Source organism: Delphinus delphis, chromosome 3 (genome assembly GCF_949987515.2).
Source record: "Delphinus delphis chromosome 3, mDelDel1.2, whole genome shotgun sequence".
Classification (NCBI taxonomy): Eukaryota; Metazoa; Chordata; class Mammalia; order Artiodactyla; family Delphinidae; genus Delphinus; species Delphinus delphis.
Genome location: NC_082685.1, coordinates 72765822 through 72982823, shown reverse-complemented (window position 1 = coordinate 72982823; position 217002 = coordinate 72765822). Strand labels below are relative to the sequence as shown.

The 217002-nt window shown below is 38.7% G+C and overlaps 2 protein-coding genes across 4 annotated transcripts in view; both read left to right on the top strand.

Moving 5' to 3' along the window:
* The first annotated feature begins 50285 nt into the window (after positions 1 to 50285).
* Positions 50286 to 176266, top strand: LOC132422128 (zinc finger protein 474). Of its 3 annotated transcripts, XM_060006969.1 has the most exons (6): positions 50286 to 50901; positions 80274 to 81506; positions 111910 to 112090; positions 135809 to 135844; positions 142556 to 142608; positions 175810 to 176266. In XM_060006969.1, exons 2-6 carry the CDS (start codon positions 80487 to 80489, stop codon positions 175861 to 175863), a joined length of 1344 nt encoding a protein of 447 aa, XP_059862952.1. In that variant the 5' UTR covers positions 50286 to 50901; positions 80274 to 80486; the 3' UTR covers positions 175864 to 176266. The 3 variants fall into 3 exon arrangements, with proteins under 3 accessions (XP_059862952.1, XP_059862953.1, XP_059862951.1); XM_060006970.1 differs by lacking the exon at positions 135809 to 135844; XM_060006968.1 differs by lacking the exons at positions 135809 to 135844; positions 142556 to 142608; positions 175810 to 176266 and adding an exon at positions 115297 to 115448.
* Positions 176267 to 210614: 34348 nt separating this feature from the next.
* The window catches only part of SNCAIP (synuclein alpha interacting protein), a 149339-nt gene continuing 142951 nt past the window's right edge, over positions 210615 to 217002 (top strand). The window contains exon 1 of the mRNA XM_060006967.1: positions 210615 to 210889. The gene's annotated coding sequence lies outside the window, so the exon portion shown is untranslated. The remainder of the gene's footprint in view (positions 210890 to 217002) is intronic.

Sequence of the window (217002 nt, the reverse complement as noted above, 5' to 3'; positions counted from 1 at the left end):
AAATATGCATTTCATCTGATTTTTTTCTCTTTATATGTTTAATAAGGAGGTTTGACTTTGGATTAAAAAAAAACTTAAATAACCATTTGTTAAATGTTGAAAAGTCAGTAAAGAATCCTTTGGTGTTTGATTGATCTTCCAAGCTAAACAAAGAGGTTGAGGAAGAAACAGCCTTGGGTTTCAGATTTTGGTAAAGAGAAGGGAATGGGAGTGGCCAGAAGAGAATGTGTAGGAGGCTGTGGGTAGGAGATAGGTAATGCTGACTAGAAAGGGATGCTTAATGGACGAGTTGTTCACATGCCACTCAGGGTTTGGGCAGTGCTGGAAGCATTTCAAAGAAAAATATTTAACGGCTTAATTTAAAACTACAGTCAGAACCAGGTTTTATTAACCTTTTAATTAGACTCATCATTGATTGGGCCATTGTCTAGATACACTTCAATATTCACCTATCACTGTTGGTCTCTGTCTCTTGATGATTAACCACCACATTTGGATTGTGTCGTGGACCTCTGCTGATTTGACTGCCCAACACACATTTCACTTGTTTTCTGGTCAGAACAACTGTATCTTCCTTTTGGAAACTTCCCCTACCCAGTTGCATGGTGGGACTGACTGAGCATTCGTGAGACTTCCCCCACTTCAAACGGTGGTCATTAGACTCAAGCATGGCTAATCAAACCATCTCCCTAGAGTTCAAATCTTGAGCAGAAGTACACAAAGGTCAGAAATGTTGGAGCCCGCTCTTCCCGCTAGTAAAGAAAGTTTCTGTGAGTTGTTGCTACACAGATTCCCCTTACGGTGTCTTAGGCCAGTACCTTCGAAGACCTGGTTCTTCAGCTTTTCCTTCCATTTTTCCACTGCATTCCTTTGTGGCTTAATGTGGTCAGAGTCAATTTCTGTTGTTTACCACTCAAGAACCCTAATTGACACTAAGGTGAGGGTTGGCTGGTTCTCTCACGTAATCAGATCTCATGATTCTGAATCCAAGGTGATGCGTTTGGCTTTTACTGAGTCAATTAAGATTTGCTCTGCTGTGTCCACACACCATCCTTGATCACAAATGGGTGTCAGGTGGAAGCTTGCCTATGGATTGCCAGATCTCTTACTTAAATATTGAAGATAAAAATTCAAGTGCAAATCCCATGGATGATGGCAGGTCAGCAGTGCTATCCCTCTGTATGAAGTTCAGAGACATCTCTAGCTATCATGTTATAGACTTGCAGCAGAACTTAAACTACTCAATTCCCCAAACGCACTAAGAGACGGAGTAAAAAGAAGAAGCAGGTGTATATAATTTGGATGGACGGGCCAAATTATAGGAGAATCAGGAAGGGAGAGAGTATAATTATCTCTCATCAGAAAAATGTTCTATATTCACCCATGAAGAGCTTGTTCGCCAGGAAAGAGAAGCCCACAACTGCTAGGGCTTGACCACACGTTGCTGAGGGAAGACCTCTGCTATGGAGTTCAGACTGTCAGAGTGGCAAACCCGAGTGTCCCTTAATGGGAGGGTAGAAAATTTTTCCTGGATCTTGGATAAAATACTCTTGCTTCCAATCCTGGTGTTTACATAAAAAAGCTGTGTATCTTTGGACAGCTGACTTACTTTCCCTGGCTCTTAGTTTTATGTAGGATTCAAGGATTAACTCAAATCCTTTCTAAAGTATTTTCCCTGTTTTAAAATCACTGATTTTTGTGAATAGCCAAGTAACTTCAGTTACTTTCAATTCATTCACTATAACGTTTCATTATGATTATTAATATTTAATTGAATAACTCCTTTAGTTGGACTTTAAAGCTTTGGATGTATTTTATGTGTGAGAGTGTGAAGACTGCCATTTTCCCTTTTTAAATATTTCCCTTCAGAAATTCAGTGTACATTTGTTTTACAAATATTTCTTGAATACAGTTATACTGTGAAGTGTAGTATACCGTAATGGTGATTTGCCCACCTGGGCAGTCAATGAATGTCAATTGATTAACTCATCAAAATTTATGGCTGAATGAAGTTCACCATTTTTTTCAAATTTGCTCCAACAGACTTAAAAATTTCTTGTCAGAATAAAATAACTAGAATAGTAATGTGTGCACTATTTATTTTTCTTTAAACACACAATACTACTTTAGGGGGGAAAACACATTACCCTTTGTTATACTTCCTCATGAGATGGTTAGTTGCTTTTCTTTCTCTTCCCCTTTCTCTAAATTCTCTCTGCTTTATGATTCAGCCAACTGAAAACAAACATGTGGCTAGCACATTGGGGACAATTGAAAGTGTTTGCAAACCCTGTGAGAGACAGTCTAGCCACACATTGTGCCTTCTGTTCAATGACAAAGCTATTATTCACAAAATTGGAGAAACTACAGTTCCTTCTACTCAACACTGAAATAATCATGAATCATGACAATAATAACTGCAGCTACATCAAGATACCTTTGCTTTTAGCTTTAGTAAGATCCATAGCTGATTCCACTTTGACTCTGAGATCTTCTTTTGTGGACAATTCTACAGTATATAGCATAAGAGGAAAAGAGATGGAATTATGCTGTTTTTTCAAGGTTCTAGAATATCGATATCAAGAATTAAACTGCAGTGTCTGTCACATTGATTAAGAAGTGAAAGTTGTTGGGACTTCCCTGGTGGTGCAGTGGTTAAGAATCCACCTGCCAATGCATAGGACACAGGTTCAAGCCCTGGTCCAGGAAGATCCTACATGCCGTGAAGCAACTAAGCCCATGCGCCACCACTGAGCCTGCACGCTAGAGCCCGTGAGCCACAACTACTAAGCCCGCGTGCCACAACTACTGAAGCCCGCGTGCCTAGACCCCGTGCTCCACAACAAGAGAAGTCACCGCAATGAGAAGTCCACACACCGCAACGAAGAGTAGCCCCGCTCACTGCAACTAGAGAAATCCCACGCGCAGCAACAAAGACCCAACGCAGCCAAGAATAAATAAATAATTTTTTTTTACATCTTTATTGGAGTATAATTGCTTTACAATGGTGTGTTAGTTTCTGCTTTATAACAAAGTGAATCAGTTATACATATACATATGTTCCCATATCTCTTCCCTCTTGCGTCTCCCTCCCTCCCACCCCTCTAGGTGGTCACAAAGCACCGAGCTGATCTCCCTGTGCTATGCGGCTGCTTCCCACTAGCTATCTGTTTTACATTTGGTAGTGTATATATGTCCATGCCACTCTCTCACTTTGTCACAGCTTACCATTCCGCCTCCCCGCATCCTCAAGTCCATTCTCTAGTAGGTCTGTGTCTTTATTCCTGTCTTACCCCTAGGTTCTTCATGACATTTTTTTTTCTTAGATTCCATATATATGTGTTAGCATACGGTATTTGTCTTTCTCTTTCTGACTTACTTCACTGTGTATGACAGACTCTGGGTCCATCCACCTCACTACAAATAACTCAATTTTGTTTCTTTATATGGCTGAGTAATATTCCATTGTATATATGTGCCACATCTTCTTTATCCATTCATCCAATGATGGACACTTAGGTTGCTTCCATCTCCTGTGAAAGTTTCTGTAAGAGTGTTCTGATATTTGTAAACTGTATTCATATATGTGGGATAATTCATATAAATGGAAAGTAGACTTACGCAGAAAGCCAGAACACTAATGCCTTGGTGGAAGGACTCTGAGTTGAGCACAGATTCTTTAGTTTGGGGTTCAGGAAGCTCATACAAATGTCGTTCATTGGTAGACTAATGTTCATACATGCTTTGGTGCCATGCAGTTTGAAAACATCACAGAGAATAAAATCAACAAAGAAAGTGGGAAGTTGGAGATGTGTAAGTGAGAAATGATAGAGAAAAAAGTAGGCATGATATCCAACACAAGGGAGATGAATTGAGAGGTGAATGAAAACACTAAGCACATTTTTGAAGGTAATTTAGAAAGGAGTACAGCGTGAACCAGAAGTCTTTGGACCAGAAATCTTCTTACTTAGGGTAAAATGGAGGAGAAGAGCAAGTTAGTTTTGAAGTTAACAATGTGCTTGTGTTCCCTTGACCTCATTCTTATCTTCTGCCACATACCACTTCCAGGTACTCGCTCAAATATAAAAAGTAGACTGTTGGTACACACTTATCTCTGTGTCAAGCCTGAAATGAAAAAAAAACAAAACAAAACTGTAAACAAACCAGATAGAAGACTTCCAGAAATAATGAATTTTAAAATATCTTGTTTGGTTACTTATCTCCTTGGGCCACCTAGGGAATGGAAAAGTGGAGCTTAACCCTAGGGAATGGAAAAGTATTTTTTTCTAGTGTCTTTAATGCATATTCATATGTGATTAAGTAAATATTGTTAGTCACTATAACAAAACGGGAAGATGAGAAGGGGTGAAGTTATGATAGGAGAATGAGTCTTTGAAATTCAGTTAATCAGAGTTCAAAGTAATTTGGTTACATTGACCACAGAAATAAGGGGTCAGCCTTATTTTTGGCAAAACTGCCTACAAATGAAGTCCAAGTGATTCGATTGGACGTGATGGACTGTCCATGACAAAGAATCCACTGTTCTTCATGCCATGAGTTGTACTAGGGTCATTCCTGTTTTTAATTGATACAATGAAGTGTGTCCTTTGGTCCATGTCCTGCCTTATTTGCTGCTTCTCAGCTCTTCCTGGATTCAGCTTCACTGTCTCAGAACCCTAAAAGTTATTTAATACAACCTGGATATGATCCTCTGAGATGGTGGGATAGAGGTCAGGGGAACATTCATGCTTAACTAAGGTGTCCCCATCTACTTGTCACATGCTATGATTGCAGTCCACCATCAGATCGTCTTCCCTCTGCTTTAACTTAACCCAAAGTGCCCTGCCTTCATTTAGTATCCAGGAGGACTAAGACCACAGATTACTAACAACCTACTGCAAATTATATGGAGTTGTATTATTTTCTCTCTCTCCCGTAAGACAGTAGTTCTCAGAACATTTGAGGGTGTTATGGATGTTTGGAGTAAAGGCGGAGTGAAGAAAGATCTTGATGGGGCTCTGGAGGTGAAAACCTGTTTACTAATCGTTGCTCAAGATGAGCTTTGAGAATCATTGTTCTTTCTCTTTCTGTTATTAGAAAATTGCTTATTTCACCATCTCACTTCTTCTTGATTATATAGCACCTTAAGCAAAGAATCAGACTTTTATATCATGGCTCTTAAAGCTATGATATAGCTTTTAAAGCAGGTCCAGTTAGTTATATAGTTAGTACGTTGTTGTAAACACGGGTTTCTTTGGCTTCTATGTATTTTCTTTTCCTACTTTTCAGCTATTTCATGGATCACAGCCATCCCTTCCAGAAAGTGGCAGATAAAAAGAGAAAAATTGAAGCTCATAAAGTGTGTGGGAACTCTGTCTCCTATAGGTCACATAATGGCACTGAACAGTTTGACCACTATTCTGGGCTACTTATGGGAACAAGACAGGCTTTTCTGCCAGTGACATATCTCTTATACTTTATTCTCAACAGTCTATATAAGTTTTTGCAAATAAGTAATACAAGAGCCTATGATACAATGGCATATTTGGAAACATTAAATGAATTGATTAAATGAAAATATTAAATGAATATTAAGTGAAACTTGTAAATGAATGTATACAACCTCAAAATGATCCGTGACGAAGGAATCTCTCATGCCCAAAAAATGAGTTGAATACACAAGCCCTTTTCAAACTTGCTAAATGGATTCTCAGTAGAAGAAGGAAATAATAAGGAAATGAATAGTAATAAAAATAGCAACTTAATCACTCTCTTTAAAGGACACTACTGGTCCTCTCATTAACAATAAGCATTTCTATTTCTTGTCATTTGCAATGCTTCTGACACAGTGTAAAGTGCTTAAATGTATTACCTCATTTTATCCTCACAACAACCCTGTGAGCTGGTTATTAATACCTCCATTTTATGAATAGAAAACAGAGGCTTAGATAGATTAAGCAACACGCTCAGTTAAAAATGGACAAAACTAGATCTTGAACCTCAGGTTTATCCTGTTATAAACACTATATTACTCTTGCCACGTGAAGTAGAATAAAGGTAAGTAATAGTCTCTTTCATTTTCTTTCTTTGTTTTAATTATTGGAAAATTAGGCTTAGTGACTCACTGAAGGAGGTTGTGGCCAGGTCAATTAAATGACTAGCAATGACTGTTTACCTAGTGCCTAAGGGTAAATGGCTTTGGGATAACTGGTTGACGGAGACAGACAGTCCTTGGATAACTATTACCTCTACTATTTACTAACAGGGAGTTCTTGGGCGAATTAAGTGTTCTGAGACTCAGGTTTCTCAACCAAAAATAAAGATAATAAGACTTATCTTGTAGGAAGTGTTGTGAGGATGAAATATTTGTAAGTATATGGCAGAGAATCTAGCTTACATTAGGCAGTAAGTAGGTGATAACTGTTGTTAATGCTTGGTACTTGGACATTACAATTTAAAAGTCAACAAGACTATTTGTATATAAACAATTATGCAGAAAGGAGTTTTCTCTAAACATGGAAAAAGAGGCATTATTTAATTTTTAAAGTGCCTGTTTTGTAACTTTGAGGCAAGAAGATTCTTTAAAAAATAAGTCAGCTTTATTTAGCCATAATTTACATAAAATAAGATGTGTAACTTGCAAGTACACAGTTTGATGAGTTTTAACAAATGCATATGTCTTTGTAATCAGCACCACAATCAGGATATAGACTATTTCCATCATTCCATGAAGTCCCCATGAGCCCACCCCACCCCTGCCCCAGGAAACCACAGATCTGATTTTTTTTCACCTAGATTAGTTTTATCTGCTCTAGGACTTCATATAAGTAGGAATTATGCAGCAGCTATCATTTTGTGTCTGTTCTTTTGCTCAGCATGTCTAAGATTGATCCATGTTGTTGCTCAATCTGCAGTTCATTTATCTTTCATAATGAGTAATGTTTCATGCTATGAACATACCATAATTTGTTTATTTGCTTGTTTGTTTCCCAGACTGGAGCTATTATGAAGAAAGCTGCTATGAGTATTCATCTACAGGTTATTCAGTGGATGTATTTTTTATTTATTTTTGTAAATACTTAGGGGTAGAATTGCTGCATCTTTAGAGTTAGGTATGTGTTTACTTTTATAAGAAACTATCAAATCTTTTTATAAGTAGTTGTATTATTTTACATTCACACCAGCCGCATACAGAGATTCCGTTGTTCCACATTCTTGCCAACCCCTGATATTTCAGTCTTTTTCCATTTTAGCCATTGGGTGTGAAGTGGTATTTCATTGTTATTTTAATTTGCATTTCCTTAATGACTTATGATTTTAAGCATTACTTTCATGTGATACTTTTTTGTGTGCTATACATTTTTGAAATATATATTCAATTTTTTGCCCAATTTTTTTCTTATATTCTTATTAAGGTGTTAGAGTTTTTTATACATTCTGGAACAAAACTTACGTGAGACATGTGTATTACAAATATTTTCTCCATCCATGGACTTACCTTTTCATTTTCTTAATGTCTTTTGAAGAACAGGAGTTTGTAATTTTGATAAAATCCAGATGATCAATTTATTTTCCTTTTGCATCCTAAGATATCTTTTTCTAACCCAAATTGACAAGATTTTCTTCCAGAAGTTTTATAATTTTAGCTTTATGTTTAGGCCTATGATCCATTTTAAAATACTTTTGGGTATAGTACAAGGCAGGCGTTGAGGTTTTCTTCATATGGCTATCCAGTTGATTCAGCAAAATTTGTTGAAAAGACTATTTCTCCAAGACACCCCTTTGCACATTTGTCAAAAGTCAGTTTGCCTCTATGTGCAGATCTATTTCTGGACTTCCTATTCTTTTTTACTAGCATGTTTATTCTCATGTCATTACCACACTGTCATGATTATCATAGCTTTATAGTAAGTCTTGCAATCAGATAGTGAAAGTCCTCCAAAAATATTTTGACTGTTTTTGGTTCTTTGCATTTCCATATACATTTTAGAAACAGCCTGACAATTTCTACCCAAAAAAATGCTGGAATTCTGATTGAAGCTTCATTGAATCTATATATCAGTTTGGGGACAATTTATACTTTAACAATATGAGTCTTCCAGTCCATGAACGTGGTATACACTCCACTTATTCAGGTCTTTAATTTCTTTCAGCAGTGTTTTGTAATGTTCAGTGTAGAAACTTTGCATCTCTTTTGTTAAATTTATAAGTATTTTATGTGTTTTGAGATTATTATAATGAAAATATTTAAACTTAATTTTCTTATTGTTTGTTGCTAGTTTATAGAAACACAAAAATTTTATACATTGACTTTATATCCTCTTTAAAACTTTGTTTTAGTTAAGATTTAAGGAGGAGAATAATAAGAGACTGTGAAAGAAACCTGATGGATGTAAATAAGAGAACAACAAAGAATGATTCTATATGATCACAAAGAATGATTGTATATGAACAATTTTAGAGGGTAGGTAATGAAAAAATAGTACCATATCTGCTAACTATTGCTATGTAACAAATCATCTCAAAACCTAGTGCCTTAAAATAATACACATAGTATTATTTCACAGTCCTTTGGGTCAGCTGAGTGGTTATTCTGTTTTTAGCTGCTCATACAGATACATTCAACTGTACCTTTGTCTCAGAAACATATCTGGTACATACTTTATTCTATCTGTGAATGAATCAATTTATTGGGGAAAACAATTGGGAAAACAACAAACATAAAAAAATCTATTGAAAAGAACATGAATAATTCATTTCACATACTCACAATATTGGAAATAATCAGATACTACCAAAAATATTCACCTACTAATTAATATAAAATATTAATACTTCTAAACTAATTATTGATTCATAAAAAATCATAATCAAAAATCAAAAAGAAAGTATAAAGTATTTTATTTACTTATTAAATAAATTTAACCCATCACAGAATCAATAAAAGAGTTGCATAAGAGGAATCAGGGTAGTATTTGTATATATGAAAGTTTGTTTAATCATGGATAGAAAGGAAATAATTTTTAAATTAATATTAATAATGCATTTATATACATATATGTTTAGTCCAATACTTTTAATATATAATATAACATGTCCCAAACTGATTATTTTTCTGCAGCAAACTTTTTACTTTATTCTCTCTCTTAGTAACCATAACCCCAGCTGGCTAGTCCAGAAACCTGGGAGTCATCCCTCAGGTCACGCTGTCCTTTACCCCAACATCCAATCCATTTTAGAATTTGGTCCATTGGACCTCCTTTAACATTTCTGCTTTTCTCCATCTCCATTTCAAACACCCCTGACAAAGTCACCAATCATCTCTCAGGCAATAACTTCCTAGCCAATTTCCCCACATTCATTGACCCATGCCCACCCTCACATAGTCCATACTGTAGCTAGGGTGATTATTTTTACAAACACACATATGACGATGTCATTTCTGTCATCAAAACAATTTAGGAGAAGCTCACTTCCTTAGAGTGAAGTAGAAAATTCCTACTATGGCCTAATGGACTCTGCTCTTGCCAATTTATGTAGGTTCAATGCCGCCACCACCGCCACATCCCCACAGCCCCACCTCCTCTACACTGCTGCTGTTCATTGCAGTTTCCAGACCAAACTGTCATACGCTCTCCCATCAGAGTCTTTTTTGCACGAATCACTATTTCTTCTACTCTTTAGCTAGCCAACTTCATCGCATTCTTCAAGTCTCAGAGCAAATGTCATTTCTTTCTGGAGACTTTCTTTTCACCCCAAAACAAGGTCAACTTCTTTTTTGCACATACATAGTATACTGCACTTGTTTGTAAAACTAGCCTCACCTGTAATTATGTGCTCAATGCCCGTCTTCTCAATTGAGCTATAGTTTCCATAAGGATATAAACTTCATCCATATATATTCATCCAAGTTGCTTATTTCCATCTGCAGGAATGAGGACTTCCTTTATGTATTATATGTGGACTAAGTACAATATCTATTATCAATACATGTTAATAAGTAGTAATAATAAAAACACTTTGTCCTAACTTAGCATGGTTTCAACAAACATGTACTGCACTCCCAGAATCAGTGTGCCAAATGAAAAGTCACTTCAGCTGTCTCAGCATGGGAACTTAAGTAATTACTCACTTGGGAGAGAAACGGGCTTAATTTAACCAGAATAGCAGAGCGTCTGCTCCAGAGAGGTCTTGGGCTGAAGCAATTGGAACCTTAATCTCACCAAAATGACAAGGTTTTGGCTGAAATGAATGGGGAATCTTGCCCAATACTTGACCACACCAAACTGGCTTTAGTCAGGCCCTCACATTTCATGTACCAACATCTACTTGTTTCTTAATTTAAAAAGGGTAAAGGTAACTTAATTGTAAACAATGCCGTTTTATAGTAGACTAAATAGTTTTAGAGTTATCCCATTTAAATTTTCATTTGTAAATTGAATAATTCATTTAACTGAGTATTCACATTTTCTTAGGACTCTGGTTATTTTATGAGCTGCCCTTTGTTGAGAATGGTGTTTGGGCATCTCAACAATGACTGCATGGTGAATTGTGAATGAGATGAGGAGAAGAAATAATTTAAGGTGATCTGACACTAAATTGCAAGGTTTATGAGGCAGAAAGCATGCATGAGCATTGAAACGGGGCTCTTAAAAATGCTGTGACTTGTTTTTGGAAGTAACAGGACCTCAGCTAAGAGCAGCTCCAGCTGCAATCCAAATGGTGATATTTTCATATGAGAAGGGCTAAATGATCATTTCGTGATCTTTCAAGCAAACCACAGAGGAAATTCACAAATTACTACAGCAGACTTTGCTTGTGTTGACACTTATGTACACAATCAAAGGGGCTTTTCTCTAAGTGTCTACATTAAAGGCTTGCTTTCACAAAAGAAAAATATCCCTTACAACTAGCTATAGGAACAAAGAATAAAGAAACAGAAGTTACTGTTTTATTTATCAATACATTTTTACTATGCTATAACTCTGTACTAATAATCAACTATATAAACAAGTGATTCATAAGAAAAATTGACACAGTTTACCCATTTCCTTATGAGTAAATGGATATTATCAAGTTGATTATTTCTTGATTATTATCAAGTTGATTACATTTTTTGTATGTGATACTAAGGGACCACTAAATAAACTACTGCTATATCTGCTACAGTATATTTAATCATCTTTCACAAAAAGATATGTCTTTCATGATGGTACTCCAACTTAATTTCTGAGCAGCTCTGCCATAACACTTTGTAAGAGAATGGAGATATATCTTAAATATTCAATGTTTATTTCACATTGACTAGATATTGAGACTAAATGTGATGTCTGAAGAAATTTTTTTTAAAGAAAACTGGCGGTCGTAAGTATGTGCTCTCTATTTTGGCATTTTCCTTGGGGACTGAGTAAAGTTTCTAATTGCTTAATTACCTATTAGGATGACTGACCATTGTTTATTATTATTATTATTTTTTGTGGTACACGGGCCTCTCACCGTTGTGGCCTCTCCCATTGCGGAGCACAGGTTCCAGACGCGCAGGCTCAGCGGCCATGGCTCACGGGCCCAGCCGCTCCGTGGCATGTGGGATCTTCCCAGACCGGTGCACGAACCCGTGTCCCCTATATCGGCAGGCGGACTCTCAACCACTGCGCCACCAGGGAAGCCCCCAAGTTCTATCTGAGTTACAAGTTAGGGACTACTTTTGGTGATTTTGAGCCTAGTGCATAATAATTGCTAGAACTAAACACTTACCCTATGTCTTCCAAACTATTAACAGAATAGATATAAAGGAGGAAATGGTCTGAGAACAAGTGCCGATGGGTTTTAGAATAATACTAAAAGCCAATGAAATGCTGTGGAGATGTACTGAAGCAAAATGTCAATTTTGGGAACTGGATGCTCTAAAAATAGGACTAGATTTATGCAGCATTGTATTGGAGGTTATCTATGAGCTTGATTTATAATCTTTTCTCAACAGACTCTCAATTTCTCGAAATTTTTCTCAATTTTTGGTAATAACTCCTGAAAGGAAAAAAAAAAAAAGATTATAGCAGACATGTGCTTATAATGTCTCTACTCCTCTTCCAAATACTTCATGTCCTCAGAACATGGCTTCCACTGAGAGATTTGAAATCAGTTTCTGGATTTACTGATACAGGCTACTTGCTACTAGGAATTTGAGAAATTCATGGGGGGTGTCTCACCAGGAACCCAAGAAATGGAATTTTAGGTGTGGCTAGCAAATGACTTAAAACTGCTTTAGTAGACTTCCCTGGAGACAGAAAAATACTGTCTATAGGTCTAGTGGATTCAAAGCCACACAGTTTTTTCCTTTCTGTAGTGGACTTTCTCACTGCTCCAGAATGAGTGTATGGCAGGATGGAGTTTTTTGGAATTCATATGTCAAGTTCATAGCTATGAGTGGGTAAAAACTCTGCTTTTGCATTCCTACAGAAAACCACTAAAATGAGTCATCCTCTAGGGGGCAGTAGAGCATGATACAGGCTCAGAATTGTCTGGATCAAGTTCCTGAGGGAATGATTGATCATGAAGAACGATTAGTCTTAGACTTGAGAAAACCTTAAATAGGCTTTAACTTTATTATAGTGCCCCAGAATCCCCTCAAATTTTTGTGGCTAGTGAAGCTAAACAGTGCTGAGGTAGACCAATTGATGAATGCAGCTGCCCTGAAGGAGAATCACAGGTGAATGAACCTAAACCCCAGATCTGCAGAAGACTTGAAGAGGAAGGGATGGGGCAAGACTGACTGAGCCTCTTGAAGTGCGATGCTCTACAGTGAGACTTCTGACCCTGAGGAGCCCCTGTCTTGCCAAAGGAGTTCCAGTTTGGGGAGTGTCCCTCCTTATTTAACTCCAGTATGATTTTTCAGCTATCTAACTCCCCTCATTTTATAGTATTCAGGATGGCAAGAAATTTTTTCTAGGCGACTTCTGATTTCTCAAAACTTTGGTTATTCAGCTTGGTCCCATACTGCCTCAGTTATGTTGGTACAGTTCATCTAATAGTCAATTGCCTGTGTAATAGAAAGAATTTTGTGAAATTACCTTCATCCTCATGTTATGAAAGCAAGGACCCCAGGAGGGTGGTTGGGCACTAAAATCCTAATGCTGATGCATTTCCTTTCCAATTTTCTAGGAGAAACTTAGACAGACACAGGTATGGTACACTTTCCAGAGTGCCTGATGGGAAGCCTGTCTGACCGAAGTGAAGAAGGAGAAAAGCATGTTGGAGTGTGATGAGTGGTAGTGGTGAGTTGTACAAACACATATGGCATTCTCCTCTGGGTCGTGGGTGCATAAATATCTGATGGGAGAAAGGGTAACAGAGAAATAGAATTACTTTGAAAGTATCCATAGCCTCCCTCACCACTTTGTTTTCTTCCAAGAAGAAAAAATTATTACTGATTGGGTCTCATTTTCTATGCAGAATTTTAGTGATAGGATAATTCTTATGAGAAAAGCAATCAAAGCACAGGGTGAGAGTAAATTTGACAGAGGGCTGCATGCAGCAGGGAAAGTCACTGTAGGCAGCTAGAGCTATTGGTAAGGGACTCATAGGAGGGTCCCTCCTCTGGAAGGAGGAAAATGAGAGAGAAAGGGTGGCAGTGGGAGAACCATATTAAGGGATGGAGTTGAATACTGAGAAGTGATGAGGAACAAGAAAACTATCCAAAAGAATAAAAAAGTTAAGTCATGTGGCTTGTATTAAAAACACTCCATCCGTTTTCAGGCATTTTTCCCCCACCAAGAGACTTCGCAAAGATTCCAATTGCTTTTATTTACTATTTGAGAATAGGCCATTTGGGGACAGGGATTCAATTATATTTAGGTTATAATTAAAAAGTATATTGACTTGGAATATCATTATATATTTATTAGCCTAAGTTACTTCTTTTAGCTCTTTCTTCACTTTATATTTTGATGATACACTTTCCTAAGTAGCAATAAATCTGAAAAATATTTTTAAAATCAACAACAACAAAAAAGTTCTAGCTGGGTATTACCAGGCTTCCTGCCAAGTACAGTAATTGTTACTTGTGGAATTTTCTTAGAATGGCCAAGGCATTTGACTCAATAACTATAACTCTGGAATGAGTATCTGGGTGGAGACATTAGTCTGTTGGAATGTTGGTGAGTTAGTTCAAGCACATATGCTGGAAGAAGAGATTTATCGATGGATTCACTCAGGAAATCCAAGAAATACATGGTCTATGTTTTCTTCAAATCAAACAGGGAATTTCATTAACCTATGCTGTTGGTTCCCCTTTTCTCTTAACAGATTGTTTCCTTTTTTTTTCCTACTCTGCTTGCCTTTTGTGTTTTTTATACCATACTAATAATCCATTTATTAAATGATACTCTTTTTTGGATATATAAATACAAAGGCCACAGTTAGGTCATGTTAAGAAGGGTGGGTTCAATTATTTAAGAGCACACGTTGACTGGAAATAACCACAAAGTATGAGGAACTAGGGCAAATAGGAACCAGAGGACAACTACATCACTGCTCAGCCAAGCAACACAGAACGCTCGGTTCCCAGCCACGATGTCCAGATCTGGATTTTGACATTCTTCTTTCACTGAATTTGAGTTGAAACTGAATTTCCTTGTCGTTCTATCCAAGTTGGCGATGTGTGGAGCAAATTTATAGAAACTTAGAATGTAAATGTAAGCAAATAAATTGCAGATGGTACACCCTAAGTGCAACAGTTAATTCAAAAACATTCATCTGTGAATGGGCTGGTTTGTTTGCAAAGTATTAGTTAGGATGTGCCCAATGCAGAGAACAATTAAGGAACAGTTTTGAATTTTGAATGGTCTTTCATCGCTGCACGTTTATTAGGTCCTGAAAGTGATTACACTACCTTTAGTTTCCTCCCCCTTTTTATTTAAATTTGTTGAACATATCTGTACACAATTCATTTTTGCTTTTAAACTTCCAGCCATTAACATAAACAATTAAATAGTATAAAGTTGTTCTCCTCTTTGATTTGTCCATATGTTAAAAACACTAAACCATGAGATGTGGTTGTGCAGATCTCATCTGAGAATTTGCAAATATGTGGCTCCATTTGCAATGGGCCTGCTGCTGTATAGGGATGTCCATGTGCCTCAGGGCTCTCATCCATTGTTTTTCCCTTGCACATGTCACTTTAATATTCATTATTTTAGGAAATTACTGTACCTAATCAGCATATAATTTGCCTTTCTTGTCAATTAATGTAAATAAAAAGATCATCGTATTTTCTAAGAAACAGATAAAAAAGCTACTCACGGAGATAATATTCCTCTGTTATACCTATATAACAGGAAATGTTTCCCTACCCCTTGCACTGAGACATATGAAACTTTACCCCAGAATTTCTTTAGGTAAATTTAAACATTGTTTAAAGGGATGTTTATAGAACCTTTCAGTTCACAAATCCCTAGAAGTTAATTTGCTTTGCTTAGAATTCAGCCCTTGACCACATAGAGAAGGAAGTTCGAGAAGTAGTACAGTCCCAACTCACTGGAAGTCAGCGGGGGAAAAACATTGTGCTTAAGCCGATTTTAGACTCAGAATGTAGCTCATTAACATTTTGTAAATATGACACATCCAAGAACCACATTTATTACAAATCCAAGAATAAGTGAGGTCATCTGTTTCAAGCTTGTTAGAATTTTGCTTTGGGACTTTATGGGGGATGTGGCCCCTCTTGTGTGAATTCCTGAGCTGCAGGAGTGAGAAAGCTAAAATCTATACCTCTCAGAGTCTGCTGAAGCTAGGGCTGAAGGATTAGGTTCTGCAGTCAGACGGGATGCCCAAAATTTGAAACTTACTTAAGGCATAGTTTTCCCTTCTTCAGTTTCTGCTGATTTTGCTGGTAAGCATGATTGCGCAGGAATTAGGATTCCCTGCTTCACGTGAAGGCCCCCGGTCTATTCAGTAGCTTTGCAGGGCCCAGTTATAGTACAGAGCCTAGGAGGTGCAGAATGGTTCTAGAGCTAACAGCTACACCTTCCAGATCCCTGGATTGCACAGTTAAGGTAACTGGTCCCAGAGCAATAGTTCCAGGGACAGCTTCCAGATTTCCAGCTTCCCTAAATGTGGTCAAGTTAGCAGCTCCCTTAGTGGGCCAGAATCATTTTGAAATTATTTCTAGAGTCCAATTCTCCGTCTCTTTAAATGATTTTATAAGTATCTAATTCCCTGATTTAAATTACTTCTGGCTTGAAATAGAGTGTTTTCTGTTATCTGTGACTGAATTCTGATTGATAATAGTGTTTGAGGTAGTAGGTTAGGTATTTAACCTACTTGGGTTTGAAGGAAGTGAGGATTGACCTACCATTAAACGATGGAACAATAATAATCTGTGGAAGCTAGTGGTGAAATAGTTAAATTATTACCTGTATTCACCTGGCTTGAGGTGCCTAGAGGAAACATGACTTTGATAACTGAGTGATAAGGTGGCACAGTATGAAGACATGATGAGTAGGGGTGAACTGGCTGCTGCATACTGTGTTAGATTAAAAAGAGAAATGAAAAATTCAGGGCTTTAAATTATCCACTCAGTGTGGTTAGAGAACTAGGAAATTTTTAGCTTTAAAAAACTCTTCTTTCTTGTGGCTGTTGGTAGCCGGAAACCAGAGTCTGACCCTACGGCTTGTTAAATTACAACATGGGTTGAATTCAAACACTTGCCAGATTTCTTACGTGAAAATGCATATCTTGGGAAAAAGTAAGATTCTGGAATTTGGAGAGGTGATCCTTGGAAGAATTTGGAAAATTCTGTTTACCCCAAAACTAAACCCATTGACCTTCCAATGACAGCAAATGTAGCCCCTTCTATCCTGTGTTCTAGTCTTTCCTTGCTTTAAAAAGCTGTGGTGACTTTTGTTGAAGTTGTCACCTAACCAGGGGATACTAATTTGCCTCATGTTCCATTCTACTTAAAGCAGTCCTTCTGGACCTGTAAGTAGAATCTGATCCCACAGGGACCCAGTTACAAAGCCACACATGAAAGGAAAATACGTTGCACTTCAAAACACTGCAAAATTTAGCCAAAAGAAGTAAAGAAATGTGCTGATTCTCACAAGATTTATAGATCTTACTGTGTACCTCATTGCACAGAAGCAGCCGGCCTCATAGAAGAATGAAATGGCTTATTGAAGACAGCAATTATGATGGTAGGTAGAAGTCAGCGCCTTGTGAATTGAGGTCCACAGAGAATGTGAAATCTTGTCTCAACCAGTGACCAATGTATATATGGGTCTGGGAAGAAAGAGGTGCAATTGGGAATATCACTGTTCACGGTATGCTGATGACAGTCTTCCCAAACTGTTGCTTCTACCTTACTATGACTAGGAATGCAAAGCCCTCACTGGCCAGGTCTAAGTTCCATGTCAACCCTCAGTATCAAGCATCGGGTCCACTCGAATGGTTTGAGAAGTGGGCAGATGGTAGTTCTCCAAAGGAATATCTGAATATGATTGCCAGAGGAAGGGAAGGGAATTCTGGGTAGCAAAACAACTGTCATGTCATCTAGGAAGCCATTGCCCCATGTATCCCTTATACCATCATAATGACTGAAAATCTACCACAAGCGAATAATTACTGTTGTTTAAAATTTGCCCTTTTAAAAATGGCAGGGACTTCCCTGGTGGCACAGCAGTGGTTAAGAATCTGCCTGCCAATGCAGGCGACACAGGTTCGGTCCCTGGTCCAGGAAGATCCCACATGCCGCAGAGCAACTAAGCCTGCATGCCACAACTACTGAGACTGCTCTAGAGCCCGCGAGCCACAACTACTGAAGCCCGCGTGCCTAGAGCCCGTGCTCCGCAACAAGAGAAGCCACCACGATGAGAAGCCTGCGCAGCGCAAAGAAAAGTAGCCCCTGCTGGCCGCAGCTAGAGAAAGCCCGCACGCAGCAGCTAAGACCCAACACAGCCAAAGTAATTAATTAATTAATTAATTAATTCTAGAAAAAGACAAAAAAAAAACGGCAAACACTTTCTACTTAGTGGATTATCCTCATTGTAAAGATGAGAGATTAAGTAATCTGTCTAGAGTGGTAGAAATGGGACTTCATACAAAGCTGTTTGACCACAAAGCCCCTACTCTTAAAGAAAACAAAGTAAGCAAATTACGCATATGCTATAAAATTTAAAAGGTGCAATTAAGGAATATATAGTAAAAAATAAATTTCCCTTTCACCCTGCCCCTCAAATACCAGTTTACCTGGAGTGTCTGTTACCAATTTCTTATTTAATCCCCTATGTATATGTACATACATATACAAGCATACACACACGAATATTTATCCTAAAAACACAAAAAGCACCATAAGATTATTTTATGCTTTTTAAAAAATATATCTATCTGACTGTCTTGGCGACAATTACATATTACTAAAGCAGTATGGCCTTGTTGATTTTGCTAATATCTACACAGTGTTTATTGTCTATATAGAGCTTTATTTGTGTAACTAGACTTATACATCTTTAAGTTCTTTCCAAGCTTTTGCTACTATTAAAAAATGCGGCAATGAATATCGTTGTACAGATAGCTTTTTGTTCATATTTAAATATATTTGCAGGATATAGTCCTAAAAAGAGACTTTTTGAATAAAAGGGTATGTGTGTTTTTAATTTGTTAGTCACTGCCAAATTGCATTCCAAAAGGATGGTTTCAGTTTTTACTCCCATCAGCAGTATTTGAAAGCACCTATTTTCCTGTACTATCCTGCTCAACTCAGGGTACTATCAAACGTTTTGATCTTTATCAATCTGATAAATGGAAATGGTTATTTTTCTTATAGGTTTAATTTGCTTTTCTTTTACTATGGGTGATTTTGAACATCTTTTCTTAGGTCTAAAAGTAATTTGTATTTCCAGTCATGTTAAGTGTTCATATCCTTTATCTCTGGGGTTGTTAGTCCTTTCACTTTGATTTATGGTAGTTAACTGTAGATTAATGAAATAAGCTTTATTTTGCTCTGTTACCAAAATTACCCTCATTTGTTCACAGTACTGTTACTCTAGGCAGAATCTTATTTTCACTTCACTTATGGTTTCTATTGCTGTATTTTAAAATATGGTAGTCTTTTTGGTGTAAAGAGTGAGATTGGGATCCCATTTTCCTTTCCTTTCTAGATTAAAAAAAAACTTCCCATTCCTGCAACTATGCAATGTTGCTTTCTTGAGACGGTAACAGCTTAACAGTTCTGCTGCCTTGTGTCCCTCACAGTCTAGTAATTTATCAGTGCCTTTCAAGCTGCCTCCTCAGAGTTGAGCTTTATTTTCTCTTATTATTAATTTATTATTTCTATTGAGACATAAATGTTGATTTGACATGTTGTATAACTTAAACTTCCACGATGTCACGTGTCATTTGTATCCTGCCTAAAGTGTGAAGCTCAGCCAAGAGGCGAAGTCATTTCCAGTGTCACACAGGCGGCAAGTACAGAAGCTGGGGTTGGATCAGCTCTACCGTGCTGACTACAGAAAGGGTGAAGACTGGAGGTAGTGCTTGGCCGAAATCACAGGCCTCATAGGTGAGCAGGCGGGGATGGAAGGAGCACGTGAGGACAGAGGGAGTGCTGCCGATCAGGTGCCTGGGAGCCTGGGCTGGGTCCTCAGAGGGCACACCTCCCCACAGCCACCCCACCCCCAATCCCCGTATAGAGGACAGAGCTGGGGTGGGTCCAGCAGACAAAGTGTGGTGGATTCCTTCCCTTAAGGCACTGGGATAGTCATCTGAAGAGAACAGGTGGACTGACTGGTCAGAGGGAGTGCAAGTTCCCGCCATGCCCCCCAGCTAGGCAGCCCCTGGGCCAGCTCCCCGCTGAAAGAACAGGACTTGATCCAGGTCCACAAGGACGGAGGGAGACGTTTAAGGAAGGCTGGCCCCTGCCTCTGCTTAACAGACTAGCACTCTGACCGCACAGCAGCCCCATACACAGTCTTCAACACATGGATCAGGCTGGGGCCTCTGGCTACAACCCACGGGAGAGGGACAGAACCAGAGGCAGGGGTTAGTCTGAGATGGCTTGGAGCTCCCAGAAATCTATCTTCTGGGTATTTTCCCCAAGGCTCAGCTGGTCTTGAGCACTCCTGCCAAGGAATGGCTCAGGCAACCAGGAACCACGTGGAAAACCTTGTCTGTTGTTTTGATGCTGATGGCTCTCAGGAAGATGGCAGCTATTCAAAAGGATTGTACACACCTCTGAGATTTTATGTACCTGACCTTTTAAAAATAAGCCCTAGATTTTCTAAAGCGTGCTATATCACCTAGCTTGAACTTGGTAAAGTGTGTGAAACTGATTTAAAAAAATTGTGTGGGCCTCTGGGTATAAGCACATGAATAGATTTCTAAGGGAATCTACTTAAACCTTCTGAAATCTGTATTTTTTCAGATAACTGTATATTGTTGTTTCAAGAAATTGACTATTAGATTATTAAGTATTATATCCAACAGCAAGATTTTTACCTTGGTTTAAAATGAAATACGTAAGTAGACAAAGTGTCTTAATATTGATTGAAAACAAGATCTCTTAGAAAATGTATGTAGTACTGTGTCTCGGCCTAGTCATATAGGTATACTTTTTATAGTAAGAATTCATAGTACTTTCTGGATTCTTACCAGATGCAATAAAAAATTAATTCACTTTGTAATGCCTTTCTGCCCAAAATTGAAAAATAGAAAGTCAAGAAAGTAGTTACTGTTGCTATTAACAGAAAATGATATTTGTGTTTCAATTTGGTAAAATAATTTATGCTATTAAGAAGAAGTGAGGCATGGTGGAGGCAGCAAGGGTTAGGAGTCAGATACAGCTGGTACCAATTCTGCCTCTGCCACTAGTGGCTCTGTATTCAGGGACAGTTACTTAACATCTCTGAGCTCCCTTAGTTTTGTCTTTTGTAAATGGGGATAATAAAAACTATCTTAGAAGATAGTTGAGAGGGTGATGGCACAGAACAGTCGCTCAGTAATGTTACTGTTTATTATTATTAATGACGTGGAAAGTGAATTGTCAACCAAGAACAAAATGTACTTCCTTTGAATCAGAAAGCATTAGGTTCCCAAACTAAAGCTGGTTACAGTTACTAAATGTAAATTAAACCATTATCTCTTTGGATTATTGACATTTCTTTATATCTAATAGGACAGAAACAGTTCGGAATTTGTAGGTGACTTTATAACAAAAAATCAATGCCTCATGGGTGGAAATATTACTCCCAAATTTGGAAACATGAGGTGTCTACAAGCAAGTCTCTCAGCTACTCTCTGCCACAGTGTTATTCTTTCTAAAATACTTACGATGAGGAGCCACTTTCAGGCTAAAATTAAAAGACAAAATGGCTTTGTTTTGGAAAAACCGATTCATCGATATTTTTTTCCCATTGCTATAAAAAGTATTTGAAAATGAATCAAAACAAAGTGGTAAAAAATCTTGGTATGTATTTTTTCCTTGGATAATGAGGTACTCATTCAAGTCCTCTTGGAAAAGATTATTTTGTGCTCTGGTCAAGGTGGCCTACTTTCTTTTTGTGTTGAAAAGAAATAAAAATAGCTTCTGAAGTTATTTGAATTAGAAGTTATTTGTATTTTCCCAGGGAGAAAATTAGAAGTTATTAGAAGTTAGAAGTTTGAAATTAGAAGTTATTTGTATTTTCCCAGGGAGTGTTCACTTTGGGAAGAAAGAAAATTATACACCTGAAGAACATGGTTGGCCAATTTATTGTTGTTTGTCTATGGTAGGCCTAAAAGGAAATACATAGAATTCAAGGGTTTTTTTTTTCCCTAGGAAATGCAGTGTCTCATTTTGTTTTATGATAGAATACTACTCTTTCCCTCATTTTAGTGTGTTCAAAGGTGAATTATTTGAGCTCACAATCTGAACCAAACCACATATATATATATATATATATATATATATGAAATGGAGGAAAGAGAGCATATCAGAAGTCTTTCCTTACAGGAAGGTTTCAATAAGTATGTTTTCCCTCTTCTGAGAGATTGCTCAAACACATTTTAATTCCTCTAAAGTGCTCATTTTGAGAAATTGTCTACAAAAATAAATTCTTCCCTCTGAATTTTTTTCATATTCATATGGTCTTGTTCCTGTGTTCTCTATGGAAAAATGAGTATCTCAGCCACCTGGGATATTATTATAGTTGAGGACTGTCATCAAGAGGAATGTGTAATTGCAATTATCCTTAGCTCCAAAGGAGTTTGCAATGGACACATAAAATAAATTGATTTGTACAAATGGTAGAGCCAAAGAGGAATCTTTAGAACCAGGTGTTGGCAGAATTATTTCATTCATTTGTGCTAAGTGCCCTCTCCTGGTCACTGTGAGTAACGTGCAGGAGCTTATTTTTTTTCTAGATCTGCTTTGCTATGAAACATGGTATGTGCAACTATACATGTACTCCATGCTGGGCTTCCTATATGAGGAAAGAAATCTGGAGAAAAGTGACTCTCAACCTTACAAGAGTTAGAGTCGTATTTCCCTCCCTCATCCTAGTACCTTTGACCATCAAGTTATATTTAATTAGCCTTGTATGGGAGGGTAATACTTTTGTTTGTTGACCAGCGTGCTCTTCTCTTTTCCTCATGACTTCACCATCGATCCAAGGGAATCCTGCATATGACCTGTTTGTACATGACAAGAGTGATGTGTGGAACAGGAAGCCAGCCTAGAACTTGAGCAGGTGAGGAAATGAACATCCTCCTCTTCTCCCATGCTCACTCATACAACAGCAGAATTTGTGTAAGCCCTAGGATCAACAGAACTCAGGAAAAGGGAGCATCCCAATGTGATTGAGTGTTAAACCTAAATATCTGTGAAATCACTGAATTTTACTTTAAGTTTTTGGCATCAGGCAGAATGGTGGGTGGTCTCAGAATGAGAAATTATGTGAAATTTATTACTGAAAAATTTTATCTTCTATACCTGTCTAAAAATTGTGATTGAACTAGGGATTCTTCTATCTAATGACTTCAACAGAAAAACGCAATTTTTGATCAGAGAGATTAGCATATCAGAGTTGGGAATGACTATATATGTCACCTAACCTAGTTTCTAGTCTAAGATATAATTAGACTTTCAATCTCTTCTGATAGAAGAGGTAAGGGTATTTCCCCAGACAAAGAATAGGCTTGCTTACTGTTTGTTAAAAAACCAGTAGATTCCTCAACGTCAGTGTACTTTAGCTGTGATGCATACCCACTGTGTGCATCAAATCCAAATCGATCTGAGCAAGTTGGTTCATGTTGATGGGACTTGGGGACAGGAGAACCCGTGTAAATATGCAGATACTCATACTCCTTGCTGTGCCATGAGTAATGGAGTTCTGTGTTCCTAATCAAAGTCTTGTGTCTTCAGCCAGAACCCATGAAACAGTAACAGGCTAATTTCTTACTCTGTAAGTAGAGCAAAGTCAAATCCCAGACCTGACAGTAGCCTCCCACCCAGCTGAAAATATTTTTTCACTGTAGCATTCTATAATGAATATTTTTACCTTCTTTACATGTTAGAAATGAGAGCTGTTCCAAAAGCTAATTCATTTATCTTATTCATCTATCCCACTGTGATAATAAACTATTTATAGAAATCAAATTTTAAAACACTCAGAATATGTTATTGGCAGAAAAGTAGACACATAAATCAATGGAACAGAACAGAGAGCCCAGAAATAAACCTACAAACTTAAGATGAATTTATCTACAACAAAGGAGGTAAGAATATACAATAGCGAAAAGACAGTCTTTTCAGTAAGTGCTGCTGGGAAAACTAGACAGCTACATGTAAAAGAATGAGATTAGAACATTTTCTCACACCATATACAAAAATAAATTCAAAATGGATTAAAGATATAAATGTAAGGCCAGAAACCATAAAACTCCTAGAAGAGAAAATAGGCAGAACACTCTTCGACATAAATCGAAGCAATATTTTTTTGCATCAGTCTCCTAAGGAAAAAGAAACAAAAGCAAAAATAAATAAATGGGACCTAATTAAACTTAAAATCTTTTGCACAGCAAAGGAAATCATTGACAAAATAAACAGACAACCTACTGAATGGGAGAAAATATTTGCCAATGATATGACTGGTAACGGGTTAATATCCAAAATATATAAACAATTTATACAACTCGATATCAAAAATAAATAGCTCGATTAAAAATGGGCAGAAAACCTGAATAGACATTTTTCAGAAAAAAAACAGAAGAGTCTGTTTTTATACTCAAATCTGAGAAATGACATTTTGTTTTGTTTTGTTTTTGTTTTTGCGATACGCGGGCCTCTCACTGTTGTGGCCTCTCCCGTTGCGGAGCACAGGCTCCGGACGCGCAGGCTCAGCAGCCATGGCTCACGGGCCCATCCGCTCCGTGGCATGTGGGATCTTCCCGGACCGGGGCACGAACCCGTGTCCCCTGCATCGGCAGGCGGACTCTCAACCACTGCGCCACCAGGGAAGCCTGAGAAATGACATTTTTGATCTAGGGAATATCTGTCTATTCCTCCTTCCATGGGGCAATAAAACTTTGGGTCTAGCCTTAATTGCTAAAGGACAATAGTGGAAGGTGGAAAACTGGATTACCGTGAGAAAAAAATACATTAAGTAGTATTTTAAAAATTCCTATTCTTCCCAGGTAAAGTATTACCTCCTGCCTTCTTTAAGCCCTATTGTTTCTATCTGGGTGCACACCTTCCCAAAGCCATTCCTTGTTCATATCCAAGGAATAGCAATCAAAGATCTCTGGGAAGCTGGGTTCCAGTGAACTAAAGGGAGATGGAAAAAATGAGTAATAAAAACACCAAAAAGTAGGATATATCCAATATCTGATACAGCCCATTGATTCTGAGAGAGATATGACTCACATAAGCCCTCTGGTTCGAAGACTGGGAAAACAGGGTCACATGTTTCCCTTTGATTCTCAGCTTGCCCCCCCCCACCCCAGTACCACACTAACCTCATGCATCTCTTTCAAGTGTCAAGCACAAAGTAGCTTTAATAATCTCTCCTTGGTCTCCTTTACCCATTAAAGCACAGATATAAAGAAAATAGTGCCACAGACAGGTGTTTCCTCATAAAATAAGACAGCCATTTCATTGAGTCTTTTCCAAAGAGAAACTGATAGAAGCACTAGTGAGCCAGTAGTCTCTCAACTACACAGACACCATGAAGCCAACAAGGTGATGAGGAACTTCCAGTTATACTGCTTAACATTGAGAGGACGGCTAATAAAAGAACGTAAAGGAAATTTTGTTTTCTTAGAACATTGGCTTAGGTGACTATATGTTTTATTTTCAAACTGGGAGATTTTTAATAGTGAAAGGGAGTATATTAATAATTAGCTCAAAACAATGGGCATTAACAAGGAATGTTCCAGTCAAACTAGAACATATGGTTATCCTAATAATAACACAGAAATTATGCTCTAAAAGGTGGTCAACACCAGCAAGAAAAAGGTTTCTTCATCTTATGGATGGTCTACTCTGAGGATGAGGAAACATGATGTCCCCTCTTAAGATGCCTAAAAATGCCTGTCACAGCTTCTGTAAGATGGAGCTGGAGGGAGTGCAGATTAGATATTGAAGAAGAGAAGATTAATGACTTCAAGACATAGCAATAGAAACAATCCGAAATAAAACACACAGAGAATAAAAACTTTAAAAATATATAAAGTGAGCATAAAGGAGCCATGAGTAATCTTCAGGCAGCCTAATATACACATAATTGAGTCCCTAAAGGAGGGAAGACCAAAAAAAATTTTTTTGGAAGAGATAATACCTGAAAATTTTCAAATTTGGTGAGAATTATAAATCCACAGGTCCAAGGATTTCAAACCAAACCACAAAAAACATGACGAAAACCACATAATCATAATCAGAACCTAATTGTACCAAACCTATTATTAAAAAAAAATTTTTTTAAGAGCCAGAGGAAAAAAAGAAACCTTTTCTACCAAGGGATAAAGATAAGAATTACATCAGATTTCTTAATGAAGCAATGCAAGTGAGAAGACAGTGGAATGTCTTTCAAGTACTGAAAGAAAGAAAAATTGGTCAATTTAGAATTCTACACCCAGTCAAAATAGTTTTTAAAAAATGAAGGCAAAATAAAGGCTTTCTAAAATGTACAAAAGCTGAAAGACTTCATCAGAAACAGGCCTACATTACATAAAATTTTAAAGGAAGCCTCTCAGAAAGAAAATAACAGCAGTGGAAATATGGAATATACAAAAGAAGAGCACCAGAAAAATGCAAATATATATGGACAAATATACAAGATTTTTTCTTATTATTTGAATTTCTTTACAAGATAATGATAATTACTTTAAAAAGAATATATGTGTAATAAAAATGTATGAAAACAATAGTATAAAGGCCCTAGTGGAAAAATGAAGTATATTATTTTAAGGTTATTAAATTATACACAAAGTGGTATAATATCAAACAGCATATGATCAACTCAACAGACAGAAAAATCGTTTGCAAGATTCAACATCCATTCCTAATTAAAAACAAACAAAAAAGCCCCCAAAACTTTAGCAGACCAGGTATAGAAGGAAACTTATTCAACCTAAGAAAGGGAATCTATTAAAAACAAAAACAAAAACTACAGCTAATATCTTAATGGTGAAATTCTGAATGTTTTCTTAAAGATCAGCAACAAGAAAAGGATGTCTGCTCTCACCATGTCTATTTACCTTTATACTAGAGGATCTAGCCAGTTCAATAAAGCAAGAAAGACAATGGCATCCAGTTTGGAAAGAAATAAACAAAACTGTATTCACAGACAACATGATTGTCTTTGCCGAAAATCTATTGGAATCCACAAAAAAGTTCATAGAGCTAATAAGTGAGTTTAACAAGGCTGTAGGATACTGAATCAATATACAAAAATCAACTGTATTTTTATGCTAGCAACAATCAGTCAGCAACTGAAAGTAAAAAACAATATCATTTCCAATATCCTTAGATAATATGAGATACTTAGAGATAAATCTGACAACATATATACAAGTCCCATTCACTGGAAACTATACAAGAGTATTGAGTGAAATTAAAGAAGACCTAAAGTAATGGACAGACATTGCTTGTTCATTGTTCAGAAGATGTTAAGACATTATTAAGATGTTAATTCTCCCCAATTGATCTATATGTTCAGCTCAATCTGAAAAAAAAAAAAATCCCAGCAGGCTGTTTTGTAGAAATTGACAATCTGATTCTAAAATTCATATGGAAATGAAAAAAGACTTAATATAGCCACAACAATTTTGAAAAAATAGAACAAGTCAGGAGACCAAACACTACCTGATTTGAAGATTTATAATGCTACAGAAAGCAAGGCAATGTGGTATTGCTTTTAAGGTAGGCAAATTTATCAATGTAACAGAGTACAGAGTCCAGAAACAGACCCACAAGTATATGGTCAATTGATTTTCAATAATATGCAAAGGTAACTGAGTGAAGATAGGATGTCTTTTCCACAGCTATGTCTTTTCCAGCTATTTGCTGGAACAAATAGCTATTCATATGCAAACAAGTAAATTTCAACCCATATCTCACATCACATACAAAAATGAACTCAAATGTAGAATTTAAGACTATAAAATTTCCAGAAGAAAACACAGGAGAAAATTTTTTTATCTTGGTTTAGGCAGAGATCATAAATACAACACCAAAAGCAGGAACCCCCACACAAAAAAATGATAAATTGGACTCCATCAAAATTAAAACCTCTGAGAATTAAGACAAGTCAGAGATGGGGAAAACTATTAGTAAATCATATATCTGATAAAGGGCTTCTATGCAAATTATGTAACAAACTCTCAAAATTCAAAAATGGGTAAACAATCAAAAATTTTAAGTGGGAAAAATATTTTAACAGGCTCTTCACAAAAAAGACCTATGAATAGCAAATGAGCATCTGAACAGATGTCACTTAGTCATTAGGAAATGCAAGCAACACCACAAATACGAGATACAACTATACACCTATTAGAGTGGCTGGAATTAAAGGACTAATCATATCATGTGTTGGCAAGGATGTGGAGGATCTTTAACACTCATATATTGCTGTTGGCAATATAAAATGATACAACTGCTTTAGAAAGCAAGTTGGCAGTCTCTTAAGAAGTTAAATATGCACCTATCACAATCCAGCCTTTATACTTCTAGGCATTTACTCAAGAGAAATGAAAGTGTATGTCCATACAAAGACTTATAGACAAACATTCATAGCAGCTTTATTTGTAATAGTAAAAAACTGGAAACGACCCAAATATCTATGAAATGTGGGTAGATTAACAAAATTTGGTGTATCCATACAATGGAATACTACTCAGCAATAAAAAGAACTGAGCTATTTATGAACACACAACATGGGTGAATCTCAAAATCATTATGTTGAGTGAAAGAAGCTAAATGCAAGAAGATATGTTCTATATGATTCCATTTATATAAAATTCCAGAAAATGAAGGCTAATCTATAGTGTTAGAAGGTTAGCACTGGTTGTCTGGGGATGGTAGATTCAGGTTGAATGGGGGGCAGGAGGGAGGGATACAAAGGGGACAAGGAAACTTTTAGAAGTGATAACATGTTCACTATTTTGATTATGGTATTGATTTTCATGTATATATATATATATATATATATATATATATATATGTTTTGATGCACCATTATGATTTTAAAAATCAACAAAAATGTATTAAGGCCTATTAGGTACAACCTATCATACTAAGAATTATTCAGCAAACAAATAAATATAAAAAGCTATCTTTGCCATTAAAGAGTATGAAGGGTAGCTAGAAGAAAGTTTTAAATGAGAGAAATTAAATAGAATAAAAATTTTAAATAACTTTTATTACAAATGGAAGTGGTACCTCTCACAAGGCAGTACATGGTTAAGTGTCCAGTGAACCTTCCAGACAATGGTTACCATGGGAAATCAGAGGTTCATCAAAATCTGGGCTACTTGGGGAAGATTTTCTTCAAAGAAGTACGACTGAAGTTTGGTCTTGGAGGGCTGTATAACATGCACCAAATGTTTGGCTAGACCTAAGAAACACACAATTGCTTTTAATAAATTGTTGGGCTGATGTTCTCTGTTCAGAGAGTCAATATGTTCAGGAATGCACTCTGCTAGTAAAAAGTCAGTCTCTTTAGATGATGCTGCTGACAACCCTGCCAGCAGGTCACCCTTCTCCCAAGCCAAATGCACAGTGTGACTGAAGTCTTAAGAGGTCTGTCAGAAATAGCCCACTTGTCGGAACTGGGATGTGTTTGTGGAACTGTGTGTTGAAGCACCTGTACCCACCCATGTCTGGATGTAGTTATTAGTCCTTCATTTTCCCAAGTGGTAAACTTGTTCACAGATGTTACTGGAGGGAAAGAAAATGTTCAGTGTTTACGCAGCAAATCTGCTCTGAAGAAACCATTCTGCTCAACTGAGGAAATGCCACAGTTATTTTGGTATTCCTTTAATTTTGGAAGTCTGCATTATTTGCAGGGCTGACCAAAAGACTTTTTTAAAAAGCCACAAATAAACATCAAATTCCTGTTTAATATGGTGGACGTTACCGGTTTTTGAAAAACAAAAAACAGTCAGTCACTCTTGCACCCAACCCCAAAAGCTAACGGACTTTCTGGTATTGATAACCCAGAAACCTCATGACATAAACCTTATTTTATTTCTGAGTTGGAACATCTACCTCAAAAAGTAGGCTCTGCAGGAAGGCCCTTTCTATTCTTAACGTTTCTGAAACTGGTAGCAAAGAGCAGACAGAGATAAAGCTAAGAGGAAAGTTTCCAAAGTTGATCTCTCATCAACAGCAAGGAATTCCCACCTCAAAAAAAATTATCTTTTTTTAACTTAAGCCTTTTCTCAGCTGAATAAATGGAGAGAAGTGCATTTGGGTTCTTTGTTTTATCCTTCTTATTGCCTAAGAAAATGTTTATTGTCTCTCAGGAAATAAAAACAAAGGAATGGTAATTTATAATTTTTTTCCCACATGTGTAATAACCTGTGTCATTTGGCAAACTGAAGTAATTCTAGGATCAGTTGGGATTGCCTATCCTTTGATTAGTTTAAATAAAACTTGAGGTAAGCCCCTCTCTGAAGGTTCTCACTTGGGGGTAGTTGAAGTAAGGGGAGGAGGGGGAATGTCTTCATTTTTTCCTGGTTTTCATCTTTCATCTTAAGCTCCTGCTTCTATTGAATTTCTAATCTCCACTTTCATTTCACCTACAGTCTATGACACTGACTCATACTCCTCTAAATAATACTGCTGTGTGGGGGGGAGAATTTCCTGAAGATTTGGAACAAAGGGTATGGATAGGATGAGGTGAAGCACTTCACACTGCATATTAGCTGTGTTTGTAAAAATACTCCAGACATTTCTATAACCAACAGGCCCCCTTTTCTAATAAGGACCTTGCCTCTCCCACACTGCAGCCTTCATCCTCACCCTTCACATCTCCTTGCCACTTCTTTAGAGTTTTACTGGTCCCTCAAATCTAAGATTCCTATAGAGTAGTTCCTCTCTCAAACTTTCCCTAGATCAGCATTCTCCAACTGTGGTGATGGAAATGTTCTATAATCTGCTCTATACAATATGGTAGCCACATGTGCCTACTGAGCACTAGAAATGAATTAAATGTCACATTTAATTTTAATTAATTTACATTTACATTCAATAGCTACATGTGGCTATTATAATGGTTGTTGTATTGGATACCACAGCTCCCAACCACCCAACATTGACCAAGAGGCTACTCTTTCTGAACTGGACAGGCTTACTAAAGTGTGTTTCTCAACACAGATATTTAAAAACAGGAACAGTTATAAACCAGGAATATAAAAGACAGGAGTTTTTTTTTCTTTCCACTTGCTAAGTATCTAATATGGTCTGTGTTCATGTGCATGAAACCTAGCCATAAAAATACTGAAAAAGGGAAAAAACCCTCAATTTAAACCTTTAGTATTCTATTGCCCCAGCCTTGCTCTCTCAAATACATCCTTTTAAACATGCTTATATATTCATTTAATGCTAGTGTCCAAATGTAAATTAGTAAATCATGATTCTGTGTTGAAGTTCCTGACAAATAACTTCTTAGAGTAGCCAAACAATTTAATATATCTAAGTCATGGTTTTAAGATGTGTGATTTGTGTTTCTAATTTTTAGGATACACTCCAGTTACATATTTTTTTCTTTTGTCAGTTACATATTTTTTTCTTTTGTCAGTTACATATTTTTTTCTTTTGTCAGTTACATCTAAGGAAGTTTGGCATGCTAAACAATGGAATCATGTGCTTGAGTCTCAGCTTAATAGTCTTTCCACTCAAAGAACTAAATATGCCTCTGTTAACATTGTGCATCTAATTGTTACTTCTTCTGGTATAAAGAATAAGCTCTGGAGCACTGCAATTCTTTTGAAGGAAATATTACTTATCCCAAGAGTGTAGATTTTGTTTTACAATATATATTTGCCTTCTACATTTCTTCCTTTAAAATGTTTATTGCAAATGTTAATTTTAAACAGATGGGTTTTGTTTTGTGATGGAGAGGATCGAGTGTGCATTTAATAGATGCTGTGAACATTTCTCTTTGCAAGTCCATTTACTTTTGGGCCAAGTCCTGACATGATTATTTCCTTGCTGCAACACTCCCTTGTTTAGCTATTTGCTTGTTCTACCTTTCCATTTCTTCTGCATTTCCTCCCTGCTTGGTAAGCAAGGCAGCTGCCTTCATTCTGTTGGACAAAAAGAGCTCTGCCAAAGAAACATTTGTTATCAAACTAGTAATTTATTTCATTTTCATTTGTCACGCTAAGTAAAATCTCTACTTTTATCCAGTCAATATTAGTTTCCATTATTAGCATCTTGTCTTTCAAACTTTGAATCATGATGGTTAGTCACTCTTATTTTGTCACCCATAATGTATATTAATTTGCTTTTAAAATCACAAACATCTTTATTACATACTTTAGTTATAAAAGTAACATAGTCACATGAATTAAAATATGAACCGAAGGAAAATATAGTGTATTTTCCCACAATCCACCACTTTAATGCAATCACTAATTTATTTATTTTCTCATGCATGTTTTCACGTAGCTATAATAATGATGTCCATACAATTTAGTGTCTTATTTTGTAATTATTTAACATTTTATCATAAGGCTTTTCCATATTATGACATAGTCTCTTCAACCCTCTTTTTTATAATCATCATTTCAGTGACTATATATTATTCTATTCAGGGGCACACTATAATTTATTTAAATAATCCCCTATTGGTGACCATATGAAATACATCTGATATTTAAGTTTGATAAATGAGACTCTTAAGAGCATCTTTGTGCTTATAGCTTTTTACATATTTTGTTTAACTTAATGGGGGATTATTTATCTATTTATAGACTATTAATTTGTCTAGATCTAAATCTAATAGAGTATATCTGTGTATATCTATTTATTATTGACTTCCTACGATAGTTAAAATTTGAAACCCTAGCATCAGGCAAGGGTACAGCCAATTAGTATATTAGGAAGAGATAATTTTTTACAATTTAAATATATTAATGAATTTATTCAAAATATCCTTTTTGAGCAGTATGTCAAGTACTATTCCTGACATACTAGGAAGGCAACAATGACCAAGGGAGACACCATCCCTGTCCAGATAAAGCTTTCCTTATTATGGATGGCGCACACTAGTCTACAGAAGACACAGTACTTTGATGGGGGACATAGATATCCTATAAAAACACATAGATGGGGCTCAACCTTCTAATTACAGAACCTTCTAGGGCTTCCTAGAAGAAGTAACTTTTAAATAAAGTGTAAAGAATAAAGAACTAGTCAGCAAAGATGTCAGGTGGGATAGGGAAAGAGGGTAATGCACTTCAGGCACCACTAATGGCATGCGAAAGCCCACAAAGCAAGGGAATGTGTGTGGTGAAAAAAAAAAAAACAAAAAGAAAGCAGTGTGCCTGCAGAGGGGATCGTGTGTAGGAATATTTGAAGATTTCTTTTGCATTTTGCTTAACATTCATCAACAATCAGATTTAAACCTTGACGTATCTGTTGAGCAGATAATCCAAGCTTCCTTTCCAACAAAAGTCATCCTATCCTAATACCAAGCAAAGTATTAGAGGGCCAGTTAAACTGCACCCTTGCCAGCATCAGATGGTATCATCTAGGTTATTTTAATAGCAGGAGAATGAAAAAGATATTATTTATGTTTTAAGTATCGTTTCAAAATCTATGGAGTGAGTTGAGGGAAATCCTCAAGGGAAACTATTCAACAAGGTATCCCATAATTCTTTTCCTGAACACTGAAATTCCTATGGTTTCTCTCTCCTTTGGCTTCAAGTATTGAAAGCCCATGTTAATTTGTACATTTGTTAGTGGAAAGGATCATGTATTCTATTCCTTTGGCCATGAACACTTTATAATAAATTATCTTTTCATATTGATTAACAAAAGAGCTGTGTCCCTAAAGAATGTGTCACAGTAGAGTTAAATTTTGATTGTGAATATTTCAATAAAAACAGTTCCTAGTAAGGGTTTCTCTTTAGAAAAATGAAAACTTAAGTGTGGACCGTAGACTTGTAGAAGACTTGGAAAGCAGGAGTAGAGAGTGGAAAGAAGGTATTACCCCCAAACAATAATGAAATGGCTCCATATCATACCCTATTCACAAATTTTCCTCTTCTGAGCCCTGTCCACAATAGCCATTCAAGGGGAAACTGGAAAGTACTTTTGAAATGTAACTTCTTATAAACATCAGATGTGAGACCTTTTTTGTTACATGGCCAATTTTTCAATGTAATATAGACTAGAAGAATCATGGTTTCCTTTATACTCTTTGGCTATTAGGTCATACATTAGTAGGCACAACCTGTGTCGTAGGGAGTCATGAAGAGTTGAGCTAGGTGAGGAGGACAGTAATTAATGCAGTTGTTACCCCCAAAATTAGGTGGAGTAATTTAATTTTGATTTGGTTATAAAAATCATCATAACTAATATTCCCAGTCCTATCATATGACATTTGATAGTCACTGTTTAAGTAATCAAACAGTAATTCAGTGTTTAAGTACTGTGGCAGTCATTTTACTGTTAAATTCTGATTCTCCTCCTTCTGGGCATATGGTAGTTATCTTCATTCCCTGTCCTCCTTAAGGCTGTACTTGCTTTGGCTAATGGAATGGGAAGAAAATTGATGTGTGCCTTTTTCAGATGGGAGCAATAGCTGGTGGAAGATGGAATCAAACAGGCTTGATTTGAACCATATCCATACAATAGCCATTGGGGAATGTGGAATTGTGAGAACTATTGAATGAAGAATGAACTTCTATAATCATAACAAGAAGAAAATGGACAATTACAAATCAGTCTTTTTCTAGCCACATGTCACCTGTTTTGTGGAAAAGCTAGTAACCCTCAACTTCTTCCAAAGTAGTCCTGAAAGTTCGAGGAGACCCTTCCTGTGCTCTGCAGCCAAATCTTTTGGCTGCAGTGTGCCATCTGTGATCTTCTCTTTTGCTCCAAATCTCTATGGCAATGGCAGTGAACAAAGTAGTCACTCTTTTAACAATGCACAGCCGAGGTGTTTCTACCACAATACAGCAATTGCTGAGCCAAGATGGCAGTGCCCTAAGCCAATGACAATGGCACCTAAACCAAATCTCTGACTGTTGCATTTAATACAAATGCCCCCTTACATTGTCATGTAAGCTTGTAGCATCAATATAGCAATGCCATATACGCTCAAAAATCTTATTTGTATTAGTTTTTATTCATTTTTAAAATTACAATCCTCTTTGTCTCTGAGCTCAAATATGAGATCATGGTGGCTGGACCACAGTTACAGACATAAATGGGGCTATTCTCAGAATCATCCTTGCCCTCTGTCCTGGCAATGAGTACCCCAAATAAACCAATGCATCTAAAAGATTCCCTCTCTTCAGATAATTTCTCTTCTGGGAGTCTCCATAGGCCCTTTTGCACATAATGATTTAATAGACGCAGTCTATCCATCCTCCACACTTGTCTTAGGGTGATCATTGGTTAGCCCCAAGTTGTGTACTCACCTACAAATACTTTTCAAGCTTGCTGAATTTCTTTGATCATATTAACAAGAATGTTGCGGATATAAGAAGATACTGAACTAGAATTGAATTAGAGTGAAATGGAGAAAAAGAAAATAATTACAGTACCCGGACACTTCCCATTCTCCTACTTTGCTGTTCTCAGTTGGTTGGTTTCCATCCCTCTTGATGCAAGATAGCTGACACAGCCCCATACCTACCTCCTTCTTCAATCCTATTCAAAGCAGGAAGCCGAAGGAAAGGACAGGAAGCAGCTTTCTCTTTGCACACCTCTGTCCAAATCAAGGGGGGAAATCCTTGCCAGAAGCCCTCTGACATCTTGCTACTCAAATTGTGGTCCTCAGACGACAGCATGGTCCATCGCCTAGGAACGTAAAATGCAGCATTCGAGGCCCTATCCTGATTACTGACTCAGATTCTGCATTTTAGCAAGATCCCCAGGTAATTTTCATACACAGTAAAGCTTGAGAAGTACTGCCCTTATAAACTTTTTCTAATGTCTTTTTAGCCAGAACTTGGTGACATAGCTATCCCCAGGTGGAAGGGAGGATGGGAAAGTAATCTTCCTTTTTTTAGCCTCTTTAGTGGGAAAGAGGAAAGAAAAAATGAGGCAGGGAATGACTGTTGGTGGAACAACTCCCAGGATCTGCCATAGTATTTCTCTGGAGAAAGGGTGGTGCAGAATGCCGTGCTCCCTGCTGTTCAGTGTTACCCACTGTGGCTCGCTGGGTTCATGTAACCTATGGAACCCTCCCAGAGAAGGAAGCACTGTCCTCATCAGTAGTATTTTTAACAGCAGGTTGAGACTTTACCTGTGTGATTTTGGAATGGTTTCTTGTTTTTATAATCTTGAGGTTTAAGAGTGCTGTCTAACCCAGGAGAATTCAAAGGAAAAATATTAAAGCTAGTATAATTAAAGGGAAGGTGAAAATTATAAAATAGCAGGTTTCTCTTCTGCTCTGGTTGGTATGCAACATTTTTTCACTGAAAGCCACTAATAAAATTTATTTTCACGTACATTTTTTTTCCTTGCTGTGCATTAGTTTTCTGGCCTTATTGAAAATTTGTTAAGAAAGTTGTTTATAAATATGAAATAACTGGCTTAGAGGTTTTTAGTTTAATTTTTAAATGAGAATTATGTTGTTTCAATGTTGAGCCATTAATAAGCTAAGCTTTCTTAAATATTTCATAGAGTAAAATTCTAACAGTTTTTCCAATCATACAAAGTAATAACACAAGGATAAAATGGCATATAGAAAAAATAATAATAAAGGAAAAATATGGGGGACCTTTCAATCATGGGACAAGGACCTTGTAAACTCCAATTTAAGCCAATTTTGGTTTGACCTCCTGGTGATTATGTGATGATTTATGTGTGGTAGTATAGAAATAACAGATGTCCTTTTTTGTCTCAAAATACCTCTACATATTTGTTTGAAGCCTCCTAAATCAGTGATCTTTCCCACTGGTTGTTTAAAGGACATTTTGAGAGTGGATTTGGGGCTACATTCCTATCCTTCCCAACCAAATCTTTATTTTGTTTAATTCTAGGGAAAATGTATGTTCCCAATGAACCCATCTTGCTATTACCTTACCTGTTTGATATGATAGAATAAATTGGGTGTAACTCCAGAGAAACAGAAATCTTTGCAGAAAAAAAACAAAAACAGAAGAATCTTCAACATAGAGATGGCTGTTTGATTTCGGAAATGCTGCAGACACACTCAAGAGCGTGTCTTTAAATCCAAAGTACAAATGAGTCAGTGGTCGTGTACAGATGAGCAAAGAGTTGGAGGGCAGGTCAGTCCTTACAACACTTGGCATGTTTTATGTGCACATAGTTCTCATCAAGTTGGCTGAGAGGCCTCTACAGAGATCTCTTGGGAGACTGTGGTGCCCACTAAAACAACTGTGACTTTCAATAAAAATTTATGCCATGGATGCCAAAACAAACTTGTGAAAATTGTTCACTTTCAGGCAACCTGGACAAAATCCTTAGGAGGGCTGAAGTCACCATTTAAAAGGCTCCCTATAAGAGCCAAGAGAAATGTACGTTTGATTTATTCAAATACAGGTTCTAGTAAATGGCAAATCCGCAATCAGCCAAATTTGCATTTCATACCTGGAGTCTGGATTTGGCTCAACCTAAACAGTGAGTCTCCTTGGTCCTTGCTCTCTGAGCTGCTAAATGGAGATTTCAGGAATGTGGTCAAACTAGATCTTAAATTTAAAGACTTGGTGATTAATTGGAGGTTTGGGGGAGGTCTTGTTTTCATTCCTTCAGATAGACCATATTCATTGAACCAAATTGAAAATAATATTTTCAACAAAGTAAAAAAGCAAGTTCAATTATGAAACTCAGGAAATATATTTTTTTCTTTTTTTTATTTGAATTTCAGATTCTCATCAAATGTGAGTTGTATTCAGTCTGCTTAGTAGTAAATCAGAATGTCACCACTTGACCTTGGCAAAGTTACCTGGTAATGAGGATGAAAGGTGTATGGAACAATTTGTGTCTGAATCACCAAGTTTTCCTTCAACAGGACAAATGTGTCATCTGTTTTGTCATGGCTGGTCTTGAGCAATAGAACCTGTGGTGGCCATAGAGAGGAATGGGAAGGGCACCAACCTGCAGGTCAGAAGGTGATATTCACACGCAAGTATACTTCTGTAAATGCATAGACTTCCTGGAAGAATGCACAAGAAACTGGTAACAGAGGTTGCTGCTGCAGTAGGTCCTGAAGTGGGAACCTGGTGAGTCTAGGGTGGGAAAAAAATTTATTCTTTGTGTATGCCCTTTTTTCATTTTTAAACTCTTCTGCATGTCTCTCTCTCTCCCTCTCTCTCTCTCTCTCTCTCTCTCTCTCTCTCTCTCTCTCTCTCTCTCTCCCTATATATATATATATATATATCCCATTCAAGAAAATGAATAATGATATCAAAAGACAGAGTGAGAAAGAATACATGAGTGTGTGTATATATATATATATGTATTTGACTCCACATTAAACTGGATGGATCATTTTCTCCCTCTAGACCTTAGAAACCTGTTTTCTAAAATGAAGTGGCCTAGAGTTTAGAGTAGAGAAATAGCTAATATTTGTTAAATCAGGGACTCCACAATTATAGAAAATAAAAATTTTCATCTGAGTCTGATGTTGGAGAGATACAACATACATAGTTAATAATAACAATATGAACCAAAAACCATATCTTACTAGCCATAAAGTTCAAAATTCATTGTTTGTATATTGAGCAGCTGCCCTGAGAAGGAACATTCGGAAAGTAAGAGGGGAAGAGACAAGTTGCTTTTTATTGGGTGGAAGCTGTGGTAGACAGGAGAGCAAGGTGGCTAGCAGCCCAAAGGACAATACAAAACAGAGCACATTCATGGGCAGAATGGCTTAAGACTCTGTGTCTAACTGGGGTCATCGTTTCACAAGAGCCTCTGCCCGTCTTTGCTTTATCTGGGAACAAACTTGGGTGTGGCTGCCTTTGACCAGCCCAGTTGACCTTGTCTTAGCAGTTTCCTGTAACTGGGCTCTGTCCTCATACCTCAGTGTATGCACTGGCCCACAGTTCAGACATCTCCTAACTTTATTCTCACCCGCTCTAATTCCATTATAGCTTTCACTGGGGAAGACAGCTCAGTTCTCTGTCCTTTCACTTTCTCTAGCTGGCTTTTGAGTTGCAGAAGTGATTTCACCCTTAGTCACGTAAGACTGAATGTCTGCCGCCTAGTTTGGAGCAGATAATGTGGAAAAGAGACTAAGCTTCAAAGCCCATCAGGCAGGGTCTACATTCAGATTTCAAAGGTTTCCTCACTTGGCTGTAGAAATATAACTAAGCTGCTTAAAATCTCCATGCCTGCTGCTTCATTTGTAATGTAGTCCCTTAGTTATGTACCGTGAGTCTGGAAAGAACTGTTAACACAAGCTATTCTGGAAAGACAGCATTCTCATTTGAACACTCGGAGAATCCAGAGCACAAGCCTCAACCATGGCACTGTCGACATTTTGAACCAGATAATTCTTTGCTGTGGAGGGCTGTTGTTGTGCGTTGTAGAATGTTTAGCAGCATCCCTAGCCTGTACCCACTAGATGCCAGTAGCACTTCCCCAAACCCGTATGTGACAACCAAAAATAACGTTAGACATTGCCAAATGTAATGTCTCTGAAGGTGGAGGGGGAAATCGCCACCAGTTGAAAACTACTGATTCAGAGGATGATCTTCCTATCAAGTTTCATTTTGGTTCGTACAGAGTCAGACTAGGGTGGGCATCTGGACAATATTGTCTCTTTTCTGATGTTCCTTACCTTGTGCCTTCAATCCAGCTTCATTAGGCAGCTCTCTAGGGCGACAGGAACATGGTTGTCCCAAGAGTTAAGGCTTTCAGAATTTAGGGAGAGCTTCTACAAGGCAAACAAACTTGGTCTTGCTGATGTTGACCAACTCTTAGGTAAAGCTTTCACATGTTATTACTGTAATCGAGTTTCTATCTCAGCAAAGCTCTGTAGGAAATCAGGGAGTGAGGAGACACAGAAAATTCCATAAAAAGGGAGAACTCAGTAGCAAACTGCCTGCCTCAAGAACTGGCAAACTACAAGAGTAATCTCTCTCCTTTCTTTCTAGGTCTCAGAATACAGCGCTCCCTGCCAACCAGCTGCCATCTCTCCCCACCCAGTCAGTCTGGTGATCAACAGCATCCACGTCAGGAACTGCAGGCTGTGCCTTAGGTTTTGAACTCTTCTTGGATGGATATTTATATTTATCAGGTCTTGAAGTCAAGCCGAGGAATTTGTACTCTCAATGGGATGGTTAAGAGAGAAGAACATTTGTAATAGGTGGGAGGGTGACTGTGTTAGATGCATCAGAGTCATTTTGGGTAATGGGAACTGAGAAATACTCCAGGATGAGTTGATCAGAATGGCACTCATGATGTTCTAGGATGATGCTTCAGTGAGAGAAGAGGATAGGAACCAGAAGATAGGCAAAGAGAATGTTTAAAATGAAGGGAGATATGAGGAGAATGGGGGCAGTGGCTTAGACTCCTCTTTATGAAGAAGATGGTGGGTGCACACAGCATATACAGGTTGTTTTTAAGACAGAGGACACCTGAGACTCTGATGGTTGGGGGGAAGAAGCCAGTAGAATAGAAGAGGTGCTAGAGAGGAGGGACCAACCAAGGAAGCAAAATACCAGAGAAGAAACATCCCTCCCCTTGAGACTTGTGGAAAGAAGTAGAATAAGAGGAAATTCCCTTATAATTTACTGTTTTCAATTAAAAAGTTGAAATGCCCTTCATAAAATGCACATGAGAAAGTAAAATATGAGACTGTTATCAGCCAGGAACACTCTAATTTAAACCAGCTTGAGAAATCTGTGGGTAATAAACTCGTGATTAAGTATTTATTAAACTTTTATTGTTCACATGCCCTAAGCGTTTGGACTTCTGCCAATACTCTGAAAAGAAAGACAAAATTATTTCAAAATGTTTACATTATATTAAATAGAAACCTTTGAGTATTAATCTGGACTTAACTTTTAGTCATCTTCAACCAAGCTGGTCGCTATTATCTCTTACAACGAAAAAGGTGTGTGCCCAATTAAGTGGCTGAATATTGACTAAGCACCTACGACTTACAAGTACTAGTGTTCAGTCCTGGTTTAGTGGCTGTCAGAAAAATGGTGGAGGAACAGGGTGGAGAGCTGTGCCAGGATGGCCTGGAGAGCCAGAACTGTGATGAGCTGTCCAGACGCACAGCAAATATTTAAAGCCTAGAATCTCAGGCCCTTGAAACAGGAGGTTTTATAGCACAGTATATACAAAATATTTTATTATCAGTGGAGTAGTGGATATAATACTGAAGAAACATCCTCTGTTCGTAGGAAGGGAGATCAAAAGAAAGAAATCCTTCTCTTTGGCAATGTTTTCGTTGTGCCAAAGATAAAGCAAGGGAGTCCTTTGACGAACTTTTTATTGGAGTCTGAGTTTAAATATGTGGCACATAAACAAATAACAATCTCCTCAGCTTAGACTCCTCATCAGTTTAAAATAGACCAATAATATCTTCTTGCCTGAAGACGGTTGGCTGGGCTGGATGCTATTTTTAAAGTCCACTTGAGCGCCAAGATTTCTATTTCTATGATAAAACCAGTCTGATGCATAGAAAATATAATGCATTTATTGTTCCTTTTCTTTTTTTTTTCTTTTTTTGTGGTACGTGGGCCTCTCACTGTTGTGGCCTCTCCCGTTGCGGAGCCTGTGCTCCGGACGCGCATTGCCAGTGGCCATGGCTCACGGGCCCAGCCGCTCCGCGTCATGTGGGATCTTCCCGGACCGGTGCACGAACCCGTGTCCCCTGCATCGGCAGGCGGACTCTCAACCACTGCGCCACCAGTGGTTGATGGGTCGATTGCGCCCAATATTGTTCCTTTTCAAACAAATCCATTTTTCTCTTGAACACAGGGACAATTTACCGTGCTTTTTTGTTTTGGCAATTTAGGAAGGGTTTCCATGGTCTCTGTGGCCTCTTGCTCAGTTTTTCTGTGCATCAGCTTGACCATAAGATTATCTGAGGCCAACATTGTCACCTCTTTGGATGTATGTTTGCTGGCATGCATTCCCCCTGGGGGCAGTAAAAATTGGTTTGGGGGTGATGTAATCTTAGATAATATATTGGTTTGCAGGCCACCAAAGGGCCACGATACATAAACAGATACAAGGTATATCTGTGGTAATTAAATTTCATGGTGATGGTAGGGGGGAGAATTAGGGGAAAAAATGTAAAAATACTCAGAGGGGAAGCAATAATAAAATAAATGGAGAAACACTGACCCGGGCAAAGAGTCCTGAGGGAGGGTAGGGGTGTAAGATCTTTTGGGTAGGACTTTAACCCATCAAATACAACAGTTTTTTTTTTTTTTTTTTTTTAAGTTTTAGAAGCCTATATTTAAAGTATATCTTCCGCCTTTCTTTCTAATCGACTACAGGACACATTTTGCAATATTTTAAATTTAGACATTTTCAAATTACTTTCTGTAAAGACCTTTCTTGTGACAAAAGGCATATCTTGAAAAACAACTGTCTCTTTTCAGGTCAGACTGTTCTGTGTGGCAGTCTGGAAGAGAGGTCTTGCAGGAGGCAGTAGAAGGAGAGTCGTTGAGCACGCGAAAGACATACGTTTCAATCCCAGATTTGCTTCGGATGAGCCTTGCAATTAGGGGCAAGCCGAGTAAAGCCGCGGAGCCCCTGTTTCCTCATTTGTAAAACAAGTCTGCTAGTGCTTCCTGTTGCAGGGTTCTAAAGGATTTGAGACAACTGATGTCAGGTGGCTGGCGCTGGCTGTTTCTGAGTTAGGTGGTAAGGCCAATAGGTAGCAGAGGCCAATAACTGGGTAGAAGAGGACAAGATGCCCAGTGGACCTATTTTGCCAAATTCTGCAAACATCCTATTGGAGTTCCTGCTGCTGCTGTTAAAAAAAAAAACTGTGCCCCTGCACAGTTTAAATAAATTCAAAAGGACTATCAGTAACTTTCAGAGTAAGATTTGGGCTTTGCATCAATGAAGAGACATCAGGACAATCAGAGATACCATCAAGGAGCAGCACTTTGCCTGCTCCATAAAATCACCATGATTTAGTCCTTTAATGAAAAAAGGGGCTTGTGCAGGCACAACAGCTGTGGTTTTATGAGGGGAAAATAAGCCAGAATTCCTTGTGGTGGGGCTGTTGCCACAAGGGGTCAGATCTGGATTTTTGGTGGAGGCTGGCATATCCTACAGTGACAAAAACATGATTGGAAGTCAAATAGCTTGAAATAACTTGCTTGTTTTAGGGGAGAATAGCTCAAGCAATACCAAACCTGACTAGCTCTGTTTAAGTAAGGACTTCAGTGTTTTTGATCTGAGGTTGAATTGAGTGTCTGGAGTGGGAACAGAAGAAGGAATACCATTATCTTTAAGCTTGCCCTGGTTGCTGGTTGCCCACTTAGCACATGTGAGCAGTTTAACTGTCACCATGAATAAGGGCTTTTTTTTCCCCCAAGGTTATAAACAGAGATGCATAAATATTTTGGATCCATCAGCCTCCAAGTATTCTTCAGATGTTTTGAGTTCAACAAAACAGAATACACTGTGCTGAGTACATTCTCCCTTGCTTTTTGAGGATCACGTGTGATTTATAGGAAATGGAATCCATATGTTTCTGCTTCATTTACACTTAACTCATCAAAAGATTGTGTTGTAAAGCTATGTGATGTCCAAGATGGCTTTTTGAGCTTGGTGGTTTTTTTTTAAATAAGCTGCTTAAAAGTTTTTGTTCCTTTAAAAGAGAGAGAGAGAGAAGAGAAAGATACCTAGGAAGGCCTGCTTTGCCAAGATGAAATAGATTTGAACACCAGGAAGTTCAATTTAAGCTGAAACTACAAACCAAAGAATTTCAAATGGGTCCAGAATTTGGAAGAAAACAAAGGTTCCTCTCCAGTCACTTTCCGAAGCATCTCCGATGAATGCAGAAAAGCAGCTGGCCACTCAGCAACCCCACTAAGGGAAGAGAGGGCTGTGAATGCACCATTAGTGACCCAGCTAACACATGTGCCCACTGCTGGAAGAGCTGTTATTCTCAGGCCTCCTGAGACCAGTCACTCTAGTCCAGATAAAGAACTTTTTGCCCTATTTTAGCATGGAAATATCTGCTCTCCTGGTGTTTTCCCGGGATTGTCCTGTCCTAGGCCAGCATTTCCTATTTGTTCTTCTGCCATCTGGCCCAAATAGCTGGCCACTAGACTGAATACTGTGTGTGCATTTGGGATGGTGTTTATTTATTGGACAACTTCTTTAGAGAAATATCTTGTTTAGCTCACAATAGAGCCAAGAAAGCATGCAGTTTGTATAAAGTAAGAAATATGTTAACGAGGGACCCACAAGTTTGTAAGAAGCCAAATGTAAAACTAAGTTTTCTTTCGCCATCTCAATATTTAGTCACTCTCATAGCAGCTCTTTAATCATTTTAGACATGCTTTATCATCAATATATGGCATCTTATGAAAGTTTTCAGGAGAAAAGCACCCAAATTGGAACTACTTAATGTGATAGTATAATTGAGATAACTATAAATCTCTGTAGAGGACTTATCTGCTCATCTCTAGAACAATATATAGTGTTCGATGTGAAACTTCATTATCCAGTGAGGTCTTTTAGATTGTGTGGTCTGAAGTCATTTCAACAGAATTAATAGTCCTGTGAATAACTTATACATACCAATTCAGTTATCTGGGGGTGAGGGGCAGGATTTTGGAATCTTTTCTTTTTTATGTGCAGTTTATTTTTATATATTTATTTATTGGCTGCGTTGGGTCTTTGTTGCTGCGTGTGGGCTTTCTCTACTTGCAGCAAGCGGGGGCTACTCTTTGTTGTGGTGCACAGGTTTCTCATTCTGGTGGCTTCTCTTGCGGAGCACCGGCTCTAGGCGTGTGGGCTTCAGTAGTAGTGGCACACAGGCTTCAGTAGTTGCAGCACACGGGCTCTAGACTACAGGCTCAGTAGTTGTGGTGCATGGCCTTAGTTGCTCTGCTCCACATTTGGGATCTTCCCAGACAAGGGATCGAACCCATGTCCCCTGCGTTGGCAGGCGTATTCTTTTTTTTTTTTTTAACATCTTTATTGGAGTATAATTGCTTTACAATGTTGTGTTAGTTTCTGCTGTATAACAAAGTGAATCAGCTATATGTATACATATATCCCCATATACCCACCCTCTTGCGTCTCTGCCCACCCTCCGTATCCTACCCCTCTAGGTGGTCGCAAAGTACCGAGCTGATCTCCCTGTGCTATGCAGCTGCTTCCCCCTAGCTATCTATTTTACATTTGGTAGTATATATATGTAGTGTTATTCTCTCACTTCATCCCAGCTTACACTTTCCCCTCCCTGTGTCCTCAAGTCCATTCTCTACATCTGTGTCTTTATTCCTGTCCTGCCCCTAGGTTCATCAGAACCATTTTTTTTTTTTAGATTCCATATATATGTGTTAGCATACGGTATTTGTTTTTCTCTTTCTGACTTACTTCACTCTATATGACAGTCCCTAGGTTGATCAACTTCACTAAAAATAACTCAATTTTGTTTCTTTTTATGGCTGAGTAATATTCCATTGTATATATGTGCCACATCTTCTTTATGCATTCATCTGTCAATGGACACTTGGGTTGCTTCCATATCCTGGCTATTGTAAATAAAGATGCAGTGAATATTATGGTACATGACTCTTTTTGAATTATGGTTTTCTCAGGGTATATGCCCAGTAGTGGGATTGCTGGATCATATGGTAATTTTATTTTTAGTTTTTTAAGGAACCTCCATACTGTTCTCCATAGCGGCTATATCAGTTTACATTCCCACCACCAGTGCAAGAGGGTTCCCTTTTCTCCACACCCTCTCCAGCATTTATTGTTTTTAGATTTTTTGATGATAGCCATTCTGACTGGTGTGAGGTGATACTGTATTGTAGTTTGTTGTTTTGTTTGTTTGTTTGTTTGTTTTGCAGTACGCGGGCCTCTCACTGTTGTGGCCTCTCTCTTTGCAGAGCAGAGACTCCGGACGTGCAGGCCATGGATCACGGGCCCAGCCACTCCGCGGCACGTGGGATCCTCCTGGACCGGGGCACGAACCCATGTCCCCAGCATCAGCAGGCGGACCCTAAACCACTGCACCACCAGGGAAGCCCCTGTATTGTAGTTTTGATTTGCATTTCTCTAATGATTAGTGATGTTGAGCATCCTATCATGTGTTTGTTGGCAATCTGTATATCTTCTTTGGAGAAATGTCTATTTAGGTCTTCTGCCCATTTGTGGATTGCATTGTTTGTTTTTTTGATATTGAGCTGCATGAGCTACCTGTATATTTTGGATATTAATCCTTTGTCAGTTGCTTTGTTTGCAAATACTTTCTCCCATTCTGAGGGTTGTCTTTTCGTCTAGTTTATGGTTTCCTTTGCTGTGCAAAAGCTTTGAAGTTTCATTAGGTCCCATTTGTTTATTTTTGTTTTTATTTCCATTACTCTATGAGGTGGGTCAAAAAGGATCTTGCTGTGATTTATGTCATAGGTGTTCTGCCTATGTTTTCATCTACGAGTTTTATAGTGTCTGGCCTTACATTTAGGTCTTTAATCCATTTTGAGTTTATTTTCATGTACAGTGTTAGGAAGTTTTAGAATTTCATTCTTTTACATGTAGCTGTCCAGTTTTCCCAGCACCATTTATTGAAGAGGCTGTCTTTTCTCCATTGTATACGCTTGCCTCCTTTATCAAAGATAAGGTGACCATATGCGCGTGGGTTTATCTCTGGGCTTTCTATCCTGTTCCATTGATCTATATTTCTATTTTTGTGCCAGTACATGCTGTCTTGATTACTGTAGCTTTGCAGCATAGTCTGAAGTCCAGGAACCTGATTCCTCCAGCTCCATTTTTCTTTCTCAAAATTGCTTTGGCTATTCAGGGTCTTTTGTGTTTCCATACAAATTGTGAAATTTTTTGTTCTAGTTCTGTGAAAAAGCCATTGGTCGTTTCACAGGGATTGCATTGAATCTATAGATTGCTTTGGGTAGTATAGTCATTTTCACAATGTTGATTCTTCCAATCCAAGAACATGATATATCTCTCTATCTGTTTGTATCATCTTTAATTTCTTCAACAGTGTCTTATAGTTTTCTGCATACAGGTCTTTTGTCTCCTTAGGCTTATTCCGAGGTATTTTATTCTTTTTGTTGTAATGGTAAATGGGAATGTTTCCTTAATTTCTCTTTCAGATTATTCATCATTAGTGTATAGGCCTGCAAGAAATTTCTGTGCATTAATTTATATCCTGCTACTATACCAAATTCATTGATTAGCTTCAGTAGTTTTCTGGTAGCATCCTTAGGATTCTCTATGCAGAGTATCATGTCATCTGCAAACAGTGACAGTTTTACTTCTTCTTTTCCAGTTTGGATTCCTTTTTTTCTTTTTCTTCTCTGATTGCTGTGGCTAAAACTTCCAAAACTATGTTGAATAATAGTGGTGAGAGTGTGCAACCTTGTCCTGTTCCTGATCTTAGAGGAAATGGTGTCAGTTTTTCACCATTGAGAATGATGTTGGCTGTGGGTTTGTCATACATGGCCTTTATTATGTTGAGGTAGGTTCCCCCTATGCCTACTTTCTGGAGAGTCTTTATCATAAATGGGTGTTGAATGTTGTTGAATGCTTTTTCTGCATCTACTTAGATGATCTTATGGATTTTATTCTTCTGTTTGCTAATATGGTGAATCACACTGATTGATTTGCATATATTGAAGAATCCTTGCATTCCTGGGATAAATCCCACTTGATCATGGTTTATGATCCTTTTAATGTTTTGTTGGATTCTGTTTGCTAGTATTTTGTTGAAGATTTTTGCATCTATGTTCATCAGAGATATTGGCCTATAGTTTTCTTTTTTTGTGACATCTTTGTGTGGTTTGGTATCAGGGTGATGGTGGCCTCGTAGAATGAGTTTGGGAGTGTTCCTTTATCTTCAATTTTTTTGGAAGAGTTTGAGAAGGATGGGTGTTAGCTCTTCTCTAAATGTTTGTTAGAATTTGCCTGTGAAGCCATCTGGTCCTGGGCTTTTGTTGTTGGAAGATTTTTAATCACAGTTTCAATTTCAGTGCTGTGATTGGTCTGTTCATATTTTCTATTTCTTCCTGGTTCAGTCTCAGAAAGTTGTGCTTTTCTCAGAATTTGTCCATTTCTTCCAGGTTGTCCATTTTATTGGCATAGAGTTGCTTGTAGTAATCTTTCACGATCCTTTGTATTTCTGAAGTGTCAGTTGTTACTTTTCCTTTTTCATTTCTAATTCTGTTGATTTGAGTCTTCCCTCTTTTTTTCTTGATGAGTCTGGCTAATGGTTTATCCATTTTATTTATCTTCTCTAAGAACCAGCTTTTAGTTTTGTTGATCTTTGCTATTGTTTCCTTCATTTCTTCTTCATTTATTTGTGATCTGATCTTTATGATTTCTTTCCTTCTGCTAACTTTAAGGTTTTTTTTCTTCTTTCTCTAATTGCTTTAGGTGTAGACTTAGGTTGTTTATTTGAGATTTTTCTTGTTTCTTGTGGTAGGATCATATTGCTACTAACTTCCCGCTTAGAACAGCTTTTGCTGCATACCATAGGTTTTGGGTCATCGTGTTTTCATTGTCGTTTGTTTCTACGTATTTTTTGATTTCCTCTCTGATTTCTGCAGTGATCTCTTGGTTATTTAGTTGTGTATTGTTTAGCTTCCATGTGTTTGTATTTTTTACAGTTTTTTTCCTGTAATTGATTTCCAATCTCACAGCATTGTGGTCAGAAAAGATATTTAATATGATTTCAATTTTCTTAAATTTACCAAGGTTTTGTGACCCATGATATGGTCTATCCTGGAGAATATTCCATGAGCACTTGAGAAGAAAGCGTATTCTGTTGTTTTTAGATAGAATATCCTATAAATATCAATTAAGTCCATCTTGTTTAATGTGTCATTTAAAGCTTGTGTTTCCTTATTTATTTTCATTTTGAATGATCTGTACATTGGTGAAAGTGGGGTGTTGAAATCCCCTACTATGATTGTGTTATTGTCGATTTCCTCTTTTATGGCTGTTAACATTTGCCTTACATATTGAAGTGCTCCTATGTTGGGTGCATAAATATTTACAATTGTTATATCTTCTACTTGGATTGATCCCTTGATCATTATATAGTGTCCTTCTTTGTCTCTTGTAGTAGTCTTTATTTTAAAGTCTATTTTGTCTGATATGAGAATTGCTATTCCAACTTTCTTTTGATTTCCATTTGCATGGAATATCTTTTTCCGTCCCCTCACTTTCAGTCTGTATGTGTCCCTAGGTCTGAAGTGGGTCTCTTGTAGACAGCCTATATACAGGTCTTGTTTTTGTAACCATTCAGCCATTCTATGTCTTTTGGCGGGAGCATTTAATCCATTTGCATTTAAGGTAATTATTGAATGTATGTTCTTATTACCATTTTCTTAATTGTTTGGGGTTTGTTTTTGTAGGTCTTTTCCTTCTTTTGTGTTTCCCGCCTAGTGAAGTTCCTTTAGCATTTGTTGTAGAACTGGTTTGGTAGTGCTGAATTCTCTTAACTTTTGCTTGTCTGTAACGGTTTTAATTTCTCCATCGAATCTGAATGACATCCTTGCTGGGTAGAGTAATCTTGGTTGTAGGTTTTTCCCTCTCATCACTTTAAATATGTCCTGCCACTCCCTTCTGGCTTGCAGTGTTTCTGCTGAAAGATCAGCTGTTAACCTTATGGGGATTCCCTTTTATGTTATTTGTTGCTTTTCCCTTGCTGCTTTTAATGTTTTTCCTTGTATTTAATTTTTGATAGTTTGATTAATATGTGTCTTGGCATGTTTCTCTTTGGGTTTATCCTGCATGGTACTCTCAGCCCTTCCTGGACTTGACTAACTGTTTCCTTTAGGGACGTTTTCGACTATAATCTCTCCAAATATTTTCTCAGACCCTTTCTTTTTCTCTTCTTCTTCTGGGACCCCTATAATTCGAATGTTGGTGCATATAATGTTTTCACAGAGGTCTCTGAGACTGTTCTCAATTCTTTTCTTTCTTTTTTCTTTATTCTGGCAGGCCGATTCTTAACCACTGTGCCACCAGGGAAGTCCAGGATTTTGGAATCTTGAAATTTAGAGTTGTTTCCCCTAATTCCTAGCCCTAAAGAACATTTAATAAAATGTTTCTTAATTTCATCATCCAGTGCTAACTGCTGTTAACATTTTAGTATATGTTCTTTCAGCTCATGCATGTGGGCATGTGCTTGCATACACAGACACACACACACACATTTTAATGAGATCATATTATTTATTCTGCTTTGTAGCTTCTCTTTTTCATTTAGAAATATATTATGGACTTTTTCCTATGTTAATAAACTTTTTTACCTCATCAGGTTTAATACAGAATTTTAAAAATAATGTTTTTAGGATTGTACTATGATTAGCTTAATATCTCAGAGTCTTTTTATATGTAGGGTTTTAAAAAATCTTTATTTTAGATACATTTTTAAATGTTGACCTTAGTTTTTAAAAATGTTTTCTATATTTTAAGACACATTAGAAAATAAACTAATTATCTTCTGCATCTTGCATTTCATTATATTTTGGACCAATGCACACTTTGAGAACCATGGAGAATATCCATCTCCCTCTTTTAGAAGAGGCCAAGCATTCCTATATAGATGATACTTTTTAAAGACCCTAGAAAAAATCAATAGGACAATCAGTAATTTTTTTTCTTCCTTAGGGAAAAAAAAGTGTTTCCACCCCATTCCATTGCCAAGAAGAGCCTTGTGACTTAGATTAATCTGCCTCCCTTTCTGTGATGTTTAGTCCACTGGTAAAACTCCCAGAGTCAACTTCAAAGAAAGTTGAGATCCATACCTATTTTGCTGTCTGTTTCTGAGTTTCTTCACCCCTTGTTTCGGAGTTTTCCAATCTGTTACTATAGAACTCAGTCCTGTCCCTTTTGTTGACAGGTTGCCAGGATACATCCTGGCAACAAAGGCTGGGGTTCCTGTTCCAGGCAGCCAGCCTCACATACTACATGAACTCTTGCAAGAGGGGATGTGAATCGTGGAGCTCCCAGCTAGTCTGCTCCTGTTTCCACCAGCTCCCTCACTGAGGGGTTCAGCAGGCCATGACAAAAGCCAAAATAGAAAGATGAAGAAAAAATGTTACAAGGTGAGTCTCCCAGAAGGTGTTCTTTCTTGGTTGTCTGTCTCAAATCTTACCTTTCAACTAGCAATAATAATCTTGATCTCTTCCACTTCCTTCTCACCACTATGTAGTAATATTTCCTTGCTATAGAAAAGGAATCCAAAGAAAAGTAACCAATTCTTAAGTTAAAAAAAAACCCTCAAATACTACTTAACAAATGAACAAATATTGTTTTACTTCATTGGATGATTCTGACAATAATTGAACTATGGATTAAATGTTTTAATGGCTAAAAGAATCAAATTCCATTTAAAGGGATGATTTTTAAAATTTTCTTAAGAAAAGTTGATAAAATATATTTTTAACATAAATTCAGAATTATATGTTTATAAGCCAGATTATCCATGAAAGAAAAGGGGTGATAAAGGCTATAGTTACTCAGTTGACTTGGTAGTTTTTTTTTAATTGAGATAAAATTCACATGGAGTGAAATGTAACTGATCTTAAGTTTAAATTCAAGTTCCTAAAAAAACAATGAATTTGATATATATATACAACCATGTAAACCATCACCTTAATCAAGACATAGGACATTTCTATCACTCAGAAAGTTTCCTCACATCCCTTCCAGTCAGTCTCCCCTCCTTAGGCAACCACTGTTCTGATTTCTATTACTAGAGAATAATTTGGCTGTTCATGAATTCTATATGAGTAGAATCATACAGTATGTATTCTTGTATCTGACTTCATTGGCTCAGCAGAATGTTTTTGAGATTGTTCCTGTTGCTGTGTATATAAGTAGTTCAGTTCCTTTTATAGGTGAGTATTAATGCAGTATAGAATTATTCCACATCTGTTTATCTATTTTCCGATTGATTGATATTTGGTTTGTTTCCAGTTTGGGTCTCCTATAACTAAAGTTGATTTAAACATTCTTGCACAAGTCTTTTGGTGGACATATGTTTTCATTTATCTTGGGTTCAGACCTAGGACTAAAACTGATGGATGATAGGGTAGACATATGTTTATCTTTATAAGGAGCATGAAATGATATGTCATTGTGGTTATAATTTGCATTTCCTTCATGACTAATGAAGTTAAGCATTTTTACACAAGCTTGTTGGAGATTTGCATCTCTTTTTTGTTAAGTATCTATTCATATTTCTTGCCCGTTTTAAATGTGTTTTTATTTTTATATCATCTTTATTGATACATAATTCACATACAATAAAATGCACCCATTTTAAGTACACAATCTGATGAGTTTTGTAAGTGATTACATCCATTTTACCACCAATGATAAAATATAAGAATATGTCCATTAACTTTGTATTTCATTCTCCACCCACCTACCCACCAAGTAATCACTGATCTACTTTCTGTCACAGATTAGCTTTGCCTGTTTAGAATTTCATATAAATGAAATAATTCAGTATATTCTCTTTTGCATATGATTTCTTTTATTCAGTATAATATGTTTGAAAGAGATCTATGTCATTGTGTGTAATTTGTTCATTTTTATTGTGGAGTAATATTCTGTTGTATGAATGTGCCATAATTGGTTTATCCATTTACCTGTTAATGTGTATTTATGTTGTTTCCAGTTTTTCACTGTTAAGAGCTGTTATGAACATTTGTTTTATATTCTATTTGTGGACATATATTTTCATTTCTCTAGGATAATTATTTAGGGACAGAATGTCCATATCATTAGGTAGATATATATTTAACTTTATGAGAAATTGCCAGATGGTTCTCCATAGTGGTTGTAATGTTTCACATGCCCACGAGGCATATATGGGAGTTTTGGTTTTTTCACATCCTAACACTTGGTATTGGTAATTTTAAAAATTTTATCCATTCTAGTGTGTGTACAGTGGTATCTCTGTGGTTTTATTTTGCATTTTCTTCACAAACAGCAAAATGATATATACTATTGTTTCATGAGCTTGTTGATATTTTATACGTTTTCTGTTGTGAATAATCTATTCAAAGCTTTTGCCCGAATTAGGCAACCCATATTGGGTTGCTTGCCATATATGTGTCAAATATATGTATTGAAAACATTTCTTCCCAATCTGTGGCTTATCTTTTAATTTTCTTAATGGTATTTTTTAAAGAGTAGAAGTTTCTAATTTATATGAAGTAAAATTTTAAATTCTTTTTCTTTTATGTTTAGTGCTTTTTGTGTTTTGTCTAAGAACTCTTTGAAAATATTGAGGTCATAAAGTATTTTCCTATACTTCTAGAAGCTTTATAGTTTTAATTTTTATATGTAGTTCTATGATCCACCTCGAGTTAATTTTTGTGTTTGGTGACAGTAGATGGTTGATATTCATTTTTCTGCTACATGAATCCAGTGGTTCCACCATCATTTGTTTAAAAGATTTTCCTCGCTCTATTGAATTGTCTTGGCATCTTTGTCAAAAAAGAATTGATCACATATGTGAATCAGCCATATTTCTGGACTCTATTCGGCTACATTAATCTATTTATTTGTCTTTATTGGCATCATTAATTTTTAATAAGCCAGCTCATCTTGGCTTGCATGTAATAAAACAAATATTCAAAACAGATATACAAGTTGAGTCCTTCCATGACTGCTTGCCAGTGGAACCACGCACAAGAGTTTGAATCAGGTTGGGCATTCTGTCTTGTATGTTGTCCAAATCTTTACCTAGGCAGTAATCTGACTTTAAGCAATTCTGTAATAAGCAAAAGCTAAAAATATACAGTTATAAATTTAATCAAGAATGTTAATCCCAGGAAAAGGGATGTATTTTTCAAACCCATTTACACAGAATGTAGCTTGAACTTAATTTTCATTCGTTCAATAATTTATTGAGTGTCTACTGTATTCCAGACACTGTTCTAGACAAGGAAAGTGGGAGGAAAATATTTCTTTGTTCGTAAGGAAACAATACTTAATATAATCTCTACTCTATTGCCTGTTTAATAGTGTATGTCTCACAATTACAGAGAAAAGAAACCCTATGCCTGATAAAATAAGCATCAGATTAAAAGTTTTTATGCATTCCTATGAATTGACAGAAAATTATCAGCACTCAAATGTTTAATAAGGAAAAACATTTCCTCAGTCTTTCCAAGTTTGCTATCACCATCATGAATATACATTTCTTTTGAGCCTGAGAATGTAAGCTATCATTTCTGTCAGTTGCATTTTCCAACTTGTTTTAGAAATTGAATCTTATATATTATTTCTAAGAGAACTTGGTTCACAAACTGGACCTTAATATGGCTGTTTCTTCTCTGGATCTATATAATTTAAATGAATATTATTTTATTCTATTTTTAAAAATATTTTAATTTTATTTTATTTTTATACAGCAGGTTCTTATTAGTCATCAATTTTGTACACATCAGTGTATACATGTCAATTCCAATCACCCAATTCATCACTCCACCATCCCCACACCCCGTGGTTTTCCCCCCTTTGTGTCCATACGTTTGTTCTCTACATCTGTATCTCAACTTCTGCCCTGCAAACCGGTTTATCTGTACTTTTTCTAGGTTCCACACACATGTGTTAATATATGATATTTGTTTTTCTCTTTCTGACTTACTTCACTCTGTATGACCGTCTCTAGATACATCCACGTCTCAACAAATGACCCAATTTGGTTCCTTTTTATGGCTGAGTAATATTCCATTTTGTATATGTACCACAACTTCTTTATCCATTCATCTGTTGATGGGCATTTTGGTAGCTTCCATGACCTGGCTATTGTAAATAGTGCTGCAATGAACATTGGGGTGCATGTGTCTTTTTGAATTATGGTTTTCTCTGGGTATATGCCCAGTAGTGGGATTGCTGGATCATATGGTAATTCTATTTTTAGTTTTTTAAGGAACCTCCATACTGTTCTCCATAGTGTCTGTATCAATTTACATTCCCACCAACAGTGCAAGAGGGTTCCCTTTTCTCCACACCCTCTCCAGCATTTGTTGTTTGTAGATTTTCTGATGATGCCCATTCTAACTGGTGTGAGGTGATACCTCATTTAGTTTTAATTTGCATTTCTCTAATAATTACTGATGTTGGGCAGCTTTTCATGTGCTTCTTGGCCATCTGTTGTCTTCTTTGGAGAAATGTCTATTTAGGTCTGCTGCCCATTTTTGGATTGGGTTGTTTGTTTCTTTAATATTGAGCTGCATGAGCTGTTTACATATTTTGGAGATTAATCCTTTGTCTGTTGATTCGTTTGTAAATATTTTCTCCCATTCTGAGGGTTGTCTATTTGTCTTGTTTATGGTTTCCTTTGCTGTGCAAAAGCTTTGAAGTTTCATTAGGTCCCATTTGTTTATTTTTGTTCTTATTTCCATTATTCTAGGAGGTGGGTCAAAAAGGATCTTGCTGTGATTTATGTCATAGAGTGTTCTGCCTATGTTTTCCTCTAAGAGTTTTATGGTGTCCAGTCTTATATTTAGGTCTCAAATCCATTTTGAATTTATTGTTGTGTATGGTATTAGGGAGTGTTCTAATTTTATTATTTTACATGTAGCTGTCCAGTTTTCCCAGGACCACTTATTGAAGAGACTGTCTTTTCTCCCTTGTATATCCTTGCCTCCTTTGTCGTAGATTAGTTGACCATAGGTGTGTGGGTTTATCTCTGGGCTTTCTATCTTGATCCATTGATCTATGTTTCTGTTTTTGTGTCAGTACTATATTTTCTTGATTACTGTGGCCTTGTAGTATACTCTGAAGTCAGGGAGTCTGATTCCTCCTGCTCCATTTTTTTCCCTCAAGACTGCTTTGGCTATTCGGAGTCTTTTGTGTCTCCATACAAATTTTAAGATTTTTTGTTCTAGTTCCATAAAAAATGCCATTGGTAATTTGATAGGGATTGCATTGAATCTGTAGATTGCTTTGGGTAGTTTAGTCATTTTCACAATATTGATTCTTCCAATCCAAGAAAATGGTATATCTCTCCATCTGTTTTTATCATCTTTAATTTCTTTCATCGGTGTCTTATAGTTTTCTGCATACAGGTCTTTTGTCTCCCTAGGTAGGTTTATTCTTACGTTTTTTATTCATTTTGTTGTAATGGTAAATGGAAGTGTTTTCGTAATTTCTCTTTCAGATTTTTCATCATCAGTGTATAGGAATGCAAGAGATTTCTGTGCATTAATTTTGTATCCTGCAACTTTACCAACTTCATTGATTAGCTCTAGTAGTTTTCTGGTGGCATTTTTAGGATTCTCTATGTATAGTATCATGTCATCTGCAAACAGTGACAGTTTTACTTCTTCTTTTCCAATTTGTATTTCTTTTATTTCTTTTTCGTCTCTGATTGCTGTGGCTCGGACTTCCAAAACTATGTTGAATAACAGTGGTAAGATTGGACATCCTTGTCTTGTTCCTGATCTTAGAGGAAATGCTTTCAGTTTTTCACCATTGAGAATGATGTTTGCTGTGGGTTTTTCATATATGGCCTTTATTATGTTGAGGTAGTTTCCCTCTATGCACACTTTCTAGAGAGCTTTTATCATAAGTGGGTGTTGAATTTTGTCGAAAGCTTTTTCTGCATCTATTGAGATGATCATATGGTTTTCATTCTTCAATTTGTTAATATAGTGTATCACATTGATTGATTTGCATATATTGAAAAATCGTTGCATCCCTGGGATAAATCCCACTTGATCATGCTGTATGATCCTTTTAATGTGCTGTTGGATTCTGTTTGCTAGTATTTTGTTGAGGATTTTTGCATCTATGTTCATCAGTGATATTGGTCTGTAATTTTCTCTTTTTGTGGTATCTTTGTCTGGTTTTGTATCAGGGTGATGGTGGCCTCATAGAATGAGTTTGGGAGTATTCCTTCCTCTGCAATTTTTTGGAAGAGTTTGAGAAGGATGGGTGTTAGCTCTTCTCTAAATGTTTGATAGAATTCACCTGTGAAGCCATCTGGTCCTGGATTTTTGTTTGTTGGAAGATTTTTAATCACAGTTTCAATTTCATTACTTGTGATTGGTCTGTTCATATTTTTCTATTTCTTCCTGGTTCAGTCTTGGAAGGTTATACCTTTCTAAGAATTTGTCCATTTCTTCCAGGTTATCCATTTTATTGGCATAGAGTTGCTTGTAGTAGTCTCTTAGGATGCTTTGTATTTCTGTGGTGTCTGTTGTAACTTCTCCTTTTTCATTTCTAATTTTATTGATTTGAGTCCTCTCCCTTTTTTTCTTGTTGAGTCTTGCTAATGGTTTATCAATTTTGTTTATATTTTCAAAGACCAGCTTTTAGTTTTACTGAACTTTGCTATTGTTTTCTTTGTTCCTATTTCATTTATTTCTGCTCTGATCTTTATGATTTATTTTCTTCTGCTAACTTTGGCTTTTGTTTTTTCTTCTTTCTCTAGTTATTTTAGGTGTAAGGTTAGATTGTTTATTTGAGATTTTTATTGTTTCTTGAGGTAGGCTTATATAGCTATAAACTTCCCTCTTAGAATGCTTACACTGCATCCCATAGGTTTTGGATCATCATGTTTTCATTGTCATCTGTCTCTAGGTATTTTTTCATTTCCTCTTTGATTTCTTCAGTGGTCTCTTGGTTATTTAGTAACGTATTGTTTAGCCTTCATGTGTTTGTGTTTTTTATGGTTTTTTTCCCTGTAATTTATTTCTAATCTCATAGCATTGTGGTCAGAAAAGATGCTTGATATGATTTCAATTTTCTTAAATTTACTGAGGCTTGATTTGTGACCCAAGATGTGATCTATCCTGGAGAATGTTCCATGCGCATTTGAGAAGAAAGTGTAATCTGCTGTTTTTGGATGGAATGTCCTCTAAATATCAATTAAATCTATCTGGTCTATTGTGTCATTTAAAGCTTCTGTTTCCTTATTTATTTTCATTTTGGATGATCTGTCCATTGGTGTAAGTGAGGTGTTAAAGTCCCCCACTATTATTGTGTTACTGTCAATTTCCTCTTTTATAGCTGTTAGTAGTTGCCTTATGTATCGAGGTGTTCCTATGTTGGGTGCATATATATTTATAATTGTTATATCTTCTTCTTGGATTGATCCCTTGATCATTATGTAGTGTCCTTCCTTGTCTCTTGTAACATTTTTTATTTTAAAGTCTAGTTTATTGGATATGAGTATTGCTACTCCAGCTTTCTTTTGATTTCCATTCACATGGAATATCTTTTTCCATCCCCTCACTTTCAGTCTGTATGTGTCCCTAGGTCTGAAGTGGGTCTCTTGTAGACAGCATATATATGGGTCTTGTTTTTGTATCCATTCAGGAAGCCTGTGTCTTTTGGTTGGAGCATTTAATCCATTCACGTTTAAGGTATATTCCTATGACCATTTTCTTAATTGTTTTGTTTTTGTTTTTGTAGGTCCTTTTCTTCTCTTGTGTTTCCCAGTTGAGGAAGCTCCTTTAGCATTTGTTGTAGAGCTGGTTTGGTGGTGCTAAATTCTCTTAGCTTTTGCTTGTCTGTAAAGCTTTTGATTTCTCCATCGAATCTGAATGAGATCCTTGCCGGGTAGAGTAATCCTGGTTGTAGGTTCTTCCCTTTCATCACTTTAAGTATATCATGGCATTCCCTTCTGACTTGCAGAGTTTCTGCTGAGAAATCAGCTGTTAACCTTACAGGAGTTCCTTTGTATGTTATTTGTCATTTTTCCCTTGCTGCTTTCAATAATTTTTCTTTGTCTTTAATTTTTGCCAATTTGATTCCTGTGTGTCTTTACATGTTTCTACTTGGGTTTATGCTGTATGGGACTCTCTGTGCTTCCTGGACTTGGGTGGTTATTTCCTTTCCCATGTTAGGGAAGTTTTCAACTATAATCTCTCCAAATATTTTCTCGGGTCCTTTCTCTCTCTCTTCTCCTACTGGGACCCCTATAATACGAATGTTGTTGTGTTTAATGTTGTCCCAGAGGTCTCTTGGGCTGTCTTCATTCTTTTTTCTTTATTCTGTTCCACAGCAGTGAATTCCACCATTCTGTCTTCCAGGTCACTTATCTGTTCTTCTGCCTCAGTTATTCTGCTATTGATTCCTTCTAGTGTAGTTTGCATTTCAGTTATTGTATTTTTCATCTCTGTTTGTTTGTTCTTTAATTCTTCTAGGTCTTTGTTAAACATTTCTTGCATCTTCTCGATCTTTGGCTCCACTCTTTTTCCGAGGTCCTGGATCATCTTCACTATCATTTTTCTGAATTCTTTTTCTGGAAGGTTGCCTAGCTCCACTTCATTTAGTTGTTTTTCTGGGGCTTTATCTTGTTCCTTCATCTGGTATATAGCCCTCTGCCATTTCATCTTGCCTATCTTTCTGTGAATGTAGTTTTTGATCCACAGGCTGCAGGATTGTAGTTCTTCTTGCTTCTGCTGTCTGCCCTCTGGTGGATGAGGCTATCTAAGAGGCTTGTGTAGATTTTCTGATCAGTATTATTATTTTAAGTAATTTCCCCAAACTCTCTGGTGAATGAAACATTTTCAAGCATATATGCAATTCAGGAAATAAGTTGTGAGTGGTGAAGGATGTGAATGATTCCAGAGCACCCTTCCTGAGGCGGCAGTGGAGATTCCCATGGAGTCTTAAAAACATAGCGAAAGCTTTTCTAAATAGTACAGTATACAAGTACAGCAGGAGGCACACACAGTGTTGGGGGCAACAGGAAAGGAAAATGTAAAGGAGGCAAGTTGCTAACAGTTCAAAAGTGATGACAAACTGCAAATAGAATTTCCACAGTGCAGTGCAACCAAACATTTATTTCAGAGAAGCCTCTAAGAGGAGGCTAATGGAGTTCTCTGCAAACAAAATTTAGTAGGATTCTGGTTGCACTGAGTGCTATTTTGTAGATTCACATTGATTAATAATTGGATGTTTCACTGTTAAAATAAAATGGAGTCTCATTTGTATGCTCTAATTCAGGGGTTAGGAAACTTTTCCTATAAATGGCCACGTAGTAAATAATTTAGCCCTCATAGGCAAAAGCAGTCAAGACAAATACATAAATGAACAAGCATGGCTCTGTTCCAGTAAAACCTGATTTACAAAAAGAGGTGGGCGGCTGGCCAGGTTTGACCAGTGAGCCCTAGTTTGTTGACACTTGTTCTAATCTTCAAGGAATTCTGATAAGATATCTTCCAAAATTATACATTGACATTTAAAGAACTGTGGCCTTGAAACTGTTCTTCCTCAGAGTGCCCAGTACTTTGGGGGGCTCTCTTCAGAAGAAATATGACTTCAAAGGAGAATTAAACTTTGAAAGTAATATGTATTCAAAATGCATGTGGTCAGGAAAGACAATATATGAATAAGCTCAGCTCAGGAAAGCCTAACTCTGTGTTTTTCCTTCAGTTTTTTACCTAGTCATACAGCACCCAATACATGTGTCTACCTAATCATAAGGCTACCTCTCGTGTGCTTGTCTAGCTCTGTTCTTGGGGGGAGCTCTATGCCGTAGATGCTCGTTGCTCATAAGGTCCAGGGCTTGGTCCAAGCCAATGACTGGATTCTCTTTTCTCTTAAATTTGGTAAATAGACAGTCTTCCTTCAGTATCCTTGGGCGTTTGGATCCAGGACCTCCTGTGGGAACCAAAATTCATGGATGCTCAAGTCCCTTATACAAAATGGTGTAATATTTGCATATGGCCTATGCATATCCTCCAGTATACTTTTAAATCCTCTCTAGATTACTTGTAATACCTAATACAAAGTAAATGCTATGTAAATAGTTGTAAATACAATGTAAATAATATGTAAATAGTTCCCAGTGTATGGCAAATTCAAGTCTTTTTTTTTTTTAACTTTCTGGACATTTAAAAAATATTTTTGATCTGATGTTGGTTGATTCTGCAGATGCAAAACCCACAGATATGAGTGACTGACTGTAGTTATGCTTCTAAATCTAGAATGATAATCCCTTTTTGAAAAATTATTGTAATATAGTTTATTTACAATGTTGTGTTAGTTTCAAGTGTACAGCAAAGTGATTCAGTTATACATATATTCATTCTTTTTCAAATTCTTTACCCATATAGGTTATTACAAAATATTGGGTAGAGTTCCCTGTGCTATACAGTAGGTCCTTGTTGGTTATCTATTTTATATATAGTAGGTGTATATGTTAATCCCAAGCTCCTAGTTTATTCCTCACCCCACCCCAGCGTTTCCCCTTTGGTAACCGTGACTTTGTTTTTGAAATCTGTTAATCTGTTTCTGTTTTATAAATGAGTGCATTTGTATCATTTTTAAAAATTAGATTCCACATATGAGTGATATATTTGTCTTTCTCTGTCTGACATACTTCACTTAGTATGATAATCACTAGGTCCATCCATGTTGCTACAAATGGCATTGTTTCATTCTTTTATATGTCTGAGTAATATTCCGTTGTATATATGTACCACATTCGCTTTATCCATTCATCTTTCAATAGCCATTTAGGTTGCTTGCATGTCTTGACTATTGTATATAGTGCTGCTATGAACATTGGGGTACACGTATCTTTTCAAAGCATGGTTTTCTCCAGATGGGTGCCCAGGGTTGGGATTGCTGTATCATATGGTAACTCTATTTTTAGTTTTTTAAGGAACCTGCGTACTGTTCTCTCTAATGGTTGTACCAGTTTACATTCCCACCAATGGTGTAGGTGGGGTCCCTTTTCTCCACACCCTCTCCAGCATTTATTGTTTGTAGACTATTTGATGATGGCCATTCTGACCAGGGTGAGGTGGTACCTCATTGTAGTTTTGATTTGCATTTCTCTGATAATTAGTGATGTTGAGCATCTTTTCATGTGTTTTTTGGCCATCGTATGTCTTCTTTGGAGAAATGTCTATTTAGATCTTCTGCCCATTTTTTGATTGGGTTGTTTGTTTTTTTGATATTGAGCTGCATGAGCTGTTTGTATATTTTGGTGATTAAACCCTTTCACTCACTTCGTTTGCAAATATTTTCTCCCATTCTGTTGGTTGTCTTTTCATTTTGTTTATTATTTCCTTTGCTGTGCAAAAGCTTTTAATTTCATTAGGTCCCATTTGTTTATTTTTGTTTTAATTTTCATTACTCTAGAAGGTGGATCCAAAAAGATATTGCTGCAGATTACTAATCCCTTGAGTTAATATTGTTAGGAATATTAAACAAGGGTTAGATGGTCAGATATTCCTCAGACTTGAGAAAATACCACAAAACTAGCTTTGAATCCTTTTTCCAAAAGTCCTTTTCTGTTTTTATTCATCTATTTAATTAATGAGCTTGATTCTTGTTTAAAAATTTAGGTTAAAATTAAACTAATCTTACTCAGCTCATTCAACATTCAACATATTTTGTCAGTGCCTACAAAGTGCCTGGCACTGGACTAGGTGCTGGGCATCTAACTATGTAGAGAGCAAATGAGCCCCTAATGTTCATGGAGGTTACATCCAAGTGAAGGAAAAGAATACTACACAAGTAAACAAACAAGGTAAAAACATGCTGTAAGAGCTGTGAAGAAAATAAACAGCATTGTCATAACTGTGCACATAACTGTGACAGTGGTGGTGGCAGTGGTACATGTGTGCATGTGTTCACACACATGTTTCTGTATGTTGCATGTGTATGTGTGTGTTTCTGTGTTTTAGGAAGAAACAAAGAAATTACTTGAGAAAGAGTAGTCAGGAAGGGTCTGTCTGTTTGAGTCAATGATATTTTAACAGAGATCTGGAAAATGAAATGAGAAAGCTATGCAAAGACGGGGAAGATTCTAGGCAGTGGCAAGAGCATGTGCAAAGCTCCTTTTCACGCTCTCCCCTAACCTACCCCAGAGTGAGAACGAGTTCGGTTTATTTGAGGAACCAAAAGGTGAACATGGATGAAGCACAGTACAGGTGGGAGAGAGTAAATGGAGACCAAAGCAGAGGCTTAGGGACACACCAGGTTACAGAAGTTCAAGAGTTTGGATTTTATTTTGAGAATAGTGCAACAACCACGGAACATTTAGTCAGGGGAGGTATAGGATTTGTTTTATAACTTAAGTAGGTGAATATGACTGCTCTGAAAAAAAGAAAGATTAGGCAGTGGGAGTGGTTATTCACCCATTATGCCTGAAACAGCACGTGGATGGTGAGGCACCCCCATTCACCTGCGTGGCAGTACACTTAGGAGGGCAGGCAAAACATCACAAGAAGTTTTCCAAAATCACTGGAAGAATGGAGACAGGTGCGAAAGAATATGGGAAAGGAGAGGCATTAAGATGCAAAAAGCAAAAAAGACAGGAGAGGAGAAAGTGAGCAGAAAGAAAATATAAGAAGATGACTAGGGTAAAATAAAATGTTTACTTTTCTGTGAAATCATTCAAATGCACTTATACAGGGATAAAAAATACTAAATCCTTTTTTTAGACTGTCTACTAGTCCCTTTTACCTTTTCTCTTGCCCTCCTCTCCCAACCCCACATCTCCCATGCAAGCCCACAAGAAGATCGAGAACTTAGTTGGAGAGCTGGGGCAAAGGAAGGCATCCTCGTGATCATCTCACCTGCCTTCACTATCAGTATGACTTCTCCCAAGTCGAAAGATGTGGTCAAAGTTTATTTTAGTAAAATTACCGTGAAATGAACAAAGAACAAAGTGAGAAGTATTGAGGATTGGAGATAGAAGAAATACACGGTTGGAGAAAGACTCAGAATTCAATGTTTAGCCAACAATTGTCCTTATTAGTACCATCTGACCTAGTTACAATCCAGCATATCATTACCAAATACATGCTAGATGGACTGGAATCTTGGCATGGATTCACTGCCAAATGAAGATTTTGACAATGATTATCAGTCTGTTCTCTTGTCCTAGAAGGAATTTGGAGAGAAATGTATAGAGGGGTGTGTGTGTGTGTGCACGCAACTAGAAGCAGAGTGCTCACCAAAGTGATAATAAATATAACTAATAAGATTCCAGCCTCTCGCCAAGTGTATATATTCATTGAAAGGATGGAAATACATATAGTTTGTGAAAAATTATTTATATTGTGGCTCTTTTTAAAATCAGAAATGTGTAGTAAGTAATTAGTTTTCATATTATTTGAATCACTTCAAGGCATTTTCTCTCAAAAATACCAAATGATTGTGCAATATTAAAATAAGATAAATCTTGGATTGCTTTATCTGTTCAGTTCCAAGTGAACCATATTATATATGAAACACATAACATTTCAATCAACAAAAATTAAAATCACATTTTCCTCTTCAGTTAGCCTATTTCCTATGTCAAATACCATGTCAAGTGGAGTTTAATTATTTTAACTATTGGGGTGGTTATGGGTAACAAGAAGTTTCCAAATAAACTTTTCAACAGAGACTCTCAGGAAATGCTTACTGATAAGTAGCACAGGAACACTGTTCTAGCTGTAATTACTGAAATGGACACTATCCATTGTGTGACTAAATAAAATAGGTTAGGTTGTGATTCACCAACAATTTAATAACATATAGTGTAACTGAATCTATTTCAATCTTAATTTTGTAACTGGAATTTTATAATTAATCCAGAGAGACAAAAATTTGTAGCCTAAAATTGTGTCATCCTTCCATATGATATTTACAAGACAGATTTAAAATCTATACATTTTCAAATAGTGATTTCATAATGTCTTAAGATAGTTCAGCTTATTCTATTTCTCCCATATAATTGGGTATTATAAGATTCTGGTATTCAAAATATCAGAAAACTAGAAAAACTATGAACAAATAGTTACAACACTTAAATGGAAGCTTCAGAAGACAACTGTGAGAAAAGAACAGTGAACAGAAAAAGTGAAAACAAGAAATTTATAAAGCCCACTGAAAGTAAATGCGGACTTACTAAATGCATCTCATCTACACCTTCCCACCCTGGGATCCAGAATAATGAAATAATTCTCAAGACAGAGAGAAAGGAAAAGCCTTTTTAGTCACCTAGGAGTTAATTGCCATATATGTCTTTTAGTGGAGTAGCCTTTGCAGATGGGACTTCTGGGCCTAAAAGGACAGGAAAGGTAAAGGAGGAGAATGAAAGGAAGAGGATGCTCACAATGACTCTTGTTGGTGTCCCATGGACCTTGGCTGATGGCATTCTCTGAAAAGTTCACCTGGAGGCTAGGATAACCACAAACCTTTACAGAAAAACTACAAAGGAAAAGAGCTCTGCTAGACCCTAGGGTTGGTCCATCTGTCCTATATGAAGATAGTAGAATCACATAATTCAAATAATGCCATAGTAATAGTACAGTAGTTGCATCCGTGAAGGAAAGGCCAAGACCATCACTGAAGCATTGGTATTATTGAGAATCTGATTGCTTCTTTTCAAAAAACACTTCTTACTTTGATAAAAAGATATGCCTCTTGGGGCTTCCCTGGTGGCGCAGTGGTTGAGAGTCTGCCTGCTGATGCAGGGGACGTGGGTTCGTGCCCCGGTCCGGGAGGATCCCACATGCTGCAGAGCAGCTGGGCCTGTGAGCCATGGGCGCTGGGCCTGCGCGTCCGGAGCCTGTGCTCCGCAACGGGAGAGGCCACGGCAGTGAGAGGCCCGCGTACCAAAAAAAAAAAAAAAAAAGATATGCCTCTCTTTCTTTAAGTGACTAAAGTAGGATTCTTTTTATTTGTAGTGACACACAATCCTAACAGATACATACGTGAAGTAAACGTACTATAATAGCCTATTAACTCATAGATGGAAGGGTTGGATTATTTGGAAATATCTCTAATGGTGGTCGTGGTAATGGGAACTCAAAAATTATGTCCAAAATATCTGTTCCAGGCCCCACTGCCAGAGGCAGCATTCTGGGCTGAATGAATTATTAAATAAATCCAGCTTCAGCCAGGCCTTCTTAGTGGACTCAAGTGTACTTAGGGCATTTATTATAAGAATACTTGTGCATGGAAACACAGGGGAATCAAACAGCCAGGCCTCAGGAAGCTAAAGAACTACCTGTTCCAGGGGAATTCCTAGCCAAAGAGTTGAGTGGACTCTGTTCTCCAGACCAAACACCAAAATAATGAATAGGTAATTTTTATAAAAGCTTCAGAATTCTAGAGGGAAATCAAAGGAATTTTCAACCAAGTTCTTTTTATTTCTGCTGATTATTCAGTGTTAATAATCAGGTATTATCCCCATTGGCTTTTCAGCTCTATACTCATTAGGTCTCTTTCTTGAATTGTTTCAAAAGCCTGCATAGAACTAGAGACCCGACCCTGCTTTCCTTTTTAGGAGAGGTGAAGAAAGAGCCCTATCCACAATCTAGCTCTGCAAGCCTGACCTGGTCACTGCTTTTCCACCTGTGAGGTGGCCCACTTCCTCTTTTATATTTGACATTACAGACATTAGTAACATCTGAATATAATTTCTCATTTCTTATTTGGAACATTGTGACAAGCTTCTTCCACTTTCTAATAGAATTATCACAAATCTCCAGGAGTGCAGATATTCTCTAGAAATAGTGCAAGATATAAAGACTAAAGAACATTGTATGTCTTCTGCACCCAGGCAGTAGTGACAGCCCCTCATGGTTGCTCACCTGAGTGTTCCAACATTGGCCTGTTCCCATGCTCTACCCTGTTTCACCCACAGTCACTCCATCTTCTTCTATTCTACTTTTTTTTCTAATTTTTAAAAATTGAAGTGTAGTTGATTTACAATGTTGTGTTAGTTTCAGGTGTACAGCAAGGTGATGTGTGTGTGTGTGTGTATATACACACACACACACACATATATATATATATACACAAGTATATATATTCTTTTTCAGATACTTTTCCATTAGGTTATTATAAGATATTGAATATAGTTCTCTGTGCTATGCAGTAGGTCCTTATTGTTTATCTATTTTATATACAGTAGTTTATATCTGTTAATCCCAAACTCTTAATTTATCCACCATCTCCCTCCCCAGCTTTCCCCTTTGGTAACCATGAGTTTGTTTTCTATGTCTGTGGGTCTATTTCTGTTTTGTAAATAAGTTCATTTGTATCATTTTTTTGTAGAATCCACATGCAAGTTATATCATATGATATTTGTCTTTGTCTGACTTACTTCTCTTAGTATGATAATCTCTAGGTCCATCCATGTTGCTGCAAATGGCATTATTTCATTCTTTTTATGGCTGAGTAATATTCCATTGTATATATATTCCACATCTCCTTTTTTATTTTATTTTATTTTTTATTAATTTTTATTGGAGTATGGTTGCTTTACAATGTTGTATTAGCCTCCACTACACAACAAAATGAATCAGCCATACACATACAGATATCCCCTCCCTTTTGGACTTCCCTCCTGTTTAGGTTACCACAGTGCATTAGGTAGAGTTCCCTGTGCTATACAGTATGTTCCCATCAGTTGCCTGTTTTATACATAGTATCAATAATGTATATGTGTCAATCCCAGTCTCCCAATTCCTCCCACCCCACCTCTTTCCCCCTTGGTATCCATACAGTTGTTCTCTATGTCTTTGTCTCTGTTTCTGCTTTGCAAATAAAATCATCTGTACCATTTTTCTAGATTCTACATATATGCATTATTATACATTATTAGCTTTTCTCTTTCTGACGTACTTCACTCTGTATGACACTCTCTAGGTCGATCCACGTCTCTACAAATGACCCAATTTTTTTTCTTTTTATGGCTGAGTAATATTCCATTGTATATATGTACCACATCTTCTTTATCCATTCATCTGTGGACATTTAGGTTGCTTCCATGTCTGGCTGTTGTAAATAATGCTGCTATGATCACTGGGGTACACATATCTTTTCAAATTAGAGTTTTCTCCGGGTATATGCTCAGGAGTGGTATTGCAGGATCCTATGGTAACTCTACTTTTATTTTTTTAGAGAACCTCCATACTGTTCTCCACAGTGGCTGCACCAATATACATTCCCACCAATGGTGTAGGAGGGTTCCCTTTTCTCCACACCCTCTTTAGCATTTATTATTTGTGCTCTTTTGGATGATGGCCATTCTTATTTGTGTGAGGTGATACCTCATTGTAGTTTTGATTTGCATTCCTCTAATAATTTGTGTGCTGAGCATCTTTTCATGTGCCTTTTGGCCATCTGTGTATGTCTTCTTTGGAGAAATATTTAGCTCTTCTACATAGTCTGTCTTCTTCTTAGGCATAATTTATTTGTTGTGATGTTTCGTGCTGCTGTTCTTCAGCTTCACAACTCTTTCTCAGTGTCCTTTCTGCTTTAGCAACCATTGCTGTTATCTTTTCCAAGAGAGGAATTGTGATTGAACCGGTTCATCTGTTCATGTCATAGACTACTGGTGAGCCTATGATGGATAGCCCTTGTCCAATGCCCAAGTTCTGACACAATCAGCTTGGGTTGGGGATCAGGAGTTGAATAATATGCTACAGGACATGACCACCCAGGGCCACCTATCCGCTGAGGGGGTGGGGCAGATTTCCTTAGCAGGGGCTGAGTATGACAAGCACCATAATTATAATATTTCATACTGCTTTGATCTGATAATTTAAAAAAATATACTCATATTTCCCATAACTTTTCAGTATTTTTTTTTCCTTTTTAGGACTACAGGTCGGATTGTCTTTTAATGAAATATGAATAAAATGTTATTTGAATTAGCTGCAGAATGAAAATTTTGGAATTCATCAGAATATTTTTTAAAAGGAAGAATAATTTTAAAAATCTATAGTTAGTCTTCTAATTACATTTTTCAGCCTGCAGGATTATTTATGAAAATATGGGGCAGAAGACCTATTAGAACCATATAATAACAATTATGATATCATACCACCTACCAGACAGTGTGCTAAGCATTTTATCTTTTAATCCTCATAATAACTCTGCAAGGTATTATCATCCTACCAAACATAAGGTGAAATTGAGGCACAGAGAGGTTACATATCCCAACATTCTGTAGCTGATAGACATTTTGGAGTAAGTGTTTAAAATAGACCTGAGTTTATTGCAAAAGTACTTTAAAGTGGAGGTTAACAGAGTATTACTGGGTTCTGGGTGTAAGCTACTTTTTCTGCTTTTACTTAGCAAATTAGACTGTACCAATGTATTTGAGAGCTTGCTTGAACTTGGACTCTATTTCCCAGACGTGTTAGTGAAATCTTGATTAAGATTTTAATGACCTGAGCCCATGACACACAGAAAGAGGCATGGGAATTGATTTAGCATCCAAAGGGAAGATGCTGTTGTAAATAAACTCTTTCATTCTTGAAGTGCTGTCTAAATGCAGCAAAATTCTACAGCAGAAGTTCACTTTCTAGTCCAGAAGTATTTGTCAAGATTTTTAGCAAAAATGTTTAGACATATGTCAGCTACTACTAGTAACATAAGATGGAACATGGAGCTAACTGCCTGAAGCAACATTAAACAGAATTTCAGAATTGGAAGGAGCATACAAGTCTGGCTCTGTGTAGTATACATAGTCTCAAGAAGTTAGGTACAAATTGCATTTAATAAACCAGAGGGATCTATTTTCCTACTAAAAGTTTACTTGCAGAGTAAAGTCTGCAATGGATCCTTTTAGGAAACCAAAGAACTTCCTTTGCCTGGTCTTTAGATGTTAAATGTTGATGTTCTCCAGATTTCCTCACTCATGATCTTTTTTCAGTTGTATGTTATATATAAGAAACTCTATAAAAGTTCCCCATTTCCTATAGGGAAATCAAAATTCTTGCGATTCGTTATAAGGCTTTTCATAATTTGTTCCCAGTATACCTTCTCAATTACTTATATAAATTATTCACCATTCTTTTCCCTTTCTCACTTTACCCACTACCCACCTTACTGCCCATCTACACACACACACACAAAACCACTCACATCCATCTACAAACTCATATATACACATCCATATACATACACACTCACACTCTTCCACTCACACCTATTCACACCCCCCCAATCACTGACACCCATGTACATATACACATTCACTTCCATCCATACACATACCACATCTAACAATTCACACCTCTATCCATACACTCATATCACACCCATCCACTCACAGTCATGTACATACCCACACCTAACCACTCACCATCTATACACTCACATATACATACGCTTACACTCGTACACATACATTCATATATATACCTATAATCTCACCCATCTGCCTTCCCATTTGCTCAAAGTAATCCTTATGTCAAAGTGGCATATTCTGATTCCTACAATTTTAAATAGGAAATGACTCTACAAAATGGAAATGTGTTTTCAGCTCAGACTTGAAACTGGAAGTAACCTTTTCCACCCAGGAAGGGTTTAAACATCCACCTCCAATTGTTAGAGAAGGCTGACTGAGGTCCTGAGGGCGGAGTCAAAAGGAGAGAAGGAAAATATTATGCATGCAGCACTTTGACAAGAAATATAGTCAGTTAACCAAGAGCAGAGTGTATTAAAGTCAAGTTTCTGAAGATAACAGTTAATAAAGGCTTTACCAGTTGCAAATATGCAGATACAGAAACAAAGAATACAGTCAAAGAGGACAGGGGAGAGCAAGCTTGAAGTGTGTACGGGAAAGACACATAGACCACACAGAGGAGAATGCAAAATCTGAAGGATTGTTTCTTCAGTCACACTGGTTGAGGATTCTCACAAGAGCTGAAGAGAGATACTGGAACCCATTCTATAATGTTATGTGAATATTTATGTTTTCGTTACTATAGAGTAAATTGAATTATAATTCTCATTGTAGAGGGCTGACTGGGGCTTCTCAGCAAGGCCTCTGGGATGGAGTCACCCTGGCGGGGTTTCCAGTGGAGACTAGAGCTGGGTGACCCTGAGCTGACTATTAAGATTCTGGGTCACAGCAGGGCCAAAAGTAGTTGAGCAACATTTTTGCAGAAGGCTCCATTCACAATGCTGATCTCTTTCTTTTGGGGTGTTTTAGTCTTCTATTACTGCCTTAGCAAAATACCATAAAATAAGCAGCTTAAAAGAACCCCAATCCATTATCTTATCATTCTATGTCAGAAGTCCAACATGGGTATCCTGGGGTAAAATCAAGGTGTCAGCAGACCGTGTCCCTTTTTGAAGACCCTGTGTTTGTTTCCTTGTCCTTCCCAGCTTCTAGAGCCACCCACATTGCTTGCACACAGCCTCTTCCCTCCACTTCTTTCAAAGTCAGCAATGGCTACTTGAATCCCTTTTTCCTTCAGTTGTCCCATCTCTTTCACTAGATGGGGGAAAGGTTCTCTGCTTTTGAGAACTCATGTGATTAGATTGGGCCCGTCACTTCTCATCCTGCTTTCTCCAGAATATAACGGAGTTGAAATATAAGACACACTTTTCTAGTGGTGAGCTGGTCTGTGTCTTCAGAGCAAATTAGCAGTGAGGTCAACCACAGGATGCCACATTCTTCACTCCCTTGCAGATGGTACCTTGTCCTTCATGTGTTGGGTTGTCCTTCTAGACTTAAAGTGGAGACAGACAGACAATGGGAACAATGAAACAAAGAGAAAGAGAGCACAGGCAGTGGGAGAAAAAAAGCCTGCTGAAAACACAAGAAACAGCAAAAAACAGCATTCACAGAATTGATTTTAAATTGAATTCTTCCAATCAAATACTCCAATCTTTCCGATCCTAGGTGTGACTTAAAATACACACAGATCTTCCTTTTGTTAGTTAAAGGAAAAGAGAACAAAGCAGTTGATACTCTCACTGACTTCCTTGCTATTTGACACTTATTGGGCATGGGGTGGAAGGAGGCTTTCAGTAAAGTTTAAACTACAAAAAATTTAAAGTACAAACTAAGAACGTTTGCAAATAAAGAGCTGTCACCACATTTTATGTTTGGTCTGGGCTCTGGGGACCTGGAGAATGAACAAGTTTCGCCTAGACACCAAGAGACTCCTTTCAGTGGTTTTCTCCAGCAGGGGATAGCCTTTGTAAGATTTCCTGAGCAATGAGAGGTTGTAGTGGAGGATTCTAACCATCGACAAGTTCAAACCATCTGGCCTGTGAAAGAGTTCCTTGTTCACAAAATTCAGAGATGAATGAATGACAATAGCTTTTTAATGACTTATTTACATAGGAGGATGAGAGATGTGGGGAGAAGAGCAACAGAAAGCCCCTGTTCAGAAACAGCCTTCAGCTGGTGGGTGTACCCAAACGACCGAGACTCCAGGGTCACCACCAGAGAAGACATGCTAAATGTACCAGGAAATAAGAGGCACATTCATTTACACACAGCAGAAACCCAGCCTTGCCTTTTGGGCTCCATCCTGGTTTTGACTTTCTTCCCAGGGACTTTCCTCAGAAACAGCTTTGCGTGGAAAGCGCATTATTAACAAAGGGTGTTGATGTCTGTAACGAATGGTAATGATGGTCAGTTTAAGTGTTAACCAGGCTTTGGGAGGCACCGACCTCCTGGAGGTGGGTAGAGCTAAGGCACAACTTTGAGGCTCTTGTAGGAGAAGTGGGTGATGTGGTTAAAAAAGGTTCCTTCAGAATACAGTGAGGCCCATCTCTCTTATGCCAATCTATCTTGGCCAAGAAGATCCCATCAAAGGCAGCTATATTCTTCATTGTGTTTGTTTTAACCTGGAGGCACTAGTCTAGTAACTGCACTTCTGACACTAATGCTCTGTGGCTTGGAAGTCTTTGCCAAAGATATTGCACTGAGTTAGCTCTCTGAGACAGTAAATCAAGAGTGTAAAGACGGTGGGAACTCTGTGCAAGCATATCACATAATGGAAACTGGTAAACAATGAATCTATTTGTAATTCTTTTTAAAATTTAATACTGAAACAAGGGTATCTGTAGTTTTTCCCCCATTATTTTTTATCATAATGCATCAAATTTAGACACAATGGATATTGGATATCTCATTCTTTATGAGAAGGAATTACTGTACTGTGCTGTTCTTATACTAACATAGTATAAACTAACATAGATGGTACTTGAGAAAATGGTCAGCTTGGCAGAAAGAAAAAGTTCACCAAATTCTATAATCCCTGCAAGGAAGCATAAGTCTCTTAGGAAGTATTTCCAGCCCAAATCTTGGAAATGTAACAATAGTCTATATTATTAATAGCTTATTTATGGTTCTTTTTATTGACTGGTTCTTTCTTAATCTAATAACTTAAGATATCCAACATTCTTCATTTGGGAAATCATTTAATGGTTAATCAAGGGCCCTGACTAAAACAGAAGAGTAGCTCTTATTATATCAATGGATAACTAAATAATAATGGGAATGCTTCCAAAAAGTTCAGATGGTTTCTAAAACACATTTCTTGCCTGTTTGTGTTTTTCTTTTTCCTTTCTTTCTTTCTTCCTTTTTTTTTTTTTCCTTCTATCATCTCTCCTGTGGCTGATCTAAACACAGGCTGCTCGATTTTTTTTTTTTCTTTCTGAAATTAGGTTCATCATTTCCTATGACCCTTTAATAATGTATGAAAATTCTTTCTCAGGTCACTGGTTCTTTTCTTTTTTGCCTTGGATATTTCTCTCCTTCCTTGAACCAAGTACTTCATCCTGACTCAACTTTCATTAGGAAGTTTCCCTTCTGAGTTTTTACCAATGAGTACGTCATGTTTTTAGTAGTTGTCTCCCAGAGAAAAGACTTCAACTGGGTTCTCAGTCTTCCGAGGGCAAGTGCTCCTTATAGTGATTTTCAAATATTTAACTGAGGAGAAAAATGGAGGAAAAGGGCATTTTAAAGCTAGAATCACAAAAGGTCACAAACTCAATTGAGTTTGAGAATCAAGCATGATTTTTTTTTTTTTTTTTCTTTCGGTACGCGGGCCTCTCACTGTTGTGGCCTCACCCGTTGCGGAGCACAGGCTCCGGACGCACAGGCTCAGCGGCCATGGCTCACGGGCCCAGCCGCTTCGCGGCATGTGGGATCTTCCCAGACCGGGTTACGAACCCGTGTCCCCTGCATCGGCAGGCGGACTCTCGACCACTGCGCCACCAGGGAAGCCCCAAGCATGAATTTTGAATTGAACAAGGGGCTGATGAGAAACTTTGTAAGAGTGCAGACTGGCTGTCCGATCTATAGGTTCAGCCCTTACTCAATATCCCAGCTTATGTTTGATGTTGCCACGTTGGAAGATGGGCTCTAGGCCTGATCTTCCAATTTTTCAAAAGAAACCAAAAATCCCAATTTTGTGTCACATCTCTCAATTTTAAAATAATGGCAACTAATTCAAACATTTTTAACTCTATGCAGGCCAAAAGGGACATATCTCTGAGCCAGGTCTGGCTTATGAAACATTTCTTTAAAGTCTTAAAAAAGAGCTATTGGAATAGAGTTATTTTATTGGAATCGAACTATCCCAGATGTCAGAAAATATGGCATGTAGATTTGTTTGTTATTCAATGGCTGACTCTCCCAGTTTTTTGTCTATCCTTTGAATTTCTATACATTATAGGCCTCTAACGCGACTATCCTGGTGGTTTCCATAACCAGTTCTCCATCACTCCAAATGTCAATATTACAATTACACAGTCATACCTGTGTGGCATTTATGACTCTTGAGTACTCTGTGATTTGGATACTCAATATAGAGTGAAAATTACAGGCTCGGTCTAATAATAGCTTTCATAGGGTGATATTATGAGCCTTAACATAAAATGCCCTTGCAGAAGGCTCTACTTAGAAGCATAAAGGTGCATTTCTCCCATTTTTGGTTTTCATAGCTTTCCTAACACCATAGACTATTATGTCTACACCTGACAATTAGATGGAATAAAAGTGAAAGAACTTATATCTTGGTTTAAAATTCTTCACAGTGAAGGAGAGACAAGGAAGGGGAAATTTTGCATTAGCTATTCAAAATCAGCCTGGGAATGTCAGTATGGACACCCAGATTCCCTAGAAGTCATGCCTCAGGCTAAATGGCTTTTCTGAAAGTGTTTCCATTTTTTACCTTTCAGACACTGCTCCTGTCTTTCCCAAGCCCAACCACCTCTAGTTCCCAGTTGCTCTTTTGTCCATGCATATCAGAATTACTGAGGACTGCAAATGCTACTGGCCCAGGAGCTACCCAGAAGGGAGTGAGAGAACCAACCAGGGTGACTGGACCAGCTCCCCTCAACACTTCCTGGTCATCTCTGATCTATGAATGGGATTACCTTACTCTGACTCCCTCTGTGGCTGTGGTGACCATATGGCTGGGTAGTCAGTACAGGAAGAGTATCATATAAAATTAAGAAGAATATGAATATGCCTAAAATGGCAGGTTTCCCCTTATGGTATAATTCAGTTGATCACAATGGAAGAGCAACATTTTCTAGCTCTTGAAGGCTAGTGATGGTGTAAACATTATAAAGATATGTTTTCAGTGGTCTGAATGAGTTGGGGGTTGAATATTAAGCATCATATTATTTTCTAAGTTGCTATGAAATAATTCATTTGAGTTTATTGCAATAGTAAGGTAATATGCAGCTTGAATATCACAGATTTTTATTGCTTATATTCTGAGAGTGGCTGTATCAGTCAAGAGACAGAAACCATACCAGTTATTTAAACAGAGAGAATATAAAGAGTTGTTAACCAGGAATGAAGTTGTTACCTAGGTAACTAGCAAAGTAAAAAGAGAGAACTATTGTATAAGGGAGGTGGCAGCTACCATTCCTAGGGCTGAAGGATCAGAGGGAAAAGGTTTGAATTATTACGACTTAGCAACTTAGAAGAAGCACCCTATGGAGCTGAAAATCCGATTTCCAAAGAGGAAGAGCAGACTGGCTGATGGTGCTTTCTGCTGGGGGAGGGGAAATCAATCTGATTTGCAAATGTTGCAAAAACTGTAAACTGGTTTCAGCTACTGCTACAGGAAAGAACTGCTTTTGCTGAGATAAAGAAGTATTGCTGGGGTGATACTCACAAGAACCAAAAGCAGGCAGGAAACCCTTTAAAAAGACATAAGTCTTCTCTCTCCTCTAACCTCACATTCTTCCCCCATTACCAGTATTGGTAAATCATAATGCAAGGCTGGCTGGCAAAGAAGAAATGGGGTGTGCAGAGTCTCAGTGCCAGCATCACAAAGATGGCTATAGGAAAGAGAGTGTGGAATACAGAGACAGTGCATTAATAACTGGTACAACAATGATGCCTGCTAGCTCTTTCAAAATCTCATGGAAAAAAATAGGGTTCTATCCTTCTGAAGCAAAATGTCAATTAATTTTTTTCTTAAAAAAAAAAAAAATTCCAGGAAAGGAGGTATTGTGAATCAGTTTCTTAAGAACCATTGGCTCAGTATTTAAAGTTTCAAGCTTTTTTATTTCTGATTTTTAGGAAAAACTGTATATTTAATAAGTCAGTTTTGCCTCATAAAACCTCTCAATTTTTTTCCTCATCAAAAAAAGGTCCTGAAATTTGAAATGTCACTATTAGAATTCATTTTGTGCCTAGATAATGACAACTATTAAACTATAACTCAGTGTTAGGTTTTCACATGAGTAAAAGACTCTTAAAAATTGGCTAAGATACAAATAAACATTTATTTCTCTTATGTAAATAAGGCCCAAGGAAGACACTCCAGAGTTTCTATGATGGCTCTAATATTATCAGGGACCGAAGTTCATCAACATCTCTACTCTGTCATGTCAAGGGTTACATGAATGTAATCTGGCCCAAGATGGCTGCTAGAGCTCCAGCCATCAGTTATCAGTATGAAGGAAGGGCAGAGGAGCAGGTTGTGTCCCCTACTTTTCAATAGGAGTTTTTACAAGTGCCACATAATATTTCCACTAGCTACAAAGAAACCTGTAGAGTTTTGGCTGGGAAATCATGTGCCCAGCTAGAAAGTGGGGCTCTGTTAACTTGAGAGAATTTGCACAGAGTAACTATTGGTAGGGAACTAGCTGTCTCTGCCAGACTCTGGGAGGGATATTACCTCATCAATCATAATTCTTGGTGTAAAAGAGTCTATCAGCTCTTTTCTGAAAGCAAGATTTCATTGGAGTGTATATGAGGGTACCAGGCAGGGGAGGCTACTGAATGGGGTGGATGGAAGATATTGAAGACAAACCTCCTCTATTTTATAATTTTACTCAGAGCCAGCATAAGTCCCAACTCCACCTTTCTTATTTATTCATTTGTCCATTTAAAGAATTTGGATTCTATACTAACAGAGAAAATGTCATGTATCCATGTTTATTTTGTTTCAAAGAGCTAAATTATTTTTCAAAAGACTTCATCACACTTCTGCTTGTGTTCTTTCCCCTCTTTTATAGAGAAACACCTCCTAATGCTAAGATGAGTTTTGGATTTTCATGGTTATTATATTCATCTTTGTGAGTTTGTCTCTCCCTTCCCATGAACACCAAAGGGCATGGAAAAATGGCATCATATTGATAAAACGTGATGCCTTCCAAGACATTCTTTAAACAGTCTATTTGCAAATATGGTCAAAATGAATAATTCAGGCCAGTTGGAGTGAACATTTCTCCATGGATGCTTGGGGTGAAACTGGCTGGCTTTGCAAAGTGGTTCTCTTTATAAACTAGCAACATTGCTTTACGATGTATCTGGGTGACAGGCCAAATTCTTAAGTGATTTAAGTATATGTATTTAGTATTTTCCAGCACTCTCACCTTTAGAACTAACTTATAGGATAGAGCAGCTGACTATGCTGTGCCTTGTCACATTGCCTTAGCAGAATCACTGGCAGAAACGTCATAAATTTCTCCAGTTCCCCAAAACTTCACTTGCTTCTAGCTACCTCATCTTCCATACATTGATACATTTAATCACAATAAGACAATTTTCAGGACGACACTGGAGGAAGAAAGAGGATGATTAAAAAAGAAAAGATGAAGATTCAATGGGAATTTTATGATGCTTTGTCATTTTTGCTGCAGAGAAAATATTTGTAGTGCACAAGCACCTGCATGCATAAAGATGCATCCCTAATCAAAATAGTGACAGGGCTGCAAACTGAATGCCCTCTGACCTCTTTGGGAAGCCTTCACTTTCACCCTGCAGCCAATTCCTCTCACCCACCGCCTGCAGCTAGTAGTGTAGATTTTTATTAAGGATACTGGGGAGATCAGGAAAGGATTATGTATTGCACACCACACAGGGAAAAACTTCATCTAGAAAACCATTCACAGCAAAATAAAGCGATCCCTATCGCTTAAGGAAAAACGCTGTCTTCAGTAACCTCAGTTTCTCACCTGCTTTTTCCATCTTGGAGATTTCTCCTCTTCTGTGCCCTATTCCCCTCCTCCCTTTCACCTCTTCCTTCTTCTAAAAGAGAGCATAAAAGCAGGTGAGAGCTTAGTTACCTTCCCATGGGGCATATGAATCGTACATTAAAACAGGGATAAAAAACTTAAGAGAAGAAGCTCTGCCGGTGGAATTTTAGGCAGAATGAATAATGGAAAGAGTCGAGCATTGGAGCCAAAGAGAGCTGGAATTGATTCCCAGTTCTGTCATTTAGAAACTGACTGTCTTGGGCAAGTTACTTGTCTTTTCTGAGTCACAGTTTCTTCATTTGTAAAAAGAAAATAATAATACCTGCCTCATAATCATTTGAGAATTAAATGAAATTATGTAAATAAAAATTAGTACAATATCTGATGCATAGTTGGCACTCAGTAAATATTAGTTCTCTTACTTTATGATTAGGTAAAGATGCAGGAGGTATTGGAGCAAGTCATGGGGCTTTCTCAGAATTCTCACCTCCAGGGAACAGTGTGGGGAGAGGGGGAGACTGCAAGCAAGTCTAGGGAAATAAGCTCATTTGATCGCATTGATTTTTCCAATCTGTCTCCTTAAGTACTTTTGCTGTCTTCAACTTCCTGGTATCAAGGAAAATGGGAAACTGAACCAGGAGATCCTTGGTGAACAAGAAATCAGAACCAAAAAAGCAGAGTGGTTTGGAGGATTATTTCAGTCATGTGCTGTTTAAAACCTGATGAAATAATTTTACTGGATTCTTTGTGTTCTCTAGAGCCATTTTCTCTTTGGATGGTGATGATCAAGTGATAAATTTTGTTCCTTCAAGCTTCATTTTCTGTGTTGGTCATTCTGTTTGGGGCCAACACATTCTTTTGTCACATGTGTTAATATCACTGTCCTAGGATCTGTCAAAATGAAGAATAACTTCCTTTTCTGTGCCAGACCTGATTTGATAGCCTTAATTGCAAAGATGTAGACCTTCCTTGGCACCAAAATACGGGAACTGGGTGCATATCTCACAGCTCTTTTTGTCCCTTATCAACCGCAATGCCCAAACAGTGTTTTGATATTACCAGCACGGCTGTCCTTGCTGTACCTGAAGCCGTGTCTGCTGTGGTCTGCAGGGTCCAGCCTCATATCAGGTGCTTCTCCCTCTGTGAATAGGAGCCTCTAATCCAGAGTGAGGTCATCCTTCAGGAAATGAAGAAGGTCCTAAGACTTTTGAAAATTACCTTTCTTGAGCTAGATTGTAGACCTGGGATAAAACTGACTCATGCCTTTACCCAAGGTAAAAACTCCTTTGGCTTCTGACCATAATGAGATCTTATCAGCCCTTTCTTCTGGTTTAATAAAATTGTTGGCCATGTTTTTTACAAAAGGTATTTTGAAGATACATAGATAGATAATATCTATATAGAGATATATCTATATAAAACAAGAACGTGAACACAATAGCTATAAAAAGAGCATCAAGTGAAGTCTGAGCATCTTCCTCCCAGGAAAGATGTACAGATATACTGCCAGGAAGAGTATAGCCCTGGGTTGCATCTTGGCTTGACAGTTATGGCCACAATTTCATAATACTCCCGTCCCATGATGAAGAAGAGTGGATACCTGGTAGGTTACAAGAAGTTTACCTCTCTCTGATGGTTTCCCTGATAATCCTCCTATTCACTATTGAATTACTTCTTCTGCCGGTTCTTAACCCTAGGCCCATGGACACTCAAAAATTCTAGCATATTACTATAGCTCAAGTAAAAGATAAATCACAACTAAAAATATTTGATAAATTATTTCAATAAAATTAGTTTCACTTGTACTAGTAAGAATTTTATTTTTTGCTTTTAAAATTATTATTCTGGGAAGAGGTCCCTAGGCTTCAAAGAACTGACAAAGGAATCCATGGCACTAAAAAGAATCCCTAAGGTAGTGGAAGGAGGTCTTTTTACATGATCTGCAGTTTCATTAATCATTTTCAGAGGCCTTGGTTCTCTCCTCCATGATCTCACCACCGTGCCTCTTGGTTTGTGCCATATATGTCTGTGATGTGCTATTAATGTCCATCTTCCTTTGGGCAGAACACTACTTTCAACACAGTAACAGTGCAATTCATAATGGAATTTTTTTTCGTACTTATTTCAACATTTACTGAACAAATCCTAAGTGCTAGTTACTATGCTAGCCAAAGAGGATACTAGGTCAAAAAAAAAAAAAAAAACACGTTTCTTTATCAACTTAAAATCTAAGTGTGTGTCTGTGTGTGTGTATGTAATAACTTCTTGATTTATGTTTCCCCTGCAGATCTTGGAGGCATCTGAGGTTTCATGGGGACTTTCCAGCATTCCAGACTGCTGCCTTGCAATGAAGCTCTGAGTCACTGTCTTTGGGTCTAAGGTACTGGCTACAATGTGGAACCCCAGAACAGCCAACCTGACTAACCTTCTCTCTAAGCAGAAGCCCAAAATATGTCTGGCCTGAAATCAGAGCAAGCACTAGAGAAAGACTTCTCTGTTAATGGAAAGAGGAAAGGAGAAAACGGTTTCCAACACGTTGCAACAGTCTTTCCACAATTCTAAAGAGCCTACCTTCCTTATAAACCAAGCTGTTCTATCTAGTGCATCCCTTTCTAGCTTTTTGCCAGAAATTGAGCTTGTCAATCCTGGTGAAAAAATAAAGACGGACCCTCAGAAAAATAGACCTGGAACTGTAATACTCCTAAAACGGTCCAGTAGGAGGATTATGTCGGAAAGTCAGCCCAGGCCCCCTGTGATCCCATCCCGCAGGCCCGGGTTCCAGGTGTGCCATATCTGTGGCCGAGAATTTGGGTCCCAATCACTTGGCATTCACGAGCCCCAGTGCTTGGAGAAGTGGCGTACTGAAAACAGCAAGTTGCCCAAGCACCTGAGGAGGCCAGAACCTTCCAAACCACTGCCTCTCAGTGGAAGTGGATCCTACAATCTTCAGGCAGCATTCCAGGGTTCCCAGGCTCAGCTGCTGCCCTGTGAATCCTGTGGTCACAAGTTCTTGCCAGATCGGCTTCTTGCTCATCAGAGAAGCTGCAAGCCGAAGGGTGAGGGGCCCAGGGCACCAAACCCCAACAGTTCTGATAATCTTGCTGCTCTCAAGAAAGCTTCTGGTGGCATCCCAACCCGACCAAGGGCTCTCATCTGCTACGTCTGTGGTAGGGAATTTGGCACTCTGTCCCTTCCTATACATCAGCCCAAATGCCTGGAAAAGTGGAAAATAGAAAATGACCGGCTCCCTAGCGAGTTCTGCCAGCCACTACCGCGGAAGCCTCAGCCCCTTCCAACTGGACAGTCCAACCAAGAGGGACCGAGTCAAGCTCAGCTCGTACCCTGCCCAAATTGTAGCCGGACCTTTGCCCCTGACAGCTTTCTGGTGCACCAGAGAAGTTGTACAGCTCAACCTAGCAGGCCAAAAGTTCAAGATTTGACATGGAGTAAAGGTGGCCTCAAAGAGTCCACTAATTCCAAGCAGCAAAGGAGCATGGCAGTACCCACTGTGACTGATAAGGTAATTCGTGCCACATGATATGCTCTGGGTGGGTCTGGGGGTACATTCTGTCTCCAGGGGAATGAGAGAAAAATGTCCCCAGAATCAGCTCCCTCAACTCTTAGGATGGTTTCTTTCAATGCCTTATTTCTGCCTCAGTGCAGCCTAAGTTGACCCCCTGTCAGACTCCAGGGTTATATCTCTGTTGGCAAAGTAGATTTAAAAACACCCTTGCCTGGTGGATTCATAGTCTCCTTCCATTCTGCTGCCTAAAAGAGAGATGGACTTCTTTCTTCCTTGATCCCTCATACCAATAATCCTTGGGAGAGACTGGTATTTGAAAATGAGTCAGTAATGCTGTGTCTACATTACAGAGAAATAATTCCCATTCCAACAGCCAATATTTATTACTGGTTTATTTTAGTCATCTACCTTAGGAATTCATTTTTGGCCATGCTGGTTATACTGAGTTTATCGTAATAAAATAAAATCTGTGTCAAAAACCCCAAATGACTTTAGCATAATTAAACACTGGAGCACTTGCAGAAATAAACATGCTTTAAAATGCAGCATGTTTTCTTTTAACACTTATATGGTTGTAGTATCTGGGGGATTAACCCCAGTGCAGACCCAAAGCCAACTAGGTGTGTTCATGGATCTAGGAAGTGCTCAGTTTCTGCTGCTGCTCTGTACCCTGTGTTTGGGTCAGACACCAGGCCATGACTTGGGCAGTTGTAAGTAAGCATGACCCCAGGGATCCCCAACCTGTATGGTGAAATGTTGTTGGGCCTTCACCTGAAATTTCGTCATCAACCAGGACTGGGGAAGGATGCAAGATAGAGTGTGGTCCATGTGTTTTGTCCTTCCATGAAGCCAGGGAAGTGGTTGTGCTGCCATGTGTCACACCTTACAGAACGTCAAGTCGTGAGAAATAGGAGGTGGTCAAAGGCTTTTCTCCGTGACTTGCTACTTGAAATGTCCCACCTGCAGGAGTTTTTTAAACGAACTGTTCGCAGGAAACTAAGGTTACCCAAGCTATTGCAAAAATTAAACCAGAGGGATTGGGGGATGGGTAGCCATACTCCATTTTTTACCCAGTTTTTCTTCATTACTTCTTTTATTGCATTACTTTGGCAAATGTTGGGTACTTTTTCCTAACTTCTATGTCTAAAATGAAATCTTTAAGTGAGATCTTTCACTTACTGGTTTAGAAGGTTCCAAGACAGTGATCTTAAAGCTGAAGAGTCAGACTAATGGGCATATTTTCCGATGAAATTGAAAAAGAACAGCTAGTTTCTTTGCCGAACGAAAACCCAAACTTGTAAGTGTGGCATGGGCTTCAGGCTGGTCTCATAAACATGAACTGTTTTTCTCATCTTCTGGCTGTTGCTTTTCTTCCAAAACGTGTGGGGTCTGGATCCAGTGAGCGAAAGAATCCATGTCTTAGAGCCACAAATCTGAAACTCCGTTAGTGTTCTGACTTTCAGCCCTGTTTCCTGATTGTATGCATTTGCTTTAAGTGTTCTCATTACAGATCTCAAGATAGGAAAGAGTGTGGTCAGAATTCTCGTGCTTGTTGCTGTAACACATACTTTGTGCTCCCAAGAGTGGAGCCAGCAGGCTGAGCATAGCGTGTTCTCACTCAGTCACGACTGCTGAGAGAGGCTGGCCTGGGCCCCTGGCTTCACAAGAGGACACCCCTGACTCACTCAGTCATCTGGAGGGGAGAATGTCAGGAGGAGAGGCCAGTGAGGGCTGTCGGTGACTTGCGCTTTGAGATCAGAGTAGAGGGAGTCCTTTGGAACAGGGGCATCTAGAGGACACGGCTCTGTCAGAGTACGACCAACTCTGCTCCCGACCTGAAAAGGTGCGTGTCAGTGAGAAACTGGCACCCACTGCCGTCAGATATGTGCTGGCCCTTTTGGGGACCACACAGGCTTTAGTGGAGGGCATAGAAATGTCATCCAACATAGGGTCCCTTTAGCTGCCAGATTTGGAGCAAGCTTGGGTTCATTAAAATGGAGAAAACTCCTAGTCTTCTGAGAGGCATAAGATCTCTTGAACCAACAGACTTTATCCCTTCCGTTGAAAAGACATTTGCCACTGCATTGTGCTTTCAGCAGAAAGCCTTTCCTGGGTAGTGTAGTTTTCTCCTTTGGTTGCATTTTGACCCTCTCTATTGCTGTTTTTCTATCTTTGTATCATTTAAGATTTAGATAGTGCAGTGAATCATTCATTTCCATAAAGATCACTGCCTTGTGCATTATTAGATTTCAGAATTTCATCTGCCTGTGGCGGCCAGCTTTTGGCTGACTGTGAGACACATGCACTGTTTTTTTTCAATTCAGATGTTTGCTTCCTCTCTTCTCATGTCAATCAGAACAATTTCCCTCTAGAATCCTTGTTCTGACTTCAGATTGGAATCAGCGATCTTGCCCAATGTTCTCAGGGGGCTCAATCTTGTAGTGAACTCAGGTGAGAAAAATATTTTCAGAATCATGATCACAGAACTTGGAAACAACTCATTGCAGTTGGGCAACAGTGACTGTTTCGCTGGCAGAGTGGATTACCCTCCGCTCGGAATGTTCCTCCTACATAGATTGGCTCAGTTCTCTGATGACACAGATGCTCCTGTTACCCGTCAATCAAATCTAAACAAACAAACGCCGCTAAGACGGTCCTCCTCCAAGTCATCGATGGGCATTCTGTGCCAGCTCTGCTTTGCCCTCTCACCACTGAATGGGCTTGAATTGTTCCGTTGCTTCTCATCCAAGACGTAGGGCTGAATTCACTCTCTCTGATCTCACAGTGAAGTTGTGAAGGATCCCAAGCAGCACTGTAAGAGGAATAAAACCGTTGATGTGGATTTTTATTTAAAAGGACCTAGAGTCTGTCATACAGAGTGAAGTAAGTCAGAAAGAGAAAAACAAATACCGTATGCTAACACATATATATGGAATCTAAAATAAATAAATAAATAAATAAATGGTTCTGAAGAACCTAGGGGCAGGACAGGAATAAAGACGCAGATGTAGAGAATGGACTTGAGGACACGGGGAGGGGGAAGGGGAAGCTGGGACGAAGTGAGAGATCAGTGGCATGGACATATATACACCCCAAATGTAAAACAGATAGCTAGTGGGAAGCAGCCGCATAGCACAGGGAGATCAGCTCAGTGCTTTGTGACCACCTAGAGGGGTGGGATAGGGAAGGTGGGAGGGAGACCCAAGAGGGAGGAGATATGGGGATATATGTGTACATATAACTGATTCACTGTTATACAGCAGAAACTAACACACCATTGTAAAGCAATTATACTCAAATAAAGATGTTTAAAAATAAAAAAATTAAAAAATAAATAAAAGGTGTGACTGCCTGGGGTGTTGCTCTCCCATTATATGGTGTCAGAGCAACATCAAACTCCCCTTTTTGCCTCTAAAAGAAGGAAAGCCTGAACAAGCAATATCCAATTTAGCAAGGTTTTAAAAGTAGTGTTAATTCCAGATGAAATTTGATGCATAATATGGAAAACTATAGATTATCATTTTAAATTTTAATATTGCATTTATTTAATGCAACCCTTTGATGTCTGTTTTAGCAAGCAATGGTCTAAGTAATGCTAAAAGTATACAAGAATAGAGGTCACTATTGCCTCTTATTTTAATATGAGTGAATACATTTTAATATTTGCATTTAATATTTGGGAAAAATTTCCCTTTTCTATAAGCTGATAGTATTTCATTCTTTGACTTAAGGCCTTTCTGTCTAATTGGAACACAGATTGACAGAGTTAATTAAATATAACTACAACCTAAAATGAAGCATTTGTTTAATTACCTTTTATTAGTTCCATAATGCTTAGGGTTAGTTTCTTAGTATTTTTCTGGTAACATGTGAAACACTGTTTCTAAAAACCCTATACTATATTACAAAATAGGCATTATTTTTCTTTAGGGAATGTCTTTTTTGTTTTTTTTAATAAAAGATTGTCTCTCTGAATGTAGTTTTAAGCTACTTTTGGCATCCTTGATGCTCAGGTTTGAACTAAAATCCCATCAGACACATCTCTAGCATCAGGTGCTGCCATCTGGTGTTTTCTTTTAATGTAATGTCTTCTACACTCAAAAATATTATTGCCTTTCTCTTTGTGTTACCTTCATATTTGAGAACGTGCCCTTATAATACAAACTCAAATTATTTAGGGCTACAGTTTTATATTTGGTTTAATATCATCAGTGCTGTTCTGTAGCTAAATATCTCATTCTCTAAAGGCAAACCCCTCAGTGGGAAGGTCACAATCAGAAAGACTCAGAAGGGTAGGATGGATGTTCTCACAGTCAGATGTTGTATGTGTGTGTGTGTGTGTGTGTGTGTGTTTGCGCGTGTGTGTGTGTGTGTGTGTGTGTGTGTCAGGTAAAAAGTATTTGGATTTTATTAGGAGGAATGGAATAAAGGGAAGTAAATTTTATTAAATATCTTTATGATCAGTACTTCATATACATGTTCTCATTTTAATCGTCGTAATATTACTATATGTTAGATATTACTTCCCTACTTTCCAGGTGGGGAAACTGAGATTAAGCAAGTAACCCAAAGTCACACAGTGGGCTCGTTAATGGTGTCAGAGCCAGATCTGTCTAATTCCAAAGAACAATACCTTTTTATGTCACTAAAGAGAGAGGCATATGTGTGGTACAAAAAGGGTATGGCTATGCTGCCAGGCTTATAAGTGTTAATTAAGCAGGACAAAGAGGACAGAAGTTTGTTCATTCAATAAATATTTATTGTTAGGCATTGGACTAAGTACTAAATATAGAGTCATAAAAAAGGTAGACACAGTCCTTGATCTCCTGGAGTTTTTAGTCTTATGGAGGAAATGATAGGAAATAAATAAAAATAAATACAAACATTCAAATTGTAATGTGACAGTGTCTAATGGTGGGAGGTGGACATTTAGGTTCTTGGTTAGAGACAACCTCGTGACATTTCAGCTGAGACATGAAAGGTACGAAAGCATTAGCCAATCGTCAGGATGTGAGGGGATGGGAACGACAGGAGGAGGAGATATGCTGGCTAAAGGTAGCGTGTATGAAGGCCTTGAGGTAAGAGAGATCTTAAAATGGAACTAAAAAGTCCACATGTGGCCAGAGTGTGATGAAGGGAGGGGACAGGCACACAAGATAAACCTGTGGAAACAGCACAGTTTCCGCCAGCTGCCCAGTGGACATAGGGACCTCAGTTATTTGGCTACTGCAGGAATCCAGGTGAAAGCAGATGAGAGCTTGGCCTAGGGTGTTGGTAGCAGAGATGGAGATGAGGAATAATGAGCAGAACCTGGTAATAGGTGGGATGTGGAGGAGTAAGGAAGGGGGTCAAGGATGACTAAGATTTCTAGCTTGAGCAACTGCACTGCTTGTGTCACTTTCTAAAATGGGAAAAACTTGAGAAATGGGTAGGCTTTTGGGGATAAAGACCAATTGTTTCCTTCTGGACATAGCAAATTCAAAATGCTTGTGAGATATCTAAGTAGGTCAGTCAGGCTGAAAATATAAGTCTGGATCTCCAAAGTGGAATTGGGCTGGGGTATACATTTGTGCATTGTTAAAATATATTTAAAGTCATCAGAATGAGTATAGGGCTAGAAAAATCAACCCAGGGCTGAGCCCTGAAGCATTGCAGTGTTTAGGGGTTAGAGGAGAAGGAGCTGGAGAATAAGGGACTGGAAACACTGGAGGAACAACTTGAGAGCACGGTGCCCTGAAAGTTGTGACGGAAGAAAATGTGAAGAATAAGGGTGTGGAAAACAGTATGCAACGCACAGGGGTAGGATGAAGGATGGAGTAGGATGAAGGCCAAAAAATCTATTTGATTTGGCAATGTGGATTTAGTTTGACACACTTGGAGAGAACACATTCAGAGTTGTGACGGGGGCTGCAGACTGTATGGATGGTAAAGATAGGATGTGTTTTGAGAAGTTTGGCTTAGAGACTAGAAGAGAAATAATGGGTAGGCTAGAAACAGAGATCTTAGCTTAAGAGAGGTTCCCTTAGAAGATGGGAGCTTGTAGACTACATTTGAATATTCTGGATATTGATCCAGTAGAGAGCAGGAGAGGTGATAAGAGCAAATGTAAAACCTGGAGGAGAAATGGGCACCAAGGTGGGATCCCAGCCTGTGCAAAGGGAGAGGATTAACAAGAGGGGACAGTTCTCCATTTCAGGAGGAGGTTGAATGCAGGTGGAGGTAAGATTGTAGGTTGTTAGTGGGAAGATGAAGGAGCTACAGTCTGTTAGCTTAGATTTGATATTTTCTCAGTGAAAAATACCAGGTAAGCTTATCAGGCCTATCAGATAAGAAAGAGAGACATATAGAGAGGGGAAAGTGAATCTTAAGGGTCTACTTAGTCCTTTGTCTCTCATGCCTTCAGTTAAACTGAGTTTCTGAAATAAAGACAGGCTCCTAGAACCGTTTGCCTCTAATTCCCAAATACAAGCATGACTTGGAACTCTTTGGAGGTGGTAGATAAAAAGTTCAGTGTGATCCTTCTGCAGATTCTTATCCTTTTAGCCATCTTCAGTGGCCCTAGTTCACCTCTGAACTAGCACTCATCAGTGCTGATGTCATAAAAACCAGGCTCGACCTCACAAACCAGCCCCTGATGATGCTGCCAGCTGGGCCACTAATATCCAGCTCCATGTGCCATTTCTGCATCTTTCCTTGGTGCCAACCATGCCTGAATATCAGGGCAGCATTCTAGGATCCCACGGCTCTCAGGTGTACCAAGCGTAACTTCAAGGTAACAAGAGCATTTCCTTCTGCCGTGTTGGCTCCAGTAACCAACCCAAAGGAATCTGTGTGTATATAGCGTGTGTGAAATATGTGTTGAGGGTGAGAGAGAGTTACACATCTGATGTGAGAGCAACAGCATCACCGATGAAATTGATATATATTACTTCCTAATATAAAAATTTGAATAATACTCATCTGTACAAATTACACTCTAACATATTCATTTTTAAAAATCAGCCTCAAATTATAATTATACATATGTCCTACATATCCATAATGAGAGAGACCATAATAAATATAGCTACCTCTCTCAGAGCCCAAAGATGAAAGCAAAAATAGGTGGTCCTTGCATTGGTACTCCAATATGTGGATTTCTGCTTCTCTGAAAAGAAGAATACTGATGGTAACCTCTGTGATAAGAGAGGATCACATATTATAAATTCAGGTATTATTCAAGCCTAAAATGAACAGAACTACAACATGCTGTACCCTCAGATAATTTTTCTAGCTTAAATGATTTCATGTGTTTTCCTAAGCCTGCTTCTCCATGTCACCCCCATCTCGCTCCTTCCAGCCCCAAACACACAGACATCCACATTTTCTAATGATAGACGCTTAGGAAATCTTTATGTAATGACTGAATGGATATACATAGTTCTTAGAAACCTAAATTCCAAGGTCAACAATTAAAATCTCTCCCAAAATTCTTAGACCTCCACCAAAGGCAGTGCAACACAACCTTGAAAAAGTTCCTCTTGAAATGGAGGTGATTGTCCTATGAACAGACTCTCACTGCTAGATGTGAGGACAAGTTCAGCTTTATGAATAGGTGGAAATTGAGAGAATTTGACTTAGGACTCACCTCTTGCTTTCCCTTTATATTATGTAATTCATCTCCTTCTTACATCCATTGTCTCTTTCACATATTTACCTCTGTGAGGCTGTCTTATAGGAAGAGAGATGTCCTACAAATTGAAGAAGGATCTAATAAATGGAGGAAATCAATAAATTTCCAATAATCCTGCTCCAAGCACCAACTCTGATGCCATAATGCTGTCATTAAAAGTCCCCAAGCAGCTCTCACATCCAGGCTACCTTTGTTTAAGCAGAAAAGGTAAAAACATAAAGATATCACTGGTCCCAACCTAAAGCTTCAGGAAATCAGAGGCAGAGGGTAAAGAGACAGAGAGGAAAGGGAGAGATTGGGACCAAAAACTCTGATAAGAAAAGAAAACGAAAAGACAATAACCAAAGAACAAAACTATCTCCTAAGGTTAGAATCCTTTCTGTCCTATATCCAAGATGATATCTTTCTTCTTTTCATTGGAAAACTTCTATCCTGGGCCTTCCCCCAGAGCTGGGGGCCCTTTAGCATACAAGTTGTAGACAAACCAGTCATGGGAAATAACCCATCTTCCAAGTTCCAGGTCAGATAGTGCCTATGGTTTACTCTTTTTCTCTCTAACTATAGCAGCTGGAAAAACTGTGTCTGCCACAATTTTTAGGTTTTTCCTTTCTTGTCCCCATTGCTTCATTTTACCCTGTGACCCAGAGCCATCTGACCATGAAGGTCAGGCCTGGTGCCAAACTGAGGATCACAGGAACCAGACACCAGGGACACATCCATTTTCTTCAAGGAAAGTCATTCTTACAAGAATTTGCCAAGAGGTTGAATCAATATCTCAAACACCTCACTTTCTAACCAATATCCTTCCAAGGGATCAGAAAAGAACGCTTCTATCTCAAATGTGAAAAGAAAAAAGAAAAAGAAAAACCTTCAGCTAAGAAACTGTATTCCTTTCATAAACAGAAACTAATTTGGAATTCGTTCTTTGACTTAGATTTTTCAGCCTTTGTATGTCAGGACAAGGAAGTAAATAGCTAAAATGCCAAACATATATTCAAAATACCAATAGTTTGTTTTAAAAAATCAGGAACATGAAAATACTTGTTAACAGCATTTCCAGATGAATGACCAAGTCTTTCTTATTGTTTAAAAGGAGCAAAACAAAACTCCAAATCACAAATAGCAGACTCTCTAATAGTTGGCCAATAGACAGGCTGGATTGGAAAATTCCTTTACGTGGCATCCAGTGATTTCCAAAAACAATTTAATTTCAAACAACGATCCTTCCAGATGTGACATTTGGGTAGGATTGTTTGAAAACATCAGAAATGTGAAATACCAGTGGTTTTGAGACAATCAAACTCTGCGATTGTTGAGGTTTGAGACTGAACTACACAGTTACTCCTATATATTAGAATGCTATTAGTACTTTGTCTGCATGTGTAGGACATGCCTGGGGGAATGGAAACTTAATTATACACTTTCAGTCTCAGTCAAGTTTGTTGAAATTGTGTTTTAAATGGCCACAGGCAAAACTCTGACTTTGGGAATGGCTTTGGGTGACCTGGATCTCCTTTCCCTTTCAACACCTTCTGCATCTTCCCTGCTCCTACCAACTCCCATCTTTTGATACTGTTGGAAGGGGGTCGGGAAAATCTGATAAAATTCTTCATGGAAAAATCTCTCATAGGACTATTTGCATTTTGAAAGAGGATCTGGGGAGAAAGGATTTTAATCCAAAGGAATGAACTTTTGAGGTAGTCGAGAGAGCAGAAGTAGGAATTTTACAGGTTTCTCTCAAATCCCATGCAACGGCTGACTGTGGACACATAAGGCAGAGCATGATACTCTGCCGACGACAGACGACATTACGCCCCATGTTTCTAGAAGCCGCTGAAATCAAACAGACCTGGAATCAGTTGACAGATGCACAACAAAATCACATATCTCTGAACAAATTACTTCCCTCAGCCTCAGTTTGGCAGGCAAGAGCTTAAATGTGAGAATACCCGCAAAAGACCTGGGATCGTGTCTGACAGACTGCCACCTGTCATCTCCGCCGTGCTCCCTTCACAGTGGCGGTGCAGTGACAGGCAGTCTGAAGATCCACTGTCTGGGTGAAAAGCAACTTCACCATTTACTAACAGCTCTGTACCTCAGTTTCCTGGTTTGTAAAATGGGGGTATTACATTTTATCCAGGGGATTATTATGAGAAGTATTGAGATAAAGCATGTTAAGTGCTTAGTACAGGGCCTGGCACATAGAAAGTGCCTCGTAATTGTTAGCTGCTACTTGATCAGACATTTTCAATACTGGAATACGCACATGGATTTCTAAAAGAGGTTTTACTCTTTTTTCCGCAAGTGCAGGGACGAAAAACTTGCCCTCATATTTCCCCATCTAACCTTACTGCATTCTACGACATGCCTCGTGCACTTACCACAGACATTTCAATTATTTGGCCTAATAGAAGAGATCAAGAGTGTGGAAAATCTAAAACAGCAGCTATGGCCCAAATTCTTTACGTTTGATTTTGTCATGCAGAAAGAGGAACACTATTGATGGAATGATACCCATTCAAAAGCTGCACAGTCACATAACAATTCCCTCAGACCCTGGCAGGATTGGCCCTGTTTTTGACAACCTGGGATCCAGCTAGAAGTGAGGGAAGCAAAAAATCCTCTAGCAAGTAAATGACTTCAGGATTATGCACAGTTACTGTGTGGAAGTGCTGTTGGACCCTCCTCCCTTCATGGAGTGTTTTCTTTTGCCTAAGGATAGGTTTCCAGCCTCCTGTCAAGTTCAAAGTGCCTAAGTGCTTATACTCAAAGGGAGTAGGTAATTTTCAGTTTGACAATTGCTAATGTACCACTGCACATTTGTTTTCTAAAATACCTCCCCTACTTTTTAAATTCCAGAGCCAGAGATGCAGTCCTTTGACTCAAAGCACTGACTCCATAGGAAATCCCAGCTAAAATGCAAAGATCCCCTAGCTAGGTAGCAAACCATGTCTAGCTATTGGCGTATTAATACAGATTAACCATAAGTTTAGCTCACTTCTTAAAAATGAGTTGTAAGGCAAATACCTTTTATTGGGGAGATAAGTGGGGAGAGGGAGTGAAAGAACAGCTGCTCTAAGTCACAAGCTCATATGCTTTCAGGGTTTGGGCAGCTGCATGTAGGGCCATAGGGAATGGTGGAGCCTGTGGTATGCTGGAGAGTAAGTCCCACCTAAGGATATTCACACTGGAAACTTTTAAGAACTTTGTGCCAGTCAAATAAAACATGGAAGTCCATTGGCTGAAATGGTGGCGAGTCCATCAGTTTACAATCTGAGATCCAGAGTGTAAAACAGAGGGGACATAGTTCCACGGGGTAGCCTGGGTGAGATGCTGTAAAGAGGGCAGCCTGGGTCATGAAGGGCCCATGAGGGGACCCACATAGTTGTGTAGTAGTTGAGTACAGTGTCCACTGGCACACACGCCGGGGCAAAGGGTAGCTCACCCTAGCTGCCAAACACCATTTGGATCATGTGTGGGAGACTCCAGAACAATGAGGCGATTCTTGTGGGTCAGATATCTGGGAGCCAAAGCTTCTAAGAATTTTACAAGGCCACAAAAAGTCCAGGACCCTAGAGAGGTTTCCCATTGGAGAGTAGTCTTCAGAACTAATCAGTCTGATTGAGTTCAAACATATCAATGGGCAAAGGAGTCAAGAATGCTTACTCCACTCAGCAAGCCCCTTTCTCCCCCGGCCCCTGTTTCTTGACTAATTTCATGGGGAATGGGCTCTGTGCACACCAAATAGGGATCTGTCAACTAGACTTATTGCCTCAGACAGAGAGCTTAGGAAAAAATAAAAAATGTTCCCAAATAAAGGTGGTGAATTTAAATACGATCATTCCCACAGTTAGGGCCAATTCCCAGTTCTGTCCCTAGCATAGTGCCTTGCACATTGCCTGTAATCAGAACATTCTTCTGAGCAACAGCATCTGGGCTACACTTGAACCACCTCCTGAGAGACAGCCGTTTCCTCCAAACGCATTTCCATTTAGTGCCATTCTCATCTGCCGAATCAGTCTCAGCTGTGTTTTCAGCAGATGTCTCTGGTTTCTTTCCACTCACAGTGCAACTTCAGTGTCAATATTTAGAATCCAAGTGCTTTATTGGCTTTCACGAAGTTGAAAAATCTCTGATTCAACTCAGATATTTACAGACTGGCTCCTTACCAGTCATGCTCCATCTGAGAAACAAAGTACACATCAACCTATAGGGCCAATTCTAGGCCATGTCCTGAGACAGGGCAAGGGTTGTCCTGTGTATTCTTTTCCACGGCCACCATATTTAAATTTTGTTATCTTGTGACTTGTGTCATTACAGATGATAGATCACAACCAGATGGTTTGAAAATGTGTTAAGGTGGGGCATCTTTTTCTAATTTACTCAAAGTGGTGGTGCAGGCCACGGGGACAGTTTCCCTTTCAAGACATTTTCACACCTCTGGGTTCTTTGATTTCTCTTTGACTCTTAGGTTAATGAATGTCCCCAAATGAACACAGGGCATGTGGCTGTTTTGTTACAGGGATGTTATGGTGCAACCTAAAAGGAAGAAAAAGGACCATTAAACTTTCAGCAGTGTTTGTTTGTTTCTAAGTAACGTGTGAAGCATGTTACCTGGGGGAAAGAGCGAGGCATTTTATTTACATACATAATTTGGTAATAAAAAAGACATCTTTTACATCTTGATATAGCTGCTTTGGCCCAGCCCCACTAAAATAGCCTCTTCGAAAAGAACAGGCCAACTGCTTCAATGACAGCAAATAAATCCAGGTAACTATGGCCTTACAATGTGCAAATGTACGAGGCTTCCTTTGTTCCCTGGTAGCAGGGAGGTAATTGTACGTGTGACCTTTTAGAGGCAAAGCTCTCAGCTTGCTTTCTTCCTGAGGGGATTGAGTCTGGAAATGATCATTGGAGGCTGAAAGGAGGGCGAAGGCAAAGCCAGGGAAAATGTAGTGGAATGACTAGTGCGATACAAAGGGAGCCTTACAGTACCCCTGAGATTAACTGAGGAAAACGACTAACTTAACTTACTTGTCTTTTGTGTACACATACTCATGCTCGTGCATGTGTGCACGCGTACGTGCGCACGCGCACACACACACACACACACTCATATACTAAAGGACCTTGAACTTTCTCTTACTAGAAGATGAGAAACTGGTGTCAGTTATGTTTCAAATGCCAGATGCCATACACATGGGCACAGAGGGCTAGCCCTGCTTTTAATCTATCCATCCCTGGTGCAGGGGCTCAGGCCCTGACATTCTAAAACTGGATTTTCTGGATGAAATTGTATGTGGATGGAATTGTTACCCACTGCACTTACTCTGGCAAAAATGTTAATGTCCTGGAAAAGAAACTCAATAAAACACTTTATAATTTTCTCTAGTTCTTTTTTTTTTTTTTTCTCCCATGGTATTTTTTTTTTTTTTCTTTTTTCAACTGGAGAATTTCTTGGGTGACAAATTAAAGGGTTTAGAATTTAGATCACTTAAAAATATTCTCCAGTTTCTGGCAAAAGTAACCCTAAAACACATTATTTGATTTTGGAATTTCATCTGACAATGTGTATTGCTGACTTTGAACTGACTGCATTGCGTGAGCAGGGAGGTGCAAAAATACTCCACTAAACTAGGTCTGCATGAGTGGTGTTTAATCAGCTTCACTGAGGAATGATATACAAACGATAAACTCCATCCATTAAACACATACAATACAATGAGTTTTGAAAGTTTTATATACCTGTCACCACCATAACCCCTGATTTGATTTTTAGCCATCACAACTTAGTTTGGATGTTATATAAATGAAATCAGGCGGAAATGTAGTCTTTTATGTCTGACTTCTTTCAGCATAATGATTCTGAGTTTCATCCATGTTGGTGTGGGTAGCAGTATTTTTTATTTTATTTTTATTTTATTGTATTTTATTATTTTTATTGCCAAGTAATAGTCCATTGAAGGGTGGAATTACACTTTGTTTATCTATTCATTGATGTTTCCAGTTGCATTAGAGTTTTTATTATCACTTAGGAGTACTGTCTACTTCAGTGCAGACAAAACCAGTTTACATTTCTTCAATATGGAAGAATCAAGGTGTTTTAATATGTGAAAAGTATAAATTGCCTCATCTGGCCCATTCCTTGATCTGATTCTGTCTCAAAGGTCCTCATCTTTGAACTCAGGTCTCAACACAGTCAAGACAGTTTCCATTACTGTTTTTCGTTGCCCAGTCTCTGCCTGACTCCCAAATAATACAATGCCTTCACATGACCAAGGCAGCCCTCTTGGTGTAGCAAGTACTTGCTTCTAGTACTGTCTGTCAAATCCTCCCCAGCTACTGAAGCATGGCTACCTTCTAATGACAGGAGGATGGAGTCTGGGGTCAGGACCAAGGTGGGAAGCCAGGGAGACCCTTAGAAAAGGTGCTGATCTTTGACTGCATTCTTGAGGTCTGATACTCATGTTTTAGTCCTGTATTGAGTAGCCCGATTCCTGCTTTCACACTTCCTCTGGTCAGTTATTCCACTATGGACTTTAAAGCTTTCATATTAACATACTACAGTACTGTTAAGCAGTTTTTGAATAGGTCATGTTGTTGGGCAATTTGTTTGAGGGAGTTCTGCCCACATCAGTACAATTCTACTCATTCAACAAACCCATTTCAATTATCACCCTCTTCACTGGTTTCTGGTCAAGACTCTTCCCTTTCTTCCTACTTCAGGCTCCTATAGCACTCTGCCTCTGTATCATGACACATAAATTTTGCCTTCTAATTTAGTTTACATGCTTGTCTCCATTACTAAGGAAAGCTAAGGATTGGGGTTCCCCATAACCTCCAGCAGGGTGAAGGTGTATACTCAATTTAAATGCTTGTTGTTGGAAGGAACAGATGAATAAATCCATGGAGGCAATAAAATAGAGGACTGTGGCCTCTACCTTGGGGAATAATGTTGAGTTTGGTGTGGCTAGCAGACCTGTTTCATGGGGCTTAGGCTGGGCCTGAACGAAATCAGTCTGAAGTGTTTGGACTTTATTGTGTAGTCATAGAGAACCACAGAAATTCCTGATATCAAATCAGACCAGCCAAGTTTGTACAAAACTTAGTCAAGTGCACAGGGTGAGGAAGCAGTCGGGAGGCTGAATATCATACAATGATTTGTCAGTCCAGCCACAGTGGGTGACACAGGACCCAAGGGGATGGTTCAGTCCATCCATCTCCCAAATCATCTTTTTGGCTGTCACTTTTCAACATAAGATGGCTCATACCCTACAATCCCATCTAGTTATTTGTGAATTCACTTTTTGGTGAATGCAGCCAAGCTAGGGAAACAAGCCTGAATAAAATGAAAATATTAGGAAGAGCTATACTTAGATCATCTTATGGTGGAAACAGACTCGTGCTAAATCCTGTCCTCAGATTATTTTTCCAGGCCTTTGTTACTGCTTTTTAAAGTAATAGAGCTGAATTCTAGGACTTCAGCTGAGTTACATCATGCAAGCATTTAACTAATGTATTTTCAACTATAAACCATTGACAGAAGAAAATAGTATTGGAATAATGTAATTTAAGATATTGTCAATATTTTCATTTTGCATTGTACTTTTATGCTATGCAGAGGTGTATTCATTCTTAATGTTATTTTAATTCCAGTTACTAATTGGTTGCATTACTAAACTGTAATATATACAATACCTTGAATATCATCTTTTATCAGTTATTTAAGGAATTTTCAGAAAGTAATTGGGGCTCCACTTGATTTTTTTCTTTTAGGACTGAGTTTATTACCTAATCTCTGCTTAAGTTTTGACTCGGGAGTTGACATTCTTTTTTATTACTTTATTATTATTATAAAAATGACACAAGTTCATTATAAAAGTTCAAGCTGTCATAAAAGTATAAAATTAGCATAACAGTTACCCCAGCTTAGTTTGACCTTAGTGAGTATCATTCCAGACATCTATGTAAATAACATATAAATAAATAGACATGCAGGTTTTCATAGAAATGAGATCATCACATTCAAGTTATTATTGATAGAGGTAATATATTTAATTTTACTTGAATTCAACAAAAAGAAACCAAAGTGAAACTGATGATATTGCTGAACTTCAGAAAAATATTTCTTCACTAAAAGAATGTTAGTTTCTAAAGGACCCACTAATGCTAAAAAACAAAGATACGTTATTAAAGAATATGAAAAAAAATTTAACTCCATGTTTCAATTTTATACTGCTTTAATTGACTGTTTGCCATGAAAGGTGGAGAATTTAGTACCATTAACATCTTTGTACCTACCTCTCCTTCCGTGGCCAATTTTTGTAAGTAAGGTATTTTTATTTTTCAAGGTGTGTTGCTTTTCTATTCTCTTCCCTAACCATAATTTCTATAGTCATTTTACCTTAGTTCTGTGTTTAAATGGATTCATTGCCATTCTTATAAATCTGTATTTCTCCATGTGGATTACAGCGTCAATATTTCTGAGCTTTTTTTTGTTTGCTGTTTTTGTTTCATCTCTTGATTGCTTATATTTTATGGATTGATGTTTTTCAAAAGTGTGTAATTTATCGACGAAACGGGGACATTTTAGAGAGTAAAAGAAGGGACTATTAATACTTAGTCAAGACAACAGGTACATTAGGAACTGTTTTACACAAAGCAGAACTTAAGATCTTCCTAAAGCCAGAGGTGGTATATTTCATAAGTTCTTGCAGCCTTCAGTTCAGTACTTTTAGAGGCATTTAAATGGTGCCAAATGGCTCCTTACACAAAGGAGCATCTATTTGAAAGAAAAGGTTTGGCTCTGACTAAAGGCCCAACATCTCACTTCCTGGGGTAAATGGATGGGTTTTAGGGAGTCCCCCAGTCATTCCAAATCATATCCACAGTTCTCTGTACATGTGTATTTTTCTGAGGAGATGGCCTTTGCAACCATTAGATTTTCAAAGGGGCTTATGGCTCCATATATATTACTAATTGATATTTCACAACATAGCTCCCAAAAGCTACATCACTGATGCATGTTCTCCTAAAAATAATATCACACAACTATAATTTCACACTATTATTACTTAGTATTTATTGTGGGATTAATATAAGAAATGACCAAATGTACTAGTCATAACTTCCACTTTAGTTTTTAATGTCTCTTTCATTAAGGTTCATGCAATAGTATTTAATGTTAGGAATATCTTTTCCTTCTGACCAATTACTATACTTCCTTCTATAAGCTCTGTTACCTATTGAGTTGTGTGGTTCACTATGGTTTTCTTTCCGCCTGAGCACTCAGGAAGGTCATCAAAAGCTATGTGAAGCTATTTGAAATAGGTATCCTAGTCTAGGTTTTCTGGAACTATGTCCATTCCTCTTCAATCAACATCTCTCTTAAGGCTCTCCACTAAACAATCCTCTTTCCTTGGTCCTTATTCTTTTCCCTTTGATTCAGTGGTGATATTACAAATTGTAAAAAAGAATGGATGGATGACAGGTCATCTACACTGATTAGGAGAAAAGTTGTTAAATGTCCACTTCCCTTTGCATTGCACAGTCCTGGCCTAAAAGATTGAACATGAGGCATTCCTGACAAAGAAGAGACATTAACAGAAAGAAAAAAAAAAATGCTGTGTGGAAAATAGAATAATATTTCCAATGGTGGCCAGAAAAATGATTGAAAACATATGAAAGTTAGTGGATTCAACTTGAAAGAAATATACACATATGAAAACTTCCCCTGAAGTGTTCAAGTGCCTCTGGCTACATCCAACCTAAACAGACTTTCCCAGGAAACTGAAAGAACAAGGGCAAAATGTGACGAGCCCTAATAAACTTGCTGTGTAGGGGCATTTAGCTGCCCCCCTAAAACAGTTCACATCAGAAATAGTGCTTATGTAGTGCTTATGTAGATCAAAATTGTTGATCTAATCCTTTGCTTTGCAGAAACTTTAGACTGACTGGCTTCCTCTTTGCCCTCCTTTGATTACACTTCCTGGAGTTGGCTTGCCCTGGCAGGTCCCGTGTAGACAAGCCCCCTGGGCACACCTTCCGCCACCCGCCTTGCTCAGTTATGTGAGTCCCAGTAGCACACTAGCCAAGAAGCGGCCGTCTACCCTTTCCACCTGGAACATGGTCTCTTCTTCCTGTTCCTCCTCTCCATCCCCCACTCATCCACTTCCATCTGAAAACACTGAAAATGCTAAAGAGTAAAACCTTGGCAGTGGCCATAACCACAAGTTGGAGATTGTTCAACTTTCTCTGGAAGTTTCAGACTGACAGTTGTGAAATTAATGAACAATAAAAGAGGTTCTCTTATCTCTGTTCAGACCCATGGGGATGCATTTTTCTCTTCAGCTGTGTGTCTGGGTTGCTTACACTTCCCTAGAGCGTGGCTTAGGAGCGAGATGCTCAAAACCTAAGAATATGGAGTATATTGCAAGTTCAACTGCAGTTCACCCACAAATATAGAGCATGGGGCAGGCTTTGGAAAATATAATATAGAATATCTTAGCCTTTTTATGGTATTAATTTTCTCCCACATCCCTGTAAGTTATTTTGTGCCTGTCTTCTAGCCTCTGTGTCTGCCTATTTTCTTCTAATTTTTCCTTCCAGAAGAAGCCTTATGACAATGTGACATGAAATGTCTTCATTTATGACCCATACCAATTATTTTGCTTACACGCTTGGTTAAATACTACATTTGGCTCATACTTTCCATATGGAGTTTTAAGAAATTTATTATTCTCAAAGTAAAAAGAATAACTTCTTTTTTCAAACTTCAAAAACCTGCATCTAATTAATCTTTCAAGTAAATAAACATATAAAAATAAGAAGGAACTTTTGGATACTTTGAAGATTATTACTTCTGCTTTACTCTTTCTCTTAGGTCTTGAATTCCCTAAATATTTATAAAGTCACTTTTCAAGTGTTAGACATTGCTACATGGCTAATAAGAAGGAAGGATAAAGAACTATTTCATTATTTTGATTAAGGTAGTATATTGACATAGGTCAGTATAGAAAAATAGAATAAAAATATTTTTCCTCAAACAATGTGCTTTTTTAAAGACTTGGCTCATCCCGGAAGTAACTCCACTTTCCATTTTGCTTGGTCTGCATTAATTGTGGATTTACTCATCTAGAATCTGTTATTTCTGCTCAGGCATGCAGAAATCATAAAACTGTTTCCTTCTGATTTTGATCTTTTCCTGTGCTTTTTCCACTGCAGATGTAACCCCTAAGAGTTAGTTAAAAGCAAGCTGATTCTAAAACATGCACACATTTCACCATGTTTTATTTCCCCAGTGGAGACCACACGACCAACTTAATTTGGTTCTGCTTTCATGCCACCCCAGTGCTACTTCAGAAATATTGAAAAAGGTCATTTAATTCCACTGCAATTTCTTGCAGCTCAACTTAACTGGGCCTTTTCCATTATTCTGTGAGTATTCTTCCCTAATTGAATCACTGTTTCCCACAGTGCTTAATCCCAGTATTTTTCACTATTCTATTTCCCAGAATCAGAATCGCTTCATTCTCTAAAGATCACTTTGCCTCATACTTAGAAGACTAAATTCATTTTATGTTAGCTTCACTAGCGCCTCGCTTCTCTACAGTAATCTTTCTCTAACTCCACCTGTTTTATTTTTCTTCCTTTTCCCCTTCCCATTTCCAGTTACACCCTTGACCCAATCTTCTCTTGCCTCCTCAGAGACCTTTTTCTATTGATTATCCCTTTTCTCTTATCTTAGTTCCCCAGCCAGGGATTGAACCCAGGCCCCCGGCAGTGGAGGCTCAGAGTCCTAACCACTGGACTGCCCGGGAATTCCCAGGCCTACAGTTTCTTAATCTCCATCCCAAACACTCCTATCCCCAAAACAGCAAAACAACAAATCTTTCTTAACTCTACTTATCTCTCAAATTTTCTTTCTGCAGACTTTTGGAAAGTGTATTCCTCTTCTTATTGACCTAATCTTTAACTCCTAACAATTTAGTTTTTATTCTTTTCACTCCTTTGGAACTAAACTATCCAACGTCACTGGCTTATAACCTACTGGTAACCAGATCTACCTGCCTTCCTCAGCCACCCATTACTCTCTGTAGCATTTGACAGAGTTGATGACACCAACTTTCTGGAACCAGAAGTGTTTCCAGAATTCTGAAGGGAGTCTTTTTCTCCATGCCCAAGTTTCTTTAACTTCAAACTTGAACCTTTATCTTTTTAGACTGCAATTTCCCTTGCTCGATCTCCTTATTGTAGATATTCTCCTGGGAATTTTTCTCCATACACTCTCTATATATGCCTCTTCTAGAATTTTTATGGTTTTAAACCTCTTTTCTGTGCAAACAGTTCTGAATCCCACTAATCCTGAATTACAGGCCTCTGTTTCTTATTTTGCCTGGACTAATTTGTGTTTAAACTCCACTAATACATCAAACTCAACAGGTCCAGAACAGAATCCCTTTTTTCTCCTTCCCCAACCTGTCTTTCCAGATTTCTCCCTTTCTGAAAGTGACATCACCATCTTCTCTCTTATTTAGAATAAAACATTGGTGTTCTCTTGGACCCATGATTTACTTACCCCCCAGAGCCATGAATGCTCAAGCTCTCAAAGATACGCTGCCCTGCTACTCCTTTTATATACAGCCAAATAGACTTTCCTGCAGTGAACTTATAGGTTATTTCCCTGCCTAACAGCTTCCTATCACTTACAAAACAAAATCTAGATCTTAGCCTGGCATTCATGGTTGTTCACAGCATGGCCACCACCTACCTATTTGATTCTAGTTCTCAGTGCTACACTGAGCATCAGGCAAGCTGAATTATTTGCTATTCTCTGTACTAACCTTCAGATTTCTGTCCATGGGACTTTGCTCATGCTGTCTTTGCTCAGCCTCCAAAATCTTTCTCCATCCTTCCCAGCCCTTGTGGTCTAAATTTTGCCCATTCTTCTAATGCTACCTCCTTAAAGCTTTCCCTGATCTTCACAACTGGAAGAAACATTTCCAACCTCTGAATTTAATTAGATTTTAATAATATAGCCATACTATTTTCTTTGGCTTCATGTTTATATGAATTTTTCCCTTCCTTTTACTTGTAATCAGTTTCTATCTTTATGTTCATAAAATGTGTTTCTTATAAGCAACATATAATTGGGTCTTGCTTTTTTTTTTTTATCTAGTCTGTCAATCCATGCCTTTTAATTGTGTTCTTTGGTCCATTTATATTTACCCCAGTTATAAATATACATAGAATAAAGTCTACCACCTTGGTGTTTTAATCATACTTATGCCTCCTGCCTTTATTTTTCTTATTTTAATTTTTTAAATATTTTTCAGTTTTATTTTTATTTTATTTTTTAAAATTGTATTGAAGTATAGTTGATTTATAACGTGTTAATGTCTGCTGTATAGCAAAGTGATTTAGTTATACATATATATATTATTTTTCATATCCTTTTCCACTATGGTTTATCAAAGGATACTGAATATAGTGTGTTATACAGCAGGACCTTGTTGTTTATCCATCTTATATATAATAATTTACATCTGCTAATCCCAAACTCCCAACCCTTCCCTCCTCTACTCCCTCTCCCCCATGGCAAACACAAGTCTGTTCTCTGTGTCTGTGAGTCTGTTTCTGTTTCGTAGATAAGGTCGTTTGTGTTGTATTTTAGATTCCACATATAATTGATATCATATGGTATTTGTCTTTCTCTTTCTGACTTACTTTGCTTACTACAATAATATCTAGGTCCATCCATGTTGCTGCAAATGGCATTATTTCATTCTTCTTTATGGCTGAGTAATATTCCATTGTGTGTGTGTGTGTGTGTGTGCATGCGCGCACATGTGCATGTGTGTGTGTGTATGTATATATATATATATATGTATATATATATATACCACATCTTCTTTATCCATTCTTCTGTTGATGAACATTAAGATAGTTTCTGTGTCTTGGCTATTGAAAATAGTGCTGTTATGAACATAGGGGTGCATGTATCTTTTCAAATTATGGAGGTTTTTTTCTGGATATACGATGAGGAGTGGGATTACTGGATTATATGGCAACTATATTTTTAGTTTTTTGAGGAACCTCCATACTGTTCTCCATAGTGGCTGCACCAATTTACATTCCCACCAACAGGGTAGGAGGGTTCCTATTCTCCACACCCTCTTCAGCATTTGTTATTTGTAGACTTTTTAATGATGGCCATTTTTAATGATGTAAGGTGTGGTACCTCATTGTGGGGTTTTATTTTTCTAACATTTTTATTGGAGTATAATTGCTTTACAATGGTGTGTTAGTTTCTGCCGTATAACAAAGTTAGTCAGCTATACATATACATATATCCCCATATACACTCCCTCTTGCGTCTCCCTCCCTCCCACCCTCCCTATCCCACCCCTCTAGGTGAACAGAAAGCACTGAGCTGACCTCCCTATGCTATGTGGCTGCTTCCCACTAGCTATCTATTTTACATTTGGGAGTGTATATATGCCACTCTCTCACTTTATTCCAGATCACCCTTCCCCCTCCCCGTGTCCTCAAGTCCATTCTCTACATCTGCGTCTTTATTCCTGTCCTGTCCCCTAGGTTCTTCAGAACCTTTTTTTATCTTTTTTTTTTTTTTTTTTTTTTTTAGATTCCATATATATGTGTTAGCATATGGTATTTGTTTTTCTCCTTCTGACTTACTTCACTCTGTATGACAGACTCTAGGTCCATCTACTTCAATACAAATAACTCAATTTTGTTTCTTTTTATGGCTGAGTAATATTCCATTGTATATATGGAATATTGAATATATATACAATATTCCATTGTATATATGTTTATATAAGATATATAAACATCTTCTTTATCCATGCATCTGTCAGTGGACGCTTAGGTTGCTTCCATGTCCTGGCTATTGTAAATAGAGCTGTAATGAACATTATGGTACATGATGCTTTTTGAATTATGGTTTTCTCAGGGAATATGCCCGCTAGTGGGATTGCTGGGTCATATGGTAGTTGTATTTTTAGGTTTTTAAGGAACCTCCATACTGTTCTCCATAGCGGCTATATCAATTTACATTCCCACCAACAGTGCAAGAGGGTTCCCTTTTCTCCACACCCTCTCCAGCATTTATTGTTTGTAGATTTTTTGATGATGGCCATTATGACCGGTGTGAGGTGATACCGTGTTGTAGTTTTGATTTGCATTTCTCTAATGATTAGTGATGTTGAGCATCCTTTCATGTGTTTGTTGGCAATCTGTATATCTTCTTTGGAGAAATGTCTGTTTAGGTCTTCTGCCCATTTTTGCATTGGATTGTTTGTGTTTTTGGTATTGAGCTGCATGTGCTGCTTGTATATTTTGTAGATTAATCCTTTGTCAGTTGCTTCATTAGCAAATATTTTCTCCCATTCTAAGGGTTGTCTTTTGTCTTGCTTATGGTTTCCTTTGCTGTTCCAAAGCTTTTAAGTTTCATTAGGTCCCATTTGTTTATTTTTATTTTTATTCCCATTTCTCTAGGACGTGGGTCAAAATGAATCTTGCTGTGATTTATGTAATAGAGTGTTCTGCCTATGTTTTCCTCTAAGAGTTTTATAGTATCTGGCCTTACACTTAGGTCTTTAATCCATTTTAAGTTTATTTTTGTGTATGGTGTTAGGGAGTGTTCTAATTTCATTCTCTTACATGTAGCTGTCCAGTTTTCCCAGCACCACTTATCGAAGAGACTTTCTTTTCTCCATTGTATATTCTTGCCTTTATCAAAGATAAGGTGACCATATGTGCATGGTTGATCTCTGGGCTTTATATCCTGTTCCACTGATTGATATTTCTGTTTTTGTGCCAGTACTATACTGTCGTGATTATTGTAGCTTTGAATTATAGTCTGAAGTCAGGGAGCCTGATTCCTCCAGCTCAGTTTTTCTTTCTCAAGATTGCATGGTTATTCGGGGTCTTTTGTGTTGCCATACAAATTGTGAAATTTTTTGTTCTAGTTCTGTGAAAAATGCCATTGGTAATTTGATAGGGATTGTGTTGAATCTGTAGATTGCTTTGGGTAGTAGAGTCATTTTCACAATGTTGATTCTTCCAATCCAAGAACATGGTATATCTCTCTATCTGTTTGTATCATCTCTAATTTCTTTCATCAGTAGGTTTTTTCCTAGGTATTTTATTCCTTTTGTTGCAATGGTAAATGGGAGTGTTTCCTTAATTTCTCTTTCAAATAGTGTATAGGAATGCAAGAGATTTCTGTGCATTAATTCTGTGTCCTGTTACTTTACCAACTTCACTGATTAGCTCTAGTAGTTTTCAGGTAGCATCTTCAGGATTCTCTGTGTATAGTATCATGTCATCTGCAAACAGTGACAGCTTTACTTCTTCTTTGCCGATTTGGATTCCTTTTATTTCTTTTTCTTCTCTGATTGCTCTCGCTAAAAGTTCCAAATCTATGTGGAATAATACTGGTGAGGGTAGGTAACCTTGTCTTTTTCCTGATCTCAGGGAAAATGGTTTCAGTTTTTCACCATTGAGAACAATGTTGGCTGTGGGTTTGTCATATATGGCCTTTATTATGTTGAGGTAAGTTTCCTCTACGCCTACTTTCTGGAGAGTTTTTATCATAAATGGGTGTTGAATTTTGTTGAACACTTTTTCTGCATCTATTGAGATGATCTTATCCTTTTTATTCTTCTGTTTGTCAATATGGTGTATCACACTTATTGATTTGCATATATTGAAGAATCCTTGCATTCCTGGGATAAACCCCACTTGATCATGGTGTATGATCCTTTTAATGTCTGTTGGATTTTGTTTGCTAGTATTTTTTTAGGATTTTTGCATCTATGTTCATCAGTGATATTGGCCTGTAGTTTTCATTTTTTGTGACATCTTTGTCTGGTTTGGTATCAGGGTGAAGGTGGCCTCGTGGAATGAGTTTGGGAATGTTCCTCCAAACTTTTGGAAGAATTTGAGAAAGATAGGTGTTACCTCTTCTCTAAATGTTTGATAGAAGTTGCCTGTGAAGCCATCTGGTCCTGGGCTTTTGTTTGTTGGAAGAGTTTTAACCACAGTTTCAATTTCAATGCTTGTGATTGGTCTGTTTGTATTTTCTATTTCTTCCTGGATCAGGCTCGGAAGGTTGTGCTTTTCTAAGAATTTGTCCATTTCTTCCAGGTTTTCCATTTTATTGGCATACAGTTGCTTGTAGTTATCTCTCATGAACCTTTGTATTTCTGCACTGACAGTTGTTGCTTCTCCTTTTTCATTTCTAATTCTATTGATTTAAGTCTTCTCCCTTTTTTTCTCAGTGAGTCTGGCTAATGGTTTATCAGTACTTTTTTATGTCCTCAAAAACCAGCTTTTAGTTTTATTGATCTTTGCTATCATTCTTTCATTTCTTTTTCATTTATTTCTGATCTGATCTTTATGATTTCTTTCCTTCTGCTAACTTTGGGGTTCTTTTGTTCTTCTTTCTCTAATTGCTTTAGGTGTAAGGTTAGGTTGTTTATTTGAGATGTTTCTTGTTTCTTGAGGTGGGATTGTATTGCTATAAACTTCCTTCTTAGAACTGCTTTTGCTGCATCCCATCCTAAGTTTTGAGCCATTGTGTTTTCATTGTCATTTGTTTGTAGGTATTTTTTTATTTCCTCTTTGATTTCTTCAGTGATCTCTTGTTATTTATTAGTGTATTGGTTAGCCTCCATGTGTTTGTATTTTTTACAGTTTTTTTTTTCCTTTAATTGATATCTAGTCTCATAGCACTGTGGTCAGAAAAGATACTTGTTACAGTTTCAGTGTTCTTAAATTTACCAAGGTTTGGGCTTCCCTGGTGGCGCAGTGGTTGAGAGTCCGCCTGCCGATGCAGGGGACACGGGTTTGTGCCCCAGTCCAGGAAGATCCCACATGCCGCAGTGGCTAGGCCCGTGATCCATGGCCACTGAGCCTGTGCGTCCGGAGCCTTGCTCTGCAATGGGAGAGGCCACAATGGTGAGAGGCCCGTGTACTGCAAAAAAAAAAAATTTACTAAGGCTTGATTTGTGACCCAAGGTATGATCTATCCTGGAGAATGTTCCATGACAACTTGAGAAGAAAGTGTATTCTGTTGTTTTTTAATGGAATGTCCTATAACTATCAATTAAACCCATCTTGTTAATATATCATTTGAAGCTTGTGTTTCCTTATTTATTTTCATTTTGGATGATCTGTCCATTGGTGAAAGTGGGGTGTTAAAAGTCCCCTACTATGATTGTGTTATTGTTGATTTCCCCTTTTGTGGCCATTAGCATTTGCCTTACGTATGGAGGTGCTCCTATGTTGGGTGCATAAATATTTACAATTGTTATATCTTCTTGGATCGATCCCTTGATCATTATGTAGTGTCCTTCTTTGTCTCTTGTAATAGTCTTTATTTTAAAGTCTATTTTGTCTGATATGAGAATTGCTACTTCAGCTTTCCTTTGATTTCCATTTGCATGGAATATCTTTTTCTATCCCCTCACTTTCAATCTGTATGTGTCCCTAGGTCTGAAGTGGGTCTCTTGTAGACAGCATATATACTGGTCTTCTTCTTGTATCCATTCATCCAGTCTGTGTCTTTTGGTTGGAGCATTTAATTCATTTGCACTTAAGGTAATTATCCAAATGTATGTTCCTGTTACCGTTTTCTTAATTGTTTTGGGTTTGTTTTTGTAGGTCTTTTCCTTCTCTTGTGTTTCCTGCCTAGAGAAGATCCTTTAGCACTTGTTGTAAAGCTGGTTTGGTGGTGCTGAATTCTCTTAACTTTTGCTTCTCTGTAAAGGTTTTAATTTCTCCCTCGAATCTGAATGAGATCCTTGCTTGGTAGAGTCACCTTGTTTGTAAATTTTTCCCTTTCATCACTTTAAATATATCCTGCCACTCCCTTCTGGCTTGCAGAGTTTCTGCTGAAAGATCAGCTGTTAACCTTATGGGGATTCCCTTGTATGTTATTTGTTGTTTTTCCCTTGCTGTTTTTAATATTTTTTCTTTGTATTTAATTTTTGATACCTTGATTAATATGTGTCTTGGTGTGTTTCTCCTTGGATTTATCCTGGATGGGACGCTCTGTGCTTCCTGGACTTGACTGACTATTTCCTTTCCCCTATTAGGGAAGTTTTCAACTATAGTCTCTTCAAATATTTTCTCATCCCTTTCTTTTTCTCTCCTTCTGGGACCCCTATAATTCTAATGCTGGTGTGTTTAATGTTGTCCCAGATGTCACTGAAACTGTCCTCAATTCTTTTCATTCTTTTTTCTTTATTCTGCTCTGTTGTAGTTATTTCCACTATTTTATCTTCCAGGTCACTTATCCGTTCTTCTGCCTCAGTTATTCTGCTATTGATTCCTTCTAGAGAATTTTAAATTCCATTTATTGTGTTGTTCATCATTGTTTGTTTGCTCTTTAGTTCTTCTAGGTCCTTGTTAAACGTTCATTTTCTCTATTCTATTTCCAAGATTTTGGCTCATCCTTACTATCATTACTCTGAATTCTTTTTCAGGTAAACTGCCCATTTCCTCTTCATTTGTTAGGTCTGGTGGGTTTTTATCTTGCTCCTTCATCTGCTCTGTGTTTCTCTGTCTTCTCTTTTTGCTTAGCTTACTGTGTTCGGGGTCTCATTTTCACATGCTACAGGTTCGTAGTTCCTGTTGTTTTTGATGTCTGCTCTCAGGGGATAAGGTTGGTTCAGTGGGTTTTGTAGGCTTCCTGGTGGTGGGAACTGGTGCATGTGTTCTGGTGGATGAGGCTGGATCTTGTCTTTCTAGTGGGCAAGACTACGTCCGGTGGTGTGTTTTAGGCTGTCTGTGAACTTATTATGATTTTAGGCAGCCTCTCTGCTAATGGGTGGGTTTGTGTTCCTGTCTTGCTAGTTGTCTGGCATAGACTGTCTAGCACTGTAGCTTGCTGGTCGTTGAGTGGAGCTGGGTCTTAGTGTTGAGATGGAGATCTCTGGAAGAGTTTTTGCCCTTTGATATTACTTGGGGTTGGGAGGTCTCTGGTGGAACAATGTCCTGAACTTGGCTTCCCCACTTCAGAGGCTCAGGCCTGACACCTGACCAGAGTACCAAGACCCTGTCAGCCACACAGCCATATACGTAGGGAGCTTCTTGCCTTTTGGGAAGTCTGATTTCTTCTGCCAGCATTCAGTAGGTGTTCTGTAGGAGTTGTTCCACATGTAGATGTATTTTTGATGTATTTGTGGGGAGGAAGGTGATCTCCACGTCATACTCCTCCACCATCTTGAAGGTCCTCTCCTTGCCTTTTCTTTTAATCCTCTGTTCCTCTTTTCCTATATTTCTTTGGGGGACGGTTAACTCATCAATTTTTAAAAATTATTCTCTCTTCTCATTGACTTTTTAGTTATTCCTCTTGGCATGACTTTGTACTTTAGTGGTTATTATAGAGGCTAAAACATAGCATATCACATTCTATGTTTAAAAATTACTTCAAGAAAAATATAAGAATTCTATGACAATCTATTTCCAGTTTTTCATCCCTACAATTTATGCTCTTGTTTACTATAACTTTACACATTAGAGAATATAAACTCCATTTTCTTTTGTTATTATTTTTCTTTAAAGAGCCCATGGTCTAAAGTGATTTTGTCATATATATGTACAAAAATTAGAAACATTTTTTAAAAGAGTGTTTTAATTTATTGACCTATTTGCATTTTATAGTGTTTTTCCATTCCTTCTTGCAGAACCAGATTTCTAGCTGATATTTTCCTACAGCATTTATAATGTCTTTTAACATTTCTTGTAAATCAACTCTGCTGAGGAAATTCTTTCACCTTTTGTCTAGATAAAGACATCTTTAGGACTTCCCTGGTGGTCCAGTGGTTAAGACTCTGTGCTTCCACTGCAAGGGGCATGGGTTGGATCCCTGGTCAGGGAAGTTCTGCATGCATGCCACACGGTGCAGCCAAAAAAAAAAAAAGTCTTTATTTCACCTTCATTTTTGAAAGGTATTCTTACTGACTGTGGAATTTTGAAATGACTTGATAATTTTTCCCTTTAAGCATTTTTAAAATGTCATTCTCTTGTTTCCTGTTCTTCTTTTTTTTTTTTTTTCTGATGAGAAGTCACCTGAAATTCTTATCGTTTCCTTATTCCCTTGTATGTATTGTTTCTGTTTGAGAGCTTTCAAGCTTATCTTTGGTTCTTAGCAGTTTTACTAGTACATATCTAGTTCTGTTTTTTTGTTCATCTTGCTCGGATTTCTCTGAGCTTCTCAGATATGTCATTTTTAGTTATGTTCAATGCATTATAGGCTTTAAATTCCTCCATGGTAAACTGCCCGTGCTTTGTACTTAGTGTAAGGCCTGGAGCCAAAGGTCTCCTCCTGGTTCTTCTACTACACCTTTAGACTCCTGTGGACTCTACATGCCTGCAACAGAGGGGGTTTCCCTCTTAGTGCTCCCAAGCCTCCCCAGCAGTATACTGCTCTTATCTGGGACTAGCACATGGCCTAATTCTCCAGCTTTACCGTCACATTTAGGCAAGCCCTATGTTCCTGAATTGGTAAGCGTTGATCTCAATGCTCCTGACTCTCTCCAGTGTTGGACTGTCACCCTCTATTACTAGGTGCAAGACCCAGTGGGTGGGAAAGTTTCTATAGACAGGACCTGTATGCTGCACCTCTGAATGGTTCACACTCAGCTGTCCTGCCCTTATCTCTGTGGCAGACAAATGTTGTTTCTAATTCATGTAAAGTTGGAGGGTGGGAGTTGTTCTCTTGTTTCTGCTGATCCACCCTCAAACTGAGGCAGTCCTTTTAGTTCATTAGTTTACCTTGCAACTTTGAGTATCTAATAGGCTCAAAAATTATGTTTCTGCAGGCTATCTGATTTGTTCTCATTGTTTAGGTGGGAAAAATGTTTCTTGTAATGTTCTATATCCTAGACAGAAGGGTTATATCCTTAACTCTTCCTTAGATTTGGTTCTCCCAGAAACAAACGTTAAGAAAAGGATTTGAGTTCAAGTAGTCTGGGGGGAGGTGATCTCAGGAACCCCAATAAAAGTAGTGGGAGGAGAGACAGGGAAAAGAAGGAAGTCTACATAGTGTGTTAATGAGTAACTGTGATACAGTCCCACTGGGGACTTCTGGAGCACTGTATGGAAACAGCCTAAGTGAGCAAGCTGGGTCTTTATCCACCAACTCCCAAGTGTAATTGATTAGTTGTCCTGCCTATAAGCGGAGTCTACTGCAGATCAAAAAAGGCAGAGACTCGCAGGTGCAGCAGAAATTTTATACATGAAGGAATGCGAGAGAGCACAACAGTGTCTGTTAAAAACTCTCTCTGTGCCAGTTAGGACATTAATTACTTTATTCCTCAGTCATATTGATGTACTGAGAGGATGATTCATACCTGATTTATCTTTGTATTCTCTCAGCATGGAGAAAAGTCAGAAGACAATCAATCACTATTTATTCAATGAGAAAATAACTTTTATAAAGTACCAATATGTAAAATTCTGGTTAGCTCTTCTTCATTTCCTGTCCTCCTCCCAAACCAACATCCTTACCCCCCACCTCAATCACCCAGGTAGTATAGTTTATTCTCTTAACTGCCAGAAAGGTTAAACTCACCAGAATGGTTAGACTCTTTTAAAAATTTACTGATTTTTCTAGCTAATTTAAATGTATTATAATTTAAAAGTATAATTTCCAAACCTGAACTTTATCTAACAGATATTTTGTATTACTTGCAGCCAACAATGATAAGGCATCCACCAACAGTTGTTTGCTACATTTGTGGTCGTGAATATGGAACAAAATCAATTGTCATCCATGAGCCACAATGTCTGAAAAAATGGCATAATGAAAACAACTTGTTGCCTAAAGAGCTAAGGAGACCAGAACCGAAAAAGCCAGAAGTCGGGACCATTACTGGTAAGTTTTTGGAAAAAAAGACTTGAGTGTATAAGGGAAGACTTTTCCCTGTAAACTTAAAAGAGTAGAGGTATTCTTTTATTACTTGTTCAGGTAACTGAAATCAGCAACATTTACTGTCTTGGCTACAGCCAAATAGAAAAAACAGTTCCAGAATACCTGACCAAAGTGTTGTCTTCAGATGCTGAGACATAAAGATACTATATCCTGGCAAACTGTACAAGGAGAGGGACTCACTGGTATTTGCTATATTTCCCAAAAGTTGCTTTCATATATTATCAAACACAAATCTTTAAAACTTTGTAGCTTAAAAAACCTTTGGGGACATCTGGAAACATGTTTTCAAATATGAATGTGTTTTAGTGTTCAAAGAGTGGGGGTACCAAAGTGAAATGCTTATAGGGTCTGCTAGTCAGGATACACAATTGAATAAATTTGTCCGTGTGTGGAAAAAGGGAAGGTGGAGACTATGAGTGGGAGAGCACTGCCTTTCTTTTTTTTTTTTTTGCGGTACGCGGACCTCTCACTGTTGTGGCCTCTCCCGTTGCGGAGCACAGGCTCCGGAGGCACAGGCTCGGTGGCCATGGCTCACGGGCCCAACCGCTCCGCGGCATGTGGCATCCTCCCAGACCAGGGCACGAACCCGTGTCCCCTGCATCAGCAGGCGGACTCTCAACCATTGCGCCACCAGGGAAGCCCAACACTGCCTTTCTAAAGGAGACAGCTGCTATCCAGTTCCAGCTGGTGTTACACTTAAGAAATTTAGCCTTAAATTTACTGTGATGTACCTTTCAATAATACAAAAGAAACTGGAAATCTAGACTTCTATATGAAATGTCCAGATTTTAAAAATTTTGCAATGAATACTTTGTAAAACACTGCACAGGCTGACACTGGAACTTCATAAACTGCCATGTGTGGTCGCATTACAGAGCCTTATACTGACTCATTTAGGGTGAGAAAGAAGTAGTTCAGAGAGTGTGTTTGCCATACAAGCTCAGACTTGCTCATCATCTGCCATTGTCATTTTCTCAGTTGATCTCCTGATTCCCCTCAAAGGAAAACTATTCTTGGTTTTAAGAGAATCATTCAATTAATTGATTTTCTTTATGTAACCATAGGTACCTTGGAGGTCATTTAGTATCAGTTAGCCCAAAGTACTCTTGTTAGAGATGTGACCCAAAGAGACTTTTTTTTAACAACCCACAGAGTGGAATCGAGATTGTCATGATAAAGTTCTAAAGGCTGCTAGAACCCAACTATTCACAGTCCTTGCCTAAAGGAAGACTCTGCATGAAAAAGGTGGGAAAAGAGCTCAAGATGAAAATATCCATCTACTGAAATTAGAATATTTGCTCACAAAGAAATTGTTCACCTCTTTGAGACTGTCTTCCCATCATTTCTCATTTGGTGTCAAAAATCTATTTCCTTCACTTCTGATCTTTATCACTTTCTCTGCTTGAGCATGCTTATCACAATTCTAGAAGAGGTGAGAGAAACGACTGGTTTGGAAGCCCTGGAGTGTTCGCCATTCTGTTATTGGCTACAGATGGAAAAGGCAGATCCTTATAATTGCACTTTCTGCAATTTTTCTCTTGGCTCTATGCTTTTGTTATTTCCGAAGTTGCCCTTCCTCTCTAGGCAAAGAGAATTCTCATGAACATTTCCATCCCGTGGACTTACTGTAGTCATAGGATTCAAATAGCCCTTCCTCCAGATCCAAAGTACAAGCCCTAAAACTTTTAGAAATGTGATGAATCATCTTCAACTGAGAATCAGTGAATACTCTGGAATTTTTGAGTCCATATTAAAACTCATATGAGTAAGGAGAAAGTCAGTGCCATTCCTTTTTAAACTGCTTTTAAAGCACTCAAAATATACATTCAGGGCTTCCCTGGTGCCACAGTGGTTGAGAGTCCGCCTGCCGATGCAGGGGACACGGGTTCGTGCCCCGGTCTGGGAAGATCCCACATGCCGTGGAGCGGCTGGGCCCGTGAGCCATGGCCGTTGAGCCTGCACGTCCGGAGCCTGTGCTCCACAGTGGGAGAGGCCACGACAGTGAGAGGCCCGTGTACCGCAAAAAAAAAAAAAAAAAAAAAAAAAAAAAAAATATATATATATATATATATATATATATATACACATTCATATCCTGCATGGAAAGTGACACTTCCTTTATCCAAGGGAGAAATACTAGGTTGTCCTGTTGTGCTGGAGTTTAATTTCCCACGGAGAAAAAAATAAAAGAAAAAGAACATGAGTAAGCTTGTTAAAGAATCTAAGGTTTGCTATGTTTGTGTGAACCACTAGACAGAAGTCATATGGGTATTGCCTGGGCTTTAGTGAAGAAATATATGCTGTGAAAATAATTTTTTAAAAACTATGTGATATATTTTTGCATGCCTGGCTACATTTTGGGGGGCCTATTTTGGGCAATTCTAAGACATAGTCAATTTAATGTACTAAAGCCATTCTATTTAAATAAGGTTTATTAAAGTTAAATCCCACACTGTTTCTCTAAAATAAACCCATATGCCTTTTTTCCTGTGCTCTGCCAATGGAGATTATATATCTCTCAGCTGCCTTTGTTGTTTTCTTAAGGACGCTTTTTTTCATCAGATGAACTATTCTGTTTGCATTCTTCACTTTAATTACTTAAAGAATCTCTGAGTTTACGGCCATAAAGAGATGATAAAGTTTTAGGATATAATTCATCTCAAATTCACTCTCAACTGTCAGTTATGTCCTCTAAAAACATTCCACTGAAGGATTACAGGAGAAGAAAATTCAAATAAATGTTCTTTTCCTTTTGTAAGCTTATATTTAGAGTCAACTGAAAGAAAGCCAAAAGTTATATTTGCAAGATAATAATGTGTAAGCAAAGATGTTAATAATTAGTGAAGCATGCATATCACAACACATAAAACAATGTCTTCCCCTTTTTAAAATCTGAGGACTGAAAAACCTCTAGTTCCGAGCTAACGGTTCTCAACCCTTAAAAGACCGAGCAGCACTTTTTTTTTTTTTTGGCAAAAGTAATACGATTTGTTTAAAAGCCTCAGTCAACAGGTATTTCCTGAAAATACTTTCCATAAAAAGTAGAGCATGGTTCTCCAGAATGAAAACTGATCCATTTTCCCATTTTCTTTTTCTTTTATTTTTTGTTCTTCTTTTTTTTTCTCCTCTGTTTTTCTTTAACTTTTCAGCCAAGGGTTTCTATGATCTTGATGCCTTAAACGAAGCTGCTTGGAAAAGTGCCCAGAGCCAGTTGGTTCCCTGTAATATTTGTGGGCGTACCTTCCTGCCAGACAGACTGATTGTTCACCAACGATCCTGTAAACCAAAAGTCGCCAAGTAAAGCTCTTTCTCCCTACGAAATAGTTGCAGGAATTAAATCCTTTGGAAAGAGCTGGGATATGACGGGGAGGAGGAAAAGGAGGGGAGGAGAGGAAACAAGGAAAAGTGGAATTGACCAAAGGCCATCGAGCACGAGACGCCCAGCTCAGTGCTTTGGGGGCCTGGTGCGACCACTGTGTCACTGCTTTTAGCGTGCAGCTGCGTGTGTGTGCCTTGGCATGCCAGGGCCTCGCATGTCACACGGTTGTCAGGCAGAATTACACGTGGCCACCCCTCATCAGAGCTGGCATTTTTATCTCCAGGAAATTTCAGAGCCAGTTGTTGCTGTTTTTCTTCTGGTCTGATTTCCTGAACAAGATTCTGAACCTCACACTTAGGACTATTATTCAGTGAACAGAGACTTTGGGTGGTGACTTCAGGCAACTCTTTAGTTCCCGAGAAAAACTGGATTCCCTCCCATCCCTGTGCTTTCTGAAATAATGTGCCACTCCCTGCTATTTCTGATCCAGGGAAATGTTTTTAATTGAGTTAGTGACCGGGAATCTTCTTTTCTCTATAAAATTGTTCAACAGGAGACACATACAAAAGAAGAGCTAAGGACTTAAAGTACTAGAAGCACACAGAATTCATGCTCCCTTACTAATAGTGAAAAATGCTACAAGGAAAATTCAGCATCAGTGCCAACCTCATATGTTGGGAGATTGCTGTGATGTGATTCATCACATGGGTGGAAGCTAGCTCCCTCCTCCTATAGAAGAGGTCCAGCAAGAGTTCTCTCTGCCCTCCTAGGGGCTTATAGGTGTTTTATTGTGGAGCTCTAAAAGCCTGCCTGGAAGTCCTGTGCCTCCCTACCCAAGGGCCACGCACAGTACATGGATTGTGAAGCTGCTCTGGATTTGAGTCCTTGAATGTGTATTCAGAGAGTCGGGACTCCTGGGAGGAGGCCAGGGCCAGGGAGGTGCTCTGCCCAGGAAATTCTGCACCCCCCCACCCCGGGGCAGCGCTGCTTTGCCTGGACTCCCAGCGGTTTTGCTTGAGATCTTTGTTCATTTTATGTCTGACTTTCAGCACCATTTTGGATCCACCAGGTAGGTTCCTGCAAACCTTGCATTCATGACCTTACACAGCACAGTTAACTCCAAATTATACAAGCAAATTTATTAGACCTAATAATTTGGTCATAATCTGCAGGTTATAAAAGGTTAGGTTAGGATCACGGTGCTAATTATTTGGGTTTTCCTGCCTGTTCCAAAGGAAGCAAGAGATGAACTTCTTAAAAAGTCTTTTAGATATCCCCAAATAAGATTAGCATCTTGTAAAGGATAGCCTTTAATGACTCATACCTGATGGTTTGTTCTTTTATTTTGTTAAAAAAATGACAACAACATCTAATGTGTAGTGAGTGTACTGTGGGTCAGGCACTGTGCCTAGTGCTTCCTATATATCAGTTTATATAAATCTCACATCAACCCTACAAGTAGATAGTATCCTTCTTTTATACGTGAGGAAACTAATACTTAGACTAAAGTAGCAAATTCAAGGTCACACTGGACTTGAGTTAAGGGTTGGAGTCAGGAAGCAAACTCAGGACTGTTGGACTTCCAAGCCCATAGTCTTATCCATTGCCATTTGTGTGCTAGATACCACCATTAATAAGATTAACTTCAACACAAATGATCTGACAAATGTCAATTTTGTACAATGTTTAGTAACTAAGGCAAATGGGAATTTTAGCATGCTTGCAGTTTGGCTGCTGGTCTGGGTTTATCTTAAACCGAGGTGATAACAAAAGTTTGAACTGCATTGTGTGTTTTTTATTTATTTATTTTTTTGCGGTATGCGGGCCTCTCACTGTTGTGGCCTCTCCCGTTGCGGAGCACAGGCTCCGGACGCAGGCTCAGAGGCCATGGCTCACGGGCCCAGCCGCTCCGCGGCATGTGGGATCTTCTCGGACGGGGTCACGAACCCGTGTCCCCTGCATCGGCAGGCGGACTCTCAACCACTGCGCCACCAGGGAGGCCCTGTGTTGTGTTTTAAAAGCCACTTCTGTATTCTGCTAATGTTCAGAAGCCAGACAGCAAGGGAAATAAAGCAAGAGTTCTGGCCTCAACTTTGAAATGAGTGGCCATTTGGGGTCATAAAGAGAGATTCGTGGGCCTTTGCTTTCAAAGCCTGAGAAAAACAAAACAAAACTGTTTTATCTGTAGGAATTATTAAATCTGAGTTCTTGAAGCGGTTGAAAAAGATGAGCTCTTGTAAGAACTGTGCTTCCACAGGGAACAGCTTGAGGAATGTCAAGGTGCCGACCGTGGGACTTCCACTTCTGGCTCCAGCTCCAGCTCCATCCGAGCTGGCCTGGAAACGTTACAGGGGATCAAATCTGAAGCAAGTTCAGTCACAATGACATCAATCCAAGAGCTCCTATCTTTCATCAAGGCAAGTCACTGAAGTCTCACCATTAATAGGACAGAGCTCACCTGCTCTCTGCCGACTGCTCTCCCCCCAATTTGTTCACATCTGTGCAGATTTTTTACTCTAAAAAGGAAAATGATTTTTTTAACAATGGTTGGCACATCCATGAGCTTTGAATCTGAATCTTGTAATGGTTCCCATAGATAGTCTCCTAGGTGATGAAGAGCAGATACTAGATGAAGGTACTTGGATCTCTTATACTGGCTCAGGTAGGTATTGGCTTGGGATGCGATGTTATTAGAGGCATCGGCAACAATACAATTCCCTCTCTGCTCTGGCAACTGGTGCTGCACAATCTTTTATTGAATTCCCCTTTAGTTGAGGTTATGGGAAGAATTCCAGGATTTCTTGATGCTCATTTACACATTAAATTCACATCAAAGTTGCGGGGCATGTCTTATCAGAAGGGAACACTGGAGACAGAACAAGCCTGTCCTACTAAGGAATGTGGATGGGGAGACTCTCCTCTGGTGAGTAAGCATGGAGATCTGTTCGAGCTCTGTTGTGGGAGCTAGCTCCTCAGGTTGTGGGACCTTCTCCTCATCTGGCAGCCTTGGATGTATTTCCAAGTAGGGTCCCAGTATTTCCAAGGATGGCTCCCAGATGACACTGCTTCAGCTTGGGGGATATTGGCCTGAGTCTCTTCACAGAAAAAGAAGCTTCTACTGACAAGCAGACCCATTTGCGAGCAGGGAAGAGAAAGAGGGCAGATATCCAAAGCCTTCCATCTCCTGAAAACCTGAAAACAGCCCTTGGTCTCTCTGTACTTCTGACATTAGCAGCATCTCTTCTTTACACCCTCATCTAAACCAACTCATATGGCTTTAATCCCATACCAGGTCAGGTCAGGAAGTTCAGCCCTTTCCTTCCCTAACCCTGTGGGAACCTTTCCCTGCTCTGGCAATGGACAACCTTCCTTTATCATTTATTACTTCCCTCCTGACTCTCTGTCTGGTGCACATAAACGGCCGTGCCTGTTTCAGCTGGCCCTGCCCACTCTCTGTGAGCACTGTGGCCAGAGATGGAAATGAGGTTTTCCTGCACTTGGAAGAAACAGCACACATGAGAGGCAGTTGAGTTTCCGGTGGGGGCCAAATTGGATGGTGTAGAGAGAATTACACCAGGAAAAACACTGTTAATTTAGCATAGGATGGTACACTTTGTGCTTAGTTCTTTTAAATTTTTGTTATAAAAATATTCAATAGATAACACCTGTAGGGTAAAGGATAATGAAGTCTTATGTCCTCCACACACAGACAAACTTAGTTGAAACCCCACTAAGGTTGAATCTGAATGGTCTAAATTTCAACTACTATTCTTTTGGGTATAAGAGGATGAAGGATGTGGGGAGAGGTGCTGGGAGCACAAGATTGCAGAGTATGTCTGATAATTCCTTTTATTTCTACTTCTGGAAACTTGAGATTAAGCCAGCATGGATATAAACCAACTGCAAGTAAGAAAGTGAAACCTGGCCTAGGCATCATGGGGACTAAGTCCTATCATTGATTCATATTGATCACCTATAGACCAATGTTTTCAGATAATACTTAATTGAGAGTGTGTTTGGCAAAATAATGTCCCCAAAGATGTTGATACCCTAGTTCTCCAAACTTATGAATATGTTACCTTGCATGTTATGCTACCTTTGCAGATTGTGGTTAAGGTTTTGGGCCTTGTAATGGGGAGAGTATCTCGGATTATCTAGGTGGGCCCAGTATAATCATGAGTCCTTAATAGTGGAATAAGAAGAAAAAAGGGTGCTTGAGAGAGATGGCAGCATAAGAAGGATTCAACAGTCTGTTGCTTGCTCTGAGATGTAGGAAACTATGTGCAATGACCAGAGAAAAACCTCTCCAAGTTAAGGGCATCCCCAGCAGACAGCCAGCAAAGAAACTGGAACCTCAGTCCTATAACCACAGGAACTGGATTCTGCCAACAACCTGAATGAGCAAGGAAACATTCTCCCCTGGAACTTCCAGAAAGGATCACAGCCTGCCAACAACTTGTTTTTATCTGGTGAGTCCAGGGTTGAACTTCTGACCTACAAAACTGTAAGAAAATAAATGTGTGTTGTTTAACCCATTGTTTATAATAATTTGTTGTGGCAGCAACAGACAACAAATAGAAGAAGCATCCACAGGCAGACCTCAGAGGTACTGTGAGTTCATTTCCAGATGACCTCAATAAAGTGAATATCACAATAAAGCAAATCACAGAAATTTTTTGGTTTCCTCATGCATAGAAAAGTTATGTTTACACTGTAGTCTATAAGTGGACAGTAGCATTATATCTAAAAAAGCAATACACATACCTTAATTTAAAAAATGCTTTATTGCTAAAAAATGCCAAAACAATTGCAATGGCAACATCAAAGATCATTGAATGCAGATCACTATAACAAATATAATAATAATTTAAAAAATTTGAAATATTGAAAGAATTATCAAAATGTGACAGAGAGACATGAAATGAGCAAGTGTTGTTGGAAAAATGGTGCTGATAGATTTACTTGATGCAGTGTTGCCACAAACTTTTGTCAAACAAAACAAAACAAAAACTCATCTGCAAAGTACAGTAAAGCAAAGCACAATAAAATAAGGTGTTACCTGTATGTGGCATAGGGTAGGACCCCCAAACCTTCTACTGATCAGAGAGATAGAGTCCTCAACTCCACGTGGGACACCGGCCACCTCCACTGCTTGCATTAGTGAGAAGGCACCATAATCAAATTCAGTAGGGCCAGATAGCCCAACAAAAACTGGCTCCAAGATTTGCTACCCACAAAATACCCAGCTATTTTACAATATGCACAAAATATGGATGCAAATTTTTAATGTTTTGTTAATATTTTTAATCATAAAATGGATTCTGTTACATGTACACACTTGTTTAAAAACTAATGAGTGGACAAATGCAGTTGAATTACTTGGCAGTTGACTTTGCATGCCAATGACCCCATGACCTTGTCCTACCCACCTGTCTGTCTTTTCCACGAGCTGCAGAAAGAAAATAACTGTATAATCTGAAATGGTAGAAGGTTATTGTTATGGGAATCTCTAAATAAGGTACTAGCTGAAAAACAGTGAAAATATCCGAGCACTGAAAATGCAGATATGGCTTAAACAAATCTCATCGTTCTCTTATGATCTTTAGCAGGACTTTTCTGAGGGGCCATGTGTGGATCTAAAAAGTAGGCTGGACCATCAAAGAAACATGCTCAAAGTGTAGGGGAAGGGTAGAAAAAGCACCTGATTTGAGGACCGTCATTCAGCTGAATTATCAAGCAAGAAGTTTCCCTTCAATGCCTTCATCTCCCATCTTTGAACCTTCTGAACTCTTTCCTCCCAACCCCCATGAAGGTTTCTCCAGGATCCTGCTGCCCTGTCTTCTATCTACGACTGTCCAGACGTCTGTTTCTGTTGGAGAAGAAACTCAGGTGCTCCACCTTCTAGATATCCCTCCATCTCTCCTAGTCTGCCCATCCACATTTCTCTTCCTGTGTCCCTTTCTGGACTTTTCACTAGCTATTTCATTAGAAAGAAATTTGAGAAAGTCATCCATGCTAAGGGGTTCATGGAAGTTGATGGTTTGATGCTCTGTCTCTCTCAGATGGTATGGTTATTTTTAAAAAAGTTTCTTAGAAGTATTATGTCTATATCCAAAGTAATGAAGTCCATGTGGTGGAATTTTAGACAAAATGTTGGGATGGAAGTCAATGGGCATGGGAAGCAGGTCTCTCCTTGACCGTTAGTGACCCTCATCACACCACATAGACCTCTGTTAACTCCACACATGAGTAGAGACACCTCTGACAGGGTTTCTACGGACAGCTTGTATTAAGGTAGGCTAAGTGCTGTAACAAATAGACCAAAATATTCTAAGGGCTTGAATAAGACAGAATTTTATTTCTTGCCCTGGGCAAGTGAGCAGTATAGTGAGGCGTCCCTCCTTTGTGACATCATTCAGGGCCCCAGGCTCATGAAATCTCTGCCACTTTCAACATGTGACACACAAGTTGCCCTGGTAGGTCCTCTCCTTTCAGCTCATCCACGAGGAGAAAAGAGCATGGAGTTACCTATTCGGCCTAGAAGAAATGCTCATCATTTCACTCACATTCATGGGCTAAATCTCAGCCCCATGACTACCTGAGTGCAAGGAGGTCTGGACATTGTGTTCTCACTGCCACAGCAGGAGGAAGAGGTGACCAGGGATTTGGGGGAATAATTAGGATTTTCTGGCATGAGCTCAAATCTCTTCCTGGCTTCTTGTTAGGGGACCACTTTCCCTTTTGTGGGAAATTGACAATATTTGGACATAAACCTCAGAGGACGAGAAATTATTCTTGCCATCAAGGCAGGCAAGTTTGGTAAATTAGGCCCCCCAAAAGATAAAACTTTAAAAAATTATAGCCATTTTCACATATCAGAAATAGCAGCATTCAATATTTGAAGGAAAAATTGTGCTTTTTCTTTTTATTATTTGAGGAAACACTTTAAAAGGCATTTTTGATATGCAAAGTTTAGTCCTGAGTTTAGTATCACAAGGTAGCTGGGGCAAAGAAGAACAGTTTTGCAAAAGAATGTGAATGGCCACCTTTACAGTGGACAAAGCTCCAACTTTGAGGAAGTATTATTGAGTACACTGGTTTTTCATCCTCTTGTTAGAGACTGACAAAAAAGAAATTGGAGTTTGGGGCTCAGAACTAGGTCAAGGGGAACTCCCACCTATGTGACGAGGGACTGAAACCACAGCAGCACCTCAGCAAGACAGCAGGTAGGGGGCGCCCTACATTGGGACAAGGCTGGTGGACTTAGGAGAAGCAGTCACTGCTGCCGAATTTTAAATGTCCCTTTCCTGCACTCTAATGTTGTACGTTATCTTCGAGCCTTCACTTTGCCTTATTGTTAGCTGTGCTGGGGTGTGGGGTGGAGCTGTGAAATAAGAGAGGAGCCAATGTCTACACATGGACAACCAGACCAAGGAAGCCCTTAAAGCTACAAGGAGCCCCCAAGCAGCAGTCAGGAGCAACAGATGGCAAGCAACAGCCAAGGCAGGTGCAGAGTCTCCAGGAATCCTCAGAAGCACCTGAGGAGAGGACTGGGATTCCTGACATCATCTATGAGCAACTTAGATCCTGGTTTTTCAGCTAGCAAACCCTGGAATGCCAGAGACCATAGGTATATGGTTAAATGTGCTTCAGTAAAGCATCAGTGAACAACACAGCACTGCATGTAACTGACAAGTGGTGGTACACAGGTTCTGACTCCTGCAGCCAAAGCAGATGGGGGAAATGACATCTTTATGAAGACCTCAAGGCAGAGGGAGTTCGGAGCTGGCCCTGAAACGATGAACAGGTAGAGGCAGCAGGGATACTAAAGGACACACGAGGGAAGAAGCTTACAGAAACTGTGATCTACTCCATATCCCTGTAAGCAGCCTCAGGGATGAACACTCTGTATAATACCAGTATCAGCATTTTCCAGGTGAAGCACAGCGGGAAGCTCTATATCCTTTATGGGTGTTTCTAAATTTAATTTTTATTTTATATTAGAGTATAGCTGATTTACAATGTTGTTATATTCTTTATGTTGATGGGTGACTTGACCACAGGAAAGACAAGTGCAGAGCCTTTAGACTATGAGATCAATTCATACAAGAAGTTTTCAAAGTTAACAGCTGAGTTACTTGTTCTGGATAAAGGTATTTCTCTTTCTCTTTTTAAACATGCTTCCTGCCCAACTTCTGTCACCAATGTGGTATTTTCCAGAAATGAAGAACCCAGATCCAGAAGGCAGTAAAGCATTAGCACAGAGGGTTAGAAGCAGTCCCCATATATAGCTGGGCAAACAGGCAGGCTTGGGAGGGGCTCAAGAGCAGCCCTGTTGTGTGTGGAAATTATCTAGGAGAGCAACAGTGGACAGCAAGTGAGAGGAACAGCTGAGCAAGGACAAAGGGCATGTGCAGGATTTGTGTGCAAGGAAGATAAGGGGCAATGACAAGGCAGAGGCCAGGGTGGTCATGGATTTATTCTTCCAACCCTGCAACTTGAGGTAGGTGCAAAGAAAATCTGAAGAGGTGTACAATTTTCTGTTTTTGTTCAGGAGGGCACTGGACAAGATGACATCTAAAGGAAAAATGAGGGTGAGTGAACACAAAGGGTAGGAGGGGTATAAATCTGCTTTTCCCATTTTGTTCCCACATTTGCCTTTTCCTCATTTTCATCCTCTCATAGTATCACTGTCTCTGGCCCCCAGTTCCCTTTCTCTTTCCAAGCAGGCTCATTTCGCACAGCTCTAGCAATGAGCACGCTCTGCCAGAAGAGGACAGCATTGGGAAGCAATGAGCAGAGGCATCCTCACTGTGCAGGCACAAGTCCCGCCAGGCAGAGACAGGGTCTGGTTTTCTGTTTATTCTAGCAGCAAACTCTGAAATAAACATGAATTTATCCTTGAAGTCATATCAAGTGACTCCTTCATCTCCCCCGCTCCCGGCTTCTTAAAGGAATAATCATAAATATTCAGGGTATAGATACCAACTTGGCTTCATAACAGGCGATGTTTCAGCCAGTTTTCTGACAAAACTTACATAGAATATTGAATGCAAATATCTAGATATTGTGAGTAATTCAGGCCAAAGAGGCACTTTGTTTAAAGTATGCTGGCTCTTATTATGCAGTTGGCAGGTTGAATTTGTATTCTACCGTTTTTTGTTGTTGTTGTTTTTTTAATGATTGCACAAGTCACTTATTAACTTTCTCAACACATATTTCTTGAGCACCTGTGAGGTGTCATGGGTTGCCTGGACAAGGGGGAGGTATGTAAACAACCAGGTGGTATAGATGGATGATGTGGGATTGAAAGAAACTGGATTTTTGAAGAAGGAAAAGAAAGTTCTAAAAAGGGAAAGCAATGGTGAGTACAGATGACACCTGCCCCATCCCCAGGCATTATGTTATATGGGATATGGGGATCTGACAGTGTCCATGGGGGACAGAATAGACTTAGTTAGAGTAAGAAGAATTTTTTTGAATATTAAGAGAAGAAATTGGGGCTAGAGGTAAATTACAGATAAACTGCTGATAACAGTATTAAGGAATAAAGAAAGGGTTTGAGGTAGGAAACATAGGCGGCCTCATAAGTGTATAATCGGGGTATCACATGGAGCACCACACTTAGAAGGCCCCATGCTTGATTTAATGTCTTGATTTTACAAGCAGGAAATTCTTACTAATTTTTGAACAGGAGATCCCCATTTACATTTTACATTAGGCTCTGTAATTTGTGTACCTGAAGGTGGGGGTTATGTGGAAGTTTGGATAAAACAAGACTAGGGAATTTCCAGATCTGTCTGTGGATAAGAGTTTCCCTGATGCTCTGGGAAGCTGGAATTTCTGTTGGTGTTGGAAGCACACAAGGGTGTAATTCCCAATGATATAAATACTGATGGTCTTTTATTTATTAATTTTTAACATATTTATTGGAGTATAATTGCTCTACAATGGTGTGTTAGTTTCTGCTTTATAACAAAGTGAATCAGCCATACAAATACATATACCCCCATATCTCCTCCCTCTTGTGTCTCCCTCCCACCTCCCTATTCCATCCCTCTAGGTGGTTACAAAGCACTGAGCTGATCTCCCTCTACTATTTGGCTGCTTCCCACTAGCTACCGATTTTACATTTGGTAGTGTATATATGTGCATGCCACTCTCTCACTTCATCCCAGCTTACCCTTCCCCCTCCCTGTGTCCTCAAGTCCATTCTCTACATCTGCCTCTTTATTCCTGCCCTGCCCCTAGGTTCTTCAGAACCATTTTTTTTTTCAGATTCCATACATATGTGTGAGCATACGGTATTTGTTTTCCTCTTTCTGACTTATTTCACTCTGTATGACAGACTCTAGGTCCATCCACCTCACTACAAATAACTCAATTTCGTTTCCTTTTATGGCTGAGTAATATTCCATTGTATATATGTGCCACATCTTCTTTATCCATTTGTCTGTTGCTGGACACGTAGTTGCTTCTGTGTCCTGGCTATTGTAAATAGAGCTGCAAAGAACATTGTGGTACATGACGCTTTTTGAATTATAGTTTTCTCAGTGTATGTGCACAGTAGTGGGATTGCTGGGTCATACAGTAGTTCTAGTTTTAGTTTTTTAATGAACCTCCATACTGTTCTCCATAGTGGCTGTATCAATTTTCATTTCCACCATCTGTGCAAGAGGGTTCCCTTTTCTCTACACCCTCTCCAGTGTTTATTTGTAGAATTTTTGATGATGGCCATTCTGACTGGTGTGAGGTGATACCTCATTATAGTTTTGATTTACATTTCTCTAATTATTAGTGATGTTGAGCATCCTTTCACATGTTTGTTGGCAATCTGTATATCTTCTCTGGAGAAATATCTACTTAGGTCTTCTGCACATTTTTGGATTGTGTTTTTTTGATATTGAGCTGCATGAGCTGCTTGTAAATTATGGAGATTAATCCTTTGTCACTTGCTTCATTTGGAAATATTTCTTCCCTTCCTGAAGGTTATCTTTTCACCTTCGCCTTTATGGTTTCCTTCGCTGTGCAAAAGCTTTTAAGTTTCATTAGGTCCCATTTGTTTATTTTTATTCTTATTTCCATTTCTCTAGGAGGTGGGACAAGAAGGATCTTGCTGTGATTTATGTCATAGAGTTTTCTGCCTATGTTTTCCTCTAAGAGTTTTATAGTGTCTGGCCTTACATTTAGGTCTTTAATCCATTTCGAGTTTATTTTTGTATATGGTGTTAGGGAGTGTTCTAATTTCATTCTCTTACATGTAGCTGTCCAGTCTTCCCAGGACCACTTATTGAAGAGGCTGTCTTTTCTCATTGTATATTCTTGCCTCCTTTATCAAAAATAAGGTGACCACATGTGCGTGGGTTTATCTCTGGGCTTTCTATGCTGTTCCATTGATCTATATTTCTGTTTTTGTGCCAGTATCATACTGTCTTGATTACTGTACCTTTGTATTATAGTCTGAAGATTGGGAGCCTGATTCCTCCAGCTCCATTTTTCTTTCTCAAGATTGCTTGGGTTATTCGGGATCTTTTGTGTTTCCATACAAATTGTGAATTTTTTTGTTCTACTTCTGTGAAAAATGCCATTGGTAGTTTGATAGGGATTGCATTGAATCTGTAGATTGCTTTGGGTAGTATAGTCATTCTCACAGTGTTGATTCTTCCAATCCAAGAGCATGATATATCTCTCTATCTGTTTGTATCATCTTTAATTTCTTTCATCAGTGTCTTATAGTGTTCTGCATACAGGTCTTTTGTCTCCTTAGGTAGGTTTATTCCTAGGTATTTTATTCTTTTTGATGCAATAGTAAAATGGTAAATTGGAGTCGTTCCTTGATTTCTCTTCCAGATTTTTCACCTTTAGTGTATAGGAATGCAAGAGATTTCTGGGCATTAATTTTGTATCCTGCTACTTTACCAAATTCATTGATTAGCTCTAGTAGTTTTCTGGTAACATCTTTAGGGTTCTCTATGTATAGTATCATGTCATCTGCAAATAGTGACAGCTTTACTTCTTCTTTTCTGATTTGGATTCCTTTTATTTCTTTTTCTTCTCTGACTGCTCTGGCTAAAAGTTCTAAAACTATGTTAAATAATAGTGGTAAGAGTGGACAACCTTGTCTTGTTCCTGATCTTAGAGGAAATGGTTTCAGTTTTAAACCATTGAGAATGATGTTGGCTGTGGGTTTGTCATATATGGCCTTTATTATGTTGAGGTAAGTTCCCTCTATGCCTACTTTCTGGAGGGTTTTCATCATAAATGCGTGCTGCATTTTCTTGAAATCTTTTTCTACATCTATTGAGATGATCATATGGTTTTTCTCCTTCAGTTTGTTAACATGGTTTATCACATTGATTGATTTGTGTATATTGAAGAATCCTTGCATTCTTGGGATAAACCTCACTTGATCATGGTGTATGATCCTTTTAATGTGTGGCTGGATTCTATTTGCTAGTATTTTGTAGAGGATTTTTGCATCTGTTCATCAGTGATATTGGCCTGTAGTTTTCTTTCTTTGTGACATCTTTGTCTGGTTTTGGTATCAGGGTGATGGTGGCCTTGTAGGATGAGTTTGGGAGTGTTCCTCCCTCTGCTATATTTTGGAAGAGTTTGAGAAGGATAGGTGTTAGCTCTTCTCTAAATGTTCGATAGAATTCGCCTGTGAAGCCATCTGGTTCTGGGCTTTTGTTTGTTGGAAGAGTTTTAATCACAGTCTCAATTTCAGTGCTTGTGATTGGTCTGTTTATATTTTCTCTTTCTTCCTGGTTCAGTCTCAGAAGTTTGTGCTTCTCAAAGAATATGTCCATTTCTTCCGGGTTGTCCATTTTATTGGAATAGAGTTGCTTGTAGTAATCTCTCGTGATCCTTTGTATTTCTGCACTGTCAGTTGTTACTTCTCCTTTTTCATTTCTAATTCTATTGATTTGTGGCTTCTTCCTTTTTTTCTTGATGAGTGTGGCTAATGGTTTATCAATTTTGTTTATCTTCTCAAAGAACCAGCTTTTAATTTTATTGATCTTTGCTATTATTTCCTTCATTTCTTTTTCATTTATTTCTAACCTTATCTTTATGATTTCTTTTCTTCTGCTAACTTTTGGGTTTTTTGTTCTTCTTTCTCTAATTGCTTTAGGTGTAAGGTTAGGTTGTTTATTTGAGATGTTTCTTGTTTCTTCAGGTAGGATTTTATTGCTATAAACTTCCCTCTTACAACTGCTTTTGCTGCATCCCATAAGTATTGGGTCATCATGTTTTTATTGTCATTTGTTTCTAGGTATTTATTGATTTCCTATTTGATGTCTTCAGTGATTTCTTGGGTATTAAGTAGTTTATAGTTTAGCCTTCATGTGTTTGTATTTTTTACAGATTTTTTTCCCTGTAATTGATATCTAACCTCATAGCATTGTGGTCGGAAAAGATACCTGATACAATTTCAATTTTCTTAAATTTACCAAGGCTTGATTTGTGACCCAGGATGATCTATCCTGCACAATATTCCATGGGCACTTGAGAAGAAAGTGTATTCTGTTGTTTTTAGATGGAATGTCCTATAAATATAAATGAAGTTCCATCTTGTTTAATGTATCATTTAAAGCTTGTGTTTCCTTATTTATTCTCATTTTGGATGATCTGTTCATTGGTGAAAGTGGGGTGTTAATGTCCCCTACTCTGATTGTGTTACTGTCAATTTCCTCTTTTATGGCTGTTAGCATTTGCCTTATGTATTGAGGTGATCCTATGTTGGGTGCATAAATATTTACAATTGTTATATCTCCTTCTTGGATTGATCCCTTGATCATTATGTACTGTCCTTCTTTGTCTCTTGTAATAGTCTTTATTTTAAAGTCCATTTTGTCTGATATGAGCATTGCTACTCCAGCTTTCTTTTGGTTTCCATTTGCATGGAATATCTTTTTCCATCTCATCACTTTCACTCTGTATGTGTCCCTAGGTCTGAAGTGGGTCTCTTGTAGACAGCATATATAATGGTCTTGTTTCTGTATACATTCAGCCAGTCTATGTCTTTTGGCTGGAGCATTTAATCCATTTGCATTTAAGGTAATTATCGATATGTATGTTTTTATTACCATATTCTTAATTGTTTGGGGTTTGCTTTTGTAGGTCTTTTCCTTATCTTGTGTTTCCTGCCTAGAGAAGATCCTTTAGCATTTGTTGTAAAGCTAGTTTCATGGTGCTGAATTCTCTTAGCTTCTGCTTGTCTGTAAAGGTTTTAATTTCTCCATCAAATCTGAATGAGATCCTTGCTGGGTAGAGTCACCTTGGTTGTAGCTTTTTCTCTTTCATCACTTTACATATGTCCTGCCACTCCCTTCTGGCTTCCAGAGTTTCTGCTGAAAGATCAGGTGTTAACCTTATGGGGAATACCCTCGTATGTTATCTGTTGTTTTTCCCTTGCTGCTTTTAATATTTTTTCTTTGTATTTAATTTTTGATAGCTTGATTAATATGTGTCTTGGCATGTTTCTCCTTGGATTTATCCTGGATGGGACTCTCTGTGCTTCCTGGACTTGACTGACTATTTCCTTTCCCATATTAGGGAAGTTTTCAACTATAGTCTTTTCAAATATTTTCTCAGTCCCTTTCTTTTCCTTTTCTTCTTCTGGGACCCCTATTATTCGAATGTTGGTGTGTTTAATGTTGTCCCAGAGGTCTCTGAGACTGTCCTCAATTCTTTTCATTCTTTTTTCTTTATTCTGCTCTGTGGTAGTTATTTCCACTATTTTATCTTCCAGATCACTTATCCGTTCTTCTGCCTTAGTTATTCTGCTATTGATTCCTTCTAGAGAATTTTTAATTTCATTTATTGTGTTGTTCATCATTGTTTGTTTGCTCTTTAGTTCTTCTAGGTCCTTGTTAAACATTTTTTGTATTTTCTCCATTCTACTTCCAAGATTTTGGATCATCTTTACTATCATTACTCTCAATTCTTTTTCAGGTAGACTGCCTATTTCCTCTTCATTTGTTAGGTCTGGTGGGTTTTTACCTTGCTCCTTCATCTGCTCTGTGTTTCTTTGTCTTCTCATTTTGTTTAAATTACTGTGTTTGGGGTCTCCGTTTCACAGGCTGCAGGTTTATAGTTCCCGTTGTTTTGGGTGTCTGCCTCCAGTGGCTAAGGTTCACTCAGTGGGTTGTGTAGAATTCCTGGTGGAAGGGACTGGTGCCTGTGTTCTGCTGGATGAGGATGGATCTTGTCTTTCTGGTGGTCAGGACAGTGTCCGGTGGTGTGTTTTGGGGTGTCTGTGAACTTATTATGATTTTATGCAGCCTCTCTGCTAATGGGTGGGGTTTGTTGCTGTCTTGCTAGTTGTTTCTCATAGGGTGTCCAGCACTGTAGCTTGCTGGTCATTGAGTGGAACTGGATTTTAGCATTGAGATGGAGATCTCTGGGAGAGCTTTCGCTGTTTGATATTACATGGAGCCAGGAGGTCTCTGGTGGACCAATGTCCTGAACTCTGCTCTCCCACCTCAGAGGCACAGGCTTGACACCCAGCCAGAGCACCAAGACCCTGTCAGCCAAACAGCTCAGAAGAAAAGGGGAAAGAAAGAAAGAAAGAAAGAAAGAAAGAAAGAAAGAAAGAAAGAAAGAAAGAAAGAAAGAAAGAAAGAAAGAAAGAAAGAAAGAAAGAAAGAAAGAAAGAAAGAAAGAAAGAAAGAAAGGAGAAAGAAAGAAAGGAAGAAAGAAAGAAAGAAGAAAGAAAGGAAAGAAAAGAAAGAAAGAAGTAGAAGAAAGAAAAATAAATATAAAATAAAAAATCAAAAAATTATTAAAAATTAAAAAGTAATTTAAAAAAAGAAAGAAAGAAGAGAGCAACCAAACCAAAAAACAAATCCACCAATGATAACAAGTGCTAAAAATTATACTAAAAAAACCAAAAAAAACGGACAGACGGAACCCTAGGACAAATGGTAAAAGCAAAGCTATACAGACAAACTCTCACAAAGAAGCGTACACGTACACACTCACAAAAAGAAAAAGGAAATATATATATATTTATATTTTTTAAAAAAGAGAGCAACCTACTCAATAAACAAATCTGCCAATGATAATAAACTCTAAATACTAAACTAAGATAAACATAAAACTAGAAACAAATTAGATTCAGGAAGCAAGCCCTAAGTCTACATTTGCTCCCAATATCTACCACCTCAAGTTTGGGATGATTCGTTGTCTATTCAGGTATTCCACAGATGCAGGGTACATCAAGTTGATAGTGGAGATTTAATCCGCTGCTCCTGAGGCTGCTGGGAGAAATATCCCTTTCTCTTCTTGTTCACACAGCTCCTGGGGTTCAGCTTTGGAGTTGGCCCTGCCTTTGCATGTAGGTTGCCTGAGGGTGTCTGTTCTTTGCTCAGACAGGATGGGGTTAAAGTAGCAGCTGATTCAGGGGCTCTGGCTCACTTAGGCCAGGGGGAGGGAGGGGTACGGAGTGCGGGGCGAGCCTGCGGCGGCTGAGGCTAACGTGACATTGCAGCAGCCTGAGGCGCGCCGTGTGTTCTCCCGGGGAAGTTGTCCCTGGATCACGGGACCCTGGCAGTGGTGGGCTGCACAGGCTCCCAGGCAGGGAGGTGTGGATAGTGACCTGTGCTTGCACACAGGCTCCTTGGTGGCGGCAGCAGCAGCCTTAGTATCTCATGCCCGTCTCTGGTGTCCGCGCTGATAGCCCGGCTCACGCCCATCTCTGGAGCTTGTTTAGGTGGTGCTCTGAATCCCATCTCCTCACGCACCCGGAAACAATGGTCCCTCGCCTCTTAGGCAGCTCCAGACTTTTTCCCGGACTCCCTCCCGGCTAGCTATGGCGCACTAGCCCCCTTCAGGCTGTGTTCACGCCGCCAACCCCAGTCCTCTCCCTGGGATCTGACCTCCGAAGCCCAAGCCTCAACTCCCAGCCCCCACACGCCCTGGCGGGTGAGCAGACAAGCCTATCGGCTGGCGAGTGCTGATCTGCAGTGAGCCTCTCTGCAGGAATCTCTCCACTTTGCCCTCTGCACCCTTGTTGCTGTGCTCTCTTCTGTGGCTCTGAAGCTCCCCCCACCCCCCGCCAACCCCCATCTCTGCCAGTGAAGGGGCTTCCTAGTGTGTGGAAACCTTTCCCCCTTCACAGCTCCCTCCCACTGGTGCAGGTCCCGTCCCTATCCTTTTGTCTGTTTTTTCTTTTTTCTTTTGCCCTACCCACGTACGTGGGGGAGTTTCTTGCCTTTTGGGAGGTCTGAGGTCTTCTGCCAGCGTTCGGTAGGTGTTCTGTAGGAGTTGTTCCACATGTAGATGTATTTCTGATGTATTTGTGGGGAGGAAGGTGATCTCCAAGTCTTACTCCTCCGCCATATTGAACATCTCCTGTGATGGTCTTTTAGGGAGCGATGGTTCCCAGTTCTAATGAAGTAGGGATGTCTGGAGAGAGTCGGGGTCCTGGGAGCACTTCTTGTTCTTTGGATCTGGAAAGTGGTCTACCCTAGAGCACGTGGGGCCTCGTTCAGATTTAGGGGTATTTGGTGCAGAGTTGTTCCCTTTCTAGGCTGTAGTGTCACATGTGATGGGGTAGTTAAGGGAGGTTTGTGGGCCTCCCTTAAATCCCATAGTAGGCCACACTGTATCTGGAAGAAAGGCATCTTATCAAGAGCCAGAGAGCCAGTAAAACATCTCCATGTGGTAAAGTATGTTAGACTTTTCCTGTGTGCTTATGTTACTGAACCAAACTTGGGTCTGCTTGCCCAAGCACAGTAAAGCCAATCTACTAACACTGGGTTGTGGTAAAGGAAAGTGCAGCATTTATTGCAGGGCACCAAGCAAGGGTCCAGGGCAGCTAGTGCTTAAAAGACCTGAACTCCCAAAGGCTTTCAGGGAAAGGTTTTTAAAGACAAGGTGAAGAAGGGGGTTATGGGATGTGTGATCAGCTCATGGACTTTCTTCTGATTGGCTGATGGTGAGGTAATTGGCATTCAGCATCGTGAACATTCTGGTTCCAGCCGGTCTGAGGGTCTAGGTGTTTGTGGGCAGCATGCAGTTAACTTCTTCCACCTGGCGGGGGTTTCAGTATCTGCAAAACAGCTCAAAGGACATGGCTCAGAATATTATCTATAGCCCTTAAGGGGGAACTAAAGGTCCTTGACTTTTTTTAATGCCTAAACTATTATTATTGGGTCTTGTTTGACTGTTTTCCTTTCTTTCTGGATTTTCTCCCTTCATTTTAAAATATTTTTTAAAATTTTATTTTAGGGGCCTCCCTGGTGGTGCAGTGGTTGAGAGTCCGCCTGCTCATGCAGGGGACATGGGTTCGTGCCCTGGTCCGGGAGGATCCCGCATGCCGCGGAGCGGCTGGGCCCGTGAGCCGTGGCCGCTGAGCCTGTGCATCCGGAGCCTGTGCTCCGCAACGGGAGAGGCCACAACAGTGAGAGGCCCGCGTACCGCAAAAAAAAAAAAAAATTAATTTTTTATTTTTTTGGCTGTGCTGTGTGGCTGCATTTTCTCACTTCTATGATTAAATTTATTCTTTGACTAAAATTTTTCTATAGACAAAAGACAGGCAGGGGACATGTTGGGTGGTGGAGTTTTGTTCTGGGAAGGCCCCATAGGGTCCTGCTTGGTGTTTACAATTTCTGAGTATGATGTCTAGCTTAAAGAGCCTTCTCCCTCCCCAAGACTCTATAGATTCTTACATTTCTTCTAACAATTTTCAGTTTTTATATTTAGCCTTTAATTCCTCTGAAATTTTATTGCTATATGTTTGCATAGTAGGGATCTTTTTTCTTCATTGCAGTTTTTCCGTATCATTTATTAGTTAGTTTATCCTGTATATGAATGGATGTCGATCTGTTTTCCTATCTCTGCAACATTATCACATGGTTTACATGCTGTATCTTTAGAGGACATTTTGATATTGTATGACAAAGGCCTGCTTCTTTTTCAAAAAAAAAATTGGCTCTTCTTACTTATCTCTTCTTCTAGATGAATTCTAGAATCAAACATGTCAAATAACATAAATAATTCTGCTAGGATATTGATCTGTATTGAATCAAATTGATAAATTTTTTTAAGGAAGAATTAGCATTTTTACAATATGTACTCTTTCCATTCAGGAACACTATACAATTTGTGTTCTAAATCATAAATCTTCAATCCTGAATTCCATTCACCCACCCATGCTAATTTGCTTTGCCAGTAACAATCTTTTTGCATCTTTTCTACTTTTTTGTGGACCCCTTGGCATCTCCCTTTTCACAGCCATGTGTTTTCAGATAACTCTAAGGGGCAGTGAATACACAGGGAATGGAGAGTTTGAGGATAGTAAAACATCACACTCAAATTTTCTAACTACTGGGAGTTTTTGTTCTTTTCTTAAATATATCTTGTTAAATTGAAATATTTCTTCTCTTAAGTGCTCCAGAAAAGATTTGGAAAGTTTTGCTTTAGACCCTGAAGATGTCCACATCAATAGTTTCTCTATAATCAGATAGTTATAATACAAAGCCATATGAAATTAAATGCCAAACATCATTGCAAATCAACATACAGCTGGAAAAGCACTCTACATAACTCAATATATTTTTCAGGAAACCAAAATCTTCAGCAATATCCATCTCCTAAAATGAGGATGTTCATAAAGAAGAAAATCATTTTTATTCAGCCAAATTATTTATTCCACCGACCAAGGCTAATCACGGCATGTGATTAATAATATTCACTTAAAATTGCATCCTGGGAAGTGTTTTCACTTAGGTTTAATGAAAAACACTTGGAAGCAATTGAATGCTGTGGAGACGTGGTTAGTTATTATCCTTGTTTATGAATTAGCATGATTTTAAAGAGTGGTTGATGCTGAAGGCTAAAGTTTTTATTTCTTTTTCATAACAATATTCCACCCAAACTGAAACAGAGAGATTGACAAGTGTAAGAGGGCATTTAGCCTGCAAAAGGAGCCAGAAGCTAGAGATTTGGAATCAGAGGTGGTGGGACTGGATAGTCTGATGAAAACCGTGGAGCCCAGAAGGTGGTGATAGAGGCTCTTCTCTCCCCTCCCTGTGCAGGCATCTCAATTTGTCCAGTTTCTTAACCCAATGTTAGGGTAAACCTAATTTCAATTATCTATGGTCTCCTTGTTCTCATGGAAACAAGAATAGGAGGAGACAGGGTAGCATAGAAGGAATGAAAACTTGTGTATAAATCTGAGCCCTTGGGTAGGACTTTGATTTCCCAAGTCACTGAAGACTCCTATTCATAAAGAACATGTATGTTTCGATAGCCTCTGTAAGGATGGTTAGGATTTTTTTGGGGGATGGATGATAAATTTTTTTTAATTAATTTATTTTTATTTTTGCCTGCATTAGGTCTTCATTGCTGCGCACGGGCTTTCTCTAGTTGCGGTGAGTAGGGGCTATTCTTTGTTGCGGTGCATGGGCTTGCCATTGCGGTGGCTTCTCTTATTGCGGAGCACGGGCTCTAGGTGCCAGGCTTCAGTAGTTGTGGCTCGCGGGTTCTAGAGCGCAGGCTCAGTAATTGTGGCACATGGGCTTAGTAGCTCCACGGTATATGGGATCTTACCCGACGAGGGGTCAAACCCGTGTCCCCTGAATTGGCAGGCGGATTCTTAACCACTGTGCCACCAGGGAAGTCCCTAAAATTTTAATCATCAATAGTTTCAGCTTAATAGTAAGGTTTTTGGCAGATTTTGGTACAGCTAATTAGTTCAAAGGGAGCTTATTGAAAGGCTTAAACTACTAATGACTGTCATACACAGCAAAAATTTAAAAAGTGTTTTCAAGCAGAGCACATAGAGAACTGAGATGTTACAAGAAGGAGCTGGAAGACTAAAGGTGCCTTTTGTTATGTTAATGAGGTGACCTTTGGAAAGTGCCCAAGGATGCTGGAATGTAGCCAGAAGAACCAAACAGGGGATTAGAGGGTTGGAACTTTCAGCTCCACCCCCTGACCTCAGAGGAGGGGAGAGGGCCCTGGAAACTGAATCAATTGGCAATGGTCAATGATTTAATCAATCATGCCTGTATAATAAAGCCTCCAGAAAAACCCAAAGGAGAGCTTCCAGGTTGGTGAATGCATGGAGGAACGGAGAGAATGGTTTGCCTGGCGAGAGCATGGTAGCTCTGTTTCTGAATTAAGTCATTAAGTCATATGGACCCTGCTTGGGCCCTAGCCCCTCTGTCTTGGTGGGGGGAGGGGTTTTTTTCCATTCGGGTGGGGTTCGGGCAGCCTAATAACGAAACTGAATCTGACATTGACAGAGCACAAGCTTTCTTCAGTGGCCAAAGAATGGAGAAGCAGGAACTAAGTTCACAGATCTACTTCTCACCCATGTGGCGAAAGGGACTTAATTTTAAAGAGTAAAGACAAAGGGAGGAGGAGTGGGGCTATTGATGGGGAGGCATACGTATTAGTCGACCAGGGAAGGGGCAGGGCTTTTTCCAAGGGAGTGGGGTGCCACCCCCTTTTTATCCTTTTTTGGTCCTGAATGTCTGGTCGTGGCCACTGGTAGGTGTGTCATATAATACACTAATGTAGTAAAAGCAGCATATAATGAGACTCAGGGTCGGTTGGAGGTCAGATTTGTGGCCACCTGGTCCCAGCTGGTTCCATCTGTTTTTTGTTTGTTTGTTTGTAGCTTCCTTTCTTATCTCTGGACCCTTTAACTTAAAGACTTATGTTAACTCCTGCTAAGGGGCCCGGGGGTGGGGAGGTGTTGGCAGGTTTGAGCAAAGACCTGGAGCAACTCTGGCAACAGCTCCATGCTCTTTCCCCATACCTTGCTCTATTCATCTCTCCCATCTGGCTGTTTCTAAGTTTTGTATACATTCTTTCATAAAAAAAAAACCCAGTAATCTAGTAAGTAAAATGTTTCTCTGAGTTCTGTGAGCTGCTCTAGCAAAATAACTGACCCAAGGAAGGGGTTGTTGGAAGCTCTAATCTATAGCTGGTTGGTCAGGAGCACAGGTGATAATCTGGATTTGCAATTGGCATCTGCAGTTGAGCGGGGAGGGGCAGTTTGGTAGGACTAAGCCTGTGGAATCTGATGCTATCTCCAGGCAGATAGTGTCAGAATTGTGTTGAACTGTAGGACATCCAGCTGGTGTCTGAGAATTACTTTTGACGTGGACCCTCCACCACAGTGGAATTGGATAAGAATCTTTAAGCACTTAGAACAGTATTGTCACAAAGAAGCTCTCAACAGACCCTGCCTATTATGGCAGAGATAATTAGTGCTCAGAGCTTATTTATTTGTTCCATTGCACTTCCCAGCCTCCCCTGCAGTTAGTTTAAGGCCAGGTGCCTAATTATAGTCAATAAACTGGAGCAGAAGGACTGAGGCAGGTAAGAGCCAATGAGCCTTTGAGATCTCTCCTTCCCTGATGAAGAGAACTTGGAGACCATGAGTTCCCATCGGTAGAGCACCAAGATAGAGCACCACCCCTGCTACATCAGGGTGCAATGAGGGTGACAAATTGTTGTGTTACAGTACTGAGATTTCAAGGTTAACTCATCACCTTAAGATGTCTTCACTAGGTAAGGAAGACATACGATTTTACTATTAGAGTTTCTTTGCAAGTATTAATTCTAGATAATGACTAAGAAAATGAGTAACTGACTTCTAGTTCTTCATAAGCAGAATTTAATCCCCTTGAGGGTAAGGCCTTTATCTATCTTATTTACCATTGAAACCCCAGTGCATAGAGTAGTGCTTGCTTGGCACATAATTAAGTGCTAAATATATCTCTTTTGTGCAGGTACTGTGCCTTTTCAGTATGCATAGCATTCTTCATACATTGTATAGTGCTCAAGAAATTAAAACCATGGTCTTTACCCTCAAGGAGTATATAAGCCAAATGAGGAGACAAATATACCTTTTCTTCCCTTGCCTCCTTCCCCCCTCACCCCCCAGGTACACAAACCAATGACATTGCTGCTTCAACTAAAGACACTATATTTAAACGCTAACTTATGCCATAGATGGAAGGTGTTCCATCTGTAATAGAGAAAGAGAGACCAGGTGAGTGAAAGAGAGAGGTTAGTGACATAGTTAGAGGAAAGACCCAGGATTCTGGATATGAGACTACAAATGTTGATGAGACAGAGCCAGGCTAGAAGAAAAATATGGGTGGAAAGGACAAAGAAAAAAATTGGATGGTGGATGTCATGATAGGCCACCCAGACACCCCCCACTTCGGGACTTAAGCACTCACTCATTCCTCCAGCCGCTGGGACGGTTGACTGCTGAAGACCCCTCTGGAAACAGCCCTCAGCTGAAGAAAGCCATCTGGGTCAAGGTCTCACCCTCTTTCCAGGGACAACCCATATCCAATGATCAATTGATGCCAAGATGCAAAGGCTGGGCCTCTTGCCTCATTGAAGGGTCCCAGCTCCAAGCATCCTGTGGGGTTATAGAGGCCTCTGTTGTGACCTTATCACAGCCTGACGTTTGTCCTTGCCCAGGCCTGCTCTCCTTACTTCCCTGCAGGTATCACTTACGAAAGTAGGCCCCATACTTCCTGCATGCAGATCTCCACCTCAAAAATCTTCTCAGGGACAAGCAGCAAGTCATGAAGCATCACACAAGCCAGGAAGAGCTTAGACTTGTTGGAGTTGAGAACACAGTCACTAATGACTTCTGAGGAGGGGAATGAGGGTCTAGGAAGGATTCGGCTGGTGATGGGATGGAGGGTAGGTGGAGGCGAAGATCCTTCGTTTGCAAAGGCAAAGATCACTTTGACAAAGTCTGCTCCACACTCTGTGAAGCCCTTCAGTGAAATTCCATTGTCTAGACCCCAGAATATTTTCCCAGAATGTGTCTAGAATTTCAAAGTTCACTCAGGACTCTGAGCTACATGTCTGATGAAAAGAAGGGAGTGAAATTCCTTCCTTGGCTCTGCTTCAAGCAGGATCACTTGACTAGAGAAGAGTGTGAGAAGTAGCCAGAGTTAAAGGTGAATGCTCCGTTTCTTGAAGAAAATGTCAGCATTTTGTGACCTTTCTCAACATAGAATTGGGATTGTGAGGGAGTGAACAATGGAAGGGAAGACAGCATCCTTATGGGGAGAGCTGACTACAGCTGCTCGTTCTTACCACTCAGATCTTAGTGTTCCACAGTAGCACTGGCCATAGAATAAAACACCAGCTGATAGGAATATTCAGTCAGGAGAGAGAGAGAAGCCAGGGGCAGATAGCCAAGACGAGCTAAGTCGACCTAAGAAGCTGTGGAAAATAGAGATCAATGAATATTGTTGATTGTTTGATGTGGTAACGTTTTCAGGTACGATTTACGTAACATTGAGGATCCTTTCTCTACATTAATTAAAAGACATTTTCTCTCTTCCCAACTTTGTTTTCATCTCTTACCTGTTGCTTTAAAGATGTTTGTGATGGCAGCGGGAGTACCAGAGCATCAGGTCTTAGAGAGTGATCGCTACAAGAATGATGCTCATTTCACAGAAACTACGTGTAGATCTAAAAAATGGTATCAATGGAGTCTTGGAAAACTATTATTTTGATTGGAGCAGTTTTAGAAGTGTTGATTGAATATTTAAATAAGAACTTGGGGAAAAAAGTTAGCCATCCTAATGTTTTTATAATGGGTCCATTAGCTCAAGTGAGCTTGGCATGCTGTCCTACTGATCGTAGGTGGAGGGAGCCGATGTCGTAAGATGTAAATGGGGATCTATGGATTCAAAAAAAAGAACAAAGATGGGACATCCTGAGGCAGGACGTGTGCAATGAGTGTTGTTTTCTTTTTTTTAATTAATTTATTTATTTAATTATTTTTGGCTGTGTTGGGTCTTCGTTTCTGTGCGAGGGCTTTCTCCAGTTGCGGCCAGTGGGGGCCACTCTTCATCGCGGTGCGCTGGCCTCTTCACTATTGCGACCTCTCATTGCGGAGCACAGGCTCCAGACGCGCAGGCTCAGTTGTTGTGGCTCGCGGGCCTAGTTGCTCCACGGCATGTGGGATCTTCCCAGATCAGGGCTCGAACCTGTGTCCCCTGCACTGGCAGGCAGATTCTCAACCACTGTGCCACCAGGGAAGCCCCAATGAGTGGTTTTGACACTAATGAGCCCAGTAAAATGGGAATTACCTGCTTTCTAACCTTATTCAACAAACATTTCTTAATCCTTTACCTGTATCAAGCACTTCATGGGAGTGTATTTGGCAAACTGATGAAAAATCAGAACTAGTAAGGCCTTCTGAAGTCAGAAAGATGAGGGAAAAGGTAGAAGAGACAAAGGTTTTGAGAAAGGACTGAAAGTTGGAATTAGGCAAATGAGGAGAGCTGAGTCTGGACGGAGTGGTCACTGTGGGAAGCAATTGCTCTGTCAGATTCCCTTGTGAGTCCGTGGGGTCACCAGCTGGATCGGGCGATCCTGCAACTCCTGGGAGCAGAGGCATCTGTGGCACGTGGGACTTTGGCTAGTTCCTTAATCTCTCCGTCCCCTGGTTCCTCATCTGTACAATGAAATTAATAACAGGACCTCAGGGGATTGTTGCTAGAAGTTAATAAAGTAATTCATCTGGAGTGCTTCGCACAGTGCCTTGCACTCTGTCATGGTGCTCAAATAGGTTTACATGTGCTGTATGACAGTGGACACACTGTGTATGGGCGGAGAGATCACTGGAGAAATGGAAAGGGCACCAGTCCCTGGGATGTAATCCTTTCAAATGTCTTCCCTCCCTGCGTTCCCTAGGGGATAAAAATAGAAAAATCACCCAGCATAGCAGCATGGGGAACAAAGACGGGATACATTCTCTTTGGAGTCATTCATCTCACCACAGACATCCACAGAGACATGCAATTTCTTTTCTCTTAAGTTTATAGCTTATGGAGTGTCTTAGCTTCTGATGGACTGCAGGTACCTTCTGGTGAGACTTAAGCAATTTTCTCAATTTTTGCTTAATAAGAATAATTCACTCTATGTGCTAAGTCTGCATAAATAGTTTCTGACAGATGAAACAGTTTATAAATCCTCAAGAGTTTTTTATTATCCTTGAAAAAACCTTTACACTTACTGTGTACCCTGAGGGCCTGTTGTTTGGAAAGGTCTCTCACGCTAAAGAACAAAGGCAGGCGATGTTTTCTTAAAAAACAGGCATATTGTCCTGCTTGACTAAGGCTCCCTCTGACTCCAAACCTTGAAAATTCTGTTCGTTTTTAATATAAGTGCTCTAGCAAGGATAGGAATAAGCCAGATTCAGAGGATTTCCATGTCAGCAGTGCCAGATCTTTGCATGACAGGTGGCAAATGGCTTTTCTTCTTTTTCTTTCACCCTTGAAACCTCTGGCCTATCTGAACTCTTGTTCTTGTGTCTTTTCTGGCCTTTGAGGATAACAATGCAGCTGTGTGTTAAGCGAAGGTAAAACAGCCTTTAAAGGGTTATTCTGGTTTTCATAGGCTCCACATAAGAATAAGATAAAGAGAAGTGATTTAACGTGCCCCAAATCACAATATATCCTGACAGGAGAGCAGAATAGCTTATTTGGAGTTTTTCCTCATCCCTATTTTCACTCCCATCTGACACAGCAAAGCCAGTTGATAGAAGGGGTGCTTGCCTCCTGCCCTCTCTTCTTAGCTGAACACTTCGCTTTCTAGCTCTTCAGTCATCTTATTCCATCTTCTGACATTAGCGTGTGTAAGCCATGTAGAGGGCTGGAGGATATCTTTGTGTGTATATTTGTGCCCATCCCTGGGTATCAATTAATTTATTAAAGGCCCTAGGGAAAAACTTTTCAGAGACGTGGTGTTGAGTGACAGTTCTCCATGAGCCTCTCATGTTTCTGCACATCTTGCAACAGAGATACCAACTGTCCTTTCTTCTGGGCTATCTTTCTAAGGATGTGTATAGAGTGGGCAGCCTTGGGAAATAGAGCATCTCCCTTTAGAGCAAAGTACAGGCGTGTTCCCTCCCCATCATAAAAGATTCAGGTTCCCTGAGCTCAGGGTTCCCCTCCTGTGGCATAACCCACTGCATGTACGGGTTTAGTGTAGCTTTCCTCCCAGGGCCCTGGGGTTCAGTGACTAGCGTAGAAATGTTACTGCTCTTGCTGTGTATAATGAACTGTTCTGTGTCTCTGATCCAGGGGTCCTGTGTCATCTGCCGGCCTCCATGAAACTGTGGCAAGCTAAATTGTTGGTATGTACGTTAGAATCTCAGACCCATCTCAGTTCTTGACACATAGTTCCAAATTTAAAACGATCCTGAGAGATTTACTGATGTACAAAACCCCTGATGAGGATTCCTTTTCTAAAAATTAATTAATTAATTAATTTTAATTTTTTATACAGTTTTAAAGGTTACTTTCCATTTACAGTTATTACAAAATATTGTCTATACTCCCTGTGTTGTATAATACATCCTTGGGCTTATCTTACACCCAATAGTTTGTACCTCCCACTTCCGCATCCCCATGGTGCCCCTTTCCCTCTCCCCACTGGTAACCACTGGTTTGTTCTCTATATCTATGAGTCTGCTTCTTTTTGTTATATTTGCTAGTTTGTTGTACTTTTTAGATCCCACATGTAAGTGATGTCATACAGTATTCTGACAAGTATTCTTAGCGTGTTGACCACTGTGACACTATACCAAACCGCTCAGCATGTCCCACTGCTTCCTCAAATTCTCAAAAACTCATGCTTTGTGTGTGTAACAATAGCTTCACTCAATCACAATTCTTGGATCACTATTTTGGAAACTTCTTAAAAATTGGCAAAAAAAGCATTTAACTCTCAGACCACTTTCTAAATATTATCAGATCTTTGATCTATGCACTGAGGATTGAGTTCCTGTAAATGGCTTGGACAAGTTGTGACTGGCAAAAACACAAAGGCTGTCTCTGTTCCCACTGTATAGATTGGCTCAGTCATTCAGAGCCATTCATTTATTCAAATAAATTTATGCATTAACTTAAAAATATATTTCACAGAGTCAAGTAAGACAGGCACATTCCTGCCTTCTTGGAACTTGTAGGTTAATGGGAAATAAAATATTGACATAAAATTATTTAATATATCGTAAATACTAGAAATGAAATGACTACTGTGAAGTACTATGAAGCATGATAAAGGATTTAATAGGGATTTTTTTTATTCTCTCAAATTTCAAATGTAGCATAGACTGGCAAATAACTCTGCTACCAAAGTACAAAACTTTTTGAACCGTTGATATCTTTTTCCCTTCCTTTTTTTTTTGCATTGGATCTTTGAGATAAACAAGAAATAAGAACTAAAATTTGTATGTTCTTTAAAATTTTACCCAAATAAAGTAACATTTCCCCCTGGATAAAGTGGATTTGGGGGAGGTTCCACGATTTCTTTTAAGAAAGAAGATGTTGCTCTATTGACAATTTTTAAGAATAAGTTGAAATTTGCTGGCCATTATGTAGAAGTTAGAAGCTGAAGGGAGCATGAGACTAAAAGAGGAACATTTCACTTCTCAAACGAATGAGGTAGACCTAAGGCCTGAAAAAATTTTTTCACCTTTCCCAGCAATGTTTGATAACTATGTTAGGTGACTATAGCCTGTGATGATAAGCACCTAATCTGTTAAATTTTAAAATAAGTCTTTTGAAATTATGAGAAGGGAGACACACATAAAAACAGTTGTTATTTATAAACATTTCCAATTAAAATTTCAGAAAAGCAGAAACTTGTAAAATTTTCTAGGCAGCTCTCACCTTCATTCAATTCACAGGCTGATTTGAGCAGAAAAACTGCAGAATGGCAGGATCACCCAGTATTCTGGAGCTGTATGGAATAGTCTGTATCATATCTGTCTGTCTCTCTCTCTCTCTACATGCATGTGATTTATATTTATCTCCCCAGTTTTCTGAATAATTCAAGCATTGTGTTTTAATTTGTGAATTATTCCAAATAATGCAGATAATTGATTAAAATCTGTACTTCTGACTAGCGTTGGCAAGGTTTAATCATAAAACCCAAGATATAAAAGCTATTTTTAAATGGGAATGAAGAAAGCATGTGATAGGGATTTGACTGAGGAACGGTTAAAAAAAGAAGGTATTATTCTGTTCATATAGATTAAAGGAATGTAATCCCATTGAAATTCTTCTTTTAGGGTGGTGCCAGAAGGAATTTATTTTTCTTTGTAGTAATACTAGGACTTGAAATAACTTATCTACTAATTAGTTACCTCATGGGAAGGAAAAAGCTCATTTGTGTTTGCATTACTGAACATGAAGGCAAAGAAGCCAAGATGTTGTAGACCAGTTCTCTTTATCTGTCAGCAATGGCAGATGTTTATCTCTGTTTTTCCTGAATGCTGCATGAATATCTGGATGAGGCTGAGTTTCTGCCTAAGCAGGCAGAGCTGATCCTTGCATCCAGCAAACCACATTGCTCCAGCTATTGCTTCTGGCTTGGTAACCCTCATTACACTACCCAGCTCATTTTAGAAGGGATTGTTCAATATGATTGTCCCTTGCTCCTAAAAGCAATTACATTACAAGCTGGTGTAAGATTTCTGGTTTCCTTTCAGAGCGTTGGTGGGTGAGTGTGTTTTCTCCAATTCTATTGGTAGCACAAATGCCCTCTCATTCAACGTTTCCATTTTATGAGACCTTCAACCCTGCCATCAAAGTCAAATAAAAGTTCAAAGCCTACAACCCTTTCTTTCATTTCTTCATCCCTTTGAGGGAGGGACTCTTGGGATGAGGTACGGATGGGGGTAAAATGACTTTTTGTGTAAGAAGCAGGACTTCATTATATTGCCTGTGTTTGGAAATATCCATGTGGAGCTCAATTTATTTCTTCACATCTGACACTGACAGTTTCTGGCACATAATAGTAAAATTCTAGTGTTTCCTAAAAGATTCTTGGTAACTGGTTCTATTTTATCTGAATTATAGCTTATAAAATAATGTAAGCAACTAACTCATATCATATTAATAAAGGAAATTCTCCTGCTAGATCCAAGTCAGTATTACAAGTCTAAACAGAAGACAATTGTATTGGGTTTATAATGAAATTCTTAGTTCTATCTACTTCTATGAGAGTGGATCTCAGTGATGTTGCCTGGAGAATTTTGTATAGTGTAAGCCATTTCCATTTAATGACCATCAAAACTGAGGCAAATATTTTCTTCTTTAGGACATTATCTTTCAAAATTTCCACTGACAATTTGAAGCATAGCAATTCAATGAGGGATTATAGAAGCCATACCTTGGGATGTGTTTTTAAGTGGGTTAGAATAGGGACTCTTGCTGGTCTGTATATCTCCCTATGTGTCCTAGGGTTATAAGTACAGAGATATTTACCTTAAGTACTGGGTTTTGGACTAGCTACATCGTAATCAGTTGGGTAACTTTAAAAATAATACAGATTTGAAGACACAAGTCCCAGGGATTCTTATTCAATTGGCCTGAAGCAAAGCTTTAGAATCAGTGTTATTTATAAGTATCTTACTCAGTTTTAAGTTATGCCATGTTTGGGCAACAGTTTTTAAATCCATAAGCTACTTTACTTTTTCCTATAATACTTTTTCATGAAAACATGAAGAAATAAAATAATAACTTCTGATGATGCCAAAATAAATGTCCCAGTGCTTTTGGCTGTTTGATTTTATCTTTTCAAAGAAAATGCTGTGGTAGGAAAACAGTAGGTTGTTTAGGAAGAAACAACTCAGGCAAACTTATGTAATTTGTCAAATATGTTTTAGGTACTCTTGGGCCCTATGGTTGCATAGGTGTCTGTACCAGTCAGGATAAATTAGGTTATACTGTAGAAATGAACAGACCCCAAATCTCAGTGGCTTAATATAGCAGTTTATTTACTACACATGCCACAGATCCATATGATCAATGGCAGCTTTGCTCCACAGCATTTTCCCTGGGGCTCAGGCTGACAGAGCAGCCTCTGTCTAGGACATGGCTGGTGATTGTGGAGGAATAGCAAAGAAGGCATGGTGAGCCATATGCAGGCTCTTAAAGCTTCTGCCCAGGGAAGGTCCCACAGCCATGCCTGAATTCCATGGGGAAGAGTGTAGAATCAATCCCCCAGTAGGAGGGGATAGCAAACATTTGAAAATCAGAGTGCACCACATAATTCTCTTTAGAAAATGAACAGTGCTGATCTTAAACCAACAGAAAACAAGTATTTATTGAGTCCCTACCATGTTCCAGATACTGGGAATATAACTGTAATTGGGAAACACAAAATCCCTGAACTCTTGGGACTTTCATTGAAGGGGTGGGAGGAGGAATAAAACAAATATTTTTCTTTGAAGAAAAACAAAGCAGAATAGGAGACTAAGAGCGATGAGAGTGTTGGGAGTTCTATTTAGACAAAGTCATCAGGGAAGTGTCTTGTGAGATATTTGAGCATAAAATTGAGAGAAGAGAATGGACTCCATTCCAAGACCTGGGGGAGGAGACTTTGAGACGATGAGAGCAGCAATTGCAAAGGGCCTACAGCAGGAACGTGTGTGGCCTGACAGGCACTACGAGAAGGTCAGAGTGAATAGATGCTTGCATTTCAAAACGGAGAAATAGGAAAGAAAACAGCAGTAAGAGGTCCCAAGTAAGTCCAAACAAGGCAAGCTCCATGAGATCTAAGGCTTAAGTACAGTCCTCTTTGACTTGATGCTCTGCCCTCCAGATCCAGGTGGGGCAAAGGTCCCACCTTCCAGACACTGGGGCAGAAGTTCCATCTTGTAGGCCCACTAGGAAAGCAGTCTTTCCCCTGAAGCTTTGGCAGGGCTGGGTGGGAACCCCAAGATGCTGGGCAACCCCACCCCCCATGGCTTTGAGCAGAGGCCGTCTGGCCTGTTGAAAGTGAGGTGATAGGCTCCCATTTTGAAACCAAGGGGGTGGCCCTGATGATCTCTGAATTGCCTTCAGGGTTATTCTTTCCTTGTCTCGAAGAACAGTGCACATTCATAATCAAATAGTTCTAGGGCTCCATCTTGAGAAATTCCGGAAGACCAACAGTCTGGTCTCCCTTCATCTTTCCCATATCCTTCCTCCTCAGTTCAGACTGGCAGTTTTCCTACTGGGGTTGCTGATGAAATCCATGGTGCACACACAAACCAATCTCTTTATCAGAGAGATGCTTGACCACATCCTTAGTGTTCTCTCCCAACACACTTTCTCAATTTTGCAATATGGGTAGGATGAGAATTTGTCAAATCTCTAAGTTCTGCTTCCTTTTTGCGTAACAATTCCAACTTTAAGTCATTTCTCTCTTCTCACATTTTCCTGTAAGCATTCAGAAGGAGCTAGGCCTCACCTCCAACACTTTGCTTAGAAATTATTTTAGCTAAATATTCCATTTCATTGCCTGCAAGTTCTACCTTCCACAAAACACCGGAACAGGAGCACAATTCAGTCAAGTTATTAGACACTTTATTACAAGGATCGCCTTTTTTCCAGTTTTCAATAACATGTTCTTCATTTCTGTCTGAGACCTCATCAGAATGGCCTTTATAGGCCATATTTGTACGAACATTCTGGTCAGGATTACTCAGCTATTCTCAAGAAAATGTGAGGCTCTCTCTAGAGCTTTCCTCTCCTGAGCTCTTACCAGAATCACCCTCAATGGTCTGTTCATAGCAATGTAAGATTTTTCTAGCATGCATCTCAAAACTCTTCCAGCCTTCACTCCTTACCCAGTTCCCAAACTGCTTCCACACTTTTAGGTGTTTGTAATAGCAACACCTCACTCTCAGCATCAATTTCTCTCTTACTCCATTCAAGCTAAGACAGAATACCATAGACTGAGTGGTTTATAAACAACATAAATAAGAAATTTATTTTTCACAATTCTGGAGACTAGAAAGTTCAAGATCAAGGCACAGATAGATTCTCTGAAGAAGGCCCACTTCCTGGTTCACAGGCAGCTGACTTCTTGCTGTATCCTTACAGGCTGGAGTGGGTGAGGAAACTCTCTGAGGTCTCTTTTATAAGGGGAATATTCCAATGCATGACCTACTTAGCTCCCAAAGGTCCTATCTCCTAATTCCATCACAGTGGGGCTTAGGATTTCAACATATGAATTTTGGAGGGACACAAACATTCAGTCAGTCTATAGCAAGGTCATTGGTCATTTTGGCAAAAGAGGTTTAATTGACTTGTTATAAGGATTAAAAACTTGACTTGAGCAATAATGGAGGCTGAGAATTTGGAGAGCAATTACAGACTCTTAAGAGGTTTTACTTTGAGTGGGAACAGTTGGCTAGGTTTCACTGCTTCATAGTTATTTTTTTCCACTGTAATTGTACCATTTTACATGTTTTCCAGCAGTACTTTAAGAGTTCCAGTTTTTCCACATTTTTACCAACACTTGGTATGGCCAGTTTTTGTTAATTTTAGCCATTCTAAAGAGTATATAGTTATGTCTCATTGTGATACTTCCCTGATGACTGATGATATTATTGATCATCATTTCATGTGCTTATTAGACATTTGTATAGCTTCTTTTGTAAAGTAGCTCTTTCAATTTTCCATTTTCTTATTGGGTTTTTAGTCTTTATAATTGAGTTATAAGAGTGCTTTATGTATTCTGGTTACAAGTCTTTGTCTTGTATCTGGCTTGCCAATAGTTTCTTTGATGCTCCATGACTTGCCTTTGTGTGTTCTCATTAGTGTCTTTCAGTAAGAAAAAGTTTTCCATTTCTGAAGAGTTCTAACTTATCTATTTTTCCCTTATGCTTCATGCTTTCAGTATTCTATCTAGGAAATATCTCCCTATCCCAATATTGCAAAGATTTTCTCTTGTGCTTTTTTCTAGAAGTTTTCTCATTTTGTATATTATATTTGTGTCTGTGACCCTTTTTAGTTACATGTTAGGCATCATGTGATGTGAGGGTTGATATTCATTTTTCCCCTGTGGATAGCCATTTGATTGAGCAATGTTAGTTAAAAAAAATTTTTTTTCCCATTGAATTGCATTGGCGACGTTGCCAAAAATCAATTGAACATACAAACTTGCTTTACTAAATTTTTGGGCAGTGATTACTCGTCCTCTATTTTTTACTATATTTGAATAAGATTGGTGTGTTATTTCTTTCTTCAATATTTTATAGAATTCACCAGTGAATTTATCTAGGCCTGGACTTTTTCTTCTTGGGAAGGTTTTGATAACAAAGTAAATTGCTTTAATACATATAGAGTTATTTATGTCATTTATTTTTTTCTTAAGTCAGTTTTGATATGTCATATTTTTTGGAAATGTATTTATTCATTTCAATTTTCCTATTTTTTAGCATAAAGTTATTCATAGCATGGTCTTATTGTTCTTTAATATCTGTAGTGTTGATAACCCCTTTTTCATTACTAATATTGGTGATTTATATTATCTCTCTTTTTTTCTTGATCAGTCTAGCTAGAGTTTTGTCAATTTTGTTGGTCTTTTCAAAGAGACAGTTTTTGGGTTTGCTAAGCAGTTTCTCTATTGTCCATTTTCCGTCTCATTGATTTCTGTTTTTATCTTTATTATTTCTTTCCTTCTACTTACTTGGGGTTTACTTTCCTCTTCTTTTTCTTTTTTCTTGAAGTGAAACTTACGTCTTTGCTTTTAGAGCTTTCTTCTTTCTTATATAAAGCAACTTTTCCTTCTCAACACTGTTTTAGCAGCATCCCACAAATTTCGCAGTGTTGTATTTTCATTGTTGTTCAATTCAAAATATTTTCTAACTATGCCTCTGATTTCATCTTTAACCTGTGACTGTTACTTAATTTCCAGATTGATAGGATTTTCCTAAGATATGTTATTGTTATTGATTTCTAATTTAATTCCTTTGTGGTCAGAGAATCACTTTGTATAATTTTGATCCTTTTAATTTTATAAAAACATGTTATATGGTCCCACTTATGGTCTATATCTGTCAGCGTTCTATGAGCACTTGGGGAAAAAATGTGTAGTATTCTCTAGTTTTTGAATGTAGTGTTCTATAAATTAGATCAAAACGGTTGATAGTGTTGTTCAGATCGTCTGTATCTGTACAAGGGTTTCATCTCATTGTTCTATCATTTGGTGAGAAATGGGTGTTAAAATCTCCCATACATCAGGGTTGAACCTGAGATTGTGCAGGTTCACACTGAGTATCTGAGCACGTTCCTCTCCAGCTCTCCCTTCTAGGATTCTCCTCTCACTCTCCAGCCCCTGGACACTCATTTTCCTCTGGCCAGAAATATGGGATATTTCTTGGAGTTTTAGCCACTTACAGTATTGCTGCTGCTGTAGCACTCCAAGACCAGAGCCTGCCGTGGGGGCAAAGCCACAAAAGAAAAGAGAAAAAAATGAGAAACTTAATTTTGTCTACTTTTCAGAGTCTTCAAGTTTTTTTGTATTTTGCTCAGAGTTTTTAGTCATAATCAGTGAGGGAAATGGGGCATAGGTGGATGGAGCTTTTTGTGATATGCCAATATCAAAACATCCAAAAAGTTTCAGAAGTTCTACGTAGAAAAACTTTAGCCTTTTCACCAGGAATTCTGAAGTTTTGTGTTTTTTTAATAAGGTCTTCTTTATCCCAAGAATATAAATAAATATATATATTCTATCTTGTTTCTGATTTTTTTTTTTTTTTTTTGGCTGTGCCATGTAGCATGTGGGATCTTAGTTCTCTAACCAGAGATTGAACCTGTGCTCCCTGCAATGGAAGTGTGGTGTCCTAACCACTGGACCACCAGGGAATTACCTAGTCTATCTTGTTTCTGTTAGCACTTTCAAAGTTCTTTTGTTTGTTCATTTGTTTCATTTTAAGCTTACTTATTAAGCCAACTAAAATTCCTTTTTTAACGTTTTAGCATGGGATGAAACAGATCTAAATTTAATTTTTTTCACTTTGAATAGATGATCAATTGTTCAAGCACCATTTATTGTATAGTACATCATTTTCACACAAGAATTTGTTTCTGGATTGTCCATTCTATTCTGTTGATCACTTTATTAATTTTCCAATATCTAGCATTATTATCTAGCATTATTACTTTAATCCTTTTTTGGTCATAATGTATATTATTCTTGTTTTACACTTAACTTGTTTTTCAAGTTGAATTTTCAAAAATTGTCCGAAGTAGGAATCTAATCCTTTTTTAAAGGACAGTCAATTGTCCCAACACCACTTTTTGCATACTCCATCATATACACACACAAATAAATGAATTTCTGAATTCTAGATTCCCTATACTCTTCCATTGACCTATTTATCTATCACTTTTCCAATATTTAGCAATACTGTGTTAAACCCTTTTTGATCATGATGTATATTATTGTTTTAATGAAATTCTTCACTAAAAGTGCTAATATCTCCTACAACTGTGTATGGTGACAGATGTTAACTAACCTTACTGTGGTGATCATTTTGCAATATATACAAATATTGAATCATTATATTGTATATCTGAAACTAAATAATGTTGTATGTGAATTATACCTCAATAAAAAATGTTAATATTAAATTTAGGGGTTTTGCATCTAACTTTATAAGAGAAGATCTATTGCATTCTCTTCTTTCAGTATTCTGGTTCTGATTTTGTAGAATCCACCCATAAAATGTTCTGATCCTGGCTTTTGTCTATATTTTAGATTTTGTCTATGCTGCTGGTCTATTCTGTTTTTAACTTCTTTAAGAAATCTTATTAATGTATATTTTTTCTGGAAGAGCCAATCATTCCAATTTAAAAAATTACTTTGTATAAAAATGTTCTCTTATGTTTTAAAAAATTCTGGAATTTATACTTTTGATCTCTTTATCATTCTAATGTTTTTTTTATTCTTGATCAGGTTACAAAAGGGCTGTTTATTGGTATTTTCAAAGAGCCAACTTTTGACCTTAAATATATGTTCTATTGTGCTTTTTTTTTTTTTTTTTTTGCGGTACACGGGCCTCTCACTGTTGTGGCCTCTCCCATTGCGGAGCACAGGCTCTGGACGCGCAGGCTCAGCGGCCATGGCTCACGGGCCCAGCCGCTCCGTGGCGTGTGAGATCTTCCCGGACCGGGGCACGAACCCGTGTCCCTTGCGTCAGCAGGTGGACTCCCAACCACTGCGCCACCAGGGAAGCCCTATTGTGCTTTTAATTAATTAATTTCTATTTCTGTCTTTTGACTCCTCTTATAGTTTCTTTGGGTGTGTTTTTTCATTCTTTTTCTAGTTTATGTTGAATATATGGTTCATTTATATTTAATTTTTACTTTATTAAATACTTTTAAGCCTAGGTTTATTATTATTATTATCATTTTGTGTGTGTTTTTTAAGTTTCAAAGTGGATAGATTTTCCTGTCTTGGCTTCTCTCCTTTTTCTATCCTTTAGGAGTTTCTTTTTTTTCTTTCTTTCTTTATTTTATTTTTGGCTGTGTTGGGTCTTCATTTCTGTGCGGGAGCTTTCTCTAGTTGTGGCAAGCAGGGACCACTCTTCATCGCGGTGCACGGGCCTCTCACTCTCACGGCCTCTATTGTTGCGGAGCACAGGCTCCAGACGCGCAGGCTCAGTAGTTGTGGCTCACGGGCCTAGTTGCTCCGTGGCATGTGGGACCTTCCCAGACCAGGGCTCGAACCCATGTCCCCTGCATTAGCAGGCAGATTCTCAACCACTGTGCCACCAGGGAAGCCCTAGGAGTTTCTTTTGTTTGTTTTGTTTTATTGCATTTTTTTGTCTACTTTATACATATTTCTTGTCTACTTTTATTTCTGAAGTTTGTTAAAGTCTCCCAAATTAAGATACTCTTTTGTTGCTGAACTGGTCCCAGAGCATACATCCCAAAATACCTGTGGATTGCACTTTCCATAGCTTCCCATAGCCTCTGAAACCAGCTCAGAGTTCTAGAGGGAGAGAGCTAGGAAGACGATACGCAAAGGTCCTTAATGCAATGCCTGTTGCATCAGCTCTTTGCTTCCCTAGTGAGAGCCAAATCAGCAGTATTCTTGGCAAGGCAGACCCTCTCTCTGGAGGTAACTGTATGTAATTGATGAGCAAAGCAGTCTCTCTGTGTATGACATTATTTATAAGATTTCCTTGATGTGATGAAGGAAATTGGGAATTCCCTGGGGAAAGTCAGTGTATACACTCTGAGCACTCATTCACTTCCATAAGATACAAATATCTGAACTGTTAAACAACCAACCAATTTTGGCAAGAGTACCTCCATTTCAGAGGAGGAAAGTCTGACTTGCAAAGAGACTGAAAATGTCATGGCTTCAGAGAAATATTTCCAAAGTAAATTAAAGTTTATTATATTTCCGAGTATTCTCTTATATACTAGATAACTTTATACTAGCAATCATCCTTGACAAAAATAAAAAAAAACATGACTGTCATCACCATACTGATAATACCATTGAATACAAAAGATCTGGAGTGACTCATCCAAAGTTATACAACTAGCACGTGGTAACATCAGTATTGGAATACACATCTTAGGACAACACATGTCTATTTACTTCCACTTTATCATAGCAATCTCCTACAACCTAAAGACTCAATTTCCATGGGAAAGTTCTCCTTGGATTCCAATTCACGTAGATGATGAAATTTGCGAAATGAGGAATTCCTGTAGTTGTTGAATAGATATCAGTTGATGTTAATAGAAATGTTCCAGATGTCTTCCAGTTTCCCTTCACCCTTTCTGCCACACTTTGCATACCAGGGGACTGACTTAAGCCTTAGCATCACGAGTTCACTTGCCCTCTGAGATCTTGTAGGGTTGACCAGTGGGAGAGCCAGCAGGAGACCTGAGGGAAGAGGAGAATAAGGTTTGGACATTTATATCCATTTTCTCCCTGCAGGTTGATTTGGGCTGGCCATGTAACTTAAGATCTCAGCTCTTGTGAAGGGTCTTCTTCACTCCCTTCTTTTCTCCCCTATTCCAGAAGCAATGTCCTCCCCTTGCCTTCTCAGGCCTAGGGTGAGAGTGGTTCCTTGGTGTTCCTTACCCCAAGTACCACACCATCCCTTCTGGTTTCTCTATACCCTGCTCACACCTTTGTAAAGGTGTCTTCTTTTTTTTTTTTTTTTTTTTTTGTGGTACGCGGGCCTCTCACCGCTGCGGCCTCCCCCGTCGCGGAGCACAGGCTCCGGACGCGCAGGCCCAGCGGCCATGGCCCACGGGCACGGCCGCTCCACGGCACGCGGGACCCCCCCAGACCGGGGCACGAACCCGTGTCCCCCGCATCGGCAGGCGGACTCCCAACCACTGCGCCACCAGGGAAGCCCTGTAAAGGTGTCTTTTTAAAATGATCCACAAATTATCTGATTTGAATGTGCCAGCTGTTTCTTGCAAGGACCCTGACTGATATAGGAAACAAATTACTCTTAAAGTTTATAGTTTAAGTACAAAAAGATGGAGTAAAGAGATAAGTTTTCTAGCCAAGCCCAAAACTATTCATATACTAACATCTGATTACTACAGTTTTGGAAAGGAGTTGACTCTTAATACATGCTTCATTGGGGATTACACATTTTCTGGACCAAACTCATAATCAGATCCAAAGGATTTCTAATACTTTATATATAGTTAATTAAATTTAACAGTGACAGGAAAAAAAAGATAAAAGGAAACAACCCTTTCAGTTTCCAAAGCAGAGAGAAAAAACAGGGCATTGCTCCTACATCTCTCTGTTGCCATGCAAACTTCTTAGCCATACCACACTAAGACATCTCTTAGAAGAGTTAGAGTCTCCTGATTCTGATTCTTTGGCTATTTAAAGCAGGCATGGGGCACTGCAAGGGCTCACTTTCCGAAATTCAATGTAAGAAGAGAGCGGGCATGTTGATTACATGTGAACAGAGGGATTGAAACAATTTCCAGCAGGCGTCTATGTACACATGAGGATTCATACACACACACACATACACACACACACACACACACACACACACACACAGCCAGAAAGGCAAACCTGCAGAGAAAAAGGTATGATTGTCAGAATTCATTCTGGTGCTTGGGGACTAGATGGGACCAAAGGCTATTACTTTCCTTCTGAGCCAAAGCAGGGTGACATGCTGACATGTTCAGTAGTTTCTGCCAGTTGGCCACAATTTGAGTGGGTGGGAAAATATACTTCATTCCTATTCTCCTCCCTTATCCCCTGCCATGGGTTAATTTTTAATATAATGCCATAAGGAATATTATAATTCAAAAAATAAGAAAGGAATCCAGCTACATAGTTGCTTAATCAACATAGAATAGGTTTCCACTGTCAAAGTCGAGTGAAGAGTGGAGCGTTATCCTCCAGTGGATTTGTTTTTGTTGTTTGTACAAGAATAAGGCTGAATACATTTCCCTTTTTTGCATTTTAATGAGAAGAGGGACTGAAAACTAAAATATTTTGGCTGCAGCTACTGAGGGGTATGAGGTGGCACAAAATAATAGCGGGTTGTTCATACTAACAATTTTCAGTTTTGAAACAGTCCCTCTTCTCAGTCAAGGTAATGAGATAAAGTGGCCTACTAGAAATTTAAGTTATAAAATTTGTGTCCTTAAACAATTATTGCAGGTTTCTAGTCTCTTGTCTCTGTTTTTACCAGTGTAATAGATATTTCTTTGGACAACAACTTAGGGGTACAGTTATGGCACAAATTATTAATAAAACAATTTGTGCATCAGTCCTTCTAGGTTTGGAACAAGGGAGATGCGAGTAAGCACTTAGAAACGAAAATGATTGTCAAAATTAACTTTTGTTTCCTAATTTCTCAAAGTGAGGATAAATAACTATACTTGAAGTGAAAGTTGATATATTGAGAACTGTAGGATTAAGCGTATTATTTAAAGCTGTAACTGCAATTGCTTTTTGAATTCAAAATAGTCTATTTTTTTCAAACGTCAAAGAAGAAGATGGCAAAGGAAGAAGATGTAAGACATTAAAAGCAGAAAAGATCATTGGTATGACAAAAAAATCTAATATATTAGCCCCATGATAAAAGTAAATGGCATAATGATCTACTAAATAAACAAAATGTTGGGAGAGAATGTTAACTATTATCAAGCAGAGGTGAATGCAAGCTGATGCAACCTACTTAATGGTGTAGGTTAAAATTTACAGAGAAGTTATAATTATTCCTTATAAGTAAAAATATGAATAATATATAAAATTACTGAAGATAAATGATATATTTACAAAAACACAATAATAGTGAAAGGCAACGCATCGGTTTCTATACTTTATGGATAAAAAAGACAAAATTTAAATACAGAAGATTTGAATAGCAATATGTGTAACAGTATTTAATAGATGTGTAGATGTCAAATAACAAACCCTAGAAACAAAGAAATGCATCATTTTTTCAAGGACCCATAGATATTCACAGATATTTATCATACTGTTTGAAACAAAAAAATAAACCCCAAAGTAGAAATACTATAAGCAACATTCTGTGACAAAAAATGCATTCAGTGCTAGAAACAAATAGGAAAATCAGAAAAAAAACAAAATTTTTTTTTGTAAAATAGTTCTCAGGTTAAGTAAACAATAACATCACAGTTACAGAATATCTGAAAAATAACAGTGAGGGAAAAAATTTTAAACCATATACATTTATATTACTAAAAATGAAAAAGAATGGAAATAAGTGAATAAGGTGCCAGTTTAGCTAGAAAAATGAATCTAAAATAAACTTTAGAAAAACATAAGGAAGAAATTTTTTTAAATGAGGAGCAAAATTCCATAATGAAAAAAGTGATAGAAATTATAAATTAATTCAAAACTTGGTTCTGGAGGGAGGGAGGATCAAATACAACTAAATAAATAAATAATCTACCAATACTAAGTATGAGTGAGAACAAAAGAGAGAGAAAAAACATGAATTCATAAAATACGCAATGAAAAGGAGAGATGACTACAGATAATGAGAAAATCATCGTAAGAAAATGTTTTGCACAATTTTATACTAATAACTTTTAAAACTTCATTTTTTTTCTCAAGAAGAAATAGACTACAAATTGTGCAAGAAATTGTGAATGTTGTTAAAGTTTTCCAAAATGCTTCTGACACAGAAGGTATCTTTAGAAATTATTTTCATTCTTCCAAGAGCCAGATTACTCCAACGTGATTTGAATTTGTTCCAGAGCAACACAAAATAAGGAATTCTCTTCATATTCTTTTATGACACTAGCATATGTGTGACAGTAACATTGAACAGATTCTCTTCTCTATCTCTCTCTCTTCCCTCTGTCTCTTCCCCTCTCTCTTTCCTCACAAAAGCTGTGAATGGTATATTAGCAGAGAGAATTTAGCAGTACATCAAAAGAGTAATACAATATAACTGAGTGAGATTAACTCCAAGAATGTATCCAATTCAGTACTGGCAAATACATTGATTTCTTTCAATCAGTCAAATCACAATAGATGCTAAAAATATTTGATTAAATTCAGGACCTATTCCTGACTTTAAAATATTATTTTAAGTCTCCCAAAAACTATAAATAAGAAGATATTCTTTACATAATAATAATAATCCAAATTTGACAAAAAAGATAAGTAGAGTATTGAAAATAGTAATAAAAACATAAAATAAAAAATATATTTGAATAAACTGATCAAGAAATATTTTGCAGGTATATAAAAGAAAAATAAAATATTCTAAAGGACACTAAATTATAATTTAATAAATGAAAATAGGTGCCATGTTTTTGGTTACCAATACTTAATATTTTACTATTATTTTATTCACTTTCCTCAAAATAATAATATTCATGTATTTTTATTCAATATTGAAATACTATTTCTTTTTTTCTTTTTTTTTAATATCTTTATTCTGTTAGCTTCTGCTGTACAACAAAGGGAATCAGCTATATGTATACATATATCCCCATATCCTCTTGCGACTCCCTCCCACCCTCCCTATCCTACCCCTCTAGGTGGTCACAAAGCACCGAGCTGATCTCCCTGTGCTATGTGACTGCTTCCCACTAGCTATCTATTTTACATTTGGTAGTGTATACATGTCCATGCCACTCTCTCACTTCGTCCCTGCTTACCCTTCCCCCTCCCCGTGTCCTCAAGTCCATTATCTATGTCTGCATCTTTTTTGGGGGGGGCGGGCCTCTCACTGCTGTGGCCTCTCCCATTGCGGAGCACAGGCTCTGGACGCACAGGCTCAGCAGCCATGGCTCATGAGCCTAGGCATTCCACGGCATGTGAGATCTTCCCGGACCGGGGCACGAACCCGTGTCCCCTGAATCGGCAGGCAGACCCTCAACCGCTGCACCATCAGGGAAGCCCTATGTCTGCGTCTTTATTCCTGTCCTGACCCTAGGTTCTTCAGAACCTTTTTTTTTTTTTTTTTTAGATTCCATATATATGTGTTAGCATACAGTTTTTGTTTTTCTCTTTCTGACTTGTGAAGTACTATTTCTTTAGAAGATTTTGAACTATTCTAAAATTAATTTAAAAAATAGATAAATAAAAAGTTAAGACAATTTGGAAGGATCAAAAAAAGAATTGTAAGAATACTTATCCTACTAGATATTAAAATTTATGAATTACAATATCTAACACAAAACTGCTACAGGAGGCAGAAACAGTCTGAAATGAAACATAATAAAGCAGCCAGAAATAGACCCAAGGATATGTGGTAATTAAATATATGATAAAGATGGCATTTCATATTGGTGAGATGATGAATAGAATTTCTGGTATATAACATTGGGATTACTGGCGAGACATTTGGGGAAAAGAAAGCTGAATCCCTTATGGTAAAATAACTTCTAGGTGGATCAAAGATTTAAATGTATATTAAAAAAGGTAAAGAATGGAAAGAAACCAGAACCTACTAGAAGAAAATATGGGTGAGTAATTTTATAGTCTTAGAATGCAACAATCTTTCTAAGCAATATAAGTAATAAAAGATCCATAATTAAATTTTGATAAATTTGGTTACATAATAATGTAAAATTTCTCCACCATGAAAAGTCTTTAAGTTAAATCAAAAACAAAATACAACCTGGGAAATATATGAGAAAGAGTTAATACACTTAATATATAAAGAGCTCTAGCATATCAATGAGGCAGTCAAACACTGTAACAGAAATATGGGTAAAAATGTAATAGGTGGTTCACAAAAGGAGAAATGGAAGGGCTGACAAATGTGTAGAAAATAGTCACCCTCACTAGTAGAGAAATGGAAAAGAAATTACATATATTATTTTTTGCTCATGAAATTAGCAGATGTTTATGTGACTGTAGGGAACACTGAATTGTCCAGGTCTTATTGGTGTAAATGTAATTCTACAGATTTCTCTAAAGCAGTGTAGGAGTGTGTATAATATCCTAAATTAGGTACCTTTGGCCTAACAACTCTACTTCTAGAAATTTATCCCAAGGAGATCATTGTGTAGGTTAAATTAGTATATATGAGGTTTTTCTTTAATGTGTATAAACAATCTGTAAATGTCTCTCAGTATGACACTGATTCAATAAATTATAGTACAAATTATATAACATCATATATCCAATAAAATAACAATATAGATCTGAATTTAATTATTCAGAAAGATGTTAATGACATTTTTTTGGGTTGAGAATAGCAGGTTAAAAATAATAGGTAAAGAATAAACTGAAAATGAAATTATAAATAATAAGATCCATCTATGCAGATGTATGCATAGAAGTATACAAACATGTATTAGTTATATTTCCCTTGAATACAAGTGACAGAATCTCAGTCAAATCTAATTTAAGCAATCCAATCTATTTTTGGCTCAGATAGCTGAAAAGTATAAAGTCCTGGTTTGCTTCTAGGCACAACTTTTTCAGGGCTTCAGACAGGGTCTTCAGGAAGAGCCAGTTTTTCCCTCTGTTTCCACGTTTCTGCCCTTCCTCCTCTGGGGTGGTTTTATCTTCAGAACAATATCTCCCCTCATGGTGACAAGGAGGCTGCCACAGTTTTTGCCTCTCCTCCTCTCCATATCAGCACTGGCATGAAAGAAAGTCTTCTGATTACTCAGTTGAAAGCTCTAGGTTCATTGGGCCTGGCTGGTTAACTTAGGATGCATGCTTATACCCAAACCAACACTGTGATCTAGAGAACGTGAGGTTCTAATTGGCTTAGGCCTGTGTGCTCTGTCACACGTTCCATCATATCTCCACCATATCCATAGGTGATATAGGATAATACCTATAGCATGGGGCCTAAGAGTCAGATGGGTCAGGAGGAGAGAGGAGGAATCTCAGTTAAAGAAAACTGGTGGGATAATTATCTGGAGATGGGTAAGTGGATGCTGGGCCACTGAAAGAACAAAAGAAGTTTCTCCCTTCATGATGATGTTTCTGAACACTACTACTTTTTTGTATTATTTGAGAATTTACAATTTTTAGTTAGCAAAACTATGAGAGACTATTAGCATGCATTCTTTTTATATTTAGATAAACAATAAATCTATTTTCAATATAAATAAAATACACAGATTTTTTTTTATATTTAGATAAACAATAAATCTATTTTCAATATAAATAAAATACACAGATATTTGTTTTTCTTGTTCATGCTATTTTTGCTTTTTTGTATTTCTGCCTTGTCTTTCACTTATTTTTCTTTCCAATAAATCTATCAGTATTACTCCTTTCTAGTATCTTTCATAGCTGTTATTCAGTCTTCCAAAGTCACAGGCAAAACAATCCATGCAAAAAGGGAAGGTATTTATCCTAGGAAGTATCTCAGAGAAAAAAGTGGAAAAGTAAAGAAATAGGTGGTGGCTCCCGAATGTTTGAAGAGGGTATTAGGGACCTCATTTTGAAGTTGTATTTGCAGAGCAAACATGATTTTTACTTTGCTTGCAAGTTTATATGTGGTGCTGGAGGACAGGAAGGCTTTCTATAAGCCTACTTGATAAGCCTTTGGTGAATGGTTAATTCAGATCAGGGCTTCAAAACCTTTGTGTACATGTGAGTCACCTAGGGATCCATTAAAATGGAGATTCCAATCCAGTATGACCATGCTGGGGCCCACAGTTCTTCATTTCTCACAAGCTCCCAGGTGATGTTAATGCTACAAGTCTATGCGCCATTCTTTGAAAAGGAAAGATTTGGATAATATTTTCTACCTATTAAGTAAAAACTTAAGCCAGCCATATTCTGCATGCTTTTCCTTAAGATTAGAAATATGTTAAAATATACTTTTATCTATTCCGGGTTTATTTGTACATGCTACATATTTCTATTTAAGGCTACATTTTAAAAAATCAACAGAATTTGATTTTACTGTTTTGGCCAAAAAGTTCGTTTGGGTTTTCCTAAAGGATTTTACAGAAAAACCCACACGAATTGTTGGACAGCCCAATACGTTACCTCATGTTAAAAGAAGGTAAATACTTTCATTCTTGCTCCCACTTTCTAGTATAAAATCCCATATCTGTTTTTACATTAACTCCCTAAGAAAAAAATGTTTTCTTGCCATCTTAAATGCTATTTTTCTTGTTCTGAAACCAAAGATTACTCAATTCAACTTTGAATTACATTGTGATTATGGAAAATCCTTTACTGTTTGAGCATTCTACAATGTGCTCTGTCAAGGGCAAACTCAAGAGCTGTGGGTTTCTACTTCACTGCTGCCAACTAGCATGATTTGTAAGGCAGAAGGAGCAAGGTGCAAAGAACTTCTCCTGGAGAAAAATTGTCTTAAAGTTAGATTCCCGCTTGTGCAGAATGCTGGTTACTGCTCTTCACTGCGGGGTCCATGTGAACTTGGGCAGCAGACAGAGCCCAGCCCTAGTTTCAACACCAATAAGGACTGAAGGCCCAAGCGATTTAACCTGTCAGAGGCCAAATTTTGTGGGTGTGTATGAATTCACTTTGGGTTACCAACATGTTTAATGATTTTTAACGATGTATATGTTTTTAAACTTCACATACCCTCTCCAACTCCAGGCCCTTTGCCAGTTCCTCTTGGCTCTGCTAAGATGCATGGAATCTGGGAATCAAGATCAAGGGAGGGAGTCTGCTTTACTCAAGAGGGATGTGTGTGCGTGTAAAACAGAAACACCCCTCTCCATGTCTCCATTGGTTTGTGTGCCTTTCTTTAGCTTGCCCCAGGAGCCATACTTGCTTTGGGGACTCTAATAAGCAATTCCAAATGGTAACTCTGATGTAATTTTCACTTCTGTGTAAGCATCTCACTTGTCTTTGAGTTCCTGGCCCTGTTTCTGAATATGGCTTCCATGATGGGTGAGCTATGATTCTATCTCCCTTAGCCCCTTGTTGCTATCCTGACTGCAAACACAGGTTACCTTACCTTTTGGGAGTTTATTTGGACTTTCAGACTGTACTCAGGGCCTACAACTACCTATGATCTTCTCTGACTCCTACTGAGGCCCACTGGCTAGGAGTTTTTCTCATTCGTACTTCTCTGGCTATGATTTTGTGAAAGTTACCGGCACTTGTTAAGTAGAGTGGTAATAGTAACGGCATTTATAATAACAATAAAGCTTGTTGATGAATAAAAATATCACCACAACCTACATTTACTTTCTTCCAGAGACAGAGACCTTTAGTAACCAAAGATGTCTCCTTTTTCAAGGCATCTACATAGTAAACAACTTCTTTTTACTGTAAAATCATGACACTTGTTGGATAATGGATGTTGGGTTGACCATTGGTGCAAGTTTGCCCTTTAGCCTTGCCAGTCTGGTGGTAGGAACAGGGACCCCATGGTGCACTCCTGTGGCTTGGCCATTCCCCTCACAGTTGCTTCTCTGAGTCTCAGGGGACTTTACAAGAGATGTGGAGTTAATGCCTCTAGCACTGTATATAGACAGAAAAAAGTCTTACATATGCATGTGACTAGTTTTTAAATGTATAAGAAGAAAATGATGTTTTCAGTTTATTAGTCTTTGGGTACAAAACTTAAGCTATGAAAGAAAACAAAAAGGATTCAAATATGTTTTGAATAATCATTTATTCTAGAGCATCTGGCAAACATAAACTTGGAAATATGGAAGAACCTCCATGTTAATAATGGCCACTTTCCAAAGAACAATAAGGGATATATACTAAAAACAACAACAACAAAAAAGCCCAACCACAGTCATCTGCCACAGAAGTAATGATTGCAGGAATGGTAAAGGACGGTGATACTAAGCAGAAGGTTATGCCTTTAAGTCCTGCTAGTGAAATCCAATTTAATGAAATGAGGGTTTAATCATAAAAGCAAAGATGACTTTCACTTCTATTTTTAATTTTATGGATGAAAAGTAAGCCTCAGAAATATGAAAGAACCAAATAAAGGCCTCAAATAAGAATAACTTAAACTACTTTTGTGGGGATTGGGGAGTTTGAGAGCAGAGGATCACTTGGCAGGCAACAGATAAATACAAGCAAACTGAAAGTCCTTGACTTTGCCTTAAGTGGCAAAATGCATGATGAAGACAAGACCGAAAGAGTCTGAGTTGATAAACATGGAGACAATTATTATTCTTATTTATTGGCTTATAAAGTACATCTTGCTTAGTACAAGGTGCTGGGCTGGAAATCAGAAAGGCCATTGAAACCCCAAAGTAGAGCCATTCTGAGAGTTGAAGTCCTGCAGAGAATATTTTTATTTACTTCAGAAGGTAAGATGTCCTATGTGGAACTATGTGTATGAAGGAGTTTCACTGAATAAGGATTATAATTGCAAAATGAATGCTGTACCATGTGCCAGGATGGCAATAGTATGTTGAACCTAAATAAAGAATGTGGGCTAAAGCATTAGAACAGATTAAGATATTTTAAATCAAATTTATTGTTATTATTATTTTATTTTAAAACTTTTTTTCTGAATGAGGGATGGTGGGAGTGAGGTGGTGATGAGATGCACGAAAAGAGTTCCAGAAAGAGAGGTGCCACAATGGCTAAGTAAAAATTAGTTAATTCAGAGCTACTCAGTGGGAGGTCTATATCATATTTTTTATATTTTGTAATAAACCCCAAATTGTATGGGCCTTTTTTCCTAAACCGGCAACTTTATGTGGCTATGTTCGTCTATACCCAGTCTGAGTGGGCATACACACAAGCCAAAAAGTTTAAAAAAATGTTGCCTGTCTCCAGGACGTTTTAAAACTAATTCATTTGACTTTACATCATTATTAAGGAAGATTATTTAAACAGAGACACAGTCTACTTTTTGAATATCCTACCCTGGGACTAAAATTAGCAACTAGACCTTGAATTTAAACCATTCCAAGTTGTGGAATGAATCACATTAACCTTTCTACCAGTTTTCCTGTTCAGTTTAATCTGATAGCCCCAAGAGATGGGTTCTGAAGGAGTGCCTGAGCTATTGGGGAAGGAAGTGGTTAAGAAGAAAGAAGTACATTTCTGGTCAGGGTGTCTGAGCATGCAGTGACATTTCTCAGGGCTGGACTAGATGGTGGCTAAATATCAAGTGTCATTTAGAGGTGTCAAAAGGCTTACCAGCTCCTGATGGTCCCACCATAAATTCACTCAACAAGGATACATTTGTTAATTAAACATTTTGGGGAGACAGGGCACCTATCCTGGGCAGAGTCTTGTGTTTGGCATTTATGTATGATTCAAGGGAGGAATAAGACATGTCTTTGATTTCAAGAAGAGACGCACTTCATATTACCCAGGCCCTGTCAAGAGTGCAAATGAAAGCCCACATACCATATGTCTAAATATTTTAAAGCCATAAATTAAAATGTTAAACAAGTTTATTGAGATACATATAAAAATCATGTATGTTTAAGGCTACAATGTGATGTTTTGATATATGTATACATTGTAAAAAGATCAGGATAATCAAGCTAAATAACATATCCTTCACTTTTACATAATTACCTGTGTGGGTTTGTGTGCGTGTTCCTGTGTTGAGAAGTTTTAAGATCCATCCTCTTAGCAAATTTCAGTAATACAATACAGTACTGTTAATTCTTGTTACCATGCTCTATATTATAGCTCCAGCACCCATTCATCTTGCAAAACTGAAACTTTGTACCCTTGCCCAACATCTCCTCATTTTCCGCTCTCTATCCTAACCTTTGGCAACCACCATTCTACTCTCTGCTTCTATGAGTTTGACTAGTTTAGATTCCAAGTATGAGGGAGATATATAGGACTTGTCTTTCAGTGTGTGGTTTATTTCACTTAGCATAATGTTCTCCAGGTGTCTTCTTTTTTAAGATTGGATAATATTTCATGGGAGGGAGGGAGGGAGGGAGAGAGAGAGAGAGAGGAGAGAGAAAGAGAGAGAGAGAGAGAGAGAGAGAGAGAGAGACACCACATTTTCTTTATCCATTCATTCGTTGAAAGACATTTAGTTTGTTTCTATATCTTGGCTACTGTGAATAATGCTACAATAAATATGGGAGTGGAGATATTTCTTTAAGATCCAGATTTCAATTCCTTGGATAGATACCCAGAAATAAGCTTCCTGGATCATACATTAGTTCTATTTTTAATTTATTGAGGAACTTCCATACTGTTTTCCATGATGTCTGCACCAGTTTACATTCCCACCTACTGTACAAGGATTCCTTTTCTCCATATCCCTGACAACACTTATCTTTTGTCTTCTTGATGACAGCCATTCTAACAGGTGTGAGGTGATATCTCATTGAGGTTTTGATTTGAATTTCCATGAGATTAGTGATGTTGAGAACTTTTAAAAATACTTATTGACCATTTGTATGTCTTCTTTTGAGAAATGTCTGTTCAGGTCCTTTGCCCATTTTTAATTTTATTTATTTATTTATTAACATCTTTATTGGAGTGTAATTGCTTTACAATGGTGTGTTAGTTTCCGCTTTAAAACAAAGTGAATCAGCTATACATATATCCCCATATCTCCTCCCTCTTGCGTCTCCCTCCCACCCTCCCTATCCCACCCATCTAGGTGGTCACAAAGTACCACTTTGATCTCCCTGTGCTACGTGGCTGCTTCCCACTAGCTATCTATTTTACATTTGGTAGTGTATATATGTCAATGCCACTCTCTCATTTTGTCCCAGCTTACCCTTCCCCCTCCCTGTGTCCTCAAGTCCATTCTCTATGTCTGCATCTTTATTCCTGTCCTGCACCTAGGTTCTTCAGAACAATTGTTTTTAGATTCCATATATATGTGTTAGCATACAGTATTTCATTTTCTCTTTCTGACTTACTTCACTCTGTATGACAGATTCTAGGTCCATCCACCTCACTACAGATAACTCAATTTTGTTTATTTTTATGGCTGAGTAATATTCCATTGTATATATGTGCCACATCTTCTTTATCCATTCAACTGTCAATGGACACTTAGGTTGCTTCCATATCCTGGCTATTGTAAATAGAGCTGCAATGAACATTGTGGTACATGACTCTTTTTGAATTATGGTTTTCTCAGGGTATATGCCCAGTAGTGGGATTGCTGGGTCGTATGGTAGTTGTATTTTTAGTTTTTTAAGGAACCTCCATACTGTTCTCCACAGTGGCTGTATCAATTTACATTCCCACAACAGTGCAAGATGGCTCCCTTTTCTCCACACCCTCTCCAGCATTTATTGTTTGTAGATTTTTTGATGATGGCCATTTTGACTGGTATGAGGTGATACCTCATTGTAGTTTTGATTTGCATTTCTCTAACGATTAGTAATGTTGAGCATCCTGTCATGTGTTTTTTGGCAATTAGGCAATCTGTATATCTTCTTTGGAGAAATGTCTATTTAGGTCTTCTGCCCATTTCTGGATTATGTTGTTTGTTTTTTTGATATTAAGCTGCATGAGCTGCTTGTAAATTATGGAGATTAATCCTTTGTCAGTTGCTTCATTTGCAAATATTTTCTCCCATTCTGAGGGCTGTCTTATGGTCTTGTTTATGGTTTCCCTTGCTGTGCAAAAGCTTTTAAGTTTCATTAGGTCCCATTTGGTTATTTTTGGTTTTATTTCCATTTCTCAAGAAGGTGGGTCAAAAAGGATCTTGCTGTGATTTATGTAATAGAGTGTTCTGCCTATGTTTACCTCTAAGAGTTTTATACTGTCTGGCCTTACATTTAGGTCTTTAATCCATTTTGAGTTTTTCTGTGTATGGTGTTAGGGAATGTTCTAATTTCATTCTTTTACATATAGCTGTCCAGTTTTCCCAGCACCACTTACAAAGAGGCTGTCTTTCCTCTATTGTATATTCTTGCCTCCTTTATCAAAGATAAGGTGACCATATGTGCGTGGGTTTATCTCTGGGCTTTCTATCCTGTTCCCGTTTTTGTTTTTGCGCCAGTATCAGACTGTCTTGATTACTGTAGCTTTGTAATATTGTCTGAAGTCTGGGAGCCTGATTACTCCAGCTCCATTTTTCTTTCTCAAGATCGCTTTGGCTAATCAGGGTCTTTTATGTTTCCATGCAAATTGTGAAATATCTTGTTCTCCTTCTGTGAAAAATGCCATTGGTTGTTTGATAGAGATTGCACTGAATCTGCAGATTGCTTTGGGTAGTATAATCATTTTCACAATGTTGAATCTTCTAATTCAAGAACATGGTATAATCTCTCCATCTGTTTGTATCATCTTTAATTCCTTTCATCAGTGTCTTATAGTTTTCTGCATACAGGTCTTTTGTCTACTTAGGTAGGCTTATTCCTAGGTACTTTATTCTTTGTTTGCAGTGGTAAATAGGAGTGTTTCCTTAATTTCTCTTTCAGATTTTTCATCATTACTGTTTAGGAATGCAAGAGATTTCTGTGCATTAATTTTGTATCCTGCTACTTTACCAAATTCATTGAGCTCTAGCAGTTTTCTGGTAGCATCTGTAGGATTCTTTATGTATAATATCATGTCATCTGCAAATAGTGACAGTTTTATTTCTTCTTTTCTGATTTGGATTCCTTTTATTTCTTTTTCTTCTCTGATTGCTGTGGCTAAAACTTCTAAAACTATGTTGAATAATAGTGGTAAGAGTGGACAACCTTGTCTTGTTCCTGATCTTAGAGGAAATGGTTTCAGTTTTTCACCATTGAGAACCATGTTGACTGTGGGTTTGTCATCTATGACCTTTATTATGTTGAGGTAAGTTCCCTCTGTGCCTACTTTCTGGAGGATTTTTATCATAAATGGGTGTTGAATTTTGTCAAAAGCTGTTTCTGCATCTATTGAGATGATCATATGGTTTTTCTCCTTCAATTTGGTAATATGGTGTATCACATTGATTGATTTGCATATATTGAAGAATCCTTGCACTCCTGGGATAAACCCTATTTGATCATGGTGTATGATCCTTTTAATGTGTGGTTGGATTCTGTTTGCTAGTATTTTGTTAAGGATTTTTGCATCTATGTTCATCAGTGATATTGGCCTGTAGTTTTCTTTCCTTGTGACATCTTTGTGTAGTTTTGGTATCAGGGTGAAGTTGGCCTTGTAGAATGAGTTTGGGAGTGTTCCACACTCTGCTATATTTTGGAAGAGTTTGAGAAGGATAGGTGTTAGCTCTTCTCTAAATGTTTGATAGAAGTTGCCTGTGAAGCTATCTGGTCCTGGCCTTTTGTTTGTTGGAAGATTTTTAATCACAGTTTCAATTTCAGTGCTTGTGATTGGTCTGTTTATATTTTCTATTTCTTCCTGGTTCAGTCTCAGAAGGTTTTGCTGTATTAAGAATTTGTCCATTTATTCCAGATTGTCCATTTTATTGTCATACAGTTACTTGTAGTAATCTCTCTTGATCCTCTGTATTTCTACAGTGTCAGTTGTTACTTCTCTGTTTTCATTTCTAAATCTATTGATTTGATTCTTCTCCCTTTTTTTCCTGATGAGTCTGGCTAATGGTTTATCAATTTTTTCTATCTTCTCAAAGAACCAGGTTTTAGTTTTATTCATCTTTGCTATCCTTTCCTTCATTTCTTTTTCATTTTTTTCCTTTTTTAAAAAATATCTTTATTGGAGTAAAATTGCTTTACAATGGTGTGTTAATTTCTGCTTTATAACAAAGTGAATCAGCTATACATATTCATATATTCCCATATCTCCTCCCCCTTGCATCTCCCTCCCATCCTCCCTATCCCAGCCCTCTAGGTGGTCACAAAGCACTGAGCTGATCTCCCTGTGCGATGCAGCTGCTTCCCACTAGCTATCTATTTTACATTTGGTAGGGTACATATGTCCATGGACTCTGTCACTTCGTCCCAGCTTACACTTCCACCTCCCCATGTCCTCCAGTCCATTCTGTATGTCTGCATCTTTATTCCTGTCCTGCCCCTAGGTTCTTCAGAACCTTTTTTTTTTTTTAGATTCCAAATATATGTGTTAGCATACAGTATTTGTTTTTCTCTTTCTGACTTACTTCATTCTGTATGACAGACTCTAGGTCCATCTACCTGATCTGATCTTTATGATTTCTTTCCTCATGCTGACTCTGGGTTTTTTGCTTTTCTTTCTCTAGTTGCTTTAGGTGTAAGATTGGGTTGTTTATTTGAGATTGTTCTTGTTTCTTGAGGTAGGATTGTATTGCTATAAATTTCCCTCTTAGAACTGCTTTTCCTGCATCCCATAGGTTTTAGGTCATTGTGTTTTTATGGTCATTTGTTTCTAGGTATTTTTAAATTTCCTCTTTGATTTCTTCAGTGATCTATTGGTTATTTAGTAGTGTATTGGTTAGCCTCCATGTGTTTGTAAATTTTACAGCTTTTTTCCTGTAATTGGTATCTAGTCTCATAATGTTGTGGTCGGAAAAGATACTTGATACTACTTCAGTTTTCTTAAATTTACCAAGGCTTGTGTTGTGACCCAAGATATGATCTATCCTGGAGAATATTTCATGAGCACTTGAGAAGAAAGTGTATTCTGTTGTTTTTGGATAGAATGTCCTATAAATATCAATTAAGTCCATCTTGTTTAATGTGTCATTTAAAGCTTGTGTTTCCTTATTTATTTTCATTTTGGATGATCTGTCCATTGGTGAAAGTGGGGTGTTAAAGTCCCCTACTGTGATTGTGTTACTGTCGATTTTCCCTCTCTTGGCTGTTAGCATTTGCCTTATGTATTGAGGTGCTGCTATATTGGGTGCATCAATATTTACAATTGTTATATCTTCTTTTTGGATTTATCCCTTGATGATTATGTAGTATCCTTCTTTGTCTCTTATAATAGTCATTATTTTAAAGTCTATTTTGTCTGATATGAGAATTGCTACTCCAGCTCTCTTTTGATTTCCATTTGCACGGAATATCTCTTTCCATCCCCTCACTTTCAGTCTGTATGTGTCCCTAGGTCTGAAGTGGGTCTCTTTAGACAGCATCTATACGGTCTTTTTTCTGTATCCATTCAGCCATTCTATGTCTTTTGGCCGGAGCATTTAATCCATTTACATTTAAGGTAATTTTTGATATGTATGTTCCTATTACCATTTTCTTAATTGCTTTGGGTGTGTTTTTGTTGGTCTTTTCTTTCTCTTGTGTTTCCTGCCTATAGAAGTTCCTTTAGCATTTGTTGTAAAGCTGGTTTGGTGGTGCTGAAGTCTCTTAGCTTTTGCTTGTCTGTAAAGGTTTTCATTTCTGTGTCGAATCTGAATGAGATCCTTGTTGGGTAGAGTAATCTTGGTTGTAGGTTTTTCCCTTTCATCACTTTAAATATGTCTGGCCACTCCCTTCTGGCTTGCAGAGTTTCTGTTGAAAGATCAGCTGTTAACCTTATGGGGATTCTGTTTTATGTTATTTGTTGCTTTTCCCTTGCTGCTTTTAATATTTTTTCTTTGTGTTATTTTTTAATAGTTTGATTAATATGTGTTTTGAAGTGTTTCTCTTTGGATTTATGCTGTATGGTACTCTGTGCTTCCTGGACTTTCCCTTCCCATATTAGGGACGTTTTCAACTGTAGTCTCTTTAATTATTTTCTCAGTCCTTTTCTTTTTGTCTTCTTCTTCTGGGACCCCTATAATTCGAATGTTGGTGTGTTTAATGTTGTCCCAGAGGTCTCTGAGACTGTCCTCAATTCTTTTCATTCTTTTCTCTTTCTTCTGCTCTGTGGTAGTTATTTCCACTATTTTATCTTCCAGGTCACTTATTCATTGTTCTACCTCATTTATTCTGCTATTGATTCCTTCTATAGAATTTTTAATTTCATTTATTGTGTTGTTCATCATTGTTTGTTTGCTCTTTAGTTCTTCTAGTTCCTTGTTAAATGTTTCTTGTATTTTCTCCATTCTATTTCCAAGATCTTGGATCATCTTTACTATCATTACTTTGAATTCTTTTTCAGTTAGACTGCCTATTTCTTCTTAATTTTTTGGTCTGGTGGGATTTTACTTTGCTCCCTCATCTGCTGAGTATTTCTCTGTCTTCTCAGTTTGCTTAACTTACTGTGTTTGGGTCTCCTTTTCGCAGTTTGAAGGTTCATAGTTCCCGTTGTTTCTGGTGTCTGCTCCCAGTGGGTAATGTTCGTTCAGTGGGTTGTGTAGACTTCCTGGTGGATGGAACTGGTGCCTGTGTTCTGGTTGATGAGGATGGAACTTGTCTTTCTGGTGGGCAGGACCACATCCAGTGGTGTGTTTTGGGCTGTCTGTGAACTTATTATGATTTTAGGCAGCTTCTCTGCTAATGGTGGGGCTGTGTTCCTGTCTTGCTAGTTGTTTAGCATGGGGTGTCCAGCACTGGAGCTTGCTGGTTATTGCATGGACCTGGGTCTTAGAGTTGAGATGGAGATCTCTGGGAGAGCTGTCACCGATTGATATTACGTGGGGCTGGGGGGGGTCTCTGGTGGTCCAGTGTCCTGAAGCTGGCTCTCCCACCTCAGAGGCTCAGGCCTGATAGCCGGCCAGAGCACCAAGACCCTGTCAGCTACACATCTGAATAGAAAATGGAGGAAAAAAGAAACAAAGAAAAAATATAGATTATAGAATAAAGTTATTAAAATAAAAAAGTTATTAAAATAAAAGATTTTAAAGTAGTTTAAAAAAATAAGATGAGAACCACAAAACCAATAGAGAAATCCACCAATGATAACAAGCCCTACAAACTATACAAAGATAAACATAAAAATAAGAAACTAGTCAGTCACATACAGGAAACCCCAAGTCTACAGTTGCTCCCAAAGTCCACTGCATCAATTTTGGGATGATTCGTCATCTATTCAGGTATTCCACAGATGCAGGGTATAACAAGTTGATTGTGGAGATTTAATCTGCTGCTCCTGAGGCTGCTGGGAGAGATTTTCCTTTCTCTTCTTTGTTCGCACAGCTCTTGGGGTTCAGCTTTGGATTTGGCCCCACCTCTGCATGTAGGTCTCCCTCTGGCATCTGTTCTTTGCCCAGACTGGAGAGGGTTAAAGGAGTGGCTGGTTAGGGGGCTCTGGCTCACTCAGGCTGGGGGGAGGGAGGGGCAGAATGTGAAACAAGCCCGCGGCGGTAAAGGCCAGCATGACATTGCAACAGCCTGAGGTGTTCCGTGAGGCGTTCCGTGTGTTCTCCTGGGGAAGTTGTCCCTGGGTCACGGCTCCCTGGCAGTGGTGGGCTGCACAGCCTCCCAGGAGGGGACGTGTGGATAGTGACCTGTGCTTGCACACAGGATTCTTGTTGGCTGCAGCAGCAGCCTTAGCGTTTCATGCCTCCCTGGGGTCCGTGCTGATAGCCACGGCTCCTGCCTGTCTCTGAATCTCATTTAGGCAGTGTTCTGAATCTCCTGTCCTGGTGCATCCTGAAACAATGGTCTCTTGCCTCTTAGGCGGGTCCAGAGTTTTCCCTGGACTCCCTCCCTGCTAGCTGTGGCACACTTGCCCCCTTCAGGCTGTGTTCATGCAGCCAACTCCAGTCCTCTACCTGGGATCTGACCTCTGAAGCCTGAGCCTTAGCTCCCTGCTCCCACCCGCTCTGGCAGGTGAGCAGACAAGCCTCTCAGGCTGTTGAGTGCTGGTCGGCACTGACCCTCTGTGCAGGAATCTCTCTGCTTTGCCCTCTGCACCTCTGTTGCTGTGCTCTCCTCTGTAGCTCTGAAGCTTCCCCCCACCCACCCCCCGTTTCCACCAATGAAGGGGCTTCCTAGTGTGTGGAAACCTTTCCTCCTTCACAGCTCCCTCCCACTGGTGCAGGTCCCATCCCTATCCTTTTGTCTCTGTTTATTCTGTTTTCTTTTGCCCTGCCCAGGTACATGGGGAGTTTCTTGCCTTTTGGGAAGTGTGAGGTCTTCTGCCAGCATTCAGTAGGTGTTCTGTAGGAGTTGTTCCACATGTAGATGTATTTTTGATGTATTTGTGGGCCGGAAGGCGATCTCCACATCTTACTTCTCCGCCATCTTGAAGTGTCCTCTTTGCCTTTGCTTTTGATGTCATGAAAAAAAAATAAATAAGTTATTGCCTTGACCAATGTCAGTAAGCTTTTTCTCTGTTTTCTGCCAGTAGTTTTACCATTTCAGGTCTCACATTTAAGTCTTTAATCTATCTTGGGTTGATTTTTGCATATGGTGAGATAAGGTTCCAATTTCATGTAGATAATGCAGTTTTCCCAAAACCACTTGTTGAAGAGCTTTCCCCATTCTGTGTTCTTAGCACCCTTTCAAAGGTTAGTTGACTGTAAATGTGTGGATTTATTTCTGGGCCCTCTACTCTGTTTCATTGTTTTATATGACAGTTTTTATGCCAGTACCACACTGTTTCAAATACTGCAGCTTTGAATATATTTTGAAATTAGAGAATATGAAGCTTCCATCTTTGTTCTTCTTGCACAAAATTGCTTTGGCTATTCAAGTTCTTTTGTGGTTCCATATGAATTTTAGGATTTTTTTTTTTCTATTTCTGTAAAGAATGCCATTAAAGTGCCATTAGAGTTATGATAGGAATCACACTGAATCTGTAGACCACTTTGGGTAGTTTTGACATTTTAACAATATAAAGTCTTCCAATTCATGAACATAGGATGTCTTTCCCTTTATATGCATCTTCTTTAATCTCTTCATCAGTGTTTTAAGTTTTCAGTATACTAGTTTTTTACTTCTTTGGTTAAGTTTATTCCTAAGTGTTTTATTTATTCTTTTTGTTGCTATTGTAAATGGGATTGCTCTCTTAATCTCCTTTTTAGATAGCTCATTGTTACTGTGTAGAAATGCCGTCAACTTTTGTATGTTAAGTTTGTATCCTGCAACTTCACTGATGTTGTTTATTAGTTCAGACAGTCTTTTTGTTGAGTCTTTATGGTTTTCTACATATGATCAAGCCATCTGCAAACAGAGATCATTTTACTTTTTACTTTCCAATATGTATGCCTTTATTTCTTTTTATTGTTTAATTGCTCTGTCTGGGATTTCCAGTACTAGGTTGAATATAAGTGACAAAAAGGATGGTACAGAGCATCCTTGCCTGTACCAAATCTTAGTGGAAAAGCTTTTGGTTTTTCTCTATTGATTATGATTTTAGCTGTAGGCTTTTCATATATGGTCTTTATTTTACTGAGGTAAGTTTCTTCTATACCTATTTTGTTGAGACTCTTTATCATGAATGGACATTGAATTTTTGTCAAATGTTTTTTTCTGTATCTATTGAAAGATCATGTGGTTTCTATGTTTCATTCTGTTAATGTGGTATATCACACTGACTGATTTGTGTACATTGAACTATCCTTGCATCTTAGAGATAAACCCCACTTGGTTATGGTGTATAGTCCTTTTAATGTGCTGTTTAATTTAGTTTGCTAGTATTTTATTGAAGATTTTTACATCTAGGTTCATTAGGGATGTTGACCTGTAGTTTTCTTTTCTTGTGGTGTCTTGTCTGACCCTGGTATCAGGGTGATCAGCATCAAAAAAAAAAAAAAAATCAGTTTGGAAATGTTCCCTCTTCTATTTTTTTGGAAGAGCTTGACAGGGATTCATATAAATTAACTTTTAAAATCAAAATTAGTTAAGTAAAGCTGAAAATGTTTAAATTTTGAAAATAATGAAATATCATTCAATATTTTAATAAAAATATGGGCTTCCCTGATGGCGCAGTGGTTGAGAGTCCGCCTGCCGATGCAGGGGACACGGGTTTGTGCCCCAGTCTGGGAAGACCCCACATGCTGCGGAGTGGCTGGGCCCGTGAGCCATGGCTGCTGGGCCTGTGCGTCCGGAGCCTGTGGTCCACAGTGGGAGAGGCCGCAACGGTGAGAGGCCCACGTACCGCAAAAAAAAAAAAAAAAAATATATATATATATATATATATATTAATAAAAATAAAACTATTTGCATTTCTAGCATTAAGTATCTCTTTTGTTACCAAGGTAAAGAATTAGTAACATGCTCCATGAATGTTCTGTCTAGACCTACATGTATGAATTGTTAAGTATTTCAGCCACCATGAGCAACTCTTGTGAATATCATACCTCCAGAATCACAAACCAGAACACAAAGAAAATAGACTCTTGGCATTACAAAGAAATGATTGTTATGCAAAAGTAGATTGCATTCACACTATCTAAAAAGGGAAAATTTGACAGTTAATAACTTTCTCTTATCTCTTTCCTAAGCTCACCAGTGCTCATCAAATCTTCCCCTTACTTCAGAGAAACACTTGCTTCTGACATGAGCAGTGGAACAGCCAACTAACCTTCACAACATTCAAGTGCAATCATCTTTGTTTTGAGCACATAGGACAAGAAAGGTGGACAACGATATTCCCTGGATCTGAACAGTTTAGTCAGAAGAGCTGTTGTTTTAGAGTGACATATGCTACATTGTACCAGTCTTCAAGGTTGAATCTCAAGTGTCTAAGACCCATGTGTCCTTTAATAAATTTAGCATTGTGGTGTTTGTGATATACAGAGCTTACTAAAGCATAGCTGCTGGGTCACACGCTCTTGCCTGGGCCAAGGATGGTCCCACCATAGAGACTATAATTTAACAAGAGAAAGAGACATATAAATTGTGAATTATAGCAGAGACTAAATGAAGGAGTGCTGTGATAGAAGAATAACAATACTCAAATTTTATTGGCTCCCTATGTCCCACTCTTACAAGTGCTTTATGTATGTTATTTCATTTGAACCTCACAGAATAATAAGTGAAGATTGCAAAATACAGAATTGAGGCACAGAAATATTAGGTAGCTTGCCCTCTTATGTGAATGTCAGTCAGAGGTCATGTTTTTAAGTAGACATTTGCTGGATATAGTAGTTTGCCAAATTTTATTTTAAACTTTTAAATAGATGTTAACTGAAAGACATATTTTTTCTTTATCATTGTGCTCTTGTCAGGTTTTGCATTTTCAAGGAAAAAATTCAGCTCTGCGTGTGCATGTGTACTTGTGTGTGTTTTCCTAGAAATAGGGTCTTTGGTTTTTATCAGCTAAGTCTAAAACGTATATGGAAATGGCAAAGGCCAAAAATAGTCATGAAAATCTTATAGAAGAGCAAAGTTGGAAGATTTACACTATTGGATATCAAGATGTATCATAAATCAACAGTTATTAAAACAATATGGTATTCAGAAAAGGAGAAACAAATCAAGGGAATGTTGCAGAGAATTCAGAAACAGGCCTATACCCAAAAGGAATTTTGATTTATGATAAAAATGAACCTGCTTAGGGTAGAGGAAGGGCAGCCATTTCAATAATGATGATGGGTCATTGGATATCTGTATATGAAAATAAATGAAATTTGATTCTCATCTCATATCATATCCAAACATCAATTCCAGGTGGACTGTAGTTCTAAATGTGAAAGTGCTTCTAGAAGATAGCATGGGAACATATCTTTCTGACCTCGAGGGATGAAAAGATATTTTTAAAACAGAACATCAAAGCACTAATCATAGAGAAAAAGACTTACAAATTAGACTACGTCAAAATTAAGTTCTGTTTATCAAAAGACATCATTAACAGAGAGAAAAGTTAAGCCAGAATGTGGCAGAAGACATTTTCAATAAATATATCTTGCAAGGTTGCATATCCAGAATATATAAAGAACCCTTACAAATCAGTAAGAAAACAACAGATGACACAATAGAAAAATGGGCAAGAAATTTGAGCAGACACTTCAGAAGAGAGATTATCCAAATGGCCAGCAGACATGAACATGTGCTAAACCTTATTAGTCATGAGGGAAATGCAAGTCAAAACCTTAATGAGATATAACAACACATTCACCAAAGTGGCAAAACTTTTGTAAATGATCACAATACCAAGTGTTGATATGGATTTTTTTTTTTTTTTTTTTTTTTTGCGGTACGTGGGCCTCTCACTGTTGTGACCTCTCCCATTGCGGAGCACAGGCTCCAGACACGCAGGCCCAGCGGCCACGGCCCACGGGTCCAGCCGCTCCACGGCACGCGGGACCCTCCCAGACCGGGGCACGAACCAGCACCCCCCCGCATCGGCAGGCGGACCCCCAACCACTGCGCCACCAGGGAAGCCCCCCGATATGGATTTTGACCTCTTGTACTTTGGTGGTGCAAATGTAAATTGATACAACCACTTTGGAAAATTTATTTGCAATATATATTACACCTGAAAAATTCTTATTCAATGATCTAAGAATCTAACTCCTATACCCAGGAGAAATGCGTATATGTGTGCATCAAAACAATGGACAAAATGTTCATAACAGTATTATTTGTAATAGGCCCAAATTGTTCATCAATGGTAATGTGGATAGATAGATTGTGGTATCATTATACAATGAATAATGTTCTGCAATGAAATGAATGAACTACAACTATATGCAACAGCCTGGGTGAATTTCATCAATATTATATTGCATGAAAGAAGTCAAACCAAAAAGCACATTCTACTTTATAAAGTTAAAAAAAATGCAAACTAATCTATGGTGCAGATGTTAGGATTGTGGCTACGTTTGGGGTGGAAGAGGAATAATGACCCAAAGCAGGCATGAGGTGAGTCTCCGGGATGCTGATATGTTACACTTCTGGGCCTAAGGAGGCCACTGTGTAGAAATCTATCAAACTGTACAGTTACGATTTATTACTTTTCAGCAAACAATACCGTGAATAAAAATGTGTTAATGCTGTGAAGGGAATAAACAGTGATGGAATAGAGAATATCTAGAGAAGGGAGGTCAGGGAAAGGCTTTCTGAAGAGGTGACATGAGTTAAGTCCTAGAAGATAAGAAAGAGGCACACGGCTGGGGGAAACCCTATGCCCTCCGCAAAGGTGAGTGAGTTTCACTTTCGCATGGATGGGGTAGTTGTGTGCTGAATTCATTAGTGTGTTTGTCATCTATTGACGAGCAAGGCCCTATGACACAAAATAGATGCATTTTGATGGACTGCAGAACTAGGGAAGATTCAGAAATAGGAGATGCTGCTCAAGGGATGTACATGTGTAGCGAAGACATAGCTGAGAAGAGAGAGCCCTGAGGTATAGTGTGAGGGCACTGATTCAGTGAGAGGAAGGAAAGACGGGAGAGATGATAAAGAAAGAAAGGAGAAGGTGGAACTTAGTCTTAGCCTCCTTCACTACTTCACCTATCCTGATCTCAGACATCAAGTGGTAGAATCAGGGCCAAAAAATTAAGGAAAAAATGACGAGGAAAGAAGAAAGCGCCTAAGGTTAGCGTGTGTGCAGACCTGTTTATGAGTGCACATCAGCAAACGCACATGAGGAAACTGAGCAGACAGGACATACATAAGCAGAGGGTTTAGGAAGGTGAGAGGGAAAGGAGGGGCTCCACTAATACAGATAATGTGAAAATAGATACAGAGGTTTGTTTGACATCATTTGGGAAAAAAATTAACTGTTTTATAGACCCTTCTCACCTTTTAATAAAATTATTTCATGGACAAAACTTAAGAACTGATGGGCCAAAAGGGAAACGCAAAGAAAAAAAAGCCTTCAGAATGCCTGCCTGTGTACGATATTTGATATAATGAAGGACTGAATTAGAATCACATTCAGGAACAATGACAATGCTAAAAGAAAAAGAAAAAAATTCATTCTGTACTGGGCTTCACTAACATTTTTGCATCATTTAGAAAGCACCTGATATGTTATTCCTATGCATAAATAGATTTTACATACAAGTCTTGAGGATAGGTATATTCATGGCTTAGGCTAAAAAGTACAGACTAAAGAAAGTAGAGTCCGAACTTCCGAGCATCATAATAACACAGAGACACATTCACACGCAGCTAAGTCTGGCTGGTATTTGAGAGAATGCCAGTGTAATTAATCAGTTCTCTCCAATGTTTACTTCAGCTATCTGTTGTGCACAAAACGGCTCAAATTAGTTTTGGTAGTAGAAATGGTCTGAAATCCAAAGACAGTTCACATTACTGTTCTAAAATTATAACAGTGCAACACTGTAAATTTTACTTTTCCAGGTGTGAACCAGATGCTATAAGATTATTGTAAGTTACATTTTCTTCTGCAAAGGCTTTCTTTTCAACATATTCTCAAACATTACATAGTGATGATTCACACTTATGTTGAGCACATTCCAAACTGTGTATGTAGGAAGTACTTCTAACAAAAATCAAACAAAGGCTTTTGAAGGTTTCTTTAATTGGTGGTTTATTGGGTGTCATTTATTTTTTAGCATTTCAGGAGAACAAGCTGAAAACAAAACATAGTGCTAGGATATTAAAATTATTAACAAGTATTAACTTAGAGTTTGTAAAGAGTTAAAAAAAGTAATAAGGCATATTTTTATTTATAGAACCCTTATTACATGAAGTAATATTCAGCTCATTACAATAAGAGATGGGATAAACATGTATGAAATAGTTAGGAAAAGAAATCTGATATCGTAAAATATACAAATGACAAACCCCAGTGTCTTTAGTAAACTTATATATAGACCAAACATAACAAAGAGATTAATAAATACATAATATACATTTTTATGGTCAGGCTTAACAGAAATAAATTTAATTTTATTACCCAATGGATAAAACTAAGGAAATATTTGGACTTCTTTCCCCAAATTTCCCACTAGGACTATGTTCTAAAAATAAGTATTATAAAAATACAGTATACCTTTATCATATAGAAAACATAGAGCTGTGAGTGAGGCGGTGACAGATATTGTCATGTCACAACAGGGGGACTAGTGTAAGTCCTAAATGAGGGAAAGCCCTTGAGGCGCATTAGTACGTCCTGCAGTGACCGAAACTCCGTTATGGGAAGAGTAATGGGGATTTTTCTAGGCTACTTGAGATGTGACAGTACTGTAGCAGAATCCTCCCTTTGACTGTACTTACTAGTTTCCGGTGACTACAGCAGAGAAATTTCACCCTGTGGCTTTTCCTATTCTAGGAAAACCAGGTATCTTAGCAGAATAGCCCTGGCTCTGAGCTAATTTCTTCCATGCCAGTGATGTATTTGCCAGACATATGCTGGGGAGAAGCTTCTGTATGCTGTCTACCACGCAGTTATCACGATCTCATTAGACAAGATCTCCAGGTTCACACCCATGACGACCCCCTCAAGATAAACACCCCCCCACCTCACCCCCTCCCTTTTACCATTTCCCCATTTCTGCTTCCTCTCCACCTGGCGCTCTTTCTCAGACCCTCATTTCCACCTATCACTCTCTGTTACTCTTTTCTCATCTCTCCTCCTCCTTCCCAACTTATTTTTTCCCTCTTTTTGTCTACTTTTTCCTCTGTTTTCTTCATTTCCCCCATTTTCCCCCATTTATTCCTCCATCTTCCCCAGGTCCTCTCCCCTGACCCTTGTTTTATCCTAGCTTCCCTTCTTTCTATTTCCCCTGTCTCTCCCATCTACTTGGGGTATTCTTTTGGCATTTGGAGGGATGAATTCTCTGGGGAAGGGTACTTCTCTGAGCATATTCTCCACAGAGCCTATTTCAGCAGCTCTGCTCAGTGTCACATCATTTGCCCCACTACACATCTCACACTTGGCCCAACCTGACCCTTTGTAACCCAAACACATTATTCCCTTTGGGAAGGTAGAGTGATTAGAGAGGTAAACACCTTATAGGAAATCAAAATCCTACTGATTTATTGCCATCAGCAACACATTTAGGCCAGATTGTCAAGGGCCCTCCCTCTTCAGGGTCCCCTGTTTTTCAGGCTTCTGATTGATTTATGCTTAAAACCCATACATTGTTTTCTGCAAGATAAGAGATAAAAAGATAATTTTATCTCATTAAAATGGAAACTGTTCCTTTGAAAATCTGGCCAGAAATGTTGGTGGAATTGCTCTGTTCATCAAGGCTCAAAAGACCAAGAGACTGATCATCCTTAGGAGAAAACAACACCAGTGCTGTGGCTACAGTCTAACGATTTAGATAGAAGACGTCAGAGCCAGCAACTGATGTCCCTGTGATGGGTTACCAGGGCTTGCATATAGGAATGAAATGGTTCAGGTAAACTAAGCCTAAAGTATGCAAATATATCATCTTCTCACTACTCTTCTCATGTATGTAGGAAATAGTTCACAGTCAGACTCAGGAAAGAAGGCCCCTTGAGCTCTGGTGGTAGGTGCTCTGCTCATAAAGTGAGGGCCAACATGGCCCCAGGCATCCACAGATCACCCCTCCACAACAATGTTAACAGCTGTCTGATGATGAAAACTGAGCTACTGGTTTATGTACCTACTTTTTCCATCTTTCAAAATAACTGTTTGATGCTGACACTATGAATTCTTATGATAAAAATAGGAATTAAAAATAGTGCTTCTCTGTGTTATTCTTGAAAGAATTTCAGATGAAGCCAAATTCTCTCATGCTGCTCAAATCAGACAAGAAGTTATTGCCTTTATGTTTCCTTACTGAATCCCATTAGCTGTTTCATGATTCACTATTTGGTATGTGATCATGGCCTTCTTTTCTATGATTATCCCAAATTAAAGTTTACATTGTCTGCTTTTTTTTCAGATTTTCTTATTGGATGAAAGAAAACATACTTAGCATTCAGTGGGAATTATGGTAATGAAAATGACCCTAGCCAGCCATCCTAGCATTAAAACTATGTGGCTTGCTAATTATAAAAGGAAAAAAAAAGCCATTATGTCAGATTAAGACCTTCATCTCTTAATGGGCAGCAAGCTCAGAGTTTCTTTGTCTGAAGGATATTTTCACATAAATTGTTCCCTTTGTATCTGAGTCCAAGGATTCTGCTTTTGTTACTTGAAAAATTCAATAGAAATGTCTAGCAATACAAGAAATATTTTTAAATAGGTAAAGGCACTATCTGAAAATAAAAAGAATGCTAATTACTTGTTTAAAGTGCATAAGAATTTAGTTTCAAGTTATATATATGTGTATACATACATACACATACACATATAAAATCTCATAACACTTAAAATTTTCCCAAATGATCATAGAATGTTCACATTGAACAGGACTTTGGAGATCATCCAGTAGTTCTCAAATTTAGCTCAGGTCAGAAACACCTGGAAGGCTTGTTACAAAACAAATGGTAGGCTCACCCCCACAGTTTCTGGTTCAGCAGAATTTGCACTTGGAACAAGTACAGGTGATACTGTTGCTGCTGGTCCAGGGACCACAATGTGAGAACCTCTGACCCAGGCAAACCCCCTTGATTTACAAACTAGAAACCTGCAGTTTCAATAAACTGTCCAATGCTAAATACATGAGTGGATGAGGTGAGAGAGGAACCTGGTTCTTCTTGCTCCTACTTCCATTCTTGATCTTCTACGTGAGTGTTTCTCAAACTCTAATGTGCATACGAATGACCCCCCGGGGAACTCGTTAAAACACAGACTGTAATTCCGTGGGTCTGGGGGGAGACTTGGGCTTCTGCATTTCTAACAAGCTCTCAGGTACTGTCCTTGCAGCTGATCCACAGATACACTTTAAGTAGCTAGATCCTGCACTGTCATGCAATAGTGCTGTCATCTTTATGTTAATTACTTACACTCAAAAAATGTAGAACAGATATTCTTTTTTTTTCCCTAATAGATTTTATTTTAGAGTAGTTTTATGGTCACAGCAAAAATGAGCAGAGAGTACAAAGAGTTCCCATATACTCCCCTCTTCCATTCCTCCTCACTGCTCCCTACACAACCTTGCCCACTATCAACATCCCCCAGCAGAGTGGTACATTTGTTACAATTGATGAACCTACATTAATGCATTATTATCACTGAAAGTCCATAATCTACACTAAGGTTCACAATTGTAAGTTCTGTGAGTTTGGACAAATGTATAGTGGCATTTATCCACTATTACAGTACCATGCAGAATAGTTTCACCGCCCTAAAAAGCCTCTGTGCTCTATTTGTCTCTCCCTCCCCACAAACCCTGGCAAACACTGAACTTTTTACTGTCTCCATTGTTTTGCCTTTTCTAGAATGTCATGTAGTTGGGATCATATAGTATGTAGACTTTTCAGATTGACTTCTTTCACTTAGGTTCCTCCATGTCTTTTCACGGTTTGATGGCTCATTTCTATGTAACACTGAATAATATTCCATTGTCTGGATATAGCACTTTGGAAAGCATGACTTTATTTGCTTAATGGGTGTGTTGGAATGTAGGAGCTTAGACTTAAAGGAACCATGATCCTCTGACACTTCTGACTTAGAACGAAAGCTAGAATGTATCTGTAGATTTTAGATTTTATTGCTATCGCTACATCTAACATCCACCCAAACTTTCCATTTTTCGTTTGTCTAAATTCAGATTTTATCAGCTTTCTAGTTTAATAAAAGTAATTTCCAAATTTCTACTTATCCTTTAGTATATACCGCTCCAATAGTTTTTTTTAAGTCAGTATTATCTTTTTCAAATGTTATCCACACAGTTTGCCTCAATGTTTTGTTTTTCAAACATACATAAATACCTCACTGTCATAATTAGACATTGCCTGGTTCTCCATTGCCTCTACAATAAATTATTAATGCCTTACTGGCTCTATTTAAAAAATGGATATATCCATTCAAGTACTGAAGGACATCTTGGTTGCTTCCAAAGAATGTCCATGTGCAGGTTTTTGTGTGGATATGTCTTCAACTTCTTGGGGTAAATACCAAGGAGTGCAATTGCTGGATCATATGGTAAAAGTTTTGTGAGAAACTACCCAACTGTCTTCCAAAGTGGCTGTACCATTTTTCATTGCCACCAGAAACGAATGAGGGTTCCTGTTGCTCCACAACCTCATCAGCATTTGGTGGTGTTAGTGTTCCAGATCTTGACCATTCCAATAGGTATGTAGTAATATCTCATTATTATTTTAATTTGTAATTCCCTAATGATATATGATTTTGAGCATCTTTTCATATGCTTATTTGCCATCTATATATCTTCTTTGGTGAGGTGTCTCTTAAGGTCTTTGCCCATTTTTTAATTGGTTGCTTTTTTAAAATTTTTGAGTTTTAAGAGTACTTTCTGTATTTTGAATAACAGTTCTTTATAATATATGACTTTTACAAGTATTTTCCCCCAGTCTGCAGCTTGCCTTCACATTCTCTTAATAGATATTAATTTTTTGGGAGCAGAAGGCATCATTTCTTGCTTAGGTTCTTATTCTTTCATAAAGTTAAGCTTTGCTGATTAGCAATAATTCTATGTCAAGGAAGTATATGAATTATTAAAAATATCTTTTACACTAACTCTTTTATTACTTCAGAAAAGGAAGAGTACTTTAAATATGCTGAGTATCTTTGTGGCTGTGTTAAAGCTATTTTAATGAAGAGTTATTTAATGGTCATTACTAGCTTGTATATATATCTATTCATTCGACAGCATTTATTATTAAGCACTGTCCCTGTGCTAGGAACTTGGAACAGTCATAGACCCAATCTCTGTCATCAAGCCTAGTTAGGAAGGGGAGTGTAAAATGCAATGCAGAGTGTACTGTGGTAGGTGTTAGCACAAGCAATATCTACAGGATGGAAAGAGTACTGGAAGGAAAGTGTATTTAGGGATGATTTTCCAGAGGAGGTAGCTTCTGAGCTGGATTTAAAAGTACACATGGGAGTTTGACAGGGGCCGGGAGAGGGGGGAAGCAGACATTCCACTCTGAGATGTCATAGAACTTAAGACCTGAAAAGCAAAGGCCTGAGCACACAGCGTTATTGGAAGTCTACATTTAGGTAGACAAAGGAGGAAGAGAAAGCAAAATAGAGATAGGGCTTTTTCAGAGACTTGGGAGAAACTACTCTCCAGAGCTAACTTTAAAAATGAAATAGAATCGGTTGTTCTTGTACTCCAGCAGATGTGAACAACGAGCACCTAGCTTCTTATCTGTTCTGTAGTCTACAGGAAACCCAACACACTGTTAGCTCAAAAGGACTCATTGCTAAGGCAGACACACACTGGCTAAACTTTGGGGATTCATATAAATTTAAAAGTTGTAATTTTAAAAACACCATCTCTCTTAAGCAATTAAAATGTAAACTAATGGATGAACATCTATTTTAAGTGTGGTATACTTTAAAGCAATCCAATGAAACAGAATCAGTTGGTTAGAGTGAAAACCTTGGGAGTACAGAGACTGTGAGTTAAATTCATAAGCTCCTAAAGTTTAATTAACAAGTATTTTTACTTCTAATCTTGCCTTTTACTTCTTTTAAAATGCATATGTGTTTTTTAAAGAAAGGTCTTCTTTTCTCTCTACATTTATTCTCAACTTAGCTCAGTTGCAAACCCGTGGTCTTTTGGCAGCTCACTTCTCTTTAGGGAGCGATCGTTCTCTGACTCAGACATTTCTGCCTTTTCCCCATTCTCGTGTAAGACCTCTACCTAAATTTTCCAGCTATATATCAGCTAAAATATCCTTTCTTTCCTGTGTGGCTAATTCACTTCTCTCCAGTTTATTTTCTACTCTGCAGTTTCCCCATCCTTCCTTAGAAGAAAGACGTTTTATAGAACTTTCTTAGCTCTCCACATATCTATGTACAGTGATTTAGAGTTATATTGCAAATTTTCCTCCAATATGATTCTTTTAGATTGAGAGAGAATACTTGTAAATATCCAGAATCTCTTCAAATGTAAACTTGACTTGAATTTATTACACGCCAGTTAATGAATTTTCCTGTTTTCTCTCTAAACTTTTGTCACCATGAACATTTAAATACTTAACATTGTTACCAATTTAAAGATTATTCAGTATTTAACACAGCTAAAATCATACTTATGGACTGGCTATCATGTCAATTCAAAAATAATTAACTATAAAAAAATAATATATAGAAAAATAAACTTTTGACACCATCTGGCAGAAGGAAGGAAATAATAATGATAAGAGCATTAATTAATGAAATTGAAAACAGGAAAACAATAGAGAAAACCAATGGGACAAAAAGCTGGTTTTTGAAAAATTCAGTAAAATTGATAAATCTCTAGCAAGACTGACAAAGATAAAAAGAGAGAGAAGGCACAAATCACCAATATCAGGAATAAAACAGGGGCTATCAATACAGATCCTGCAGGCATCAAAATGATAAAGGAATACTACAGACAACTTTATGCTCATAAATTTGACAACTTAGAAGAAATGGACTTGAAAATCACAAGCTCTAAAACTCAGCCCAGGTGAAATAGGCAACCTGAATAGTCCTACAAACACTAAATTGAGTTAGTAATTTAAAAGATCCTGAAAAACAGAAAAAAAATCTCTAAGCGCAGATGGTTTCACTGGAGAATTCTACCAAACATTTAAGTAATTAACACCAATTTTATACAATCTCTTCCAGAAAATAGAAGAGGAGGGAACATTTCCCAGCTCATTTTATGAGGCTAATACTACCCTGATACCAAAATCAGACAAAGATAGAACAGAAGAAGAAAACTACAGGCTACAATATCTCTCATGAACTAGATGTAAAAATCCTCAACAAAATATTAGCAAATCAAATCCAGCAATGTATAAAAATAATTATATACTAGGACCAAGTGGGATTTATTCCAGACAAGCAAGGCTGGTTCAACATTTGAAAATCAGTGTAATCCACCATATCAACAGGCTAAGGAAGAAAGCTCATATTATCATACAGTATTTGACAAAATCCAGCACTTAATTATAATTTAAAAAAACTCAGCAAACTAGGAATAGAGGGGAAACTTATTCAACTTGATAAAACCCATCTACAAAACACCTATAGATAATATACTTAATGGTGAAAGAGTCAAGGCAAGGATGTCCATTCTCACCATTCTTATTCAACATAGTACTGGAAGTTCTAGCTGCTGCAATGAATGAATGAATGAAGGAAGGAAGGAAGGAAGGAAGGAAAGAAGGAAGAAAGGAAGGAAGGGAGGAAGAGCAAGAAAAATATTAGACACATACATGTTGGAACGGAATACATAAGACTGTCTTGGAAAATGACGTTGTGTAGAAAATCCTAAGGAATCTACAAAAATAAAAAAATTCCTAAAACTGATAAGTTTAGAAAGGTTGTAGGATACCAGATCAACACACAAAAATCAATCACATTGCTATATATAAACAAGGAATATGTGGAAACCAAAGTCTAAATCACATACCGTTAATAATCTTTCCAAAGAAAATAAAATACTTAGGTAAAACCTAACAAATCATACACAGCATCTGTATGCTGAAAGTTACAAAATATTGATGAAAGAAATCAAAGAACTAAATAAATAGGGAGACATACTGCATTCATGGATTGGAAGTCTCAATATAATAGAGATGTCAATTATCCTCCAATCAATCTGTAGGTTCAAATAATTCCTACCAAAATTCCAGCAAGGTTTTTTGCAAGCATAGACAAGACAAGCCTATTCTAACATTTACATGAAAAGGCATAGGTCCTAGAATAGCTAAAATAATCTTGAAAAAGGTATAAGTTAGAAGGAATAAATATGCCCAATACTCAGGCCTACTATGTAGATACAGTAATCAAGACACTGTGATACTTGTGCAAAGATAGACATAAGGATTAATGGAACAACATAGAGAACCCAGAAATAGATCCCCACAAAACATGCTCAACTAATATTTAACAAAAGTCCAAAAGTATTTCAATGGAGAAAGGTTAGCTTTCTTAACATATGGTGCTAGAACACCACACAGGAAAGAAAAAATGAATCTCAACTTAAATCTCACACCTTATACAAAAAATTAACCCAAAATGTGTCACAGACTTAAATGTGAAACATAAAACTATAAAACTTTTAGGGAAAAAAATAAATCTTCGGTAACATATTCATAACAGAAAATCTGATAACAGATGTGGCCAGGTAAGAGTTCTTAGATTTGATACCGAAGTCACAACCCATAAAAGGTAAAATTAATTAACTGGACCTCATCAAAATTTTAAAATTATCCTCAGTGAAAATCTGTCAAAAGGATGGAAAAACAAGCTACAGACCTGGAGAAAAATTTTCTGAACCGTCTACCTGACAAACGACTAGCACCTAGAATATATTGCAAACACTCAAAACTCAACAGTAAACAAATAATCCAATTAGAAAATGGGCAAAAGACATGAACATGTATTTCACCATATATAGTAGATGACAAATAATTCCATGAACGTGTACCAGCCATTAGGGATATGCAATTTATAGCCACAGTAAGATATCACTACATACCTATCAGAATGACTAAAGTAAAAAAATAGCAACAATACCAATTGCTGGCAAGGATGAAGAGAAACTGAATTACTTTCACATTGCTGCTGAGAATGAAAAATGGTATTAATACTCTAGAAAATAGTTCAGCAGCTTCTTATAAATCTAAATATGCAACTAGCATATGACCCAGTAATTGCATTGGGGAAATCGCAAAGAAATGAAAACTTCCGTTCACACAAAAACATGTAATGGATGTTTTATTCATAATACCCCCAAACTAGAAACACCCGTGTCCTTCAACAGGTGAATAGTTAAACTGTGGTCCATCCGCACCACAGAATATACTTACAAAGAGGATACACTTGACAATTTGAATGAATCTCTAGGGACTTACACGGAGTGAGAAAAAAAAAATCCTGAAAGATTATATACTGTATAATTCCATTTATATAACATTATTAATATGCTAAAATTATAGAAAGAAGAACTGATTACTGGTTGCCAGTGTGCAGGGGTGGGGGTAGGTGAGTGTGGCTATAAAAGGCAACAAGAGGGAAATTTGCCTGTATTAATATCAATATGCTTGTAGAGATGTTGTCCTGTAGTTTTGCAAGCTGTTACCACAGAGGGAAACTGGGTAACAAGTACACAGATCTCTCTGAATTATTTCTTAAAGCTTCATGTGAATCTCTAATTATCTCAAGTTAAAAGTTTAAAAAAAGCAGTTTTAATCTTTTCCTATTTTCTAATTATTTAATAAACTTTTTATCAATACCAAAAAAAGATATAGGAAGCAAATTATGATTTTATGGAGAGGCAAAGAGGAATTATTAATCTAATTTATGAAATATTGACTAATACTCCATAATACTAATTATCTGTATTGTAAACCTGAAGCCCCATATGGGAAATTGCAAGACAAACATAATATGACATTGTCTCCTCAGATCTTATATGGAACAAGATGGTGTATTAGAAACTAAAAATATATTGGATGTGAACACAATCTCAGACTTTACATAGAGAATATTAACAAAGTAGCATTTCTCACTTAATCTGCAAAGTATAGCTTTAAGTAGTGTTTCTTCTGTCATCAATGCACAGGCTTGTTAATGAGTTTTATTCTCTGATGATGACATATTTATTAACATCAAGATAGTTAATGTGGATTGTTTGGTTATTGAAATGATTCTATAATGCAAAATGAAAATCTCATCATTTCCCTGCAAAGAAAAATAATTGTGAAATACAATCTAGAAATTGAAACCTAGGATTAGCTGCTGAGGCCATGAGATTTTCTTTACTCTTTGCACCATCTATATGGATCTGGACACTGTAGATAACATGCATTTATGTATTGTTATCAATTAATTTATTTAATTCTGTACTCACTTATTCAACTAACATTTACTGAGAACATAGCATGTGCATAAAATTATGCTGAGCACTGAAGTAGAGCAGACAGGTAAATAACACTGCACCCTCAAGTAGACTTCAAAGTAACACACATCCAGAAACAACAGCATAAAACAGAAAGTCTTAAATGCCCTAAGATATAGGCCATGTAAGCCAAGAACAGTCAGTGTTCAGAGGAAGCGAGTCTTTCCAACCTAGAGAAACTGGCAAAGGCTTTATGGAGAAAATGATGCCTGGTGTAATCTTAAAGGAGGCTAGGTTCAAACAGCCTGAGAGAGTGAAGGTTTAGAACAGAGGAGTCAGGGCCCTCTGGAATTGCCAGGGAAGCCTGAAGCCATCTAGGCTGTTAAAGGAATGGCCTGAATTCTATCTCCGACAACTGTCAGTAAAGCTTGCTTGGATTCCCAGGGACAGGTCAGCGACTAATTTGAAAAGACATTTCTTCAGCCTTTCAGCACATTTCTGACTGATACCTATTTCCTTATCTATAAAATGAACTTCACAGAAATGAAGGAACTACAAATATCTAAAGTACCTAAATAAATATATTTTAAAAATATTTTTATTGACAATGAAGATAGAATAAGAGAGAGTTGACACAGGGGTAGCAGTCAGATAGGAAATCATTTATAAGCATGAATACTGTAGGGGCTTAGGGTTTAAGGATGGCAGCACTGAAGCACTAGGAAAATTTTGCATTTCCTGGTGGGATCTAAAGAAAAAGAAAGAGAAATTAATACTCATCATCCTAGGGCAGTGTATAAGGAGTAGATCTTTACCCAGGTCAGCGTGAAGATCTATCAGATGTAAATTTCTTTCAGTCTGTGGCTGTTTGTACCTGGTGAAGTTCAGGCTGGTAAATAATTTAAGTGCATATGTTATCTACCATTAATCCTCTAAGGAGTTTCAGATGCTTAGATTTTTTCATTTGCATATTAGTTACTTTGGAACATCCTTTTTGATGCTCATCCACGCACTTTCATATTAGTTGGGTAGTAAAGTCTTAATGTCAGGCAGTGTCTGCTCCCAAATTTTAATTTTCTCTTTCCCTGTTCCCCAGAATCTGGATGCCCTGGTGAGTGAGTGTGTGTGTGTGTGTGTGTGTGTGTGTGTGTGTGTGTGTGTGTGTGTTGGGGTCAGGAGGAGAGAAGGAATAAATAAAGGAAGGTGACCGTGTCACATATGCACTATTGGAAAACTGATCTTAAATTTCTTTTAAACCCTAACCACTTCCAATCACCAGAAAATAATTTTCATCTTAGTAAAAAAATCAAATTTAATGTGCCCTACAATTTTAAAGCAGTGTTCAGTTTGACTGAGTGTTGATCAAATCCCAAACATAACTGAGTTATCCATTTCCTCGAATAATTTTTTTTTTTTTTTTTTTTTTTGCAGTACGAGGGCCTCTCACTGTTCTGGCCTCTCCCGTTGCGGAGCACAGGCTCCGGACGCGCAGGCTCAGCGGCCATGGCTCACGGGCCCAGCTGCTCCGCGGCACATGGGATCTTCTCGGACCGTGGCACGAACCCGTGTCCCCTGCATCGGCAGGCGGACTCTCAACCACTGCGCCACCAGGGAAGCCCTCCTCGAATAATTTTTAAAAGCTCAGGTTTTGACCTTGAAAATAAAATACTTGACCTTTATTATGCCCCACCTCTAATTTGACTAATTGGTGACATAATAAAAACAACATATATGTAAGGTCTTTAAATGTTAGCACAAAGACCTTTCCTGCTCCTCCTACTTTCTAATTCCATGCAGATATTGTGAATTCATGCAACAGACCTGTTTGAATCAGCACTTTTCAAAAAAAGAAAGTTTCAGAGCAACAAAGAGTGTTTTTAATTTAGTCTGATGAGCTGTATTTCAAACAGCTATGTAGATAGGCAGCTTGAGTCATTTGCTTACACACACGCACCCACACACACACACATCCACACATCCACACACACACACACACACACACACACACACACACACACACACACACACCCCTACCGCTTTGATGATCACAAACCAAACCCTTATAATCACAAGGTTGCAGGACTGAACTTCTTGGAAGACATGCCATCTAAGAACCCACAACTTCACAGAGAAGTTTAATTACTACATTGTCCCATGGAGCTTACCCTCAACTCTAATAAGTAGATTTCATGTTAACTTTATAAAAAAAGTGTCTAAACTATTACTGCTCAGGACTTTAAAATTGCTATATGTTTTCTCAAGGAATCAGTCCCAAAACAAAGAACCCCCCCCAAAAAAAAACAGTTTATAAGCTGATATGGTGATGTCAAATACCAGATACAACACAAAAATATCCGGTATGAATTTTCTTCTGCATGTGAAGGTCTAGTTCACTCACCTGAATAAACTGGCTTCTGATATACATTACATCATGAGTATGAGATCAGAATTTTCTTCCTTAGATATACTTAATGTAGAAATACTTGAAGCCTGTGTTTTTTGAATAGCTGTAGTTACAATGATGTTAAAGTATGTGTGGCCATTTGAGTATTATTGAGTACAAAGTTTTAAAGCATTGGTTCTGAATTGTGAGTTGTTCCACATTAGACAAATCACTCCACACCAAGAAGCCTGATACTTGCTCTCGGGGACCAAATTGGTAACTCTTTATCCAGACACTTAGGCTTTCTCTTGAAATCTGTGATTACCTTGGTGTCCAAGTAGGAATTGAAAGGTAGTTAAAAAAAAATAGTAAAGGCAACACAGGAGACCTAAGCATCCAAGGAAACGGATTGTTCTCTATCTTTTACAAGTGTTAACAGATTGGAATTGTAGGTTTGTAGTTTTTGGCAAGGCATGCTTATTTTGTACTGACAGAGGTATTTGGCTTTGGAAAGTGTGTTTGGGTCAGGTAGACACACAACCCAGGCCATCCATCACTAAGAGAGTTTGGTAGGTCAAGGAGAACAGGAATTCCCCTGGGATATGTAGCAAAGAGAAGTCCCTGGATGAGCAGGTGTCTATGGTGGCAGGTACCCATGGCCCGAGTGCCCATAGTGATCTCAGGCCATTATCTCCTCCCCCACGCCGAGACATATATTTGCAAATTGCAGTGTGACCCAGACCTTCCCCACTGTGTTCCTTCCCACAATCACCTTGAAAAGTGGGAAGAGGTCCACTGCAGGTCTGGGCTGGCCTTGAACATTAAGATACACCCTGAGCAGGTGGGCAATTCTAGGTGCTGTTCTGGGCAGTCCCAGTGATCTCACAAGACTTATGAGAGTGCGAGTCTCCCACAGTGGTCGGGTCACGCCATCCGTACTCCTCCAGCAGTGACCATTCTGTTCTGATATATAGGACAGTACAGACTGGCCATGTAGTGGCTGTGATTCAGGAGATGAGGACAGATGACAATATGTCATTATTCCTGTCATGAATGAGCACAAACTTTCCTCTCTGGATTGTACTCAGTGTGAATGTCTAAGTCCCCCAAGCTGTTCTTTGAGTCTGCCTGCCATCACTCACATAGATTGTCTATGTACATATGCAAAAATCCTCCCTTGGAGAAGGTGGTCAGGCCAGATGCAGCGTTTCAGGAAGACTGAAGACAATTCGCTGTCCCATGATGCTGCAGTGTTGCTAATTACTGAACAAGAACACATAGATAAAAATGCACTCCTTGTTTGCACTGGACCTTGAGCATTTGACTCCAAGTCCTCTTGTCACTGCACTGACTTTCATTGAAGCTATACAGCCTGGAAGGGTGGCAACCAGCTGGTACATCTGCGATGTAACAGACACTATGAATAGTGAGGGTCAACTGTGACATTATCTCAATTATCTTTTCCTTCTCTTGGACCTGAAAGCTTTCCTTATGCTTAAAGCATGCTTGGCCTTTCATTTATATCCTGGTACTTTGGAGGGCAAGCTCCTGATGTCATTTTCCAGACATTTTGGCTTGTGGTAAAATCCTCTCACCAGGTGCATTCACTGTTTCAAAGGCGTTTGTTTCTGAACCACCTATTTCTTATCCAATGTGACAGATTTGTATTTTCACAGTTTATGAAGTTATTATATACTTCTTCATGGTGATCTGTGCCCATCCTGGCATCTAGTCACTCAAGCACAGGAGAATAAGGATTTGGCACTAGTCCTTTGAAATGCAGACCCCTTTTATGTGTTTTGCGGCTGGGAGTCCGGGGCGGGGGGGGGGGGGCGTTCCTATGAATAGATGAAAGATGAATTAATTTAACAGAATGACTATTTAAAGAGAAGCTCTTGCAGCCTACACATAAAGCTGGCACTTCAGTCCCCAGTTTTGGAGCATCTGAGGGGAGGAGGAATGCTGGAGCCCCGGCTGCTTCTTACTCGGCTCACCGTGAAAAGCTTCCCCCTCTGAAATGTCTGCTTTTTAGGTGTCACATAGCTATTGCAGCGGAACCAGGCTTCCTCTAAATTGGCTGGTTTACATGCAAAATATTTTGTCAGATACACATTAGCTTAGGGTACTTTCATTTCAATCTTTTACGCTAAAACAAAAAAGACTTGTTTTCTTTTATTGAAATAGGGAGGGGCTCCCTGTAGGGCAAAGGAGGTCAGAATATTTCCTTTCCTCCATTGTTCAATGATTTTTCTTTCTAATTATCTTATGTTTGCAAGGTCTAGGCAATTTTATACATAAGAAACAAAAAAAAAAACCTGTTTTTGAAAAATTATGTTAAAAGGAAGAAAAAAGCACATGGCTTTACAAAATCAAAACAAACATCTTAAACGGATTTTTTTCACATAACTTTTCAATCCTTTTCTAAGCGTAAACATTTAACTAAAATTTATTACGTACGTATTTGAATTAACTCTTCACAGTGTTCAATTCTCGGACTCCTGCTCTTAGGTAGGAGAAGCAACTGTTTAGCTATTGAAACATGCTGAGATCAATGAAAGGGGAGAACATGAGGAAAACAAGATTCATTAGTGAGCCTTCTTGTACAGCCTTGTGATTTCCCTCCCTTTACTCACAGAGGCTGAGTCCCTCTACTCAGATAGGCGCTTCCAGGAGAGGGATCTCCAAAACTCATAGAGCTATGATCCATTTTGACAGGAAATGCAGGAGGATGTGTATTTGTGGAAGCATACTGAAAATGTCTGCACTACGGTTATCCCCAAGTTTCCAGGCTCCTACAGCCACCCTTTTCTTTAACGTCCAAACAAACTGAATCAATATCCCAATCCCAGCGCCCCTCGCCATATTTTCAACAGATTTCCCAGAGGGATTTGGTTTCCAATTTCTCCGTTTCTCTGAATTCCTGTGCCTATGTGTCAGCCTACCCTCTTCCACATTCCCTCACCCAGCTCTGGACAGCCATGAGGGCTACCTCACAGCACAGAGCTAGGAGGCACTGCTCACTTTGTAGTGTATGTGAATGACGTCTTCCGGAGCACATCTAGGAGTAAATGGTGGCCCTGGCTTGGGCAACATAGCAGCTGCAGAAAAAAAAATAATTCTTTTTTTTTCACTTGCAGAAGTACTGTTAACTCAATCCCATAGAGGTCTACGGGATGTGTTGGGCTAATTATTGAGAGTAATTGGTGAGAATAATCACATCACAGGTGGGGAATCCTTTTAGGCTAGGTCGGGGGAGGGGAGCAACTCAATTTTCATAGCCAAACAGGCCCACGTCATTAAGGTATTGTCTAGAAAAAAAATTCTTGAAAAGAATTCTGCCTTCTTCCTAAGCCTTTGCCTTCAAGTGCTAAAATGACAGATATTTTTATTGCCTTTACAGATGGTTTGCAGAGAAAGGAAGGAAGGATGAGTGGAGACCATAGGGATGATTTAGGACTATGGCAAAGCCCTAAACTAAAAGCCTGAAATCCCTGAATTCATCTCCTATTTGCCCCTTCACATTATATATTCAGCCTTTCCCAGACTGAGAGTAAGGGGGAGATGCTTTCAGACGGTTGTATAGAAATGTTTTTCTTATCTATCCAACGTCAGCCAGTTGTTTACTCTATTGATTTGAAAATCTCCCTCCTGTGCTAGGTCTTTCTTACATTGCCAGTTAGCTTCTTTCTAATGTCCTGTAACCATTAAGATCCCCTGATTAAGGATTTATAACTGCAATCTCATTTTTATTATATATCTTCAGATGTGAAGTTTTCCCCTACCATGTAAATCTACTCTCTTGAACATATTTAATTAAATGTGTGAAAAGTAAATAAATGTTCCTTTTATAATTGATTTATGAGAGCTTAATGCAATTCAAATCAAAGTCTTCAATTATCCTTCAGATAGCTTCGTCATTGAATATGAAATTAACGTGGTACCATAAATTTTCTCTATGTTGTGTTAAAGGTCAGGTAAATTGAACAAAGGGCACTATCCATGGAAAAATTAGAAAATACTGTGTTTAGATATTACTATGTCCAAAATGGTTAAGCTGTCAGGAAAACCTACTCCTGGAAATAGTATATTAATTGGCTATTCCAAACTACCTTATAAAAGAACACAGTGGAACTAGAAGGATTGACCAGAGACTGATCATTGAATTTAGGTAAATATTCAGAGGAAACATTACAGTCTAAAAAATAAAGTTTTACTTACACTTAAGAAATACAGATAGACTACCTTTTTCATAAGAACCTTAGATAAATTTTTCTTTCCTATGATCTTAATTTAAAAAAACACATATTACATACTGCATTTTCAGTTGCTTCTTGGAAAATAAGATTAAAATACTGTATATAATCTATACTCTTTAGAGAAAAAATCATATGAAACAGGAATTTGAAAGTATCAGAAAAGAGGGAACTGAATTGAAAAGCCAAGTGACAGAAGTAATAATTGAATGTTTTATTCAGTTGGAACAGTGCTGTCTTCATCCCAGTTTGACCCATATGTGTTTCTTTCGAGCTCCCTTGTTGAACAGAACATGGTAGGCATTTCAGTGTCGTTCTGTAGAAGTAGTTAGCCCACCTTGTTGCCTGGGTGTCCTCTAAAAGACTGGGCAGGTTGGCCATGGGGGAGGTGAGGTATAAGTGCAAGAAAAGTGATTAGTGAAATCCACATATTTCAAACAAGATCTTTCACTACCTGTTTTGTAGAATGTCAAAAAGCTGTCTTATGTTGGAGAATATGCCCTGGCAGAGCTCTCTTCCCCTCCTGGGGGGAGGAGCCCTAAGGACTGCTAAGTTATAGTTGCTGCTCTGTTAGGATATCCCATAAGGTTTCTGGTCAAAACGGCAGAAGGCAGAAGGCCAGGCTATGTTCATGAGGTAGGGAGCTGCCTCCAATGTGCTTTGAGGGCTTTCTAAAGCAACTCTGTCACTGAAAACCTCCCCTAAGAAAGAGCCTTAAGGCCCCACCATTATATTCATTCCTTTTGCATAAAGAGGATTCTAACCAGATTCAGGAAGAGCCTCTTAGCTGCACATATTACCCAAGAGATATACGCACGAGTGACCTTCATTTGTATAGTTTATCACCTTCACTCCAGATCCTATTAGGATCCAGAGGGAGTGGGACACAAGACAAGTATACTTTGGTGGCAAGTGTTGAGTGGAGACAGAAAAGTCTGAGATGTGGTACACAGCCCAGATCTAAGAATCAAGGGTGGTCCCAGGCAGCCCAGCCCAGGGTAAGGATAGTGTGTTTCTAGAGGCGAGGGACATTAGGGCCTATTCTGAGAAATGGAGAGCATTTGAAAAGTGAAGTGACGTGGTTGGTACCCAACATAAACTTGACCTACCCACACTTTCGTAGTTAATACTGGCCTTGAGTAAGGAAGGGACCCTGTTTTGATGCACTCATTGATAATTGCCAAACAGGAAAACAAAAGCCCTCCCAGAAGTCTGGTTCCCTTGGGCCTCAGACACTTCCTTGCATTTCATTGTTGAACAGGAATCTGCTGTCACAAGCTTCTCTTCCTTGTCAGAAAAGAGGCAGGGCTTGCTGTTTTAATTGGCCACTGTTTTTTGGCCACATAATCTGCTGCAGTTGGGGATTTCATTAAAAAATTGCCTCATGTTATTTTCTTACTTTCAACAACAGTATTGAAGACAATAATAAAACAGAAGTGAAAGTGGTCCCTGCTGCTTCTCTGGGGTCACAGGCAAGGCACCTGCATTTCCTGTACTGCTCAGGGTATCTGAGAAGTAGTGGTACACATCACTCAGCATATCTTATCTCCCTGCTTTCAGACCTAAAAAGGCCAGTGCGAGGAAAATTAAGCCAGGTGATAAACCACCACAAGAAGGGATAATTTTTTCAAGTTTTCTTACCTGGAGAAGGTAGAGGAAAATATTACAGGTAATTGGGTCAGGCTTCAGTAACCTGAAGTGTCATAAACAACCCCCTCCCACCACCAAAAAAAAAAAGGGCTGATATTGTCTGCAGGTTTAATAATGATACAAAAACAAAAAGGACTGAACTACTTTTAAAAACTCTACAAGTTGCCTTGGAAAATAATTCAAAGCAGAAGGTAAAATAAATGAATCCTGTCCACTGGGCTGATTAAAGAGTAGTAATTGCATTGTCAATCCTGCCAGGAGTCAAATGCCCCTACAGAGTTCAGAATTAGAAGTGCTTGTAAGGCTCTTGATCTAGACAAATGGACGACAGACATCTGCCTGAAGGTGAAGAACAGTTTTACTAACTGTCTTGTGTGGTAATGGACAGAAGCTGACAATGAAAATAGCTGACATGTAGGTTAAGAGGTCAGTCATCTGCCAAGACCTGTAGTTCTGGGGCATGATTTGAATGTTATACAGGAACACAAGGAAAGGCAACTGTGCATGTGTGATTGTGGGTGTGAACTTCACCGGTCCTGGGTCAGATCATTTAGGTTGATGTTTCTTCCCATGTCACACTTCAAATCATGCCTCACCGCTGCCTGTTTCATCAGACCCACTGGGTGTGTGCATAAGGATGTGTAGAAGGTGGAGATTTTAATTGGCCCTTGTTCTGATCATTAGTTCACAGTTTTTTATTAGGAAACAACTGCAACAATAATAAAAATGATCATAATTTTAAAAAAGGGAGGAGTATAAGAATATGTTGAAGGTTGTTTGTTATAATCATTAGGTCTAACAGCAAAAGCAATAGAAAAAAAACTAGAGACCGACTAAATGTTCTTCAATACATTGAAATATTAGCTGCTAAATAAAATGAGGTGACCTATATGTTTTATGTGAAAAGATGTTCATAAGATGCTTTTAATTGTTAAAAAACAAATTAATTTGGGAACAAGATGCATACCTTGATTCCATTTTTTGTTAAAAGGAAAAGAAATATTTTTTGATAAATGCAAGGAAGAGGATCTGGAAGAGTACACTCAAACACTTGAAGAATAGGGTTTGATATGTAAGGTTTGGATTTTTATTTTTTAACGACGACTTCTCTACTACTTATATTTTTTAATGAGTATATATTGGTTTATTAATTTTTAAAAGCCATCAATTTTTTATTTAAAAAAGAGGGAAATGGTGAAATAGAAAAAAACAATAGAGCTGAGAGGTATGGTTCAAAAATTTGCACTTTTGCATGCAGACCACCTCCTGTGCCAGGAATGGTTAATTTTATTGCAATTATTTAGTTTGTGTTCAATTCCAGTGGTGAGTTAAGATTGATATTCTCTTTAGAGTTTCCATGCATGTAAACTCTATTGTGTGTATGTGTGTGTGTATGTAATTTCTGCTGACACATTGAGAGAAAAGAAGAGAAATTACCTAATCATTTCCAGTTTTCTTCTTTCTTTTCTTCATTTTTGGGGACCCTTATTACTCCTTTTTCCTTCCTTAGTCTTTTTGACACAGTTTTTAGTTGCACTCAAACATACTATATTAGTTATGAATCTTTTGATTATAAGAGATTATAATGAGCAGAAACCCAGCTCAAACTAGCTTATGCTGAAAAGAAAAGCTGAGTGGGAATTTTGTGATCATGTAATTAAGAAATCCGGGGGCTAAAATTTTTTCATCAAGATTTTCTTTACTTTTACATCTCTCAGCACTACTTTTCTCTATATTGTCTTCATTCTCAGTCAGGCTGTCTTCTCAGGGTAGCAAAGATGGTAGCCACAACTGCCCAAGTCTTACATCACTCTCAGAGATAACAACCCCAAGAGAACAAGAAAGAATGCCTCTTTTTCAATAGCCCCAACCAATCCGCCCACCCCATGGCCCAAGAGGATGAGAGACTCTGATTGGCTAGTCTTGTGCCCATCCCTATGGCCAGGGAGGCAGATCAAGTGATAAACACATCTATCAGCTGAGGAAGGGAGAGTTCCCAGAGGAAAAAGATTACAAGAAGGGAGAAGGTCTGCCAAGTAGGCAAAAACAACAGATATACACTAAACATGGGATTTAAAATGTGTCACACTCCATATGAAGAAGTAATAGAGCCTCCCTCATCTCCTTGGTCTTCCTAAATTCTTGAAAATTTTTCCTCCTTAAGTTTCTATAAGTTCTTTGAAAAATCTCTCTCTGGATTGGGAGACGAGATTGCCTGTGTTCTTCTTCCCATGTGTATCCTGTTATGAGCAAAAGGCTCTTGCTTTGGTTTACCCAACTGTCCTGTCATTTGTCTTCCAATGATTTATCTCAAAAGGAAGCTGGTAAAATGAAATATTCTGATTTTTAACATATTTTATTTGAGTGGGGGTGGGGAGAAATACACTGTTTCAGATGGGTTTTATAAAAGCCTTGAGTTGGTGAGTTGCATAAAAATAACTTATGCTCTTTTCCCTGAGCCAGCAGTCCTTTAAAAAAAGCAGGTGTTCCGGATACTACAGATGACAAACAGCTTTATAACTTACACAAGGAAGAGCAGAGAACAGTGAACTTTTCTGCCAAGTGTTAAAGCCAAGGGCAAAATATTCCAAAATGGACTTCTCTGTAACCATTTCAAAACAGCAGAAGCCAGAGGATTAGTAAAACAGTAAGTGTACAGTCTGGTCACTTTGAAGCCTGACATATTAGTCAATTTGCTAAGGGTGTACTTTTATGCAGATCTTTTCATGGAGAAAGATTTTTCCTTTAGCCAAGTATGAAGACACAATAGTTTTTTCTCTATCCTCAGCTCATGCTAAGCATCATCAACATCTGTTGCATAATCTACATGGAGTGGGGCTATTGTCATGAAGTTTGCAGAATACCCATTGGCTACCTTAGCTTATTGATTGTAAAGGTTTATTTCTGCTTGTTGAGTTGCTGTTTTAGAGGAAAGAAAGGGAGGTGGGGTATAGGTTTGGAAAATTATGCATGCTCTCTTTTTTAAAAAAAAAACAAGCAGGGGCTTCCCTGGTGGCGCAGTGGTTGAGAGTCCGCCTGCCGATGCAGGGGACGCAGGCTCGTGCCCGGGTCTGGGAGGATCCCACATGCCACAGAGCGGCTGGGCCCGTGAGCCATGGCCGCTGAGCCTGCGCGTCCGGAGCCTGTGCTCTGCAGCGGGAGCGGCCACAGCGGTGAGAGGCCTGCGTACCGCAAAAAAAAAAAAAAAAAAAAAAAAAAAAAAAAAAAAACAAGCAAAAAAAAGTAATAAAAAAATTAAAAAGCACAAGCAATCTGAAGGACAGTATATCCTGCAGCCCCTCAGTCACTGGCATAAGGATAATGTAGTGCTTTGTTTTATGTTTTTATGCTCCCGGTTTCCTTCTTTGGGAACATCTATAGAGCACATCAATAATTTTTCTCCAATACTTATCAATGAGTTTTTCTACCAAGCATCAATTTTTCCAATACTGTGTAACTGTCACATCCATCTGTTACCTCCCACCAAAACCTGAAGCTGGCTAGCCACCCTCTGACGACACTGTCATCCGTTTTGACACAATGGTGTATGATGGATGTTAGGGAGCAGGTATGATGGGGTGATTTTTCACATTCCCTAGAACCGAGCTGTCCAATAGAAATATAATGCAAGTGAAATATTCAATTTTAAGTTTTGAAGTAGGTGGATGAAAAAAGATTACAGGTGAAATTAATTTTCAATATATTATTTACTCTAATATAGCCCAACATTGTACAATTATTAATGGGATATTTTGCATTCTTTCTTCTGCACTAAGACTTTGAAATCCAGTGTGTCTGTTACACTCACAACACATCTCAGTCTGGACTAATCACGGTTTGAGTGCTTATAAAGACCTCTGGCTAGTGGCTACTCTGTGGAACTGTGCAGCCCTGGAGGGACACTGCAGGCTATACTTAGAGCATTTGCTGTGGACCTGTTGTGTTTTTATAGAATATTACAGATTTATGAGTAGTTCAGTATGCTGTGAACAATAGAATCTTTTGTTTTGTTGTTTTTTTTTCCAAAAATCCTCATTTCCTCACATCTGTACCAAGATTCCAAGTTCTTTCCCCCGGTCAATGTAGCTACTAAAAGCCGTTGCCAAGGTCATGACAGGTTTTAGAAAATGTGGAAAGTTGAGGAGAAGCTTTCCAAATTTCTAGGTCACAACTCTTAAGTGAAATTCCAAATTAGATAAAATGTTTAAAATGTATCTACCTGATTATTTATGATTCTCATAGAACTTTTCACCACCTCATGATTTTCTGCTACCTACTTGCTCTTAAATGTGTTTTGTGTTCTAGTCTCAATTCTCTAGTGTTTTGGAACAATTAATCTCCTTTCTACTTCGGCTACACATTCCCAATAGCATTGCTTAATCCTCACACCAGGGAGTATACCGTAGGGGTTTTTACTTTCTTTGAAGACTTGCTGTCTAGGGATTATCACTATGCGGTGATATTGCTCTCATAGATGCTTTGTAAGCACTTTAATAAGTCAACATTTCCACTTGTGTTTCCCGAATATATGGTTAATGGTGGCATTGATGATTAGTTTTGTTTTTGTATGTATGTGGTACCAGGCCAAGGGGTAGCTGACATATGGCCCTCCTTAAATCACTTAATTTTTTGAGAATGGCTCTGAACACTTTTGGTTTCTTCATGGTTGATGGAAGGATACTCAGCAGTCGGATCTGGTTCCTCTGTCTGGATCTCTTTTCTCACTGTTCACATGGTTGTCCTCTTTTCTTTCTTCAAACTTCAGAGGCCTTCCCTGACCACCCAACATTATACCATGTCCTCTCTTTCTTTCCCCCCTGCCCCCCAGCAATCTGTTTTTGCCTTCATAGCTCTTTGCAACACGGACATATACTTGTTTATTGACTACCTATAAGGTCAGTCTGATGTCTCTGTTCTGTCCACTCCAATATATCCTAAACAATTAACACAGTGCACAGCAAGTGCTCAAAAATATTTGCTGAATAAATGTGTAACCAAGTACCTTGCATTTTCCCAAGAACAGTATTTTTCCATTTATATCACTTTAATGGTAAACATATCAAAATCATATTGACAGTCCTAGAGTTAAATGCTGATGATACTTCTTTTGCTAAAAATGTTTCTTTAAAAAAATATTTCTTCTCCACCTGTTCCTGAATTGTTAGTCAAATCACCATTGGAGGTCTCGGTAGAATGTTAAATGCTGTTTGCAAATGAAAGTTAAATATCAAACTAGAGGATAAAATTTTTTTTAAATCTTAAATTGTCAGAGAACCAATGGCAATACTAAAACATGAACTGAAAGGTTTTCTAAATAATATTTCCAATAATCTAAATGATTATAATAAAAGTGGGGTTGTGAACAACTATATACAGACCATATAGGAATCCAGGATGTACTATTATTGTAGTTTAAGGAGAAAAGAATTCTAGTGCTATTTAATGCCATGATACAAGTAGAGAAATAGGGATATTTCTATCCAGCTAGGCAGCACTCAGCTTCAGAGTTCATTTTTTCCAGTGAATTCACCCAGGTGCCATAGGCTTTCTAGAGTACATTTATTTAACAAATATTTATTTAAACTTTTTAATGTGTTCAATTTTAAGTTTTCTTAGAATATTAGCTTATTTAATTCTCATAACAATCTTCTGGGTAGGCACTATTAACATCTCATTTTGTAGCTGTGGAAACTAAGGCCTGGTCAAATGAAGTAACTTTGAAGTGGTAAGAAGGGAAGTTGGGATTTACACCCAAGGAGTCTGACTCCCAGATCAGTGTGCTTAACCTCTATACTGCAGGGCTGCCTTGGACTTTGAGTTTAAAAACATTCAGCCTATCAACAGTTACATCTTTCTCTATTCTTCCCACAAACCACCTTTAAAACATTTCCCATGATTTACAAGGAACGTTTTTCATCAGCCATCAGCTTTTCTCATCCAGTCCAATATGTATTTAGCTTTTCTCTCCTTGTTTTCTTCTAAAGAGGACCATATGTCCCCTGGATGAGGAATTGGAAACTGGAAGCTATAAATTTGTGGAAGAAAGTAAAACTCGTAAGACAGTCATATCTAGGCAGACTGAAAATCTTACATTTTCAGAACTGGTCTTTCTTCACAAAACCTGTTTGGAAATAGGATTTATTCTGGTCTGGAACAGTGGGGATTATAATTACTTATGCATTCCATTCACTGACAGCTTTCTTCTGCTAATTAGAGGTAACCAGTTCTAAAGTCTTTGCATAGCTTATCCAAGGGGAAAAGGTTTCTGTTCTATTAATCCCTAGAAGCTGCTTAAAGTCAGAGACCAGTCTATTATAGGTTTAATCCTCATAAAATCTAAATCATTTTATTCCATTTCATAGCCATGGGCATCATCTGTAGAGCTATCCAGTCATCCCCAAATGTGTGTTTTTGGTGTCAAGGTAGAATAGGTGAGAAAAAAGATGAATTACTTGTAAAGACAACAGAAATCCTGAATCCAAGTAATATTCAAAGCACAGATTATATGCTATGATAAAATCATTAAAATGTAGAAGAGAGACTTTGTAGTTGCCTGTAGGAACAGATGCAATTAAATATACAGTTTGGTTACAATTGGTAAGTAATCAATGGAGTGCATTTTCTTAGGTTTCATATTCTGGGATCGTGGCTGGTCCCAGTGAACATGGCATGGTGTTCCCAAGTTGACCTGCGTTCCCGTTTAAATCATTTAACCACACTCAGCTGACCTACGTTCCTGTTTAAAACAACGTCATCAAATTCATTTCAAATACCAAAACCTCCAGTTAGGGATTTAATCTGTTTATGCACACTTGTGAGATCTCTGGTATCTAAACGTGCCCTTGCTTATGAATACTCCATGTTTACAGAATATGAACTTCACAAGACCTCACAGCCATAGTTTTCCAATCTTAAGTGAATTTTCTCTCTCTTTTTTCCTTGCTAAAGGAAAGAAGCAGGATGATTTGCAGTCAGGGTCAGATGGCCTCAGATAATGTTTGGTTTTAGGCACATTGGCCTGTATCAGAGAATCATTCCTGGAAGGAAAACTACAGGTGCCCCTCCTTGAGAGGGTCTCTCTGTCTCTCTGTCTCTCTCTGTCTCTCTGACTCTCTGTCTCTCTCTCTCTCTCTCTCTCTCTCTCTCTCTCTCTCTCTCTCTCTCTCTCTCAAGAGGGCTTTCATCAGTGGGATATACCAATTGTTGAAACCACCCACCCTGGGTCTGCATCTCCAAAATTATTTATCTGTTCTCTTGGCCCAAGTTGGAAAGTAGTGTAACCCAGCAGGCAAATTACTAATTTGGCAGCCCTGGAAAATATATTAACCCAGTGGCATAGCATAGAGTATGCTGTGGCTGAATATTTAATAACTAAGATATTGTTATATATACATGCCATGTTATGAAAGCAAGAATGCTGATCATTTATCCCAAACTAAGTTGAATACTCTGACGTATTTATTTCACCAACAGAAAAAAACAAACCTAAGAAAAAGTTGAATAATAAGGCTGTACAATTTGAAGGGTTTTAAACACTTCCCAGTTTTTGCTATAGAGTGTGAAGTATTTCCCTTAGAGATAAAAATGTTAGATGTAAAAGACTGCTTAGAAAAAACCATTTTAGAGTTAAATAACAGATCCATGACATCAATTCACGTCAGTGACTAGAGTAGCTATTAACGAAGATGACAAAAGGAGACCGGAATTTAAAAGGGGGAAAGGATGGTATTAAAGACAAAAACCAGGCAAGTGAGATTGATTTTATTCAGGCTATTGCAATTGGAAGACCACCCTAACTCTGAGTATCAGGGTGTTTCTGAGGGGTGATGTTGCGTTAGACTTTTATAGGGAAGAATAGACTAGTTACAGGTGGGATGAGTTACATTTGGGATTGCTGTAATCAGGGGAAGTCTAGGTCAGTTAGCTGAACAGGAAATGTTTTTCTCTGTGTCTAGCAAGTTTCAGTGGGACAAACAGTTCTAATCTCAGCTATTCATTCATGAGACAAAGAATGGGAAGTTGGAGGGTCTGGGTCTAGTCTTGTCAGCACATTCAGGCAGAAAGGGGAAAGTCTGGCCTCCTCGTAGGTAAACAAGAGAGTCATGTGCAAATCTTATGGAGTCATGAGAAAGACTGGACCATGAGTTTACTCACGGGGAGGTGGCTTTTTGTGGTAAGTCATTTTCTGGAACACAAAACGGTGGGGGCCCTTCTCAACCATCGCTGATTTCTGGGAACGCAGGGCTCAGGCTGGCTTCACCATAATCAATGGCAAATGGATTCAGACTGGAGGCATCAGTGGACACGTAGGGAGATGTGACGTGACCCAAAGGAAGATTAGTTCAAATAGATCTGAATGCATCAAGCCACTCTGGGACAGAAAAAGCTTTCCATAAAAAGTAACCTGGAAAAAGTGACCTACTGAAGACGATGTGGGTGGAGTCCCTGGAAGAAGAGACCAGTCCACTGGGCTCAGGTTGCTGCAGAAATATCACTTTTAAATCACAGCTCAAGGTTTGTGGATGAAGCTTAAGAATGGGCAGAGTGGCTCTTAGGGCCACGGTGAAGAGTGAGCCCAAGTCAACTTCAGGTAGAATAACGTGTGAACCTGCACAAATCCAACTACGGGGTTAAAGTAAGTATAGTTAAATCCAGCCATGAAAACTTTGTATAGAGTTTGAATCCAGAGTTCCTCTAGGTATCCCAGCAGTTTTACAGCAGATTTGCTCCCTGCTGGTGGTTCATTATGGAAGAGGAGCACAGGGGAAAATCATGGTCCCAAATCAGTTGATTTATCCAAAACCCCTTAATCCCTGATGGATACTTTCTTTGCGTTTTTGCCCCAGGCTGTCTCAGAACACATGGCAAGACATTCATCTGATTGCATTTTTGTACATGGTCTAATTTTTTCCATTTAAAAATACCAACAACAGAATTGCCAATGATCTGTAAGGGTAGGTAAAGCACAGTAATAGGATTAAATGGAATCTCAGGAATATCTCAGTGAATCAGGTTAACAATGCATAAAATTTCTTCTACACCCAATCTTTTATTGAAGTTGCTATAGTATTATAAGCAGCTAAGCTCCTGGGCTTGAATTTCACCTCCCTCTCCAATTCTAGCTTTATTAGAAGTGCTAAGATGAAGCAAAAGGCTAAAACTTGCTCCAAAAAGAGAGAAAAGAAGAAATATTGAAGGGAAAAAAAAATCACTGGAAAGTGAAGAAATGACCACAGAAAACAGGTCAGGTGAAGAATGATAAATTCCTAGTCACTCTCACCTCAGGCACACAAACACCCACGGGTATAGCAAAGATAAGCTCTGTCCAAACAAGTCAAAGATAAGGAGGTGTGTACTGGGAAAAGGAGGTGGGGAGAACATGTGAGAATGTCCTATAACCAGGTGGAAAACTGGGTAAAACCATGTGTTTCTGTAACCATTCCTTTCTCTGTGAAACTCAAAAATGTTCAAAATCTGGGCTCCTAATCATTCTTTATCAGTCACATTTCTTTGCTCTTGATTTTGTGGTTGTTTCAGAAGGTAAAACTGCTATAGAATTTATACTTCTGTTCATCATCTATTTCCATATTTCAGTTCTATGGCTTTTTGTAAAATGCACAGAGATTCTTCTCCTGTTTTATAAGATCTACAGTAAAGTGTAATATGTTCACACCTCCTCATCTTATTATTTACCAAATATCTGGGTATATTGTAGGATGCCCTTCCTTGTCCTCTTGTGAGTAGTGGAGCCACATAACTAGTTGTGGCCAATGAGTTGTGAGACGTGACGCGTGTAACTTCTGAGCTGGAGCATTTAATTCCCCGTATAAGACCTTCAAGTTCTCTTTCTCTCACTAGAATGACCAGCAACATTGCTGTTAGTGGCTGTTTCATTAGGCTGGAGTCTTAAAGTGAAAAAGATATGAATCAGAGATGCAGCTGACCTGAAATTGCCATACAGTGAGAGCAGGAAATACATTTTTAATGATCTATGCAAGTTTGAGGTTGTTGTTGCATGAGTGTTTGTTACCACAGCATAACCTAACCTATCATGACTAATACAATCACATTTGCAGATGCAGTGTGATCTGATTCTTGATATACATATCTTATAATTAACCATGTACATTTGTACAGCAAACAAAGCAAACTTGACTCCAGAATAAAAGAGCAGTCTGGCCCAGCTGAATTATAGGTCCCAACCAGAAATCAGAAAGGACCCCAAACAGGACTCTCTTCAGTGATCCAGACTCTGCAATGAGAAATACAAATCTGAACCTTTAATGCAGAGTTGGATGTTTTATTAAGCAAATCAACACTTAAAGGATGGGGAAAAAATGGCGTCTATTTGATCACTGGCAGTGTTGTAGCAGGTTTATCCAATTTTTGTAGCACAATAAAGATACATTATGGAAACTGTAAAAAGAAAGAGGCAGCTGTTTAATTGTAATAATTGAATGAATAATTACATGGCAACTCCTTGGCAGATGATATACGGTGAAATGAATTTCTGTACTAATTATTTTCGGTAGCTAACTCTTGAATATAAAAATCTGCTCAGTGTCACAGATCCAACTATGAGTAGTATGAACTCCCTGGCATTTAATGGAAACTGACAATTGAATAGAAGGGGAGTAGAAATGGACATGAAGCAGAAATATACTAAATGCTCTAAGAGTTGCATACTCCACTGTGACAGGCATGGGAATTCTAAAAATAATCTAGTAGCTATGGCTGGTAAACCATTCCATAGTTAGTACTAGCCTGTAGAGGCACCTGCTGGAATAGGAAACTGAGTATTAGAGACTAGGTGGTAGTAAGAAGCCACGGAAGGAGTGGGCAGAACAGTTTATTAGCTTGATAAGAAGTCAGTGTTATTTTGAGGAAGCTGGCTTTCTTGCCATCCAGTCTAAAATCTAGCTCTGTTTTAATCCCAATTACTTCACTACTTCCACACTTTGGTATATCAATTTGTGGTTTAGGATTTGGCAAGACTGTGCACAGGAGAAGCAAACCAACGAACAGTCCAAGTAAAAGCAAACTCATCACCTATGTGGGAAACTGTGTATAAGCACAGGTTTATTTTTACAGTGTAAAAATAATCACATGGAAACAATGGTGAACATGTAATCAAAAACATGTTAGAAACAGAATGAACCATAACAAAAGAACTAAAAAAGCAAACGGGGAAAATATCTGAAACAATATCTCAAAGGTTGCTCTTTTAGACTATGGCATGCTATTCCTTGGCTACACAAAAACAAAATTTTCTTTCCTCTGACAACCCATTTTCTGACCGTGCAACAGAATCAGAATACTCAGAATAGTTCTTGTTGAACTATTTACACTGAGTTAACACCTGGCTTATTCTTAGAGAGAGTAGATGTTTACGGCAGTTGGAAGGAAATAGCCATTTATAACTGTTCAAAAAATTACTCGTTCAATAAGTTAAAATTTGATTTTTAAAAAAGCAGGCTGTCAAAATATTTAAGAGGATGGCAATAAAAGTATGTTGTGTATAGAACATATCAAGGGTGACACCAACTCCATCCATATCTACTGGATGGAAGCAAGATGTGCTTTTCTTAGAGTTTATACTAGGCAAAAAAAAAAAAAAAAAAGGCATTTTTATTTTAACCAGATGTGAAAGAATTAAACCCAATATTTTCAAGTATTTTTAGTGCCATATGATGTCATCTGATTTTATATCTTCTGAGGGATAATGTGTATTTTTTAAATTGTGAAGCCAGTTTCCATGTATGTACTTAAAGTCTTATATATGATAAATTACAATAAACAAATTATAACACTGCAGAACATGCTTTTGGCTGTTTATGTCAAAAAGCAGAGAGAGAAATTTAGTTTCTCAATAGGAAATGGAATTAAAAGCATGTGAAATGTCTTCTGCGTGCCTTCAAGGTAGTCCTTATTTCAGTGACTATTGTACTCCTCCAAATAGGTCCAGGGCAGGGATTGCTGGGCCATGTCCTCCAAATAGTACAATGGCCTCTTTCCTGAAATGCCAACAAAGCAGCCCCTGGACTACATAGGCACTGTTTGCAATATTTCGCTAGTCATCCAGGGAACCACAGTTTTTAAACAACCAGGCCCTTCCTTTTTTATTGGTAATATGTTTTCAGTGACGGTCTTACACATGCTATACATTCCCATTGCCACTAACCCAGATAGGGCCGAATTTCCCAGGATCGTGGCGCCACCCTTGTCTTCTGGAACTGGCAGGGGAAGGAGGAGGCCCTTAAGCGGACAGACGAGAACTTGCTTCCTCGCACTTTTCTCTGGAGCAGCATCAGGCGAGCAGCCACACCCAGGAGCAAGAGTGTGGCCCTCAATGGCTTTGCTGAGTGAGCTTCTCTGAGACGTCTCTCCCGGGAAAGAGATTTCTTAAAAACCATTGAAAGCTTTCCAGAGGGCGAAAGCGAGATGATCGGGAGCCAAGGTTAGCATAAATGCTTCCACTCCTCCTGAGTTCATTTCGGAAACAAGGAAGGAAAGAGGCAGTCACCACTGCTGACTTGTGGATGCCTAATCCAGCAGCTCCCCACCCCGACCACCCCCCCAATTAAGAAAGAGACGCTAAGAGTAAAGTTAATATTACTGCAGGGCCGTTGGTGTATTAAATGTTGTTGAATTAAAAAGCCATTCGCTTAGACCAAAGTCTCCTCCATCCACCACCCACACTTGAGCACAGAACATTCCGGGCAAAGCCCCCTTGCCCTTCCCTCCTTGGCGAAGTCCTCTAGGGTGGGCAAGCCTGGCGTGGGGCGGGGGAGGATTGGGGGCTGAGGACTGTGCCAGCTCCTGAGGACTCTGCCAGGGGCTCCCGAAGCACAGCAATTTCCCAGGACAGTGCCCATGTTCCGTTGCCCCCCCCCCCCCGCCCTCCCCGAGTCTCTTTTCCTGGCTGAGGCTGGAACCCTGGAATGGTTTGGGGACCAATGAGGTGGCAGCAGTTGACGCAGGGATCACGGTGAGGGGCGATTTCATCTCCGGGGGGAGAGGCCGCCAAGCGGGGGAGGGAGGCGGAGGAGAAAGGGAGAAGCGGGGCAAAAAGTAGGAGGGGAGGAGCGGAGAAAGCCAGTTGAGGGGCGGCAAAGGCAGCAGAGGTACCAGAGCGAAAGGTACAGAAGAAAGAGCAGGTTCGCTGACCGCCTCGGGCAGGAAGGCGGGCGGGGGTCCGGGGCGACGAGGCGGCGCGGTCGGGGCGCGGGCCGCGCGGGGGGCGCCGCGGGGAGGGTCGCCGTCAGTCAGGCTGAGGGGGCTCGCGGGCCGGGGGGGCGGGCACCCGGCGCACTGCAACGCGAGGGCACGGCGGCCCCTGAAGCCCGGGCAGCGGTGACCGCGCCCCCATCCCAGAGGTGCGCCCGCGCCGCGCCCCGCTTCCCTCCGCGCCGGCTCCGCGCCCGCCGCCCCGGGGCCGCCCCCGCCCGCTCGCGTCTGTTGCGGGGCCCGGGGAAAGGCGCCGGAGGCCCGGCCGCATTGTGACGTAGCGGGGCCGCGGCAGCGCCTCCGCCGCCCGCCCGCTCCGGCTGCGGCGGTTCCTGCTCCCGCCGCCGCCGTCCATCCGTCCGTCCGTCCGTCCGTAGTCCGCGCTCCCGAGCCGCCGCAGCGCCGGGCGTCCCCGGTGAGTCCAGGTCCTGGGCGGGCGCCGCGGGGAGGTGGGGGGCGGCGCCGCGGGCGGCTGAGCCTTTCCAAGTTTGCACCGGGCGACCGGGGCGGGTGTCGCCCTGGCTGCCACCGAGCCCCGGGCCCCCTTTGTGCCGCGAGTCCCGGCTGCTCGAGTAGCAGCGGTGCCTCTGCAGAAAGGGTTTGGGGGGAGGTCTCTACAGCGACGGCGGCGGCAGCTGCCAAGCGGCTACTCTCCTTGGGGGAGGGGGGAACAGCCCCCGCCTCAATTTCCAAAGGATTGTTCTTTTCATTTGCCGGTTTCGTGTGGGTATTATTCTTGCTGCTACCTGGGATCGTATCGGAGGCAGGGATGGGCAGTGCCGCGGCTCCTAAGAGCTGAGATAATGAGGGGCGAAGTAATAGTAATAGCAACAGCACCACCAACAATAATAGTAATCGCAGAAGAGGGACGCCTGGGGTTGCCACGGCCCAAGGGGAGCCCCTCGCTCAGCCGCACCGCGCCCACTGGCTGCTCCGTCTTGCCCGGGCTTCGACCGCCACCCTCGGGCGCCGTCCTGCGTCCCGGGCTCGTCCGCGTCAGTTTTAGCCAGGAGTGTTTGTCTCCTGGCCTTCTTCCGTGGTGATGACTTTCATCTGCAGGTGGTAAGTGAGGTGAACTGGTATTTTGGCTATTGTCAAATGCCACGTTTTGTTTATTTCATTTTTACGAAAAGAAAAGAGGGAAAATTATGAGCCATTACTGGCAGCCATACAGTTTCCACAGGAAATACTAGCATTCTTTGAGGAACACGCTACTGCTTGCGGGGAAGAAAGTCTTTGGGAAACAAAAAGGCAACAGCATTGTTGCTCATTTTCAATGGACCGCTAGGAGGGGGGGAAACGTGGTGTTTTTTCCTGTGGGAACAGGCTTTCCTTGGGAAAGTTAATTAAGCTTACTATCAGTGGCCGTTTTTCACTTGCTGGTGGCTGGGCCCCACTCCTCTTGGCTATTACTGACAAGTGTCCATCAAAGAGCCCAGAGGAAGGGAGAACCACTGCAGGGCAGTCTCACCACACACCACGTGCTGTGGAGCCCAGCCAGGATGCAGTTTGCAAAATGAAATAAGGGCTGTCTGGGGAGGTTTATGAGGATTACATGTGTGCAGAGTATGTCAGTCCTCCAAGGTGTCACTCTAAACACATCATTTTCAAGCAGGGCTTTCCTTGCTGAATCTGCAGGAAGGCAAAAACCTATTTCTCTTATTATGGAGCAGATGTCCCAGTTGGGAATGGGTTGAAATCTGTATTTCATTTGTACATACTGAAATTTTAAAAGGCAAAGAGGACAAGGTGTGGGAAAGCAGTATGTTAATGTGTTTACATCTGGGAGAGAATGTCTGTTGGATATTTCTGATGCATCTCAATATTAAATTACATTCAGCTTCGTTAGAGTCTAGGAAGACACCCTTAAGGTGTCCTTAAAACTATTTGAAAAGGTGTGACATTTTCATCAGCATAGCAGAAGTCTCTCTGGAAGGCAGTATTAACTGAAGATTACCCATAACCAAATATGTAGGAGTTCCAGGTCTAGAAACAGGAAGAAAACGATGGTCGTTCTCTTAAGGATCTTTGCACATCTCAGTTAGAAATTAAGTATCAAAAATAAGCTATACAATTTTGAACATAAACTTCATTTTATTTATAGGAAGCATTTCATGAGGAAAGGTTACAATATGGTGGATTTGAAATGATGCTGCATTTATTGATTTGACATTTATTGTGTATTGATATCCAAAAGGAAGGGACTAAAGCAAATGAATTTCTCTGTCTACTATGTCACAGCTTTGCTACTTCCAAGTAGTTGTTCTTGTGCAGGTATATAGTAGAAATGCAGAACAGAGGCCAAGAAACTTTGTGTGCGCTGTTGTCTGGGAAGGAATTGTAAGGGTACTTTACTGCTCTTAAGAGGAGGGAAACCCACATAACCATCTAATACAAACAAATGATCTTTGATATTATCAGAGAAAGCCTGGAGCTGTTTTTCTTGCCATACTGAAGGCATTTCTTGTCAAGAGAGGAAATCTCCCAAGGAGCAGGTACATCATTATAAGAAACACAAGGGAATTTCTCTTCTAAATGCAAAATCTAATTGAACAGCAGCAAGAGAATCAGTGACACTCTTAGAAGGCTTGTTTTTGGCAGTCTGTCAGATTAGGGTTGCAAACCACATAGGAGAAATAAGTGTCTTGGGAGAAAAATAATTTCCTGGTGAAAATCAGACATTTGCTTCTGTGAAACTTTTACCTTTATATACTTGTTTCCTTGTGCCCCTTAGACTGGTGTGCAGATTCCACTTACAAGAATTAATTTTCTGAAAATGAATCAATGAAATGGTTACTAATATGATTTATACTATGCATGATATTTTTTAAATGTATGGTTATTATCAAGATTTATGCCGTAACTTGCAAACCTCAAGGCACTTTTTTTTTTTTATTTCAAATTTATTATTTTTGGCTGTGTTGGGTCTTCGCTACTGCGCACGGGCCCTCTCCAGTGCGGCGAGCGGGGCCACTCTTCGCTGCGGTGCACAGGCTTCTCACTGTGGTGGCCTCTCCTGCTGCGGAGCACAGGCTCCAGGCGCACGGGTTTCAGTAGTTGTGGCTCGCGGGCTCTAGAGCACAGGCTCAGTAGTTGTGGCGCACAGGCCCAGCCGCCCCGCGGCATGTGGGATTTTCCCGGACCAGGGCTTGAACCCGTGTCCCCTGCATTGGCAGGTGGACTCCCAACCACTGTGCCACCAGGAAAGCCCCCTATGCATGATTTTTTGCTTTACATAGGTTAGATAACTAGATTTTATATTTTATGGTTTGTACCTTATCAGCTCTTTTTTTAAGCTTTTAAAAGTAATGATCAAAATATGTGTTGAAATGATTAATGTTAATTGATATGATTGATGGCTGGGCCCTGGAAAAGTACTGATCGATTCCTAAATAGTCATCGTGTATACACTTTGTACATACATGGGATATAAAAATATGCAGAGTCTCTTCACAAGGAACTTACAAGGGGGAAATAGGACACATGAAAAATAATGGTACAAAAGATGAAAGAAGATATTTTATGATTGAGTGCCCAAGACACTGAGTAGTAATTGAAAAGGAATTCCCAGGAGAAATTAACCAAATCAGCTTAGATGTTTTATCAGTTATCCATTGCTGTGTAGCAAATCACCCCCAAATGTAGTTGCTTAAAATGATGCTATAGCTTGCAATTCTGTGGTCGGCAGTTCAGGTTGAGTTCAGCTAGGTGGTTCTTCTGCTGGTCTTGGTTGAGTTCCTCAGTTATCTTCAGTCAGCTGGTAGTTTGGATGATCTAGGATGACCCCATTTATGTCTGGCAGTTATTAGGTCACATTAACAGGTAACTGGGGCATGTGCCTCCCATTCTCCAGCTGACTAGCGTGGGCTTCTTTATGTGGCAGACAAGCAGCACTCCAAAAGCAGTGAAAGAGAAAATCCCAATTCGAGGTGATCTTTAAGCCTCTGCTTGTACTGTATTATAGTTGCTACCTTCCTATTGGCCAAATCAAATCACAAGGTCACCCCAGATTCAAGGGGTATTGAAAGACTCCACTTATGATCAGAGGGAGCTGCAAAAAATTGTAGCAATTTCTTTTCAATCTAGTACGTGTATGAAAACACTTGTTCTAGCAAATGTTTTGTGCTGAGGGATAGTGTACTATAAGATAGTATACTTGGAGACAGCCCAGAATTGAGGCTAGGGAATTGCCCTATAAATCATTGTGCTATAATCTTTGTTCTGAAAACCACAGGTAGAGGAGGAGGAGTGACAACGATAAAATTTTAGCCATATCCTCTCCCAGCGGCGTTAGGATGGTCTGGAGGCAGTAGGTTGGTAGCAGAGTCAGCAGTCCCCGGTGGGAGGTGAGGAAAGCTCTGCAAAGGTGGAGGCAGAGAGAATGGAAAGGGAGGGATCGACCTGGAAGAGCCCAGATTTATCGTGAGGTGACTGATTACAGTCAGAATCATTATGAGAATTAAAAAAGCTTGAGTGATTGAAAGAATGATCGTGCTGTTGTGAGAAATAGAGAAATCAATAAGTGATTTATTTGGGGGGAGGAGAAAAATTCAGTTCCAGGAAGGTTGATTAAAAGAGATAAATGGAATGTGAAAGTACTTTACAAGCTGCAGAGTATGCTATGAATGTCACTATTGCTTAGTGTTTAAATGGCAGTGGGTCATATACGGCTACAGTTTCTCTAGTTGTAAAGCAACAGAAAACAAAATGCAACCTGGAGGATATCCTAAGGGTCGAAGGGAAGTCAGAACCACTCTCAGGATAGAAACAAAACCTCTCTGGGGGGCTGGGGAGTAGGAACTGAAGTTCTTTTTCCTGAGGCACACAGCTGGAGGTCTGCCCAGGGAAGGCTCTGCCCTTGGACTTAGTGAAGCAGGAAAGAGAGCTCCTTGGGCCTAGTGTGAGTGGCAGGCATGCTGCTGAGCCAGAAGCCTTGACTGACAGCCCTGCTAAGACAGCACACAGTAGGGAATAGGTGGGCGCTTCCTCAAAGGACATGGGCGCAGTGCCATCAGAATTGGGAATGGACACAGGGTGGCAAAACCAGCCAGTATCTGCCAGAGATGAACACTTGAAGATTTATTTGGGCCTAGCCACTGGGAGGCAGGGTGGGTAGGAGGTGACAATTTAGGCACATTTACATAGAGATGTCGGCGCATTAATGACAGTTAAAGCCATGCTAGTGGCAGGGTTTTCTCATGGAGGGAGAGTAGAGAAAGGAGAGAGCCGGCACGATGCATCATCCAGGCTCCTCCATAAACGTCAGTGGATATTTTATTAGCGGGGAGAGGAACGCAGAACACGTTCTGTGCCGTCTTTCACCTGAGGGCTCAGTCGAGGTGC

What these genes read in the sequence shown, in the direction of transcription:
- LOC132422128 (XM_060006968.1), top strand. Translation starts at nt 80,487, where the DNA reads ATGGAAAGAGGAAAGGAGAAAACGGTTTCCAACACGTTGCAACAGTCT. An exon ending in TACCCACTGTGACTGATAAG is followed by an intron (nt 81,507 to 111,909) that starts GTAATTCGTGCC and finishes TATTACTTGCAG; the next exon opens with CCAACAATGATAAGGCATCC. An exon ending in AGAAGTCGGGACCATTACTG is followed by an intron (nt 112,091 to 115,296) that starts GTAAGTTTTTGG and finishes TTAACTTTTCAG; the next exon opens with CCAAGGGTTTCTATGATCTT.